At 43.2% G+C, this 258,215-nt stretch overlaps 7 protein-coding genes and 1 long non-coding RNA gene across 10 annotated transcripts; 7 read left to right on the top strand and 1 right to left on the bottom strand.

Annotated features, from left to right (window-relative positions):
• Positions 1 to 20,676: 20,676 nt before the first annotated feature.
• LOC115199918 (ectonucleoside triphosphate diphosphohydrolase 2-like) lies at positions 20,677 to 33,740 on the top strand. The gene is made up of 10 exons (XM_029762462.1): positions 20,677 to 20,704; positions 21,280 to 21,444; positions 24,807 to 24,924; positions 25,498 to 25,648; positions 25,848 to 26,007; positions 26,174 to 26,401; positions 26,759 to 27,028; positions 29,150 to 29,269; positions 30,570 to 30,704; positions 32,536 to 33,740. Exons 2-10 carry the CDS (start codon positions 21,328 to 21,330, stop codon positions 32,740 to 32,742), a joined length of 1,506 nt encoding a protein of 501 aa, XP_029618322.1. The 5' UTR covers positions 20,677 to 20,704; positions 21,280 to 21,327; the 3' UTR covers positions 32,743 to 33,740.
• On the bottom strand, positions 32,451 to 34,634 carry LOC115199919 (uncharacterized). Its single transcript, XR_003879443.1, has 2 exons — positions 34,326 to 34,634; positions 32,451 to 32,708 (listed from the first exon to the last, which is right to left on the bottom strand). It is a non-coding gene; the product is annotated as an uncharacterized LOC115199919 (long non-coding RNA).
• LOC115199917 (negative elongation factor B-like) lies at positions 33,532 to 51,427 on the top strand. The gene is made up of 13 exons (XM_029762461.1): positions 33,532 to 33,927; positions 42,836 to 42,996; positions 43,137 to 43,236; positions 43,418 to 43,648; positions 44,443 to 44,628; positions 44,791 to 44,903; positions 45,004 to 45,106; positions 45,230 to 45,325; positions 45,550 to 45,692; positions 46,127 to 46,233; positions 46,340 to 46,481; positions 50,250 to 50,358; positions 50,722 to 51,427. The coding sequence occupies exons 1-13, from the start codon at positions 33,826 to 33,828 to the stop codon at positions 50,878 to 50,880; spliced, it is 1,752 nt and encodes a 583-aa protein (XP_029618321.1). The 5' UTR covers positions 33,532 to 33,825; the 3' UTR covers positions 50,881 to 51,427.
• Positions 51,428 to 58,518: 7,091 nt separating this feature from the next.
• Positions 58,519 to 60,741, top strand: LOC115199916 (P2Y purinoceptor 2-like). Its single transcript, XM_029762460.1, has 2 exons — positions 58,519 to 58,688; positions 59,220 to 60,741. The coding sequence occupies exon 2, from the start codon at positions 59,262 to 59,264 to the stop codon at positions 60,201 to 60,203; it is 942 nt and encodes a 313-aa protein (XP_029618320.1). The 5' UTR covers positions 58,519 to 58,688; positions 59,220 to 59,261; the 3' UTR covers positions 60,204 to 60,741.
• A 1,501-nt stretch (positions 60,742 to 62,242) lies between these two features.
• LOC115199915 (arrestin domain-containing protein 1) lies at positions 62,243 to 72,838 on the top strand. 2 transcript variants are annotated; one of them, XM_029762459.1, is made up of 8 exons: positions 62,243 to 62,389; positions 69,133 to 69,243; positions 69,398 to 69,448; positions 70,701 to 70,855; positions 70,971 to 71,156; positions 71,368 to 71,544; positions 71,672 to 72,065; positions 72,418 to 72,838. In XM_029762459.1, exons 1-8 carry the CDS (start codon positions 62,323 to 62,325, stop codon positions 72,459 to 72,461), a joined length of 1,185 nt encoding a protein of 394 aa, XP_029618319.1. In that variant the 5' UTR covers positions 62,243 to 62,322; the 3' UTR covers positions 72,462 to 72,838. The 2 variants fall into 2 exon arrangements, with proteins under 2 accessions (XP_029618319.1, XP_029618317.1); XM_029762457.1 differs by lacking the exon at positions 62,243 to 62,389 and adding an exon at positions 66,072 to 66,292.
• A 7,412-nt stretch (positions 72,839 to 80,250) lies between these two features.
• On the top strand, positions 80,251 to 85,354 carry LOC115199913 (histone-lysine N-methyltransferase EHMT1). Of its 2 annotated transcripts, XM_029762455.1 has the most exons (9): positions 80,251 to 80,341; positions 80,723 to 80,817; positions 80,942 to 81,108; positions 81,267 to 81,403; positions 81,489 to 81,616; positions 81,745 to 81,815; positions 81,928 to 82,186; positions 84,837 to 84,982; positions 85,169 to 85,354. In XM_029762455.1, exons 5-9 carry the CDS (start codon positions 81,517 to 81,519, stop codon positions 85,337 to 85,339), a joined length of 747 nt encoding a protein of 248 aa, XP_029618315.1. In that variant the 5' UTR covers positions 80,251 to 80,341; positions 80,723 to 80,817; positions 80,942 to 81,108; positions 81,267 to 81,403; positions 81,489 to 81,516; the 3' UTR covers positions 85,340 to 85,354. The 2 variants fall into 2 exon arrangements, with proteins under 2 accessions (XP_029618315.1, XP_029618314.1); XM_029762454.1 differs by having other exon boundaries at positions 80,942 to 81,403.
• A 458-nt stretch (positions 85,355 to 85,812) lies between these two features.
• Positions 85,813 to 97,057, top strand: LOC115199914 (histone-lysine N-methyltransferase EHMT1-like). The gene is given in 14 exon segments (XM_029762456.1): positions 85,813 to 85,923; positions 86,131 to 86,219; positions 86,420 to 86,523; positions 86,792 to 86,914; positions 87,680 to 87,781; positions 91,807 to 91,911; positions 92,417 to 92,571; positions 92,889 to 92,929; positions 92,932 to 93,030; positions 94,612 to 94,769; positions 94,915 to 94,992; positions 95,132 to 95,238; positions 95,537 to 96,531; positions 96,677 to 97,057. Coding segments are annotated over 13 exon segments (1,395 nt in total). The 5' UTR covers positions 85,813 to 85,822; the 3' UTR covers positions 95,670 to 96,531; positions 96,677 to 97,057.
• A 2,437-nt stretch (positions 97,058 to 99,494) lies between these two features.
• Positions 99,495 to 241,361, top strand: LOC115199912 (voltage-dependent N-type calcium channel subunit alpha-1B). Its single transcript, XM_029762453.1, has 53 exons — positions 99,495 to 99,522; positions 100,262 to 100,361; positions 101,044 to 101,114; positions 104,212 to 104,351; positions 136,014 to 136,105; positions 136,363 to 136,515; positions 137,112 to 137,299; positions 156,431 to 156,534; positions 180,701 to 180,816; positions 181,806 to 181,895; positions 182,590 to 182,673; positions 184,387 to 184,605; positions 184,827 to 184,939; positions 185,065 to 185,177; positions 185,285 to 185,416; positions 187,503 to 187,575; positions 187,699 to 187,816; positions 188,052 to 188,119; positions 188,622 to 188,728; positions 189,387 to 189,443; positions 190,187 to 190,249; positions 192,866 to 193,618; positions 193,799 to 193,992; positions 194,085 to 194,211; positions 195,221 to 195,350; positions 199,242 to 199,301; positions 199,609 to 199,715; positions 200,417 to 200,428; positions 201,704 to 201,724; positions 204,805 to 204,901; positions 205,131 to 205,291; positions 208,787 to 208,924; positions 214,292 to 214,493; positions 216,145 to 216,309; positions 218,523 to 218,633; positions 218,766 to 218,849; positions 219,586 to 219,591; positions 219,831 to 219,947; positions 220,098 to 220,163; positions 220,369 to 220,460; positions 220,710 to 220,860; positions 224,420 to 224,547; positions 224,836 to 224,932; positions 227,644 to 227,749; positions 228,674 to 228,781; positions 231,868 to 231,995; positions 232,199 to 232,491; positions 232,703 to 232,838; positions 233,087 to 233,203; positions 234,774 to 234,812; positions 236,005 to 236,206; positions 237,022 to 237,242; positions 237,799 to 241,361. Exons 2-53 carry the CDS (start codon positions 100,331 to 100,333, stop codon positions 238,369 to 238,371), a joined length of 7,074 nt encoding a protein of 2,357 aa, XP_029618313.1. The 5' UTR covers positions 99,495 to 99,522; positions 100,262 to 100,330; the 3' UTR covers positions 238,372 to 241,361.
• The last annotated feature ends 16,854 nt before the right edge of the window (positions 241,362 to 258,215 follow it).

Genomic DNA, 258,215 nt, shown 5'->3' with positions numbered 1-258,215 from the left:
CCGCCAGTTGCAGACAGGGTTTGACCACTTCATCTGATGAGGCCAGAAGCTGGTAACATGTCAGGCTTCAAAACAAATAAAGTGACTCAGACAAGAGCGATTCACAGAGAGGCAATGAAAATAGCTGGACGCTGTCCGATTCCAATGGCAGGAATCAGACTGGCCTGCCGATGGCGTCAGAGCATCTGTGTTATTTTTAAGGAGCAAAATGTCACTGAGCAATGAACATGCTCAAGGCACATATGTAACAGGGTTAGGCACAAGGTCACGTTGAAGCCGTATCACTTTCTGAAGATAGTCACTGTTGTTAATGTGGCATAGATCAAGTGCTTTTAAGGTCCAACCAGAGCTGCTGGAAAACATGTGGCGAGACATCATTTACCCCAGTACTTTTCAATCTGGTGCGGCGGCACCACACCACTTTCAAAGCAGCAGCACTGAAAACTGAAGACCTTTACCAGACAAATAAATTAGTTCACGTCATAGAAAACATTTTGCAACGGAAAAAAACCAAGCCTTTCTTATTGGACAAGTTGACACAGTACCTCCCCCAATTTCAGTCCGTTTGCCTCTGTTTTGTCTAGTGAATACAACTCTGTCCCTGGCATTTCACGCGGTAACCCCCCACCCTTGCTGCGACAGGCAGATTCACTTGTCAGTCACAGTGGTCTCTTAGCTACAGCCTACAGAGCCTCATCACCCATGCCTCTCAACAACTATTTGGTTGCACCAGCAGCACCTTTGACTTGGCTTCACACTCGTCTCCGGTCTGTGGAATCCTGGTGGAATCTGACTTTGTGGCTGTGTTATCTAATGGAAAACCCTCCTCTCCTGCCTGCCTGGTTGCAAGGTCGTCAATAGCTACCACAGCCACAAATGGCTAAACCCTGCCAATTTCTTCAATTTATCTTCTTAAAATCTGATTTTAAACCTAACCCTAACCTTAATCTTAATCACACTGCTAACATTATGCCTAACCCTAACTTTAAATTAAGACTAAAAGCAAATTGTTGTTTTAATACATTTTTAAGATATAGCCTATTTTCACTTTGTGACTGTGGTAACTAGTGACAACCCTGCTTGCCTGCCTCATAAGAGGGCAAACACAAATGTTCATGGAAAACAAGGAATGTGTTAAGAAAAACGGTTAATAAAAGCAGTTTAGTCGTCCTCTAAAACAATCTAGGATGATCCAATTTATAGCTAACTAGAAAAACTACTAAAGATAGCTTTATAGTAGCCTGGCTAGATAGCTAGCTAGCTTGCTAACCTTAGATAGCTAGGTTGATGCAATCATGCTGACAGCAGTTAACGTTAATAATTTAGATTCACTGAATAAATGTGTTTGGCACAGGATGAAGAAGATGAAATGATCTGCTGCTGCTACCCAAGGCCAATGAAGTTCCTGAAAAGGTTAGTCAGACAGTTTGTTAGTCCAATAATGTTCATTTGCATATTATTTTATTTCCACTGCTGGTGATTATTCACACATGTTTGTAGCACATATTTCACTATTAAAAGTAAAAAACCTACAAATTCCCAAGCAGAGCAGTCTACACAGAGAAGAACATGTTTGTCCAACTATAACAGATGGATGGCTAAAGCAGAAAGAGAGAATTGATGGATTCTTGCACCACCATAACTTTCACAAATACAGAGACAGGCAGCCATGGCAACACCCTTTTTTGACTAGCTAGTGCATAGTGACATCTAGTGATATTAACTGGTAATGCAGGTTTGGTTAGAATAGAGTGTAATAGAATGAGCAACATTCACTTCATGAAAAGGGAGATATTTTCAATGAAATTGGTGAAAGTCAGGGCCGCAACTAGGGACAGGGGACATTCTGAAATAGCATCTTTGTCCCCCCCCAGTTTTATCATTGGAATGTAATATAAAACTAGGCAACGGTGTGCTTTAGGACCATCGGACGCCTTCGAGTGGTCGGGTAGGCTGTTTGGGGTGTTTATCCGACTGGATAAAATCCCCCCCACTTCTAAAATCAAAGTTGTAAAATTAATATTTAATACATTGTAACCATTCTTTGCACAACGCTCAGCCGTGCAATGGTAGGTCCCTAAACTACAGAGTATACTTGTCCATTGAAGTTGTTGTCCCTGGCGCTTTTGATATCAGATTCAGGATGAATAATATCAAGGTTTGTGATAGTTTGAAAGGGTTTGATCCACCAGGCCAGGAGTGTTTCCAATTCACATGACCCGACAAGAAAACCCCCAGCCCTATAGTCATAGCACAGATGAAAAGGGAAGCTATCTATAATAATAATAATATATTCTCTTAGCCCCAGAATAAGACCCAGAATTGTACCTGATCAGGTCATGAGATCAAGAAAAACTCCAGGCCCCAGAAAAGACATAGACCAATTTTGCCATACCACTTTGAACCTGTGGTGCCACTTCTGGGTCCAAAATTTAGAAAAAATACATTGTTAAATTTGATCAAGTTATTGTCAACACAGTATTGGCAGGAGCTGTTCCAATACCCTCACAAGAGAGAACCTTGAAGTCCCTGTATGAAAATTGCATCCATTTTTATGGAGATGCTTTGCGGTTGTCCCTCATTCACGGACAGTATTTATGGATCTTTTGGGAAACTCAGGGAAACCAGTCATTAAAAATCTAAATGATCAAATGTATTATTCAACAGCTTTTTGGGGGCTCAGCAGAGCAAATCTAGGACTGCTCACATCTCACGTCTCAGTGAGAAAACAATCTTTGGAGAAGAGAGACTGCAGCAACAAAAAAAGCATGCAAACAATGTGACATTGGAACACTGGCACTAGGAAAAATAGGCATTTATTAGAAATTTGTTATGCATACAGAAACATGTGACCTCCTGCTCCCCGAGGACACATTAAGCCATTATACTGTATTTGACTGGTTTTGCGTTTCAAGATCTCACTGATTGGCATTTTTTAAATGTATTTTCTCATCAGTTGACAGCAACACTTCAGACATATGTCGTTGATGTCACTGGGCCTTGTAGTCAAAACAATAAATTGCTGAGTATATTCCCTGAGGATTTTTAGAAGGGGGATTCTTTTGAAATTCACCCCCGGTCTTTTTGTAGAAGAGGGATAGTATGCTCATACTAGTATACATTTAGCAGGTAGTTGATTCCTTCAGCAATTAAACATTTGAACAGAAATGCTGTTTTCAAAATAAACCGTCCTTTGTTTTAAAAAGGACTTTTTGTGCACATCCAATTATGATGAAAATATTTCATCATGGAGAGGGAGAAGGATCGACTGCTGATAATACAATTAATAAACTGCCACTAATTGATTAACTTTGTCATTAGTTGATTGTAATACACACACCTGGTTGCCTGCTCGAGCCCCTCAGCCACAACATATCATTTGATGTTGTACATTTTAATGTTCAGGTAGTGCTAATAAACATTCCATACACAAACATTTTTTGCAAAATATAGATTATGTAGATTCTGAGTTATAGGTCCTCCTTCACCTTACTGTTGTACCTTGTGCAAATGGTAAATGTGAAACAACCAAGCAAAACATGCATCTGCTTTTTTGACATCATGACTTGTTGATACATTCCAAACAGCGGGAGCCAAATATCATGGGGGGAGTTTTGAATATTCTACCCCTGGATACAGTTTAACAAGCTGTCAGTCATCAGCAAGTGATTGCACATAAAATGTTGTGTGTCTCAACCACAGGAGGTTGGTGACACCTTAACTGCGGAGAATGGGCCTGTGGGAATGAGTTGGTAGAATGGTGTCAAATACATCAAACGTTTGATGTATAGTTTCAGTACGGCGCCGACAGAGATGGCCGCCTCGCTTCGCGTTCTTAGCAAACTATGCAGTATTTTGTTTTTTTATGTATTATTTCTTTCACTGTTACCCCAGAAAATCTTAAGTCTCATTACTTACAGCCGGGAGGAACTATTGGATATAAGAGCAACGTCAACTTACCAACATTACGACCAGGAATATGACTTTCCCGAAGCGGATCCTCTGTTTGGTCCACCACCCAGGACAATGGATCAGATCCCAGCAGGCGACCCAAAACAACGGTGCCGCAGAAGGGGCAGACGGAGCGGTCTTCTGGTCAGGCTCCGTAGACGGGCACATCGCCCACCGCTCCTGAGTATACTACTAGCCAACGTCCAGTCTCCTGACAACAAGGTAGATGAAATCCGAGCAAGGGTTACCTTCCAGAGAGACATCAGAGATTGTTACATTCTCTGTTTCACGGAAACATGGCTCACTCGGGATACATTATCAGAGTTGGTACAGCCACCTGGTTTCTTCACGCACCGTGCCGACAGAAACAAACATCTCTCTGGTAAGAAGAAGGGCGGGGGTGTATGCCTTATGATTAATGAGTCGTGGTGTGATCATAACAACATACAGGAACTCAAGTCCCTTTGTTCACCTGACCTAGAATTCCTTACAATCAAATGCCGACCGCATTATCTGCCAAGAGAATTCCCTTCGATTATAATCACAGTCGTGTACATCCCACCCAAGCAGACACCTCGACAGCCCTGAAAGAACTTCATTGGACTCTATTTAAACTGGAAACCACATATCCTGAGGCTGCATTTATTGTAGCTGGGGATTTTAACAAGGGAAATCTGAAAACAAGGCTCCCTAAATTTTATCCGCATATCGAATGCGCGACCCGGGCTGGGAAAATTCTGGATCATTGTTACTCTAACTTCCGCGACGCATACAAAGCCATCCCTCGCCCTCCTTTCGGCAAATCTGACCACGACTCCATTTTGTTGCTCCCAGCCTATAGACAGAAACTAAAACAGGAAACGCCCGTGCTCAGGTCTGTTCAACGCTGGTCCGACCAATCTGATTCCACGTTTCAAGACTGATTCGATCACGTGGACTGGGATATGTTCCGGATAGCGTCAAACAACAACATTGATGTATACGCTGATTCGGTGAGCGAGTTTATTAGCAAGTGCATCGGTGATGTTGTACCAACAGCGACTGTTAAAACCTTCCCCAACCAGAAACCGTGAATTGATGGCAGCAATCGTGCAAAACTGACAGCGCGAACCACTGCTTTTAATCAGGGCAAGACGACCGGAAACATGACCGAATACAAACAGTGTAGCTATTCCCTCCGCAAGGCAATCAAACAAGCTAAGCGTCAGTATAGAGACAAAGTAGAGCTGCAATTCAACAGCTCAGAGACGAGAGGAATGTGGCAGGGTCTACAGTCAATCATGGACTACAAAAAGAAAACCAGCCCCGTCGCGGACCCCGATGTCTTGCTCCCAGACAAACTAAACAACTTCTTTGCTTGATTTGAGGATAATACAGTGCCACCGACACGGCCTGCTACCAAAACCTGCGGACTTTCCTTCACCGCAGTCAACGTGAGTAAAACATTTAAACGTGTTAACCCTCGCAAGGCTGCCGGCCCAGACGGCATTCCTAGCCACGTCCTCAGAGCATGCGCAGACCAGCTGGCTGGTGTGTTTACGGACATATTCAATCAATCCCTATCCCAGTCTGCTGTTCCCACATGCTTCAAGAGGGCCAGCATTGTTCCTGTTCCCAAGAAAGCGAAGGTAAATGAGCTAAACGACTTTCGCCTCGTAGCACTCACTTCCGTCATCATGAAGTGCTTTGAGAGACTAGTCAAGGATCATTTCACCTCCACCCTACCTGACACCCTAGACCCACTCCAATTTGCTTACCACCCCAATAGGTCCACAGACGACGCAATCGCAATCACACTGCACACTGCCCTAACCCATCTGGACAAGAGGAATACCTATGTAAGAATGCTGTTCATCGACTACAGCTCAGTATTTAACACCATTGTACCCTCCAAACTCGTCATTAAGCTCAAGACCCTGGGTCTCAACCCCACCCTGTGCAACTGGGTCCTGGACTTTCTGACGGGCCGACCCCAGGTGGTGAGGGTAGAAAACAACATCTCCACCCCGCTGGTCCTCAACACTGGGGCCCCAAAAGGGTGCGCTCTCAGCCCTCTCCTGTACTCCCTGTTCACCCATGAATGCGTGGCCATGCACGCCTCCAACTCAATCATCAAGTTTGTAGACGACACTACAGTAGTAGGCTTGATTACCAACAACAACGAGACGGCTTACAGGGAGGAGGTGAGGGCCCTCAGAGTGTGGTGTCAGGAAAACAACCTCACACTCAACGTCAACAAAACAAAGGAGATGATCGTGGACTTCAGGAAACAGCAGAGGGAGCACCCCCTATCCACATCGACGGGACAGTAGTGGAGAAGGTGGAAAGTTCCTCGGTGTGCACATCACGGACAAACTGAATTGGTCCACCCACACAGACAGTGTGGTGAAGAAGGCCCAACAGCGTCTCTTCCACCTTAGGAGGCTGAAGAAATTTGTCTTGTCACCAAAATCACTCACAAACCTTTACAGATGCACAATCGAGAGCATCCTGTCGGGCTGTATCACCGCCTGGTACGGCAACTACTTCGCCCACAACCGCAAGGCTCTCCAGAGGGTAGTGAGGTCTGCACAACGCATCACCGGGGGCAAACTACCTGCCCTCCAAGACACCTACACCACCCGATGTCACAGGAAGGCCAAAAAGATCATCAAGGACAACAACCACCCGAGCCACTGCCTGTTCACCCCGCTATCATCCAGAAGGAGAGGTCAGTACAGGTGCATCAAAAGCTGGGAACCGAGAGACTGAAAAACAGCTTCTATCTCAAAGCCATCAGACTGTTAAACAGCCATCACTAACATTGAGTGGCTGCTGCCAACATACTGACTCAAATCTCTAGCCACTTTAATAATTAAAAATTGGATGTAATAAATGTATCACCAGTCACTTTAAACAATGCCACTTTATATAATGTTTACATACCCTACATTACTCATCTCATATGTATATACTGTACTCTATACCATCTACTGCATCTTGCCTATGCCGTTCGGCCATCGCTCATCCATATATTTATATGTACATATTCTTATTCATTCCTTTACACTTGTGTGCATAAGTTAGTTGTGAAATTGTTAGATTACTTGTTAGACATTGATGCATGGTCGGAGCTAGAAGCACAAGCATTTTGCTAACACTCGCATTAACATCTGCTAACCATGTGTATGTGACCAATAACATTTGATTTGATTTGATGCCATTCCATTTGCTCCGTTCCAGCCATTATTATGAGTCGTCCTCCCCTCAGCAGCCTCCACTGGTCTCAACAACTTTGTTTGACACTTTGCAGATAAACAATCATGCTGATGCATTTTTATGTGGAGCACGCTATGATGGTTCATGAACAAGTAGTACGACGTCACAAACATGGTTTTTACTAACGGAAATCACTTCATTCATTTATCAGAAGTTTTCAAAACCTCACATTCTGCAAATATGAATGTGCAAGTGTAGGCGGATGACGGAGGTTCCCCGCCTTGCCTTTTTCCATTGGCTGCCTTGCCTCCCCTTGCCCCTTGCCCTCCAGTAGATGCGTGACTGTGGGCCCAAATCCCAGCTCGTGTGTGGAGTGGTGGAGGGCTGACTGGGTCTGGAGCAGCTGTCTGCTCCCTCCACCCCTAAGTCCTCTGATCTCTGCTCTGCAGTTCACACCTGATCACCAACGACTGCACTTCACACAGGAATTTTCCATTTTCTATTTTCTCTCACCCCGGGCCCACCCCCACCGGCAGGACAAGTGGTGCCCTACAACTCCCTGACTGGCGACGCCCAAACCAGGCTGTGACACAACGGCATGCCTGGTATTTCAGTCACACTTCCATGACTCAGTTGCCACTGGAGTTGAAGGCTTTTCTCTCTCTGTCTGTTGTGACTCTAGGAAGTAGACTTAAAGGCAGGAGACTTAAAATCCACTCCAAAACTATCTTTTGGTATTTGTTTCATTACTCCACTGTTTATACAGTCCAAAAATGTTTAGCATGGCAGCAGTTAGGTTTTCAAGATATTGGACTTTCAAGAAGCAAAACGTCACCGCTACATCATCATGTGATGTGTTTTGCATCATCAGGATGATGGGGCTGGTGACACTTCTTTTATGGATATGCTTTGAGGCTTTTGAAAAGCCTTTCCAGGTCAAATAATTGTCCGTGTGTTCAATGAGCAACATCCCCTCATTATCTCCTAACTCATCACCTCCAATCATCTCTTCCCAACAGGCAAAACGTGTTGAAATGGTGTCATTACAGCCAGACACTTCTAGTCGTAAACTGGTTGTAACGACATTATTTCACCAGCTCGCCCGCTGAGTTGAAGCAGTTTAATGTCACAATAGCTGAGAAAATCAGACCATATCTGAGACTGACCCCTGAGATATCCCTGTCTAGAGGTCACACGCTACTGTGAGCTGTACGTCAACCCACCAGTCACTGCCGTGAGAACCAAGTTGTCCTCGGTCAGCCATGCTGTGTCTTACCTGCCTGTGACCTCTGAGAGGGCTGCCGTTGACCCCCAGCAATCTCTCCTCACATCTCTTTACCCTGAGCCCCATGTCCCTCTCAAAGGCCTCTTCACATCCAATCTAACACTGCATCTCTGAACCCAGGGCAGGCCTGCTTCCCCTGGCTGGTCTGTAGTGCTGTGGACGAGTGCTTACAGCCTCTCAGTCAGTCCTTTATCTGTCAGTCACATATTTCACAGACATAATGACAAAGTCATTCAAGGGCTGGTGACACATGGCCTTCTGAAGGTCTCTGACACATGGCCTTATGAAGGCCGCTGCCAGAGAGTGTGTTGGGGGAGTGTGTATGTGTGGTGGTGCAGGTGTGGCCTTTCATGTGTAAAGGCGGCAGTGTCAACCTTATTAGAAAAAGTTGAATTTACTTTTAAAGTCAAGCTCATTATTGCTCATCATTGGGATTTCTGCATTAGAAGTGAGGGAATACAAATTCTGTACAAGTCTTTACCCGAACTGGGGCAGTTGAGGTTAACAGTCATGACAGAAACAGAAATGAGATTAAACAACGTTTTATATCAGGGGTTTATAAAAAATCATTCAAATGGTCTGCTGCTTAGATACAGATCTCAGTAGGCAGAGCAAATCAATTGCTTACGATTCCATTGACAATGCCACACTAAAGTAATGGAAGTAATTGGCTTAGCTTTGATGCAGGGGGAGGGTCAGAGGGTTACAGAGGGAGCAGCGTAACAGGACACTTCCAAAGGCAGCACTTAAACTCTTTACAAAAACACAAGTGCAGCTCCTGTTTCCACTCACCTGCACAACCCAGCGAAGAGGCCCTCTCTCCCAGCAAGTCACTACAGGACGGGCCCTCACGTAAGCTGGAAACACAGAGGTCGCTTTCACATCAAAAATAGCCACAGAATACCATCAATGAATCTCAGAGTTCTTAGTTCATTAAGACTATTGTTACTGGAGTTTTGTATCCCTGTGTTGAATCACTGTCCATTTACTGTGCTTTGATTTTGAAAGCGATGTGTGAAGAATAATGAACAATGGAAAGTAGAACTACAGATGTAGGATCTTAATTTGATCACCCTGTTGCAGGAGAACTTTCCTGCAATGCAGGAAATTTAAAACTTGTAGTGCACTTGAGGTTTTAAAAGGCTTCTAATGTTTGTAATTTCCCCTTTTGAAATTTCTAACTTGATTTTCCCTTATGAAAAATGCATCAACCCCTACAAAAATGTCCATTAATTATAATCCACAGAATGATTCACATTTCCTGTTGCTGCAGGAAGACTTTACTCTCAAATTAACATCCTACATCTGTACTACATGAAAATAAACGGTAGATTCTTAGTATTCTCACCATCTACCGCAGATGAGAATACTAATTAAATGGACCTTTTTATATAACTAAGATTATAGAAATTCCTGTCTCAACAGAAACACAGATTTAGGAGCCATTAAAAACCATGAATCACGTTCCGGTTCCCCTATTAGAGATCATCCTTTATCAATAATAAAATGAAAAGCTCCTTTTCCTATCACACCATGTCATTACAATCAGCCAACCAAAGAAGAATGTGCACGTAGGCCACCATAATGACTACAGAGGGGCCTAGTGGACCATTCTGTTAACGTGACAGACAGCTAACCATCCTTTCCTCTTGTTAAAGTAACAGCGTAGGTGAAGAGAGAGGACAGAGAGAGGCACCTCTTTCCAAGGTCCTGCTGGGGTTCAGATGGTAGATATCAACAGATGCAGGATGACTAGTCAACAGGCACAGAGATAAAGCCAGAGATTTGAGAATGGCTATGGTTACATGTCAGTTCTGATAGCTTCTAACATTCCAGAGAAAATGTCTCCCTCACCACTCCCTCTGTTCTTCACCCCCCCCCCCCCTCTCTCTGGTTTGGGCTGTCAGATTGAGCTGCGGACAGAGGCGTCCACAGCAGGGGGAAACTCTGCCTGCCCATCACTGGGCCCCCCATAGTTCCCAGTGTACCCTGTCACACTCCAATTAAACCAGAAGCTGATCTGAGGGGCACTTTCTTAGACAAGCTGCAGACAGCCATTTGAAATGGGACACAGGGACCCGCCCTTGCAATGTTTGTCTTTACACTAGCTATCACTTTGACACATTTTCAGCCACAGATGAGCTATGATAAATGTCCACCCCTCCGTAACACATGTTTAGTTAAATGGCATTCAAAAGTAAAACAATTATTTTATTCTGGATATGTCAACTGCATAATTTATTATCAAAGAGAGACAGTGAAAAATCATACAGATAAATATGAATATGCATACCGACATACTACCGAAAATTATGATTATGAATGATGTGAACACATTTCATGTTTTAAAATGTAAATCTTAGGGCTAAAAACTTGCGTCAGTCAAATTATTTTAAACATTCTTTAGTAGAATAGTGACAAGTGACTTTGTCAAGACATCATGAACAGTGAGTAATTTCGACAAGGGAATCATTCTTCCAGCTAAAGTACAGTAGCACTGATCATGTATTCCACAGACAGCTCTATAAGACTTTTCTGTTTACACTGTCTGAAAAGTGTCAGTTGTTGAATGTAAAACATATCATGTTACCTTATAGGCTTTATAGGCAGATAGTCTGGAAAACATGGCTTGAAATTACAATTCCATGCAGAGCCTATAAAGCTTGGGCTTGAAAGTGGGACAGACACTACTTGAAAGAACTTAAATGACAAAATGACCAAGTACTTTTGATCAAACAATGACAAATATATGACTTTGTGGAAAACATGTATTTCAAGTCTCAACCGATTTCAAAGTCAGGAACATGGGAGAATACAGGATTATTTTTTCAAACCCACAAATCCACACCCTTTTGCACAAAGTCCAATAAAGGAGGAAGCTGCCAATAATTGACATCCTGTGATGTACTGTATCCCTCACCCAACCCTCCCACCACAGATTCTAAATGCCTCAATACACAAGTGCACCTGAACCGTGAAAGGAAGGTGAAATTGAAGTCTACTTTGGGGCATAAAAAAATGGTTTATCTCCCGGGTGGAACGATGCTCTCCCAATCTGACACACAAGGAGCCGGAGAGTTGACCTGAATGGGAAACAGCATGGCCTTTTACAAAGACCTGTTACAAACAATTAGTCCTGACCGCCGGGTTTGATTTGGACGGCTAATTGCCGGTTCAGGCTGAGAGAGTGTGTGAGGTGGCTGGGAAGCCCGGTAGCTGTGAGGACCCTGAGGGTGAACGATGCCCAGACAATAGCTGCTTTTATTTCACATTCAGGTTCTACAAAGTAGGTGTGCTCAAAAGGTTTAATCCCTAATTCAGAGCCCACAGGAAAAGTCATTCATATTGAAAGGTGGTACAACACTGTTTCAGGTATGCTCCCCTCCCCTGTCTTACCCCCCAACATCTCCTGCTTTCCATGTCAAAAGAAAAGAAAAAACAATTACCTAAATTATAGTGATTTCTTATAGCTTACGCAGCAGGAATTTTTGCCTTCCATTTCCAGAACAAGTGAAGGGAAACCTGATCCTGTTGGCTTGTCCTGTCTGGAGCACCTCAAAATCCTTCAGTCATGCTGTCTCAAAGACTTTCTTTTTACTGGGACCAATTTGACCAGGATCAGGACTCTAATTTCACAACTTTCATTGGTAACACTGGTGCTCTCATCATAAAACAGTTAGAAGCACACCATAAAATGTAGAAGATGTGTATTATTATCATTGATAGAAATATAGCATATTGGGCCTACAGTGCCTTGAGAAAGTATTCATACCCCTTGACCTTTTCCACATTTTGTTGTGTTACAGCCTGAATTCAAAATGTATTACATACATTTTTTTATCTCAACCATCTACACACAATACCCCATAGTGACAAAGTGAAAACATGTTTTTAGAAAATTTTGCAAATTTGTTGAAAATGAAAAACAGAAATATCTAATCTACATAAGTATTCATACCCCTGAGTCAATACATGTTAGAATCACCTTTGGCAGCGATTACAGTTGTCCCTAGATAGCAAAGTTGACAAAATCAGGGCAAAGGTTGCTTTCCAGAGAGACATCAGGGATTGTAACATGCTCTGTTTCATGGAAACATGGCTCTCTCTGAATATGTTGTCGGAGTCGGTACAACCACCTGGATTCTCAGTACATCGCACCGGCGGGGGTGTATGTTTTATGATTAACGACTCATGGTGTAATTGTAACAACATACAGGAACTCAAGTCCTTTTGTTCACCTGACCTAGAATTCCTCACAATCAAATGCCGACCGTATTATCTCCCAAAATAATTATCTTCGGTTATTGTCACAGCCGTGTATATCTCCCCTCAAGCCGATACCACGACGGCCCTCAAGGTACTTCACTGGACTTTATGCAAACTGGAAACCATAAATCCTGAGGCTCAATTTATTGTAGCTGGGGATTTAAACAAAGCAAATTTGATCAAAAGGCTACCTAAATTCTATCAGCATATCGACTGTAGCACTCTCGCTGGAAAAACACTGGACCATTGTTACTCTAACTTCCGCGGTTTATACAAGGCCCACCCCCGCCCTCCTTTCGGCAAATCTGACCATGACTCCATTTTGCTCCGCAAACAGGAAGTACCCATGCTAAGGACTATTCAACGCTGGTCTGACCAATATCGGAATCCACACTTCAAGATTGTTTTGATCACGCGGACTGGGATATGTTCCGGGAAGCCTCAGAGAATAATATCGACGTATACTCTGATTCGGTGAGTGAGTTTATAAGGAAGTGTATAGGAGATGTTGTACCCACTGTGACTATTAAAACCGACCCTAACCAGAATCCGTAGATAGATGGCAGCATTCGTGCAAAACTGAAAGTCCGTACCACTGCATTTAGACATGGCAAGGCGACTGGCAATATGGAAGAATACAAACAGAGTAGCCGCAAGGCAATCAAGCAAGCAAAATATCAGTATAGCGACAAAGTGGAGTCGCAATTCAACGGCTCAGACACGAGATGTATGTGGCAGGGTCTACAGACAATCATGGACTACAAAATCCAGCCACGTCGCGGACACCGACGTCTTGCTTCCAGACAAACTAAACACCTTCTTTGCCCGCTTTGAGGACAATACAGTGCCACCGACGCGGTAGTGGTGGCAACGTGACAGCAGTGGAGAAGGTAGAAAGGTTTAAGTTCCTCTGCGTACACTACCAATCAAAGGTTTTAGAACACCTACTCATTCAAGGGTTTTTCTTTATTTTCCTACTTTCTACATTGTAGAATAATAGAGAAGACATCAAAACTATGGAATAACACATATGGAATCATGTAGTAACCAAAAAAGTGTTATTATGTTATTATGAGTGTGTCACGTCCTGACCATAGTAAGATGTTATTTTCTATGGTAGAGTCGGTCAGGGCGTGACGGGGTGTTTTTCTATGTTTTGTATTTCTATGTTCATGTTCTAGTTTTGTATTTCTATGTTGGTTTTGTTTGGGATGATCTCCAATTAGAGGCAGCTGGTCCTCGTTGTCTCTAATTGGAGATCATACTTAAGTAGGTTTTTTTTCCACCTGGGTTTGTGGGAGATTATTTTTGAGTAGTGTATGTTTCACCTCTGCGTCACAGTTTGTTGTTTTGTTAGTTCAGTTTATTGTTTATGTATCGCATAGTTTCACAGTGAAAATAAAATGTGGAACAACACACACGCTGCTCTTTGGTCCGCTTCTCCTTTCGACAACCGTGACAGAGGGGTCCTCCCCTCAGCAACCTCCTGTGGTTATGTTTCGTATGGTATTTATTAATTTGTGGAAGTCCATCATCTATTTCGCATGATATGTTAAGAATTACAATTCGTATATGTTACGAATTAGCAAAACCTACAATATGGCATGAAATAGTTAAACTTATGATATGTTACGAATTTCAATTTGTTGTGGTTAGCTACAGTGGGGGAAAAAAGTATTTGATCCCCTGCTGATTTTGTACGTTTGCCCACTTACAAAGAAATGATCAGTCTATAATTTTAATGGTAGGTTTATTTGAACAGTGAGAAACAGAATAACAACAAAAAAATCCAGAAAAACGCATGTCAAAAATGTTATAAATTGATTTGCATTTTAATGAGGGAAATAAGTATTTGACACCTCTGCAAAACATGACTTAGTACTTGGTGGCAAAACCCTTGTTGGCAATCACAGAGGTCAGACGTTTCTTGTAGTTGGCCACCAAGTTTGCACACATCTCAGGAGGGATTTTGTCCCACTCCTCTTTGCAGATTTTCTCCAAGTCATTAAGGTTTCCAGGCTGTCGTTTGGCAACTCGAACCTTCAGCTCCCTCCACAGATTTTCTATGGGATTAAGGTCTGGAGACTGGCTAGGCCACTCCAGGACCTTAATGTGCTTCTTCTTGAGCCACTCCTTTGTTGCCTTGGCCGTGTGTTTTGGGTCATTGTCATGCTGGAATACCCATCCACGACCCATTTTCAATGCCCTGGCTGAGGGAAGGAGATTCTCACCCAGGATTTGACAGTACATGGCCCCATCAAATGATGCGGTGAAGTTGTCCTGTCCCCTTAGCAGAAAAACACCCCCAAAGCATAATGTTTCCACCTCCATGTTTGACGGTGGAGATGGTGTTCTTGGGGTCATAGGCAGCATTCCTCCTCCTCCAAACACGGCGAGTTGAGTTGATGCCAAAGAGCTCCATTTTGGTCTCATCTGACCACAACACTTTCACCAGTTGTCCTCTGAATCATTCAGATGTTCATTGGCAAACTTCAGATGGGCATGTATATGTATTCTTGAGCAGGGGGACCTTGCGGGCGCTGCAGGATTTCAATCCTTCACGGCGTAGTATGTTACCAATTGTTTTCTTGGTGACTATGGTCCCAGCTGCCTTGAGATCATTGACAAGATCCTCCCGTGTAGTTCTGCGCTGATTCCTCACCGTTCTCATGCTCATTGCAACTCCACAAGGTGAGATTTTGCATGGAGCCCCAGGCCGATGGATATTGACAGTTCTTTTGTGTTTCTTCCATTTGCGAATAATCGCACCAAATGTTGTCACCTTCTCACCAAGCTGCTTGGCGATGGTCTTGTAGCCCATTCCAGCCTTGTGTAGGTCTACAATCTTGTCCCTGACATCCTTGGAGAGCTCTTTGGTCTTGGCCATGGTGGAGAGTTTGGAATCTGATTGATTGATTGCTTCTGTGGACAGGTGTCTTTTATACGGGTAACAAGCTGCGGTTAGGAGCACTCCCTTTAAGAGTGTGCTCCTAATCTCAGCTCGTTACCTGTATAAAAGACACCTGGGAGCCAGAAATCTTTCTGATTGAGAGCGGGTCAAATACTTATTTCCCTCATTAAAATGCAAATCAATTTATAACATTTTTGACATGCGTTTTTCTGGATATTTTTGTTGTTATTCTGTTTCTCACTGTTCAAATAAACCTACCATTAAAATGTCTTTGTCAACAAAAAATCCCCCTAAACTACAGGGAGGGAAGGGAGGGTGGCTGCCGTCACCAACGGCACTTGTGCTACACCCTCCCTCCCCAACCCACCTATCCTGGCGGTGGCTCTGGTTCCGGCCTTCTGCCCTCCAGGTTGTAGGCAGACTCATTGGGGTCCGGGTCGTAGACAGACTCAAGTTGTGACTCGTTGGCAGGTTCCCTCATTTCCATGCTGTAGGCAGACTCATTTACAACACAGTTAGTCAGTTTCAGTTCTGAGTCGGAGGTAGACTCCTTCGGTTTCGGGTCGCAGACAGACTCACCCAGTTCCGGGTCGCAGGCAGACCCCTTCGCTTCCGGGTCGCAGGCAGACTCACCCGGTTCCGGGTCGCAGGCAGACTCACCCGGTTCCGGGTTGCAGGCAGACTCACCCGGTTCCGGACTAGACACTGTTGCCGGATACTCTGGACTACCCACTGTTGCCGGATACTCTGGACTGCACACGGGTGCCGGATACTCTGGACTGCACACTGGTGCCGGGCTCTTGAGGCTGGGCCAACGCACTAGAGGCCTGGTGCGTGGTACTGGTACTGGATGTTCCAGTCTGGGGACACGCACCTCAGGGCTAGTGCGGGGAGCGGGAACAGGCCGAGTCGGACTGGGTTGACGCACTAGAAGCCTGGTGCGTGGTGCTGGTACTGGAGGTATCAGCCTGGGAACACGCACCTCAGGGCTAGTGCGGGGAGCGGGAACAGGCCGAGTCGGACTGGGTTGACGCACTGGAAGCCTGATACGTGGTGCTGTTACTGGAGGTATCAGCCTGGGAACATGCACCTCAGGGCTAGTGCGGGGAGCGGGAACAGGCCGAATCGGACTGGGTTGACGCACTGGACCGTAGAGGCGTACTGGCGGTCTCGAGCGCAGAACTGGCATCGCTCTTATTGGCTGGATGCCCACTACCCCCTGGCAAATGCGGGGCGCTGGTATAGCGTGTACCGGCCTAAAAATACTTGGCCCCATTTCCCCGAAGCACGGGACCTGTTCATTCACTGGTTGCCCAGAAAAGGTATGGGGATTTGGCCTGGGGCTCAAACCTCGCCCAACCAAACTACCCATATGCCCCCCCCAAAAAAAATGTTGGGGCTGCCTCTCGGGCTTAAACACCAGTCGTGTTCCTCGGTAGCGTTCCCGGTCCTTACCCGACTTCCTCCATGGGCCCTCTCCGGCCAGAATCTGCTCCCATGTCCATTTCTCCCGTTGGTCCAACTCAAATTCCCTTTGCTCCTCAAAGTCCACCTGTTGCTCCTTCCTCCGCTGCTTGGTCCGGATTTGGTGGGAGGTTCTGTCACGGTTGTCGTCTGGGAAGGACCAAAACGCAGCGGGTTGTATACTCATCTTCTTTTAATAGGTGAAAGAAGGAAAACCAAACAAACACGTATACAAAATTAACAACAATGAAGAACGACAAAAAAAGACAGTCTTGTCAGGCAATGACAGCTAAACAAGAAACAACCTCCCACAAATTACAAACACACCCTAATATATAGGACTCTCAATCAAAGGCAACTAGATAACACCTGCCTTCAATTGAGAGTCCATACCCCAATTAACTAAACATAGACACAGACTAACTAGAAAGAACATAGAAATAGACTAACATAGAGCAGTGACCAAAAAACCCCGGAATACATAAATCAACTACCCTCTACATAAATAGACACACCCCGAACCACATAAACCAAATACCCTCTGCCACGTCCTGACCAAACTACAATAACAAATAACCCTTATACTGGTCAGGACGTGACACCCGAATGGTATGTATTAATTTGTGGATGTCTTATTATCCATTTCGTATGAAATGTTACAAATTACGATACAATAGGTTACGAATTTGCAAAACGTACAATATGTTAGGAATTTGCTAAATGTATGAAATGTTATGAATTCCAATTTGTTGTTGCTTACGCACGTAGCCTAGTGGTTAGAGCATTGGGCCAGTAACCGAAAGGTTGCTGGATTGAATCCTGAGCTGACAAGGTAAATCTGTCGTTCTGCCCCTGAGCAAGGCAGTTAACCCACTGATTAAGACAGCCCCCTGCACCTCTGATTCAGAGGGGTTCTGAATTTCAGCTGAATGCCTTCAACTGAAATGCAGACACATTTCAGTTGAAGGCATTCAGTTGTACAACTGACTAGATATCCCCCACTTTCCCTAGGTGGCTAATGCTAACGTTAGCTAGCTAGTTAAGGTTAGGTGTTAGGTTAAAGGGTTAAGGTTATGGAAGGGTTAGCTAACACGCTACGTCGTTGCAAAGTATCTAAAAAGTAGTACGTAGTTGAAAAGTTGCAGAAATGCTAAAGTTGTTTGTGATGAGATTCAAACATGCAACCATTGGGTTGCTAGACATTCATGTTATACGCCCACCCTCTTTTTGTTTTTGCATCAAGTAACCTTCTGTCATCTGTAACCATACCAAACGTAACATATCATACTAATTTAAATGTGCTGGATTTACATTTACTATGTTAGGTCTAGTCTATGAGACCAGGCTGCATGTACAGGTAAAAGGGAAAGAATTTCAGAACAAAAGTGAAGCAATCCATGCAAGCCACAACTGACATGTCCTACATGGAAACCATGAACTTTCCTTACATAGAAATACTTTTTCACAAAAAATTCCAGCATGCAATAGATGGATTAGTAGACTTTAGTGATGAACCCTCTAGAAGTCCCAAAGATTCCATAGCTTGACAAGTGTGGTATGCAATAGCTCCATTAGTTCTGCTCCCTGTCTTACAGTATGCATCACTTATAAGGGACTATTCATAAAAGTGTCAGCGTAATGACATAACGTAGTTGTTATCGTTGATGAAACTACCTCTGTCTATTTGTGTTCTACTTAAATGTATTCGACTTGGCAAACTGTACAGTATAGACATGATTTCTTACACTTTGTTGATTAATTTCCGTCTCTTCATATGACTTTTCAAGTGGACGAGAAAAAAAATGTTCTCCTATAGTATATCTTGTCTGCCTGTGTCCCTTGCCGATATGCATGGCGGCAATGTTGCATTATTCACATCCATAAGGGATCATCGTTCTCCATCACCCTGCTCCATGGAGAAAGTCACTTCAAAGGCTTGCCTTAGTCACAGGGGCAATAGAGGACTGGGACTGACAAATGCACAAGTTGTAAAACTTAACAAGGTGTGAATGCCCTCCCGGTGCCCTGGCCTTCCAATGTGCAGCAGCAGCCTATGTAAGTCCTCAGGGACCTGGTACCAGGCCCGGGGGATGGAACAGTGACAGTGTTGTTCTTAGAGAGGAAACATCAGGTTGTTTTTGGTTGGACCAGAGCTGGTCCTGCAGGAGAGAGGAGTGGCCTTGCCTGACTGGCTGGACACTCCTGATTTATCTGTGCATTTCAGAATTATGTTCCTAACCTCTTCACCTCTATGCCAGTTATATTATGTTTTCCCCCCTGCTCTGTTCAGGCAATCAAACACCCATGTGTCTCACCCATCGCCCAACTCCAGTACATGTTACCAGCTCCAGTGTCATCTACAGTTCGGCATGAACGCCACACCACACACTGTCTTGGCCACACTGGAGAGCAAGCATTGGGGAGACTTGGATAAATTCTATGGTACTGCTGGACATTCTGGGACACATCAAACAGCATACTGTATATACTTTGAAACTGGTTTTAAATGACGTTATAGATTACCTATGCCAATCTAACCACACACTCATTCAGCCTTTGAAGACAGACTAGAAAGCACAGCTCCTCTTCATCAAAATGAAACCTCAGCAAACACACAACCTGAGGTCACTGACTCCCTGGGAGGTGTGACATTCTATTCTTCTCTTGAAAATCAATCTCCTTTGAATCATTTGACATCTGCAGGCAGATGAGCAGAATCATAGGCCTAATTTGTATCGATCTGACAGCTGCCTTTAACCCAGGTCGCCATGCTATATTGATGGATGGTTAGTCTCACGATCTTTGCTGTTGAAAGAAGCATGGACACCAATGAAGAAGATAGACATGGAATGTAGGTTACTGCTGGTTCAGTTGTGGTTGAATTAACCAGAGTTGGGTAATTTTCTCAAAGCATAGACCAGGGTATGCCTGTAGGTTGCCTCACACAGAATTGTGAGAGAGTAGCACCCTCCACTGGTTCAAATTAGAGAAACATTTCAAATGGAGATAAATAAAAAGACAGTAATATAGTACATATGACAAAGATTTTAAGGTCATAACTTTTTCAAAAGTCTAGCATTTATATTGATCTTGATATGGAATTATTCCACTCTTTCAGGGCAGCAAAACCTGACCAATAGAGATATCAAGTACAGAGCGAACGTTTACCAATCAAGAGTTGAAGTTTTGCATCATCGATCAAAATCTGTCAATTAGCTTGATATTCTTATTTATCACAATTTTACCTGATTCGTCAAAGAAGTTGTGATGGCAACATTGTGCCACAAGAGGGTGACTTATAGTCTTCTTCCTAATGGTATTTTAACAGGAAACATGATTCTATTAAATGTGTGTGGACCTGCTGTAGGCTAATATGATCAAAATATCAAATGGCGGCACGGTGTTATTGTGTGTGTGTCCTTCCAGACGTCACTCTCACTCTATGGCGATCATGACCAGAGGAGACATCTGTAGCTTCAGACCAACTGCAGGGCACCATTACACCATCCTTTCAGATGTGGCTGACAATCTGCATGTAATATTACCCAGAATGCCTCTTAGAGAGAAAACAGTAATGGGGTGTGAATGGCAAAAAAGAAGTCTTCCAACCACTGAAGGAACATTTATGGGTAAAAAGAAAGCATTCTTCTGGCCTTTATGACATGGTTCTGTTATCACTTCAGCTGAACAAAAGTTACATGTGACTAATGTGAATACCAACATGTCATCAACTCACTGTGAACGTCATAGGCCTAGTAGTCCTTGTTTGGCATTTCAGTGTATTTCTAACTGTACAGATGTAGTTTGTTGGTGGTTACTGTACACCTTAAACTAGCTGCAGAGCTAGACATGCCATTTTATAACCTGTTCTAATTTGCATTCTCGTTGGATACCTATTACTTACCCTCTGAGTGAGTATCCAAAACACAATTATATTTGGTCCCCTTTAGGACTTTCATCCTACTCAACACTGTCATTCAATCAAATAATCTCTTCTCCAGAGTAAATTCAGGTTTTTATCACTGGTGTGTTTACCACCGCTGTGGGTCTATCATGAAAAAATATCAAATGATCAGGGCATGTGTTGATAGGACAATGGGTCTGGCCAAGCCCACATCTGCACTCTCCCACTCAAGCCTTTCGCTTTCCTCATGCATGGGTTCGCTGTTATTCTTATTTTTCCTGGCACCGGCTGTGGCACCAGCAACTGGCTCGTTGTCGGTCTCTGTGTGAAAAGCGACAGGGCAGCCTCATGAGTACCCAGTACCGTCAAGTCATAGCCCCGGCCGTGTTCCTGCTGCTGGGAATAGCAGGGATTCTACTGGTCGTCATCCCGATTGACGACGTGAGGGAACCTCCACGATTCATGGTAATAACGTTCGTTACCCTTTCTCATGTTTACGGGTGAGAAAATGAAAGTACCTACCGTATTTGCATACACCTGTCGATGAGTGGTTTAGCCAATAATTTCACGACATAGTCTAGTTAAAATGAGAGAAAATAACGTTAGGTCTGATGTGATAACAGTATTATATAATATTACTTAATCATTGCAGGGACTGATCACTACACAGGTTGTTTAATTAATGCACCTGTTGGTACCAAGCTGTTATAAATATAATATTGTATGTAGACTATAGCCCTACAGCTGGCTTGTAGGACTGAAAAGATGTTGGTTATAATGTTATCAAGGCATGCGATAATAGAGGCTAGGAAAACATAGGACTATTTTGAGTATTTTTGCTAACAACATAAGATATAATAGCATTTAGCCTACTATAATAACATTTGTAAACAATATTCTTGGTGTTTTTGTACCATGGGGTCACCAGGGTTGGGTAGGTTACTTTTTAAATGTAATCAGTTACAGTTACCATCAGTAATGTAACTCTTAGATTACCCAAACTCAGTAATGTAATATGATTACATTCAGTTACTTTAAGATTACTTTCCCCTTAACAGGTATTAGAAGAAGACAAAAATGTACAGTACCAGTCAAAAGTTTGGACGCACCTACTCATTCAAGGGTTTTTCTTTATTTTTAATATTTTCTGCATTGTAGAATAATAGTGAAGACATCAAAACTATGAAATAACACATATGGAATCATTGTTTGGGGTGGCAGGTAGCCTAGTGGTTAGAGCATTGGGCCAGTAACTGAAAGGTTGCTGGATCGAATCCCTGAGCTGACAAGGTAAAAATCTGTCGTTCCTCCCTGAACAAGGCAATAACCCCACTGTTCCCCGGTAGGCTATCATTGTAAATAAGAATTTGTTCTTAACTGACTTCCCTAGTTCAATAAAGGTTACATGTTGTAACCAAAAAAGTGATACATATTAAAATATATTTTATATTTGAGATTCTTCAAAATAGCCACCCTTTTACCTTGATGACAGTTTTGCACACTCTTTGCATTCTCTTAACCAGCTTCACCTAGTTTGTTTAACGGATTACAGTAATCTATTTTTTGTAATCCATTGCTCACCTACTCTGGGGGTCACTGGGAAACCACCCAGAGCTACAACTCAACTGTTATTCCAAAGTTTTTATCAGGGGTCCATTCACCAACTTGCTATTCCTCACAATGTAATCCGTGTTTTTTTAAATCCACTGTTTGATTTGAATGTGGGTTTAATGTTGCTTTCCCTCTTAACACAAAGGAGCAGGTGGAACTCCTAAAGTGGTGATGATATGCATTGCCGCAGGGTTCAGAGTTCTGCATTAGTGCATCACAATTGCAATTCATATCCAAGCTATTGTTTGTCAATTGAAGACTTATACTGAACAAAAAATATAAAAGCAACACACCCTTCATGTAACAAGACACCATACACACCCAAACATGCTCAATAGGTGATATGTCTCATGAGTATGCATTCCATGGAAGAACTGGGACATTTTCAGTTTCCAGGAATTGTGTACAGATCCTTGCGACATGGGGCCATGCATTATCATGCTGAAACATGAGATGATGGCAGTGATGAATGGCACGACAATGGGCCTCAGGATCTCGTCACGGTATCTCTGTGCATTGAAATTGCCAATCGATGAAATGCAATTCTGTTCGTTGTCCGTAGCTTATGCCTGCCGATATCATAACCCCACCACCACGAGGCACTCTGTTCACAACATTGACATCAGCAAACCGCTTGCCCACACTACGTCATACACGCTGTCTGCCATCTACCCGGTACAGCTGAAACTGGGATTGATTTTTGAAGAGCACACTTCTCCAGCTTACCAGTGGCCATCGAAGGTGAGCATTTTCCCACTGAAGTCAGTTACGATGCCGAGCGGCAGTCAGGTATAGACTGTGGTGAGGACGACAAGCACGCAGATGAGCTTCCCTGAGACGGTTTCTGACAGTTTGTGCAGAAATTCTTTGGTTGTGCAATTCCACAATTTCATCAGCTGTCTGGGTGGCTGGTCTGACAATCCCGCAGGTGAAGAAGCCAGATTCGGAGGTTCTGGGCTGGCGTGGTTACACGTGGTCTACGGTTGTTAGGCCGGTTGGACATACTGCCAAATTCTCTAAAACAACATTGGAGGCGTCTTATGGTAATTTAATGTTAATTTCTCTATCTGGCAAATGCTCTGGTGGATATTCCTGCAGTCAGCATGCCTATTGCACACTCCCTCAACTTGGGACATCTGTGGCATTGTGTTGTACAACCAAACTGCACATAAGGCACACCTGTGTAATGATCATTCTGTTTAAACAGCTTCTTGATATGCCACACCTGTCAGGTGGATGGATTATCGATGGCAAAGCAGAAATGCTCACTAACAGGGATGTAAACAAATTTGTGCACAGAATTTGAGAGAAATAAGCTTTATGTGCGTATGGAACATTTCTGGGATCTTTTATTTCAGCTCATGAAACATGGGACCAACACTTTACATGTTGTGTTTATATTTTTGTTCAGTGTATTTTATGCCTCATTCAGTAGAATACGATTCATTCTTGGAATCTGTAGAAACTATGCTCTCTAAAGCATCCCGAACCGGTTATATATATTCCCCATTACAAAGGAAATACAATAAACCACAAATGCAATATTATTTATACTATAGATGTGCATAATGTGGAGTTAAAAAGTTTGATTAAATTTAAGGAGACAGACAGATACCGAAACTTGGAGATGAGTAAACCAGCATTTCGGCAATGCAATGCCCCTGGACTGCACACTTGTTCAGATACAGATCTGCCTGACATGCAGTAATCTTGCCTAATAAACCCAACCTCAGAGCATTCACTGGAAACCCTTTTTGAAATCAAGCCCAACTTCAAAGGGAAGCATAAAAGGAAGGGATGAAAGACCAGAAAATAAAGGGCGAAAACGAAAGATGTAGAGAGAATAAAAGATAGGCATGCCTCTTTTATTCAGCAAATGTTCTATTGTCCCTTTTGGTTACTTTTATCCTTTCTTTCTTTCTGTCCTCATCAGTTACTTTGGTGACCTTTTGTGGCCATACTGTATTAATGACAAACACATTTTGAAGGACCAGATGTTGGTCAGCGATACTTTGACTTTGCTGTGGGAACCTTTCACTGTGCAGGGGAAATAACACACATTTTGAAAATAAAAGCACTGAAATGTCAACAGGTGTAAGATGTTCAATAAAAAAAAAAAAAGTACTGTAGTATTGCCAGGTAAATTCTGAAACGTGTATTGCTTATTTACATTTAGCCTGTTTCTCTGACTTTTCCAACCGTTCTGTCTGTTTCAGTATGGAGTAGTCCTGGATGCTGGCTCGTCCCACACTGCCATGTACATCTACAAGTGGCCAGCTGATAAACAAAATGGCACTGGCATTGTCACTCAGCACAGCGAGTGCCATGTCAAGGGTAAGAGCGCTTTTGCTACTAGACTATTAGGTATCAACCCCTAACGCACCCACTAAAACTGAAGAGATTAACATATGCAATGTGCCTATCCATTCCAAATCTACATGAAATGCCTTGGGTAAGGGCTAGTATTGGATTTCGAATTCAGTAGTGTCTATCAGAGCCAGAAAGGCTGCCACTCATCCGGTGTTGGAGTGTTCTGGAAACTTTCACTTCTACTTACATTTATGTCCAAAGAAATGACCGGTCGGAGACATTCTTATTACACAAGTGATTTTTCACAGTAATTATTTTTGTATAATTCTGTTAAACTGAGTGGTCAGGTTCCTGTTTTTATGCCATGTACGCTGTTTGCCCTCTACATTTCTTCCTCTATCACTAAAGTTTGGTTTCAGTTGCGCAGGTTACCATAGAAACACTTGTGAAATTGTATTCCATCCATTCAGAAACATGTTCTCTTACATGAAAGAAAAAAGGTCAGGCACAAGTCAAAATTGGCAGAAGTCATGTGCACTTTGTGGTATTTATTTTCTGATTTCTATTATTTTCCGTTTCGGTTTTATACCTACCCAGGAGGAGGGGTATCCAGCTATGCAGGTGAGCGAGGGGGTGCAGGACGCAGTCTGGAACCCTGTCTGGATCAGGCTTTGAAAGACATCCCCAAATCCAGACATCACCTCACCCCATTGTATCTGGGCGCCACAGCGGGTATGAGGCTTCTGAAGTGAGTGGGCAACACACCATTAAATGTACTTTCAGATCAGATACACAGTGCAATAGCATATTCCATTCATGGATTATTTGAGCTGTCACATTAGAATGACTAATGAATGGCTTTATACTTACTGTATGTTGGATAATGAAAACATTTTGATAGGAACAGATCTAGACAATAATGTCTATTTCCTCTCTCTTTCCCACAGTATATCCAACCCCATAGAGTCAGAGAAGATACTAAAGGAAGTTGGCAACAAGCTGCATACTTATCCTTTCGACTTCAGGGGGGCGACCATCTTGAGTGGACAGGAGGAGGGGGCATATGGTTGGGTCACTGTAAACTATCTGTTAGAGAACTTTATCAAGGTGAGGCTCCAGAGTCAGCATCAGAGCCATTCAAGACAACTGAGGAATAAATGTTAAGCAGTGTTGGCAATGTTGATGAATAACAAACATTGGTTTGTTTTTATTGTTTCTCAAGGCCAACTGGCTGTCATTTAATTTCCTTTTAATTATTTCTTTTGTCACTTAGTATGGCTTTGTGGGGCATTGGCTTAGTCCTGGCAGAGATACAGTGGGTGCTCTGGACTTCGGAGGCGCCTCCACTCAGATTACCTTTGAGACCGCAGACGTGGTGGAGGACAAGAGTAACGTCATGGAGCTGCATCTTTATGGTAGAGACTACCACCTATACACACAGAGCTTCCTGTGCTACGGCAGGGACCAGGTCTTACGCAGACTGCTGGCTCACTTGGTTAAGGTAACACACGTTCTCCTAAAACACAGTAGCATTACAAACACAGAATGATTGAGTACATCACAAACCAAAGTGCATAATGATTGTAAAAACATAGATCAATGTTAGGCTCAAATATTCTACATCACAGGAGGTTGGTGGTACCTTAATTGGGGTGAACGGGCTCGTTGTAATGGCTGGAGCGGAATCAGTGGAACGGTATCAAATACATCAAACACATGGTTTGATGCCATTCCATTTGCGCCGTTCCAGTCATTATTATGAGCCGTCCTCCCCTCAGCAGCCATCCCTGCAACTTATAGCCATTTATCATGAGGATATGGCTACAGAGGTATGTCTTTTGTCTCCTCTGTCTCTCAGACTCAAGGTGCTGGGCGCCATGTATCACACCCCTGCTATCCAGCAGGTTTCAATGTCTCCATGAAGTTGGACAAGGTGTTTGACTCCCCATGCACGGCAGACCAAATGCCCACTCCCTACAGCCCCCAGGACCCCCTGACAGTGATTGGAACTGGGCATTACCAGCACTGCCTGGGCAACATGTCCAAGATATTCTCCTTTGACAGGTGCTCTTTCTCCAAGTGCTCCTTTGATGGAGTCTTTCAGCCCAACGTCACTGGCAGCTTCATGGTGAGGAGGATCCCCTGCATGGAACGCACTTTAGGATCAATCTATGGTTCACTGTCAGAATAGATCCCATGTTGTTTCAAATGTACACAGAATCCTAGTATTTAGTTACAATGCATTCAGAAAGTATTCAGACCCCTTGACTTTTTCCACATTTTGTTACATTCGGGGGGCTCCTGAGTGGCGCAGCATTTTAAGCCACTGATTCTTAGTGCAAGAGGCATCACTACGGTCCCTGTTTCAAATCCAGGCTGTATCACATCTGGCCGCCCTCAGGGAGTCCCATTGGGCGGCACACAATTGGCCCAGGTTTGGCCGGGGTAGGCCATCATTGTAAATAAGAATTTGTTCTTAACTGACTTGCATAGTTAATTAAATATAAATAAATCATTACAGCCTATTTCTAAAATTAATTAAATATTTGTTTCCCTCATCAATCTACACACAATACCACATAATGACTAAGCAAAAACAGGTTTTTATAAATGTTTACACATTAATAAAAAAAAGTAAATATTACATTTACATAAGTATTCAGACCCTTTACTCAGTACTTTGTTGAAGCACCTTTGGCAGCTATTAAAGCATCGAGTCTTCTTGGGTATGACGCTACAAGCTTGGCACACCTGTATTTGGGGAGTTTCTCCCATTCTTCTCTGCAGATCTTCTCAAGCTCTGTCAGGTTGGATGGGGAGCGTCGCTGAACAGCTATGGTCAGGTCTCTCCAGAGATGTTTGATCGGGTTCAAGTCCGGGCTCTGGCTGGGCCACTGAAGGACAGTCAGAGACTTGTCCCGAATCCACTCCTGTATTGTCTTGGCTGTGTGCTTAGGGTCGCTGTCCTGTTGGAAGGTGAACCTTCGCCCCAGTCTGAGGTCCTGAGCACTCTGGAGTAGGTTTTCATCAAGGATCTCTCTGTACTTTGCTCCGTTCATCTTTCCCTCGATCCTGACTGGTCTCCCTGTCCCTGCCTCTGAAAAACATCCCCACAGCATGATGCTGCCACCACCATGCTTCACTGTAAAGATGGTGCCAGGTTTCCTCCAGATGTGACACTTGGCATTCTGGCCAAAGTGTTCAATCTTTGTTTCATCAGACCAGAGAATCTTGTTTCGCATGGTCTGAGAGTACTTTAGGTGCCTTTTGGCAAACTCCAAGTGGGCTGTCATGTGCCTTTTACTAAGCAGTGGCTTCCATCTGGCCACTCAACCATAAAAGCTTGATTGGTGGAGTGCTGTAGAGATGGTTGTCCTTCTGGAAGGTTCTCCCATCTCCACAGAGGAACTCTGGAGCTCTGTCACAGTGACTATCGGGTTCTTGGTCACCTCCCTGACCAAGGCCCTTCTCCCCCGATTCCTGGTGGTTCCAAACTTCTTCCATTTAAGAATGATGGAGGCCACTGTGTTTTTGGGACCTCCAATACTGCAGAAATGTTTTGGTAACCTTCCCTAGATCTGTGCCTTGACACAGTCCTGTCTTGGAGCTCTATGGACAATTCATGGCTTGGTTTTTGCTCTGACATGCACTGTCAACTGTGGGACATTCTATAGACAGATGTGTGCCTTTCCAAATCATGTCCAGTCATTTTAATTTACCACACAGGACATCACAAGGATGATCGATGGAAACAGGATGCACCTGTGCTCAATTTGGAGTCTCATAGCAAAGGGTCTGAATGCTTATGTAAATAATGCATTTCTGGTGTTTATTTGTAATACATTTGCACCAAAAAAATTACCTGTTTTTGCTTTGTCATTATGGGGTATTGTGTGTATATTGATGAATAATTATTTTTATTTAATCCATTTTAGAATAAGGCTGTAACGTAACAGAATGTGGAAAAGGTGACGATGTCTGAATACTTTCCGAATGCACTGTATGTACTTTGGTACAAGCTATTTAACAATAAGATGGATTGATTTCCTTTCAGGCAAGTATTTATTCGCTGACTTTTGGTGAGAACAATAGGGTTTTATGTTTTCATTCATAGGCTATGTCACTGTATGCCATCGCATGCAGACAAATCCCACAGCCTCATGAGATTAATTAGACAGGCTAATCCTCTGGGTATTGCTCTGATGTCAAGGGGCTGATTGAGCAATCTGTTTTATTTTCCTCTCCACAGGCGTTCTCTGCCTTCTTCTACACTCATGTCTTCCTGCAGCGCACCACTGGCATCACTGTAACATCCCCCACTCTACTGGAGGGAGCCACCCACACTGTCTGCAACATGAGCTATCAGGAAGTACTGTACTGCTGGGCTCAGCTGACTGACTCAGGCTATTCTTAGACAATATATCTATGTAATATACTTTCGTTGAAACAATGGTTTTCTTGCTCTAAAGCACATTCTCTTATTCTCACATTTTCTCAGAACACTTAGGAAAAAGGTGCTATTTAGAACCTAAAAGGGTTATTCGGCTGTCCCCGTAGGAGAAACCTTTGAAGAACCCTGGTTCCAGGTAAAACGCTTTTGGTTCCAGGTAGAACCCTTTTGAGTTCCATGTAGAACCCTTTCCACAGAGGGTTTTACATGGAACCCAAAAGGGTTCTTCATGGAAACAAAAAGGGTTTTTCCTGGAACCAAAAAGGGTCCTACCTGGAACCAAAAAGTGTTATCCTATGGGGACAGTCAAAGAACCCTTTTGGAGCCCTTTTTTTCTAAGAGTGTACAGTGAATCTCGTATTACAGCAACTGAGTCAAATAGCATAAGAGGGTGGATGTTCTCCCAAATGTTGAATGCTGGGAAGAAAATATCTACTTAGGCTGTGAGAGTGAGCCTTAATTATGTTACCTGGAGGGTAGCAGGCACTGCACAGGATTATCAACTGACTGAAAGGAGATCTGATCTAATAGTCAGGGAATTTAATTTCATTATCGGCATTTTGGATGTTTTCTGAGCACTTATAAAAATGTCCTGTTGATGTGTGTATCAAAGGAGGCAGGTGGGAGGAGCTATTGTAATGGCTGGAATTTTGTATTATTATTTATCGAGAGCCATTTGATTTTATGGCTCCCGAGTGGCGCAGCGGTCTAAGGCACTGTATCTCAGTACTAGAGGCGTCACTACAAACACCCTGGTTGGAATCCAGGCTGTATCACAACCGGCCGTGATTGGGAGTCCCATAGGGCGGCGCACAATTGGCCCAGCATTGTCCGGGTTTAGCCCGGTGTAGGCCGTCATTGTATATAAGAAATTGTTCTTAACTGACTTGCCTAGTTAAATAAAGGTTAAATAAAAAATATTGGGGAGAGCCGTTGTGCTGTGAGGTGTTTATTCGTTTTTTTTAAAACCAGGTTTGCTGTTCATTTACGCTATATGAGATGGGTGTTCCATGCAATCATGGCATGTATAATACTGTACATTTAATTTGTTGTCTGGAATGGAATCAATGGAAACAGTGTTTAACTCCTTTCCATAGATTCCATTACAGCTTTTACAAAGATCCCATCCTCTTATAGCCCCTCTCACCAGCAAGTGAACACTAAGAATTCTATGAAATTAACATTGTCATCTTTTTCTAACCCTCCTCCACATAAACAGATGCTAGAGAAGGCCCCAGACCAGAAGGGTCGTCTACAGGATTACTGTGCAGCCTCTGTCTTTATCCAGGTCCTCATGCTCCAAGGCTATGGCTTTGATGAGCTCTCCTTCCCTCGGATCTCTTTTCAGAGAAAGGTGAGCAGCAAAGTAAACCTTATGAATGTTTGACTCTATTTCAATTAGGGATGCACGATATATCGGTGAACATATCGCAATGTCTAGTTTAACGTCAGATGTGCAAAACCTATGTCAAAGCTGACGTGCATACCTATATAACGAAGGTAAATGACGTAATGACGCCACGTAAAATGTTGCGCTATACTGCAACACAGCATTCCAACCTAGCCCACAATGTCTGCTGTGTGGATCAAGCAGTCAACAAGTCAAGCTGTCATTTGAAAGAGTAACAAAATTTCAGCGAGACAACTCAAAGGCGAAATCCATTAAAGCCAAGATAATGGAATTCAATACCTTTGACAATCAACTGTTCTGTCGTGGGTGATGTTGGCTTTCGCTGACTGGTCGAGCACCGGTTAACACTACCAAGTGCGCTATTTTTCCGATGTTGCCCTACCAGAGTAACACAGTAATAGAGTCACTGCGATTAGCTTCACGACATACATACTATGGAACGCCGTTTGGGTCTGTGCGTGTCAAAAAATATACAGTAGCACTGTCAAAGCTGTACAGAAAAGTCGGCAAACACTGGCCACGAACAATGTGTTTACAATACCGCGTTGGTAATTAAGCATAATTTGTTCGACCGCAACTTCTGGGGTACCTAGCTAGCACCAATACAACCAGCCTGAAAACAATGACCAGTAAAAAACTGCAGTCATTTTCATTATTCTTAGCAAGGTTTCCACTTGATGTTTGAATATTGAAATTGAACTTCAGTTAATTAAGATAAATAGCTAGCCAGCTACTTAACTCTGTTGTCCAAAGCTAACGTTATAAGCAGCCAGTTACCTTCATCTGGCTAGTGAGGATCAACCGGACCGGGCTGTGTTGTGAAGCTAGCCACAATAAGGATTAGGGACAATAGTGGAATTTGCGGGTTGCCTTCAAAATAAAAGTATGCCATTGACAGTGATGCAAATGAATACAAATAGTAGAATTATGGCATACTTTTATTTTTGGGGGAAGAATATTGTTTGCATCCATGAGATAGCTAGCTTTTTTTTATGACCAGCACTGTAGGTGCGCGAGACAACTTTACCAGCATCATAGCATACGTGTCGATGAATCGTTGTGACATGAAATACGAGTGATAGTGTAATCGATGTGTAATAACTCCGTAAAAAATGTATGAAAGCGTTAAATTATCATGTGACGTGCAGTCATATTCAGGTCCTGATTGGTCAACAAGCTGATTTGACACGTCAAATAGTGTTAAATAGTATATTTTTTGACACGCAAAGACCCAAACGGCGTTCCTTAGAAATCCTGGTTGAGAATGAAACGACTGAACAAATGAACAACGAAACAGCACAGCAAGTAAGTGAAAGAAATAGGTTTTGATTATGTTTCACTGGTAATGGGGACATACATAAATGGCAACAAAATAACTTTTTGGTCTGTGTGGTGCGTGTGTAACCTTGATTTAACTAGGCAAGTCAGTTAAGAACAAATTCTTATTTACAATGACGGCCTACCCCGGCCAAACCCGGACGGCGCAGGGCCAATCATCCTGGATTCGAACCAGGGACTGTAGGGACACCTCTTGCACTGAGATGCAGTGCCTTAGACCGCTGCGTCCATGTGTGTGTGTTAACAATTTAACTGTACTGGAATGCTTAAAAGGCCGCTAAAATTTTAAATATCACTATCGGCCAAAAATGTCATATTGGTGCATCACTAATTTCAATGCAATAAAAGCTATTTCCATATAAATGTTTAATGTACCCCTTGACTACTGTATAGAATTTGGAGTTCAGTTATGGTTTGTTTTTCTTATTTTGTGCAGGCAGGAGACACCTCTATTGGCTGGGCCCTGGGTTACATGCTGAGTCTGAGCAGTCTGTTGCCAGGGGAGAGCATGGGACTGAGGAAGGCTCTGCGCCCCGAGGCCTGGGCTGGCCTCATCTTCCTCTTTGTCTTCCTCATCCTCATTGTTTCTGGATATCTTCTACTGAAGACCTGCCAAAAGAAGGACAGTGACGGCATCATCTAAGGTCTTCAAAGCACTATTTGGTTACTGTTCTTCCCAATCAGAATCATGCACTTATCAGTCCTAGAGTTTGTCATTCCAATGCCACATATTTTAGAGGAGGCTACAGGAGAAAAGTGTATATCCAAATTTACAAAGAGATATTTCATTTGAAGTCAGATGTATTGTTGACCATTTTATACTACATTTTGTACAAGTTTTTGACATTTGGTAATGTTCACGTGATTTAATGTCATGTACTGTAATTCCAAACCATTCTATCTCGAGTACATGTTTTATAATCAAGGAAACTGAGGACAGATTTGTAGTAGCCTATATGCAGGTATGTGAGAGGTTAAATTGAAGTGCTATATAAGCACTTCCGTTTAACCTCACATATACCAGAATATATTACAATGCTGCAATGCAAGTGAGCCATCTGAATTCATACATTGTTTTTTTGTGCGGTTGTTAGACTTTGTGTTAACTCAGGACTCTGTTGTTGTTTGTGTGTGTCATTCTTTGCTAGCATGTCATAACATTTTAAATGAGTTACATTTATTGCTTTTTCCTTGTTGATAATCTGTCATTTTGACAGACCGTACCAAAGCAAGACTAAAAAGAAAAGGGAACCAAAATAATAAAAATCTATGAAAACCACAACCTATTATGTATTCTCTGGCTGATGTGACCTCAATTAGTAGTCATGGTGGTCATTTCAATGTTATGACATTGCGGTGACAGCTAAACATTTTGCTTTATTAATTTTTTATTTTTTTTATTGGAAAATCACTTCATAGAGTCCTTGAGACTTAGACAGTCTTCTTCATGTCCCTTTTGACTGTTCCTCATTCATGTTGTATTCTTGAAATGGTTGACTAAATCCGAGTTCCAATATTTAATTCTATGGAGAAGCGGAAATAATTGCGTTTCGAATTGTTTGTGCACATCGGCCTCTTTACTGGGTGCACTGCTTACAGGAATCGTGCGTCATCAGCTAAAAATAAAGTATCGAACTTGTAGTCATTCGTTTACGAATATATTGTATTATTAGCCCTATGTTTCTTTAATTAAACGTATGTGTAGTTATATCGTACACAATTGAAAATGTTTGCGGGCCTACCTGAGCTTGGGATATCCAATGGCGAGGATCTAAAAGAAACACTGACTAACTGCACAGAGCCTCTGAAAGCCATTGACCAGTTTCAGGTAAGCTAAGTAGCTTTAGCTAACAACAGCTAAACATGGTGATACTAGCGGATCGACAAAGTGGTTCAAGCTATGCGTTGTGTTCAATATTGACAATAATTATAATTTAAGTGGGATAGTTAACGTACCGCTGTCATTTAAACAACGTTAGTCCAATAGTCTTGCACTAAAATAGCCTTACGTTACCCCTACTACTATATTTCAAGTATTCTATTTGAAGGCGAAATGGCTCTAGCTGCCAAATACTCTACTAAACGTGAATCGGTTCTCAATTGCGGTATGGTTCTAGAAACATAAAGCCCTCTACTTTCATAGCCGGTTTTAACACCGTTGCAGCCAACATCATGTTTCAGTAACAACAAAGCAAAGGCAGTATAGCATGAAGATAGGTGGGTTACCTGACGTGACAAAAAACGATGTGCACACTCCAATGGGGCAGAAGTCCGTGAGTAGTTGTGATTATGGATGGCCAGATAACGTTAGCTACCAACAATGAAACTGCCATGTAGGGACTCGTTTCATCTTGTTCATGATACCATGGCTTGTTTTGACATATTTCATGTCAACATGTACAAATCCAATAGCTAGCTAACCAGCAACTGTAACGATGTATTTGAGAGACACGTGCTCATTGTGCAGATGAAACCGATGTGAAATGGCTAGCTAGTTAGCGGTGGTGCGCGCTAATAGCGTTTCAATCGGTGACGTCACTCGCTCTGAGACTTGAGGTAGGGTTTCCCCCTTGGCTTTTGTGGCGCGATGGGTAATGATGCTTCGTGGGTGTCAGTTGTTGATGTATGCAGAGGGTCCCTGGTTCAAGCCCAGGTTGGGGCGAGGAGAGGGACGGAAGCCATTTCTGGGTCTCAAGCTTCGATTCCGCTAGGTATTGACTCCTACGATTCAGTATTTTTTGCAATGGAGGAAACTTTGCCGTAGTCTACTACTACGAGAACTCAAACTTGCATCTTTCACGGCAAAGAAAGAGCAAGAGAGGGCAGGGTTGCCAGGTCCAGTGTTGCCAATTTAGCGTCTTTGTCGCTATATTTAGCGAGTATTCAGACCCCTCTAGAGATACATTTTCAAAAAAGCAACTAGCGACTTTTTCCTGGTGTTATTGGAGACTCTGACGTGAAAGCACGTATCGTTCTTACTCTTTTCAACAAGCAGCGGGTGCTGCCGTGGGCCCCACCCCCGTCCCAAAGCACTCACAAGCGGCCCAATCCTCGTGCTGCAGGCAGAGCAGGAGATGTTCACGCCTCCGCGTCCAGACTGCAAATGAATTGAGCATGCGGGAAGCTGCCACTGGCTGATCCCGCCCTGGTTTACATTAAAAAAAAAAATATTAACCTGAATTAGGGCCAGACTAGTTACCATATTTTTCTCACATTGCCATTGAAAGTTTTTTTCTACTGTCTCTTTTTGGTCCATTTAGATTTTTAATGTAGATTGTATACACACAAAAAAAAAAAAATGTTTTACTGTGACATGTTGTTGGCTCCTAAGTGGACCATAAGGTTAAAAACCAAACCAAATTAAGAAAACTAAACTAAGTAACTCTGCCAGAGTGTCTCTTTTGGGTCACTTTTGCCGGTCCCATGCCCGGATAGAGGAGGGTTGGAATTGTGACATAAAAAAAAACAAGAATCGACACAAGAAAGTTAATTTGTAGTTCTAAACATATTTAGGGTGTTTTTTACTCATTTTTCATCTCTCCCAAGACATTATTCCTATCTCCTACAGCATCACAATTACATGCACATGGCCAATTATGTAAATTAGGTGATGTCATTTAGCGACTTTTAGGACAGCCAATAGCTACTTTCCTTACTGAGGAGTTGGCAACACTGGCCAGGTCGCCAAAAACTGTCTAGCCCACAGACCCCTTAAAAACCTACCCACAAGGTCTCAAAACTTGCCCTCAAAAATGTGTTTGCAGCAAAAGAGGAGTTGCCACAATGGTCCATGAAGCCCTTTTTACATCATGCTATCAAGCAAATTAATAAGGAATATAAAATACATATTTAACAACATAGGCTAAGAAGAAAAATTGGCAAAATTGGCATGGCAGCAACACATGACAACACAGCATGGTAGCAGCACAACATGATAACAACTTGGTAGCAACACAACATGGCAGCAGCACAACATGGTAGCAGCACAAAACATGGTACAAACATTATTGGGCACAGACAACAGCACAAAGGGAAAGAAGGTAGAGACAACAATACATCACACAAAGCAGCCATAACTGTCAGTAAGAGTGTCCATGATTGAATGAAGAGATTGAGATAAAACTGTCCAGTTTGAGTGTTTGTTGCAGCTCGTTCCAGTTGCTAGCTGCAGCAAACTGAAAAGAGGAGCGACCCAGGGATGGATGTGTGTGCTTTGGGGACCTTTATCAGAATGTGACTGGCAGAACGGGTGTTGTTTGTGGAGAATGAGGGCTGCAGTAGATATCTCAGATAGGGGCAAGTGAGGCCTAAGAGGGTTTTATATATAATCAACCAGTAGCTCTTGCGACGGGTATACAGAGATGACCAGTTACAGAGGAGTATAGAGTGCAGTGATGTGTCCTATAAAGTACATTGGTGGCAAATCTGATGGCCGAATGGTAAATAACATCTAGCCGCTCGAGAGCCCCCTTACCTGCCGATCTATAAATTATGTCTCTGTAATCTAGCATGGGTAGGATGGTCATCTGAATCAGGGTTAGTTTGGCAGCTGGGGTGAAAGAGGAGCGATTACGATAGAGGAAACCAAGTCTAGATTTAACTTTAGCATGCAGCTTTGATATGGACAGTGTACCGTCTAGCCATACTCCCAACTACTTGTATGATGTGACGACCTCAAGCTCTAAACCCTCAGAGGTAGTAATCACACCTGTGGGGAGAGCGGCATTTTTCTTACCAAACCACATGACCTTTGTTTTGGAGGTGTTCAGAACAAGGTTAAGGGCAGAGAAAGCTTCTTGGACACTAAGAAAGCTTTGTTGTAGGTCATTTAACAAAATCTGGGGAGGGGCCAGCTGAGTATAAGACTGTATCATCTGCATATAAATGGATGAGAGCTTCCTACTGCCTGAGCTATGTTGTTGATGTAAATTGAGAAGCATGGGGCCTAGGATCAAGCCTTGGGGACAGGCAGTGGCTGAGACAGCAGATGTTCTAACTTTATACACTGCACTCTTTGAGAGAGGTAGTTAGCAAACCAGGCCAAAGACCCCTCAGAGACACCAATACTCATATATACTTGCAGTGAAGCTGTTCAACAACTACACCAGTCATCCAACAGACTCCCATTCAGAGCGACACGCAGAAGCATCCAGGGTCAACGCCCTGCTCAAGGGCACGTTGACAGATCTCCCACAAGGCCAAAAAAACAGGGACACAAACCCTCTAAGAACCCCCCCCCCCCCATAGCTGTCCCTAAACCATCCGATACCCCTCCCACAGTCACGCCCCCCCAAGAAAAAATAGAAAATGAAATGAAATCCATTCCCCACCCCCAAGAAACCCCCCCAATGCACCAGAAATCATGAGAAAAAAGAAAACAACATTGCAAAAAAAAACAAAGGACCTCAAGGTCAACTAAAATCAAAACAGCAAGGCCAACTGTATATGTTTGAGTGCATGTCTGGCACTATTTACATATGTGTAGTCTTGAATGAGAGTGTGTGTATATGCATGTGTACAAACACCTGCACGGCATCAGCCTCAGGCAAACCGGCATTAGCTGTAAAAGCACCAGTCTCAATGTCCACAGTGAAGAGGCGACTCCGGGATCCTGGCCTTCTAGGCAGAGTTGCAAAGAAAAAGCCCTATCTCAGACTGGCGAATAAAAATAAAAGATTAAGATGGGCAAAAGAACACAGACACTGGACAGAGGAATTCTGCCTAGAAGGCCAGCATCCCGGAGTTGCCTCATCACTGTTGACGATAAGACTGGTGTTTTGCGGGTAGTAAACTCAGCAAAAAAAGAAATGTCCTCTCTCTGTCAACTGCTTTTATTTTCAGCAAACTTAACATGTGTAACTATTTGTATGAACATAACAAGATTCAACAACTGAAACATAAACTGAACAAGTTCCACAGACATGTATGTGACCAAAATCAAAAGTAACAGTCAGTATCTGGTGTGGTCACCAGTTGCATTAAGTACTGCAGTGCATCTCCTCCTCATGGACTGCACCAGATTTGCCTATTCTTGCTGTGAGATGTTACCCCACTTTTCCACCAAGGCACCTGCAAGTTCGCAGACATTTCTGTGGGGAATGGCCCAAGCCCTCACCCTCCGATCCAACAGGTCCCAGACATGCTCAATGGGATTGAGATCCGGGTACTTCGCTGGCCATGGCAGAACACTGACATTCCTGTCTTGCAGGAAATCACGCATAGAACGAGCAGTATGGCTGGTGGCATTGTCATGCTGGAGGGTCATGTCAGGATGAGCCTGCAGGAAGGGTACCACATGAGGGAGGAGGATGTCTTCCCTGTAACGCACAGCATTGAGATTTCCTGCAATGACAACAAGCTCAGTCCGATGATGCTGTGACACAACGCCCCAGACCATGACGGACCCTCCACCTCCAAATCGATCCCGCTCCAGAGTACAGGCCTCGGTGTAACGCTCATTCCTTTGATGATAAACGCAAATCAGACCATCACCCCTGATGAGACAAAACCGCGACTCGTCAGTGAAGAGCACTTTTTGCCAGTCCTGTCTGGTCCAGCGAATGTGGGTTTGTGCCCATAGGCGATGTTGTTGCCAGTGATGTGTGGTGAGGACCTGCCTTCCAACAGGCCTACAAGCCTTCAGTCCAGCCTCTCTCAGCCTATTGCGGACAGTCTGAGCACTGATGAAGGGATTGTGTGTTCCTGGTGTAACTCGGGCAGTTGTTGTTGCCATCCTGTACCTGTCCCGCAGGTGTGATGTTCGGATGTACCGATCCTGTGCAGGTGTTGTTACACGTGGTTTGCCACTGCGAGGACGATCAGCTGTCTGTCCTGTCTCCCTGTAGCGCTGTCTTAGGCGTCTCACAGTACAGACATTGCAATGTATTGCCCTGGCCACATCTGCGGTCCTCATGCCTCCTTGCAGCATGCCTAAGGCACGTTCATCCAGATGAGCAGGGACCCTGGGCATCTTTCTTTTGATGTTTTTTTGAGTCAGTAGAAAGGCCTCTTTAGTGTCCTAAGTTTTCATAACTGTGACCTTAATTGCCTACCGTCTGTAAGCTGTCTTAAAACCTGTTAGGGACAGACGTTCCGCTAGCGGAACGCCTCACCAATATCCAATGGTATAGAGTGGCGCGAATTACAAATACCTCAAAAATGCAAAAACTTCAATTTCTGAAACATATGACTATTTTACACCATTTTAAAGACAAAACTCTCTTTTATCTAACCACATTGTCCGATTTCAAAAAGGCTTTACAACGAAAGCAAACCATTACATTATGTCAGGAGAGTACCCTCCCAAAAATAATCACACAGCCATTTTCACAGCAAACATATATGTCACAAAAACCAAAACCACAGCTAAATGCAGCACTAACCTTTGATGATCTTCATCAGATGACACTCCTAGGACATTATGTTATACAATACATGCATGTTTTGTTCAATCAAGTTCATATTTATATCAAAAAACAGCTTTTTACATTAGCATGTGATGTTCAGAACTAGCATACCCACCGAAAACTTCCGGTGAATTTACTAAATTACTCACGATAAACGTTCACAAAAAACATAACAATTATTTTAAGAATTATAGATACAGAACTCGTTTATGCAATCGCGGTGTCAGATTTTAAAATAGCTTTTCGGTGAAAGCACATTTTGCAATATTCTGAGTAGATAGCCCAGCCATCACGGCTAGCTATTTTGACACCAAGTTTGGCTCTCACCAAACTCAGATTTACTATAAGAAAAATTGGATTACCTTTGCTGTTCTTCGTCAGAATGCACTCCCAGGACTTCTACTTCAACAACAAATGTTGTTTTGGTTCGAAATAATCCATAGTTATATCCAAATAGCTCCGTTTTGTTCGTGCGTTCAAGTCACTATCCGAATGGGTGACGCGCCGGTGCATTTCGTGACAAAAAAATTCAAAATATTCCATTACCGTACTTCGAAGCATGTCAAACGCTGTTTAAAATCAATTTTTATGCTATTTTTCTCATAAAATAGTGATAATATTCCAACCGGGTGGCGTTGTGTTCATTCAAACACTGAAAGAAAAAAATTGAGTTGTGTCGTGCATGTGCACCTCAGTGTCATTGTTCTCAGAAGGACCACTCACAAAAACCCCTGCTGTTTTTCGGCCAGAGACTGGAGAGCTCTCATTCCACTTTCTGGCACCTTCCTAGAGCCAATGGAAGCGTTAGAAAATGTCACGTTACAGCAGAGATGCTGTATTTTTGATAGGGATGCCCTAGAAGGAGAACAAATTGTCAGACAGGGCACTTCCTGTATAGAATCTTCTCAGGTTTTGGCCTGCCATATGAGTTCTGTTATACTCACAGACACCATTCAAACAGTTTTAGAAACTTTAGAGTGTTTTCTATCCAAATCTACTAATTATATGCATATTCTAGTTTCTGGGCAGGAGTAATAACCAGATTCAATCGGGTACGTTTTTTATCCGGCCGTGAAAATACTGCCCCCTATCCCAAACAGGTTAACGACCGTTCCACAGGTGCATGTTCATTAATTGTTTATGGTCATTGAAGAAGCATGGGAAACAGTGTTTAAACCCTTTACCATGAAGGTCTGTGACGTTATTTGGATTTTTATGATTTCCTGAAAAGGTGATGTTACTTTTTTTGCTGAGTTTATATAATGAAGCTGCCAGTTGAGGACATGTGAGGTGTCTGTTTCTCAAACGAGACACTCTAATGTACTTGTCCTCTTCCTCAGTTGTGCACCGGGGCCTCCCACTCCTCTTTCTATTCTGGTTAGAGCCAGTTTGCGCAGTTCTGTGAAGGGAGTAGTACACAGCGTTGTATGAGCTCTTTAGTTTCTTGGCAATTTCTCGCATGGAATAGCCTTCATTTCTCAGAACAAGAATAGACTGAAGAGTTTCAGAAGATAGTTCTTTGTTTCTGGCCATTTTGAGCCTGTCATCAAACCCAAAAATGCCGACGCTCCAGATACTCAACTAGGATAAAGGACGACAGTTTTATTGCTTCTTTAACCAGGACAACAGTTTTCAGCTTTGCTAACATAATTGCAAAAGGGTTTTCTAGTGATCAATTAGCCTTTTAAAATGATAAACTTGGATTAGCTAACACAACGTGCCATTGGAACACAGGCGTCATGGTTGCTGATAATGGGCCTCAGTTCGCCTTAATAATCTGCCCTTTCCAGCAACAATAGTTATTTACAACATGAACAATGTCTACACTGTATTTCTGATCAATTTGATGTTATTTTAATGGACCAAAAATGTGCTTTTCTTTCAAAAACAAGAAAATGTCTGTGACCCCAAACTTTTGAACGGTAGTGTGTGTATATAAATAAGGTCCTACAGTTGACAGCAAAATCCAAGCCATGAGGTCGAAGGAATTGTCTATAGAGCTCCGAGACAGGATTGTGTCGAGGCACAGATCTGGGGAAAGGTACCAAAACATGTCTGCAGCATTGAAGCGCCCAAGAACACAGTGGCCTCCATTTTTCTTAAATGGAAGAAGTTTGGAACCACAAAGCCTCTTCCTAGTGCTGGCCGCCCTGCTAAACTGAGCAATCAGGGGGGAAGAGCCTTGGTCAGGGAGGTGACCAAGAACCCGATGGTCACTCTGACAGAGCTTCAGAGTTTCTCTGTGGAGATGGGAGAATCTTCCAGAAGGACAACCATCTCTGCAGCACTCCACCAATCAGGCCTTTATGGTAAAGTGGCCAGACGGAAGCCACTCATCAGTAAAAGGCACATGACAACCCGCTTGGAGTTTGCCAAAAGAGACCTAAAGGAATCTCAGACCATGAGAAACAAGATTCTCTGCTCTGATGAAACCAAGATTCAACTCTTTGGCCTGAATGCCAAGCGTCACATCTGGAGAAAACCTGGCACCATCCTTGCGGTGAAGCATGGTGGTGGCGGCATCATGCTGTGGGGGACGTTTTTCAGCGGCAGGGACTGGGAGACTAGTCAGGATCGAGGGAAAGATGAACGGAGCAAAGTACAGAGAGATCCTTGATGAAACCTGCTCAGGACCTCAGACTGGGTCGAAGGTTCACCTTCAAACAGGACAACGACCCTAAGCACACAGCCAAGACAACAAAGGGGTGGCTTCAGGACAAGTCTCTGACTGTCCTTCAGTGTCCCAGCCAGAGCCCGGACTTAAACCCGATCTAACATCTCTGGAGAGACCTGACCATAGCTGTTTAGCGATGCTCCCCATCCAACCTGACAGAGCTTGAGAGGATCTGCAGAGAAGAATGGGAGAAACTCCTCATACAGGTGTGCAACGCGTGTAGCGTCATACTAAAGAAGCCTCGAGGCTGTAATTGCTGCCAAAGGTGCTTCAACAAAGTACTGAGTAAAGGGTCTGAATTCTTTATGTAATTGTGTGTGTATGTGTGTATATATATATATATATATATATATATATATACCCAATTTGACAGAAAATAACTTGTCTAGCTAGCTATGTGCTAACAACGACGGTAGCTAGCTAACGTTAGCTAATGTTATTTGAATGACGAGACCTATGCTCACTTGCCACTTAACTCAGAATTATTGTTACTAATTAACACAACATTTAGATTGATTCACTTTCTCTAATTAGCAACCTCCTTGAGTATAAATTACAATAAAATATCACTGCTCCGATTTATCAAATTAATAACACCACTATTTCAGTGCATTGATTATTATCTTACCACCGGTCTGATAATGTGTTGTTTGCAGACAGAAAATGGCATTTTGTTGCCAACTCTCCAGTCAGCTCTTCCCTTCCTGGACCTTCACGGGACTCCTCGGTTGGAGTTTCACCAGTCTGTCTTTGATGAGCTTCGTGACAAGTTGATGGAGCGAGTCGCAACTATCGCAGAGGGCAAGGATGAGGAACGGTGCGCCATCTCTTTACATATGTATAGCTGGCTAATAGTTAGCAAGTAAACACCAGGTCTGTATAGCGAAATCATCAGTTTAAACCGTTGTACATGTTAGACATGATTGAGTGTTTTGTGTATTCCACCTCCCTCTACAGTTATGGTAAACTTGAGGAGCTTCTAGAGAAGAGCTTTCCGCTGGTGAAGATGCCTTCCATTCAGCCAGTGGTCATGCAGGTTCTGAAACATCTTCCAAAGGCAAGTCTCTGTCTTCCCACCATACTTTTAGTGAATGCACCTCATTAACCCGCAATGCAGATCTTTTCTATTTATAGTGGTTTGCACCTGCCATTGGCCATGTTTTCTCTTTTTAAAACACTGTGATCCTACCACAGCTCAGTATTTGAAATGTATTTCCTGACTGACTTGCTATGAACAGGTTCCAGAGAAAAAGCTGAAGCTTGTAATGGCTGATAAGGAACTGTATAAGGTCTGTGCTGTTGAGGTGAAGAGGCAGATCTGGCAGGACAACCAGGCTCTCTTCGGGGATGAGGTTTCGCCCCTGCTCAAGCAGTATATTGTGGAGAAGGAGGCAGCGCTTTTCAGCAGCGATCTCTCTATTCTGCACAACTTCTTCAGCCCCTCCCCCAAAGCAAGACGCCAAGGAGAGGTGAGCCACCCGAGTACATCTGGACCTTTTCATTGCCTTTTGATTCCCAATAGATTCTGTTCACATTCCAATAAGGATTTGTTTTGTTTAGGGCCGGGAGCCTGTTATAAAAAATAGTTTTTACTAGTCAATCAACCTTTATCTATGAACTCAGAAGAGAGTTGGGTGTGTTTGAGGTGTGGTGGGAATTCTAACAGAGTGAGAGAGACTTGGTCATTTCTTCAAACAATCATCTTTATTCAGTATCGATTAATTATTGCAATAATGAGGCTGGTTGACCCCCCACCCTTAAGTGTTGGACCGAATAACCTAACCTTTACACAAATGCACAGTACTATATATAGCTGACTCTAACAATGCTCAGCCATGGTTGGTTCAGCCCCCCTCATGCAGACCAAGGAGTATCATAAGTCACTCTGGGTTCATCCTGTTGTTATCTGCACGTGGGTTGTTGTTTTTACCCCACCCTGGCTTAGTTTCCCAGATGCAGGAATGATTTAGAGACAATGAGGAATTGTTCTAAACTCCTGGCTATCTCTATCTCGGTTACACCCACCACATCTTGTCTATGTAATGCGGTCTTTAACTCATTTGTCAGCTCAAGCCATCTCTAGTGACCATACGCCCATATTAGCTGCAGGGAACTAGAGTGGAACCCATGGAAACACAGACACTAACAGGGCAGAAATGTCTTCCTATTCGTTAAGTATTAATTGCTAACTATTAACATCAAATCAGGTAAATATGTAATTTTTCTCTCACAGAGGCTAACCCTTTTTCTGTTTTATGTACAGGTAGTCTTGAAGCTGACCCAGATGATTGGGAAGAATGTGAAACTGTATGACATGGTACTTCAGTTCCTGCGAACCCTCTTCCTGCGTACCCGTAACGTCCACTATTGCACCTTGCGTGCAGAGCTGCTCATGTCCCTCCATGACCTGGACATCAGTGAGATCTGTTCAGTAGATCCCTGCCATAAGGTATGCTCACTTCCTAGGAAAGAGACAGTGCAACTGATCTGAGTTGCCTTCTTCTGTAGGCAAACTGAAACAGAAATAGTATTGATTTAAAATGTATGCAAATACAGTGGTGAATGTTCTGCATGCTAATGCAGAGTGCCGTATTTATGTCTATCTTGGCAGTTCACCTGGTGCTTGGATGCCTGTATCCGTGAGAAGTTTGTGGATGCCAAGCGAGCCCGGGAATTGCAAGGTTTTCTGGATGGGGTGAAGAAAGGACAGGAGCAAGTACTTGGGTGAGAAAAGAAGAGTGGAGGAAATGTGATTGAACATGGCTTATGATTGTAGGATTCATAAAAAGATGTGACAAATGTTGTGGGTCTTATTGCTTTCCAGGGACCTGTCCATGATCCTGTGCGACCCATTTGCCTGTAACACCCTGGTTTTGAGTACGGTCCGAAACTTGCAAGAATTGCTCAGCCAGGACGCTCTACCCAGAGTAAGACATTCAATGTTGTCTTTTGTGGTCTTATGTTCTTTCTATCCATTTCTATATTCTGTCAATGCTATGGGGAAACCTACTGCCACTACTGAAGAGAGATATTTCTGTGGGAATTAACAGGACAGTCCAGACCTGATGCTGCTGCTCAGAATGCTGTCTCTTGGTCAAGGGGCTTGGGATATGATTGACAGCCAAGTCTTTAAAGAGCCCAGATTGGTATGCATTCACTTCTTGTTTCTACTAGTATTATTTTATAATCATGTGTTTTTCTTCAGTGAGTTTACGAGTCTGTAATATATTTCTTATGAGCTACACAGTAACAATAGTTTGACTCACAGAGCTGGAAAACAACCTCTTTACAATTACCACTGCTAGATGGTGTAGATGTGACATAACCAGCCAGGGCAGAGACTCATCATATTTGATTCCTTCCCTCTCAGGAACTGGAGGTTGTAACCCGTTTTCTACCAGCCATGTTGTCAGTAGTTGTGGACGACTACACCTTCACTGTAGAACAGAAGCTCCCCAGTGAGGAGAAGACCTCCCTCACTTACCCCACAGCCCTGCCTGATGCCTTCAACAAGTAACCACTGGGATGGGCTGTCACACAGGGGATGGGGTTAGACTGGAACATGTTACTTTGGTAGACTTTGTATGGCTCTAATTAAATGTTTTATAAAAATCTAGAATGTAAAACACATCGTATTAATATTCAAAAATATACATGTTTTTATTTATTTTATTTAACTAGGAAAGTCAGTTAAGAACAAATTCTTATTTACAATGACAGCCTAGGAACAGTGGGTTAACTGCCTTGTTCAGGGGCAGAACAACAGATTTTTTTCCCCCCTTGCTAGCTCGTGGTTTCGATCTAGCCCAACGCTCTAACCACTATGCTACCTGCCGCCCCCATGTGACTTTCAATTGTCAATATTATCTGCGGTGTACATGAGCTTTATGTTTAATGCGTTTCAATGAGAAGTCTCTGATTTTAAAGTGAGTTCTCCTCTGCCCTAGGTACCTGCAGGAGAACAGGGTGGCATGTGAGATAGGTCTGTACTACACACTCCACATTGCCAAGCAGAGGAACAAGAATGCCTTACAACGGTTACTTCCCGCTTTGGGTAGGTTCTGCACTTGTTTTGCCACAGGTTAATAGAAGAAAATAAATACTGTTAGTGTATTGTTGTTATCCTGGCTCTCAACATTAGTTTTTTCATTTAACTGCAGTGGAGACCCACAACGAAATGGCCTTTGGGGACATCTTCCTGCACCTCCTGACAGGACACCTCACCTTGCTCTCTGATGAGTTTGGGACTGAAGAGTTCTGCTCTGCCGTGTTTGATGGTTTTCTCCTCGCCTCTTTCTCCAGGTCGGTCTTGTCATGGGACGTACAGGAGATTACTGCAAATATTGCATTTGAAACCGATGGAAATCTTACTGCACATTTATGAAATCTGTGACATTGAAGTAGAATACTGTACTCACAATACACAAAAAAAACAAGCTATAGATTTCTCAATAATGGCTGATGCCAAAAAGGCTTTTGACCGTCTTGAATGGCCTTTTCTATTCAAACATTGGAAGCTTTCAACTTTATCTGAAAAAACACATTTTATAAAAAAAATTGTATAAATGTCCTAAAGCAAAAATATACATAAAATAATACATTATCTGATGGAATTGCTTTAGAAAGGAGCACAATACAGGTATGTCCTCCTTCCCCCTCCTGTTTTCACTGGCAATTGAACCGCTTGTAGAAAGAATTAGACAGGACCCAAACATAACCGGTATTGGTAAACATTAATATAAATAATATTGCAGATGGTCTACTGATATACCTGACCAATATTGAAAACTCGATGCCCCCTTTTCAAAAAATATTTGCAGAATACAAAACAAATCTCAGGATATAAAATGAACTTGGGAAAAAAATTAGATGGCAATAGGAAAAAAAGAACTTAAGATCGACAGTAATCCATTAAGTATACCACAAAAAAATATTAAATGCTTAGGGTCCTTAATAAGTGACAAAGTATATGAACTTTATTCCATTACTCAACAATATGAAAGCAGATCTAATTAAATGGAATAATCTTCCCATAAATCTTACAGGTAGAATAAACCTCTTTTAGAATGGTATGGCTGCCAAAGTAAAAAAAAAAAATGTATTTTCGGTAATACTAATTACCCCACTGAAGACATTCTCTTTTAAAAAGTATACTTTGTCATAAGACTTTACAGTGCATTTGGAAAGTATGCAGATCCCTTGTCTTTTCCCACATTTTGTTATGTTACAGCCTTATTGTAAAATTGATAATTTTTTTAAATGTTCAGTCTACACACAATACCCCATAATGACAAAAGAAAAACTGATTATTATACATTTTTGCAAATGTATTAAACATTTAAAAACTGACATAACATTTACATAAGTATTCAGACCCTTTACTCAGTACTTTGTTGAAGCACCTTTTGGCAGCGATTACAGCCTCAAGTCTTCTTGGGTATGACGCTACAAGCTTGGCACACCTGTATTTGGGGAGTTTCTCCCATTCTTCTCTGCAGATCCTCTCAAGCTCTGTCAGGTTGGATGGGGAGCGTCGCTGCACAGCTATTTTCAGGTCCGGGCTCTGGCTGGGCCACTCAAGGACATTCAGAGATTTGTCCCGAAGCCACTCCTGCGTTGTCTTTGCTGTGTGCTTAGGGTCGTTGTCCTGTTGGAAGGTGAACCATCACCTTTGCTCCATTAATCTTTCCCTTGATCCTGACTAGTCTCCCAGTCCCTGCTGCTGAAAAACATCCCCACAGCATGATGCTGCCACAACCAGGTTTCAGGATTCTTCCAGATGTGACACTTGGCATTCAGGCAAAATAGTTCAATATTGGTTTCATCAGACCAGAGAATCTTGTTTCCTATGGTCTGAGAGTTCTTTAAGTGCCTTTGGGCAAACTCCAAGCGGGCTGTCATGCCTTTTACTGTGGAGGGGCTTCCATCTGGCAACATTACCATAAAGGCCTGATTGGTGGAGTGCTGCAGAGATGGTTGTCTTTCTAGAAGAATCTCCACAGAGGAGCTCTGTCAGTGACCATCGGGTTCCAATTTTACATATTTTGTTACGTTAGACTAATTTTAAAATTTATTAAATAAATAAAAAATGTTATCAATCTACACACAGTACACTATAATGACAACGCGAAACAGATTTATTTTTGTGTGCAAATTTATACAAAATGCATCCTGTTCCATTGATCATCCTTGAGATGTTTTTACAACTTGATTAGAGTTCACTTGTGGTAAATTCAAATGATTGGACATGACTTGGAAAGGCATGTAAGGTCCCACAGTGGATGTCAGAGCAAAAACCAAGCCGTGAGGTCGATAGAATTGTCAGACTTCAACTGCATGTATGTATAGTTAAAGTCAGAAGTTTACATACACCTAAGCCAAATTTAAACTCAGTTTTTCACAATTCCTGACATTAAATCCAAGTAAAAATGCCCTGTTTTAGGTCAGTTTGGATCACCACTTTATTTTAAGAATGTGAAATGTCAGAATAATAGTACAGAGAAGGATTTATTTTAGCTTTTATTTCTTTCTTCACATTCCCAGTGGGTCAGAAGTTTACACACTCAATTAGTATTTGGTAGCATTGCCTTTTAAATTGTTTAACTTGGGTCAAACGTTTTGGGTAGCCTTCCACAAGCTTCTCACAATAAGTTGGGTGAATTTTGGCCCATTCCTCCTGACAGAGCTGGTGTAAATGAGTCAGGTTTGTAGGCATCCTTGCTCGCACATGCTTTTTCAGTTCTCCCCACACATTGTCTATAGGATTGAGGCCAGGGCTTTGTGATGGCCATTCCAATACCTTAACTTTGTTGTCCTTAAGCCATTTTGCCACAACTTTGGAAGTATGCTTGGGGTCATTGTCCATTTGGAAGACCCATTTGCGACCAAGCTTTAACTTTCTGACTGATGTCTTGAGATGTTGCTTCAATATATCCACATAAGTTTCCTATTTTGTGAAGTGCACCAGTCCCTCCTGCAGCAAAGCACCCCCACAACATGATGCTGCCACCCCGTGCTTCACAGTTGGGATGCTGTTCTTCGGCTTGCAAGCCTCCCCCTTTTTCTTCCAAACATAATGATGGTCATTATGGCCAAACAGTTCTATTTGTTTCATCAGACCAGAAGACATTTCTCCAAAAAGTACAATCTTTGTCCCGCTGTGCAGTTGCAAACCGTAGTCTGGCTTCTTTATGGCGGTTTTGGAGCAGTGGCTTCTTCCTTACTGAGCGGCCTTTCAGGTTATGTCGATTTAGGACTCGTTTTACTGTGGATATAGATACTTTTGTACCCGTTTCCTCCAGCATCTTCACAAGGTCCTTTGCTGTTGTTCTGGGATTGATTGGCACTTTTCGCATCAAGTACATTCATCTCTAGGAGACAGAACGCGTCTCCTTCCTGAGCGGTATGACGGCTGCGTGGTCCCATGGTGTTTATACTTGCGTACTATTGTTTGTACAGATGAATGGTGTTTGGAAATTTCTCCCAATGATGAACCAGACTTGTGGAGGTCTACCATTTTTTTTCTTTTGAGGTCTTGGCTGATTTCTTTTGATTTTCCAATGGTGTCAAGCAAAGAGGCACTGAGTTTGAAGATGGGCCTTGAAATACATCTACAGGTACACCTCCAATTGACTCAAATGATGTCAATTAGCCTATCAGAAGCTTCTAAAGCCATGCCATCATTTTCTGGAATTGTCCAAGCTGTTTAAAGGCACAGTCAACTTAGTGTATGTAACTTCTGACCTACTGGAATTGTGATACAGTGAATTATAAGTGAAATAATCTGTCTGTAAACAATTGTTGGAAAAATGACTTGTGTCATGCACAAAGTAGATGTCCTAACCGACTTGCCAAAACTATAGTTTGTTAACAAGAAATTTGTGGAGTGGTTGAAAAACGAGTTTTAATGACTCCAACCTAAGTGTATGTAAACTTCCGACTTCAACTGTGTGTGTGCGTGTGCGTGTGTGTGTGTAAATGAATGAATACAGTACTTCCTATACAAATTGTTACATATTTTTCCTTATCTCATAACCATAACTCCCTGACATATATTTTTGTGTATTCCAGTAAAGAGAATGTCCACAGACACACCTTACGCCTGTTGCTTCACCTTCACCACAAAGTTTTGCCATCTTGTTTGGAGACCTTACTGAAAACCCTGGAACCCCCAAAACAGGTGGACAAGCTGCCATTTTGATAATTTTTTTGTAGCTTGAAACAGGTTCCGAACAATGCATGTAATTGAGACATCTGAATAGCTTATGATGTAATCATGCATTTTCCTCATGAGAACATTATATTAACCTCATAAGCTCAGTGATTGAGGTTAGATTCATATTTCTAGTATTTTGCTCACACTAGGTGTTGTGTATTTTTATTCATTTTTTACTCCACCTGTGGCTTATACTGTAACTAAAGTCATCATTTTTCTGGTTATGTCACAAAGTCAGGGACATAGGAAACTCCTGGCCCTATGACATAGCTACTGTATTTCCATATTCCTCATTCTCTGTTTTCTGTGCTTGTCTGGTGTCCATAGAGCAGTGACCAGGTGAAGGAGTTGTACACCCAGCTGACGGAGAAACTGGAGGCCCAAAAGAAGAGTCCTGCCCAGCCAGACGAAGCCCCCTCTCTAGACCTGGGGCTCCATCCTGTTACAGTGCCCACTACAGCCTCCACTCCAACTACACCACTTTGAGGGAGGAGGAGGTAGGACGCATCGAAAGAAACAAACCCAGTGGTTTGAAAAAAGGACGCTGATATTACATGTAGAATTGAGGTCGGCTCCAGAAACCATTAAAAAAAAACGGCATAATGAACATTACAATATGCAATTTCCTCTATGGTTACTATGGTCAAGGTTTAGTTTGTTTTCTAATGCTTGGATATTTTTTTTAAAGGTATTTTTTAAGGAGTGGGCCAGTCCCACTCCTTTTGTCATTTTTGTTGCTTTATTGAAGAGATGGTAAAGTGTTTGAAAGACGGGGGTTGGACCAAACGGGCCACAGTGCTTGTTTTTTTTTTTAAGCGGTCTAATTTTAAGCAGTCTTCCAGCTTTACAAATGTAGTTTGGTGGCAATTATTACTTTTATTAATATGTAGTCTTGCTTAATTATTGTTCAAAGTATGTTTTAATATGTACTGTAGCTATCTATCTAGACTGAATGTCAATGTATGTAGGCCTACTGTTGTTTGGTTTGTGTCAGTGGTGAAACAAGCTGTAAATAAAATAATTATTTACAAATTAAGTCCCAAAATATTTTCAAACATTAAAGTTGCCAAGGGAAGCAATATGACTTGTACTGGAATTAAATCATCAAACATACAGTACCAGTCAAAGTTTGGAAACACCTACTCATTCAAGGGTTTTTCTTTATTTTTACTATTTTCTACGTTGTAGAATAATAGGAAAGACATCAAAACTATGAAATGACACGTATGGATTCATGTAGTAACAAAAAAGTGTTAAACAAATCTAAATATATTTTATATTTGAGGTTCTTCAAAATAGCCACCCTTTGCCTTGACGGCTTTGTGCTCTCTTGGCATTCTCTCAACCAGCTTCACCTGGCATAGTTTTTCCAACAGTCTGGAAGGAGTTCCCACATATGTTGAGCACTTGTTGGCTGATTTTTCTTCACTCTGTGGTCCAACTCTTCCCAAGCCATCTCAATTGGGTTGAGGTCGGGTGATTTGTGGAGGCCAGGTAATCTGATGCAACACTCCATCACTCTCCTACTTGGTCAAATAGCCCTTACACAGCCTGGAGGTGTGTTGGGTCATTGTCCTGTTGAAAAACAAATGATAGTCCCACTAAGCGCAAACCAGATGGGATGGCGTATCGCTGCAGCATGATGTGGTAGCCATACGAGTTAAGTGTGCCTTGAATTCTAAATAAATCATGATAGTGTCACCAGCAAAGCACCATCACACCACCTCCTCCATGCTTCACGTTGGGAACCACAAATGCAGAGATCATCCGTTGACCTAATCTGCGTCTCACAAAGACACGGTGGATGGAACCAAAAATCTCAAATTTGGAATCATCAGACCAAAGGACAGATTTCAACCATTTTACTGTCCATTGCTCGTGTTTCTTGGCCCAAGCAAGTCTCTTCTTCTTATTGGTGTCCTTCAGTAGTGGTTTCTTTGCAGCAATTAGACCATGAAGACCTAATTCATGCAGTCTCCTCTGAACAGTTGATGATGAGATGTGTCTGTTACTTGAACTCTTTGAAACATTTATTTGGGATGCAATCTGAGAATGGTAACTCTAATGAACTTATCCTCTGCAGCAGAGGTAACTCTGGGTCTTCCTTTCCTGTGGCAGTCCTCATGAGAGCCAGTTTCATCATAGCACTTGATGGTTTTTGCGACTGCACTTCTTGACAAGTTCTTGACATTTTCCAGATTGACTGACTTTCATGTCTTAAAGTAATGATGGACTGGCGTTTCGCTTTGCTTATTTGAGCTGTCCTTGCCATAATATAGACTTGGTATTTCACCAAATAGGGCTATCTTCTGTATACCACCCCTACCTTGTCACAACACAACTGATTGGCTCAAACGCATTAAGAAGTAAAGAAATTCCACAAATTAACTTTTAACAAGGTACACCTGTTAATTGAAATGCATTGCAGGTGACCAACTACCTTATGAAGCTAGTTGAGAGAATTCCAAGTGTGTGCAAAGCTGTCAAGGCATTTTGATTTAACACTTTTTTTTGGTTACTACATGATTCCATATGTGTTATTACATAGTTTTGATGTCTTCACTATTATTCTACAATGTAGAAAATAGTAAAAATAAAGAAAATATAAATAAAGAAAATACCTTGAATGAGTACGTGTCCAAACTATATATATATATGTGTGTGCGTGCGTGCGTGCGTGCGTGCACACACACACACACCTATATATGAGTTGAAGTTGACATACACCTTAGCCAAATACATTTTAAAATCAGTTTTTCACAATTCCTGACATTTAATCCTAGTAAAAATTCCCTGTTTTAGGTCAGTTAAGATCACCACTTTTATTTTAAGAATGTGAAATGTCCGAATAACAGTAGATAATTATTTATTTCAGCTTTTATTTCTTTCATCAAATTCCTAGTCAGTCAGAAGTTTACACACACACAATTAGTATTTGGTAGCATTGCCTTTAAATTGTTTAACTTGGGTCAAACTTGTCGGGTAGCCTTCCACAAGCTTCCCACATTAAATTGGGTGAATTTTGGCCCATTCCTCCTGACAGAGCTGGTGTAAATGAGTCAGGTTTGTAGGCATCCTTGCTCGCACATGCTTTTTCAGTTCTCCCCACACATTGTCTATAGGATTGAGGCCAGGGCTTTGTGATGGCCATTCCAATACCTTAACTTTGTTGTCCTTAAGCCATTTTGCCACAACTTTGGAAGTATGCTTGGGGTCATTGTCCATTTGGAAGACCCATTTGCGACCAAGCTTTAACTTCTATGGGCTACCCACCGGCGGGACACAGCCAGGGAAATATCAGGGCGGGAAATTCAAAAACAACAAAATGTCATAAATGTCATAATTCAACTTTATCAAACATACAACTATTTTACACCATTTTAAAGATACACTTCTCCTTGATGTAACCACATTGTCCGATTTCAAAAAGGCTTTACAGCGAAAGCAAAACATTAGATTATGTTAGGAGAGTACATAGACAAAAATAATCACACAGCCATTTTCCAAGCAAGGACATGTGCCAATAAAACCCAAAACACAGCTAAATGAAGTACTAACCTTTGATGATCTTCATCAGATGACACTCCTAGGACATTATGGTACACAATACATGTATGTTTTGTTCGATAAAGTTCATATTTATATCCAAAAACAGCATTTTACATTGGCGCATGATGTTCAGAAAATGTATTCCCACCAAAACTTTCGGTGAATGTGCAATTCAATTTACAAAAATACTCATCATAAACGTTGACAAAATATCTAACAATTATTTCAAGAATTATAGATAGACTACTCCTGGGTGCAACCGCTGTGTCAGATTTTAAAATAGCTTTACGGAGAAAGCACATTTTTCAATATTCTGAGTACATAGCTCAGCCATCACAGCGAGCTATACAGACACCCGTCAAGTTCGGGGCAACCTAAACTCAGAATTAGTATTAGAAATATTCTCTTACCTTTGCTGATCTTCGTCAGAATGCACTCCCAGGACTGCTACTTCCACAAGAAATGTTGTTTTTGTTCGAAATAATCCATAGTTATATCCAAAAACCTCCATTTTGTTTGTGCGTTCAGGTCACTATCCGAAGGGTAACGCGCGAGCGCATTTCGTGACACAAAATTTCAAAATATTCCATTACCGTACTTAGAAGCATGTCAAACGCTATTTAAAATACATTTGTATGCTATTTTTCTCGTAAAATAGCGATAATATTCCAACCGGGCAACGTTGTATTCATTCAAAGAGAGAAAGAAAAAAATGGTGAGTTCTCGTGACCACGCATCTCCAGTCTCACTGTCCCCAGGCTGACCACTTACAAACTCTGCTCCTATACTTTGCCCAGAGACAGCAGACACCCCATTCCACTTTCTGGCGGCTTTAGAGAGCCAATGGAAGCCTTAGAAAGTGTCACGTAACAGCTCCGATGCTGTAATTTCGATAGAGATGCAACAGAAGGACAACAAATTGTCAGACAGGGCACTTCCTGCATGGAATCATCTCAGGTTTTTGCCTGCCATATGAGTTCTGTTATACTCGGACAGCATTCTATCAGTTTTAGAAACTTTAGTGTTTTCTATCCAAATCTACTAATTATTTGCATATTCTAGTTTCTGGACAGGAGTAGTAACCAGATTAAATCGGATTAAGTTTTTTATCCGGCCATAAAAATACTGCCCCCTATCCCAAAGAAGTTAAAAAGAGGACTTCCAAGAAGCCCGTTTTTCAGACTGCCCCCTTTAACTTCTCAGGGCTACGAGGGACGCTACCATCCCACCTGCGGGACACACTCTGGGCAGTTTACTCGGCAGTTTACTCTGGGCACGCTTTTCATCCGAAAATGAAAATACTGCCCCCTAAAAGGATATTCCACTCCACAGAAGACTATCTAGAAAAAGCAGCAGAGATGCCCAAAAGGTTTCTAGGAAGAGGAAACTCTCCACAATGTGTGGATGAAGCTCTTAATTTGGCATTGGGGAAAACATGAGATGAACTGCTACAAAAAAAGACCAACTAGAGCTAAAGAACATTCTGTGATGTTCACCACCACGTATACTTTGAACTCGCGCAAAGTGGGAGATGCTGTCAACACTGGCATGTTTTATTAACTGGTTCAGCTTTGCAAGCTGAATATAAGAACCCACCATTTATGCAATATAGATAGGAGAGGTCGTAATTTACGCTACAGATTGATCCCTGCCAACTGCTAGCCACAAAATAATAACCAGGCTCTTTTAAACCTATAAATGCAAAGGCTGCGCACAGTGCGACAATATGATGAAGTGTGAATATTCCTAACTAATGCCACCACTTCGGCCTACTCTGACATGTTTTATTGCACTGTACCCGATGATTTATGACAACTTAATTGATAGGATGTATTTATTTTCCCTCGACTCCAATCCCATTCGATGCATTGAACGGAGCAGTGTGGGTGGAGCAGTGTCTACATAAGGGTGCACATTTAAAAACTCCAACTAAAGCTCTGATGAAGGCCTCGGGGCCGATATATAAAGCTTAATAAAGAGCAAGGATACTAGCATGAGCAGTGTGCGGGTTTCTTTTTTTCTCATGCCTTGAAATGATAATAATTGAATCATTATTGCTACGTTCTTGTGAATTCTTTGTCTAATTACCACAGCGACGTCTATATAGATGGCTCTGGCAACACCTAGCTGACAGCATTTTAGCATCATGTAATCTAATTTTAATCTGTTCATATACAGAATATGACACTTAGTGCTCGCTTGTCAGACATTGTTTTTTCTAAGGCATTTGTGAGAATTTGATAGCAATATAGAGTGGGGGAGCGGCTTTGCATTTGGACAATTAATAGACACTGTAGTAAATAAAACCTAATAAAAACATATGTCTCATCCAGGACCAGAGTTTAGTCAGACCGGTGTGACACAACCAATCAGAGCTACAGTAGGCCTTTATACAAATGAAACTTTTACCAGACGGGCCTGCCATCACTCACTTTGAACTGAACTGTGTGTTTACAGGCAGTTGCAACAGTGCGACTTTAAATCATTAGACCGCGTTCGCCTAAAGCCACAAAAAACGCCTGACTGGATTTCTGCAAATATGTAAATACCACAGGAGTCCGCTTACATTTGGGAACTTTACCTTCTTATTGATCAAACAACCATGAAAAGATAGGTTCTCTCCTTCAGTTATGCACATCAACAAGATCAACAACGAATGCTAGCCAGAGCAAGATAATCTAAAATCTAACGAAGGAACATTAGATAAAACCTGTCAAACTTTTTCAGCTAGTTGGCCATCAAAATTGGACTGATAAATGATGGGGAATTGTAGCCTTCCAGTGCATGCTAGGTCCAAGAGGCTTCTAAACAGCTTCTACCGCCAAGCCATAAGACTCCTGAACATCTAATCAAATGACTACCCAGACAATTTGCATTGCCCCCCCCCCCCCCCCCCCCCCCCCTTGAGCCGCTGCTACTCTCTGTTGTTATCTATGCATAGTCACTTTAATAACTCTACCTACATGTACATATTACCTCAATTACCTCGACTAACTGGTTCCCCGCACATTGACTCTGTACTGGTACCCCCTGTATATAGTCTCACTATTGTTATTTTACAGCTGCTCTTTTAATTACTTGTTACTTTTATTTCTTATTCATATTTTTTAAACTGCGTTGTTGGTTAGGGGCTCGTAAGTAAACATTTCACTGTAAGGTTGTATTCACCGGTTGTATTTGGTGCATGTGACTAATGCAAAATTAAAAAGCCACTCGCACATCTGAGCAATCTTATTTCAGGTGCATGGCAACAGTTGAAACAGGAGGAGGAAAAAGGAAACCGCACACTGCTCTTGATAGTATCACTGATATTTAATAAGCTTACTTATCGGCCTAACGGCCTTCGTCAGAGCTTTTGTGAATTTTCTGGAAACAGCACCTCTATGTAGACCTAGCCCCACCCACATCCGTTCCACGCATGGAAAGGGGTTGGAGGCAAAGGAAAAATAAATAAGTGCTACCAAACATAACAATATGCATTTCACAAACACTACAAAAGTGTATAAATAAGACGCATTGAACACGTCCATTAAACCACAATGAGGACATAGCAAGTTTTCATTAATCATTGGGTACATCATACGAAAGACATCTGAGCAATCTCAAATAGGCACATAATTCATGTTCAAATTCACAACATAACATACATAGGCATTTCATCATTAAGTCCTTTAGGAAATAATGTCTGGAGGGTGAAAATCCCAAAAAATTATATTTTGCTCAGAGTATTATTAATATCACCTCCCCTGTCTGATATCTTGACTTTCTCTATGCCACAAAATGTAAAGGTAGAAATGTCATGTTTTAGGTCATTAAAATGTACTGCGACCGGATAATCCCTGTCGTTTCGCCTGATTGAACTTTTATGTTCACTAATTCTCTGTTTGAGAGAGCGGGAGGTCTTACCGACATAGCAGAGCCCACATAGACATTTAATAATGTAAATAACATGGGTGGTGGTACACGTAATGATATCATTTCTTTGAAACCGTTTTCCTGTGTGGGGGTGGCAGAAATATTCACACTTCATCATATTGTTGCACTGTGCGCATCCTCTGCATTTATAGCTACCATTTGGAAAAGGGCGTAAAAGAGCCTGGTTGATTTTCTTTCGTGGCTGGCAGTTGGCATGAACCAATTTATCGCGTAAATTGCGACCTCTCCTATAAGTGGTGGATTTTTAAATTCAGCCGGCAAAGCTGGGTCCGATGATAAAATATGCCAGTGTTTCTTGACCACACCTCCCACTTTTCGCTAATTCAAAGTATATGTGGTTGTGAACATTACGGAGTGTTCTTTGGCTTTAGCGGGTCTTTTTTGTAACAATTCATCTCGTGTTTTTCCCAATGCCAAATTAATAGCTTCATCCACACATTGTGGCGAATAGCCTCTTCCTTTGCCTCCAACCCCTTTCCATGCGTGGAACGGATGTGGGTGGGGCTAGGTCTATATAGAGGTGCTGTTTTCAGAAAATTCACAAAAGCTCTGACGAAGGCCGTTAGGCCGATACGTATTCTTATTAAATATCAGTGATACTATCAAGAGCAGTGAGCGGTTTCCTTTTTCCTTCATCGTGCATGTGACTAATAAAATTTGATTTGATGTGGTTTTGAGAAAGACCAATTCTGCTTCTGTCTGCTTTACATAGCATGGTTGTGGGCAACCACCTCTTGTAGTTGGGGGAAATTATAACATGTTTGTCATTCAGGTCTTGTACCACTGATGGACTACAAGTGCAAGCTTAAGTAAGTAGCCTACTCGAAAGTAGATTTTATGACTTTTCATCATGATCACAAGTTCCATTGTGTAGAGATATTGTAACCTTAATCTCACACTTGTTTTCAGTTATGTATGCTTGAATTAGCTTTACATTCTTATATTTTAGTCATTTAGTAGATACATTTATCCCGAGCGACTTACAGTAGTGAGTACATACATTTTAATTCTTTAGTGTCTACCTCCGGTAGGACATTAATTGAATGTTCACTTTCAAATATAATATTTATACTTTAAATCGGGGAGTTCTATTTTTTGCTATCATTAAAAGCTATTTTGTGACAAAGTCAATGTCCTTGTGGTAGGTGACTCGTGGTGAGATCTTTTCTCACCTCAGTTCCAACTTTTACATCCTGTTCAGTGGCTTTTCAGTTCTACTGTCTGACTACACTAAACACCAATTTACAAGAATTGACAAGGATGTAGCACACAAAGGGTTCATTATTTTTAACTAAACTACATTTTCTTTGGTCTCACTAGCAATTTGTTCCTTTTTCAAGGTGAATGTTTATGTCCTGCATCCCCCTACATCCCATCCCAAGATGAAAAGCATAATGCTGCCTCTGGACAACATTACAGCCAACAGCAGTGTCTGTACAGTGGAACCCCAGCATATCTCCATCACTGTTTTCCTCCTCCTGGTCTTCCTGGTTGGTTTCTTCCTCAACGGTTTCAGTCTGTGGGTCTTCTGCTGCCGTATACCACAGTGGAGCTCTGGTGCCGTCTTGCAGTTTCATTTGGCTGTCAGTGATGCTATCATCACACCAGTTGCACCATTTATGGCAACATACTTTGTCATGGGTAGCCACTGGCCCTTTGGAGCTTTTCTATGCAAGTTGAAGATTGCCCTGCTGATCATTCACTTCTATGGCAGTATCCTGTTCCTCACACTCATCAGCATTCATCGATATGTGGCAGTGGTCCAGTTTAAACAAGGCTCCTGCATGAAACGAAAGGCGTTTGTTCAGAAGCTGTGTGCTGGAGTCTGGCTGCTTTTGCTGGCTAAGGGGATTGCCTGTTTCTACTTTAACACAAGCCAAGTGGGAAACAGCATACAATGTCTTAGCATTCATCAGCAAGATTACATTCAGACTTACTTTGCCATCAACTTCGTTTTGCTCACCCTTGGGTTCCTAATGCCTTTCTCAGAGGCAGTGACGTGCTATGTTCAGATAGCAAGATCAGTGTCTCGTATCAATATCAACACGTTTAAGGGCCGTAGTATTAAGGCCAAGTCCCGTAAAATGGTGGCCATGTGTCTGGTGATATTTGGACTGTGCTTCATGCCTTTGCATGTGATACGCACTGTGGCTGTCGTGTTAAAGAAGTACTGTCCAGAACAATGCATCCTTCTGCAGGTGGAGACCTCATACTATTTTTGCTGGATTTTGGCTGGAGCAAACTGCTGTCTGGATCCATTGGTTTACTGTTTTGGATCACACAATTTTGTCAAGGCTATTCATAGGTCTCTCAGAAAATTTTAATGTCAAGTTCAAAGAAGACCCTGCCACAAATGACCAGATCAGCTACAATGCTGCTATTGATTCTCCCTCCATTGTATTAGAACACAAGGAAAACATGTCCACACCCATCATTTGAACACATCTTGAATAAGAAACCTCATAGTAGTCTCATCACATTTGCTCAGTGTCTTCATCATCCTGAGAAAGTATAGTTTTATTATCTATAACATAGATAGTATTCATAGAATTGACATGGGACATGTGAGGGAAAAAAGTATGTCCCTGAGAGTGATCATAAATGTATTCTTTATTGATGTGTAATAATGATTAGATACTGTAATTGTAAAGCAAAACCTATAAACATACTCTGTTTTAAACTAATCAAAGTGTATATCATATGCATGTTAAAAGGAATACCTTTTCCACTGCCTTCATTTGAAAAAGTACATTGAACTCGGTTATAAGCAAAAAAATAAGTAATGGTGTTGGGGTTGGATGTTCTGTGGTTTGACGATTGCATAACGGATAAAAATAAAATGCTTTTCCTCTTTCTGTTAAATTTTGTTATTACTGCCTCAAGCAGGAAGTCTCTAGAGGAGTTGTGACGAGGTGTTCACACAGTCCCGTTCTGAACAGCACGTGTGAGCGAGGTAATGCTTTAAGTCTTTGTAAATTCTCTCTTCTTATGGGCTTATAATAACAGGTTGTCTTTGGCATGATTATAAGGAGGGTAGAGAGCGAGATGATTACTTTATGTCAACAACATACAGTCTAGATATTAAAATCATTATAGTTTAAATCCAGCAGTGGCGGAAAAAGTACCCAATTGTCATACTTGAGTAAAAGTAAAGATACCTTAATAGAAAAGGACTCAAGTAAAATGTACAGTAACCCAGTAAAATACTACTTGATTAAAAGTCTAAAAGTATTTGGATTTAAACATACTTAAGTATCAAAAGTAAATGTAATTGCTCAAATATATTCAAGTATCAAAAGTAAAAGTATAAATCATATACAATTCCTTATATTAAGCAAACCAGATGGCACAATCAAGTCAATTTACGGATAGCCAAGGGCACATTCCAACACTCTGTCACGACTTCTGCCGAAGTCGATGCCCCTCCTTGTTCAGGTGGTGCTCGGCGGTCGACGTCACCGGTCTTCTAGCCGTCATTGATCCATTTTTCATTTTCCATTGGTTTTGTCTTGTCTTCCTACACACCTGGTTCCAATTCCATTAATTACATGCTGTGTATTTAACCCTCTGTTTTCCCTCATGTCCTTGTCGGAGATTGTTTGTGGTTATGTGTTCGTGAAATTTTTGTATAGGTAAGCGACGGGTATGTTTACCCATGTTTATTTTATGTGCGTTGTTTTTTTGGAGTTTGTTTTTATAATATTAAACTACTCCAGTTACACCAAGTTGGTTTCTCCTGCGCCTGACTTCCCTGCCACCTACACACACGACAATGACACACTCAGACATAATTTCTGAAGAAGAATTTGTGTTTAGTGAATCCTCTAGATAAAAATCAGTAGGGATGACCAGGGATGTTCTCTTGATGAGTGTGTGAATTGGACCATTTTCCTGTCCTGCTAAGAATTCAACATGTAATGAGTACTTTTGGGTGTCAGGGAATGGAGGGTATGGAGTAAAAATACATAATTTTCTTTAGAAATGTAGTGAAATAAAAGTCAAAGTAATCAAACATATAAATAGTAAAGGAAAGTACAGATACCCCCCAAAAAAACTATTATACTTTACATCACTGAAGTCCAGATGTACTTGTTAAAAAATAATACAAATATTAGTATTTTGGGGATTTGTAAACTGGATTATCTTAGACAATTTTACCAATGTTATATAACAATTGTTGAAAAGCAGAGGTGAATTGGAGGGCAAGAGAATGTGGCAACACAGGAAAGGTAAAATGTGATATCATCTGTTGATGTCACTCTACGAAGTGTTGCAAAATACATTGACATTTTTTTTAATACATGGAAATGAGAAACATCAATATGATAATTCCCGTCCTAAGTATTACTCTTCATATATTTTCCTTCTAAGGTGTTTTAAGCATTAGTCTATTTCCACTCTACATCAATCACTTCTCAACATGACAGCATAGTGTCGACCTCCATGATCCTCCAGTCCCTGACCACTATCCCAACTGACAACCATCCAACAGCAGTCAGACTTTCATGGTGTGAGTCAGTCATATACCGTAACTTTATCAATATAACAGCAATATCATTGAATGTATCTCATTCTGTATACAGCATGCAGATTTCTCTCACTTCCGTATTCATATCTCGTTGATAATTGTCGGCATGCGCGTCATATTGGGTCAACTTTTAACTGTTAAACGAATAGTTTTTTGGGTTGTTTTTTCCCCCATTGTGTATGAATTATATTTTATAATATAATTATTGTTTCTGTGATTTTTTGCTTTCATTTTAAAAATAGATTTAAAAAATCCCTTGCAAATGTACATAGTTGTCATCTCACGAAATCACTAAAGGGGAAAGTGTTGACTATCCATACAGTAGGCATATCAGACACCCTAACTTGTATTTTAGAGGCACGTCTGTCCTGTAAAATATTTTACTGAGTCAGTTTGATGTATGGAAATAACATTGCAAAAAAACAACTATGATATTTTGTTTACCGGACAACAGACCCACATGCATTACATTTTAATAAGTATTTAACTGAGACGTGAGAAAATGTACGTTTAAATAAGCGACTGAGTTTCATGTTAGTGACGTCACGTTGAGAGGCTGAACCGAAAGGGAAGAAAACGCCACCACAGAGCACAGGTGATCAGTGATGCCATTTTAGCAATTTTGTTGCTAGATTTAGCAACTTTTCAGAGTACCCTGGCAACTTTTTTTTCAAACAGCACCTAGCAACAAGTTTAGCTACTTTGAAACATTTATTTGGAACTTTTGAAAAGTGACTCAAACGCTAAAATGCACGCATTTTCCCTCTAAATGACACAAAAACGAGTTTCTCTGTCACACACTCAGTCACAACACACGTGCCTGGCTGCAAAAGTGCATTGTGAGTGAGGTCAGCAGCAGGCGCTTAGCTCGTGTACAGGCAGCAGCAGGCCAGCAGCAATTTCAACAAATTGCAAATCATTGTTGGCTGACTGCAGCAGCAGTAGTATGCGTTTGACGAGACAAACCCAATGAATGTAGTTGGTCACAAATGTTTGATCTTGAACAGAACTTACAACATCAATCAACATGTCTCAATCAAAATTGTACAACCAGAAGTACAGAAAAGAGTGGGAGTCTGTACCTGAATTTAAAGGGTGGCTGAAGCCAATCATTGGGGATGATTGTCTGGCATACTGTGCGTACTGCAAATCAGATATGCTTGCAAAAATGTATGACATCAAAATACATTGTGTTACAGCAAAGCATATAAGTAAATCAAAACCGTACAACCCCACAATGCAGTCTACATTACCACAGTTGGTTAAAAAAGTGGATAACTTCAAAAGCGCAGAAGCTACTATGGCAATGGCCACTGCAGAGCATTGTTCGCTGCTAGCATGCAACCATTTAGGTATGGCTTGCAGAGCTGCCTTTTCAGATTCTGTGGCAGCAACAAACTTCCAAATGCACCGCACCAAGTGCACAGAAATGATTAGGGGAGTACTGGCTCCTTATTTTCTCAAAGGGTAACATCAGATTTGGGGGATGAGAAGTTCAGTCTCCTTTTTGATGAGTCCACTGATGTCAGTGTCTCAAAATACCTGGGTGTGGTGATTCGGTATTTCAGTGCTAAAAAAGAACCGTTGTGTCCACATTTCTTGGGCTGGTTGAATTGGAGGGGGTCAATGCCAGATCAATAGCAAAGGCGGTAGTTGAGTTTCTTGAGAAGTGTAACCTTAAAAAAGAGAATCTTCAGGGTATTGGCACTGATAATGTGTCCGTGATGACTGGGGTGCACAGCGGGGTGCACAAGATTTTAAAGGAAGAATGTGCATTGCCCAATTTGGTACTCATCCGCTGTGTATGCCAGTCTTTACAATTGGCCGTCTGTGCAGTATCCAAAGAAACCATCCCTTGGAGTGTTGAGTACTTAATCAGGGAAACCTACAACTGGTTTTCGATTTCCCCAAAACGATGCAAGGCGTACAAACCAGTGTATGCCAACATTAATTGTGGCCAGAAACCCCTGCAGATCACCAAAGTGTGTGCCACATGTTGGCTATCGATTGAGCCTGCGGTAACTCGTATATTGAGCCAGTGGGAAGAACTGAAACTCCACTTTGAGTTGACCAAGGCCAGTGAGCATTGCTAGATGGCGGATGTGCTCCACACCATGTACATGGACAAGACCAACTATGTCTACCTGACATTCTTGAAATCAATCCTGTCCAACGTACAGGTTGTAGTGAAGTTATTTAAGCGAGAGCAAACAGGTCCTGTCAAGCTTTTGGACAATCTGGTACACCTCTTAACATCAATTTGGAGCAGAGTTGTCAACCCTATGGCAAAAATTGATGTCCTGAAGGATGCCATTGATGGACATCTCAGTCCATCACCATACCTTCGGTACCTTTTCGAGAGCACGGTGTACCAACTCAGTCTTGCGCCAGAGGACAAAAAGGTCATTCGGAGACAATGCATCAACTACATTGTTGCTTTAAGCAAGGAGCTGCAAGCAAGGCTCCCAGACAACCTTGAAGCCTTGCAAAACATGGCTTTGTTCAGTGTTAAGGAAACGCTAAAGCAAAATAAAGGCACCACCTGAAATTATTAAAGTCGTATAGCTACTGGGATACCAGCCCCAAACAATTGGTAAAATTGTTTCCCAATGGCGAAACATCCATCTGTTTAGGTGGGACAACTGAAAATACAGTTGAGTTTTGGAGTGAAGTCAATAACTACACGGACTCTTCTGGGTCAAATCCATTTGAAGAACTGTGCAAAGCTGCACTCGCAGCCCTCTCCTTGCCACACTCAAATGCGGAGGTTGAACGGCTGTTCAGCCAAATGAGGGTGGTCAAGTCAAAGTTAAGAAATAGAATGTCACTGCACACTCTCAACTCCATACTCCTGGTGCAGTATGGACTGAAGCTGGCTGGTGATACCTGTTACCAGCATAAACTACCAAGTGAAGTTCTGCACCAGTTTGGCACCACAGCAGCATACAGATTTAAGGCCACTCCATCCTCTACTGCTGGTTCCAGCTCCGTGACAATGCAGTTGGACAGTGAAGATGAGATTTTCCTTGTCAATCTATGATTCATCATATTTACAGTACGTATGCAAGGAGTGGACTTTCTGGAACTGGCAGAGACACACAGCTGATGGTGGCAGTGTGTACTGCAGTGTGTGCGAGAACAGTGGAAACCAGTGGAAACCAGAGGAAACCATTGAGCAGCTAGCCAGCCAGCCAGCCAGCACAACAACCTGGAGAGAGCTGGAGAGAGATGCCTAGCGCATAAATCATTATTTGAGTTAAGTTGCTTGTTCAATGAGATAGCATATATACCTTGTTATTAGCCTGTACCTATAATTGTTGATCAGTTAGGTAGCATGTTAACTAACTACCGATACACTGCTTAAAACTATAACTGTTCAGAATGTGTAGGTTTACTAGTTAAAAAGAAAATAAATAAAATGTAATTGTTCAATAACGTGTAATTGTTCAATAATTCAAAAATGTGATCATATAAAATGTGTTGTGTTTATATTACTTTTACAAATAAAAATATATGATAATAAACAAACAAATCTAAACTAATAAATGTCATCATATTTTTCACGGAGATGGCCAGTCAATTTGAGTAACCTTATTGTCTATTCCACGTAATGACGCAGTTTGACGTTGTTGCGTAATGACGTCATCACGCAATGACATCACAACGTCGTTTAGCAACCGTTAGCAACAAATCTCCCCAGAAAATTTGTTGGCAACACCGCAGGTGATAAACTGACCCGTCGGTGGCAGCCTTTCGTGATGGGAAACATGGGAAAACTGCAAGAATTTGACATCACTTTTAAGGACAATAAAGTTGTTTATAGTCCTGGAGATGCCGTTTCAGGCACCTTGAAAATTACAACCGCCCAAGCTCTACTATTTAAAGGTAATGTTCTTTCAGCTGTCTTGAAACTTCGTCGTCTCCTCGGACTGACAAGAAAGTAGTGTTCCACTGAAACGAACACAATGGTGTGATTTGTGACGCGCATTTTATTTAACAGTAAATACTTAGGATGTTGAATTGAATACTGTTCTGTCACTCGAACAGACACTATTTCTATAGATGTGTTGGGTTGGGGGAACAAGGTGATCAATCTCATTTAAAGGTGCTGTCAGACAGGACAAATTTGACCGTCCTTTTTTAATACCATATCTTGAGGTAAAACAACAAAACTAACAAAAAACAAGATTTGTTTGTCCATTAACATTTTAACCCAAGGATGAAATGGCAAGGCAAGCATAGAAGTGGCAATCATAAACTCAAGTTGTGATATGCCAGAAATGTAGTAGGATAGAACATTGAATTGTTCAATGGAACTGGAACTGTGTGCCTTATGTCAAGGATCTCAAATGGCTGTCCCTGTTTTCAAGTATCAAATGGCTGCTGACAGGTGGTGGTCACCCTCATCCCGATCACTTGTTGCTAGAACAAAAACACAAATTCACTCATCTTTTCAACAAAAGTGTACTCTGGGTGATCAAACATGTTTTGAGACAGTGCGTGGAGTTAGAAAATACATTTGTTGGTTTTTATTTTTTTATTTTCTCTGAACCTTAGCCAACATGGAAACTAAATTGCCCTCTTGTCACACTGAAGGTGTTTTGTGTCATGGGAGTTTTGTGTCATGGACCTCTGGTTTGTTTACATTGCAGGTCAGGAAAAACAGGTTGGGCAGCTTTTGTCATTGCATTTCGATGCTGAGCACAGTGTCACTGGCTGCACTGTTGTTGATAACTGATGTCTTATGAACTTGATAACCTTCCCAAGTTACTATAGTATTGGCTATCTGACCCATGATTTATGAGGACTTCAAATTACACTGAACAACAATTTCAGAGATTTTACTCAGAGTTCGTGTAAGGAAATCAGTCAATTGGGCCCTAATCTATGGCTTTCACATGACTGGAAATGCAGATATACATCTGTTGGTCACAGATACTTAAAAAAAAAAGTTGGGGCGTGGATCAGAAAACCAGTCAGTATCTGGTGTGACCACCATTTGCGTGACACATCTCACTCGCATAGAGTTGATCAGGCTGTTGATTGTGTCCTGTGGAATGTTGTCCCGCTCGTCTTCAATGACTGTGTGACGTTTCTGGATATTGACGGGAACTGGAACACACTGATGTACATGTTGTTAGGCTGGTTGGACGTACTGCCAAATTCTTTAAAATGACGGAGGCGGTTTATGAAAGAGAAATTAACGTTCAATTCTCTGGCAACAGCTCTGGTGGACATTCCTGCAATTAGCATGCCAATTGCACACCCTTAACTTAAGACATCTGTGGCATTGTGTGTGTAACATTTTAGAGTGGGCTTTTGTAGTCCCCAGCACAAAGTGCACCTGTGTAATGGTCATGCTGTTTAATCAGCCTCTTGATATGCCACACCTGTCAAGTGGATGGATTATCCTGGCAAAGCAGAAATCCTCAATAACTGGGATCTAAACAAATTTGTGCACAACATTTGAGAGAAATAAGCTTTTTGTGCGTATGGAACATTTCTGGGATCTTTACTTTTCAAAAACATGGACCAACACTTTACAAGTTGTGTTTTATATTTTTGTTCAGTGTAGATTTTCACAAGAGCTGGTACTCCCTACAGAGCAGATTGTTAGTCTGTAATAGCGGACCCACTCTCATGTTCTTAAAAAGTTATAATGAGAAGTTAGAATTAAACATCTTGTGTGATGTAGCCAGAGTATTTAACTGAATATCAATCAGAGTACTACACTTCATACTTCTACAGGGTTTGTTAATAGATTTGTTTTTACTTGGCCATCCTCCTCCAGGATTGTCTGTGTCTTACTGGGCTCAAACCAGAATTATGATTGATTGAGCTATTAATTAATTTGGGTCATAACCATGCACACTGCTGGTCAAGAGCTGTTGCCAATCCCTGCTGGGACTATCATTTAGTACCCTTTAATTTCTGTGCTCATGGGCTTGTGACTTCAGTGTGTTCTGCAGCCAGGCATGTGACTCACTGAGGAAAGCAAACTGATCAAGTGTGCTGTGGTACATCACACCAGGAAAACTACAAGTAACTGCCAAAATAAAGGAAACACTTGAGTAAATGAGGGATACAAAGTATATTGAAAGCATGTGCTTCTGCAGGTGGTGTTCCTGTGTTAATTAAGCGATTAACATCTCATGCTTAGGGTCATGTATAAAAATGTCCAGTTGCCCATTTTATTTTGGCTACCATTTTCTTTATAAAAAAAATTCAAAAATTGTACCTTTATTTAACCATGGCTAGAAGAAGATATTACTTTTTAAAGAGGGGTCTCAAAGGATCATAGGGGGTTTTAAAGGGTATGTGTGTGTCTGTCACCAGATATGCCAAGGCTCGTTGAAGCTGTTCTGGCGGCCTAATGCCCTATTAATTAAGACACTTTCATTTGGTGTTTCCTTTATTTTTGCAATTACCTGTATGTTTGTCTTTCTTTTACTAGTCTTTGTGTTTGGATTCCTCAGAATTAGAGTTCGCTTTTTAGTTCTGTTATATACATATATATCTGTGTGACGTGTTAAAGTAGGTGTCCACAATAGGTGCTTTGTTTGCAAAAAAAAAGAACATATCAATCAGAATGTAAACTATCCTAAAAGGGTTTTCAAGAATACATTGCCATGCTCTGCTTCTGTTTGTATCTCCATTTTGTTATGAAGTCTGAGGACCTCAAGTTCTCTTATGTTACTGTGTTTTACTATGTATTATCCCTGCAGATATCAAGGTGAATTGCCAAGGCTTCTGTGGTGTCACCAGCAAGATCGACGCCACAGCCTGGACAGTGGAAGAGCAGTACTTCAGCAGCACTCTCTCTGTGGCAGATAAAGGTACTGTCAATGGGGTCTTTACCTGCTTCTTTCTCATCTTTTGGAGCTTTAAACATTAAATTAATTAAACATACACCTTCCAGTAAATCATTGTTTTGTAATGGATATTTCCAGCCAGCTGATTTGATATTTATCTTTTTTTCCGGTGTCCCAGGTACCCTGAAACAGGGAGATCACAGTTTTCCATTCAAGTTTCTCATTCCAGGTAAGGCCACTGAGTGATGGAGCTTTGTAGACCTGTTGCACCACATTCCTTTAAACATATGGGTTTTCCTCATTTTATAATCACACATGTCGAGGCATGTAAGTTTACTGTAGTTCTGACATAGCTCATTCACTATAAGCAGAAGTAATGTGAGCAATAAATTACAGTACCGCTTCCTGTGGCTCTACATCAATGGTTATGAGGATTACCATAGGGACCGTTGTTGTGTCTTCAATGGAAATAGTGCTACAAATGAGCACATAGTAAAGTCATTGTAAGGTAATTTACTTGTGCCCATGAACAGTTTGCAAGTGTTATTGAGGTAACACTTTACATTGAGATATACTTTATCAAGGTGTTCTAAGTCATTTAAAAATCATTCCTGATTAGCTTATAGTTAAACTCTGTAATAAACATCTATGACACATTGGTTGAGATTTTACCCATGTACCCATTAGCCTCCTCTTCTCCAATTGTTGACTAGTGTGGTAGGGACTGAGAGCATAGATGCCCTGAGGTGTGCAAAGCCACCTGTTGTCATACTATCTCCTGTACTGGTATGGCAGTTGCTTTCTCCATAGTTTTTTTTATATTTTTTTTTTTACCTTTATTTAACTAGGCAGTTAAGAACAAATTCTTATTTACAATTATGGACTACCGGGGAACAGAACAACAGATTTTTACCTTGTCGGGGATTCGATCCAGCAACCTTTCGCTCTAACCACTAGGCCACCTGCCTCCCCTTGTTGTGTTTTGTCTCGTGGTCGTTTATACTAACAATCTGTCATGGCCTACTTGTCTTTTTTTGTTTCAAACCTTTGCATGCTAAGGAAATGAGTGCGATAGATCATTCTTAAAACAGTATCACATGTTCTCCCTTATCTATGCTATAGCTCTCAGGGAGGGAGCCCAATGATAACATCATAACCCCTCCGCCCATTACTCATCGATAAGGTCTATCAGACAGACAGACTGCCTTTCCAGCTGAGAAGGGATTCCCTTTCACTCTGATAAAGCGGTCTTTCATAACAACCTACATTACACACACCACAGAAACCCAAACAAACCTTACCGGTCCTAATCAACTGTCCGTTGTGATTTTAAAATCTGTCACCTGAAAACTGCACACCTTCAAGACGTTCAATTGAGAAAAAAAATTGCAATAGATAGAGGCCATTTGAAAGTCTGTTGCCTGTATTTTTGCCTCTGTGAAAATACATATTTGATAAATACCTTTACTCCTCCCATATAGCCTCTATTCCCACATCCTTTGAAGGGAACTATGGAAAAATTATGTACAGAGTGAGGGCTTTCATCGACACTTCTCGCTTCTCTAAGGACTATAAGACTGAGAAGCCTTTCTACCTGCTGAGTCTCCTCAACCTCAACGAAGTGCCTGACATCCATGTGAGAGCTTCCCTAACAGATTTGATACATTTTCACTTAATCAGAAATATCCAAGTCTTAGAAACAGGATGTTGGTGAATCTGGTCTTAACCTAATATTTCCCACCTGTTTCCAGGGACCATGTTCATCTTCCGTTACTAAGACGTTCACCTACCTGCTGGGGGTGAAGACAGGAACGGTGGTGCTGAAGGCCCAGAGTGACATGAAGGGCTACACCCCTGGTCAGGTCATCAAACTGACCACAGAGATTGACAACCAGTCTGGGAAAACCACAGGGACTGTGGTGGCCCGTCTCATGCAGGTACAAAGTACTGAGTCTACAGCGCTTGAAATAAAGCAAGGCTATGGATGTACAACAGAAGAGTGTTGTACAACCAAGTGTGATTTAGTCAATGGTGTCATAAAGCTGCAATGTGGTCATTATTGTCTCAATGTGTAGGTGAGCGATAAAGGCATTTTATTTTATCACTCAATCATTTTCTACCATATTTCTGTGTGCTCGTCTCCAATAGAAAGTGACTTACCAGACGAAGAAGCCTACCATTGATTTGAGGACTTTAGTGCAGGTGGAAGGTACTGGGGTGAAGGCTGACAAACAGGCTGAGTGGAAGGAGCAGATTATTGTACCTCCTCTGTGCCAGTCGTCTATGGCTGACTGTGGCCTAATAAACATGGAATACTTTATTCAAGTAAGAAACTTTTCTCTTTTCACAATACCATTCCTCTACCGTTTCCTCTACAACCAAACCCTTTGGTCCTCAGTTTAGCACGCATGATTTGATGAAACCTTCTCCCCTTTACTCCCTGGTACATTAGATCTTTCTGAAATCTCCCGTGGTGTCATTTTTGTTGCCCATCCACATTGGAAACATCTCAGTGGACACCACGTCAGTACAGCCCTCCAGACCACTTCCCCAGACCCCTGATCCTCTTTGCTCCTCTGCCAAGCCTACCAAGCTAGAAAACAGCAGCCGCTCTGAGCCATCCTCCCATAACCAACGACCTCCTACTACTACCCCAGCCCCTCACCCTGCCCGCCGCCCAGCCCCAAAACCTGTTCCCAGGATCAGAGCCTCTACTTCTTCCCCCAGCGCCCCGCCAGCTGCCTCCCCCAGTGCCCCTCCAGCTCAGATGGACTATCTGGCCAACTCCATGCCCACCCTCTACCCACCGCTACCTCCAGAGTACAGCACCTCCACACTCCCACATGGTCAGTCTTACACTCCTATTGAATAACCTGTAGTGACTGGCAGTGCTAATGCTATTTAGTTTTTACTTGTCTTATTACACATTTTGATATTTAGTCTTTGGGTTAGGTGTTTCTGATGTTGTATTGTCATCTCACTGTATCAGTGGTGGCTGGCTTAAATCTTGGCTAATATCCCATATGAATGTAAGAGTCTTAGTTGCAATTCCGTAGACATTTATGCCTTTGCTTCGTAAGTGTTTGCCATGCCCATGACTCATGTCGTTTCTGATGAAAAGTATGTAGGTAGGTGGGTATTGTGTAATAATGTCTCTTTCTGTCTGATTACTGATATCCGCTGTCCTCTCTGTTACAGAAGCTCCTCCCAGCTATGTCGAGAGCTGTAGCAGCAACACATAAACATCATGAAACAGGAGAGACTGACTGCCGGCAACTGTACACTGAACATGACAATCAACCTCCCTACTAGAGGATCATGATGCCAGGCAGCCCTCCTTAAGCACATCAGCCTTGGTTAAGCAGCACCTTTTTACTGATTGTTTTCACACAATTTTAGCACTTTATATGTTTTTACGTAAACCATTTTTATAGCTGGAGCCAAGTTTTTTTTTTTTAAAGTTAAGTCGGTGTCATTTAAAATTAGTTTAGGGGCCTCCCGTGTGGTGTAGCAGTGCTTGATGTGTCACTACAGACCGGGTTCGATCCCAGGCTGTCACAACTGGCAGTGACCTGGAGTCCCATAGGGCGGCACACAATTGGCCCAGTGTCGTCCGGGTTAGGGGAGAGTTTGGCCGTGGGAGCTTTACTTGGCTCATCACGCTCTAGTGACTCCTTGTGGCGGGCCGGGCGCCTGCAGGCTGTCTTCGGTTGTCAGTTTAACAGTGTTTCCTCTGACACATTGTTGCAGCTGGCTTCCGGGTTAAGCGGGTAGGTGTTAAGATGCATGGTTTGGCGGGTCATGTTTCGGAGGACGCAATGACTCGACCATCGCCTCTCCTGAGCCCGTTGGGGAGTTGCGGTGATGAGACAAGATTGAAATTGGGAGAAAAAGGGGGTAAAACACAACATTTTTTACAATATTTATATTTTTCCTTTAGAATATGTTGAAATTGCATGTGTGATGCTTGAAATGTGAAGGACGGTGATTTTAGTTTTGTATGTTTGAAAGTTGACTTGTGGAACTTGTGCTGCTGATATATGTTTAGATATTGGATCCAACAAACCTAGCTTAGTGGGTGCTCCCATAATGCATTTGTTCTCTCTTTCTGACTGAACAACAGATTCATCTTGTAAGGTGCACACTGTGATTGATGATTTGACTGTGTAAGATTCTTAGTTTGCTGTATAACAGTTATAGTCAGATTGTGTAGGACGTATAGTGTTGTTTAAAATCAAGCTAGCTGCGCCCAGCGCTGTTGTCCTCATTTGGCTATCATATCAACTGTGGTATATTATGTCGATCTAGCATTTGCCATGGGATATCCTGTATATGTTTTACACCAGCAAGCAGCTTTTCAACAGCAAGATTGTATTTGAGATTTATTTAAAGGTCCCAAACAGTCAAAATCATGAAATGTGGATGACACCAGATCAAAGTAAGACTACTAAAGTTTGAAAAATAACAGTTGCTTCTACATTGATAAAGTTTGATCATAACTGGTCCCCTCCCCCATGTCAAACACTTGGATTCAGTAGGTGGGACGTCACAAAGGCCACTAGTCTTGACATCACAAAAGCCTCATTTTAATACAACAATGGTTATTCTCTAATTTAACCTGTTGAGGACAGACGTTCCGCTAGCGGATTATGTTAGGAGAGTACATAGACACAAATAATCACACAGCCATTTTCCAAGCAAGCATATATGTCACATAAACCCAAACCACAGCTAAATGCAGCACTAACCTTTGATGATCTTCATCAGATGACACTCCTAGGACATTATGTTATACAATACATGCATGTTTTGTTCAATCAAGTTCATATTTATATGAAAAAACAGCTTTTTACATTAGCATGTGATGTTCAGAACTAGCATACCCACCGGAAACTTCCGGTGAATTTACTAAATTACTCATGAAACGTTGACAAAATACATAACAATTATTTTAAGAATTATAGATACAGACTCCTTTATGCAATCGCTATGTCCGATTTTTAAAATGGCTTTTCGGCGAAAGCACATTTTGCAATATTCTGAGTACATAGCTCGGCCATCACGGCTAGCTATTTTGACATCCGCCAACTTCGGGGTCACCTAAACTCAGAATTACTATTAGAAAAATTGGATTACCTTTGCTGTTCTTCGTCAGAATGCACCATGTTGTTTTGGTTCCAAATAATGCATAGTTATATCCAAATACCTCCGTTTTGTTCGTGCGTTCAGGTCACTATCCGAAGGGTAACGCGCGAGCGCATTTCGTGACAAAAAATTTCGAAATATTCCATTACCGTACTTAGAAGCATGTCAAACGCTGTTTAAAATAAATTTTTATACTATTTTTCTCGTAAAATAGCGATAATATTCCAACTGGGCAACGTTGTATTCATTCAAAGAGAGGAAGAAAAACATGGCGAGTTCTCGTGACCGCGCATCTCCAGTCTCACTATCCCCAGGCTGACCACTTACAAACTCTGCTCCTATACTTTGCCCAGAGACAGCAGACACCCCATTCCACTTTCTGGTGGCTTTAGAGAGCCAATGGAAGCCTTAGAAAGTGTCACGTTACAGAACAGATGCTGTAATTTCGATAGAGATGTAACAGAAGAATAACAAATTGTCAGACAGGGCACTTCCTGCATGGAATCTTCTCAGGTTTTGGCCTGCCATATGGGTTCTGTTATACTCACAGACACCATTCAAACAGTTTTAGAAAACACTCTAAAGTTTCTATCCAAATCTACTAATTATATGCATATTGTAGTTTCTGGGCAAGAGTAGTAACCAGATTAAATCGGGTATGTTTTTTATCCGGCCGTGAAAATACTGCCCCCTATCCCAAAGAAGTTAAAGGGTTTTGGTTTGTATAGCTAGGTTGCTAGTCTACTGGTGTCATCATTTGACTGCAGCGTGACAGCAACTACAACTTGAGATTTCCCCTATTGATCTAAATCAAATATACTTAGGTTTCCACTTTCATCTGTGTCTGGTGTTAGCTAGCAACTGGCTAGCTAGGTCTTCAGCCAGTATGTAACAAAAGCGTGGGAAGGGTTGCCCAAACCTCAGATGCAGTTGTCATGTCATTACATCAAGATGCATGCCAAACAGAACATTCATACAAACGTCTTGACGTCATTGATAGTCATGATATATGAACATTGACTGGCAGAACATTGTCTTATATATATGACAATGAGAAGTACCCAAACCTCACCCTGTTAAGTAAATTTCGACTAAAATTGCCAAGATGAACTAGCTAGCTAGTGATAAACAGTGCTGACAATTCCATTTAGGCTAGCTCGCTAAATTATACAGCAAACATTTTGTCTGATGCTGTTACAATAAGTTGGATAAACAAATAATTTGTGAAACCATGTGGTGTATGACAGGATTGGATGTTGCAAGCAATTACATTTTTATTTTTTTGCTTTGTATGTCAGCAGATTTGTTTGAGATAATGTCACTGCAACACTGCTCACAGCATTTATGATGCTCACTGCTTTCATGTCTTTTCAAAGAACCGCCAGTCAAGGTGAGCTCCCCGCCTATTCAGTTTGCCTTTTTAGACTTCCTGTTAGTTTGACATGAGAGAAAGTACTTTGCTTTTTTTATCAGGAAAAAATATTATGTGTGATCTTTTAGTAACTCAAAAGGCTATTTTACATGGGAATCAGAATGACTGTTCGGGACCTTTGAGACAACCCCCAGTAATGCTGTTGTTTTAAGATGTGAAACTGAACACCATACTGTAAATCCTACTCTATAGATACCTCTGGTGGCTGATAAATGAATGTCAATGGCATGTTTTACTCATTATTTTACACTGCTCAATGCATACCAGTGGAGGCTGCTGAGGCGAGGACGTCTCATAATAATAGCTGGAACGGAGAGAATGGGATCAAACACCTGGAAACCATGTGTTTGATGCATTTGATACCACTCCGCTCCATCCATTACCATGAGCCCGTCCTCCCCCAATTAAGGTGGCACCAACCTCCTGTGATGCATACACTGTTTTATGTAACGTGTTTTATTTATACTTTTCACAACTGTCTTATAAACAATTCACTGTTCTATATCCAAATAATTGTGTATGCATAGGAAATACAGTGCCTTGATGATCTACAATGCACAACCTAATAAAGTTGTTGTTTTTCACCATTTTTGTTTTGCGTTGTTGAGTATGCTGGGATAAATGTACATCTCCATTTTTAGGCCCATTTGTAATTTGTTAACATGACGGTTCTTACAGCAGCCTATGCAGAGTAACATTTTAAACTCATTATATCCCATTTTCCTGTGTTATGCTCCTCTCCAATTTCCTATCCTCCACTAAAAAGAAAGGAATAAGATATCTTGTGCGTTCCAACATAGATGTCTGCTATGTTGGGGGGGGGGGTGGGGTGGGGGGGTTCTGCAGGCAAGAAAATGGCCTTGCCGAAATTTCCATATATATATATAAAGGATGAGGCTATAGAGTGGCTTTGCAGACTTAAGAGTCTACATTGGAGAGTTGAAATCCCCTGCATGTTAGCTCTGTCTTTACAGTAGGTCTGTCATTGAAAGAATGCTTTTTTTCCCAACAAAGGAAAATGTCTAAGTTTGTTTTATGATGCTTTAAGGTCATTTTCTACTGTTGACACACAGAGGGTGAAACGAGTGTGGGAGAAAGAATTGTCTGTTACTATTGACGAAGAGATGTGGGAGGACATTTGGAGATATGCAAAAACAATATCTATATGCAATCGTACTAGAGCATAATCGTACTAGAGCAATCCAGTTAAGAATAATATGCTTTTAGCCCCTCTTCCTCCTCTCCTCAGTGTCTTAAATGTAAAACTGATACAGGCACCCTAACACATTGTTTATGGTCATGTTCCAAATTACAACAATACTGGTCTAGTGTTCTGCAAGAAATTGAAAGAAATCCTAGGGGTCAATCTAGAATTGGACCCAGTTTCTTTACTAGTAGGCATGTTACTTCTGTGGGTAAGAGGAGGCTTTACAACATCCTTACTTTCGCAGCGAGGAAAAACATTCTCTTACAGTGTATTAGTGATAAGGTCCCTTCAGTTAAGATTGGCATAAGATACTATTTGAATGGGTGCCATTGGCATATCTGACATGCACATTGCATTCTAAAACAGATCAGTTCTACAAAGTATGGGAACCTTATCTAAATGATCTAGAACCTGATTTATCAGCTATTATGCTACAAGGATTTTCTTAGAATGGTGGTGATCTATTTGTTTCAGAATTACACTGTATGTTCCATGTGTGGGATCTAACTTCTTTATTTAAACTGAGCTTTTGTGTTTAATTTCTGTCTGTATGTTCAATTAAAATGTATGTATTAATAGATGCAATGACGGGGATGGGGTGTGAGTGGCGGGGAGGGGAAGATGGTGTGTATATATATATATATATATATATATACATATATATATACTGCTCAAAAAATAAAGGGAACACTTAAACAACACATCCTAGATCTGAATGAAATAAATAATCTTATTAAATACTTTTTTCTTTACATAGTTGAATGCGCTGACAACAAAATCACACAAAAATAATCAATGGAAATCCAATTTATCAACCCATGGAGGTCTGGATTTGGAGTCACACTCAAAATTAAAGTGGAACACCACACTACAGGCTGATCCAACTTTGATGTAATGTCCTTAAAACAAGTCAAAATGAGGCTCAGTAGTGTGTGTGGCCTCCATGTGCCTGTATGACCTCCCTACAACGCCTGGGCATGCTCCTGATGAGGTGGCGGATGGTCTCCTGAGGGATCTCCTCCCAGACCTGGACTAAAGCATCCGCCAACTCCTGGACAGTCTGTGGTGCAAGGTGGCGTTGGTGGATGGAGCGAGACATGATGTCCCAGATGTGCTCAATTGGATTCAGGTCTGTTCTCTGACAAATGCCAAACGTCCTGCACGGTGTTGGGCTGTAAGCACAACCCCCACCTGTGGACGTCGGGCCCTCATACCACCCTCATGGAGTCTGTTTCTGACCGTTTGAGCAGACACATGCACATTTGTGGCCTGCTGGAGGTCATTTTGCAGGGCTCTGGCATTGCTTCTCCTGCTCCTCCTTGCACAAAGGCGGAGGTAGCGGTCCTGCTGCTGGGTTGTTGCCCTCCTACGGCCTCCCCCACGTCTCCTGATGTACTGGCCTGTCTCCTGGTAGCGCCTCCATGCTCTGGACACTACGCTGACAGACACAGCAAACCTTCTTGCCACAGCTCGCAATGATGTGCCATCCTGGATGAGCTGCAGTACCTGAGCCACTTGTGTGGGTTGTAGACTCCGTCTCATGCTACCACTAGAGTGAAAGCACCGCCAGCATTCAAAAGTGACCAAAACATCAGCTAGGAAGCATAGGAACTGAGAACTGGTCTGTGGTCCCCACCTGCAGAACCATTCCTTTATTGGGGATGTCTTGCTAATTGCCTATAATTTCCACCTGTTGTCTATTCCATTTGCACAACAGCATGTGAAATTTATTGTCAATCAGTGTTGCTTCCTAAGTGGACAGTTTGATTTCACAGAAGTGTGATTGACTTGGAGTTACATTGTGTTGTTTAAGTGTTCCCTTTATTTTTTTGAGCAGTGTATATTTGAGAAATTACATTTACTTTTGATGCTTAAGTATATTTAAAACCAAATACCTTTAGACTTTTACTCATGTAGTATTTTACTGGGGGACTTTCACTTTTACTTGAGTCCTTCTCTATTAAGTTTGACAATTAGGTACTTTTTCCAACACTGCCTACGAGATCTAGAGCCTGCTGGTTTTCTGTTCAACCTGATCATTAATTGCACCCACCTGGTGTCCCAGATCTAAATCAGTCCCTGATTAGAGTGTAACAATGAAAAAATGCAGTGGAACTGGCTTCGAGGTCCAGCGTTGAGTTTGATGGGTCTATGGCTTAGGTGGCTTTTGCAATTTTTCGGGCCTTCCTCTGACACCACCTGATATAGAGGTCCTGTATGGCAGGGAGCTCGGCCCCAGTGATGTACTAGGCTGTCCGCACCATCCTCTGTAGCACTTTGCGGTCGAGGCCGGTGCATTTGGGAAAGGGAAAAGGGGATACCTAGTCAGTTGTACAACTGAATGCATTCAATTGAAATATCTCTTCCGCCATACCAAGTGGTGATGCAGCCAGTCAAGATGCTGTCGTTGGTGCAGCTGTAGAACTTTTTGAGGATCCGGAGGTCCATGCCAAATCTTTTCAGCCTCCTGAGGGGGAAAAGGCGCTGCCGTGCCCTCTTCATGACTGTCTGGGGGTATGTGGACCATGTTAAGTCCTTAGTGATGTGGACGCCAAGGAACTTGAAGTTCTCGACCCGCGCCACTACAGCCCCGTCAATGTGGATGGGGGCGTGCTCTCCCCTCTTTCTCTCATAGTCCACAATCAGCTCCTTGGTCTTGCTGACGTTGAGGGAGAGGTTATTGTCTTGGCACCACACTGCCAGGTCTCTGACCTCCTCCATGTAGGCTGTCTCATCACTGTTGGTGATCAGGCCTACCACCGTCGTGTCATCAGCAACTTTATGATGGTGTTGGAGTCATGCGTGGCAACTCAGTTGTGGGTGAACAGGGAGAACAGGAGGCAACAAAGCACACACCCCAGAGGGGCCCCCGTGTTGAGGGTCAGTGTGGCGGAGGTGTTGTTGCCTACCCTCACCAACAAGGGCAGGCCCGTCAGAAATTCCAGGATCCATTTGCAGAGGGAGATGTTCAGTCCCAGGGGTCCACAGCTTGGTGATGAGCTTGGAGGGGACTATGGTGTTGAACGCTGAGCTGTAGTCTATGAACAGCATTCTCACATAGCTATTTCCCCTGTGTCTAATGTGGCTGTAGAGTGACAGGTCTTTTGTGGAGCAGTACTGCTGTGCCACACTCTGGCTGGCCCAAGGGGCCACATATGTTGACTGAGCATGCTCCATCTGGGCTGTGCAGATGGAACCAATAGAGCAGTAGTTATTGTCACATGACCGTGGCTGAACTGTGCGGGTGGGGAAAGGAAGGGGAAGAAGTGTGCTCTGCCTCTGTTCTCTCCCCTCCCCCCTTACTCTCGCTCAACAATTGAGGCCATCGGAGAAAGCAGGTATGAAGCTACTTTGTTGCCTAAACCTTTGCAAGGGCCAACTTCTGGATCTTACTTGTATTTGGCATGTACTTTTTGGAGTCTTTTCAGTGCTTTCCTCTGTGTGTGTGGTCGTAAGGTTAAGCTTTGTTTTTGTTTTGTATTTCTCAACGTTTTACACGACCCTTTTGTATAAATGTAGATTACGGATTTGAAAGATGGGTTCTGGTAGTACAGCATCATTTGTAGAAGTACTAAACATGGATTAGAGAATTACTTGTGTTTTTTAAAGTTTGGTGAAGAACTAAACTTGCGCTATGTAGGCACAAGTACTGCGACTGAGATACTGAACTGTGCTGAGATGTCAAATGGGATTGTCCTGATTTTGGTGATATTTCTCAGCTTGCCAGGTGCGACCCTAAAAGAGCTGTGAGGTAGATGCTGAGAGATCTACGTTGACAAAGGAACGCCGCGCCGCCCCAGATCCAGAGGGACTGGTGAGTTCTATCTATGCTATAATCACTCTCACATTGGCCTCATTTACAACTACCACTTGCCCACTTAACAGTGTGTGAATGTGATTAATCTTATTTGATGGGACTAACAGCTGTAATCTTCCAGGTGAAACTGTTGACATTGGTGTGGAGAGGCCAGATGATTCCTCCAGGACAGCCATGGAGAGTAGGGGGGTCAGTCAGGAATCAGAGGCAGGGAAAAGACACCCTAACCCCCTCTCTGTGACACCCACAGGGGCCAAGGGGAAGAAGGCTCTGAGTGCTAAATCGCAGGTCAACAAAAAAGCTAAAGTCAAGATGACATCCGTTCATGGCTCTGTCACTGGCTCCAATGATTTTATTGGGTATAAAAAAACAAGCAAGAGGACAGGTGGTTCAAAGGACAGGTGGTTCAGCACATAAACTGACCAAAACCCCTCAAACCCCTGCAGACAATGGTAGAGAAGCTGTTGCAGCAGGGATCTCAGATTTACAAACTCATAGCTCTCCATCTGTGGACTCTCCAGCCAGGACACGGTGTGCATGGAAGGCTATGGGCAAACCTGCCTCCAATCCAGCAGTACTGAAGGTAATGTTCATCTTAACCCAGAACATTAAATGTTGTCCTTTTAAATTATGACTGGTGTCCGATCTCATTAGAGTCTGTTCTGAAGCGTTTTAACGGGGACAGAGCAGTCGAGCATGGCAGGCATGTGGATGGAAAACTCAATGGCCCCCTCCCACATGAAGCTACCTCCGAGCCTTAAAATAAATAGTATTGTCTCTACCAAGTCACATCCAGGTGAGTCATCTTTCTTTCTGGGAAGACTGTTCTTCTACACTGTCTCTCATGTCCACTTTATTTAGTGATGACATACTGTGCCAGCTTGAACCACCATCTGCCACTTCTCCGTCCGTATGTGTCTGCAGGGTCTAGGAAAAGGAAGAGGAAGATGGAAATTTACAACTTTGTCCCCAAGAAGAAAACCAAAGTGTTGAAGGTAAGAGACCCATCCCATCTACTCTTTTGTAAATATTTGTGTAGAAATGCACTGTGGGTGAACTTTGATTCTCTCTAATAGTGTCTGAATGATTCTCCCCTTCTCCCTGCAGAAAGACAGCCTAGCTGCGAAGGCGGAAAAGCAAGAAAGTGTCAGAAAGAAGGGAGTAGATCTGACGCACAGAGAGATTTGTGAAATGCAAGAAAGCCATGCACTGTTAGCCGAGCAGTGTGTAGACAAGGAAAAAGATTTAACCAAAGGAAACAAAATGGAGAAAGAGGACAACAGCAGTAAGCAGGAAACCATTGAATTGACTTTGGAATCGCTAAATCTGAAAGCCCAAGATGAGCTGTTGTCTCCTCCTCTCTCAGGTAACAGTTTCCCTAGAGATGAGTTAAACATTTCGTCATAAGTTATGAAATAATACTTGTACAATACATTAATATGCTGTACATTAAATCTGTTTTGTTGACCTGGATGTTGATTTGCCTGGCCCTGGTATCCTGGCCTTGGTATCCTGGCCCTGGTATCCTGGAAGGATATTGACCTCATCCCGTCAGTAGAGGATGCCTGGTTATTTTTTTTAAATGCCTTCCTCTCCATCTTAAATAAGCATGCCCCTTTCAAGAAATTTTGAACCAGGAACAGATATAGCCCTTGGTTCTCCCCAGACCTGACTGCCCTTAACCAACACAAAAATATCCTGTGGCGTTCTGCATTAGCATCGAACTTCCCCCGCGATATGCAACTTTTTAGGGAAGTTAGAAACCAATACACACAGGCAGTTAGAAACGCCAAGGCTAGCTTTTTCAAACAGAAATTTGCTTCGTGCAACTCCAACTCTAAAAAGTTCTGGGACATTGTAAAGTCCATGGAGAATAAGAACACCTCCTCCCAACTGCCCACTGCACTGAGGATAGGAAACTCTGTCACCACCGATAAGCCCACTATAATTGAGAATTTCAATAAGCATTTTTCTACGGCTGGCCATGCTTTCCACCTAACTACCCCTACTGCATTCAACAGCACTGCACCCCCCACAGCTACTCGCCCAAGCCTCCCCCATTTCTCCTTCTCCCAAATCCATTCAGCTGAAGTTCTGAAAGAGCTGCAAAATCTGGACCCCTACAAATCAGCTGGGCTTGACAATCTGGACCCTTTCTTTCTAAAATTATCTGCCGAAATTATTGCAAACCCTATTACTAGCCTGTTCAACCTCTCTTTCGTGTCGTCTGAGATTCCCATAGATTGGAAAGCAGCTGCTGTCATCCCCCTCTTCAAAGGAGGTGACACTCTTGACCCAAATTGCTACAGACCTATATCCATCCTACCCTGCCTTTCTAAGGTCTTCGAAAGCCAAGTCAACAAACAGATTACCGACTATTTCGAATCCCACCGCACCCTCTCCGCTATGCAATCTGGTTTCAGAGCTGGTCATGGGTGCACCTCAGCCACGCTCAAGGTCCTAAATGACATCGTAACCGCCATCGATAAGAAACAATACTGTGCTGCCGTATTCATTGACCTGGCCAAAGCTTTTGACTCTGTTAATCACCACATCCTCATCGGCAGACTTAGTAGCCTTGGTCTCTCAAACGATTGCGTCGCCTGGTTCACCAACTACTTCTCTGGACCTCTGGCAGTCTCTATGGGGGTACCACAGGGTTCAATTCTTGGGCCAACTCTTTTCTCTGTATACATAAATGATGTCGCTCTTGCTGCTGGTGAATCTCTGATCCACCTCTACGCAGACGACACCATTCTGTATACTTCTGGCCCTTCTTTGGACACTGTGTTAACAACCCTCCAGACGAGCTTCAATGCCATTCAACTCTCCTTCCGTGGTCTCCAACTGCTCCTAAACACAAGTAAAACTAAATGCATGCTCTTCAACCGATCGCTGCCTGCACCTGCCCGCCCATCCAGCATAACTTCTCTGGACGGTTCTAACTTAGAATTTGTGGACAACTACAAATACCTAGGTGTCTGGTTAGACTGTAAACTCTCCTTCCAGACTCACATCAATCATCTCCAATCCAAAGTGAAATCTAGAATTGGCTTCCTATTTCGCAACAAAGCATCCTTCACTCATGCTGCCAAACATACCCTCGTAAAACTGACCATCCTACCAATCCTCGACTTCGGCGATGTCATTTACAAAATAGCCTCCAATACCCTACTCAACAAGCTGGATGCAGTCTATCACAGTGCCATCCGTTTTGTCACCAAAGCCCCATATACAACCCAACCCTGCGACCTGTATGCTCTCGTTGGCTGGCCTTCACTTCATAATCGTCGCCAAACACATTGGCTCCAGGTCATCTACAAGACCCTGCTCGGTAAAGTCCCCCCTTATCTCCGCTCACTGGTCACCATAGCAGCACCCACCTGTAGCACGCGCTCCAGCAGGTATATCTCTCTGGTCACCCCTAAAGCCAACTCCTCCTTTGGTCGTCTCTCCTTCCAGTTCTCTGCTGCCAATGACTGGAACGAACTACAAAAATCTCTGAAACTGGAAACACTTATCTCCCTCACTAGCTTTAAGCACCAGCTGTCAGAGCAGCTCACAGATCACTGCACCTGTACATAGCCCATCTATAATTTAGCCCAAACTACTACCTCTTCCCCTACTGTATTTATTTATTTTATTTATTTTGCTCCTTTGCACCATATTATTTAGATTTGAACTTTGAACTTTCTTCAAACTACAAATCTACCATTCCAGTGTTTTTCTTGCTATACTTTATTTACTTTGCCACCATGGCATTTTTTTTACTTTAACTCCCTTATCTCACATCATTTGCTCACATTGTATATAGTCTTATTTTTTTCTACTGTATTATTGACTGTATGTTGTTTACTCCATGTGTAACTCTGTGTTGTTGTATGTTGTCGAACTGCTTTGCTTTATCTTGGCCAGGTCGCAATTGTAAATGAGAACTTGTTCTCAACTTGCCTACCTGGTTAAATAAAGGTGAAATAAATAAATAAATAAATAAATACATTTGCGTTATTTTGTAGGCTTTCCAGTTGATGGTGAGGTGACAGAGACGGACCTGTCTGAAGAGCTCCCTCTGTGCTGCTGTCGCATGGAGACCCCATGCAGTGGGGAGAGCCTATTCCAGACTGAGCAGACCTGCATGGCCACAGAGAGGGTGGATGGTCTGGTGAGTCTGACCTGCTCTGAAGCAACATTTCCCTAGTCTTGCGCACCAGATATCCTCCCCAAAGTTTGAAATAGCCTGGGGGCAAAGTTAACCTTTACCCAGCCTTTGTGTGTTGAGCGAATGTCTAAACAACCCTTATTTCTCTGCTTCTTTCTATTTATCTCTCCGTTCATCTCCTCCCTACAGGTGAGTCGATGTCAAAGAAATGTTGTGAAGCCTGAGATGATGCGTCCGTCCAACATAGTGCATCTGCTAGTTCTGTGTGAGGACCACAGGGCCGGCATGGTCAAGCACCAGTGTTGCCCTGCCTGTGGCCTCTTCTGCAGGGCGGTGAGTGGAGGAATACAGCAGGGATAAACCAAGATAGACCTGATAGGCTGACACACCTGTCCCATTACTTTATTGTGGTTGTTAATTCTTAAAGCACTCTGCTTTGCCTTTAATATTAATATCTGACTAATCATGTATGTGTTAATGGAGTGCAAACTGTATGGCAGCATCTCTCACCGTTTCCACAGTGGCTGTGCCTCAGTCATGAAGGCCCAAAGATTTTGTCCCCACTGTCAAACCTGAGCCCGTACTTCCTTTTGTGCCAGCTGTTTCCCCTGTGGCCCCTGTTCCTGCTGTGTCCATCAGGCCCCTCATTCACAGGGCTAAGAAGACCACTGAGCTTGAGAGTACGCTGGACACCTCCCCCAACAACAGATTATTAAACTTTACTCTTCCATTCTCAATTTGATTCCCTCTATCCTAACCTGTGTCTCTTTCTCTCTGCATTAGTGCTAGCATTGATCATTTACTTGGGTATTTAGCTTAATATGTAATGGTAATGACTGCTGTATGCTGTCTTGCACTAGCCTAAAGAGGGAGCCTTTAGGTGATGGAGAGGAACCAGCTAAAACGTCACTAGAAAGAATCCTGATGGCCCTGGATGAGGAAAAGTAAGGTTACAATTTAGCTTATTAGCTTATTCATTACTTATTAGACTTTTAGCAGTTTGGATGAGATAATACAATATAAAGAACACATAGTAGGTCCGTAGTCATTACTGTTTCATGTCAATGATGACTGTAATAGGCACTCTTACAGATGTTTCTGCTGCATACCAAGTGATATACTGTAGCTAGATTTCTCTTTTTGGTATTTAGTATGAGGCCAAAGAAAGTGAAATATCACACGAAGCAACTGTACATCTCTGCCCATCACGGGGAGCTCCAGAAAGTCATCCATCTGCTGGGTAAGAACATGCCACATCTCTCCAGGTTTCATTTGTATGCCTAGTTCGTTCCTACATGGAGCAATCCTCTTCTAATATTTGAACTTGAATGAAAAAGTAAACAACTTGTTGATTTTATTTTATTTTCACGACATACTCTATTGTCTCCGAGGGGAAAGTTATCAACATGACTCAAAAGGAAATGTACCTCTTTGTTCCAGTGGATGGAAAAGACCCCAACACCCTGATGGACAGTCAGAACAAGAGGACCCCTCTACATGCTGCAGCAGCTGGACACCAGGAGGTCTGTCACATGCTTGTCCAGGTGAGGAGATGTACTCTGACATATAGCAGGTATTGGCTATCTCTTCACATTATAATCACTTGGCATACAAGTGTAGCAGATGACTAAGTTAGCAGCTCTGCTGCATTCCTGTCCCTCACGCCAAGAAAATGTATTTGCTTTTCGGGGTCAATATTGACAGTGCTTCTTGAGTACGTTGTGTTTACAGTGCAGAGGGTTGTGAGTTTCACTCTATTATACAGTGCACGCATACAGGTGTAAAAGGTTTCTGATTCCCCATCCCGCTTAGGCTGAAGCTAACCTGGACGTTATTGATGAGGAGCAGAGAACCCCCCTGATGGACGCCTGTGACAACAACCATCTGGACACGGTCAAGTACCTGCTGAGGGCCGGGGCAGCGGTCAGCTGTAAGGTCAGTGTGTGGAGCAGAGTTCATTGATCCCCCCCATAGATAGGCCATGATCTTCTGTCAACCCCACCAGCTGTGTTACCGTTCATAAGACAAGACTTTCGCTAAATGAGCTGGACCTCTGGTGTACTGTAGATGTAAAGTGATCAAGCTGTTTTATGTCCATGACACGTTCATGTCTTAAACTATTAACCACATACTGTAACAGCTCAAGGTCGGTGTTTCGGTCCTCACGAGTGGCACAGCGGTCTAAGGCACTGCATCACAGTGCTTGAGGCGTCACTACAGACCCGAGTTCAATCCCAGGCTGTGTTACAGCCGGCCGTGACCGGGAGACCCATGAGGTGGCGCACAATTGGCCCAGCATCGTCCGGGTTAGGGGAGGGTTTGGCCGGCTGTGAATTCCTTGTCCAGTCGCGTTCTAGCGACTCCTTGTGGCGGGCCAGGCACCTGCAAGCTGAATTTGGTTGCCAGTGTGTGTTTCCTCCGACGTATTGGTGCGGCTAGCTTCAGGGATAAGTGAGCAGTGTATGTGTCAAGAAGCAGTGCGGCTTGACAGGGTCGTGTTTCGGAGGACGCATGGCTCTCGACTTTCACCTCTTCCGAGTCCATAGGGGAGATGCAGCGATGGGACAAGGCTGTAACTACCAATTGAATATCACAAAATTGGGGAGAAAAAGGGGTAAAAAAATATATATAAGTTGGTGTTTTTTTAAATAGCCATGAACAAAACCAGTGAATAACATTTTGATCTTCATCTCCTCTCAGGATATCAAGGGCTCCACCTGTCTGCATTTGGCAGCTAAACTGGGACATTACACCATAGTGGATCATCTCCTGTCCAAGACATCCAAACAGGTCAACTGTCAGGTAGTTACCCATCAATGCTCTGCTCCTTCTTCTACTAACAGGTCCAGTTGAAATGTTAACAGCTTCATTGAAATCGTCTATCCATAATTCATGCGTACTATCAGCTAGGCTTTGGCAGGGTGAGTTGGAGGTCAGTGCTGTTGGAAGACAGTTTTACAGTCTGCCTATTATGATGTTCAATATATTGTGGGTAATATTAAATGGATTGTAAAACTCCTGACCTTAATGGGAAAGCTAGAGACTGAAATTGCTCCTCACTGTTGTCATGATTCCAGGTGATTTACCATGTTTTGCCTTGCATTTTTATGCCTTCATACTGTTAGTAAGTAATGCCCTCTCACAATGTGTGCAATAAGATCATCCAAAGCAGGGGTTTCAAACCCTTTTTCACGGAGTAACTACAACGTTGTTGATCCATTGTCAGTTTTCTCCAATCACAGCCATTAAACTCTGTAACTGTTTTAAAGTCGCCATTGGTCTCATGGTGAAATCCTTGAGAGGTTTCCTTCCTCTCGGGCAACTGGATTAGGAAGGATGCCTGTTTCTTTGTAGTGACTAGGTGTATTGATACACCGTCCAAAGTGTTGTTAGTAACTTCACCAAGCTCAAAGGGATATTCAATGTCTGCTTATTGTTTGCGAGGCATTGAAAAACCTCCCTGGTCTTTGTGGTTGAATCTGTGTTTGAAATTCACTGCTTGACTGAGGGACCTTGCAGATAATTGTATATGTGGGGTACAGAGATGAGGTAGTCATTCATGTATGAAACACTATTATTGCAAACCAGAGTGAGTCCATGCAACTTATTATGTGACTTATTTACTCCTGAACTTATTTAGGCTTGCCGTAACAAAGGGGTTGAATACCTATTGACTTAAGACATTTCAGCCTTCCACAAAATGTGGAAAAAGTCAAGGGGTATGAATACTTTCTGAAGGCACTGCGAGCAGCAATAAACAGGGTTCACAGGATGTCAAAAAGGACACAAGATCAGTTGGAAAACAAAGTAAGCACCCGATCATGTAGGAACTGTCTTCCTTTATGTGTAATCATGAGTCTAAATACAACATCTATGTGTCGTTTCAGATCGGTATGAACAATCCTGATTTGTTTTTTTTACCCCTCAAATAAAGGTTTCAGTTTTATAAAAACATTTCTATTTAGTTTTTATATTATTCCGTTTTAGTTTCAGTCTTAGGGACAGAAAGTAGCCTACGCGTGGGAGGCTAGAAGCCATTTATGTGTAGTTTTTGTGTTTTTTGGGATGTCACTTCTTTCCACTGAGGGGCAGTAATGCATAAGGTGATGGGTCAGGTCATAGGTTAGGTTTAAAGGTAGACTCAGTGAGATTACGCAGATGCACCAAGTAAACAGTAGTAGTGGGTCAATTTCCGCAACAACCAGGGGCTGTTTTCCCGATAGCGATGGAAGTTAGGCTTATGAGTGTTTTAAAGATGCATTGTTCCTAAAACGGCAGAAGATGTAACATGCGCTTCCCAAAACACCATGCAGGGAGAACGTTTGCTAAGTGCGTTGTTGGAGCGTGTGTTGATACTGATAGGATCGAAAGAAAGGCAGTGCTGTTCTCGGATCATCTTTCTCCCTTAAAATCTTCCCATAACATAATAATTTCTTCACAATACTGATGATGAATCACCTCCTAGAGAGATATCACCAACTATGGCAGCAAATATTGAGACGGATTATTCTAATGCTTACCGAAAAATAATAATACACTAAATCACAGATTAGGCACATCCATTGCGCACATGTTGTTGCACATTAAATAAATATATTGAGGCAAAAATTACAGACTGTAGACTAGCCTACAATGAGCAAAAATAAATTGATCGATTGAACATGAAATTGATTTCAATATGATTGAGATGTGTAGGCCTATACTATTTATCTTTTATTGCAGTCATCTTGGTTTTTGTCCTTCGCTTGTTTGTAACAATTTCAAAGACATTGGCAACCTTGTATTTACAGTCAACTTTGTTCTGAAGTTATCATTGGCAAAAGAGAGACTGATAACATCTTGATTCTGTGTTTAGCGGAGATCTTCTGTGTATAAAGTGAAGCGGAAGGGCAAAAAAGCATTTAACAACGCACTTAGCTGTTGTGTTCATCTCAATGGACGCGTTCGAGCGGATCACACAGTCCACCTGGCCGTGCTGCTGCTCCAGTTTCAACTGTTCTGCCTGCGGCTATGGAACCCTGACCTGTTCACCGGACGTGCTACCTGTCCCAGACCTGCTGTTTTCAACTCTCTAGAGACAGCAGGAGCGGTAGAGATACACTGAATGATCGGCTATGAAAAGCCAACTGACATTTACTCCTGAGGTGCTGACCTGTTGCACCCTCGACAACCACTGTGATTATTATTATTTGACCCTGCTGGTCATCTATGAACATTTTAACATCTTGGCCATGTTCTGTTATAATCTCCACCCAGCACAGCCAGAAGAGGACTGGCCACCCCTCATAGTCTGATTCCTCTCTAGGTTTCTTCCTAGGATCTGGCCTTTCTAGGTAGTTTTTCCTAGACACCGTGCTTCTACACCTGCATTGCTTGCTGTTTGGGGTTTTAGGCTGGGTTTCTGTACAGCACTTTGAGATATCAGCTGATGTAAGAAGGGCTTTATAAATACATTTGATTCGATTTGACTTTTGTCAAGTCGATCCCCGCCTTTCACAGTGTGTTGCATTCTGAACTTGACCAAAGACATGACTAAAACAGGAACCAATTAATGATTTATGTGTTCAGAGGATGTATTCAAATTAATGTGATATTTGAGGCTCTTTGTCACTAACTGATTGTACAATGTACACGCAATATTATATTATGATTTCAGTTTGTGAGTATGTAATACGGGAATTAAATACATGTGAATTTCGACATTCTAAATAATTGGATGTTCTAATTTGACAGCCATGTTTTAACTACATCAGGAGATAATTTTTGACGTCCGGGAAAAATGTAAGAAATTGTTTGGTTAAGCGGTGTTGCTGTAGCGTTCATGTGATTGCAAAGTTTGCAAAACAAATGGCCACTGGATTGATGGAAATAATCATGATATCATTCTGCCAGGTAAGCATAGGCTATTCGTAGTTAACATCTAATTGAGATGGGTTTGGGGAAAACCTTTCCAGCTTTCAATAGATGTAGTTGATTTCCTACTAAGTTCAATACATTTTTGAATATTGTTGAATTTCGTTTTAATGTCTGGATTCCGTGGTTCCGTCCGCAGTCTCTGCAACGCAGAATTTATAGGGCCCTTGTCACGACTTCCTCCGAAGTCGGCTCCTCTCCTTGTTCAGGCGGCGTTCGGCGGTCGACGTCACCGGCTTTCTAGCCATCGCCGCTCCATTTTTCATGTATCCATTTGTTTTGTCTTGTTCCCTGCACACCTGGTTTTCATTCCCCAATCAATCTACATGTATTTATTCCTCTGTTCCCCATCATGTCTTTGTGTAAGATTGTTTGTGTTACGTGTATTTTGTCTACTGCTATTTTTGTTATGCGCCAGACACTTGTCTATGTTCCGTGTTTTGGGCACGTTGTTTGTGCTTTTGATATTTTACCGGAATAAAGTGAAGCGCATGCTCACTTCACTCTGCTCTCCTGCACCTGACTTCGCCTCCAGTACACATCTAGTGACAGCCCTATTTAGCCTTACCCCTCAAATGCACCCAATATCTGCGGTGCTGCTTGTGGCAACATCATCTCACTGAATCTACCTTTAAATTTAAAGTTCATCTCAATTAGACCCGCAAGATTCACAAGCTTCAAAACTCCATTAGGAAAAAAAGCTTGAAAACCCCATTTGATTTTTGCCCCCCCCAAAAAACAAAAACTGAACTGTTAGTTAATTTTGGAGTCAAAAAATAGTTTCAGTATAGTTTTCGTTTTTCAAACGGGTTTTGTTAATTATTTTAATTCAGTTTACTTGTTTTTTTTCATGATTCATTTTAGTTCAAATTTAGTTTACTTTAAGGAACTTGATTGGTTGTGCTTGGTTTCAGGATGACGGTGGGTGGAACCATATCACCTGGGCTATAGAGTACAAGCACAGAGAGCTGGTCCTACTGCTGCTCTCCAAAGGGGCTGATGTTAACATCCGAGACAAGGTCAGTACTGTATAGGATGCATGCTATTCACCCTACTGTACATCCCATCACCTTACCTACCTTCTGTTCTCACAGCCTGAGGAGGGGAGGGGAGGCTAGACACAGGCAAGGTTACAGTGGGATGGATCCCAAGGGGTGCATAATGTTCCGGTCTGCACGTTTCACCTACAGTACATGGTGTAGTCCAAGTTAAAGGGATGCTTCAAAATGTCACCTTGGGCGCATACAACAACAAGTCAACTTACTACTTTGAGGAATTAACAACTTAAGTCATAACTGCTGTATTTTGTTGTAAAGGAGAACATATCAATTGGTCTGTACAAGTATGATTTCTTCCTCAAACATTTGTATAGTGTATATGACATACTGTATACTGATACACTTGACATAAATGGCCCAAAAATATAACAATGTATCTTCAAGATGCAAGGTTGTCTCTGTGGTGTGTGGGGAAGGTATTGCTCCTGGGTATGTTTTTCCACGTTGACCTGTGATCCCTGTTCAGGAGGAGAACATTGGCCTCCACTGGGCAGCCCTGTCTGGCTCCGATGACATCGCTCAGATCCTGCTTGATGCCAGATGTGAACTCCATGCAGTCAACGTCCATGGGGACTCACCTCTACATATCGCTGCCAGGGAGAACCAACTGGAATGTGTGACGTGAGTAGTAAGACAGTCTCCATTCTCCCAGAGCTACAGCATGACACCAGGTTGTTCTTGAAAAATATGATTTGTTATCAATAGCTTATCCCACCTGGATAAATTGTTATATTATCATATGCGCACTAACCTGCGATGAGACCAGTTGTAGGTATATAGCCTTTATGGAAGGAACCTGTCCACACATAGATGCACACATCCAGAGACAGTGACTGCGCTAGCCTGGCCAGTGGGTGGCAGTCATGCTGCTGACCATAGCCATGATGGGGAGGTGAGAGGGAGCCTAGCCACATCCAGTATGATGTCTACTCCTCCAGACTGCTTCTGTCCCGAGGAGCGGACGTGAACCTCAGGAACAGAGGGGGGAGACTCCTCTGGACTGCTGTATCTACAACTCCAAGGTGTGGGCGGCCCTGAACACCAATAAGAAGCTGGCAGATGCTAGGAGAAGCAGGGACAGTCATTAGTTAAAGGTCCTTAGCAGGTATACAGTGAGGGAAAAAAATATTTGATCCCCTGCTGATTTTGTATGCTTGCCCACTGACAAAGAAATGATCAGTCTATAATTTTAATGGTAAGTTTATTTGAACAGTGAGAGACAGAATAACAAAAAAAAATCCAGAAGAACACATGTCAAAAATGTTATAAATTGATTTGCATTTTAATGAGGGAAATAAGTATTTGACCCCTCTGCAAAACATGACTTAGTACTTGGTGGCAAAACCCTTGTTGGCAATCACAGAGGTCAGACGTTTCTTGTAGTTGGCCACCAGGTTTGCACACATCTCAGGAGGGAATTTGTCCCACTCCTCTTTGCAGATCTTCTCCAAGTCATTAAGGTTTCGAGACTGACGTTTGGCAACTCAAACCTTCAGCTCCCTCCACAGATTTTCTATGGAATTAAGGTCTGGAGACTGGCTAAGCCACTCCAGGACCTTAATGTTCTTCTTCTTGAGCCACTCCTTTGTTGCCTTTGCCGTGTGTTTTGGGTCATTGTCATGCTGGAATACCCATCCACGACCCATTTTCAATGCCCTGGCTGAGGGAGGAGGTTCTCACCCAAGATTTGATGGTACATGGCCCCGTCCATCGTCCCTTTGATGCAGTGAAGTTGTCCTGTCCCCTTAGCAGAAAAACAAAACATAATGTTTCTAACTCCATGTTTGACGGTGGGGATGGTGTTCTTGGGGTCATAGGCAGCATTCCTCCTCCTCCAAACACGGCGAGTTGAGTTGATGCCAAAGAGCTCCATTTTGGTCTCATCTGACCACAACACTTTCACCTAGTTGTCCTCTGAATCATTCAGATGTTCATTGGCAAACTTCAGATGGGCATGTATATGTGCTTTCTTGAGCAGGGGGACCTTGCGGGCGCTGCAGGATTTCAGTCCTTTACGGCATAGTGTGTTACCAATTGTTTTTTTGGTGACTATGGTCCCAGCTGCCTTGAGATCATTGACAAGATCCTCCTGTGTAGTTCTGGGCTGATTCCTCACCGTTCTCATGATCATTGCAACTCCACAAGGTGAGATCTTGCATGGAGCCCCAGGCCGAGGGAGATTGACAGTTCTGTTGTGTTTCTTCCATTTGCGAATAATCGCACCAACTGTTGTCACCTTCTCACCAAGCTACTTGGCAATGGTCTTGTAGCCCATTCCAGCCTTATGTAGGTCTACAATCTTGTCCCTGACATCCTTGGAGAGCTCTTTGGTCTTGGCCATGGTGGAGAGTTTGGAATCTGATTGATTGATTGCTTCTGTGGACAGGTATCTTTTATACAGGTAACAAACTGAGATTAGGAGCACTCCCTTTAAGAGGGGTCAAATACTTATTTCCCTCATTAAAATGCAAATCAATTTATAACATTTTTGACATGCGTTTGTCTGGATTTTTTTGTTGTTATTCTGTCTCTCACTGTTCAAATAAACCTACCATTAAAATTATTTCCCTCACTGTAACAGCATGGTGTACCTTAGGGCGGTGAGAGGGAACATGAAGGGATACAATTTTGTCTAATTACTGTAAATGTGTTGATTATTAGTCGTCCTCTCTGTCCTCTTCTCTCGGGGGTATGAGGCAGTCCCCATCACCTGTGTGAACGGGGTGGACTGTGACTCCTGTCCTGATAACTACAAATACGTCCCTGACACCTGTGTCACCTCCCCAATTAATATAGACAAGGACATCACTCATTTAAAGGTTAACCTCCAGTGCTCTGTGAAACACACAGTCACAGTCCAATCCCATCTTGTTCTGCTTCGTTAGTTACTGTAGGCCAGAAAAAGTCACACAATTTCTCTCGATAAGTGTTGTTTAATGAAATCTCACTCTCCTTCTATTTCAGCATTGCGGATGTACAGATGACTGCTCTTCAAATACCTGTATGTGTGCCCAGCTCAGCCTGCGCTGTTGGTATAACAAAGTAAGTACATAACTACATCATGGAGAAGTTCAAATTACAAGGTAAGGTTAATGCTTTCATGTATTTCAAATGGATATTATGGACTCCCATAGGTGATGTGTTATATGACCTGTAAAATGTGTTGCTTGTGGTTGTTCAGGAGGGGCTTCTGCCTCTGGAGTTCTGTCAGAAGGAGCCTCCGGTCCTGTTTGAGTGTAACCACGCCTGCTCCTGTTGGAGGAACCGTGTGGTTCAGAATGGATACCGGTAACTGGGCCTCCCTACCCCACCATCATCTGATCAATCAATCACATTTTATTTGTCACATGCGGCGAAATTCAATACGTGTATAATTTACCATCAAATGCTTACTTACGAGTCCTTTCCCAACAGCGCAGAGTTAAAAAGTAAGAAAATGAGCAAATAAAATGTATATCTTTTTGTTATACAGTTTCAGCCAACCATTAAAATATTAGTTTGTCTGTACACTTGATCAACTATGGCTGCACTGTATGTCTTTTCAGTTAGTTGGACTGGTTGTATGTCTTCTCTTGTCTATTTTCAGGGCTCGGCTGCAGCTCTATAAAACCCAGAGGATGGGCTGGGGTGGGAGGGCATTGCAGGATATTCCTCAAGGAACTTTGATTTCCGAGTGAGGCCCTGAATGTTATGGAAGACATTTCATTGAGTGTTTGTAAAACTGCCCAGGCATAACTATGATAATGTCTTGGTATACAAATGACATGAGCCAATTGTGATGTCATGAACAGATAATGTTAAAACAGGATATGTCATTTTCAGTTCTTCACTTCATTTCAATGTTGTGATTACACAGATTATATACAGCAGGCTCTCTTTATTATTATCGTTCCTTTTCACCCTGGACAGTAAGGTGATTTTAAATTTCATCTAGGACAATCTCACATTTTTATTGGCCAGTGGTGTATTCCAAATGTAATATTGTTAATGTGGCATCATTTTTATACTTTTGTATACCAACGGGCGGTGCTGAAGAGCACACAATGCGAATGTCAGAGACAACGTTCTTTTGATACATGTTCCTCTTACAGCACGCATCTGCTGCATCAGCTTCTAGTTTGCTTGATGGCTATTTGCTATACTAAAGCATATTGAAAAATGGACAATTTCATGACTGTCTATGCTACCTCCTCACAGGAGGGCTCAACATATCAGCCTTTACTAATTGTATTAATTGAGTGAGCGATTGGAGGCATGGCATTTTACTTTGATGCAATAGATTTTACAATCGTATGTACTGCACTTGCTTTATGTAGGCCTACTTTTAATGTACGATGTCCGTGAGTACCCTGAAAGGTGTCTGTCAAATAAAATGTATTATAATTGTATTTATTGCTTCATCTACTGTTGTGCAGGTGGGTGATGTGCACTGTACTGATGCGCGACTCTTTGGCAACATTGGCCGGTTTATAAACCACCTGCGTGAACCTAACCTGCTAGCAGTCCGAGTGTTCACCATGCACCAGGAACTGCGGTTCCCTTCTTCTCCAGCAAGCCCATTCAGTCAGGTGATCAGATTGGGTGAGAGGCACAAAACCTATAAGACAATCATTGAATAGATGGTGTGGTATTAATGTTGTTCTATATAATCAATCAAAAAGCTCAAGGAAAAGGCTCCAGTACATGAACAAGTGCTTTGATTGCTACCCTGTGTTCCCCGACTCAGGTTTGATTATGGAGATCATTTCTGGAAGGTCAAGAGCAAGTATTACAGCTGCCAGTGCTGTGCCTCAACATGTAGACCCTCATCAGCCACCATAGCTCAGAGCTTAGAGAGGGTGGCCAGCCCATCCCCAGCCCAACTGTCAAGTTCCCATTCTGCCAAAACACCCCCATGCCACCTCTGTCCTCCCTCTCTCACTCTCCCCTGACCACCACTATGACTCCTTTTTTAAACGTAGACTGATATCAAATGTATTTTTAGTAGATTTGCGGACAGAAATCAAATGCTAAGGGTAGCCCTAGACTGTAACAAATGCTCACCTTTTCCATGTCTCCTTTTCTATTAAGTGCACAGTCAAGTAATAAAGTACATTTTAAAACATGATTTATTTCTCATATTTGTTGATGAGTATTCCAGTTTACAAGAAAGCTAGGGATAGCAAATGCCAATTAATGATGGCCTATAGTAGCCTAGAATACTGTCTAGTTTTGTGTTACGTTATTTAACATGCCTAATTCTCTATTGTAACAATGAATAATATGTAGTATATGTTATTCTAGCTGTTGAACAGTTTTGACATCAGCGACGATGATAGAGATACAGGTAGGCTATAGGCTAGTATTGAATTTGATGCAACCCTCACCCCACCCATTTAGCTGTATAGCACCACGCAAGACAATAAGCAGCTGTTCATTTTTTTTGCATATTGAAAAATAACATTATACAAGGCAGATTTCATCTCGGTGTTTAGCGTTTACCAAAGAATAAACATCAGTCATATTCTGCTGTAGCTTAGGCTACCCCACCCGGTCATGATAACCCAAAACGCAGCAATACTTGAAAGGGAGGGAGGATGCCCAGGACCACAACATCTCAGGAGATTGCGGATGCTATTGAATGAGAAAAAAAAGAATGATTCATTTTGCTGTCCTTCATGATTTCTACATATGCGTTGTTTGATGCGATTTATCAAGCAACTTCGGTGATTATTCTGCTCGGGGGGGGGGGAGGAACGAGAGAGAAGCTGCTTCCCTCTTTCTCCCTGGTGCTATGGATACAGAGACGATACAGGTGGAGCCTGGCGTCTTTTTAGTCACGTGTGCCGATTCATAAGGAGCAGTGGCTGGAGAAAGTGGTTATATTATACATTGCCTGAGAGCGATTTAGCGGAAGCAGAGGTGCCAACCTTGTGTTTTCTCGTTACGCCGTGCCCGAATTAATAGGAAGATTATTGGAACGGATCATGTGAGGCACCTCGTTTTCATAAGGAACGTGGGGTAAGGTAATACAAAAGAAAAACTTAAACGCGCAATGGCAAACCAATCGAGGAGCATACACCAGATAAATGCATCTCTTTTATTTGGAGCTTAATTGTAAGTGAGCTATGCAGTCATAGCCCGCCTTATGGCATGCGTTCTGCGAATGATGCGAATTGTTATTGCTCGACATTTGTACATGTTAAACTGGCTGTTTTTAAAGCTTAGCCCAGTGAAAAGGGATAGGCTATAGGCTACGCATATGTGGCCATTCAGCCAGAAGAAGACCCATGGACAAATATTTGACATGGAAATATAAACTTTCTCCTTCATGTTTCATATCATTTGAAAATCTGGACAATTGAAAGTATGGGAAGTAACAAGGCGGGGACCAGCCAACAGAATATCTGAAGAAAAATACATAATTTTATTTTTGAATGTTTGTTGAATATTCACCGAAAGGAACTCGTGGCTGGAACAACTGTGTGTTGTGATGCTTTTTCTCTGTTTTTTATCTAGTCTAAGTTTTGATTTTTTCACTAAGAACTGTGCGATTGTAGAATGGCTCGATTCGAAGAGGAACTATCCAACCGGCGTGGAGGGGTCTGTCAAGCGGGCCCACCAAGGGGGGCAGGTCGGCCAGCAGGCCCCCCAAGCGGCCCTAGGGTGTACAAACAATCAATGGCCCAAAGAGCCAGGACAATGGCCATTTACAACCCCATCCCTGTCAAGCAGAGCTGTCTTACAGTAAACCGGTCAATCTTCATCTTTAGTGAGGATTGTATCATACGGAAATATGCCAAAAAGATTACAGAATGGCCATATCCTTTGTTGCTTTAAACAACCTAGCCTATTTCTCGTACCATTACATTATTTTATTATAACATTATAGGCCTACTTGGGTTTTAATGGCTTGACGTTATGAAGCACATGGGGCAAGGTTCCAGACTACAGGGCATGATTATCTAAGTTAATTTACTGTAGCCAATGAGAAGATATGGCATGGAGGACACCCAGTTGTTGACTGGACTTTGTAATACAGTATAACCACTCTCAGTAGGCCTGTATAGCCATATCCACTCTCTCAGACCCACTCCAATAGGGTCCTGTTTTCTCCAGCTTTTGGCATCCTCTCTCTGGTAGGCCTACATGCAGCTAAGTTGCCTACCAAGAACCTGTCAGAGTGGTGTTTCTGATCCGTGGCATAAATCTGAGCTGTGGCTACAGAACAATTAACATGAAGGCTGGAGGTGTATTTTTTTTTTTCTCTCTCTTTTTCAACCCAAATGGCAGTGCAGTGAAAATCTTCTCAGCAGGATAATTTGATTGGTTTTGTAAAGCACCATAAATTATAGGTGAGGCCTATACTCGTTTTACTTTCTACTTGCCTAATGTATTTGATTCCGGTATATGGGCTAAGTAAACAAGCTTGTGTGATAGTCTGCCCAGGGGACTATGCCACTGTTAGGCTACATATCAAATAACTGCTGTATCGATCCGTTTGTTTCTCAGACCAAGTCTCTCCTAGCAACGTTTCAGCACAAGCGCTCTCCAAGGTGCTGAATCTACCCATGTGCAAAATGCTGCTCAACGGTAGGCCTAAATGGCAAGCTAGCGGGAAGGCTGTCTAATAAACAGATACAGTCTATTCTGCGTGCGTGTCCCATCAAAACAATAAGCCATGAGAATAAATGGAAATTAATTTTGCATTTAGCGTAGTTTACAAAACCAATTTGTTTCTTTTAAGGCAAAATGTATCATTATTGTCGTTTATGTCCCATAAAATGCTAGGTAGAAGTATATTGAAAACAATGATTGCAGCCACCTGTTGATATGACATATTTTGTATAATTTGCCAAATGAGGGATATCCTCTGCAGCTTGTGAAACCTGTGCATCAGTGGAGGCTGCTGAGGGGAGGACGGCTCATAATAATGGTAGTAACGGGGCAAATGGAATGGGATCAAACACCTGGAAACCATGTGTTTGATGTATTTGATACCATTCCACTGATTGCCACCAACCTCTTGTGCTGTGCTTAGGCCTCCTAGAGAAACAGTCAACCCTGAAGCATATTACATGAGATTGGGTTAATGAACCTGTGAGGTATTGCAATTAATTTACATTCATTTGTGTAATCGCATCCATTACTTAACTCTGGTGCTGTGTAAACACTTCTCAACCTTTAGCTTACCTGTGCATTTCCAAGCCACTTTCACAGTATTTTTCTCCCTTGAGCTAGATTCTAGGTTCATGGGAGCCATTGTAGCAAGAAAGTCCTGAGCTGCCCTAAGCCAGTGAATTATGTGTTTTTATCTGTTGATGTGCTGTAGCCCATTGCCTGAGCTAAGACCCTAGTCCTCTGTGCGCCACAGTCTCCAGAGGCGATAAACAACCATGCGATGACATGGACAGCAGCAACTGAGACATCATGTAAGTCAGCAACTGATAAATAACTCACTTCCCTCAGTCATGTTTAGTGTTGAGATCCAGTTCAACTGATAAATCACGCAGTTCCCTCAGTCATGTTTAGTGTTGAGATCCAGTTCAACTCATAAATCACTCAGTTCCCTCAGTCATGTTTAGTGTTGAGATCCAGTTCAACTAAAAAATTAAATTTTGGAAAAAAAGGTGCTATCTAGAACCAAAAAGGGTTCTTTGGCTGTTCCCATAGGAGAACCCTTTAGAACGCCTTTTGGTTCCAGGTAGAACCCTTTTGGATTTCATGTAGAACCCTTTCCACAGAGGGTTCTACATGGAACCCAAAATAGTTCTACCTGGAACCAAAAAGGGTTCTCCTATGGGAACAGCCGCAGAACCTTTTTGGAACCCTTTTTTCTAAAAGTGTAACTTAATTACTGTGCGTATGTTTTGCCATTAGGCTTCAGCTCTTGTATAATTTAGGTTAACCTACCTACTGTTGAGGAGCTTTTTAATATGGTAATTTTACTTCCTCTAGGTCCCATTCTTCTGTTTCTTCCTCCTCCTCTTCCTCATCTTCTTCTTCTGTTAGAATGTATTGCAGGTCATAGTTACTGTATGCCTAATGTTACACAGTAGTTTTTTCTTAACGGTTTCACTCCATTTGAATACCTGATCCTGGCCACCATTATAGCCAACTGCATCGTCCTTGCCTTGGAGCAGCACCTACCAGCCGGCGACAAGACCCCCATGTCAGAGCGCTTGGTAAGTGACCATTGCATGGGTCATATGTACCATACCAATATTATATCATATTTGATTATTGGTTAACTACACTCTTCTCTCCAAGTGAAAAATAGGTGTCAGTCATTATATTCTCACATACAAGAATAATATATATATACAGTGGCTTGCGAAAGTATTCTCCCCCCATTTTTCCTATTTTGTTGCCTTACAACCTGTAATTAAAATAGATTTTTGGGGGGGTTTGTATCATTTGATTTACACAACATGCCTACCACTTTGAAGATGCAAAATAATACAAATTGTAAAACAAACAAGAAATAAGACAAAAAAAATGAAAACTTGAGTGTGCATAACTATTCACCCCCCTAAAGTCAATACTTTGTAGAGCCACCTTTTGCAGCAATTACAGCTGCAAGTCTCTTGGGGTATGTCTATATAAGCTTGTAACATCTAGCCACTGGGATTTTTGCCCATTCTTCAAGACAAAACTGCTCAAGCTCCTTCAAGTTGGATCCGCTGGTTCCGCTGATGTACATCAATCTTTAAGTCATACCACAGATTCTCAATTGAATTGAGGTCTGGGCTTTGACTAGCCAATTCCAAGACATTTCAATGTTTACCCTTTAACCACTCAAGTGTTGCTTTAGCAGTATGCTTAGGGTCATTGTCCTGCTGGAAGGTGAACCTCCGTCCCAATCTCAAATCTCTTGAAGACTGAAAAAAGGTTTCCCTCAATAATTTCCCCTATATTTAGCGCCATCCATCATTCCTTCAATTCTGACCAGTTTCCCAGTCCCTGCCAATGAAAAACAAACCCACAACATGATGCTACCACCACCATGCTTTAATGTGGGGATGGTGTTCTTGGGGTGATGAAAAGTGTTGGGTTTGCACCAGACATAGCGTTTTCCTTGATGGCCAAAAAGCTGGATTTTAGTCTCATCTAACCAGAGTACCTTCTTCCATATGTTTGGGGAGTCTCCCACATGCCTTTTGGCAAACACCAAACGTGTTTGCTTATTTTTTCTTTAATCAATGGCTTTTTTTCTGGCCTTTCTTCCATAAAGCCCAACTCTGTGGAATGTACTGCTTAAAGTGGTCCTATGGACAGATACTCCAATCTCCGCTGTGGAGCTTTGCAGCTCCTTCAGGGTTACCTTTGGTCTCTGTGTTGCCTCTCTGATTAATGCCCTCCTTGCCTGGTCCATGAGTTTTGGTGGGCGGCCCTCTCTTGGCAGGTTTGTTGTGGTGCCATATTCTTTCAATTTTTTAATAATGGATTTAATGGTGCTCCGTGGGATGTTCAAAGTTTCTGATATTTTTATAACCCAACCCTGATCTGTACTTCTCCACAACTTTTTGGAGAGTTCCTTGGTCTTCATGGTGCCGCTTGCTTGGTGGTGCCCCTTGCGTAGTGGTGTTGCCTTTCAGAACAGGTGTATATCTTGTTTAGGCTAGGCATCCAGCTAGCGGGACAATTTACGGTTAAACTGGAGGGCGTGCAATTCAAGTAAATTATCATAAAAATTATGGATCTAAATATTTAGGTACATACAAGTGTCTTATATCGGTTGAAAGCTTAAATTCTTGTTAATATAAGTGCACTGTCCAATTTACAGTAGCCATTACAGCGAAAGCATGCCATGCGATTGTTTGAGGACGGCGCCACACATCAAAATATTTTTCCACCGGCACAGGTTTCATAAATTCACAAATAGCGATTAAATAGTCACTTACTTTTTGAAAATCTTCCTCTGATTTGTCATCCAATGGGTCCCAGCTATAACATGTAGTGTCAATTTGTTAGGTTAAATCCTTCTTTATATCTCAAAAAGTCTGTTTAGTTGGCGCCATCGATTTTAGTAATCCAGTCGTTCAACATGCAGAGAAAGGAATCCGAAAATCTACCGCTAAACTTTCTTTCAACAAGTCAAAATACATTTCTATTCACTCCTCAGATACCCTAAAATGTAATCAAACTATAATATTTCTTACGGAAAGAAGTATGTTCAATAGGAAACCGATTTTAGCAGGTGCGTCTTGTCTTCATCGCGCGCCCAAACACGAATTCCCAAGACTGTGTCCCTGTACTAAAACTCATATTTCTTATTTGTTTTGGAAGTTACAAGCCTGAAACCTTGAACATAGAATGCTGACACCCTGTGGAAGCCATAGGAATTGCATCCTTGGAGCTAGAATTCAGAATGCCCCTACACTTTCCATTGTAAGAGCATGGTCTCTCAAAAAAAAAAGATTCTGGGTGGTTTTTCTTTGGATTTTCTCCTACCATATCTATTGTGTTATAGTCTCCTGCATTATTTTAACATTTACAAACTTCAAAGTGTTTTCTTTCCAGTGGTACCAATTATATGCATATCCTGGCTTCAGGGCCTGAGCAACAGGCAGTTTACTTTGGGCATGTCAGTCAGGCGGAAATCACCAGATCTTATTTAGGGGCTTCATAGCAAAGGGGGTGAATACATATGCACGCACCACTTTTCAGCTAATTTTTTTTTAGCATTTTTTGAAACAATTTCACTTCACCAAGTTGTGCTATTTTGTGTATGTCCATTACATGAAATCCAAATAAGAATCCATTTAAATTACAGGTTGTAATGCAACAAAATGGGAAAAATGCCAAGGGGGGTGAATACTTTTGCAAGGCACTGTACTGTTACCCATGCAGGCAGCTGGGGTTTCTCACCAGTTGTGCTGTCAGCTAACCAGTATCACACAGAGGTGACTTTGATCCCCCTGCTTACAGACACTTTAGGCTCCCTATTGAACTCTGTTGTTAAGTCGTGCCATTAAAAGGGTCAATGCTGTGAGCGCCTCCACCCAATCAAATAGACTTAGCTGGTTGGGACATGCTGGTTGTTTTAAGAATTAAATGTCACTCCCTTCAGGCAAAGTGCCTCACAGCTGCACCCACTAATTGATCCGCTCCCCCAGATAGACCAAGGCTCTGTCTGAAATATTGACGTGACTCACTCCATCATGATATTAACCCATCAAATTGCTTTTTAACTCACATTCAGCCCAAAAATCACATTATAAACTAATGATGATGGATATCAGTGGTCACTTACATTCTCAGCCTCTCTTGTCTTAACAGGACGACACAGAGCCCTATTTTATTGGAATATTTTGTTTTGAAGCTGGCATTAAGATCATCGCCCTTGGCTTTGCGTTTCACAAAGGCTCCTATCTTCGAAATGGCTGGAATGTAATGGACTTTGTGGTGGTGCTAACAGGGTGAGTACTGAGCTAATGGCTCATGCTAAATGTTCACACTGCTTTAAAATGACAGACCTGATCCTGACTAGATTAATGAGAAAGCACAATGTTACTGTGTGTGGTGTGTGTGTTGTGTTGTGTGTTTCATTGAACATTTCTTATGATCATGATGAATTGTGATGCACTGGAGACACTGGGAATGGCTGAAATTCATTGGATCGATCATCCTCTTCTTTTAGACATAACTGTATATATGCATGAGAATGGCGCAGAAGGAGATGGCTGCCGTTTTACAATCCCGTAACCAATTGTGCTATTGTGTATGTTTTTTCACGTTATTTGTAACTTATTTTGTACATAATGTTTCTGCCACCGTGTCTTATGACCGAAAATAGCTTCTATATATCAGGACAGCGATTACTCACCTCGTATTGGAGGAATACTTTTTCATCAACGAGTCGGATGGGAAAGATTTAATTCAGGTGCCCAACAAGGCCCTCATCCCCGTCATTCGCAGGAGAAAGAGACGGAGGTATCGTGGACGAAGGTCCGGGTGCCTTGTAAGGATCCGTCGCCAAGAGGGTAATCTACCTTTACCATCGGTCCTATTAGCCAACGAACAATCAAACGATAAAAAAATAGACAAACTACGCTCACGTATATGCTACCAACGGGACATTAAAAACTGTAATATCTTATGTTTCACTGAGTCGTGGCTGAACGATGACATGAATAACATACAGCTGGCAGGTTTTAAGCTTTTTTCAGCAGGATAGAACAGCAGCCTCTGGTATGACAAAAGGGGTGGCGGTCTATGTATATTTGTAAACAACAGCTGGTGCACGAAATCTAAGGAAGTCTCAAGGTTTTGCTCGCCTGAGGTAGAGTATCTTATCATAAGCTGTAGAGCACACAATTCTCCAAGAGAGTTTTCATCTTTGTTTTTGGTAGCTGTCTATATACCACCACAAACCGATGCTGGCACTAAGACCGCACTCAATGAGCTGTATACGGCCATAAGCAAACAAGAAAACGCTCATCCAGTGGCCGGGGACTTTAATGCAGGGAAACTCAAATCCGTTTTACCTAATTTCTACCAGCATGTTAAATGTGCAACCAGAGGGAAAAAAAACCCTCTAGACCACCTTTACTCCACACACAGAGACATGTACAAAGTTTTCCCTCGCCCTCCATTTTGGCAAATCTAACCATAATTCTATCCTGATTCCTGCTTACAAGCAAAAACAAAAGCAGGAAGCACCAGTGACTCGGGTCAATAAGAAAGTGGTCAGATGAAGCAGATGCTAAGCTACAGGACTATTTTGCTAGCTCAGACTGGAGTATGTTCCTTGATTATTCCGATGGCATTGAAGAGTACACCACATCATTCACTGGCTTCGTCAATAAGTGCATCGATGACGTTGTCCCCACAGTAACTGTATTTGCATACCCAAACCAGAAGCCATGGATTACAGTCAACATCCGCAGTGAGCTAAAGGGTAGAGCTGCCGATTTCAAGGAGTGGGACTCTAACCTGGAAGCTTATAAGAAATCCTGCTATGCCCTCAGACGAACCATCAAACAGGCAATACGTCAATAGAGGACTAAGATTGAATCGTACTCCACCGGCTCCGATGCTCGTCGGATGTGGCAGGGCTTGCAAACTATTACAGACTACAAAGGGAAGCAAAGCCGCGAGCTGCCCAGTGACACGAGTCGACTAGATGGGCTAAATTACTTCAACGCTTGCTTCGAGGCAAGTAACACTGAAACATGCGTGAGAGCATCAGCTGTTCCGGACGACTGTGTGATCACGCTCTCCATAGCCGATGTGAGTAAGACCTTTAAACAGGTCAACATTCACAAGGCCGCAGGGCTAGACGGATTATCAGGATGTGTACGCCGAGCATGCCCTGACAACTGGCAAGTGTCTTCACTGACATTTTCAACCTCTCCCTGTCTGAGTCTGTAATACCAACATGTTTCAAGCAGACCACCATAGTCCCTGTGCCCAAGAACACTAAGGTAACCTGCCTAAATGACTACCGACCCGTCGCACTCACGTCTGTAGCCATGAAGTGCTTTGAAAGGCTGGTCATGGCTCACATCAACACCATTATCCCAGAAACCCAAGACCCACTCCAGTTTGCATACCGCCCCAACAGATCCACAGATGATGCAATCTCTATTGCACTCCACACTGCCCTTTCCCACCTGGACAAAAGGAACACCTACAGTTGAAGTCGGAAGTTTACATACACTTAGGTTGGAGTCAAACAATTTAAAGGCAATGCTACCAAATACTAATTGAAACTTCTGACCGACTGGGAATGTGATGAAAGAAATAAAAGCTGAAATAAATCATTCTCTTTACTATTATTCTGACATTTCACATTCTTAAAATAAAGTGGTGATCCTAACTGATCTAAGACAGGGAATGTTTACTAGGATTAAATGTCAGGAATTGTGAAAAACTGAGTTTAAATGTATTTGGCTAAGGTGTATGTAAACTTCCGACATCAACTGTATGTGAGAATGCTATTCATTGACTGCAGCTCAGCTTTCAACACAATAGTGCCCTCAAAGCTCATCACTAATCTAAGGACCCTGGGACTAAAGACCTCCTTCTGCAACTGGATCCTGGACTTTCTGACGGGCCGCCCCCAGGTGGTAAGGGTAGGTAACAACACATCCAACACGTTGATCCTCAATACAGAGGCCCCTCATGGGTGCGTGCTCAGTGCCCTCCTCTACTCCCTGTTCACTAATGACTGCATTTCAAGGCACGATGCCAACACCATCATCAAGTTTGCCGTTGACACAACAGTGCTAGGCCTGATCACCAACAACGATGAGATAGCCTACAGGGAGGAGGTCAGAGACCTGGCCGTGTGGTGCCAGGACAACAACCTCTCCCTCAACGTGATCAAGACAAAGGAGATGATTGTGGACTACAGGAAAAAGACGACCGAGCACGCCCCCATTCTCATCGACGGAGCTGCAGTGGCGCAGGTTGAGAGCTTCAAGTTCCTTGGTGTCCACATCACATCAAAAGGTTTTACAGCTGCACCATCGAGAGCATCCTGACTGGTTTCGTCACTGCCTAGTATGGCAGCCGCTCGTCCTCCGACCGCGTACGGCCCTGTACATCACTGGGGCGAAGCTTCCTGCCATTCTGGACTTCTATACCATGCGGTGTCAGAGGAAGGCCCTAAAAATTGTCAAAGATTCCAGCCACCCTAGTCATAGACTGTTTTCTCTGCTACCGCACGGCAAGTGGTACCGGAGCGCCAAGTCTAGGTCCAAAAGGCTTCTTAACAGCTTCTACCCCCAAGCCATAAGACCCCTGAACAGCTAATCAAAGGGCTACCCAGACCCCTCTTTTACGCTGCTGCTACTCTCTGTTTATTATCTATACATAGTCACTTTAACTCTACCTATATGTACATATTTCCTCGACTAACCGATGCCCCCGCACATTGACTCTGTACCTGTACCCCCTGTATATAGCCTTGTTATTGCTCTTTTACTGCTGCAGTTTAATTATTTGTTACTTTTATTTTCAAATGTTTACAATATCTATTTTTTGTTCAACACTCAACACTTTTTTTTAAAGCATTGTTGGTTAAGGGCTTGTAAGTTAGCATTTCACTGTTGTATTTGGTGCATGTGACAAATAACATTTTATTTGATTTGCAGTGGTAAAACAAATATTTTCTGGAATAGATATTCAGGGCAACAATACAGGATGCTATGGTAAACTATACCATAGAACGGCAGTATATTTGCAGAAAAAGAACAGGGCCACAATAGTAGAAGCGCTTGCACTGAGAGAGGAGTTGGCGTATTGGAGCGAGAATATCAGTGAGACAATAGGAGTGGAACTACGGGTGAGAGAGGAGCATGAGGTAACTACCGTAGGCTTTCAGTGAGGGACCATGAGGGAAAAGATGAAGGGGACGAGGAGAGAGTGGAGGAGACTGGAGGAGGGGTAATGACGAAGATGCTGTTACGCTGGAGAGAGTCCTCATGGGAGTTGCTCGCATCACCAGGGAGTGTCCTGGCTTGCTGTACCTATTGACTCTGACATTTATTTGTCCCATCTATTGGGGCTTACATCAGCTTTGACACCTAATTGCAATAAACCAATTCTCTGGAAGCCCTACTCCACCCACTTAGAAGTCAATCTCAGTGTTCCAACCTTTTGTTCTTGCTCAGTGGACGCAGGGGGAGCCAACCAGGGGCAATGTAATACGACCAATTCCTGGAACTGGTCTTGTTTCAGAGTAACCGTCACACAAAGCCGTGTGTGTGAGAGAGAGCTGTAGAGACAAAGGTAGCGAGCGGTCTGTCTGTCAGTACAGTGTGTTGTTAGGGAAAGGTTAGGGCTATTGACAGCTTGTCACAGCCTCTACATGGACCTGTCACCATCACTGAACACACAGGGCATCATTCTGCTATGCTTCCATATTCACTGCCACTACTTGTGGATAGGGCTGCATGGGGAGGAAGGAGGGGAGGCAGGGCTGATTGAAATTGGGGCAGAGCAGCCTGACATGATAACCATAACTGAAGGGCTGTGGTGGATGAGAGCCTTTACAGGAGCAGTCTGGCCCTGTTATCAGTGCCATGCTACAGTGAGTGATTGATCCATGTTGTCAGTCTCTGACAGCTATTGGATCACCATGTGCTGCATGCACATCAAAGTGCTGCATGCTACCCCAATGGCTGTAACTACAGGGTGTGCCTAGCAGGAAACCAATCGCCATAGCAATTACCATTGCTGCCTCACTGATTATTAATGAAACCCATTCTTACCATTCCCTGGGATATGAGTACTTGAAGCAGGTATTAAGTCAATACCAAGATCGCCATACATTTCAGATCAGCTACAGCTACCTTATAAGTAAAAGCAGTGATTGTGTACCATAACGTTAGGTGTGAGTTTTCTATTTTTAACAGTATTGTGTACAAATAGTGTTCCGTTAATGGTGATGAATTTATTAAGAAGATGAAGATCTTGCACACGTTTGGCCCCAGGACACGTGTGGGCCGTGTTTCACGTGCTGGTGCTGGTGGTAATCACATGTGGGGGTCTGTGAATGAAAGGGCTTGTATTGAGCTCCCACAGGCAGGGCCAGCCCTTTAAATCAAATCAAATCAAATGTTCCAATAAGACGTTGGGTGTTGCTAATAAGAGCATACAGTGGGGTCTGGAATTATTGGGTCCCTTAATGGAAAAATTATATTATTTTATACTAATCCAATTGCTCAGGGAAAGATGTATTTTTAACAAGTAAAAATCTTGACAAGATAGGGGTCCAAATGATTGGATCTCCAGTTTTCAATACTCCAGCACCCTCCCCTTGCAAGGATAATGGCACTGAGCCTTTTTCTAAAATGTTTTATGAGATTGGAGAACGCTTTGGGAGGGATCTTAGACCATTCCTCTATACAGAATCTTTCCCGATCCCTGATATCCTTTGTCTGCACTCTTCAATTCAAACCACAGGTTTTCAATGGGGTGCGGAGTCTGGGATCTGATTTTGTGGTCAATTAACCATTTCTTTGTGGATTTTGATGTGTGTTTGGGGTTATTGTCTTGCTGGAAAATGTACTTTTGTATTCGAACGGTTATTACGGTGGCTGTGGTCATGTGGCTGGCCAATTACCATCATCCAAAATCCCATGACTGCCACACCCCTACTGTTCACTGCAAGATAACAGTTGTCACGCTCAAATGTCCACTTCAAGTTATACAGAGTGCTTACCCACTGTCTCTCAGACATCTGGGAAATATTGTGTACAGTGCAGTACTATACACTACATGCACATACACTACTAGTCAAAGACTTCTACACTCAAGACCTAAACATGAAAAGTTACATTTCAAAATGGCTCTTAAAGTTTTTATAATAGTCATTTTACAACTACAGCCATGATAGAGCGGTTCATAAAGCTTCCCAACACATCCCAATGGTACATCACATTTCACAGAGATTGATTCAATCCAATGACTTCGACCAGTATTGACAAGTAAAGGTCCATTGAGGATGCAACAGCAACGTAATATACTCCCCAAGGTCTTTAAACAGAGCAGGATAGAGAAACCAGGAGATTGGTTCAGGAAGTGCAACCGCTGCAAAAAAAAATCTATTTCTTTGGCCGGAAAATAGAACAGCCACAATGCAAGATTGGAAAACAGCAACAAAAGAACTGAGGCAACTTGAACACAATGATAGCTTAATACTAAATAGCAATGGTTGGAGCGATGCCACTGTGACTGTCCTCATTTAACAAGTCCGCTGGTAATGTGCCTTGTACAATGGGGCAGATGTTTTTTTTTGTAAAAAAAAAAAATCATATTGTGAAACAAAAGAGGAGCCAATCAACCACCTCCATTTCCCATCAGACGGTGACAATAGTTTTTGTTGTTGTTGAGAGAAACCTTATCTTGCTTCTGCTGTTTGTTAGGGCTCGAGACAACTCGTTACAGCTCGCTAATTGATTGGGAGAATGCTGGGCAGACAGGCGGAGTTGCAACATCAACATCAACAACATTCTACAATCCAACTAACACCAGCACTTACCTCCAACACACTCCGTCTGCTGGGCCTGGAGCACTCTGCTTCAACGCTTCTCCTCCGCTCCTGACTGCATGTGCTGCCATAGGAATGGAATGAATAGAACGGGCGTCCCCATTCAAGTCAATGATGGTTTAATGGTTGGACTGGCAGCCATTGCAGCTGTACCCATAGGAGCAAAACAGGAAGTAAAATGTGATTTGTTGATTCAACTCAAATGACATGACAAAAAATACATTCCATTTCACGAGTTACATCAATTAACATCATTTGGATGAACCTTCTACATTACCAAATACCAGGCAGCCGTTGCAAGTGCACCCATGAGTTTACCAGTCAAATTGCCAGGATAAGAGGTTCCAAGCCTATTTTTATGACGGTTATTTTATTTCCATGACGGTCGTTATCCACAACTGTCGGTTACGGTAATTGTGCCAACCCTAGTGAATAGTGATGACTGAGGTTGTAGAGAGAGAGAGAGAGAGAGAGAGAGGGGAGCAGCAGTGAGCTATAGAGCTGAGGGATGTGGGGTATGTAGAGAGAGAGACAGAGAGAGAGCGAGAGAGAGGGAAGGGAGCAGTGAGCTATAGAGCTGAGGGATGTGGGGTCTGTAGAGAGAGAGAGAGAGAGAGAGACAGAGAGAGAACGAGAGAGAGAGAGGGAATGGAGCAGTGAGCAGTAGAGCTGAGGGATGTGGGGTCTGTAGAGAGAGAGAGAGACAGAGACAGAGAGAGAACGAGAGAGAGGGAATGGAGCAGTGAGCAGTAGAGCTGAGGGATGTGGGGTCTGTAGAGAGAGAGAGAGAGAGAGAGAGAGAGAACGAGAGAGAGAGAGGGAATGGAGCAGTGAGCAGTAGAGCTGAGGGATGTGGGGTCTGTAGAGAGAGAGAGAGAGAGAGAGAGAGAGAGAGAGAGAGAGAGAATGGAGCAGTGAGCAGTAGAGCTGAGGGATGTGGGGTCTGTAGAGAGAAAGAGACAGAGAGAGAGAGAGAGAGGGAAGGGAGCAGTGAGCTATAGAGCTGAGGGATGTGGGGTCTGTAGAGAGAGAGAGACAGAGAGACAGAGAGAGAACGAGAGACAGGGAATGGAGCAGTGAGCAGTAGAGCTGAGGGATGTGGGGTATGTAGAGAGAGAGAGACAGAGAGAGAGAGAGAGAGAGAGAGGGAGGGAAGGGAGCAGTGAGCAGTAGAGCAAGGGATGTGGGGTCTGTAGAGAGAGAGAGACAGAGAGAGAGCGAGAGAGAGAGAGAGACAGAGAGAGAGAATGAGAGAGAGAGGGAAGGGAGCAGTGAGCAGTAGAGCTGAGGGATGTGGGGTCTGTAGAGAGAGAGAACGAGAGAGAGAACGAGAGAGGGAGGGAAGGGAGCAGTGAGCAGTAGAGCTGAGGGATGTGGGGTCTGTAGAGAGAGAGAGAGAGAGAGACAGAGATAGAACGAGAGAGAGAGAGGGAAGGGAGCAGTGAGCAGTAGAGCTGAGGGATGTGGGGTTTGTAGAGAGAGAGAGAGAGAGACAGAGAGAGAGAACGAGAGAGAGAGAGGGAAGGGAGCAGTGAGCAGTAGAGCTGAGGGATGTGGGGTCTGTAGAGAGAGAGAGAGACAGAGAGAGAGAACGAGAGAGAGAGAGGGAAGGGAGCAGTGAGCAGTAGAGCTGAGGGATGTGGGGTCTGTAGAGAGAGAGAGAGAGAGCGAGAGAGAGGGAAGGGAGCAGTGAGCTATAGAGCTGAGGGATGTGGGGTCTGTAGAGCGAGAGAGACAGAGAGACAGAGAGAGAGCGAGAGAGAGGGAAGGGAGCAGTGAGCTATAGAGCTGAGGGGTGTGGGGTCTGTAGAGCGAGAGAGACAGAGAGACAGAGAGAGACAGAGAGAGAGCGAGAGAGAGGGAAGGGAGCAGTAGAGCTGAGGGATGTGGGCTCTCCAGTGAGCTGTGAAGGTCTTAATCAACCTCAGCTCTTCTCCACCACCATCATCCATTCTGCCATGATGCTCTCTGATGCTCTCAATAAGTAATGCCTCAAATTTATGTCCCCATTTTCCTTATTTAGAACACTGCTTCTTCTTCTGTCGTTGTGTCAGTGGAAGCTCGGACATATTGTTTGATGGATTCACCACTGGACTGTGCTGAGTGTGCTCCTCAGAATTGTCTTGAATGCTGGGGGGGCCTTTCCTGTTTCCCAGTGTACCTGATTCTGTGTGTTCCCTATTATTGGTTGGTTGCTATCGATTCATGCATTTTAAAGCATGTGTTTTGACAGTGAAAAATGTGCTTATTTTTACCTGTATACCCTAGTAGCCTTGTTGTGTACAGTCAGAACCTTGCGGGAATATTGCTATGTGATAAACAGAGGTGTGTTTGCTGTGTAAATGCTATGTAATTATCAAGGGAGCTTCACCCTCTACAGTCTCCCTCCTCCAGTACTAACACTAGGAATAGATGTGCTATGGTTTTCTTCACACTCCCCAACAGTACCAGCAGTAGTAACAACCGATTGACTTCTAGATGTGTGATACATCATGTAAGGCTTTTGACACATTGTGACGTTGTGCTGAGAATCGAGCTATATCATAAACCTAGCAGGAGATGAGATGGGATAGGAGATGGGGTCGTTCTGTGGTTGGAGCTAATGCAGAAGAGGGCCAGATATTCATCAAAGGAGCGGTGGGATTGTGCTGTGAGGATGTGTTCTAATCAGCAAGCCACTCTCCCAAAGAACAGCAATGGAACAAACAGCTGAATTATTCATTGTGTTTCCCTGTGTGGAGGAATCAGCCTAGTTAGTTGGAGTGTGCTTTTTATCCACTGTGAAAAGGTTAAGCACATGTTTTATAAACCTATGAATATTACAGAAAATATTATCAAGTTATATCAAAAGGCTGTAAAGAAGTTCTAAGCGGTGGAAATCATTTTCTAGATTTGGGAGTAAGTAGCGCAGATGTAGATTTTAGATATACCATCTTAGTTACCGCCTTTAGTACTTCTGCAATAGACGACTGACTGGCTCAGTGAAGTTTGAAAATGGTTGTTGCGTCTTAACCTTGTGGCGTGTATTCATGCATGTCAAGTGAAGCCAGGCTTCCCCAAAACATTTACCAAGAAAAAAAGGAGAAAAAACATAAAATAACATATATTTCATCTCTCTGTGTTTCATCATTTTCCTTCAATTCGCAAGAGGTTGAATGTATCTCACCGGAGAAAGAATTTGAGCGAGTGAAACAGCACTCCTCTGTCTCTGTATGTGTAGGCTATCAACCTGATGCTGTTTGGTCAAAAAGAGTATGACATTGTTGCTGTCCGTAGTATTGGATGCAAGGGAAGCCAGCGATCATTTGGCCTCCCTTGATAAAAGAAGTATAAAATAATAGCCAATCAGCGTTGAGCTTAACTGTGAATGGCCCTGACGCACCCAAAAAAAGAGTAAAGGGGAGCCAGCCACTTCACTCCAATCACATTACATTGAGAGCAATACGTTATTAACAGAAACAACTTGAATTGTTGCATCTCGTTGTGTTGTGCTTTTTTTCGACTTGCACGAACACACACATTAATCAGAACCATGGGCAGCCACATCATATTTAGCTTCCATTGATTGGACTAAATAGTTTTTTTGGTATCTTTTAGTTGTCACTGTATTCAGACTAAGCAGAGGTGATTTGATGATGTTGAAGTGGTGCTGGAATAGTGGAGGCAGCTCCTGTTTTCTTTGCGACTTTCGGTAACTCTCTGTGGTTGTAAATCAACAGTTGTTTAGTAGTCCAAAAATGTGGGAAACATTAACTTGCTTGACCATGCTGTAGGTCGGGGCGGCAGGTAGCCTAGTGGTTAGAGCGTCGGACTAGTAACCGAAAGGTTTCAAGATCGAATACCCGAGCTGACAAGGTAAAAATCTGTCGTTCTGCCCCTGAACACGGCAGTTAACCCACTGTTCCTAGGCTGTCATTGAAAATAAGAATTTGTTCTTAACTGACTTGCCTAGTTAAATAAAGGTAAAAAAAAAAAATGGAGCGATTTGTTACATGCAATATGCTTTGCGGACTTCACCAGACAGTGGTTGCCACTGTGTCTTCTTGTTGTCTCGGCCTTTAGCCCTACTGTATGTACAGTATTATGGTGGCAAGGGATATTAACTAACAGGTCATAGAGCAAACAACGCAATTATCACAACACATAGGTTGTAATATGGCTTTATTTCCTGGTTTGGCTTCCCCAGTGATTTTACCCACGCACCACTACTGGTCTTAAGTGCTCCTGACCCGCCTTTCTCAGAGCCACTTTGCTCTTGTCCTCAGCTCAACTCAGCTCAATTTGAAGGTGTGATGATGAGGCTCTTAACTCAATTTTCTTCTGATGGCTGCACTGGTGGCATTACCATCCTGTGACTGCTAATGGTAGAGATGAGATAAGATGGGAGGAGGAGGAGGCTGTCATTGCTTTGTGCAGAGTAGCGGTGAAGGACCTGGTTGAGATGGAGTGCTTGACTGGCAGGCAGCTTTGTTCCACGCATGGCGTTAGGTGCCATTTATTAAAATGGTTGTTTTCCTGAAATAACAATCTATTACTCACCAATGTCAATTGTGCAATGACCCCATGGGCTGTGTGAGATTGGCTGTGTTATCATGCACTCTCCCCTGGAATACTGAAATCAGGTAGAGGCACTGTCACTCTTGCCTCCCATGCTATACTGCAGGTTGGAATCACTCCCCATGGGGGGAATGCAAAACAACTCTATTTGTTTTCTCAATAGAGATGTCTTTTTTTGTCCTTTATTTAGTCAGGGAAGTCACATTGAGATTGGCATCTCTTTTTTAAGTGAGCCTAGGAGTGGATTATTTATACACGTGATTAACAGATGTAGGATCGTAATTTGATCAGTCTTTTGTTGCTGAGAATTTTCCTGCTCAGCAGGAAATGCAAACGTGTAGTGTATTTGAGTTTTAAAAAGGCTTCTAAAGTTTGCAGTTTCTACTTAGAAATTTGATTTTCCCTAACAAACCTCTACAAAAATGTCCATTAATTATAATCCACATTTCCTGTTGCTGCAGGATTATTTTTCTGCTGTAGCAAACTGGTTCAATTTAAGATCCTACATCTGTAGGCTCCATTTTGGTGTAATAAGAAAGGTTAAGAAATTAAACAGTTTCATTTTCATTGTGATACTCCTATGCATATTAGAAATATCCCTTTACTGCTGACATATTCCCTTCTCAGCACAAAATACAGAATTTAGCTTCTCCTTTAAATAGGTTTGAATTTACGAAGGCCTCAAATAAAGATTATCAGCACTTTTCTTGTGTTTTTACTTTTCTAGTGGTATTCGAGTTGTCAGTGTATTGTTAACATCATGAAGGATCTATTTTATTGCTTTATTTCTACATAGTCTGCTCTTCTATGATTTGAATAACGATAATGTTTCATTGCAACGACTTTGGAATTGCATGGAACTGAGCTTGATCTATATAATTCATTCCTACAGAAGGCAAGAGAGAACCTGAACTAAGCATTTTGTGATGAAGACCTATGAGCAGGAATATAATCATGGCATAGCAGCATTTCCTTCAGTACGGATGGCTGAGGAGTGTTCTGTCTTAACCATGGCTTAATATAATAAATGTCTTCTACTGGACTGACAAATTTTGACATTTTCTATATTATGTTAAGGTACGGTTGAATATCCCCCAGATCAGTTGGGCTTGCAGTTACTTCAGGGTCCTTGCACAATTCTTCGTAAGCAACATTTATATCTGGGAGTCCCAGTCTTTCCTGACTAGTGAGCCTTGATGCAGTCTTCCAAAGAATCCAACACGCATGGCATGATCAGCATAGTCGCTGGGGTGGAAAGAAAACCAGCTATGTTACTTCATTCATTCAGCCTTCTACAACAGAGCCATGCTCCACCGCCTACTGAGTACTGTCTGTTGGTTTCATCCAGTATTTATTGGAGTGGCATGACATACTGTATTTCAGAGAAAGCTGGTGGCATGTGGGCCAGCTGGCTGAGCCTGTCCTGCTGAGTGGAGCTCCCATGGGACCCGTGCCACTGCCACCTCTCAGCTGTGCTCTGTGTCTGATGGAACGGAGCCGTCCTCTCTGTGTGTTAGTGTGTGTGTGTGTGTGTGTGTGCACGCGGGCGGGCGGGATGGGTGTCTTCACAGGTAAACGTACCTGTAGATATCTTAGTCTGGGTTTCTGAAGCAGCGTGGATAGCAGTGAACATGATGACAATGAGAGCTGAATAGGTAAAGTTCCTATATTACATGATCTGTGCTCTCTTGACCTTTCAAGTTATGAGGGTTGATCTTTTTTCTTTTCTCTTTTTTTTACAATCATTTTCTTTCGATTTTATGACTGAGCCCTTGAATTTAAACTCTTAGCAAAATTGTATAGAGGGCCTGTGTTTGTGTGTGTGCGTCATCATGTTTTATTGGCCAAATAAGAGGAGTTGACGTCTCTCCTCCCCTCACACCCCTCATTTTGATCAGACTACAGCCAATGGCAAACAGAGGGAGCAGCCTTATACCAGGAAGTGAGGCGGACCCATCCAGGAAGTCATTATGCATTAACGCTATTAACAAGTTGGATTGGAAAGAGACCATTTTATAAGTGACTTTGTCTGTGTGACCACCATTATTCATGTTTCTGTTTGTTCTTTTAAATGTTTCACAGAAAAACATCAGTAACCACCTGACCAGTGAGGACTCTAATCAATTCTGATTAGGAGTTGGGACACTCAGGTCCTGAGCATTTCCAGACAGGCTTTTCATTACCCAACACAAATTACTGGCCACTGGACAAGAATAGCTGTTTTTTTGGTCACTTTCACTTCTTCAAATGTCACAGGAAATGGAAGAAGTTGAATCAGAGATGAGAGTGAGAGGGGGGTGCTGTAATGGAGAGGGCTCCTGGACTCCCACTCAGACAGGGACAGAGGATCGATGTCTGGGGGATGGGGGTGTCTCTCTGGCTGGCTGCCTCTCCCTCCTTGGGGAAGGTGATTGATCTAAAAGCTTTTTGTTGTCAGGGAGTGGTGGGACCCTGTGTATGTGTGCGCGTCTGTGTGTGTGCATACGTGCGTGCGCGGTGCTGACGTGCTTGCGTGCATGCGGTGTGTGTGTGTGTGTGTGTCGTCAAGGAGTGGTGTGAGCCACTGCCTGTTTCAGAGACTACCTGGAGTGTCCCTCCACAGGCCTCCTTGCTGTCATCATTTCTTAGCGAGTGACTAGCACAAGACCTGCTGGGAAAAGCATCTTGTCCAGTCACACTGCAGATACGTTTTCACCAGATGCCCCTCTCCCTTATGGAAAGGATGATGAACTGTTGTAGACAGTGTTAGTTTGACCTGTTTAGCTAGGTTAGCCCTCTGTCTACCTGCCAGATAGTAATGGCTGCAGTTTTATTGAGCAGAGCTGTCAGTATGTTAAGCTGATATCCATTACATGAGTCCTGGATTTGGCCCCAACGTCATTGATCTGCACTTACTGTCCATCACACAGATGGCCTGAGTTGCATGCTATACTGGTGCTACAGTATAGTGAAGGCCCAGACATTACTGTGCTGTGATATGCAGAACTGTGTGGCGATTTGATTTGAAACATGGCTGATATCATGAAACTGATTTGCATTTGTACAGTTTCTAAAACAAATAGTTTTGTGATGTCAAATTTCAAGAATATTGTGTTAAGAGGAGTGTGTGGTTGGTTCCAGGCTGCCAGGCTAGCTACAGTGTGGGTGGCAGGTGACTGGCACACACCTGGGTAGGTTGACTTACCTTGGGCACAACTTGTGACTATGTTGGTTGACCTGTGTCTAGACAGGTTTATTGACTCTTCTTCTATTTCCGTTGTCTATCTCCACCTTATTGTCATTTCCTTTGCATTGTCTCTTGTCTTTCTCTGACATGCCTTGTCATTGACTCTGTTTTCAGACCTGCTCAGTCACATCCGTAGGCCTCTGGAGCGGTGCACCGTGTTGTCAAACACGTCTCATGCTCACTGAGCCAAGTCTAATCACAACCATGTTCCATAATTGAGAAAACCATAAACAGCTAAATGATGTGATTCCATTTCCTAGGGCCCTATTACTGTAACAATATTTTGCCAATTTACTTTGATGGAAAGATAGTCCAAATTGACATTAGAATGTTCATAACATCTGTCAAAGACATTACATCTGCACTTCATCATTCTGAACTCATGGTCCCTTCGCTCATTTATGATCATTATTGGTTGCTATGGAGACAAGCTTACCATGGTGTCGTCTTCAAATCGTCTCTTGATCAGATTCAGAGTTTGGGGATTGGGGACATGGAGCATGGAGATATCAAGGGTATTTCACATATTATGGTATTATCAAAACAAATGATTTACTGACTACCTTGGGCAACATTGTGTGTGAACATTGTGTTCCACTGTCATCCATGGAGTCGTCTCGTTATCTGCTCCACATGTCCAGCTTTATTAGGGGAAATCCCTCTGTTGTTTGCTGAGATTCAATTACACAAAGAACATTTGATCTCAGCAGCTTCTGTATTACAGTACCTCAGTTTGCTTTTCCACATATGTATTTACACGGCCATGCACAGACAATGGGCATACACCTTCTCAAAGCAAACTGCTGGAGATCTGTCCTCTTCTAACTTTCATTTGTTCTTCTTTTGATACTTTCTGAAGAGAAACACTTCATTTTGTCATTGTTGCTATGCAACAATAAAGGCTCAATACAGACTGAGTCAACAGAAATATCTTCATGTTATTGCTTTGCTTTGCTTTCTGTTGGCAAACAAACACAATTCCTTTATTTTCTCTCGTCTCTGGCTTCATCCTACTCTCATTGTTGCCTCTCACTCCCAGAACCCCTGTCTCCTGGCTGCTGTTGTCTAATGAGATCAGTGGAGCCTCCTTTGTTTCTATGGTGACGCCTCCAGTTGTCTCCAGTGTGGCTTTCCCTCCCCGTGCAGCCAATATAGTCTCTCTCTCCCTCTCGCTACTTCTATCTCTACCAATATAGTCTCATCCACACTGCTATAGCTGGGGGAGCCCTCTCTCTGTATCTCTTTCTTTTCTCTCTCTCTCTCGCTTTCTCTCTCTCGCTACTTCTCTCTCTTTCTCTCTCTAGCTCTCTCTCTCTCTAGCTCTCTCTCTCTCTCCCTCTCTCCCTCTCGCTACTTCTATCTCTCTCTCTCTCTCTCTCTCTCTCTCTCTCTCTCCCTCTCTCCCTCTCGCTACTTCTATCTCTCTCTCTCTCTCTCTCTCTCTCTCTCTCTCTCTCTCTCTCCCTCTTGCTACTTATATCTCTATCTCTCTCTCTCTTTATCTCTATCCCTCATCCCCTCTCTCTTTATCTCCCTTTATCTCCCTTTATCTCCCCCCTCTCGGTCCTCTCAGCTGTGAAGTGAGTAAGATACAATAGATCAGTGGGATGATGGGATCACTAAACTATATGTAAAAAAATCTACCTTTTTTCTGAGTACTTCACTGTAAGGAAACAAATACCACGTAATATGATTTGTAATGGAATTTGAACCTCAGTCAGACTTGAACTCGGCCCAGAGCCGTGTTGGAAAAAATATTGCCTCACATGAATATCAAACAGATTTAGATGCATTGCATGTTCAGTCGCTAGTTCTGAGAGCATCACGGCATATTTCAGGGAGAATCAGAAATAATTTTTTGAAGACTCCCAACCCCAGCAATCCACCAAGGAGCGTGTTCCTCTCCTTTACAGTGTTTGCCAGCATTGAGGCCAGGCTTGTCACCCTCGGCATCCTCAGCTGTAGATGTATGAATAAAACAGGAGCAGGGGCTTTTTGCCAGCTCTCATCCTTGCCAGCTCTCATCCACTGGGGCAAATTGCACAGGACAGGATGCTCTCTTCATGCTACTTCCTCAGAGCACGTTTTCCACATCTCTTCATCATTATTTAGGCCCAATCCCAAGCTAGCTATTGGGATGGATCTCACATCATATGGCTGTATGAAATTCCCATTGCAAAGACTACATTGGTGAGATATCAAACGTCCATGAGAATATGAAGCGAGTGTGTTATTTGTGAAATGTCAAGTTCTCGCGATGATTATGTCATCCAATATTTCCGATTGACAGACTACAGACAGACAGGCAGACTGACTTGCAAGAGAGACAGACCGACTGACTTTCAGGCAGGCTGACTTACAGGCAGACAGAAAGACAGACGAGATAGAGCCAGTAAGACAGACAGACTAAAATAGAGACAGACAAACAGACAGAGGGGGCATCATGCTCGGGGGGGGGGTTGGCTTTAGACCAACACAGTGTAACCAATGCCCTGCCTGCTGAGTGTGAGTATATAGTAGAGCCGCCAGACAGCCCGTCCTCCATGCATAATTGTCTCTTTTCCACTTCACCTGCGCTAGACTGGGGCTAATGGGCCTCCCTGGTTTATGCAAGGCGATGCTGCTGGGCTGACTATGTGATGTTTTACTCCAGTGGCAGGGTGAGACACTGATCTATTTCAGCCTCTACTACTCTATACTGCTGGGTTCTGGGAGAGGGACCTGGCTGAGGTGGGGTGTGTGCTGTGTGCTGTATGCTGTGTGCTGTGCATGGGGGATATGCCTAGAGTGCTCAGCCGTGTTCCACGCTGTGTAATTACCGAGTTGTTGAGCGTCTCGTCCAACTGCAAATAATAGAGTTGTAACGCATGTTGTGAACGAGTTGTTGTGCAAACTGGGCGGATGTGACATCTACAGTGTGCGCTACGTTGAGCATTTTGTTTCTAGGGGTTATGGGTAGAGTCCTATCGTATGCCCAGTGTCTAAACATTATTAGAGGTAAAGGCCACTAGAAACATGTTTCATGGATTTTAGATCTACCGTGTTCTCTTCCCGTTTCTATTGTGGAGAATATACGGCTGGCTCGATGCTAGCTCTCTGATGTGAGGTGAATGGGGTGATATTTTCCTTCTCCGTTCAGATCATTTCCATTGCTCTTGCTGACCTGCGTACACAGTCTACATCCCAGATGTCGATGATCAGGTTGCTGTTGTTTCCACCTGAAATCTGAGAAAAGAAGTGCTACCATTGAAATTGGCTCACACAAAGACGAGCATAGCATAGTAGGTCTCTGTGTTCAGGCAGCGTGTTCAGTAAGACCCCACTACAAACCCAGGCAGTGTGCTCGTGAATTCAAAGCCCACAACACACGAATGTGTGATTGCCGCGCAGAAGGAATATCAGCCCGCGCAGAGAGGCACGAGATTGAACTTCAATCAACTTTCTAGAGTTTTCCCCCTTAGTTAACACTATCAACGTTTCCCTTTACTGTGGGAATTGTGATCGAATCAACACAATGTTAGCCACTTTCAAGGCAACATACCGAAACAAAACAAACTATGCAAGAGATTTTGTTGTAGGCGGAACGCATCAGAGCAGGATTCTATTGCATTGACACTAATGACCCGTACTCTACACCGACCAGTGCGGCATAACTAATCAGAGCTGCTGTAGACCTATATGCAAATAGACCATTGCCATATATGGATCTGTGCCATTCACTTTGAACTGGACTGTGTTTACGGCATGAGCGGTCATGAGTAGATGCGCTTGTTTTGAGATCAAAGCCACGTGTGCACATTTGTTCATATCCTTTGCTAGTTAGTGAGTTATTAGCACAATTATAGATAATCTGTAGTCAGCAATGGGGGAAAGCGAGTCAGATGAAAAGTTTTTTTTTTTTTTATCTTAAAGGAGCAGTGTTGTATTTTGAGACAGGCTTAAATAAGCTAAGTAGCCAATAGGCAGCAGAGGGTAGCATAATTTGTCTGATTCTCTATAATAATGGTATGGGAATAACAATACATTTTATTTTGTGAAGTGGTTTCTTGCATCAAACAACACAACAACATTTTCAGTCACCTCTTTGTCTGAAGGACAAGTGGATAAACAGGTTAATGTCAAGCACAGGGGGTTGGTGGCATTTTAATTGGGGAGGATGGGCTTGGGGTAATGGCTGGAGCGGAATCAGTGGAATGGTATCAAATACATCAATCATATGGTTTCGATGTGGTTGATGCCATTCCATTTGCTCCGTTACAGCCATTATTATGAGTCGTCCTCCCCTCAGCAGCCTCCACTGATGTCAAGCCCTGCATGTTGTTTTCAAAAGTCTCATGAAATGTAGGCCTCAGTGGCGGTCGGTGCTGTTTAAGATGAGGGAGTACCATTTTTTTTCTCTCATGAGAATAGCCTTATTTCTATTACAGCATGTTGGACGACTGTCATTCATATTCCATTCACCCAGTTCAATGTAACATCGATAGGTTTAGGCTACTACATGATACTAAAATTGTCCCTATACCCATCATGAGGTTGCTACACCCTAGCCTATGAATGAAAGTTTACAACATAGGTGCACACAGGTGGAGAGGTGACAGACCATGACACATGGGCAGACAGTGACATATTCAACACACTCTTGCCTGCATGTTGTAAGATGGCGCTGGAGAAGATGGCAGACGTTTTACGTGCCCCCAGCCGATTAGGTTTTTTCTTAGCTTATTTGCATTGTTTGTAACTTATTCTTTTACCTATTTTGTACATAATTGTTCCGTCTCTTATCGTCTCTTATGACCGAAAATAACTTCTAGACCTCAGGACTGCGATTACTCACCACTGACTGGCAGAATCCTCTTTTTCCTTTCACGACTCTGATGAGCCCAACGCGAAGGATACGCTGCTTCCTCGGGAACAGGCCCCGATCCCAGGGATCTGCGTGAAGAGGAGGCGGAGAAAGAGGGACCGAAGGTCCGGCTGCCTTCTGAGTATTCGCAGGCGATCGAATGAACCACCAATTCCCTCCATTCTGCTAGCAAACGTGCAATCTTTGGACAAGAAAATTGACGAGTTACGAGGAAGATTAAACTATCAACGGGACATTAAAAACTGTAACATCTTATGCTTCACGGAGTCGTGGCTGAACGACGACAACATCAACATACAGCTGGCTGGTTATACGATATACCGGCAGGATAGAACAGCGGCGTCTGGTAAGACAAGGGGCAGCGGTCTATGTATTTTTGTAAACAACAGCGGTGCATGATATCTAAGGAAGTCTCGAGCTATTGCTTGCCTGAGGTAGAGTTTCTCATGAAAAGTTGTAGACCACAGTACCTACCGAGAGAGTTTTCATCTGTATTCTTTGTAGCTGTTTCTTTGTAGCGCGAAATACAAATACCTCAAAAATGCTATAACTTCAATTTCTCAAACATATGACTATTTTACACCATTTTAAAGACAAGACTCTCGTTAATCTAACCACATTGTCCGATTTCAAAAAGGCTTTACAGCGAAAGCAAAACATTAGATTATGTCAGGAGAGTACCCTGCCAAAAATAATCACACAGCCATTTTCAAAGCAAGCATATATGTCACAAAAACCAAAACCACAGCTAAATGCAGCACTAACCTTTGATGATCTTCATCAGATGACACTCCTAGGACATTATGTTATACAATACATGCATGTTTTGTTCAATCAAGTTCATATTTATATAAAAAAACAGCTTTTTTCTTAGCATGTGATGTTCAGAACTAGCATACCCACCGCAAACTTCCGGTGAATTTACTAAATTACTCACGATAAACGTTCACAAAATACATAACAATTATTTTAAGAATTATAGATACAGAACTCCTTTATGCAATCGCGGTGTCAGATTTTAAAATAGCTTTTCGGCGAAAGCACATTCTGCAATATTCTGAGTACATAGCCCGGCCATCACGGCTTGCTATTTTGACACCCACCAAGTTTGGGACAACCTAAACTCAGAATTACTATTAGAAAAATTGGATTACCTTTGCTGTTCTTCGTCAGAATGCACTCCCAGGACTTCTACTTCAACAACAAATGTTGTTTTTGTTCCAAATAATCCATAGTTATATCCAAATACCTCCGTTTTGTTCGTGCGTTCAGGTCACTATCCGAAGGGTAACGCGCGAGCGCATTTCGTGACAAAAAATGTCAAAATATTCCATTACCGTACTTAGAAGCATGTCAAACGCTGTTTAAAATACATTTTTATGCTATTTTTCTCGTAAAATAGCGATAATATTCCAACCGGGCAACGTTGTATTCATTCAAAGGCTGAAAGAAACAAATTTAGAATTCTCATGAACGCGCATCTCCAGTGTCACTGTCCCCAGGCTGACCACTCACAAACCACTCACACTCTCCTGCTGTTCTAGGCCCAGAGACAGCAGACCCCCCATTACACTTTCTGGCGGCTTTAGAGAGCCAATGGGAGCCTTAGAAAGTGTCACGTTACAGTACAGATGCTGTAATTTCGATAGAGATGCAACAGAAGGACAACAAATTGTCAGACAGGGCACTTCCTGTATGGAATCTTCTCAGGTTTTGGCCTGCCATATGAGTTCTGTTATACTCACAGACACCATTCGAACAGTTTTAGAAACTTTATAGTGTTTTCTATCCAAATCTACTAATTATATGCATATTCTAGTTTCTGGGCAGGAGTAGTAACCAGATTAAATCGGGTATGTTTTTTATCCGGCCGTGCAAATACTGCCCCCTAGCCCCAACAGGTTAGGGGGCAGTATTTGGTCACAGGGACTATGGTGGCTTGCTTAAAACATGTTGGTATTACAGACTCGGACAAGGACAGGTTGAAATCTAACCATAATTCTCTCCTCCTGATTCCTGCTTACAAGCAAAAATTAAAGCAGGAAGCACCAGTGACTAGATCAATAAAAAAGTGGTCAGATGAAGCAGATGCTAAGCTACAGGACTGTTTTGCTAACACAGACTGGAATATGTTCCTGGATTCCTCCGATGGCATTGAGGAGTACACCACATCAGTCATTGGCTTCATCAATAAGTGCATCGATGACGTCGTCCCCACAGTGACTGTACATACATACCCCAACCAGAAGCCATGGATTACAGGCAGCATCTGCACTAAGCTAAAGGCTAGAGCTGCAGCTTTCAAGGAGTGGGACTCTAACCCGGAAGCTTATAAGAAATCCCGCTATGCCCTCCGACGAACCATCAAACAGGCAAAGCATCAATACAGGACTAAGATCGAATCGTACTACACCGGCTCTGACTCTCGTCGGATGTGGCAGGGCTTGCAAACCATTACCGACTACAAGGGGAAGCACAGCCGCGAGATGCCCAGTGACACAAGCCTACGAGCTAAACTACTTCTATGTTCGCTATGAGGCAAATAACACTAAAACATGCAGGAGAGCACCAGCTGTTCTGGAAGACTGTGTGATCACGCTCTCCGCAGTCGATGTGAGTAAGACCTTTAAACAGGTCCACGTTCACAAGGCCGCAGGGCCAGACAGATTACCAGGACGTGTACTGCGAGCATGTGCTGACTAACTGGCAAGTGTCTTCACTGACATTTTCAACCTCTCCTTGTCCGAGTCTGTAATACCAACATGTTTTAAGCAAGCCACCATAGTCCCTGTGACCAAGAACACTAAGGTAACCTGCCTAAATTACTACCAACCCGTAGCACTCACGTCTGTAGCCAAGAAGTGCCTTGAAAGGCTGGTCATGGCTCACATCAATGCCATAATCCGAGAAACCCAAGACCACTCCAATTTGCATACCGCCCCAACAGATCCACAGATGATGCAATCTCCATTGCACTCCACACTGCCCTTTCCCACCTGGACAAAAGGAACACCTATGTGAGAATGCTATTCATTGACTACAGCTCAGCATTCAAAACCATAGTGCCCTCAAAGCTCATCAATAAGCTAAGGGCCCTGGGACTAAACACCTCCCTCTGCAACTGGATCCTGGACTTCCTGACGGGCCGCCCCCTGGTAGTAAGGGTAGGTAACAACACATCCGCCACGCTGATCCTCAACACAGAGGCCCCTCAGGGGTGCGTGCTCAGTCCCCTCCTGTACTCCCTGTTCACTCATGACTGCAAGGCCAGGCACGACTCCAACACAATCATCAAGTTTGCCACTGACAGAACAGTGATATGCCTGATCACCGACAACGACGAGACAGCCTATAGGGAGGAGGTCAGAGACCTGGCCGTGTGGTGCCAGGACAACAACCTCTCCCACAATGTGATCAAGACAAAGGAGATGATTGTGGACTACAGGAAAAAGACGACCGAGCATGCCCCCATTCTCATCGAAGGGGCTGCAGTGGAGCAGGTTGAGAGCTTCCAACAAGAGAGAGCTTCCAAGTTCCAACAAACTAACATGGTCCAAGCACACCAAGACAGTTGGGAAGAGGGCACGTCAAAAGCTATTCCCCCTCAGAAGACTGAAAAGATTTGGCATGGGTCCTCAGACCCTCAAAACGTTCTACAGCTGCACCATCGAGAGCATTCTGACGGTTTGCATCACTGCCTGGTATGGCAACTGCTCGGCCTCCAACCGCACGGCACTACATAGGGTAGTGTGAAGGCCCAGTACATCACTGGGGCCAAGCTTCCTGCCGTCCACGACCTCTATACCAGGCGGTGTCAGAGGAAGGCCCTAAAAATTGTCAAAGACTCCAGCCATCCTAGTCATAGACTGTTCTCTCTGCTACCACACGGCAAGCCAAGTCTAGGTCCAAGAGGCTTCTAAACAGCTTCTTCCACCAAGCCATAAGACTCCTGAACATCTTGTCAAATGGCTACCCAGACTATTTACAATGCCCCCCCCTCTTTACACCACCGCTACTCTCTGTTCTCATCTATGCATAGTCACTTTAATAACTCTACCTACATGTACATATTACCTCAAATAACCCTGTATATAGTCTCGCTGTTGTTATTTCACTGCTGCTCATTATTTACTTGTTACTCTTATCTCTTATTCTTATCTGTATTTTTTGAAACTGCATTGTTGGTTAGGGGCTCGTAAGTAAGCGTTTCACTGTAAGGTCTACACCTGTTGTATTCGGCGCATGTGACTAATAAAATGTCATTTGATTTGATCTAGCTGATCTAGAGTGTAAATATTAGACCAGTTGGAAAATACAGTTTCTATTGGACAAATTCAGGTATGTTTATCCCCGTTTGCTTCCATTTAAGAAATGTTTTTCAACAGAATCGGCTGAATGAATACACCCCTGATCACACATAAACACAATTCACTTTCATAGCAGCCGCATTGTATTTCTTCTCACATCTATGCCCTCTCATTCTACACACAGCCTACATCATTGTCACCATATTAGCTAAAGTAACATCATAGTCAATATAGTTAATAGAACTAACACGTTAGTAAACCTGCTACAATCATGCAGTAACGTTACAGTTTATAGTCAGTAAGCAGTTTAGCAGTTACACCGGCGGGCCCCGGTGGCAATAAATTATTACAACCAAAAGCTTACCTTGACTTCAAAAAGTTCCATTGTTGTGTTGGATAGTATAGCCAACTAACTAACATAGCATCCCATTGTTTGAGCATGGTGTTTGAGTAGGCTAAACTAGCTAGCCGCATTTGCTAGCTAAGTAAGTGAAACTGAGAGTGAAAATTACTCGCTTGCTTTTTGATTAAATTAATTTGTTAAAAACTGTTAAACTATTGTCTTTCTCTCTTGAGTCAACTACTCACCACATTTCATGCACTGCAGTGCTAGCTAGCTGTAGCTTATGCATTCATTACTAGACATGTCAGTTCATGCTGCTAGAGCTCTGATAGGTTGGAGGACGTCCTCTAGAAGTTGTCATAATTACTGTGTAAGTCTATAGAAGGGGGTGAGAACCATGAGCCTTCTAGGTTTTGTATTGAAGTCAATGTACCCAGAGGAGGATGGAAGCTAGCTGTCCTTCGGCTACACCATGGTGCTTCTCTACATAGTGCTGTTGAGGCTATATTTAGTATAGTTTTATCTAAATGTAAATGTTTTAAAATGTACATTTTTATGAAATTCACTGAGGAGGATGTTCCTCCCCTTCCTCTGAGAAGTCTCCACTGGTAGGCCTACAGTGAACACCACACATTGGCTGCTACTGTAGGCAGAATGATTCAACAGCTATTTCCATGTTCAAATGTTATGGGACACATTTTCTCCATTACTTTTAATGGTAGGCCATTCTGGTAGGCCTACATTACGATCAAATAGCCACAGTAGCATACTTTAACACTTTCTGAAAATGTAACTTAAAGCGGGTAAAGCCTCAGTGTTCGAAATAAACGTGCGCTGGAGGTTGCACAGACTTCTCACGACATTCAGGTTTGCAATCAGCAGACCTGAAATATGCTAAGTGCCTAAAAAAATGTGAAGGAACATTGCAACAGTATGTTCAGTAAGAGCCCACTACACACCCAGGCAGTATGCTCAGTAAGAGCCCACTACACACTCAGGCAGTATGCTCAGTAAGAGCCCACTACACACCCAGGCAGTATGCTCAGTAAGAGCCCACTACACACCCAGGCAGTATGCTCAGTAAGAGCCCACTACACACCCAGGCAGTATGTTCAGTAAGTGCCCACTACACACCCAGGCAGTGTGCTCAGTAAGAGCCCACTACACACCCAGGCAGTATGCTCAGTAAGAGCCCACTACACACCCAGGCAGTATGCTCAGTAAGAGCCCACTACACACCCAGGCAGTGTGCTCAGTAAGAGCCCACTACACACCCAGGCAGTATGCTCAGTAAGAGCCCACTACACACCCAGGCAGTATGCTCAGTAAGAGCCCACTACACACCCAGGCAGTATGTTCAGTAAGTGCCCACTACACGCCCAGGCAGTGTGCTCAGTAAGAGCCCACTACACTCTCAGGCAGTATGCTCAGTAAGAGCCCACTACACACTCAGGCAGTATGCTCAGTAAGAGCCCACTACATACCCAGGCAGTATGTTCATCAAGAGCCCACTACACACCCGGGCAGTCATTGGAAAAATGTATAATTCATCAGCTGGAGAAAGTTAATAAATGACAAAGCAGTAACTGTGTCAATTCTCTAAAACCTCCCTCTCACATTCACTGCATTAGATTCATTGCAAAATATGCTGGCATTGCACAATTTCACCTTCTGCCGTCATCTAACATAATTTGTTTATGATTGGAGAGCTTGGCGTCCCTATCAAAAACCCCTTCACATTCACCTGTCAGTGGATGGTTTGATGAGTGCTTTGGATCCTCCCCTTTCCTGGCCATGACAGTGACGATGGACCGATTGTTCATGCTTGAGACTGATGGATTTGAGAAGCATTGCATTGTTCTGTGGACATAGCCATTAACATCTGCTCAAGTACTTCACTGGGAGTTGATGGGCTTTTGTAAAGGTGTACTTGTTGCGTGCACAGTGTCTGAAGTGCCTTTTGCACTGAAGTCTTTCCCTTAGTGTTTGATGAACTGAGGCGGTTAAGCTATTTTTCATGTTCACTATTTACAATAGTCAAGCTAGTCCTCCATAAAAGCAATTCAGTTTGTCCTTCTGTCAGAAACCTGGTCCTTCAACACTAACTCGTTGAATAGTCAAACAACTGGAAGCTCTCTGAGAGAGCAAACTAAATTGCTTTCATGAAGGACTGGCTTCAATTGTGAGGTTGGCCACACAATTAATTTTATCATGAGCAAAAGCCATTGGTTTTCTACCCAAAGTTGCAAAGAAAATGTTGTGATCCATTTAATGAACACGAGACCAGAAACATTTATAAAAGGGTTAGCAGGAAGAGCGGCATCTCGTGGGCAAAACCTGGTACTTTTACTCAAATTTATGGTAAATAATGCAAATGACTCCAATTGGCAATTTCTTTGAATAGGGGGAAAAAAACAGCACCAGATTCACAGGGAATACATTACAAACGATGAAGAAACAATACTCCAAGCAGCAGCTCCATACTACTTGTCAGACATAGAGAACTGATACTGTATACTGGTTGTTCGGGTGGGATTAGCGTGGGGTGTGGGGTGTCCGAGGGTGGCTTTTGATCATTTTATTGAAATCCTCATGTCTTACTCATTGGCGGGAAGAATTATGGTCCAAATCGGATGTCCGGTACTATATTTATTGAAGATTATATTAATCTTATGAATTAAAATAGTCCATTTGGGTGCACTCAATTAACTTAATTTACCTGAGATCAAATTATATTTTAACAAAATAATCTTTCAAGAATGCTAATCTTATATGTTTCTAACTACAGAAATGATTTCAGCACAATCTGAGATGGTGGATGTCAAAAACCCTGTTTCTTGTTTCTTTTGAGGTGGAACAACCCTCCATTCACTCTCATACAAACCAAAGTACGTAGATAGTTCTGACCTGTTTGCTTGACCCTAATCATGAAAGGCACATTGAAAGGCATATTGTGTTGTACTAGTCTTCTCAGGGCTGAAATGAATGTGTTCTCCTCAGAGTCCAATAACTGCTGTGTTTCCCCTCTCTCTCACCTGTCCCTAACAGGCCCCTCACATGGTTCCGCCTGTCATTTACAGAACAGGAGAGGGAGGCAGGTCATTATGCTGTTAAGCCTCGTAAGAGATCACATCCCATACTATACAGTCAGCCAGACAGACAGGCATGCAGGTAGGCAGACAGACAGATAGACAGGGTATGTCTGACATGCTGCTACTTGCCTGTCAGTGAGGTCGAACCAGAGAACATGTGAGCAGACAAGTATTCCCAATAAAGCCTGGCTCAGAATTCTCCATGTCCTGAAAAATACTGCACCCCTGGCATCTTGCATCACTTACACCCAACATGGCTGGTTGTGTTACAGCTGGGCTTGTGTTTTAGTAGAATATGTGAGCAGAAATATCCCCCCTGTTATGTCATATACTGCAACCCTGGCATGCTGTATCACTTGCACTCCACATGGATGTGTTACTCCAGACAGAGCTTCTAACTGAGTTAGTCGTCTACTATATTTCCCTGTCCTTGGAGTAGCAGAATTAGATTCTCTTCACAGTCTTTTCCTGGGAGGTGCTGTAAACAAACATGGTTGACTAATTGATAATCAAGCTAATGTGTTTGACTTCTAGACTCTTTCATGTCAGCTGAGTTTATGTATGCGAGGAGCAAAACACATTATACAGCTCCCCCAGGCATAGGATATGATAAATGCCTTCGCTACATTGCAGTGTGCTTCCATGTCCCCTAAAGAATTATCTAGTAATTTTCAAAATGATTAATTTCATTATTCAGTCTTATCAGCTACAGTCACTGTGTGATGCTATGTTCCACACTTTGTTTGTTTACTTGCATTCATTTGCCAAATGATTTTTTGGGGGAAAGAATACAGAACAAAAACAACCATACAATAATAACACAGGTAAAAGTGTCGGTAGTTTATTTAGTTTAGATGGTCATAAAGTAGCCATAGTAACAGTCCTAACAGATGCTAGCTCTGCTATTGAAAACAGAGAGGATGGTGTTTCTCCACTAGCTGAAGGTCCATTAAGTAACTCATCTTGTGGTGCATGTCTCTGCTGGGATGGAGATGGGGCTTTTCTCCTGCATTGGCCAGATGTTGTTTGGTGAGGAGTGACAAGCTAATGCAGCGTGTTCCACAGAGCGCCACAATCCCTCACACACACAACGCTTAGGTGTGATGTGAAAACAACAACAAACTAATTCTGTCTCAAAGAGCAGAGGCACTATAGAAACAGCAATGATGCAAAGACATGGTATACAATGCTTGGATGGACGCATTATCAGTGCTGTAGAGATGAAATCCCAGGGCACAGGCACGGTTAGTCACATACATGCCATCACCAACAGGAAATAGTTACAACAGGAAATAGTTACATAATTTAGGTATTGCAGCCGAGAGGAAAACAACTATGACATAATGAGGTAAATGTTATATATTTTTTTTCTGCATTTTGGGGCGTACGGCCATTCATTTAAAAACCTGCTTACCTACTGTCAATGCAGTTAATTGAATGGAAAGTAAGTTGGCTAACGATGTAGCCTCTATATTCCTACTGAAGAAAGACCTCTGAATACGGTATACCTCTTACAGCAGCTTAGTGTAGGCCTACACTGAGTATACCAAAAATTAGGAACACCTTCCTAATATTGAGTTGCTCCCCCTTTTGCACTCAGAACAGCCTCAATTCGTCAGGGCATGGGCTCTCCAAGGTGTCAAAAGCGTTCCACAGGGATGCTGGCCCATGTTGACTCCAATGCTTCCCACAATTGTGTCAAGTTGGCTGGATGGGCTTTTGGTGGTGGACTATTCGTGATACACACGGTTGAGCGTGAAAAACCCAACAGTACAAACTGTTGAGCGTGAAAAACCCAGCAGCGTTGCAGGTCTTGACACACCTACCACCATACCCTGTTCAAAGGCACATCAAAATTTTGTCTTGCCCATTCACCTTCTGAATAATGGCACACATACACAATCCATGTCTCAATTGTCTCAAGGCTTAAAACTCTTTCTTTAACCTGTGTCCTACCCATCATCTACACTGATTGTAGTGGATTTATCAAGTGACATCAATAAGGGAACACATCTTGCACGTGTATTCACCTGGTCAGTCTATGTCATGGACAATGCAGGTGTCCTTAATGTTTTGTGCATTCAGTGTATACTTAAGGGACTAGTGTTTTATAATCTCTCTTATTCTGCAATGTTGGGGTAACATGTTAATGCTGTCCTCGCTCTAGTCCCTTAAGCATAGCCCTATAGTAGATGCCTGAGTGTTCAGTGCCCTCTCAGTGACCCCGCTGTCTGCTCTGTCTGCTGCCAGGGCTATGTGGGATAGAGAGATGGCAGAGAAAGTCTCCGACCAGCCTTATTAAAGCCCACTGGGAGCCGTCCAATGTGGGCCTCCTCATCTGAGAAATGCTGGCCACTTTGGAGATGGGAAACACACCTGTTCTTTTTTTTCTGGCGGCTGAAGCAGTGACACAAGCTGGGTTTAAAACCCAGTCATATCAGATTCAGACAGGTCCTTGTTGGGTTGGTGTTGAACTCCAGCCAATCCAGTCCATGGTCAGTTTTCCCACCATTTCGTTCAAGGAGCTTGAAAAAACTAAACGTAACCCAGATAATTGGTTTGCCAATATCTCCTCTGTGTAACTGAATTCCATTCGGTTTTGAATCGTCATCATTTTGTATCTCAACCCTGTTTTGGTAATGTTAAAGGAATATATTGTAAAGCTAAAATATAAGCCCAGAAAACGAGGACATGAGGGACCTCTGATCTGTATTTGTATGCAGCGTTTTGCCTCATGTTGAGACTGGTTCAGTCAGGAGTATGTACGAGGACCTGAGGCTTTCTCTCTTTTCTGTAGGGATAAACAACGGCAGGTTGGGAGGCAGGCAAGCAGAGAGGCAGGGAGGGAGGCAGGCAGGGACGCAGGCAGGCAGGGAGAGAGAGAAGCAGAGTGCTCATTTCACTGAGAATACAGTAAGTGATGTATATTTCAGAATGCCAGCTGCAGTCTGGAACATTAGAATAGCATGGCTGATCATGATGGGAGACGGGGTTATCTCACCGGGATAGACAAAAGCAGGAAATTATAGCCCTCTGCCAACGTACTGTATATTACTTGGAGTCTGATATGCACTAGTTGATGTGGGGAAAATTTGAGTCATTTCATTTCCTCATTCTTTCCTTTCTAATGAAGGTAATCCCAGCTGGGAGTATATACTGTAAGTAGACTGTGATTAATTAAGACCCAGTAGAAAGGAAAAAGAATATCAGTTGAACCACAACATTTATTGGTTGCCTCACCCTGCCGACTCTCCTTCTGCTTTCCTTATGTTAGACTATATTCTGGGGATATCAAATCTTTGTGACGTACAGTAGATTACTAAAGTGGTATACATTTTACTGTAATCACAAAGCAATGTGTATGATTCTGGTTCATATGAAGAATACATGACTGTAATATTCTAGAAACAGTGTGATTTAGGTAATCCTTTTAGGTAATCCTCAAACCTGTCTTTTGCAATTACAACAACACAATCTCCCCCTTATGCTTTCTGCCCTCCCTCCCTCCCTCCCTCCCTCCCTCCCTCACTATGTCTCCACCCTCCTGCTCTCAGTGCAGAGATTATACCACTCATTTCAGTGCAGCATCTCCCCAGACCCCAGTCTGTGCCTCTGCCCAGCCAGTGGATTAGATAGTGGGTGTACAATAACACTCGTCAGCCTCAGTAACATGATGCTGATCTGGCCTGTCTGTCTGTCCCCCTGGACCAGACTCTTGGAGGTGGAGCTGCTCTCCACAGGCCAGCTCCATTTCCACAATAGCGTTCTGCAAGAGGAAGAGGCTGTGGGCTGATTGGACAGGCTGTGAAGCTAATGCATATCCCCTTTCTCTCTCCGCTCCTCCTTTTCTCCTCTCCTCCTCCTTCCCCCACTACCTCTCTCCACGCCACACTTTCCCTCCCCGCCAGCCTCTTTCCGCTCTCCTCTCTTCCCTCCTCCTCTCTCCCCTCTTCCTGCTCCTCTCCTCCGTGAGACTGTGAAAGTGCAGTCAGATCCTCTAACGATGGGGGTGAAGTTTTAGGCTGAAGTGTCTTGATTATGCAGTCAGACGCCCAGGAGAATGAGGAAATGCTGCTGCTTTTCACCGGCTCAGACTGAAACTGGCCACAAGGGAGAGGAGCACCACACATTTTAATAAGAGTTCTCCTGAAATCTACAGGGAAAGTGGAGATCTGAAGTCATGTGTCCTGAGCTGCTGGTCACTCTCTCTGTGTCAGTGCCCCCTCTGCATATCAACGTCCATATGAAATCATTCGCATTCTCCACACTGTCTCTCTGTCCCTGTAGATGCTTAAGATGCTGTAGTTATGTATTCTAAACCAGCCCTGCCGATACTCAATTAACACACGAGTGTCAGACACACAGCACATGACAACACCTGTAGTTTTAGATAATACAAAACATAGGACCTTATTTTCAGAGACATTTACATTTATATCACATGCAAGTTCATCATGAATACTGGAGAAATTGTACACTCACATGAAATGCTTGGAACTAATAATTCCTGTTTATTTTCAGGAATGTGATGTTTGGAGATGGGACATCATTTGCTATTGATGATCTTGACTTCCCTCAATCGTTCATAATGTCAATGATATGTTGTGTGTTTATGATGGATGGTTGTACAGATTGTCGTGCTGTCAGTCTGATTGTTCATCTCCAGGTCTGTTGTTGTTTGATTGTGAACAGGATGCTGGCTACAGTGGGAGCAGACTTTGACTTGAGAACTCTGCGGGCGGTAAGGGTCCTGAGGCCACTGAAACTGGTGTCTGGAATCCCTAGTAAGTACAATGACTCTGGAATCACTGGAAAAAACAACAACAATGTTCTGTTTGGATATGTTTATTGTTGTAAGTTTGTCATCCAAACATTAAAATATCTAGTTATATATTACCTTTTTGGTTATGTCTTCTTATGTAATTCGGATAACAGGAAATGTTAAATAAAGGAACTTAAAGAGCCATTTGGGGGCTCTACCATGACCAATGTTAATACTATAACATGGGAGGGAGTAAAGTGAAAACGTGCTCTATCTCAGGTCTTCAGGTGGTTCTGAAGTCCATCATGAAAGCCATGGTGCCTCTGCTGCAGATCGGTATGCTGCTCTTCTTTGCTATCCTCATGTTCGCCATCATCGGCCTGGACTTTTACATGGGCAAGTTCCACCGGACCTGCTTCAGGACTGATACAGGTATGCACAATGCACATCGCTATGAAATCTTAATCACCCGTGTTTTGTGTAACTGCAAGAAGTTGCATATTTAGAGTTGATATAAATGATGTATGTGCTGAGGTAAAGCCTACAGTATAGTTCTGGGAGCAAAGACACATTTTTAGGTCTCATCACACTAGTGTAGTTCAATGAACCACTTCCTTTACATGTATGCATGCCAGTATGCGTGCATGTTTGTCTATGCTTGCAGTGCTGCTGCTCTTGTCTCGCTGCCACTTAGCCAACGGAGTGTTACATTCTAGCCATGACCCAATAAAATGTACACTAACTTTGCAAAGACACGTAGCTACTAACCAGCATTTAAAGCAGTTGCATAAACATGTGATTTTGAGTTTTAATTTTCGCTAAGGTTAAGAAGTCCCCTCTCAGGGAAAGGAGGATGGCCACATCTTGGGTCTGGTATCAGAAATGGCCCTGTTAAGAGATCTTCTACAATATGAAATGTATGCAGTCACTACCCTGACTAAGTGTCTGCTAAATTACTTAAATGCAATGTAACGTACATTCCTCTGTGTGTGTACCTGCGTCTGCGTGTGTGTGTGTGTGTGTCTCAGGTGAGCAGGCAGCAGAGTTCCCCTGTGGTATGGAGGCTCCAGCGAGGACCTGTGAGAATGGCACTGTGTGTCAGGAATACTGGATCGGCCCCAACTACGGCATCACCAACTTCGACAACATCCTCTTTGCTATTCTCACCGTCTTCCAGTGCATCACCATGGAGGGATGGGTGGACATCCTCTATAACGTGAGTTCCCCCTATACATAACATTTGCCTATGATATCGCACTGACAAAAATGCCGATTGAAGACTCAAGTATGAGGGATCTCTGAACCCCCCCCCCCCCCCACTAAAAATGTTTTATGTTCCTGCTAGCCTTGACTTTGCTGAGAACTACTTTATTGAGTGAAAATGTGCTCGCTACGACTGTGATATGCTGTTCTCTTACCCAGCTATCTTAAGATGAATGCACTAATTGTAAGTCGCTCTGGATAAGAGCGTCTGCTAAATGACTCAAATGCAAAATGTAAAAAATGTATCACTTTAACATGTTACTCACTATGGCAATACAATGCATCTCAAAGACAATGATCTCAATGCTTTTTTCCCCCAGTGGAGCGAAGATTGACTATGTGTTGTGTCATCTGTTGTGAAAAGGACAGACGATTTGATCGTGACATGTGAACTGGTTATGGAGTGTATGGGTTGTGGTACGGTCTCAGTTCCCAGTGCACCCTGGATACATTATTAGACAGAGACAGAGACTCCAGTACACTTGGAACCTGCTGGATGTGGAAGGATGAGTCATGGGGCGGATTCATGTTAGAGACAGACTCAAGGTCTCCAACAAATCACAGCCTGTGACATTTGCATAAGAGTCACAATTAGATAATTTAAAAAGGAAATGATTGTGTAACAACATGAAATATTGAATGGCTCTATTGGGAAGACAGTGTGTTTATTCTCCACAAAATGTGGAGCAGTAGGCCTGTCTTCGGATTGGGATCGGATTACTCAATAGCTGTTTTGTTGCTGAAAGCCAGAAAGGCGGGGCAGGGGGGATGCTGCCAACTTCTTTGATGTCAAATAATTGTTTCCCTGGATTTCCAGTTGGACTCTTTCTCCCAAGGCTTGTGACGCACTCAACCAACCAGGATAGGCTGACAGTGGGGCTGTTGCGGTGACCATATTACCGCCACACCGGCGGTCACGAGTCATGAATGCAGTCAAATTCCTCGTCACTGTTTAGTCACGGTAATTAGGCATCTCCAAGCTCTGATGCTGCTGATGGTCTTTAGTAGCTTACCAAACTTGCTAACTGTACTCAGCACTCCACTGTCCCTCTAATCACTCTGACATCAATGCAAATGTAATCAAAAATCTAATCAAACACTTCATGAGAGCCCATGAGCTCATGTTGTGCAACATTTCTATAGGCTATGCAATTGAGCTAGAAAACAGAGTGATGGCCTCTACTAAAAAGAGGAGGATCCCATCAGCTTTCTATAGGCAAGGCCTACTATATTTATTTCTCAACTTTCCTAATATTAAGCACATTGCATATCTTTACAACAGGAGTATAGCCTACCTGGCTGGCATGAAAATGAACCATTGGAAAGCGTGACATGTATTTTTTCCTCTGCCCCTGTTTCAAGACAGGTGCATAATAAGGGTCCATTATAAATCAAAACAAATTTCACACATACAGTGCATTTGTAAAATATTGAGACCCCTTCCCTTTTTTTTTACTTATGTAAATGTAATATTTCAGTTTTTTGTTTTCAATATATTTGCTAAAATTTCTAAAAAACTATTTTCGTTTTGTCATTAAGAGGTATTGGTGTGTAGATTGATGAGGAAAAAAAATATTTCATCCATTTTAGAATAAGGCTGTAACGTAACAAAATGTGTAAAAAGTCAAGGAATACTTTCCGAATGCACTGTATATTATTTAGTATATGTAAAGACAATATTACATCAAGAACAGTCTGATGGGTGACAATATTAGCCTATCACTTGTGAATTATAGATTATCACTTGTGAATTATGCCCAGCATAAAAAAAGAAACAACGCCTTTTTTTGCAACTTTTTCTAATCATAATTGCACACCTCATTTAGCCTAGCCCATAGGCTTATATGTTTTGATATGGTTTGTATGACAACTAAAGTAGAAAAATAACTTCTTAAAATTAGCACATTAATCACCTTTACAATGGGTGTAGAGCCTATCTGGCATACATAAGCAGCGCGTGAGTTTCAAGTTCGGGGAAGATAATTTTTACCATAAAAATGCACCTTTATAAAAAAGCATTACATGCATAATCACATTTGCAGTCAGTTTTGACAATGGTGTTTTCCTGCTAATGAAACATTTGCGCTTATAGCCTACTGCAGTGTGCGCATTGCTGCGCTTACAATGTGAAGAAATAGCCTAATAGTTTATCACATTTTAAGCTAAACGTTCTGATCTCTTGCGTCAGCCTCATTGCGAAAAAACGTTTTTTTTATGCTAGTGGTTGTATTAATTTGGGATCTATTGCATCCCACAACTCTTCCAGACTATGTTTGGAATATTTATTTTGCGCACAGAGTAGAATAGGTCAACGTTTGTACTATGGGGGATAATATTGACATAAGCTAGTGCTTTTGCTGTTCGTTAGGCCTACTCATCTTGTTGGCTGATGAAAGTAAATGTGGACAGTTCTTCCAATATCTTCAATATGCACCTTGGAATTGGATAAGGACGCACGCAGTTGCATCCCCGAAGTGTCTGTCTTCACTTGTACCTGTGAGAATGACCCGATCACGTGATGGAGAACCATGTGAGTGAGAGGTGCTTCGGAGAACGGCAAAAGGCATGTTTTTTTTTAGGGTGCAATATGGCCACACACAGGTGATGCCGCTGGGAAATTCGAAGCATTATCAAGTGCTTGTCAAATTGTGAATGAAAGACTGATAAAGTGTGTACAGCCTGCGCAAATAAACAAAGCAGAGCTCATGCCTTTCAAGCTATATTTTTCAAATCCTCATTAAAGTTGCATCATGCAGCCTTACAATGTATTAAAAATCATCTAAACATATAGCCCAAACTTTGTTACATTAATAACTCTAAATTAAGCATGTAGGAATACCTATTTCTTTGTTAACTGCTCAACACAGAATAGCCGCGTATACACACTCCCTCAAATCGTTTGGAGAAAATATCCTTTCTATTTATTCAGCTTTGTTCAATTGTATTCTTCATACTATAAAATAATGCCACGGAATTCTAACCAAATCTTGTCTGTTAAATGAACTAGTGTAGCCCACAGCCATATGGCATAGCCAGATCAGGACCTAACATAAGGACAACTCAGAGTATGCTATTCTGTTCTTCTGAAATAGACTACATTTTCTTCATTTCAAATTTCTTTAAACCTGTCTAAAATAAATAATGCATTTATTGTGAAGGTGTAGGCTATATTACATGGATTTATTAGACTTTTTAAAATGTAAATGTTCCAAAGGTCTGCATCAGTGTCATGTAGGCTATGTGTGGAAGCCAGGAGATGCTAAATGTGTTTATGATAATTAACGGTCAATTACCGTGAGACCGACAGTTATTTGCTTGACAATCTACGACTGACGAAATACGTGTCACGTCCTGACCAGTAAAGGGGTCATTTGTAATTGTAATATGGTCAGGGCATGGCAGGGGGTGTTTGTTTTGTGTGGTTTGGGGTTTTTTGGTTCTAGGGGATTTTGGTTTTAGTTTTCCATTTCTATGTTTCTTTTTCTATGTGTGGCCAGGTATGGCTTCCAATCAGAGGCAGGTGTCTTTCGTTGTCTCTGATTGGAAGCCATACTTAGGCAGCCTGTTTTTCCTGTGTTTTTGTGGGTGGTTATTTTCTGTATAGGCTGTGTGCCTTATGGAACTGTTTCGTCGTCTGTTTATTTTGTTTTGAGTGTTCTTTCAAATAAAGAGGAAAGATGAGCACTATACCCGCTGCATTTTGGTCACCATTCATCGACGCCTTTGACAACGTGACCGCCACAGCCCTAGGGCCAGTCAACAATTTTGCAATAAGACTTTCTGTGGGTGGTTTTAGGATACCTTTGCATTCAGAATGTATTTATTTCTTAGCAGGATTTTCTACAGCATTTTTAATCAACAGTTGCTGAGCCCCAATAGTTGACAGTAAATGATAATTAGCTGAAAGGAGCATGGTGTGTGAATACAGTAGTCTCCATGTTAAAGCATGCACATCCATGCAGTCTGTGTTCTATATGAAGGTGGCTCATTCAGAAACAGCCAGGATGGCCACCTGTGGCATCTCATTCCCAGCTTCATGTCCGCTCTGCTCCATTCCCACTGCTGCCATGCCTGATGGGGAGCAGCATATGCCAGTCTTCTGGCGCCTGCCGCTTTACCCTGCTACGCCTCTCTCTTCCCTGACGCTGGCCAACACGGTGCCAGGCTGCTGCTGTTCCAACGCTGGCAGAGGGAGGAGTCTACCAGCTGAGGAGGATGCTCTCCAGCTCCCCAGCTCTTCAGCTCTCTATCCACAGAAATGGAGGGGGGGAGGAGGCATGCTTAGAATGCTGAAAGGGACAGACTGTCAGAGTTCATGATGGTTGATGAGATATCACATTCCTCTGTCAGCTCTTACTCCAATTCAATAGAAGTGATACCTAGTGAAGTTGATCCACTCTGTTGATTCAGTAGCAGTTTTCAATATTCTACACTGCCTGGTTCATTCCCTAATAGTACAGATTAACAACTCTGCCTACAAGTTGAGACTCCTCAGAAGAGGAAGGGGGGACCATCCTCCTCACTGAATTTCATACAAATAGTCCAATAGAAACTCTCATCTGCAACTGTTGGACTAATGATTACATCCTATACAGTGCCTTGCAAAAGTATTCATCGCCTTGGTGTTTTTCCTATTTTATTGCATTACAACCTGTAATTTAAATAGATTTTTATTTGGATTTCATTTAATAGACAGTGAGTGAAATTTAAAAAATAACTTTTTTGAAGAAATTATAAAAAATAATAATTGAAAAGTGGTGCGTGCATATGTATTCACCCCCTTTGCTATGAAGCCCCTGAATAAGATCTGGTGCAACCAATTTATTTTATTTTTATTTCACCTTTATTTAACCAGGTAGGCAAGTTGAGAACAAGTTCTCATTTACAAATGCGACCTGGCCAAGATAAAGCAAAGCAGTTCGACACATATAACAACACAGAGTTACACATGGAGTAAAACAAACATACAGTCAATAATACAGTAGAAAAATAAGTCTATATACAATGTAAGCAAATGAGGCGAGATAAGGGAGGTAAAGGCAATAAATAGGCCATGGTGGCAAAGTAAATACAATATCACAATTAAAACACTGGAATGGTAGATTTGACAGTAGATGAGTGTGCAAAGTAGAAATACTGGGGTGTAAAGGAGCAAAATAAATAAATAAATACAGTAGGGGAAGAGGTAGTTGTTTAGGCTATTCATAGATGGGCTATGTACAGGTGCAGTGATCTGTGAGCTGCTCTGACAGCTGGTGCTTAAAGCTAGTGAGGGAGATAAGTGTTTCCAGTTTCAGAGATTTTTGTAGTTCGTTCCAGTCATTGACAGCAGAGAACTGGAAGGAGAGGCGGCCAAAGGAGGAATTGGCTTTGGGGGTGACCAGAGAGATATATCTGCTGGAGCGCGTGCTACGGGTGGGTGCAGCTATGGTGACCAGTGAGCAGAGATAAGGCGGGACTTTACCTAGCAGGGTCTTGTAGATGACCTGGAGCCAGTGGGTTTGGCGACGAGTATGAAGCGAGGGCCAGCCAACGAGAACCTTCAGAAGTCACATAATTAGTTAAATAAAGTCCACCTGTGTGCAATCTAAGTGTCACATGATCTGTCACATGATCTCAGTATATATACACCTGTTCTGAAAGGCCCCATAGTCTGCAACACCACTAAGCAAGGGGCACCACCAAGCAAGCAGCACTATGAAGACCAAGGAGCTCTCCAAACAGGTCAGGGACAAAGTTGTGGAGAAGTACAGATCAGGGTTGGGTTATAAAAAAATATCAGAAACTTTGAACATCCCACGGAGCACCATTAAATCCATTATTAAAAAATGGAAAGAATATGGCACCACAACAAACCTGCCAAGAGAGGGCCACCCACCAAAACTCACGGACCAGGCAAGGAGGGCATTAATCAGACAGGCAACAAAGAAACCAAAGATAACCTTGAAGGAGCTACAAAGCTCCACAGTGGAGATTGGAGTATCTGTCCATAGGACCACTTTAAGCTGTTCACTCCACAGAGCTGGGCTTTACAGAGGAGTGGCCAGAAAAAAATAAGCAAACATGTTTGGTGTTTGCCAAAAGGCATGTGGGAGACTCCCCAAACATATGGAAGAAGGTACTCTGGTCAGATGAGACAAAAATTTTGTTTTTTGGCCATCTGGTACGCTATGTCTGGCGCAAACCCAACACCTCTCATCACACTGAGAACACCATCCCCACAGTGAAGCATGGTGGTGGCAGCATTATGCTCTGGGGATGTTCTTCATTGGCAGGGACTGGGAAACTGGTCAGAATTGAAGGAATGATGGATGGCGCTAAATACAGGGAAATTATTGAGCGAAACCTGTTTCAGTCTTCCAGAGATTTGAGACTGGGACGGAGGTTCACCTTTCAGCAGGACAATGACCCTAAGCATACTGCTAAAGCAACACTTGAGTGGTTTAAGGGGAAACATTTAAATGTCTTGGAATGGCCTAGTTAAAGCCCAGAGCTCAATCCAATTGAGAATCTGAGGTATGACATAAAGATTGATGTACATTAGCAGAACCTATCCAACTTGAAGGAGCTGGAGTAGTTGTGCCTTGAAGAATGGGCAAAAATCCCAGTGGCTAGATGTGCCAAGCTTATAGAGACATACCCCAAGAGACTTGCAGCTGTAATTTCTGCAAAAGGTGGCTCTACAAAGTGTTGACTTTGGGGGGGTGAATAGTTATGCACACTCAAGTTTTAATTTTTTTTGTCTTATTTCTTGTTTGTTTCACACAAAAAATATATTTTGCATCTTCAAAGTGGTAGGCATGTTGTGTCAATCAAATGATACAAACCCCCAAAAATCCAATTTAATTCCAGGTTATAAGGCAGCAAAATAGGAAAAATGCCAAGGGGGGTGAATAATTTCACAAGCCACTGTATCAGCTAGATGCAGTCATAGAGTGTGCAAGGCGGTATTGAATGTCACTGTCTGTCCATGTGTCATTGTTTGTGTCTTCAATTTTGTCTCTCAACCTGTGTGCCCTACTTTGTAAACTTTCAATCATGTGCTAGGTTGTAGCAACCTCGTGATGGGTATAGGGACAATTTGTGTATCATGTAGTAGCCTAAATCTATTACTGTCACATTGAACTGGGTGAATGGAATATGAATGACAGCCATCCAATATGCTGTAATAGAAATAAGGCCATGCCCATAAGAAAATTGTCCTCCCTCATCTTAAAAGGTACTGACCGCCACTGCTGCCTACAATATTGTGGGGCATATTCTCCACCTTTCCCCAACAGCATTAGACAGTGTCACAATTAGCATGATTAATAATCCCATTAAATTAGTGTCTGTTAATCCAGATTTAGCCTTTGAGCACAGGAGGACAGGCTAAGATCATCCTATTCATCACAAGGTTGCTCTGTCTTTGCCTGGTCTAACTGACAGCCTGGTAATGTGGCCTTCAGTTCAGGAGGTCTGCTCAAATATGAAGGCTGCTGTTTCTGATTGAGGTGTTAGGGTGGAGAGACAGCCGTCGTTGGCACGTCTCATTTCCTGTCTGTCTGTCTGTCTGTCTCTGTCTGTCTGTCTGTCTGTCTGTCTGTCTGTCTGTCTGTCTGTCTGTCTGTCTGTCTGTCTGTCTGTCTGTCTGTCCACGTTAGGAATCTGTGTTCACCTCATCAGCCTTGTCATCCATCAGCCCTGATAACTGCTTCTACTGCGCTGTACGTCTCAGTCTCAGACAGCCTAGCAGATGGGACACGCAGATAGCATGGTAGAGCGGGCTCAGTTTGGATGTTCGATCCACAGAAATAAATAGTATTACATTGTATCTCTGTGGTACAATCTTTCTGATGTCATCTTGGATAGTCAAAAAACATTTTCTTTGTTTTGTTGTTTCAATTACCCTTTCCAAATGGGGGCTAATCATATGGATGTTTACTGCTAACATAGAAGCTAACATATTTTCAATTTTGTACTTACAATAACTGATAAACAATATCTAAAAATAATAATAATCTTGATAACATGTTTTTTTTTCTTCATCCCAAACACTTGGTAAATAATATATATGTATATATATATATATATATATATATATATATATATATATATATATATATATATATATACAATACCAGTCAAAAATTTGGACACACCTACTCATTCAAGGGGTTTTCTTTATTTTGACTATTTTCTACATTGTAGAATAATAGTGAAGACATCAAAAATATGAAATAACACATATGGAATCATGTGGTAACCAAAAAAGTGTTAAACAAATCAAAATATATTTTAGATATGAGATTCTTCAAAGTAGCCACCCTTTGCCTTGATGACAGCTTTGCACACTCTTGGCACACTCAAGTTCTTCCATATCGATCTCAACAAACCATTTCTGTATGGACCTCGCTTTGTGCACGGGGACATTGTAATGCTGAAACAGGAAAGGGCCTTCCCCAAACTGTTGCCACAAAGTTGGAAGCACAGAATCCTCTAGAATGTCATTGTATGCTGTAGCATTAAGATTTCCCTTCACTGGAACTAAGGGGCCTAGCCCGAACCATGGAAAATTGCCCCAGACCATTATTCCTCCTCCAATAAAATGTATAGTTGGCGCTATGCATTGGGGCAGGTAGCGTCCGTCGGACTGCCAGATGGTGAAGCGTGATTCATCACGCCGATGCATGGTGATATTAGGCGTGTGTGCAGCTGCTCGGCCATGGAAACCCATTTCATGAAGCTCCCGACAAACAGTTTTTGTGCTGACATTGCTTCCAGAGGCAGTTTGGAACTCGGTAGTGAGTGTTGCAACCTCGGACAGACGATTTGTATGCGCTACGAGCTTCAGCATTCAGCGGTCCGGTTCTGTGAGTGTTATACGTCATGACATTTAGGCCTACAGTACGTCTGCACACAGAGACTTATGTTCATGGAACGAGAGATGCGATTTATGATTTCATGATTCTGACACCATCCTATTAAGAAATGTTGTTGTTGTAAAAAAACTAATTACTTGTTTTTTTGGGGTTTTGATTACAAACCAAACTTCTAAGAAGGATTGACCATCCTTTGGCTTTGTGAGAACGTCCATGGCTCACATGCAATGCAATTATGGAGCCGCCTGCTAAATCTGTAGAAGTGAGAATGAAATCTGTAAAGGTTCCTTGATGTTTCTAAAATATAACATTTGGGAGCAGTAGAACGGTGAGTGGACATTCCCCATTTCTCTTTACATTGGATCTTTGTCCAGCTCCGGTGAATCGTTTGGATGTGCCTAAAACCCTCCATAGTCTACATTGCTTTAATATTATATGCCCATGGGGAGCAATTACAGTGCATGTAGCTATATTTAGACATAGCCTTTGGATTAGAATTTGATTCAAATTATTCACTGTCTTTTTAAGCCTTATCAGAAGTGAATAGCGCTTAATTCTAGAGCTACAGGACGCCTGATATCTCCAGGAGTGATTAGTATAATTTTTGTCTTTATCTGCTGTTGTCTAGCACTGTCTTTTTGCTAGCTCAGGCCAACTACTTGAAGTGCTGCCTGTCTTCCCAGTAGCCTACTTGGTGTGTGAACTGCTGACTGCTATTAACTTGCAAATGATTGTTGACAGATCAACCAGGATTAAGGGGCAGGACAATTTGTGACTGTTGTTGTTTTGGTAATCAGTGACTGTATTGGATGTGGAGTGGTTTCTCCACTCTTAGGCAATCAGCAATTAGTACCTGGAGGTGTGCTCTTCATCTTTTCAAGGCAATTAGCAATTAGTATTAGTACTTCATTCTCCCCTGTTTTGTCAGCGGCGGTCTCATCGCAAAACTAACACGGTTCTTCTGAGTTGTTCTGCGGAGTTGTTCGAGGAAGGAAAGAGAGGAAGTCTCCATACCACTCTCTCACTTCAGTATCTCTTACCTTGTTATTTTCAGATGATCTCATTTTGCTCATTTGTAGCTTTGGGAACTATGTGTGTGTTTTCTATACCTGTTCACTCCTCTCCCTGTAGGCTTTACAGACGCTCCCCACCCCTTGGCTGCAACCCTTCGAATTTAGTGTACCCTGCACACACAACCCATGTGGAATTCCGTGTCTCTGGCAGCGTTTGGAATTGCTGATCTGCGATCAAGAACCCCAATTTAATCTCAGTTTATACTGCTCTTCAGCTACTTGACTTTTTGGTCCTGACAGAGACATGGATCACCCCAGAGAACACTGCTACTCCAACTGCTCTCATCATCTGACTACGTTTTGTCTCATAGTCCGAGAGCATCTGGTCGTCGCAGTGGTGGCACAGGTCTACTCATTTTTCAGAAATTACAATTTTCTCTTTTCTCCCTCTCTCACCTGTCCATCTCCTCATTTGAATTTCATGATGTCACTGTCACTTGACCACTCAAGCTTAACATTGTTGCCATCTATCGCCCACCAGGTGCCCTTAGAGAGTTCCTCAATGAGCTTGACACCTTGATAAACTCATTTCCTGACGATGGTTCACCACTCTGTACTTGGCGACTTCAACCTCCTGACGTCTGCCTTCTATTAATTTCTTTCCAACTCTCTCTTTTGCCTCCTTGACTCTTTTGACCTCACCCTATTCCCAGTCCCGTACCACTTACAAGGCAGGCAATATGCTTGACCTCATCTTCACTAGAGGCTGCTCGCCTTCTAATCACACTGCAACCCCCGTCCAGGTCTTTGATCACTACTTTGTTTCCTTTTCTGACTCACTTTCCTCCAACCCTAGCCACTCAGCCCTTACCGAGATGGTCGTGCGCCATCGCAATCTTCTCTCTCTCTTGCCTACTACACTCTCCTCTTCTATCCTCTCATCTCTCCCTTCTACTAAATCCTTCTCCTGTCTCCTGATTCTGCCCCTCCTCCCTTCCGAACCCTATGACTCGCACTGTCCCCTTTCCTCCCGGCGGGCTCGGCCCTCCCCTCCTGCTCCGTGGCTGAGTGACTCATTGCGAGCTTATAGAACAGGGCTGCGGGCAGCTGAGCGAAACTGGAGGAAAATGAAACTTCCGGAGGACCTATCATCCTTCCACCCTCTTCTCTACCTTCTCTTCTGTATCCGATGTAGCCACTTTCTATCACTCTAAATTTCAAGCTTCTGCCTCTAACCCGAAGAAACTCCTCCACCTTCTCCTCCCTCCTTAATTCTCCACCCCCTCCCTCCTCCCTCTCTGAGGACGACTTTGTCAACCACTTTGAAAAGAAGGTTGACGACATCCGCTCATCATTCTCTTAGTCTATTGGGGCGGCAGGTAGCCTCGTGATTAGACCATTGGGCCAGTAACCGAAAGGTTGCTGGATCGAATCCCTGAGCTGACAAGGTAAAAATCTTCCATTCTGCCCCTGAACAAGGCAGTTAACCCACTGTTCCCTGGTAGGCCATCATTGTAAATAAGAATTTGTTCTTAACTGACTTGCCTAGTTAAATAAAGGTAAAAAAAAATGTATACAGCAGCTTTTACGCTCATCCTTCCTGCTGTGAAAATAGCATAAATATTTCTGACACACCCCCGGACCTATAGTGCCACCGCCAGCGCTAATATTTACCATTGCATTAGGTGTGTTATAATAGAGCCCATAGACTTTCAAATCAAAGGAAAAGCTGCACACTCTAATACAGTGGTCACAAACCGGTCCGATCAACTGGTTGATCTTCAAGGCAGAAAAGGCAACGATAAAGGCTTGCGCTTTTATTTTTTATTTTGTCTTGCGCTGTTGTTGGTAGTTGCACTTGATTCAGAAGCCCTGTGTCAGGTGCCGGGTAGGCAAAGTGTTCCCATTTTGAACCATTTAATTTGTCTGAAGGGACAAACCAGGAAAGCTGTGGCTAAATCAAGTGTGCCTACCACGCTGGCCAATCAGATTGCTCAAATAACCGTGCCTACAGTGTCCACGACCCCACAGCAAAGTTTGATACTAGCCTAAGAGAGATTTAATTAAAAAGCATGTATGGATATAGAATATCCATTCATTTTATATCCATTCATGCTTTTTTTATGACATTTAGCATACACAAATCTAGCATATTTTCAATAGATAGCAAAATCACAAATAGCCTACATCACAAGACTACTAAACGGACACTAAATTATCTTCTTCGTGTTCCCTTCTCTCCCTATTAAGCCCATCAATCCTCTGCTCTCCTGGTGATAAATATCCTTCTCTGTAGGCTTATGAGCAGAAAAGATGAGCAGTTTTCTATGTAGTGTTAGGTTTTAATTATCAGAGTAAGAACTCGATGGACACTATGAAAGCTTAAACCAAGTTTATTCTTCCCAAAGGATCGAACAGCTGAACCGACAAAAACATGTTTACTATTGTGGTGGTATATGTACCTCACTTTGGGTGGAGTTTCCTCCTTCTCCGTAAACATTGTATCTTTATTGCTAGGCAGGGAACTAAGTGATATGGGCAATAAATGGTTCCTTTTCCCTTAACGGGACCTGGCCTGACCTCAACCCCCTTCCTCACTAATCCATGGCTCTCTCCCCTTACCAATGCCTGCCACATGTGACTGTTTTCCCTACACTCATTACATTGCACCCACCCATATACCTTCCTCCTACAGATATCCATTCACTTCTGGTGTAGACCCTCGGCTATGGCACCCCTTGTGTCTCTATTATTACTAATGATGAATAATATTTAAAGTTCAGAAATCCAAAGCCATCAGTAGTAAATAGTATTAAAAAGTCCCTGATACAATAGCAGTAGCACAGTGCTGTTTTGGCCCTATTAAAGGGCAGTGCAGAGAGAGAGAGAGTCCTTGCTGTGTTTACAGGCCTGGCTCTCTCAGATGAACACAATTGTTTTCCTCTGTGTACAGTACCTCCAGCCTGATGTAAAGTGATACCATGCTATTGCCTGCTCCCTTCTCCCTAGTGGGGAGACTGGGCCGATGTGTGTGTTAGCTCTAAAATGTCAATGGTGACAGGGCAGTGTTTTAGTGTAGCTTTTCTCTGCAAAGCCTCATTGAGGCTTGGAGGACAAAATACATGCTCAACATGTGAAAAATGGGTCTAAAATGTCTTCCATCCATTGTATATTTCCCTGATTTCCCTCCTGTGAGGTCCAATGCCGTCTAGTCCAGTCTAGTCCAGTCTAGTCCAGATAGAGAAAGGTCAGGTAACGGCTTGGCCCACGAGAGAGGGCCTAGCCCAGCACAGCACTGGGCTCCATGGGACTATATATTCCAAACCACCTGTAAAAATAGGGCTCTCTTCCAGTTCCTCTGATGGAATCCTGGCAACGGATAACACTGTGTTTACAACGCAGGCGGAGGGAGGGAGAAGGGGAAGAAGAGGGGAGGAGGCTGCGTGATAGATGCACTCCATCTAGATCTGTCTGTCACCAGATTTGTACTCTCTCATTCCCGGTTGCCATGTTTTCACAAGAAATGCCAATTCTTTCAACAATTTCAGTTGTCCTGTTTACCCTCACTGATAAGAACAGATCAGATTTTCCTAATGTTTTCCCAGTTTTTAAGTCATTCAATGTATTTGCTGCCACGCTCTGAATGACCATTGTCCTCAATGCTGTGATGGGTTAACCGTTAAAACCACGTTAACTCCCCTGGATTGATGGCTGTTATTGGGGGGACGGTTTTAAGTGAAGCTCATGAGTTTATGGGTTTCCTGTTGCCTCTATTCCCTCTCTTCTTTAAGCCAAAGTCCACATCTCTGTTTATCTGTCACCAGCTGCTGTTGTGACACATGTATGTATTTAGCCTCTGTCATGGTAGGGGAGAACATTTCAAGGAATAGTATAATAAGTAGCCTAGACTGTACTATTATGTGATTATTTAGTAACTTTACGTGTGTACCTTTAGTTAACTGTACATATGAACCTGTTGGGAGGGTGTTGGTTGTAAACGATTGAGTCTGTGTAAATAGAAGGCCAGTCAGTATTCTGTGCAGTTGTGTCACCCAGCCTGCTGTTCCTTGCGTTGCTAGTCACATTGCTGTATTGATTAATCACTGGTTAAATGATTAAAAATAGCCCCTCGGGGAGCAGAGATGGATGAAGACTCCATGCAACAGAGAGAGCCCTGCCTGCCTGTCTGGGTAGGTTAGCTAGCTACTGCAATTGGGCAGCAGTGACAAAATCATTTGTATAAGAACGGAATAGTCTCCTCCTGACTCTTTCATAGACTGCAAGCAATGATAGGAAAACAAAATGATGGGAAAACAAACATAGCTATATATTTTATGTCCATGGTGCTGAAATCTAAAATGACCCCATGCCACAGAGAGGGTGTGTTAGTTAGCTCATTGGTGCAACAGCAGCCAGTAACAAAAGACAGAGTGAGAAAGATGACAGGATTGGGAGAGACATGGCTTCATCTGTCTCTGTCCATGGTGCTGAAATGTAAAAGTCACAACTTCCAATGCATGTTTACAATAAAAACTGTCTTTGCTCTGTATGGGCTCATGAATTCTGGAACAGGGTGTTCCTTGCCCTCGCCTGTATTAGAGAGAGACACACACTACTCCGGCTGTATGAAATGGTATTCCCATTTGGTCTACTGCTCAGCTGCTCTCTCTCTCTGGGGGGCCTGATGAAAAAGAATGGAGCTGAGAGAAGGAAAGGCGAGCGTTAGCTGCAGGAGACCAGGGGATAATGGGAAACAAATGCTCCTCTCCTCCAGCCTGCTTGTCAGACCCCGGCTCTGCTCTCTCCAACATAATCCTGTTATCCTGAACACAAGGAGAACTTTGGGTCAATATGCCTCTGCTCCCATCTGTCCATGGGCCAGAACCCACACTCTAATTTAACAGCCCAAATGCACTGCTGCTACCACATCAATAATGGTATATAGATGATAGATATCATCACGAGTGTGGTTCGATGCAGTCTTTGTCGTGGTTGGATTTCTACGATGTAAAATATGACAGTAGTTTGTAAAATGGATGTCTGTCTGTCTGGTGTGCTACAGTACAGTAGCTGGCTGCTCTTTCCCAGACTCCTCATCAGGCGTGTTCAGAATGTTATCCTCTCGTCAGGCATGTACACATTAACCCAGCACATATTGTCTCTGTGCTCATTCAGTCAGTGGCAGTGTATTGGGGTAGTTGGAAATAGTTCAGTATATACAGTGACGTACAGCCTCATCCGGAGAGGTTTGATTTGATTGGGAAGAAGTGAAACACCTTTATATACCCATAGAAAGGATTTTCTCTTTGTAGTATAGTGTCTTTCCTGCCTGTTTTGCTCCTGTCAATGTAATCCACAGGGGAGCATGTTTGTCTTACATGCCTGTGGTGGAGTTTTGCACGTGTAAGCATCTCACAGGCAATCCTTCAATGCCTTTCAGCAGGAAGATACAGCATGTCCGTGTTTGATCGGGTGAGTGTATAGTGTATATATCCCATCTCTGGGTAGATATCAATGGGATCTGAATAGGGATCTGTATATTACATGACTGCTGGAGAAATAACGTACCTTACTGCACCTCTTCATTTGTAAAAGCTGCTAAGTAGGCTGCTGATCATTTGATCAGAGCGGCAGCACTATGTTATTTCGATTTTATTGACTAAACGTCTATGCAGTGCCTTTTAGAAGAAAAAACCCACCATCACAGATTATTATCTTCTGCTTACGTCTCAGCTAATTTTCAGCGATGGAATTGCCCTCAGCAGTAGACTTCTTCACATAAAAAATGATAATAATTTTTACTGTGCCGTAAACATGGAGAAAGAAATATCTTTTAATGCTGAAATAAGGTTTAATAATTGATGAGGAGCCTCCACTAAGGCCCTCTGCTTTTCTCACAGGGGTCATGAAAACAATATGGGCCCTAGATCTCTTATGTGGAGAAATGACAGAATAAGCATTGTTGCAGTGGGGGTTTGGATGTCACTATGACATACAGATCCAATTCACCACAGGAGGCCACAGAAACCAGTGATGACTTCAGCTCCAGCTTCCTCAGTCCCCAACCCCCCTCCCCTACCTTCCCTTCTCCATTCCTTTCCCTCGAAGCTCATAAAGCTTTTATTGGCTGTATTTCCAATGGGACCCATTGATTTCTTCTGAGATAGGTGTGGATTGTGTCCATTACAGCAGTAAAGCTATCGTTTCTCCATTAAGCCTCTTGTTCATCCCCACACACAATGAAAGGCAAACATTGCTTAACTATCTGCTCCTGGTAGAACTTCATCATCATGGAGGTTTTTCACCTAGAAACCAAGACCCACTGACATTAAATCTGCCCTCTTAGCATTACATCCAATATCTCTCGGGGCTTGCATTTTGAATGTCATGATCTAGGGATATCAACTAAGAGAGTTTACTGAAAGCCTGCCTTTTTAGAGTAGATAGATTTGGAGTGGAGTGGCTCTCATAAACCTCTTGACAGACAAAAAACTGGATCAACTTCAAATAAAGCTTTTGCTTTTTCCTCTTCTTACATTTTTTTTATATATACTGCTCAAAAAAATAAAGGGAACACTTAAACAACACATCCTAGATCTGAATGAAAGAAATAATCTTATTAAATACTTTTTTCTTTACATAGTTGAATGTGCTGACAACAAAATCACACAAAAATAATCAATGGAAATCCAATTCATCAACCCATGGAGGTCTGGATTTGGAGTCACACTCAAAATTAAAGTGAAAAACCACACTACAGGCTGATCCAACTTTGATGTAATGTCCTTAAAACAAGTCAAAATGAGGCTCAGTAGTGTGTGTGGCCTCCACGTGCCTGTATGACCTCCCTACAACGCCTGGGCATGCTCCTGATGAGGTGGTGGATGGTCTCCTGAGGGATCTCCTCCCAGACCTGGACTAAAGCATCCGCCAACTCCTGGACAGTCTGTGGTGCAACGTGGCGTTGGTGGATGGAGCGAGACATGATGTCCCAGATGTGCTCAATTGGATTCAGGTCTGGGCCAGTCCATAGCATCAATGCCTTCCTCTTGCAGGAACTGCTGACATACTCCAGCCACATGAGGTCTAGCATTGTCTTGCATTAGGAGGAACCCAGGGCCAACCGCACCAGCATATGGGCTCACAAGGGGTCTGAGGATCTCATCTCGGTACCTAATGGCAGTCAGGCTACCTCTGGCGAGCACATGGAGGGCTGTGCAGCCCCCCAAAGAAATGCCACCCCACACCATGACTGACCCATCGCCAAACCGGTCATGCTGGAGGATGTTGCAGGCAGCAGAACGTTCTCCACGGCGTCTCCAGACTCTGTCACGTCTGTCACATGTGCTCAGTGTGAACCTGCTTTCATCTGTGAAGAGCACAGGGTGCCAGTGGCGAATTTGCCAATCTTGGTGTTCTCTGGCAAATGCCAAACGTCCTGCACAGTGTTGGGCTGTAAGCACAACCCCCATCTGTGGACGTCGGGCCCTCATACAACACTCATGGAGTCTGTTTCTGACCGATTGAGCAGACACATGCACATTTGTGGCCTGCTGGAGGTCATTTTGCAGGGCTCTGACAGGGCTCCTGCTCCTCCTTCCACAAAGGCGGAGGTAGCGGTCCTGCTGCTGGGTTGTTGTCCTCCTACGGCCTCCTCCACGTCTCCTGATGTTCTGGCCTGTCTCCTGGTAGCGCCTCCATGCTCTGGACACTACACTGACAGACACAGCAAACCTTCTTGCCACAGCTTGCATTGATGTGCCATCCTGGATGAGCTGCACTACCTGAGCCACTTGTGTGGGTTGTAGACTCCGTCTCATGCTACCACTAGAGTGAAAGCACCGCCAGCATTCAAAAGTGACCAAAACGTCAGCCAGGAAGCATAGGAACTGAGAAGTGGTCTGTGGTCCCCACCTGCAGAACCACTCCTTTATTGGGGGTGTCTTGCTAATTGCCTATAATTTCCACCTGTTGTCTATTCCATTTGCACAACAGCATGTGAAATGTATTGTCAATCAGTGTTGCTTCCTTAGTGGACAGTTTGATTTCACAGAAGTGTGATTGACTTGGAGTTACATTGTGTTGTTTAAGTGTTCCCTTTATTTTTTTGAGCAGTGTATATATATTTTTTGTACAGTAGTGCAGTTGTCGTAATTCAAGCAGAAAAAGATCTCTACACACCAGAAACGTTGTAATATCTTGGCTCAGTCCCAAGGACGTTCACAGCTTGCAACCCTCCAACATGTAGTGTGTGTGCCAGCCATACTGTCGAGCATAATATCTCCCTCAACTTAACCCCCACATCTACGTTTACAACATCTTCATCACGTTGTAGCATAAGCATATAAAAGCAATAAAAGCATTGAATAAAATGTATTTGCATTTCATGTTATTTACAGTAAGCTGGCATATCTGAGGTTGCTACTAATGTTTCCCTTGCCAAAATATTGCCTTGCAGAATAGATGCATAGCTAAACATTCAGGGTGGAAGGGTGTGGTGGTTTATCCAGTCGATCAGATGGTTTAGAGACAGCTGGGAGTGGGAGGAGGGGGAAGGGGGATGTGTGCAACACCAATTTGTATGTGTTTTCGCCTGCTGATTCAGCAGCCCCAGGTCCCTCTCGCAATTACAGACGATATACATTGGGCTGCGCTGAAATGGCCTTGGAGAAGATCTGGCCCATCTGTAAAGTGTTACATGCTTCATAAACACCAGCGCTTCTCTCTGTTACTCTTAGCATCACTGCCATGAATTTGCATCCTGATAGAGTTGGATCTTGGAGAGGGGAAGAGGTGGAGAAAGAAAGGGGGGTCGGGGGTTGTGGTCACTGGGAATGGGGATGTGATGGAGTAAAAGCTGGAGAGAGAGAGAGCAAGAGGGAGAGAGAGGGGGGGGGGGGGGGGGGGGGTGGGCTATCTGCTCTGACAACGTGAAGGATGAGCCGTAGATCTGAATATCACATGAAAGTAATTCATTTGTGTCAGCCATCAGCCCTCCAGTTAAAATCCACTTGGAGGAGTTTTTGTCATTATGTCGTCATATTGATAGCAATAGGAATAAAACAAGATCTTGGAATTTTTGTAGCACACCAAAAGAAAACGGTTTTGTTTATTGCTACCATTTTTCTTCCCCAAACACAATATCCGATATGCACCGTCTTCAATGTAAATAAGTGTCTACCCTCCTCCTCTCTCTGTGTGCTTCTGCAGGCCAACGATGCCTCAGGCAACACCTGGAACTGGCTCTACTTCATCCCCCTCATCATCATCGGATCCTTCTTCATGCTCAACCTGGTCCTGGGAGTCCTGTCTGGGTAAGAGTCAACATCACACATGTCCATGACCCAATGTCACTATCTCTGTCTGTGGGAAAGGTGGTGTTAACAGCCCACTATTATGAAACACGCGGTACAGTGCTCTTTACAAGCCATTTCACTTCCCTGCTGGCTCTGTTTAATGTGAAGCTTCTGTCTGATAACATCGGCATGGCGTTAGCCTAATCGAATGGTAGTATGGTTGCAAAGGGTCGGAAACCTTCCGGTAAATTTCCTGAATTTTTCTGGAAATTTTCCATGGGAAGTTAAGCCCTGGAATTTGGAGAATTTTGATTAAATTCATCAAAAAAGTTAGCTTATAGCAGTGAACCTTTTTGCACTGGTGACAGTGCTGCGAACATGAAGACTGCTTCATCTAAAGTGGAGGAGTTCTACCCTCACATCAGACCCATTGGCTGTGCTGCTCATGCATTGAATCTGCTCCTCAAGGACATCATGGCACTGAAAACAATGGACACACTACAAGAGAGCCAAGGAAATGGTTAAGTATGTGAAGGGTCATCAAGTTATATCAGCAATCTACCTCACCAAGCAAAGTGAGAAGAATAATAACCACATTGAAGCTGCCCAGCAACACCTGTTGGGGTGGTGTTGTCATCATGTTTGACAGTCTCCTGGAGGGGAAGGAGTCTCTCCAAGAAATGGCCATATCACAGTCTGCTGATATGGACAGCCCCATCAAGAGGATCCTCCTGGATGATGTATTTTGGGAGATAATGGTAAGCAGCCTGAAACTCCTGAAACCTATAGCAGTAGCTATTGCACAGATTGAGGGGGACAATGCCATCCTGTCTGATGTTCAGACTCTGCAGATGTAAGAAATCCGTACTGCCCTGCCCACTTCACTGTTGCTCCAAGCAGAGGAAACTGCAGTTCTGAAATACATCAAAAAGCTAAGGTAAAAAGTTTATGTTTCTGTCTCCATATGATATGGTAAATATATCCAATGCAAAAAAACATCTACATTTAAATGGTATTAATATTAATTTGCATTTATTTTTGTTAATTTCCATATATTACCATTAATTCCCATATATTCCCGTTAATTCCCACGGAAAGTTTCCACCAAAATGTGCAACCCTAAACGGGAGTATTCATTTATGTAATGTACTGTGTTTATATTTTCCCTCTTTTCTCTATTTTCAAGTTGTAGTTACGTTGCCTTGGGAGTGACCTGATCTGACCCGGACTGTTTTCAAACAGACAGTACAGTACAGAACAGTACAGAGCTCATTAGTGCTAAGCTGTATTAGACTCCCTCATTAAGATTCACTACACAGCATAGTAAACCAGGTCAAAGCTGGAGGCAGAATACCTGCTGCCCTGAATAGACAGTTTCACAACCGTTGTCTGAATGTAGCACCCTGTTCTAATTACTGTCAAGGGAAATGAGGCAGGGCTTCTATTGCTCGTGTTAAATTGGTTTACAACATTTACTGTCCTTACACTACAGTATGGTAGCCCCTGGATTGAAGGATGTTGCTCCCACATGTATCCTCATATCGTTCATGTCAAGTGAATCGAGTATAATGCCAACGCTGTGCAATTTGGAATTTAGATCTTTTTTTCCCCTGTTAATTGTTTTGAAGCCACGGGGCATGTTGACACACACACACACACACACACACACACACACACACACACACACACACACACACACACACACACACACACACACACACACACACACACACACACACACACACACACACACACACACACACACACACACACACACAGTGGCAGAGCTTAATGGAAGGCCTCCTGATGAGTGCTGTGTGGTGTACTAGGTTGTGCTCTAGCTGCTATTGGGACATGAATTTATTACTTCTCGGAAAACAAATCTAATTCTCACTTGCTGTTCGACCAAATGGCTTCAGCTGCCTCTGTGCTATCAATGTGGCATTATGCTCTTCTTACAGTCTCTCTTTGATTTCAACTTTCTGCTTTCTCTCAGATCTTATTTTCCCGCCCTTCTACATTTTACCTTCATTCTAGTTTTTTCGGGGGGTTATGTAGAAAACCTCACCCATATAGATTTACAGACGGTAAGGTTGACTGCTGTTTTTAGGTGAGGCTGTTCATTTGTATAAAACATTCTGGTTCTCAGTTGCGCTAGTGTCTCTGTCCTTGATGATAGGTTAATAATTCTCCTCTCGTCTCGCAGTGTGAAATCCATTCATTTAGCCACACTTTTATGCTCAAGGTGAGACTCCCTCAAAGACATTTCTCTTAGGAGAGTATTTGCATAATGCATAATCATAACAAGTTGCATTGAGCTCTTTAATGTCATGAGACACTGCTTCATTCTGTGACAGTTAATCGCGTATCCTCATGATGGCCACAGAAATTATAAATGATATACGTATTTGAGAAATTACAAGCTGCAAAGTCTGATTGTGGTTGTTGTGTCTGTTACCACCTGTTTTGGTCAAAGTGTCCATCGTCTGCCTTGAGTGCCTTATACTGTATCCCTTTTTATCTGTTCTCTCTGTGTTCCTTTATCCTACTTCAAACAGCTCAAAGCATTCCCTAGTCTCCTGTTATCCCTGGCCCAACCCTGGCCATGCTCTGGGCCTGCTCTGCTCTCTCTAGTCTCGCTAGACCCTGGGAGAATCTTAATTGCATACTCCTCGCGTCCTCTCTCCTCGCCTCTTTCTCAAAACCCATTGGATGATAAAGCCAGAGGTCCTGCCCCGCTAACCTTCTCCTCCAATGGGTTATAAGGAGAAGGCAAGGAGAGAGGACGCGAGGAGTATGCAATTGAGATTCTCCCTCTGTCAGCTGTGTTTACTGTGCTCAGGAGGGTGAAAGGTCACTGATACACTGTGGCGGGGCTGTGTCACATTCTAAAGGGCACTGTCTGTCCTGGAGGGGGCCAGGGCTGCAGGCTGCAGCCACACACAGGGTTTAGAGGCCACAGCTCCAGGGGCAGCGGTCAGAGGCAGCAAGGCTCATATTTTATCCCATCACCACTCCTAATGCCGCCTGCCCTCCTGCCCTTCATCCTACCCTCCACCCCCAGATCACCCCATCAGGTCACTCTGTGAGGGATTTCAGTAGGCCAACGGAAGTGCCACAGACAGCCCAGCTTGAGGCACCACCCAGCCTTTTTATCTCTCTCTCGCTTCTCTCTCTCTCCCTTTCTTTTTATCTCCTCCCTCCTTTCCTCTGTGTGGAGTAGAAGGTCAGTTCTTTCAGATCCTTCCCAGCAGGGTCACATCTGTCAGTCAGTCAGGTAGAGGCCCATGCTGTGTCCTGTAGCTTCACCACTACTATCTGTACTGTAAATGAATATACACATACTGTACCACTCAGTCTCAACCTTGACTTCTGACTCATGTTCAGATCTTGTTGTTTATATTGTGTGGCATGTGTAGGCTACAGCTTCACATTTGATTGGGTCAATTGAACATTTTCAAGCATAGTACCCCAACTCTGAGCAGTTTGTGTGTCAGGGTTTCCATTAGCCAATAATAGCCGGCTTTTGGCCGATTAAACAATTTGAAAAGCAGATAAATAAAATTGGCACCAGGAGAAGAAGAAAAAATGTCATTGCGAAATAATACTTTTCTGCCTATTCATTGATGCAAATACCAGCCGATGTAAATACATTTGACTGGTTATGCTAATCGGTCTATAGGTTAATTTGCATAATTCCTTGGAATGAAGTTGGCCCGTGTGTACAGTATATTCGTTATGTATCTTATCAAACGCGTACAGCATACATATACAGAGCCTTAGAGCGGAAAATCTGTCATACAGCGCAAAAGCTGCTGCTACAGCATCTCAAACAGCAAATGCATAGGCAACGGAAAGCAGTCTTCATCAGTGTGTCACACACCACTTTGCAATGAGCTGGACGTACTATGCATTTTAAAAAAGACATGTATACTTAAAGTGGAACTGACAGCATTTTAGCTGCATGAAATCTTATTCAAATCTGTTCATACAGACCCCAGGAAGAATATGACACTTTAAAAAAAATAAAACATCTGACAAGCGAGCACTTTATATTGCCATTTTCACATTTTCATAAATTCTTAGAATGTTTGGGAATTAAGTATACTAAGGCACTTGTATACACAATTCTATAGCAATTTAGAGTGGGAAAGCGGCCGTGCGTTTGGACAATTAATAATCACTGCAGTAAATAAAACTTAATAAAAACATCTGTCTCATCCAGGACCAGAGTCTATGCAGACCGCTGCACCATAGCCAATCAGAGCTACAATAGGCCTTTATACCAACAAGCCATTTGCACACAGGCCGGCCATCGCTCACTTTGAACTAGACTGTGTGTTAACAGGCAGTTGCAACAGTGTGACTTTAGATCATTAGAACACATTCGCCAAAAGTCACAAAATACACCTGAATGGATTTCTGCAAATATGTAAACACCACTTGGGAGTCCTCTTACATTTGGGAAATGTACAGTCCTATTGATCAAACCCAATCCCTCAGTTATGCAAGATCAACAACGAATGCTAGCCAGAGAAGGATGATCTAACATCTAACGAAGAAACATTAAATAAACCCTCTCAAACCTTTTCAGCTAGTTGGCCATTAAAATTGCACTGATAAACGATGGGGAATTGTAACGTACTCGTCCTTTTGCAGCTTGCCCGCCAACAATGCATGCTTGTCCCAACCAAGCACCCAAAGCTAACTGGCTAAAGTTGGCTAGCTTTCTCTTAGGGAGTTTTCCACCCCCCGGCAGCTGCAGGTCTGCTACAGGCGATTTATGCCATAGGGAGGATGCCGCCAAGTTGTTGATCAGCACCCTCCCTCTTTATGACACTTGGGAGAGGAGTCACTTAAAATTCACCAGCCTCGACAGAACCGCTTGTGAGTGTATAGAGTGTATAGCTGCCCCGACAGAGGGCATCCCTGGCAAATGCACCACCCTACCAAGACTGGCCTACTGAGCCCTCCCCGCACCTTAACCATACAAGAACCCTGGCATGCAACATTTTAACACAGGCCACAAAATTCTCCCCACAATCAAAACAAGACAACACATTGAACAGATATTCATGGTCCACCCTATAAAAGGCTTTCTCCTGGTCCGAGGAAACCAGTAGAACGTTCACATTTGAAAGCCTTGACAGGTCCAGCATGTCCCTGATTATTATGAACAGATTGTCTGTGATTGAGCGTCTTGGAACACAGTACGTTTGGTCCTTGTGTACAATAGAGTCCAGGTACGACTTGAGTCTGTTAGTGAGGACCTTGGCAAAGACCTTATAGTCCAAACAGAGCAATGCCACAGGCCTCCAGTTCTTTAAGTCGCTCAAGTCCGTCTACAGCTTAGCGGCAGCTCCCCCACCCCGACGCACTCACATAACACGCAGAACAAGTCCTGTCCAATAATTTTTATAATAATCCACTGGCAGACCGTCGACTCCTTGGGCACAGCCGGGGGCCATCTGAGAGACGGAAGCCAAGAGTTTATGAAAGGACAGGGAAATGTCCATTTCTCTGCGACAGAGAGCATTTGGGAAGGTCTGTGAGCAGCAGTGGCGTGTATTTATGGATGCCAAGGGAAGCCAGGCTTGCCAAGGGAAGCCAAGCCAGGCCAAAATTGATCAATAAAAAAATGTACGTAAAATTCTCCGTGTTTCATAATCTCCTTCAATTCGCAAGAGGCTGAATGTACAGTACATGGCCAAAAGTATGTGGACAACCCTTCAAATTAGTGGATTCGGCTATTTCAGCCATACCCGTTGCTGACAGGTGTATAAAATCAAGCACACAGACATGCAATCTCCATAGACAAACATTGGCAGTTAAATGTCCCGTACAGAAGAGCTCAGTTACTTTCAATGTGGCACCGTCATAGGATGCCACCTTTCCAACAAGTCAGTTTGTCATATTTCTGCCCTGCTAGAGCTGCCCCAGTCAACTTTAAGTGCAGTTATTGTGAAGTGGAAACGTCTAGGAGCAACAGCGGCTTAGCCGCGAAGTGGTAGGCCACACAAGCTCACAGAACCGGACCGCCGAGTGCTGAAGCGTGTAGCGTGTGAAAATCATCTGCAACACTCACTACCGAGTTCCAAACTGCCTCTGGAAGCAACGTCAGCACAAGAACTGTTCGTCGGGAGCTTCATGAAATGGGATTCCATGGCCGAGCAGCCGCACACAAGCCTAATATCACCATGCACAATGCCAAGCATTGGCTGGAGTGGTGTAAAGCTCGCCGCCATTGGACTCTGGAGCAGTGGAAACGCGTTCTCTGGAGTGATGAATCACGCTTCACCATCTAGCAGTCCGACGGACGAATCTGGGTTTGACGGATTCCAGGAGAACGCTACCTGCCCCAATGCATAGCGCCAATTGTAAAGTTTTTTGGATGAGGAATAATGGTCTGGGGCTGTTTTCCATGGTTCAGGCTAGGTTCCTTAGTTCCAGTGAAGGGAAATCTTAATGAAACAGCATACAATGACATTCTTTGTGGCAGTAGTTTGGGGAAGGCCCTTTCCTGTTTCAGCATGACAATGCCCCCGTGCACAAAGCGATGTCCACACAGAAATGGTTTGTCAAGATTGGTGTGGAAGAACTTGACTAGCCTACACAGAGCCCTGACTTCAACCCTATCAACCACCTTTGGGATGAATTGGAACACCGATTGCGAGCCAGGCCTAATCGCCCAACATCAGTGTCCAACCTCACTAAAGGTCTTGTGGCTGAATGGAAGCAAGTCCCCACAGCAATGTTCCGACATCTAGTGAAAAGCCTTCCCAGAAGAGTGGAAGCTTTTATAGCAGCAGAGGTGGAACCAATTCGATATTAATGCCCATGATTTTGGAATGAGATGTTCGACGAGCAGGTGTCCACTTACCTTTGGTCATGTAGTGTACATTTTATGTGAGATATATTTTATGTTTAAAATGTATTTAAATAAGAGACTGCTGTTGAAATAGAAAATTTGCACAGTTTCATGTTAGTGATGTCACGTTGAGAGGCTGGATGGAGAGGGAAGTGAATCTCACCGGAGAAAGCATGCGAGCGAAACAGTGCCCATCTGTCTCTGTATGTGTAGGCTATTTATCTGAAACTGTCTGGTCCAAAAGAGTATGATATTTTTGCCGCCCGTAGCATTGAATGCAAAGGAAGCCAGTGAGCATTTGGCCTTTCTTGATCAAAAAAGTATAAAACAATAGCCAATCAGCTTTGAGCTAAACTTAGTGAGCTCAACTGAGGATGGACCTGGTGCACCAAAAAAAAGTGTCAAGGGAAGCCAGTTTGGATTTGGCGTCACTCCTATCAAATCGCATGGAGAGCATACGTCATTGACTGAAACAACTTGATTTGTTGCATGTGGTTGTGTTGTTGTCCTCCGTTGCCTAGTTAGTTAGCTAAAATTGTCCCTTTCCTAAATTAGCCATGGATGGAGATACAGATTTGGACTTGTGGTTTTATTAATTGTCTGTACTGGCCAATGATTATAACGGGGATTCTGATCCAACCATAAATTCCTGGCCTGAGAGGATGGAAGTTCAATATGTAGCTAGATGTAGAAGGCTAATATTAACTAGCTAACATTGTCCATGAATGGAAGTTAGGCTAGCGAGCAAGCATTTTAGCCAGCTAGCCTAGGACAACAAAAACTAAAAGCGTGTACTGAATGTCAGAGTCATAGACCGTTTTGTCAACATAAAAGAGAGGAGGATGGCATTGACAATTCTCTACAAGTAGAGTGAGAGAACTTATTTTTCTACTTGCACGAGCGCACACGAACACACACGCACACAGAAATCAAAACCATGGACAGTCACATCATTTTTAGCTTACGTTGATTGGACTAAATTATTTTTGTTATCTTTTAGTTGTCACCGTATAAGACAAAGCATGGGTGATTTGATGATAATGAAATGGTGCTGGAATAGTGGAGGCAGCTCCTGTTTTCTTTGCGACTTGCGGTAACTCTCTGTGGTTCTAAATAAATAGTTGTTCAGTGGTCTGAAAATGTCAGAAATGTATTAACTTGCTTGACCATGCTGTAGGTCATGTAATTGTTTGTTACATGCAATATGCTTTGTGGACTTCATAGGACAGATGTTGCTCTCCGCTTTTGTGATGAAACAAAGGTATGGTTGAATTTATTCTGCCATTGTGTCTTCTTATTGTCTCTGCGCCGAAGAACATGGCTGACATTTTACATTCTCCCAACCAATTGTGATAGTTTGTTATTTTTTTGGCGTTTTGTGTAACTTATTTTTTAACTTATTGTGTACATAATGTTGCTGCTACTGTCTGACCGAAAATAACTCCTGTACATCAGAAAAGCGATTACTCACTGCGGGCACCCTTCTGAGAATCCGGACGCGAGTGAGTAAACTCCCATTGCCTTCCATTCTTCTTGCTAACGTGCAATCATTGGAAAATAAAATTGATGACCTACTATTAAAATGATCCTACCAACGGGACATTAAAAACTGTAACGTCTTATGTTTCACCGAGACGTGGCTGAACAAAGATGCGGACAATATTTAGAGCTAACAGGATTTTCCATGCACAGGCAGAACAGAGACACTACATCTGGTAAGACGAGGGGTGGGGGTGTGTGTCTTTTTGTCAATAACATCTGGTGCATGATGTCTAATATTAAAGAAGTCTTGAGGTATCGCTCGCCTGAGGTTGAGTACCTTATGATAAGCTGTAGACCACACTATCTACCAAGAGTTCTCATCTGTATTATTCATAGCCATCTATTTACCACCACAGACCGATGCTGGCACTAAGACCGCTCTCAACCAACTCTATAAGGCCATTAGCAAAGAAGAAAATGCTCATCCAGAAGCGACGCTCCTAGTGGCCGGGGACTTTGATGCAGGTAAACTTAAATCAGTTTTACCAAATTTTTACCAGCATGTCACATGTGCAACCAGGGAAAAAAAATCCTAGACCACCTTTACTCCACACACAGAGATGCATACAAAGCTCTCCCCCGCCCTCCATTTGGCAAATCTGACCATAATTATATCTGATTCCTGCTTACAAGCAAAAACTAAAGCAGGAAGAACCAGTGACTCGCTCAATACAGAAGTGGTCAGATGACGCAGATGCTACACTACAGGACTGTTTTGCTAGCACAGACTGGAATATGTTCCGGAATTCATCCAATGACATTGAGGAATACACCACCTCAGTCATCGGCTTCATCAATAAGTGCAACGATGACATCATCCCCATGGTGACTGTACATACATATCCTAACCAGAAGCCATGGACTACAGGCAACACCCGCATCGAGCTAAAGTCTAGAGCTGCCGCTTTCAAGGAGTGGGAGACTAATCCGGGCGCTTATAAGAAATCCCACTATGCCCTCAGATGAACCATCAAACAAGCAAAGCGTCAATACAGGATTAAGATTGAATCATACTACACCGGCTCTGATGCTCATCGGATGTGGCAGGGCATGAAAACTATTACAGACTACAAAGGGAAACCCAGACGCAAGCTGCCCAGTGACGCAAGCCTACCAGATGAGCTAAATGCCTTTTATGCTCGCTTCGAGGCAAGCAACACTGAAGCTTGCACGAGAGCACCAGCTGTTCTGGATGACTGTGTGATAACGCTCTCGGTAGCCGATGTGAACAAAACCTTTAAACAGGTCAATATTCACAAAGCCGCTGTGCCAGATGGATTACCAGGACGTGTACTCACAGCATGTGCGGACCAACTCTCAAGTGTCTTCACTGACATTTTCAACCTCTCCCTGACCGAGTCTATAATACCTACATATTTCAAGCAGACCACCATAGTCCCTGTGCCCAAGGAATCAAAGGTAACCTGCCTAAATTATTATATTTGAGTCATTTAACAGACACTCTTATCCAGAGCGACTTACAGTAGTGAATGCATACATTTTTTTCTCCCTACTGGTCCCCTGTGGGAATCGAACCCACAACCCTGGCATTGCAAACACCATGCTCTACCAACTGAGCTACACGGGACACTCATGTTGGTAGCCATGAAGTGCTTTGAAAGGCTGGTCATGGCTCACATCAACAGCATCCTTCCGGACACCCTAGACCCACTTCACACAATCTCAATCGCACTCCACACTGCCCTTTCTCACCTGGACAAAATGATCACCTATGTGAGAATGCTGTTCATTGACTACAGCTCAGCGTTCAACACCATAGTGCCCACGAAGCTCATCACTAAGCTAAGGACCCTGGGACTAAACACCTCCCTCTGCAACTGGATCCTGGACTTCCTGCTGGGCCGACCCCCTAGGTGGTAAGAGTAGGCAACAACACTTCTGCCACGCTGATCCTTAACACTGGGGCCCCTCAGGGGTGTGTACTTAGTCCCCTCCTGTATTCCCTGTTCACCCACGACTCCAACACCATCATTAAGTTTGCTGATGACACAACAATGGTAAGCCTGATCACCGACAACGATGAGACAGCCTGTAGGGAGGAGGTCAGAGACCTGGCAGTGAGGTGCCAGGACAACAACCCCCATTAACATCGATGGGGCTGTGGTGGAGCGGGTTGAGAGTTTCAAGTTCCTTGGTGTCCACATCACCAACGAACTGTCATGGTCCAAACATACCAAGACAGTCGTGAAGAGGGCACGACAAAACCTTTTCACCCCTCAGGAGACTGAAAAGATTTAGCATGGGTCCCCGGATCCTCAAAAAGTTCTACAGCTGCACCATCGAGAGCATCCCGACTGGTTGCATCCCCACCTGGTATGGCAACTGCTCGGCATCTGACTGTAAGGCGCTACAGAGGGTAGTGCGAATGGCCCAGTTCATCACTGGGGCCAAGCTTCCTGCCATCCAGGACCTATATAATAGGCGGTGTCAGAGGAAAGCCCACAAAATTGTCAGAGACTCCAGTCACCCAAGTTATAGTTTTCTCTGCTACCGCACGGCAAGCGGTACCCGGGGTGCCAAGTCTAGGACGAAAAGGCTCCTCAACAGCTTCTACCCCCAAGCCATAAGACTGCTAAACAATTCATAAAATCGCTACTCGCTGTTTGTTTATGCATAGTCACTTGGCCCCCACGTACATATACAAATTACCTCAACTAACATGTACCCCTGCACACTGAGTCGGTACCGGTGCCTCCTGTATATAGCCTCGTTATTGTTATTCTTATTGTGTTACTTTTTATTATTTATTTTGATTTTAGTCTACTTGGTAAATATTTTTTTCCTCTTGAACTGCTCTGTTGGTTAAGGGCTTGTAAGAAAGCGTTTCACGGTAAAGTCTACACTTGTTGTAGTCCGCACATGTGACAAATAAAGTTTGATTTGATTTATATATCACGGTCGCAAGGCATATGAGCTAACAGGTTATAGAGCAAACAACACAATTATCACAACACATATGTTGTAATGTGGCTTTTTTTTCCTCCGGCTTCCTCAGTGATTTTACCCACGCACCTCTAGAAGTGAGCAGAACCTGAGAACACACAGGAGTTCTTCCCTATACAAATCAGAGAAGAACTCCACAGCCTGCTCCCGCATCTCCCCCACAACAGAAGTGACTTGCCTATCAGACAAACGTAAACAATGGATTTTCTTGGTTTCCCTACTCTGTTTTTCCAAACCAAAAAATAAAGAGCTGGGAGCATCCATTTCCTCAACATGGAAAATCTAGCTCTTACAAGTGCTCCTTTGCTTTAATCTGAAAAAGTACCCTAGGTCCCTGCATAATTCAGATTATCTTGCAGCCCCAACCCACCCTTCCCCACCAGCTCAGTCTCCACCTCACTTATGCTACGCTGAAGCTTCCCCAAAGCTGTATACTGCTAACAGAAAACCAGAATCTGGGCTTTCCCTACATCTGCTGTCCCCACCTCTCCCAAAAGCCTTGGAAGCTTGAGGAAAAAGTATAATCTTGTAAGAGCTTTACACCGGGCACTGGTGAAACAGAGAACTGAGCCATGGCAATATGATGGTCTGAAAACCCAAGTGAGAGAATGGAGGCCCTCAATAGCTGATTGTTGAATGTATAGATACGATTCAGACGAGCTGTACTCACCTTACCTCATCCACCTTCACCCACATATACTAACAACCTACCCTTACACAACACCTTTAAAGAAGAATGTTGACACTCAGGCTCGGGGAAAAAACACTGCTACCCCAGCACTAAGGTTTGGGCCATGGCTCAGCACCTCCGCCCCCTTCCACCAGGCCCCCCGATCCAGTTCATTAATCACAACACTGTGTGTCTCTTGCAAAAACATCACATTTAAATGTTTTCTTTTACATATTCCCCCATCAACCCCCTCTTACCCCCCCGTCTCTGCAACCATTCATGATAAGGGAGCCTATGTAATATTGCCTGTGTGTAGCTGGTGTAGAGGAGTCAGGCGCAGGACAGCAGATATGAGTAATAAACTTAATTTACTCAAATATTCACAAATAAAATGCAATAATACGAGCCCACAATAACGGACCGTATTACAAACAAACAATCAATCACAAACAAACTTGGGGGAACAGAGGGTTAAATAATGAACAAGTAATTGGGGGAATGAAACCAGGTGTGTTAGACAAGAACAAACAAATGGAAAATTAAAAGTGGATCGGCGATGGCTAGAAGGCTGGTGACGTCGACCGCCGAACGCCGCCTGAACAAGGAGAGGGACCGACTTTGGCGGAAGTCGTGACAGCCTAACCGTAAAATCTCCATAACAGGTGGTATGGATAACAACAAAATCACAAACCAGTAGAGAAGCCCATAAAGCCACCATGCCAGAAAATAACTATCCATTTAAGCAGATTCTGAAGACGCACCCCTGTGAACCATTTCCTCAGCCTATACCGCATCCTGGATGATTGGACACTAAACCCCTCATTCTTCATTGTGTGTTGTACTGACCTTACAAACCTTCCAGGATCAGGAAAATAAGACTCCAGAGGAACCTTCCTTTTCCCTTTAGTCTCCATCCCTTTAGTCTTCAACCTAGAAAATTCTCTCACCATATATACTGGGCTCTCCGCCTGACTGTCTGTCTGCTCAGGTTCCAATTTTGTCTGAATACGAGGCCTCCTCATCCTCCTCTCCCCCCAATTCATCCCGCTCTTCCTCCTCCTCCATTGGCATGGTACCGTCCTCCTTCTCCCCCGTCTGCCCCTCCAGCACTTACCACCTGATCAGTACATCCTCCCCAATGACAAGAAATATTTCCTGGGATGAGCCCACCTTGCTTTTGCCCAGCCAAACTCTTTTTCCCTCTTTTCTTCACCACCTTTTTCTTCTCCTTAGCCCCACCAGCTTGCTTACCGTTCACCTCAGACCCAGTACTCACCTCCTACCCACCACCGGAGTCTATGTTACTACAGCAACCTGCCTCCGCTCATTTTGTCCAGCTGCAACCACACTCACCCCCACCAGCCCACTAGCTCCCACTCCGTCTTCCTCTGCGGCCTGCGCACCACCACTTGGCCCTGCTCTATTCTCCTCTCCCCCGGTACCTCATCCAGTAGCCTGCCCCATAGCAGAGGTAACCCCAGCCTCTGCCTCCTGCGTACTAGCCAACGGTGTCGCCTGATTCCAGAAGGAATGGCGCCAGAGGAGATGGCTGCCGTTTTACGGGCTTCTAACCAATTGTGCTGTTTTGTGTGTTTTTTCGCGTTGTTTGTAACTTATTTTGTACATAATGTTTCTGCCACTGTCTCTTATGACCGAAAAAAGCTTCTGGATATCAGAACAGTGATTACTCACCTCGAACTGGACAAAGATTTTTTCTTTAATGAGTCAGACGCAAAGGATTTGCAGCTGCTACCGGACAAGGCCCAAATCCCTGTCATTCGCATGAAGAGGAGACACCGATACAGGGGACGCAGATCCGGGTGCCTTGTGAGAATTTGTCGGCGAGTGGGTAACCCACCTCTACCATCCGTCTTATTGGCCAACGTGCAATCATTGGAGAATAAACTGGATGAGCTCTGTTCGAGACTATCCTACCAACGGGACATTAAAAACTGAAATATATTATGTTTCACCGAGTTGTGGCTAAACGACGACATATACAGTTGGCTGTGTTTTCCGTGCATCGGCAATTTGGGGAGGGGGGGTAGTATATATTGGTCATGGCTCCCGAGTGGTACAGTGGTCTAATGCACTGCATCTCAGTGCAAGAGGCTTTACTACAGTTCCTGGTTCGAATACAGGCTATATCACATCTGAGCGTGATTTTGAGTGCCATAGGGTGGCGGAACAATTGGTCCAGCATCATCCGGGTTTGGCTGGGTAGGCCGTCATTGTAAATAAGAATTTGTTCTTACCTGACTTGCCTAGTTAAATAAAGGTTACATTTCAAAAACAACTGGCGGCAACTGCAGCGCAATCAATAGAAGGTGAACAGTGGCTGGTGCTGAAAATATAGCTAACTTGTTATGCAAGTGTTGCACGCCAACTTTTGGAGAAAACCTACACCAGTCGAGCAATTTATTTCAAAAATAATCTTCATTTTAACTTGCAATGTATTCAATGCTTAAGTACTCTAAAGTGTTATTTTTCTAACTCGAAACAGCAGTACTGTATTTATTCATCAACATCTTTATGCTTTCGTTAATAAAATAACAAGAAAAAAGACATTCAAATGCGGATGTTCATTTAAACTACGTTTTAGTCGTACTTTACATTGAAATACAATGTAAAAATGTGCAGCATACAGTAAAGACCAGCAGTCAATTTATTTAAGCATTATTTTTAGCATTATTAGGCCTACTTTACAGTATTGTCGCCTACTGTACCTGTTCATTTTCCTGGGCTTTCGAGTTGTGGAGAGTCAGGCGGCATTTGTGGTGAGTCAGGCGGCATTGGCGGAGAGTCAGGTGGAGAATGACACGTTGAAAAGGGCGAGAAACAAGATGGAGTCATAATCCATACCAGACACACCAGTGAGCTCTGGAACTACACCTCCGACAGGCAGAGTCAACATACGTGGCTGGTTTGTCAGGTCGTCGGTTCACCCTGACATTTCCATTCCTTTTCTGACAACAGAACTTGACCAACTGCTCACCAGGCACAGCAAGGGCTGCCTGGACCGTTATGCTGTTCTGCTATTCCAAGGATGTGTACCCGAAGAGAGATACCACGAGTGGGCACAGAATACAAACTGGGATGGATCCCGAGGCAAATGTGGTTTACCAGTGAACCTGCGGGTGTTCATCATTAATACTGTGTCTCAGAAATTTCCATCCATGACTGATGCAACCCGAAAATGCATTAAAGACAGAGTTAATGAGAACTTGAGGTCACTGAGAAAGTCTGGACATGGCCTGCTCTCCCTTATGTAAAGAATTAGGCACTTTCCCATGTTTACTACAGTATGTACTGTAGGCTATGTTTACTTGTCAGACTGCACAGTAGCCTAATAAACAAATGCAGGTGGCTTATATCTTCAAAATGCTTTAAATGCTTTATTATACATTACTGTATTTCATCATCAGCATCTTTATGCTTTCGTTAATAAAATAAGGATAAAAACACTCTTTCAAAATGCTGATGTTTATTTAGTTATGGATCCATAATGAATTACTATGGGAATAAATATAACTGATTTACAGAAATATTGGAACAAAGTTGTCTAATGAAGGCAAACAATTTAGAATCCTCCAATCCTCTCATGCTGTAGCCTACTCCCGGCCGTCACGTTGTACAGCGCCATATTTTCCATTCTATCCTAACGGAAACCCTGAGGGTTTCTTTTTTAATTTTTCTCAGAATAGAAACACCATAATATTAATCAAATTAATTAAACCAAATTTCTTAAAATCAATCCCATATACTATGTTATTACAAAAAAGGTTTTAAATTCTCTGGTAATGCCAATATGGAAGACTATCAAATGCTTCTCAAAGATGCCCTCTGGTGGTAAAACTAGCACTAACTTGCATTAACAGAAAAAATGGCTGACAATAGATAACATGCTACAGAATGCTGCAGTAGCCCGCAAGGTGTGCTGCAGTATGACACAACTTTTAAAGGAGGAACCACTGTAAGCTACAGTACTGTTTTAACAGCATGGACTGGAATATGTTCCGGGATTCATCCTATGGCATTGAGGAGCATACTACATCAGTCATCGGCTTCATCAATAAGTGCATCGTTGACGTCGTCCCCACAGTGATCGTACGTACATACCCCAACCCGGTTCCATGGATTACAGGCAACATCCGCACTGAGCTAACGGGTAGAGCTGACTCTATCAAGGAGCGGACGCTTATAAGAAATGCCCTCCGATGAACCATCAAACAGGCAAAGCGTCAATACAGGACTAAGATTGAATCCTACTCCACCGGCTCTGATGCTCGTCTGATGTGGCAGGGCTTGCAAACTATTACGAACTACAAAGAGAAGCCCAGCCATGAGCAGCCCAGTTACACGAGCCTACCAGATGACCTAAATTACTTCTATGCGAGCTTCAAGGCAAGCAACACTGAAGCATGCATGAGAGCACCAGCTGTTCCGGATGACTGTGTGATTACGCTCTCTGTAACCGATGAGAGTAAGACCTTTAAAGAGGTCAACATTCACTAGACAGCAGGGCCAGACGGATTACCAGGACGTGTATTCAGAGTATGCGCTGAGTATGGCACGACAACGCCTATTCCCCCTCCGGAGACTGAAAAGATTTGGCATGGGTCCTCAGATCCTCAAAAAGTTATACAGCTGCACCATTGAGAGCATTCTGACTGGTTGCATCACCGCCTGGTATGGAAACTGCTTGGTATCCGACCTCAAGGTGCTACAGAGGGTAGTGCATATGGCCCAGTACATCACTGGGGCCAAGCTTCCTGCTATCCAGTACCTTTATACCATTCGGTGTCAGAGGATGACCCCAAAAATTGGCAAAGAGTCCAGTCACCCTAGTCATGGACGGTGCTCTCTGCTACGGCAAGCGGTACCGGAGCGCCAAGTCTAGGTCCAAAAGGCTCCTTAACAGCTTCTACCCCCAAGCCTTAAGACTGCTACTCTCTGTATATTATCTATGCATTGTCACTTTACCCCTACCTAGATGTACATATTACCTCAATTTCCTCGACTAACCTGAACCCCCGAACATTGACTCGGTACCGGTACACCCTGTATATAGCCTTGTTATTGAATCGTGAAACTGCATTGTTGGTTAAGGGTTTGTAAGTAAGCATTTCACTGTAAGGTATACAGCTTTTGTATTTGGCGCATGTGACAAATAACATTTGATTTGATTTGTCTGCACTATCACGAACTCCCTCTCTCTGGACCTTATATGGGCACGCAAACTTGTTGTACCTTAAGTCCCCACACTCAGAACACCAGAAGCTAACTTTGCTATCAAAACATGCGTACCACCCCTCCCCCCTGCTTAACCTTGACGTGTACATTTAGCTGCTTTTCTGCGTTGTTAAGAAGCATTAACACTTGCCTACAAAAGGAGACAAGATGTTTAACAGATTCCGCTTGGCACCCAGCCGAGATCACACGAACCACTTGAAAACTTACTAAAAACGAACCAACTTTTTGTGATCTGTTCGTCCATAACAAAATGGAGGCAGATTAGCCACCACTGCTCTTGTCGACTGGGTCGAAAGAAGTGAAACCTGCAAAACAGTCCCAAAAATCCCACTCGCAACTAGCCAGGCAAATCAAATTGTATTTGTCACATGCGCCGAATACAACAGGTGAAATGCTTACTTACAAGCCCTTAACCAACAATGCAGTTTGAAGAAAAAAAAGTAAGAGATATGAAAAACAAATAATTAAGGAGCAGCAGTAAATAACAATAGCAGGGCTATATAAAGGGGGTACCGGTTCAGAGTCAATGTGTCAATGTGCTGGGGCACCGGTGTCGAGGTTATTATGTACATGTAGGTAGGGTTATTAAAGTGGCTATGCGTAGATAATAACAGAGAGTAGCAGAGCGTAGGGGGGTGCAAATAGTCTGGGTAGCCATTTGATTAGCTGCTCAGGAGTCTTATGACTTGGGGGTAGAAGCTGTTTAGAAGCCTCTTGGACCTAGGCTTGGCGCGCTGGTACTGCTTGCCGTGCGGTAGCAGAGAGAACAGTCTATGACTAGGTTGGCTGGAGTCTTTGGCAATTTTTAGGACCTTCCTCTGACACCGCCTGGTATAGAAGTCCTGGATGGCAGGAAGCTTGGCCCCAGTGATGTACTGGGCCGTACGTAGTGCCTTGCGTTTGGAGGCCAAGCAGTTGCCAAACCAGGCAGTGATGCAACCTGTCTGGATGCAGAGTGTATATGTTCCAACCATGAACAAAACTTCCTCCACTTTAACACCATTCTCCGGAACGCACCTGAAGCCATTCTGAAGCAACAGCGTTTCTTCCCCACTCAGCTGAGACTTCATTGCGGTCATCACACTGCCCTACCCAAAACAAACTACTCCTACTCTCCCTCTTAACTCTAAGCAATACCCTCCACCATAGAAAAAATGTAAAATGTAGAAGGAAGGGAAAGAAAGCAGAAGGTTGAAATAAAAGAGAGACTGTAAGAGCATAATGCCACATTGATAGCACAGAGACAGCTGAAGCCATTTGGTGGAACAGCAAGTGAGAATTAGATTTGTTTTCTGAGAAGTAATAAATTCATGTCCCGATAGCCTGTGTGTGTGAGAGAGCGAGAGAGAGAGAGCGAGAGAGAGAGAGAGAGAGAGAGAGAGATAATTACCGTGGACTCTGCGTCAACAGCAATCTCGTAAACATCCTCTACAGTATCATGAACAACAGATTCCAAAATGTCCTCAGTAAAAACAATATCCTGAGAAAACGTCAAATTATCTTCTTACCAAAATACCATATGACATACCACGTATACACCCTGCACACCCTTATTGACAAACAATATTGGCATTAGGATCTGCAATACAAATGGATGGAAAGTGGTGTTGGGGAAAAAACATATGACATTATAAAATCAATGTACACAAACAACAAGTGTGCAGTTAAAATGGGCAATAAACACACAGATTTCCTTCCTCAGGGCCGTGGGATGAGACAGGGATGCAGTTTCAGCCCCACCCTCTTCAACATACTGTATATATCAATTAATTGGCGAGGGCACTAGAACAGTTTGCAGCACCCGGCCTCACCCTACTGGACTCCGAAATCAAATGTCTACTGTTTGCAGATGATCTGGTGCTTCTGTCCTCAACCAAGGATGGTCTACATTAGCACCTAGACCTTCTGCACAGATTCTGTCAGACTTGGGCCCTGACAGTGAATCTCAGTTAGACAAAAATAATGGTATTCCAGAGCAGGTCCAGTAGCCAGGACAACAAAAACAAATTCTATCTAGACACCGTTGCCCTAGATCACAAAGAACTATACCTACCACATTGTAAGTATTAACACCACAGGTACAGTTGAAGTCGAACGTTTACATATACTAAGTTGACTGTGCCTTCAAACAGCTTGGAAAATTCCAGAAAATGATGTCATGGCTTTAGAAGCTTCTGATAGGATAATTTACATCATTTGAATCAATTGGAGGTGTACCTGTGGATGCATTTCAAGGCCTACCTTCAAACTTTGCTTGACATCATGGGAAAATCAAAAGAAATCAGCTAAGACCTCAGAAGAAAAGGAAGAAGGAAGAAGCCACTGCTCCAAAACCGCCATAAAAAAGCTAGGCTACGGTTTGCAACTGCACATGGGAACAAAGATTGTACTTTTTGTAGAAATGTGTCTGATGCAACAACAATCGAACATTGTTATGTTTGGAGGAAAAAGGGGGATGCTTGCAAGCCGAAGAACACCATCCCAACCGTGAAGCACGGGAGTGGCAGCATCTTGTTTGGGGGGGGGGGGTGCTTTGCTGCAGGAGTGACTGGTGCACTTCACAAAATAGATGGCAAAGTGGTGATCCTAACTGACCTAAGACAGGGAATTTTTACTAGGATTAAATGTCAGGAATTGTGAAAAACTGAGTTTAACCTGTTGAGGAAAGACGAACCCCTCGCTAACAGCCAGTGAAATAGCAAGGCGCCAAATTCAAAACAACAAAAATCTTATAATTCAAATTTCTCAAACATACAAGTATTATACACCATTTTAAAGATAAACTTCTCGTTAATCCAACCACAGTGTCCGATTTCAAAAAGGATTTACGGCGAAAGCATACCATTAGATTATGTTAGGACAGCACCTAGACAAGAAAAACCACACAGCCATTTTCCAAGCAAGGAGAGGCGTCACAAAAAACAGAAATAAAGCTAAAAGTAATCACTAACCTTTGACGATCTTCTTCAGATGACACTCCCAGGACTCAATGTTACACAATACATGTATGTTTTACTCTATAAGGTTCATATTTATATCCAAAAACCCCATTTTACATACAGCGTGTAATGTTCAGAAATGTTTTGCCTCCAAAACTCTCGGTGAATGAGCACATCAAGTTACAGTAATACTCATCATAAACGTTGATAAAAGATACAAGTGTTATGCATAGAATTAAAGATGAACTTCGCCTAAATGCAACCACTGTGTCAGATTTCAAAAAAGCTTCACGGCGAAAGCACACCTGGCAATAATCTGAGTACAGCGCTCAGACACAACAACAAGCCATACAGATACCCGCCATGTTGTGGAGTCAACAAAAGTCAGAAATAGCATTATAAATATTCACTTACCTTTGATGATCTTCATCGGAATGCACTCCCAGGAATCCCAGTTCCACAATAAATGTTAGTTTTGTTTCGATAAAGTCCATATTTATGTCCAAATACTTCCTTTTTGTTCACGCGTTCAATTCACTATTCCCAATGCACTATGCGTGAGCACTAAGTTCAGACGAAAAGTCAAAAAAAGTTATATTACAGTTCGTAGAAACATGTCAAACGATGTATAGAATCAATCTTTAGGATGTTTTTATCATAAATCTTCAATAATATTCCAACCGGACAATTCCTTTGTCTTTAGAAATGAAAAGGAACTCAGCTCGCTCTCACGGCTGCTCGCGTGACTGAGCTCATGGCATTCTGCCAGACACCTTATTCATTCAGCTCTTATTCTCTCCCCCTTCACAGTAGAAGCCTGAACAATGTTCTAAAGACTGTTGACATCTGGTGGAAGCCTTAGGAAGTGCAATATGACCCCACAGACACTGTATATTGGATAGGCAATCACTTGAAAAACTACAAACCTCAGATTTCCCACTTCCTGGTTGGATTTTTTCTCAGGTTTTTGCCTGCCATATGAGTTCTGTTATACTCACAGACATCATTCAAACAGTTTTAGAAACTAGCTATTAGCTTCTGGGCCTAAGTAGCAGGCAGTTTACTCTGGGCACGCTTTTCATCCGAACGTGAAAATACTGCCCCTATCCCAATGAAGTTAAATGTATTTGGCTAAGGTGTATGTAAACTTCCGACTTCAACTGTAACTTCCACAAGGCTGTGAACAATCTAAGAGACAAGGCAATAAGGGTCTTCTACGCCATCAAAAGAAACATAAAACTCAACATCCCAATTAGGATCTGGCTAAAAATACTTCTATGGTTGTGGGGTCTGGGGTCCACTCACCAACCAAGAATTAAAAAAATGGGACAAACACCCATTGAGACACTTCATGCAGAATTCTGCAAATATATAATGTGTGAACTGTCAAAAACCCCAAACAATGCATGCAGAGCAGAATTAGGACTATACCCACTAGTAATCAAAATCCAGAAAAAGAGCCACCTAAACCACCTAAAAGGAAGGAAGGGCCACACATTTCACCACAAGGCCCTCACCTTGAAAGATGAACCTAGAGAAGCGTCCCCTCATCCAGCTGTTTCACAATTAGACCCAACCAAATGATGAGAAAGCAAAAAGATAACTATCACTGGAAAGATTAAACCAAAAAACAGAGCAAATTGGAACGCTATCTGGCCCTGAACAGAGAGTACACAGTGGCAAATCCTTGACTATGTACAGACTCCGTGAGCATAGCCTTGCTATTAAGACAGGCCGCCATAGAAAGACAGGTTATGTGCCCACTGCCCACAAAATGAGGTGGAAACTGAGCTGCACTTCCTAACCTCTTGCCAAATGTACGACCACATTAGAGATACATTTTTCCCACAGATCAAACAGACCCACAAAAAATTTGAAAACAAATCAAACATTGATAAACTCCTGTATCTGTTAGGCGAAGTACTGCAGTGTGCAATCACAGCCCGTTGCCATGAGAAAAGGGCAACCAGTGGAGAACAAACAACATTGTAAATACCACCAATATTTATCTGTTTATTATCTTCCCCTACTTCCCCTTCTATTCCTACGACAACTATTTGCACATGTACATAGCTGATAATATAACACTTGAATTGTCTATCTTTTTAAAAACCTTTTTGAGTGCACTATCTACTGTTAAATTCAAATGTTTTTTTATTCATGTTGTTTTGTGTCTTCTCACTTTTGTTTATTTCACTTGCTTTGGCAATGCAAACACGTTTCCCATGCCAATAAAGCGCCTTTGCGGCGTGCTGAGGAGCGACTGACTCCCCCGCCTGAGGGGCTGCTGTGGAACTGCAGCAGGCAGGGCTGGGATTCCTGGCTAACACCACCCCCTCACAGCCCTCCCAAACACAAACAAACACACGCACACACAAACACACACAGCCACTGCAATGCAGGAAGGAGCTTCCCTCAGCCCTGCGTGGGAGAGACACCAATCACTGCCTGGCTCTCACCAAGTGAGCTGTGAGGGCGGACTGTTCAGGGAGGGGATCCCTCATTTCTCTCCATCTGCCTCTCTCTCTCAGTCTTTCTCTCTGTCGGTTTATTTTTCTCTCTCTCTGTCTCTTTCTCTCTCTCCCTGTCTCTCTCTCTCTCTTTCGCTCTCTCTCTTTCTCTGTATCTATCTATCTCTCTCTCCTCTCTCCCTTCCTCTCTCCCTCCCTCCCATCCGTCATTCCCTCTCTCGTTAACAGGTTTTAAGCAGCTACTACCACACACACATGGAAGATGTGGGTGGAAGGAGGAAGATAAATAAAAGCCTCAGTCTCAACGACTCAATCCAGACTGTTGTGTTGTGTTTGTGACTTCACAGTGCAGTTAAAGGATTGGTTCACTATTATAGAATGAAATCTCTATTGTTTATGTAATTGGCATGTTATAGAAGGGTCCAGACACTTTTTTAGGGATTTCACTTGGTTTTGGGAAACTTATCCCACCCGCAGTAGACTTCCTCATTGCTTGTTCTGCGCTATGGGGGCACCGGAGAAACATGAACAAAGGCTCCAAAAACACCCAAATATGTCCTTTTAGAAACGGCAAAGCTCTCAGTATAGTGATGCAGGTCTTTAGATGTTGTACACATGAAATTGTATAATTCTGAACTTTATCTGAACTGTGACTCGAGCATTTTCCCCTACCAGCTGTGCTGCGCAGGCTACATGAAGAAGCAGCACAGCTGGTAAGTTTCTCAAAACCAAATGAAATCGCCAAAAAATGTCACCAGTCTATAACATGCCATTACAAATAAGCAGATTAGGTTAAAAAAATGGTGAACCACTTGTTTAATGAGTAAGATCTCCCCCTCTTTGTCTTGGTAATCCATTCCAACCTTTGCCCAATCAGCAGTAGGCCTATCTATTTCCAGGTTACTCATGGGTAAGACGAATGGAAATGGGCCTCTTTAATTGGCTAGATAACAGATGGTGGTTTATGTGGTTACAAAAAGCATCACATGCTCCTTTCAGCTTTTTTTCCAGTGACTGTTTGATGATGTCAATGCATTAGGAACATGCACTGATTAAAATGAATGACACTCATTTGATTTCCCAATTGTCTTTCTGCAGGGGAAACTGGGTTGCATGTTGTTCCAAGATAGTGTCAGAAATATGATTGCTTCATGGTGTAACCATAGAGATCTGATGTTTTCACACACCACTGACTGTATTGCCAATATATATTTAAAAAAAAATTCTATAGCAAATTCATTATTTTTAAAGCTTATTTTGTGTCTGAAGTTTTCATTCTTAATGTAGAGTAAGCAAAGACTTGTAATACTCTCCAAAAAGCTTCACCCACAGCCAAGTCCACAGCTGGGAGCCAGACTGCTGTCAGCATATGAGTGTTCCAGGTTCTGACATGTAGCTAAAACTGTGTGTGTGCTCCCATGCTTGTCCGATAAGTGTGTGTGTGTGTGTGTGTGTGTGTGTGTGTGTGTACCTGCAGGGAGTTTGCCAAGGAGCGTGAGCGTGTGGAGAAGAGGCAGGAGTTTCTGAAGCTTCGCAGGCAGCAGCAGATCGAGAGGGAGCTGACTGGATACCTGGAGTGGATATGCAAGGCAGGTCAGACTGCCCTCTACTCCCTCTCCTTTTTTATTTTAAGACCTAATACCCCTTTACTTTGATACTTAAAGTTTACTTCAATATTGCTCAAGTTTTTGCTAAAGTTTTAGTTACAGGCAAACATGATTTGATACTATGTGCATATATATATATATATATATATATATATATATATATTACATTGTGCTGACATAGTATTAGTCTTAGGGCTTTATGATATGCGATATATAGTATGCTGATGGTTTGGAGTGTGTGTGTGTGTGTGTGTGTGTGTGTGTGTGTGTGTGTGTGTGTGTGTGTGTGTGTGCGTGCGTGCGTGCGTGCATTGGTGGAAAAAGTATACAATTGTCATACTTAAGTAAAAATATGGATAACTTCATAGAAAGTTACTCAAGTAAAAGTGAAAGTCACCCAGTAAAATACTACTTGAGTAAAAGTCTAAAAGTGTTTGGTTCTAAATATACAGTACTTAAAAGTATCATAAGTAAATGTAATTGCAAAAATATACTTAAGCATCAAGAGTAAAAGTCTAAATCATTTCCAATTCCTTATATTAAGCAAATCAGATAGCACAATTTTCTTGTTTTAAAAATGTACGGATAGACAGGGGAACACTCCAACACTCAGACATTATTTACAAAAGATGCATTTGTGTTTATTGAGTCCGCCAGATCAGAGGCAGTAGGGATGACCACGTGTTCTCTTGAAGTGTGTAATTTTGACTATTTTCCTGTCCTGCTTAGCATTCAAAATGTAACAAGTCATTTTGTGTGTCAGGGAAAATGTACTGAGTAAAAAGTACAATATTTTCATAAGGAATGTAGTGAAGTAAAGGTTGTCAAAAATATAAATAGTAAAGTAAAGTACAGATAACCCCCAAAAATGACTTGTAGTACTTTAAAGTATTTTTACTTAAGGACTTTACACCACTGTGTGTGTGTATGTGTTCATTATATGGTGTGTGGCTGACACCTGTGTATTTGTTTCAGAGGAAGTGATGCTGGCGGAGGAGGACAAGCACGCTGAAGAGAAGTCCCCTCTGGATGGAGCGTGGTACAAAAGGAAACATAACAACCCAGGTCAGGAGTATACCAGGGCCCTGAGTTGGTTAAGTCAGACCACCTGATCTGATCAGGGAAAACTCAGTGCCTTGGTTATGAGCTTTATCCGAGTGTCGTCTCCCTGTGTTTGCCCAGGACTGCTTACCCAGTCTCCTCTCTGGCTGTGGCTGTAGATGTGTGAGGCTTCGGGCTGATGCCACCCACCCTCTCTGTGCTAAATATTGTGCTGTTGCTGTTATCAAGGCCTTGTTAGCACAACACAGAAATAATCAAAGCCCAAGTGTGAACCCACAGTAATTATGGGTGTTGGGGCCACATGTAAATTGTATTACAACGGGAGAGAAGTGCACAGGGCCACAGTTCAGAGAGAGCCTGGCTGGGAGAGTGTGTTTGAGGGAGCTGTGTTGCCAGTCGAGTTTGAATGGTCTGTTGAGCTAACAACACATGAGAGGCCTCCCCTGAGATGCTTGTAGTAACAGTGTTTCACAAGCTATCATAAATGTGAATGGCTCAAGCTGTGTGCTGCTTTTTCAAAAGGAAGTATGTTGCCTGATGGAAGTCCTGTATTAATGCCCTGAGAGCTGATGTCATATCCATCAAACACACATACTGTGTATACATTATCTCCCTCGAACAAACTACACTAAGATACTTTTCACAAGGAAATCTGGTGTGGTTCTAACCCTAACTTATTGTTCTAATGTGTGTTCAGTGTTGAAGAGAGCAAAGAAGAGCAAGAATGACCTGATCAATGCTGAGGAGGGCGAGGACCACTTCACTGACATCTCATCTGTTGGTAAGGCCAACGCCCGTGAATCGGACCTCTTGATCATCGTCAGCTTTCACACTGCTCACTGCTGTATCCTGTTCTACCCAGTGATTTCTATACACTAGATGACTGATGCAGGGCACTGTTTTGAAGCCACCGCGCCGGCCATCTTGGCACCCCCACCATTGTAAAACTATTTTGGAAGCTCTAGAAATGAATGTATTAATTGAGAGCTTAGGACTATAAGGTTGTACCTGCAAAAAAGATGATTCTGAGATAATTAGCTATAAAGTTCCAAAACTTAATTGGTTTGAATGGTGTCATCCTTTTTGTATCTTGTATTCTTTTGAACTTAGCAACATGGATTGGGGATATTTAGGGTACTACATGGAAAGAACAAGGCTCAGTCAATAACTACATTTGACTGAAATGCAGCTAGAACTATAGTCCCAAGCTCTCATAATGTCTACATTTGTTTTTCGACACATTTATTCTATTAAAGACACCTTAATAAATGATTTCAATTTATATTATATATTGGTTCTACCTCTACTAGCTGTCTCATGTCACCAAATTCTGTCTCAACTGCAGGCCTGGAACAATCTTTCTCTTAGACTGTGCTTCAATTTAATGATGTTGCATATTGAATCATTTTGTTTGTCTTTTAATTAGATTGTGGTGGTATTGGGCCTATTTCCTACAATGTGTATCAATTTGGGTTAAATACTAGCCTTTATAATGCAATAAGTAACTCAAATTGCTATTCTTCCCAGTATGTGACATAAAGAATTCCTGGTTGTATCTATTATGTTAGACAACTGCCCTTTAAGAATGACTAATGACAGAAGCATTGCAATAGCCTCTTATTTAAAAAATGATCAAGTAATAATAAAAAAATCTCCAAATGTTCCCTCCTTTTTTCAGATAGCTAACTATCTGTTTGAACCTCTCAGTCCCCCTGCATAAGTGATTATTAATACTCCTCAATTAGATCTGCATCACTGTACACTAATTAAAGGGGAGTAGGTGGTTTGGCTCAGTATTAGAATCCCATACAAAAAATATATGACAGGGAGAAGGAGAGGGAGCTGGAGGGAGAAAGGGAAAAAGAGAGAGGGGAAAAAGACAAGCCTGACTTGGTGCTCAGTTTATGAGGCTTCACACCCGAGTTACATTTGGAGATGAAAATAGCCCAGGAAATGATGATTCTCCCTCTCCTCCTGGGCCACTAACGAGATGCTAATAGAACCATTTTTCACTTTTCTTTTTTTGGTCCAGCCTCAAATTTTTGTTTAATTTAAGTTACAGATGGTTTATTATGGTCCAGGGGCTGGGAGGTGGAGGCGGGAGAGAAGGGAGGAGGGCAGTGCACAGAGTTCTCTATGGATGAACTAGCCAGGATACTGAGAAAATACTGAACAATATGATGCAGCATTATTAAAGAGAAATGTAAAGTCAAATCTGCTAACGGTCATATTGCAAATGCCCTCTACTTCACATACAAGTTTCTGTGCTTGGCATGCTATGCTGTGGTTTGATTGAGCCATAGTGCACATTTTGGGGTTTATTAGCTTTGATTTTGAATCTTTCCTCTCATTGAGTCTAATGACATTTCGAGGCGGTCCCCACCAAGTGAAAACGTTCAGGTCGTGAAGTTACATCAAAGTGATTTTCATTGAGAAATACAGAATTGATGACTGCATGACTTTATCTCCAGTTTGTGTGTTGTTCCCACCACTGTTCCTCCAGGGTCTCCGTTCGCCCGGGCCAGCCTGAAGAGCAGCAAGAATGGCAGTGCCTCTTACTTCCGGAGGAAAGAGAAGCGGCTCCGCTTCACCATCAGACACCTGGTCAAGGCTCAGAGCTTCTACTGGACAGTGCTGTGTCTGGTCGGCCTCAACACACTCTGTGTGGCCATCGTCCATTACGACCAGCCTGAGTGGCTCACATATGCACTGTGTAAGTCCTGCCCAACGCCCGACCTGCGTGGGAGGGAATACTGTACCATTTGTTTTCCTACCATCACCAACAGGACGTATCATTCTGTTTATTTCCTGTTTGTACAATGAAGCCATCTACAGTGTGTTGGCTGTATTGAAACAGTGCCTTCACGTCAGACATCAGGCCGGTCATATTCGACTCACTGAATTGATCTGTGTGTTATTCCGTCTCCCTTGCAGATTTGGCAGAGTTTGTATTCCTGGGCTTGTTTCTGACTGAGATGTCCATGAAAATGTATGGACTAGGACCCATGAGCTACTTCCATTCCTCTTTCAACTGTTTTGATTTTGGAGTAAGTGAGACTGCGATCCAATCAGACCTGCGCTTCTGAAATGTTGTATAGTAGAGAGTTACATTGCATTGCGTTACATTAGAGAGAACGCACATTTTTTGTAATTCAATGTACTCCACTCCCAGGTGATTATAGGCAGTATTTTTGAGGTGATATGGGCAGTTGTGAAACCTGGGGCCTCCTTCGGCATCAGCGTCCTGAGAGCTCTCCGTCTGCTCAGGATTTTCAAAGTCACTAAGTGAGCGATCCGTTACACCCTGATCCAAAACACGACATGATCACCTGTACAAGACTCGATGCTATGCCACTATCACCTCATTCCTCCTCTTCATCCCCCTGCTGCAGGTACTGGAACTCTCTGAGGAACCTGGTGGTCTCTCTACTCAACTCCATGAAGTCCATCATCAGCCTGCTGTTCCTCCTCTTCCTCTTCATCGTGGTGTTTGCCCTACTGGGCATGCAGCTCTTTGGGGGACTGTGAGTCCACCCTTATTGCCTCTCACAGTAACAGTTCCTGTCCAGTACATACACTGTACTGTATTATTCATGGGTCCAGATTACCCATGGTGATACTCAACATTAGCCAGTTCCATTGTTGTTAGCATTACCATTTAGCTTGTGATAGAACATAGATGTACGTTGTTTTTACTACAGTACGTTGTTCCTCTAGTAGTATGGAGAGGAGAGAGTAACAGTATGGAAAGGCGAGGTTTTCATCCCTCCACTCTTTGAATTATTAAGCCCACTCAGAAACAGAGTAGATGGTCTCTGTGTTGTTCAACGGAGCAGGTGGCCTCTGTGTTGTTCTTCTGAGTAGGTCTCTGTGTTGTTCAACGGAGTAGATGGTCTCTGTGTTGTTCAACGGAGTAGATGGTCTCTGTGTAGTTCAATGGAGTAGATGGTCTCTGTGTAGTTCAATGGAGTAGATGGTCTCTGTGTAGTTCAATGGAGTAGATGGTCTCTGTGTAGTTCAATGGAGTAGATGGTCTCTGTGTAGTTCAATGGACGAGATGGTCTCTGTGTTGCTCAACAGAGTAGAAGGTCCCTGTGTTGCTCAACAGAGTAGAAGGTCTCTGTGTTGCTCAACAGAGTAGAAGGTCTCTGTGTTGCTCAACAGAGTAGAAGGTCTCTGTGTTGCTCAACAGAGTAGAAGGTCTCTGTGTTGCTCAACAGAGTAGAAGGTCTCTGTGTTGCTCAACAGAGTAGAAGGTCTCTGTGTTGCTCAACAGAGTAGAAGGTCCCTGTGTTGCTCAACAGAGTAGAAGGTCTCTTTGTTGCTCAACAGAGTAGAAGGTCCCTGTGTTGCTCAACAGAGTAGAAGGTCCCTGTGTTGCTCAACAGAGTAGAAGGTCTCTGTGTTGCTCAACAGGGTAGAAGGTCTCTGTGTAGTTAATAATCCAGATAAATGCAGAAACACTCCAGTCATGTGATCTAAATGCACAAGTGGCAGGCAGAGAGGACATTATGAACAATAGATGCATGCAGTTGATCCAAAGAGAAATGACACTTGGCAGGCCTTGAAATGCCCAGCCTGGGAGTATGAACTACAGTACAATCACTCCCTGACATAATGGAAGCAGGATCTCTGTGTTGTTCAGGCTCTTCCAGTGTAGTGTTCAGTCAGGCTGTGTGCTGTTCATGGTCTTTCACTGCAGCGTTCAGTAAGGATGTGTGTTCAGGCCCTTCCGGTGCAGTGCTGAGTCAGACTTTGTGTTGTTCAGGTCCTTTCAGTGCAGTGTTCAGTCAGAGATAGATTAAGGACTAGTGGTTGTGAAGCTGCTTCACCCAGCCAGATCCAGCCAAAGCCTGCCCACTTCAAGCAGACCAGGAAATGTATGCTAGCCAAATCTACTTGAGCTGAGGTGTCCCATCCAGGTGCATGGATCATTATTCAGTATGCACTCTTTGAATAGAATTCATATTCAACATCATGCCTGTCCTAGTCAAAATAAAATAAACACATTTAGTGGGATAGATACAATATTAGATGTACACTATACAGTAAGTCACTTGTTTTAGCTATTATCTAATATTGTGTTGATCTGTTGTATTTTGTATTTTATGATGATTCGTTTGTACAGACACACATATTTTTACCTCACAGTAGAGTGGAGGGTTTTCTGCAGACCTGCATTGTCTTTTCTCTAGTTGGGGAACTAATGAGAGCTGTACTAATGAATATCCGTCTATGCACCAAAGGATTTCAGCAAACTGAGAGAGGACACACTTCGTTTGCTTTCTGTATGGTTCTCATTGTTGGAAGGTGTAATGAGGTCCCTGTAGATTCTTACAGAGCAATACAGAATATCAAGATTAGCACAAGATGTTGTGAAATCAGCCTTGACGGAGAGCCAACAGAGCTGTTAGGGCTCTGACAGTGGAAAGATGTGCTATGCCTATTGTGCTGGAGCAACACAATAAGAAACTAGGACTAAGTGGGGTTCTTCTCATCTTCTCAATTTCCATGGTGATGAGGGATTATAAAATGTAGAGTGGGAACCTGTGTTCTAGCAAGGCGTAGCTGAAAGATAACGACCTTTCTAATCTGTGTTTCTTCCTGCAGGTTTAATTTTGACGAGGAGACGCCAACAACAAACTTTGACACCTTTCCAGCAGCAATTCTCACAGTTTTCCAGGTGAAGTTCAAAAAAGGCTAAATAAAGTTGGATTTTTGCCTTCCTTTTGAAAATCATTTCATGTTATAATACTGTAATAGCATTAGCGAAATCCGTGTAATAATGTGTTTGTGTGTCTCCCAGATTCTGACAGGAGAGGACTGGAATGCAGTGATGTATCATGGGATAGAGTCCCAGGGGGGCGTGCGCCGGGGAATGTTCTCCTCCATCTACTTCATCGTTCTCACCCTGTTTGGAAACTGTATCCTCTCTGGATGATCGCCCTGCATTGATTAACCTTTACTACTGTCAAGCATCATGACTTCATAGCTCTGTGATAGTATCAGGATTTAGCGTTGATTTGTAAGCTATAAGAATATATATATATATATATATATATATATATATATATACATATATCCACACTGTATAAGATCGAATGTAAATATTGATCGACTCATTAACTGTTTGAACTTTCCTGACCCCTCACTGATCAGACACTCTCCTCAATGTCTTCTTGGCCATCGCTGTTGACAACCTTGCAAACGCACAGGAGCTCACTAAGGTAGAGTACATACTACAGTAGGGCTTCCTGCCTCTGTGTTCTCTGACTGGAACCTCCCCTCCCTGGAGTCCCTGAGAACCCTGGATAGAGAGACGTGTTCCCCTGATGATCCATCACGAAAGTCAGCTGTCTAATCAAATGCCACATGGAATTTCATTCCCGTATTTATGTTTGTTGAATATGACAGTGAATATTCCTATTAGGATATATAGTGCCTTGCTTTATTGGTTCCTTAACCCTGTCGCCTGGGGCTGTTCTAGGATGACTGATGTTTGTCCTGGTCAATAACTCAAGGTAGTGAACCTCCCAACTGGTTGTCGGATTTGTGACCATTCATAATAATTCACCTATGGGGAAGAGGCTTAAATCTTTGCGGCCACACCAGAGAGAGGTGAAGGCCTTTTTTTTGGCTTGTGGCAGGGCTTATCATCATGGAACCATTGATGGCCCACCAACCCACCCCTGGGTGGTCTCCGTTCTTCACTGTGTTTGTGCTCCTCAGGATGAGGAAGAGCAGGAGGTGGCCATCACCAAGAAGATGGCCCTCCAGAAGGCCAAGGAGGTCAAGGAGGTCAGCCCCATGTCGGCCGCAAACATCTCCATCACAGCGTAAGTCATGATCAGGCGTTTGATACAGTTTCCCCCTTGCTACCCCCCCCCTGCCCTCCCTCTCTCATATCCCTCCCACAGATCAAACCCTCCTCACACCCCCTCCCTCAGATCAAACTTCCCTCCCTCACACCCCCTTTCACAGATCAAACCTCCCTCCCACCCCTTCCCACAGATCCAACCTCCCTCACAACCCCTCCCACAGGTCAAACCTCCCTCCCTCACCCCCCTTCCCACAGATCCAACCTCCCTCCTTCACCCCCCTCCCCACAGATCCTACCTACCTCCCTCCCTCCCTCACCCCCTTCCCACAGCCCTGCCTCCCAGACACACCACACTGTCTCCCCCTCCTGAGAGATGCTCTTTTATATTGATGTCTACATGGGATTGTATCTGTTGTTTGTGGCTTTATGTTGTATTATTCTGTCTGGACTACCAATTTCTCAGTTGATTGTGCTCTTCTGAGGAGTTACATAGGATTTAACCCTTCTGTTCGCAATGTCTGGTGTTTTGATAGATCATGTGTTCTCTCTTTGAGTCACTGAAGGGCTCAACGTTGTAAATGTGTTGAGAAGCAGTTGATAAAAGGCTTAATGCCTGCTAAGACCTTGACTAAAGTCAGAGACACCTTAATACTCTGGCTCCCACCCCCACATAGGCTACACAGCATCCTGTACACAGGCCAACATGGAGCGGAGAGGGCAATGCCAGCAAGGTAATTTCCTCAACAGTGAGCCCAGATTGTGCATGCAACGCTGTACATTCAGACACTTGGTTCTGGTGACAGTGGAACCTCTGGTGTATGCCTTTGTTGGAACCCTTACCACTAGTCTCTCTTGGAGTGACAGGCACTTAACCTGAAATGTAAATTGGGTGAAAAAGAAATAGATTTGGCACATTTCAGTCATTGTGTGGGCACCGTATCCTTGTATTGCCATTCACCAGTATGTACTGTATAACACCTGTAATTAGTGTATTCATAGTCAATGGTAGCAGGATATGTGATTCTGTCATTGTTTTAAATGTTTTGTCTTAAATGTTTCAAAGCACTGTTTTATCTTGTTATTTAAAAAATGTAATGTAGCCATTGGTTTGTAGAATATTCTTATTAATATAGGCTTTGGGAATTTTTTCCTCCGCATTTCCTCAAAGGAAATATACATGTAATGTATAATTGGACTTGAAATATGGCCCCTATAAATTGGTCTCTGCAAAGCGAAATAAGACTCTTTTCACTATTTGTCTTGGAGGTTGAAAGTCTCAACGCTGCTACTCTCATTCCTTTCTTAACTCATTCTGTTGGTCTCAAACGGAGACTCCCATTGAGTTGACGTGTAGTGGGAGAGTCAGGGACAGACAGACGGATGGATGGACAGAGGGTGCCCTGTCCTTCTTCTGACCCTGACCTCTCCCCCTCTTTTGTTCTCCCTCCCCATCTTTATTTTTTTGCATGTGCAGTTTTGTAAAGCAAAGTCAAGGTGCACTCTCTAGCAGCTCGTCCGTCTGCAGCGTTAATTCACTGTGAGTGTTTACTCTCCGTTACACTTTACCTCATCACCCTCCTCCTCCTCCCTAGCCTGGGTCCTATACTGTATGTACAGTACAACAATTATTGTATTGTTTGTGCTAGAGCACAAACACACTGCACCACCAGGCTACCTTACCTTACCTCCCCTCCCTCCGTCTCCCCTTTGACTCCCAACTGTTTCTCCTGAGCATTGAGCCATACCATTGTGAGTTTTCCTCTGTGTTGAATTGTAGCAGATGAATGTGGCAGCCTTTTTTCAGTAACAGGTATTATGAGATTGGTATGCTCGTTCTGTATGTACATACATGTATGCACCTCTTCGTGTTCATTGTGATTGATTCTGTACATCGGCACTTGTTGTAGTGACTGAACTCTCCTCATGACCTCCCTCTCTAAAGAATGACTTTACAGAACTCATATGTTTACCTCTTCATCTCAGACTGAGATTATCTCCCTCTCTCTCTCTTCGCTGTACTGTGTCAGTGTACTCAAAGGTAGTCTGAGCAGACAGAGTATACTGGGGCGGTGTTCAAATCAAATCAAATGTATTTATAAAGCCCTTCTTACATCAGCTGATATCTCAAAGTGCTGTATAGAAACCCAGCCTAAAACCCCAAACAGCAAGCAATGCAGGTGTAGAAGCACGGTGGCTAGGAAAAACTCCCTAGAAAGGCCAAAACCTAGGAAGAAACCTAGAGAGTAACCAGGCTATGAGGGGTGGCCAGTCCTCTTCTGGCTGTGCCGGGTGGAGATTATAACAGAACATGGCCAAGATGTTGAAATGTTCATAGATGACCAGCAGGGTCAAATAATAATAATCACAGTGGTTGTCGAGGGTGCAACAGGTCAGCACCTCAGGAGTAAATGTCAGTTGGCTTTCATAGCCGATCATTCAGAGTATCTCTACCGCTCCTGCTGTCTCTAGAGAGTTGAAAACAGCAGGTCTGGGACAGGTAGCACGTCCGGTGAACAGGTCAGGGTTCCATAGCCACAGGCAGAACAGTTGTGTTGTGCTGCTGGGCTGGCTGGGCTGGGTTAGGTTCAGCTGGGTTGGGTTGGGTTGGGCTGGGCTGGGCTGGCTGGGTTGAGCTGGGCTGGGTTGTGTGGGTTGAGCTGGGCTGGGTTGGGCTGGGCTAGGCTGGCAGGGCAGGGCAGGGCTGGGTTGTGTGGGTTGGGTTGGGCTGGGCTGGGTTGACAGCAGGCTCGTGCTGTGTCAAGCAGACTGCGAGACGCTCTCCCTCCCTGTCCTAACGACCCAAAACAAAGCCACTAGAAACTGTCGCTGGCACTCAGTGAGTCAGAAGTTCCATTTGAGCAGCTCTGTAAAGGCCACCATGTACCTTATGACCAGATGCCACAGCCAGGCAGCTGGAGAGGCAAAACACAAGCGCGCACACACACACACCCTGCCTGTAACGTCAGAGGCCCTTTGTTTGGCAAAGTACCATGTCCCTCTTTTATATTAGGGACTCGTTTTTCTCATTACTAGACAATAAGGATAATGTAACTTGGGGGTGGGATTGTTTAAGATATAGTCAAGTACTAAGTCTACTTTCTGTAGTGCAGGTAGTCTGTAGTGTCGTTCATTTGTCTTCTTTATTTTCAGTTCTACTCTCAGTGAAGTAAGTCCTTTGGTGTCTGTGTTATGTTGTCGCCCCGTGTTTCTCCTCTGTCAGTCTTTCTAAGCTCTTGTTTTCCCCTGTGTCTTTGTTTCCAATGTCTCCTAGCCTGTTAATGCCTCTTAGTCTGTCCCTTGTTTGTTTCAATGTGCTCCTTCATGTGTTGTAGGAGTTATGTCTGCTCCCCAGTCCATCACTACTTGAGGTAAACTAACTTACTGTACGGTGGCCATGACAATCTATTTGTATAACATAACATAACTTCCTGGTGATGACCATCATCCTCATGTTGACATTATTGAAGCAGGATGGAATAAACATCTTGTCTTGCTTCTTTACTTTGCCCTACATTAGCTTGATCATTCCCTCCTTATAGTGTACCGTACACTATACTGTACGTTCACTCAAATAATCCCTTGCCATCTCTCCATTCACCCCTAACCAGATACCTCAGTTTAGAGCTTACTCTGTTCTCAGTGTACTACATGGAGGGTAAGTAGTGGAGGGTAGATTGGAGTCCTGGGGTTGAACATTCCCACAATGCTAGCACGAGTAGACATGGTAGTCGTTTTCATGACGTTGTACTGTATGAAAGTTAATTCTGCTTTCTACACAGTAAAGGACGTCATGTTTGAAGTATCTGTATACGGGTGGTTTATGTGGCGTAGGTAGACTACTGATTTACAATGCATGTGTTCAACCATTTCAAAGTGCTCTACAGACATTGACAGGGCAAGTCAACTGAAGCATGCTTGGCCTGTCAATATAGTCTCTCTTTTTACATGTGGTAATGGAGAGGGACTGGACTGTTTTGCTGTAAATAAACCTCCATTGCACTTCCATACTGTATGTCATTCAGCATGCAGGGGTTTATCTGTTGTATTCCAGAATGATTATTTTCAAATACATGAAATGCATATCGCTCGCGCAGTAAAGGACAGGTTCAATGTACCCTAATAAAGGTGAACTGCCCTGTCTGTCCACCTGCAGTAAGGAGCAGCAGAAGTCTCTGAAGATGATGTCAGTGTGGGAGCAGCGAACCACTCAGCTGAGGAGACATAACTTGCGTGCCAGCAGTGAGGCCCTGTACAGCGAGCTGGACCCTGAGGAGAGGCTTCGTATGTCCTCCGCCCTGCACATCCGCCCTGACATGAAGACCCACCTGGACCGGCCCCTGGTGGTGGAACCCCATGACGGCCCCGGCCCTATGGGCCAACACAAGCCCCGGACCCCTGAGGAGACAGATACCCCTGAGGACCCGGCCGGCCCCCAGCCACGCAGGCACCACCGCCACCGGGACAGGGAGAGACCCATTGATGAGGCCAATGAGAATGGCGATCCAGGCAAAGAGGGTAGGCACCATGTCCACCACAGTCGTAGCAAGGACCCAGACGGCACCCGGGGCAAGGAGGGGAAGAGTGAGCGGTCGCGCAGCCGAGAGGGGGGCAGGAGGCACCACCACCAGACCTTAGTGGACGAGGGAGGAGGAGGGGGGACGGGGGAGAGAGAGCACCGCCACCACCACTCCCACAGACAGGCCAGAGAGGGCAATGGCACTGTCAACAGTGGAGGCAAGGGCGAGCGCAGGTCACGCCACAAAGATGGCCGCTCGGGAGAGAGGTGCTCCAGGGGAGAGAACGGAGCCAATGGGGAGAGGAGGAGACACAAGACCCACGGCTCAAGGGGTCAGTCCACACTGGAGGGAGAGGACCACAGTGAGAGGGAGAAGGGGAGGGGCCACAGGTAAGACTGGCTCTGTCCCTGGCTGTCTCTGTTACTTCTACATGACTGCAAATCTATAGTATACATCATTTTGTACTGATGAAAGCATATCACATAACATTATTTTAGAGGAGTAGATGTGTCTACCTCGTACCAGAGATCAATGACTTGTGATCTATGGTAATTGTCTCTGTTTCCCAGGGACAGATATGTGGAGTCTGAGGGCGACTCCCTGGCCATCAGCCCCCAGCAGGACCCTGGAGATCAGAGGTGGGGCACAGAGGGACCTGAAGACTCAGACAACCAGAGGAACGTTAGACGGACTGGACAGACGGCCGTCAACATCCCCCCTGTCACCATCACCCCCCCACCCGGGGAGACCACCCTTATACCCAGTCAGTACCGCAAACCTATTTTCCCTCTAATACTGTTACTTCAGTGTCTTGTGTTGCTGAGGTGTATCTAAACCTTTGTGTCTGTGTCCCAGTGAACAGTATAGACTGTGAGACCATGCCTATGAACGAGGAGAAGAAGACCCTGGAGGAGCGGACTCAGAGTGGACCCAGACCCATCCTGCCTTACAGCTCCATGTTTGTGTTTGGCCAGGCCAACGTGTGAGTGGCCCGCGTGGACAGCTCTACACAACACCGCTCTGTGCTACACAACTCACACCATTCACGCCACAAACACTCTGCCTTCCATGTAGCAAGTCCCTGCATGTTAACATTGTCGTCTGGCCCCACTTTTAGCTCCTTTAGCAAAGCTGTTAAAATGTTACAGTATATGTCGTAAAGGCAATTGAATAGCACTTTCCTTTAAGTCCACACACTCAGTCAAATATCCATATTTTTAGATGACTTGTAAACCTTTGCCTAAACCTACAATCAATTAATAGAAAACAAAAGCAGCAGCCAGCCAGCCAATGTTATAGCCCGTCTATATGCAGCCAGCCAGCCAATGTTATAGCCCGTCTATGCAGCCAGCCAGCCAGCCAGCCAATGTTATAGCCCGTCTATATGCAGCCAGCCAGCCAATGTTATAGCCTGTCTATATGCAGCCAGCCAGCCATTGATATAGCCCATCTATATGCAGCCAACCAGCCAGCCAATGTTATAGCCCATCTATATGCAGCCAGCCAGCCAATGTTATAGCCCATCTATATGCAGCCAGCCAGCCAATGTTATAGCCCATCTATATGCAGCCAGCCAGCCAATGTTATAGCCCGTCTATATGCAGCCAGCCAGCCAATGTTATAGCCCATCTATATGCAGCCAGCCAGCCAATGTTATAGCCCGTCTATGCAGCCAGCCAGCCAGCCAATGTTATAGCCCGTCTATATGCAGCCAGCCAGCCAATGTTATAGCCCATCTATATGCAGCCAGCCAGCCAATGTTATAGTCCGTCTATATGCAGCCAGCCAGCCAATGTTATAGCCCATCTATATGCAGCCAGCCAGCCAATGTTATAGTCCGTCTATATGCAGCCAGCCACTACTAGGAACAGCGTCTACATTAGTCTCTTAGGTGAGCTGTGTATGGACTATAGGATCTCTATCTCTCTCTTCTCTCTCTTTCTCTCGCTCTCTTTCTCTCTCTTTCTCTCTCTTTCTCTCTCTCTCTCCAGGGTGCGGCGTCTGTGTCATTATATTGTCAGCCTGCGGTACTTTGAGATGTGTATCCTGGTAGTGATATCCATGAGTAGCATTGCATTGGCAGCAGAGGACCCTGTCCAGGCCAACGCTCCGCGCAACAATGTGAGTCTACGCATGCACACACGCACGCACACACGCACCCACACAGGAAGACATGCCAGACACACACAATCTGAAATGGTCCATCCACACAGACAGTCACGGCCTGTTCACCCCGCTAGCATCTAGAAGGTGGAGACAGTACAGGTGCATTAGAGCTGGGACCGAGAGATTGAAAAACAGCTTTTATCTCGAGGCCATCAGACTGTTAAATAGTGCCTTATTGCTTTTATAAAACTGTTACCAACATACTAAAATAACAGTGAATTACATATTTTGATTAAAACATTATTTTGATTAATTCAAACATTATTTTGATAAGTCAATTCATTCAATATCATTCATCCACCAGAAGATATAGTCCTGAACAGAAATCTGGTTGTTAGTTCTTTTGGTAATTTTGCTACAGACGCGTCCCGGTCCTTAATTACTTTTGCAAAGTTGCTATGCGAAAGGACTGCTTGTCCATTCTAAACGAAATGGTTGCTATGCAGGCTTCTTGTCAATTGCTAGCCAAGCCAACTTCAGCTAACTCAGTCACGTCAAGCATTGAACCTGGAATGACAGTACACTAGCTGCATTTTTTTGTTTGAATTTTTTTTTCTTCTATTGGCATTTACTTGGATATGTCCCATGATAAGGATGTGGCTCAGACAAGGTTGTCTGGGCACCGTTCACTCTATGGTACTACAGAGATCGAATTTTCAAAAGTGAAACATTGTTTCCTACAGGTTGGACAGGCAGACACAGCGAGCCTTATATTAACCCCCGCTGTACCAAACCAAATACTAGGCTGGAAGCAAAGAGAAATAATGTGCGCGTAGAAATAAATACAAGAGATGATTCAGACAGCAACCTAAACATGATGTTCTTATGGATGGAACCGTTAGCAAGCATAGGTGTGTCTCTGATGGCCAATGCAGCACTTTTAATTAAGTGATAATGTCCTCGAAGCCGGTGTTTGGAGGATTTATTGTCACGGGCGTGTTCGTCTTGGGCTGGCAAACCGTGCCAATATATCCTCCAAACACCGCTTTCGAAGGCATTATCACTTTTATACAACGGGTTACCAATATATTCAAATAATGATTGACATATTTTTATGATGATTCGTGATTTCGACTGGCTGAGAAAAGCTGTCATCCTGTCTGTCTTGTCCCGGCTCCTGACACGTTCATTACCATAGGACAGCTGGAGATCCAATTTCAATATTGAAACAATGTTGTAAATATTGGAGAGACAGACAGAAAGGTTATTACTAGTAGACTCTGCTGTTGAAAACCAAATGCTAGTCTAAATGAAATGGGAGATAATGTCTAGATGCTTTTTACAGTGTTGATCTGGTATATAAATTGCCTGGCTGGGCTGATGAGACAGTGGATTGAGCAGTCAGATGGAACAGAGTAAATAGGCATTTCAACGTCATACTAGATTTAGCCGGTGGTAACCAATCAGTATCCAGGATTAGACTCACCCATTGTATAATTAAGCAATAAGACCCGAGGGGGTGTGGTATTTGACCAATATACCATGGCTAAGGGCTGTTCTTATGCACGACGCAACACAGAGTGCCTGGACACAGCCCGTAGTTGTGGTATATTGGCCATATATCACAAACCCCCGAAGTGCCTTATTGCTATTATAAACTGGTTATCAATGTAATTAGAGCAGTAAAAATAAATGTTTTGTCATACCTTTGGTATACGGTCTGATATACCACAGCTGTCAGCCAATCAGCATTCAGGCCTCGAACCACCCAGTTTGTAATAATGTTTACATACTGTTTTCCCACTTCATATATGTATATATATATATATATATATATATATATATATATACTGCTCAAAAAAATAAAGGGAACACTTAAACAACACATCCTAGATCTGAATGAAATAAATAATCTTATTAAATACTTTTTTCTTTACATAGTTGAATGTGCTGACAACAAAATCACACAAAAATAATCAATGGAAATCCAATTTATCAACCCATGGAGGTCTGGATTTGGAGTCACACTCAAAATTAAAGTGGAAAACCACACTACAGGATGATCCAACTTTGATGTAATGTCCTAAAAACAAGTCAAAATGAGGCTCAGTAGTGTGTGTGGCCTCCACGTGCCTGTATGACCTCCCTACAACGCCTGGGCATGCTCCTGATGAGGTGGCGGATGGTCTCCTGAGGGGTCTCCTCCCAGACCTGGACTAAAGCATCCGCCAACTCCTGGACAGTCTGTGGTGCAACGTGGCGTTGGTGGATGGAGCGAGACATGATGTCCCAGATGTGCTCAATTGGATTCAGGTCTGGGGAACGGGCGGGCCAGTCCATAGCATCAATGCCTTCCTCTTGCAGGAACTGCTGACACACTCCAGCCACATGAGGTCTAGCATTGTCTTGCAATAGGAGGAACCCAGGGCCAACCGCACCAGCATATGGTCTCACAAGGAGTCTGAGGATCTCATCTCGGTACCTAATGGCAGTCAGGCTACCGCTGGCGAGCACATGGAGGGCTGTGCGGCCCCCCAAAGAAATGCCACCCCACACCATGACTGACCCACCGCCAAACCGGTCATGCTGGAGGATGTTGCAGGCAGCAGAACGTTCTCCACGGCGTCTCCAGACTCTGTCACGTCTGTCACGTGCTCAGTGTGAACCTGCTTTTATCTGTGAAGAGCACAGGGCGCCAGTGGCGAATTTGCCAATCTTGGTGTTCTCTGGCAAATGCCAAACGTCCTGCACGGTGTTGGGCTGTAAGCACAACCCCCACCTGTGGACGTCGGGCCTTCATACCACCCTCATGGAGTCCGTTTGAGCAGACACATGCACATTTGTGGCCTGCTGGAGGTCATTTTGCAGGGCTCTGGCAGTGCTTCTCCTGCTCCTCCTTGCACAAAGGCGGAGGTAGCGGTCCTGCTTCTGGGTTTTTGCCCTCCTACGGCCTCCTCCACATCGCCTGATGTACTGGCCTGTCTCCTGGTAGCACCTCCATGCTCTGGACACTATGCTGACAGACACAGCAAACCTTCTTGCCACAGCTTGCATTGATGTGCCATCCTGGATGAGCTGCACTACCTGAGCCACTTGTGTGGGTTGTAGACTCCGTCTCATGCTACCACTAGAGTGAAAGCACCGCCAGCATTCAAAAGTGACCAAAACATCAGCCAGGAAGCATAGGAACTGAGAAGTGGTCTGTGGTCCCCACCTGCAGAACCACTCCTTTGTTGGGGGTGTCTTGCTAATTGCCTGTAATTTCCACCTGTTGTCTATTCCATTTGCACAACAGCATGTGAAATGTGTCAATCAGTGTTGCTTCCTAAGTGGACAGTTTGATTTCACAGAAGTGTGATTGACTTGGAGTTACATTGTGTTGTTTAAGTGTTCCCTTTATTTTTTTGAGCAGTGTATATATATATATATATATATATATATATATATATATATATATATTACTGTATTCTAGTCAAGGCTCATCCTTTAAAACTACTGCTGTACACACCTTTTCTATTCATATACTGTCTATACATACCACCATATATATATATATATATATATATATTCCGGACTCTGATATTGCTCGTTCTGATATTTCTTCATGTCTTTCTTTGAATTTTGGGGATTTGTGTGTATTGTTGTTGTATTGCTAGATATTGCTGCACTGTTGCACTGCACCTGCGATAACATCTGCATAACTGTGTACATGACCAAGAAGATTTGAATTGATTTGACTCAGTTAGACATTTAAAAAACAACAACAGGTGTGACAACCAAGTTCATCCAAATATATCCGTCAGCGAGGAGAAGATCAGGCAGCTGTTCAAATGAGCTAGAGGAATAATTACTTTTGCATTGACTCTTGGCTGTGTTTTTCTCTTGCACTTACTCTCTCCTGTTCAGGTGCTCAAGTATCTGGACTACGTCTTCACGGGAGTTTTCACATTTGAGATGGTGATTAAGGTAAGCGCTTGGATAGGCACGTGTCATTAAATTACATTTTTTACTACATGACTGAACAAAAATAACATGTTTTCGGATACTTTTTGGGCAGCTGTCTTAGATTTCCACGATATGTTTGTCTAGAATTGATTTCTTTGTTTTTCATTCCGTTACTCCTATGGTTGTATTGGCCTCATGCTACATGCCGTGTTTATTGAAATGCATTACTAAATGAGAGCACTTTAATTGAATACATTGTAGGACTATAGGAGGTTGCCCCAACCTCAGTGTGTTGTAGCCATCTAACCCTGCTCTCTGATTGGTCCAGATGGTTGACCTGGGCCTCCTGCTCCATCCTGGTTCTTACTTCAGAGATCTCTGGAACATTCTGGACTTCATTGTGGTCAGTGGCGCACTGGTGGCATTTGCATTTTCGTAAGTTGTATATTTTCTTAGTAACGTTCATCATTTCATGAAATAAAATAATTGCACAAGGCAAATTTGACAGAAGAAACTGATAAGCTGCACTTTCCCAGACATCCCTTTCTCTTTTGAATTTACATGCGCTGTAATTCGTCTGTCATTTCCCATCTGTTAAATTCCTCAGAATCAAATTCCTTGTATCAACACAATATAATATGTCCTCCTGAATGATGATGTCTGCTACCTCTTACTGCTGCAGTATTGTATTCATTATGGGCTCAGTCTTTGGGACGAATTTTTGGGCAAACTGTTGTGATTATTTGTAAGAATGAGAATATGTCAATTCAGGTGAAACACTGGGTTTAGTCCGGGAGAGAGAGTCTCCATGGGTTTAGGGTAATTATCCTGTACATCTGGTAATGCTGCTGCTGCTGCCAGAACCTACCATTAGTTCCATAACAGCACAACGGGAAAATAGGAATGCATAATGTCACGTTTATTTGCTTATAGTTGAGGTGTTTGGAAGTAAGGATTGTAATTGCGTTAAATTAACCTCCACAAAATGCTTTATTTCATGCTGCGTGTGTGAAGTGTGCAATGTGTGTGTGTGTGTGTGTGTGTGTGTGTGTGTGTGTGTGTGTTTACACAAGTGTTATGTGCGCTGTTGACTCAAAGTTCCTTTTCTGTTTCCTTGTGGCTTGGATCTCTTGAAGGAGCTTCATGGGGTAATGCTTTCTCTCTCGCTCTTTCTCTCTCTCTCTCTCTCTCTCTCTCTCTCATCTTGCCTGTTTCTGTTTGTGTGAGCCAACAGGGTCTATGCTCAGTCCATAGGCCCGTTTTGTTCTGGGACACACTTATCTCTCTCTCTTCTCGTCATCTTTTCATAGTCCACTTGTCTTCTCTCATATTTATCTGCTTGACCATAGATCCTCTGTCCCGTTCCATGTTCCCCTCCGCTATAGGGGGCAATATCACCTCAGTGTGACTACATATTCAACAGGACCGCACTAGACACATACATGTGTTGCTGTGATGAGAAGGATCCTACTGCTCTATATCAGCTCATGTTTTGATTACAAGTGGACCTACTCACCAAACACATTTCATTAAGTGGCAACTACTCACACAAGGTAGTAAGAAAGAACGCCACTTTAGAGCTGATGAGCCCTTTACATCTCTGCATGGAATCTCAGAGTGTGTTTAAGCTGTTATGGTGTCATCAAGGTATCTATATTGGTGACTGCTTAGTGACCATACGGTACCACCCTCCATCCCCACTTTGTTTGTCGACAGCACCGCCTCTAGTATCTATCACTCTCCCCTAGCCACTCTGACAGACAGCCAGCCGCGTTGATGTTGATCGATGGACATTATTCTCCCTGCATGCCCCGGGCCTCATTCTGCCTGTCATGTCAATGTGATCCACCGACTCATTGTGAATGAACCGCCACCGTGATGTGTCGTCGACACACTGTTTGTGTAGTGTTGCTTCCTTGAATCTCACAACCACGTGTCACCGTTCCATCTCCCTTCAGACGTTCCGCATCTGTCAGATGTCCTCTGTCTGTTGGAAACGTCTGCTAGTACACAAGAAACACACTCTTACCTGTGCCACCAAAACAAGTGGCAGGAGTGTCTTTTTGGCAAACACAACCTGATTTTTTTGGGGGTCTGTTTTATGAACATTGCCTTGAAGAAATGAAAGCCATTTTGCAACCCAGTCATCCTTGAAGAAGTGTCATTATGGCCGAGATTGCCATTTGGCGAAGGCCTTTTCTAGTCGGATCAGTTCCTCGCACTTTCACAATAGCATTCAACTGTCTGTCACTGACAGAATAGTACAGTAAATGACAAACATCTCAGTTTCATACATCATAGGCCTATTCCCATTCTCCATATCGTATTGTTTAGATTGTACCTGTCATATTTTCTATGTGTGGGAAGACGCCATAATTGTGCTCTTTATCTTGTTTTTTCCCTTTACTGTTTTCCCCCGTCAGACCGCCGCAAGGTGTGCCCAGGTGGGGAACCCCCTCTCCCCTCTACCCCTCTGTCTTCTGCTTAGGCCAGGATCATATCACTAAACCTGTATGAGTAAAGGGTTTCCTTTACAGACCAGGAGCCTTTGCCATGTCACTCTGATAGCTTTCAATAGAAACCTCTCTCTCTCTTTCTGGGTGTTCAAATCAAATTGTATTTGTCACATGTGCCGAATAGAACAGGTGTAGACCTTACAGTGAAATGCTTACTTACAAGCTCCTAACCAACAATTCAGATTAAAAAAAAGATTAATAAAAATAAGAAATAAAAGTAACAAGTAATTAAAGAGGACTCTCCAATCTTACTGTAAATGGATGCTCAAGTAAAACGTATTCATAATTGATGATTGGCCCAAATCCCAGCATCAGCACTAACTATGCTGGCCATTCTAATCATTATGTACAGTAGACTCGTTGTATTTATTTTCAAGCTTCTATGCCCAAGTCAAATATTCTGAGCTGTTATAAACACACATTCATGTTTATTCTGCTAAACTCTTTTCCCTAGGAGACGCACCAAGCATAGCCCTATCAGTGCCTATATTAAAACATAATACAGTCTTGTTCCACATTGACAGAGAGAGAACTACAGATAGGATCTTAATTTGATCACCCTGTTGCAGGAGAACTTTCCTGCAATGCAGGAAATTTTAAACTTGTAGTGTATTTGAGGATGAAAAAGGCTTCTGGAGTATGTCATTTCCCCTTTGAAATTTCAGACCTGATTTTCCCTAACGAAAATCTATCAACCGTTACAAAATTGTCCATGAATTATAATCCACATAATAATTCAAATTTCCTGTTGCTGCAGGGATTATTTTCCTGCTGTAGCAAAATGGGTCAAATCAAGATCCTACATCTGTAGGACTACCATTAAAGTAGTAGTAAAAATAGCCAGTGCTGAGACAGGACATGGTGGTTATTTCGAATGACCGTTTTGTTCTCCTTCCAGGGAGATGACATATGGGACACGCCAGCCACCTGTACCTGAGAATGATGTCCTCATTACATATTTAACCACTGTCTTGGCGTCTCATAGCTCTGTCACCGTCCAGCCCCTGTAGAAAACTCAAAGCGCTCGCAATGAAACTCCCAAGTCACATGTTTTTCTCTAAGCTGGTCAAGCGTCCTTTGAAAGCTATCAGAATGTCATGTGTGGTTTAACATGTGTGAGTGTTTTGTGATCTCAAACCACGGGCTCTACTTACTGTGATAAAAAGCATGCTGGACTAATGCGTATCAGAGCATGAATGTTGCATGCTGCTGTGGTAGAGTAGAGCTGTAACGGAGACTCTGGTAGGGAGGAACCTCACCGTCATATCACATGGCCATGCTGTGTTGGGCATACCAGCCAGAGTTTCAACATGGCTTTTATTTCCACCTGGATGGGAAGTGGTGTGTGTGTGTGTGTGTGTGTGTGTGTGTGTGTGTGTGTGTGTGTGTGTGTGTGTGTGTGTGTGTGTGTGTGTGTGTGTGTGTGTGTGTGTGTGTGTGTGTGTGTGTGTGTGTGTGTGTGTGTGATGGCAGCTGACAGCAGACAGAGAGAGGAGGCGGGGCAGGGTAGGGGAAAATGAAGGGCGCTGGCAGATTTGTTTCTCTCTGTTGCCATTTGCCTCCTCCAGGACTGTCTTGTTGGTGCCATGTTAATCATCTTCACCAGATCAGTTGAAAATGAGTGACTGCTGTGTAGGATTTACTTTATAAATGCTGTTGACTGTACTGTACGTTGAATAGGTCTATTTATATAACATTTATTAATGTGAAGTGTCACGTAGTATCTTTGACTGGTTATTTATGTGTTAACGACTGTTTATTGGAGTCATTCAAATCCCTCCATGTTTCACCAATGGGATGATTGCCCTTAAATACATGACCATTTTGTGTACTGTACCATACATTGGTCAATCATTTCACGTTTGATATAACATGCAGTATTTTGTATTACTTCGTTGTGTTTGATTTGGAGATGCCTGCATTGCGAGTCACTTGTATTGCTATTCTCACAGCTCCCCAAGGTGGTGATTCAGCATGAGCTCTTCTGAGTCTGTAGGGAACATTAATGTACACGGAGACTTAATGGGATTCTGCTCACATGTTGGTTCAAAAGATGTTCTGTTTTTCCGCCCATTGTATCTGAGAAAGTCGATTAAATCACTTGTTCCTGTATTTCCCCGTGAGTCATTATACTCTACACTGACATTCTTTCATCTTTTCGTCTGTCAGTCTCTCCATCTCAGCTCAACGAGCAGGATTTGTGTATGAAAACAGCATTGGTTCCTTTAAAAGAAATGTCACCGTTTATTTTGTACCACTGGTTATGGGTTCTTCTGCAGAAACCTGATGCACAGTCTGTAGTGCGAGCGTACATGATTTATTTTTGGGGTGTTATTTGCATGGAGAAATATGTGTTGAGATGTGACTCTCAGAGAAGGTGTATTTCTGTGGGATAACTACTCTGCATGCTATACATCCACAAACTGTCCAATTCGCTCATGTAATCCAGGATTACATGCTACAGTACACCTATCTGAATGGTATGGAGAGGCATGAGCCTACAGTGAGATTACTAATCCATTCTCAGTTGGGGCTGGGTGCTTGGTTGTCACAAACAATTATCTGTACCAAGGGTATCTACAGCTTTGACCAAAAATGTTTACCTCAATTATTACTCTGTTGTGTTTTGCAAACACAAATCATTTTGGAAGTATTATTAAAAATGCAATGTCTTTAGTAGTGGGAGATGGTAATGTAGTACCAACCGTTCTCCTAACCCCATTTCCTTAGATTGTAAGAACATTTCCAGTCACGTTCGGTCAAGACCATCAGAGAGCATTCTTCAAATGCTTTCTGTTCCTTAGTCTAAACCTTACCATTCATGAAACTTTTAGAAGCAACAGTGATTTATCAACAAGCTTTTGACTTTTGTCACGAGTGGTTTGCCTCTTTTTTAATGCAATTGTTGTTCTTAGCCGTTTCTGAATACAACTACCTTCACCCAGGCCTTAGCATTTGAGTGTTGACCTTACAGGTTTGCTGTCTAACTTAGTGTTTTTCTTGTGCAGAGGGTCCAAAGGAAAGGACATCAGCACCATCAAGTCTCTCAGAGTTCTGAGAGTCTTACGGCCCCTCAAGACCATCAAACGCTTACCCAAGCTGAAGGTACGGAATAGGACTTTATCTGACCTGACCCAATGTACACTACACGTGTATTCACTGACTTATTGATGAGTATTGTCAGGACACAGAGTCATCAGCGTGTACTGTATCTAACCAGCCCCATGTTTCCCCGTGTGTGTGTGTGTGTGTGTGTGTGTATATGTGTGTGTGTGTGTGTGTGTGTGTGTGTGTATATGTGTGTGTGTATATGTGTGTGTGTGTCCTCGCTCAGGCTGTGTTTGACTGTGTGGTCAACTCCCTGAAGAACGTGTTCAACATCCTCATAGTCTACATGCTCTTCATGTTCATCTTCGCTGTCATCGCCGTGCAATTGTTCAAGGGCAAGTTCTTCTACTGCACCGATGAGTCCAAGGGTCTGGAGAAAGACTGCAGGTAGGTCTACAGTACACTGACCAAGCCTGGCACAAGAAGAAAGGGCATTTTTAAATTAAACAGGAGAAGACAGATGAACAAAGTTGTCACCAAGGCACTAGACCTAACATTGATATAGCAAACCATGGAATAACGGTAACAGCTCTAGAGATGGTGCCCCCTCCAGGGCAGCTGTGGTGGTACGGCCCAGGGCCTCTATTTTTGGACGGGGGTAAGGAGGCAAACGCACTGTCATTTCCGATTTCGTTATGTAAAAACTGGCGCATTTGCCAGTACGTCACGTGTGCCAATTTACCTGTCTAACATCAGCTGGCTTGCGCTGAGGTGGGAGGGGTGGAAATATTTCAGGTGTGTTCTTGAAAATGTGCACCAATATGGCAATTTCAGTGAGCACAACTAGGAATATTTAAGACCAACCAAAAGCCGGTCTTCGGGGTAACTCACTTGGTTATGATTTTGCCAACGGTGGCGCACACAGTAGCTTTATTTATGTACATCACAAATGTTTTGTTAAAATATCACAAGCAGCAAAACAGTCAACAGACATTCCGCTTATTTATGTATATTGGACATTATTTCTGTCCAACTTCTGTGAAACGTTTGGACTCATTATGTGTGATGCCCATTTCATGAAAGGTGTCAGTGACTTGTAGCAAGCCTGTTTAGGAACATCAAGTTATTTAAAAAGACTGCTCATTCTTTTTCATTGATTATTTTGTCAAAAGAATACATTGTCCACTTATCTCTGTTGGACCTAAATGTCTTATCGCGGGATTTGCGATCGCTGTCTGTGGTGCTGAATCCACTTGTAGGCTATATTTGCCTGCCTGTTTGTTTGTTTACCTTTCATGTGGCAAAGTGACTACTGGCCATATCAACACAGATGGCAGGCTCTAGCTATATATATTTAACCTCTATGGGCTAGTTAACAGCCAGTGGAATCGCGTGGCGCGAAATACAAATACCTCAAAAATGCTATAACTTCAATTTCTCAAACATATGACTATTTTACACCATTTTAAAGACAAGACTCTCGTTAATCTAACCACATTGTCCGATTTCAAAAAGGCTTTACAGCGAAAGCAAAACATTAGATTATGTCAGGAGAGTACCCTGCCAAAAATAATCACACAGGCATTTTCAAAGCAAGCATATATGTCACAAAAACCAAAACCACAGCTAAATGCAGCACTAACCTTTGATGATCTTCATCAAAGGTTAGTCCTAGGACATTATGTTATACAATACATGCATGTTTTGTTCAATCAAGTTCATATTTATATCAAAAAACAGCTTTTTACATTAGCATGTGATGTTCAGAACTAGCATACCCACCGAAAACTTCCGGTGAATTTACTAAATTACTCATGATAAACGTTGACAAAATATATAACAATTATTTTAAGAATTATAGATACAGAACTCCTTTATGCAAATGCTATGTCAGATTTTAAAATAGCTTTTCGGCGAAAGCACATTTTGCAATATTCTGAGTACATAGCTCGGCCATCACAGGCTAGCTAATTTGACACCCACCAAGTTTGGGACTCACAAAACTCAGAATTACTATTAGAAAAATTGGATTACCTTTGCTGTTCTTTGTCAGAATGCACTCCCAGGACTTCTACTTCAACAACAAATGTTGTTTTGATTCCAAATAATCCATAGTTATATCCAAATACCTCCGTTTTGTTCGTGCGTTCAGGTCACTATCCGAAGGGTAACGCGCGAGCGCATTTTGTGACAAAAAAATTCTAAATATTTCATTACCGTACTTAGAAGCATGTCATACGCTGTTTAAAATCAATTTTTATGCTATTTTTCTCGTACAATAGCGATAATATTCCAACCGGGCAACGTTGTATTCATTCAAAGGCGGAAAGAAAAACAATGGAGAAGTCTCGTGACTGCGCATCTCAGTCTCACTGTCCCCAGGCTGACCACTTGCAAACTCTGCTGCTGTTCTTTGCCCAGAGACAGCAGACACCCCATTCCACTTTCTGGCGGCTTTAGAGAGCCAATGGAAGCCTTAGAAAGTGTCACGTTACAGCACAGATGCTGTATTTTCAATAGAGATGCAACAGAAGGACAACAAATTGTCAGACAGGGCACTTCCTGTATGGAATCTTCTCAGGTTTTCTATCCAAATCGACTAATTATATGCATATTCTCATTTCTGGGCAAGAGTAGTAACCAGTTTAAATCGGGTACGTTTTTTATCCGGCCGTGAAAATACTGCCCCCTAGCCCCAACAGGTTAAGAGCAGTAATGGTGAGTTGATTACAGTACCAGTCAAAAGTTTGGACACACCTACTCATTCCAGGGTTTTTCTTTCTTTTTACTATTTTCTACATTGTAGAATAATAGTGAAGACATCAAAACTATTAAATAACACATATGGAATCATGTAGTAACCAAAAAAGTGTTAAACAAATAAAAATATATGTTATATTTGAGATTCTTCAATGTAGTACCCTTTGCCTTGATGACAGCTTTGCACAGTCCCTGTATTACAGCCTCCACGATTCTGGGAAGGCTTTCCCTAGATGTTGGAACATTGCTGCAGGGACTTGCTTCCATTCAGCCACAAGACCATTAGTGAGGTCGGGCACTGATGTTGGGAGATTAGGCCTGGCTCGCAGTTGACGTTCCAATTCATCCCAAAGGTGTTCGATGGGGTTGAGGTCAGGGCTCTTTGCAGGCCAGTTATCTGCCAAACTCAGATTTGTCCGCCAGATTGTGAAGCGTGATTCATCAGTCCAGCCGACCCTTGGTATTGTGCATGGTGATCTTAGGCTTGTGTGCGGCTGCTCGGCCATGGAAACCCATTTCATGAAGCTCCCAACGAACAGTTATTGTGTTGACGTTGCTTCCAGAGGCAGTTTGAAACTCGGTAGTGAGTGTTGCAACCGAGGCCAGACGATTTTTATGCGCTACGCTTGTGTGCCCTACCACTTTGCAGCTGAGCCGTTGTTGCTCCTAGGCGTATCCACTTCACAATAACAGCACTTACAGTTGACCGGGGCAGCTCTAGCAGGGCAGAAATTTGACGAACTGACTTGTTGGAAAGGTGGCATCCTATGACGGTGAGTCACTGAGCTATTTAGTAAGGCCATTCTACTGCCAATGTTTGTCTATGGCGATTGCATGGCTGTGTGCTCGATTTTATACACCTGTCAACAACGGGTGTGGCTGAAATAACCGTATCCCCTAATTTGAAGGGGTGTCCACATACTGCTGTATATATACTGTATCTTCCCCCATAGAGAGAAGAACAGCCCAGTGCTGCTTTGAAGAAAATTGCATTAATCATGTGTTTTTGTTTGGGTATCTTATTGATTTGTCACATGGACAGTGTCTTGTCAACCTAATCAAAGGTGTATCTGAGTATTCATATTCCTGTATGTGTTCGTGTGGAATAAGTTGTTCTCTCTCTCTCTCTCTCTCTCTCTCTCTCTCTCTCTCTCTCTCTCTCTCTCTCTCTCTCTCAAACAGAGGTAATTTCCTGGACTATGATAAAGATGAGGTGGCAGCCCAGCCTCGGGTGTGGAAGAAGTATGAGTTCCACTATGACAACGTGCTTTGGGCCTTCCTCACTCTCTTCACTGTGTCCACCGGAGAGGGCTGGCCTGAGTAAGTCCACTTTCTAGGCTCCTTTTCAGTAGCTCTATAGAGTTGAAGTCTCTGGTGGGGATATGTTCTGAGAATATGCTGTGGCTGACAGACAGTAGAGGGTGAACAGGCCTGGGGATATGTTCTGAGAATGTGCTGTGGCCTGCAGACAGACCTACAGACAGTATAACAGTATACCAGTAGGGGGTGAACAAGCCTGGGGTTATGTTGAGAATGTGCTGTGGCCTGATGGCTCTCAGACAGACAGGAAGTAGAATGGGTGAACATGGGATATATACTGAGAATGTGCTGTGGCCTGGTGTCTCTCAGACAGACAGGAAGTAGAATGGGTGAACATGGGATATATACTGAGAATGTGCTGTGGCCTGATGGCTCTCAGACAGACAGGAAGTAGAATGGGTGAACATGGGATATGTACTGAGAATGTGCTGTGGCCTGGTGTCTCTCAGACATACAGAAAGACAGTCACACAGACAGACAGTAGAACAATAGGGTTTTTCTATAAACTAGGCTACCAGCGAGGATTTCCTACACTGGACAACTTGTTACAGCTGTTGATAAGTCATTGATATCTGTCAATTTAGTTAATGTCATGATATTATTAAGATATAAGGGGTGATCATAGATACAGTTGAAGTCGGAAGTTTACATACACTTAGGTTGGAGTCATTAAAACTTATTTTTCAACCAAAGGACCTTGTGAAGATGCTGGAGGAAGCAGGTACAAAAGTACCTAAATCCACAGTAAAACGAGTCCTATATCGATATAACCTGAAAGGCCGCTCCAAAACCACCATAAAAAAGCTAGACTACAGTTTGCAACTGCACATGGGGACAAAGATTGTACTTTTTGGAGATATGTCCTCTGGTCTGATGAAACAACAATAGAACTGTTTGGCCTAAATGACCATCATTATGTTAGGAGGAAAAAGGGGGAGGCTTGCAAGCCGAAGAACACCATCCCAACCGTGAAGCACAGGGGTGGCAGCATCATGTTGTGGGGGTGCTTTGCTACAGGAGGGACTGGTGCACTTCACAAAATAGATGGCTTACAAACCTGACTCAGTTACACAAGCTCTGTCAGGAGGAATGGACCAAAATTCAGCCAACTTATTGTGGGAAGCTTGTGGAAGGCTACCCAAAATGTCTGACCCAAGTTAAACAATTTAAAGCAATGCTACCAAATACTAATACTAATTGAGTGTACAGTCGTGGCCAAAAGTTTTTAGAATGACACAAATATTAATTTTCACAAAGTCTGCTGACTCAGTTTGTATGATGGCAATTTGCATATACTCCAGAATGTTATGAAGAGTGATCAGATGAATTGCAATTAATTGCAAAGTCCCTCTTTGCCATGCAAATGAACTGAATCCCCCAAAAACATTTCCACTGCATTTCAGCCCTGCCACAAAAGGACCAGCTGACATCATGTCAGTGATTCTCTCGTTAACACAGGCGTGAGTGTTGATGAGGACAAGGCTGGAGATCACTCTGTCATGCTGATTGAGTTCAAATAACAGACTGGAAGCTTCAAAATGAGGGTGGTGCTTGGAATCATTGTTCTTCCTCTGTCAAACATGGTTACCTGCAAGGGAACACGTGCCATCATCATTGCTTTGCACAAAAATGGCTTCACAGGCAAGGATATTGCTGCCAGTAAGATTGCACCTAAATCAACCATTTATCGGATCATCAAGAACTTCAAGGAGAGCAGTTCAATTGTTGTGAAGAAGGCTTCAGTGCGCACAAGAAAGTCCAGCAAGCGCCAGGACCGTCTCCTAAAGTTGATTCAGCTGCGGGATCGGGGCACCACCAGTACAGAGCTTGCTCAGGAATGGCAGCATGCAGGTGTGAGTGCATCTACACGCACAGTGAGGCGAAGACTTTTGGAGGATGGCCTGGTGTCAAGAAGGGCAGCAAAGAAGCCACTTCTCCCCAGGAAAAACATCAGGGACAGACTGATATTCTGCAAAAGGTACAGGGATTTGACTGCTGAGGACTGGGGTCAAGTCATTTTCTCTGATGAATCCCCTTTCCGATTGTTTGGGGCATCCGGAAAAAAGCTTGTCCGGAGAAGACAAGGTGAGTGCTACCATCAGTCCTGTGTCATGCCAACAGTAAAGCATCCTGAGACCATTCATGTGTGCGGTTGCTTCTCAGCCAAGGGAATGGGCTCACTCACAATTTTGCCTAAGAACACAGCCATGAATAAAGAATGGTACTAACACATCCTCAGAGAGCAACTTCTCCCAACCATCCAGGAACAGTTTTGTGACGAACAATGCCTTTTCCAGCATGATGGAGCAACTTGCCATAAGGCAAAAGAGATAACTAAGTGGCTCGGGGAACAAAACATCGATATTTTGGGTCCATGGCCAGGAAACTCCCCAGACCTTATTGAAAACTTGTGGTCAACCCTCAAGAGGGGGGTGGGCAAACAAAAACCCACAAATTCTGACAAACTCCAAGCATTGATTATGCAATAGTGGGCTGTCATCAGTCAGGATGTGGCCCAGAAGTTAATTGACAGCATGCCTGGGTGGATTGCAGAGGTCTTGAAAAAGAAGGGTCAACACTGCAAATATTGACTCTTTGCATCAACTTCCTGTAATTGTCAATAAAAGCCTTTGACACTTATGAAATGCTTGTAACTATACTTCAGTATTGCATAGTAACATCTGACAAAAATATCTAAAGACACTGAAGCAGCAAACTTTGTGGAAATTAATATTTGTGTCATTCTCAAAAATTTTGGCCACGACTGTATGTAAGCTTCTGACCCACTGGGAATGTGATGAAAGAAATAAAAGCTGAAATAAATAATTCTCTCTACTATTATTCTGACATTTCACATTCTTAAAATAAAGTGGTGATCCTAACTGACCTAAGACAGAAGGGGAAAGGGGAATTTTTACTCTGATTAAATGTGAGGAATTGTGAAAAACTGAGTTTAAATGTATTTGGCTAAGGTGTATGTAAACTTCCCACTTCAACTGTACAGTATATTCAATCAAATTCAGGAGTCGATTAAAACCGATGTTTAACCCTTTATCATGATTATTGTCTTTACGGATTTGTCCAAAGTCATGTGACATAAAACATTACTTTTCTGTCCAGTATAAATTGTCATTATATCATATATCAACCATTAATCAGATCAATTAGACATTAAACTTGAACCCTGTAAGAATCCTGTATATAGCTGTCGGACAGTTTTTTTGTATAAAGATCTCAGAAATGCTGTGTAACTACGTAACATTTCCTGTCTCCTTATGTTAAGGGGTGAAAACAGCTTTCATGGGCACAGAAATCCAAAATAATGTAAGCATTGCAAAATCGAATGCTTCTAACCGAAAGAGTCCCTTTACCTTGATACTTAAAACCTAAATCATTTTCAATAATTATGCATGATACTTGTTGGATGCCATTTGGTGTCCAGCTGATTAGTTACGACGTAATATTTTTGATATTTTCACACATCATCATCTGATCAAGGAAGGAATTTTCCGAATAACAGTGAAGTGATGAACAACTGTTGTGATAGTGAATGAGATGCAACAACAGCCCAAGTGCTGGAAAAAAGGTGATCGCAAAGGAATGTCCAGAATATTTTGGTGTCTTCTTCGTTATGCCGGTGAAAACCGCTTTGCCTGGATCCACATTGGATCTAATGTCCCTAGCGAATTGATGGTGATCATCTGTTGTTGTCCATTTGATTTACAGCAGGGTCTCGTTAGATGTAACAGAGAAAGCATCAAGGGCCTCGGATTGGACACCGAGTCTACTACGTGATATTATTCTGGATATAATGACAACAAATTACACAGTCTAGTGTGCTTATTCACAACATGGTCTGGTAATGAAATAACATGACAAATACATTTTGCTTTCCATGTTACACCTGCAGTTTTAAACAATACAAGGGGCTTGAAGTAGCCCTACTTGAATTTGAAATTGGAGCTCAGAAATTCAAGTACTGGAATAGGCATCCCTTGAAAATCTGACATTTTTGTTAGGTTAAAACCACATGCAAGTTATTATGAGGACAACAATATCTAATGTTGTCTTCAACTTGGGTTTCCATACAAATCCTTCCATTAAAAAATGAACCTGGTTTTTGGTCACTATCTCATTATAAAACAACGATGGTGAGATTCAAATGGTGAAATTAATGCTACCGCTGTTCATGGCTCTATTATGTGTGCCTGCGTCGACCACAAAGGCTAGGAGATAAATCACCATGCATGCATCCAATCTATTTAGTCAGGCAAGTCCACATTATTCTCACATATTTTAGAATGTAATAATAACTTGAATATCAATGCATTGGCAAGGCCTAATGGCCTATTTTTTTCACACTTTTTTCATGCTTTTTGAGGGTGTTCTATATTAGGCCCTATATGTACTGTATAATTATATAAATTATACAATTGTTTAACATTGCGGTCCTTGAAAATTACAATTAAGTGCTTGAAAAAGTCCCTGAGAGTTCTTGAATTTCATTTGCCAATGTCTGTATGAGCCCTGCTTAAAGGATATATAGTCCTGGGCCTATGATGTTGAATAGGTGGAGTTATGGGCCAATTTGCATACATTCACTTTTATTCCTCTAAGTACGCATGTGGAACTGCATGAAAACCCTTTTTATTTCTGTTTCAAACCATTTTAAAACATTTATCCCAATGTCACACATTGGCCCCATTAATTATAGAAAGACCCAGTACTAGAACATTAGAGGGTGAACAAGCCTGCCCTGGGGATATGTTCTGAGAATGTGCTGTGCTAGTCTCTGTAATTGTCTTTAATATCGTATTCAAGCAAAGTGCGCAGGCTTGTTGGGTCAGCACACCAGAGAGGGTTGTCTGTGCAATTTCCGGCATGATCATAATTCTCCTTCTTATTCCGGCTCCTCTGTCCTCCTCAATGAAATCATTGAATTAGCTATGTTATTAAATAATCCAGTGATGCATAATATGTAAAAATGATGGACTGGTGAGTCATTTAGGTCAGGGTAGAAGTCCATTAAATAAGACTCAGTCCTCATAACCTGGAGGGCTAAGTGGCCAGGCTCTCTCTCAGTTGGGCTATTACGGTAAGGAATATTTTAACACGGCTGATGAAAATGGACCTTTCTATCATCAACATTAAACATTAATCACATGCCTATTACATTTTAACAAAAGCTTTTAATTGACTATGTCCCTCATTTTAGACATAGAACTTGAAATGGTGTCCTCGTTTCCAGTTAGATCTTAGTCATATTGTAGTTGCTGTACTAAACTTGTTGTAGTAGTTTAACTACATTTGGCTGTTGTGGTGAGTGGTTCCATATACTGACAGCATGGTTCCTGTGTTCCTCTCCAGTGTTCTGAAGCACTCTGTGGATGCTACCTTTGAGGACCAGGGTCCCAGTCCAGGCTACCGTATAGAGATCTCCATCTTCTACGTGGTCTACTTTGTGGTCTTCCCCTTCTTCTTCGTCAACATCTTTGTGGCCTTGATCATCATTACGTTCCAGGAGCAGGGAGACAAGGCCATGTCAGAGTGCAGCCTGGAGAAAAATGAGGTACAGTACACTCTTCAAAAAAAAGGTGCTATCTAGAACCAAAAAGGGTTCTTCTGCTGTCCCCATAGGATAACCCTTTGAAGAACCCCTTTTGGTTCAAGGTAGAACCCTTTTGTAGAATCCTTTCCACAGAGGGTTCTACATGCAACCAAAAAGGGTTCTACCCAGAACCAAAAATGGTTCTCCTATGGGGACTGCCTTTTGGAACCCTTTTTTCTAAGAGTTTACAGAACAGGAAGTAAAGGAAAGGAATAACAATGAATATTTCTTCAATGGTCCCTCTCTCCATTTGTGATTTGTTGGTCATCAGCTCACTATGCTTGCTATGCTCTGTAGATGTTGCCAATCGTACTGCCAAACCCTGACATTAGGCTGAGAACTCAGTGAAGGTACAGTCTCTCTCACTGCTGTTGTTGTTGATGCTGGGTTCAGTTGTGCGTGTTGAGGCAGTGAGGCTGCAGTGGAGCCTGCAGTACAGTCTCCCAGCTGAGGGCCAGTGTGACAGGTCCACAGGTCCACAATTGATTCTGGAGCACCATCTGTGGTTCCACAGGCAGACACAAAGCCAGTGAGCCGTCCCCATCCCCCATACCTCATGTCTACCGGGACCCCATTAGGTAACCATAGTAGATATATCTCTGTCAGTTCCTATTCTAAACTAAAACAACAGATATGTTTCCCTGTGTCTGTTTGTATGCTATCCTAACACGACTGAACTGTGCACAGATAGATATACACTGAGTATACAAAACATTAGGAACACCTGCTCTTTCCATGACACAGACTGACAAGGTGAATCCAGGTGAAAGTTATGATCCCTTATTGATGTCACTTGTTAAATCCACTTCAATCAGTGTAGATGAAGGGGAGGAGACAGATTAAAGAAGGATTTTTAAGCCTTGAAACAGTTTAGACATGGATTGTGTATGTGTGCCATTCGGAGGGTGAATGGACAAGACAAAAGATTTAAGTGCCTTTGAATGGGGTATGGTAGTAGGTGCCAGGCTCACCCATTTGTGTCAAGAACTACAACACTGTTGGGTTTTTAATGCTCAACAGTTTCCCGTGTGTATCAAGAATCATCCACCACCCAAAGGACATCCAGCCAACTTGACACAACTGTGGGAAGCATTGGAGTCAACATGGGCCAGCATCCCTGTGGAATGCTTTTGACACCTTGTAGAGTCCATGCCCTGACGAATTGAGGCTGTTCTGAGGGCAAAAGGGGGAGCAACTCAATATTAGGAAGGTGTTCCTAATGTTTGGTATACTCAGTGTATGTCCCCTCTGTCTGTGTCTGTCAGTATGCTGAACTAACTTGACTCAGCTGGAACCAGAACACGGCCAGGAGGAGCCAGCCATGTATTCATCCTCTGGATTCACACATCTCCACTGCACATGGCTCTGATAGACTCTGCTTGCTGTCTAGTTGGATATTTGTTGCTTTCTGCACAGTATTTGCCTCTGAAAAGCTACTTTTGCCCTGAGTTGATGATACAGATGCAGTGGTCCTAATGAAGGAAATGCTTGAAAGAGTAACGGATTGACGACTGATGATTGTGCTGATGACCATGATGATGATAATGAGGAAATGGGTGGCGATTATGAAAGAGAACATTGGATGTAAGTGTTCATTTCCATCTCTTTTCAGAGAGCCTGCATTGACTTTGCCATCAACGCCAAGCCACTGACGCGTTACATGCCAGAGAACGTGCAGTCCTTCCAGTACCGGATGTGGAAGTTTGTGGTGTCACCTCCGTTTGAGTACTCCATTATGATCATGATTGCCCTGAACACCGTGGTGCTCATGATGAAGGTTAGTACAGTCTGGCTCATTCACAGAAAATATAGTAGGATCATTCAATTCAATTCAAGGGTTTTATTGGAATGGGAAACATATGTTTGCATTGCCAAAGCAAGTGAAATAGATAATAAACCAAAGTGAAATAAACAATAAAAAATGAACAGTAAACATTACACTCATAAAAGTTTCAAAGGAATAGAGACATTTCAAATATCATTTTATGGCTATGTACGGTGTTATAACGATGTGCAAATAGTTAAAGTAAAAAATGTAACATAAATATGGGTTGTATTTACAATGGTGTTTTTTTTATTATTAGAATTTTTTTAAGCCCTTTTTCTCCCCAACTTCGTGATTACGATCTTGTCTCATCACTACAACTCCCCAAAGGGCGAGTGTCCTCCGAATGTTGATGTTGCAGTGTCCTCCGAAACATGACTCGCCAAGCCGCGCTTCTTAACCTCTTGACGCACGTTAAGGATAGGGGGCGCTACAGCGAATTTTGAAAAAAATACGAGCCCATTTTAAACGGCCTCCTACTCAAACACAGAAGCTAGGATATGCATATAATGACTAGATTTGGATAGAAAACACTCTAAAGTTTCTAAAACTGTTTGAATGGTGTCTGTGAGTATAACAGAACTCATATGGCAGTCAAAACCCCGAGACAGATCCTAACAGGAAGTGGAAATCTGATTTGTGGAATCACCTTCAACACTTTGCCTATGAAACACACCGTGAATTAGGATTCATTGAGCACTTCCTAAGGCTTCCACTAGATGTCAATAGTCTTTACAAAGTGGTTTGAGTCTTCTCCAGTAGAAACTGACCGAAAGAGAGGCTTGGAAAGTTGGTCATAGGGGGAGGGCCATTACTACTATGACGCGGGCGCCCATGGGTAGCCTCCCCTTCCGAAACGTTTAGTAAGACAATGCAATCGTGTGCCTTGAATATTATTGAAGCTCTGGTTGAAAAAGGCCCTAAAGATTTATGTTATACAACATTTGACATGTTTGAACGAACGTAAATATATATTTTTTGCACATTCGTGACGACAAGTCCCGCGGGCTTCAGTACATTTTGAGTAGCCTTCGGAGCACGCTAACAAGAAGGAGCTATTGGGACATAAATTATTAACTTTTTCGAACAAAACTACATTTGTTGTGGACCTGGGATTCCTGGAAGTGCCTTCTGATGAAGATAATCAAAGGTAAGGGAATATTTACAAAAGTATATTTGATTTTAGATGGTTCCAAGATGGCGCTAACCTGTATCACCTAGCCTATTTTTCTGAGCATAGCACCTCGTTTATTGCAAAGTGTGATTTCCCAGTAAAGTTATTTTTAAATCTGGCAATGCGGTTGCATTCACGAGATGTTAATCTATAATTCTTTGAATGACAATATTACATTTTAAAAATGTTTTCGAATAGTAATTTAGTAAATTGTAGCGCTGATTCACCGGATGCATTTGAGGGAAAATATTTTCTGAACATCACGCGCCGATGTAAAATGCTGTTTTTATATATAAATATGAACTTTATCGAACAAAAGAATGCATGTATTGTGTAACATGATGTCCTAGGAGTGTCATCTGATGAAGATTGTCAAAGGTTAGTGCTTCATTTAGCTGTGTTTTGGTTATTTGTGATGCATGTGGTTGGTCGGAAAATGGCGGTGTGGCTATTTTGACGATGTACTCTCCTAACATAATGTAATGTTTTGCTTTCGCTGTAAAGCCTTTTTGATATCGGACAACGTGGTTCGATTCAGGAGAAGTGTATCTATAAAACGGTGTAAAATAGTCCTATGTTTGAGAAACAGAAATTATTAGATTTGGTTATGAATATGGCGCTCTGATTTTTCGCTGGATATTGATCCCGATCACCCGCTCGCTTAACCCGAAAGCCAGCTGCACCAATGTGTCGGAGGCAACACTGTTCAACTGACGACCGTGGTCAGCCTGCAGGTGCCTGGCCCGCCACAAGGAGCCACTAAAGCGCGATGAGCCAAGTAAAGCCCCCCCTGGCAAAACCCTCCCCTAACCCGGACGACACTGGGCCAATTGTGCGCCTCCCGGTCACGGACAGTTGTGACACAGCCTGGGATCGAACCCAGGCTGTAGTGACACCGCAACACTGCGATGCAGTGCCTTAGACCGCTGCGCCACTCGGGAGGCCTTTACAATGGTGTTTGTTCTTCACTGGTTTCTCCTTTCTGCATCAGTTCCATGGAGCTCCAGACTTCTACGAGGCCATGTTGAAGCACTTCAACATCGTCTTCACTGCCCTCTTCTCTCTGGAATGCATTCTGAAGATCATTGCCTTCGGTCCGCTGGTGGGTTTATCATCCTTCCTGTTTATCTGCATGCTATCAATATGGCAAAAGTGATCAATGATTTGATACTTATTGAATTCATGCACTGCATGCCTTGAGTCTGTGAGTGATATTCAATCCCTTTTGTTCCAGAATTACCTGAAGGATGCCTGGAACGTGTTTGACTTTGTGACAGTGCTGGGAAGTATAACTGACATTGTGGTCACAGAAATCAATGTAAGTTAAGAGTCCAGCGCAGCACAAACCGTGTTTCTTCCACTCTCCTCTATATACATTACACTACTTGCTAATGAGGCAGAATAGTATGATTGACACGCAGAGACCTAAGCCTGTGTAGACGGTTTGTTTCTACAATGTGGGCCTGCCCTGTACACAGGCTAAATAGCCATCTCAGCAAAGATGTCTTGGCTCCAGACCAGGACTGATAGCAGAGACAAAGAGGGGGAGAGAGAAAGTTTGTGAACAGAGCTGCATGTTAACACTATTGATTCATCACTGATGTCTGATATGGGATCTGATAACGTGAGGCAATTCAGAGTCCAGCTGAGTGCAACAGTTTGTGTGTGTGTGTGTTAGTGTCATTATTGTCACCTGAGCACTTCAATATGAATCACTCAACATGTTTCTCTCACGTCCTGTAGTAGTTGTTTATTAACGTTCTATACTCATATTGATACAGTATCTGTCCAGTATCCAACAGTATCTGTCCAGATGTCTGTATCATTGTCCAATGCTTTGACTGATTTAAGTGTGTGTTCTGAGCTTTTACCGGCTTTCTGTATGTCATTACTGTTTCTATTTTTCTTACTTTTCCTTGTTCCTCCCTCTCCCTGTCCCTCTCCCTGCCCCTGTCCATCTCCCTCTCCCTGTCCCTCTCTCTGCATTGTCCTCTTGTTTAATGTATTCACTGATGTGCCCACCATCTGCTACGGTTAAACAACTGCTCTTATAGACAACGGTGAGTGACTACCCTTCTGTCTCATCGCTCTTTCTCATTCCCTTCTTTACACAAGCTACAGCACTGTGTGAACTGGTCTGTATGTATGTATTTTTTGGCCTCCTTTAGCAAGCTGAACCAGGACCAGCCAAATACAATCATGCCGTTTTGTCTGCATCATTGTCATAAGTAGTCATATTTTGATTGTCTCCTGTGAATAGGGTGTAATGTTGACTGTGTTCTTGTCTCTGGTCCTGTAGGACCGGCTTTTGAATCTGAGTTTTCTGAGGCTGTTCAGAGCAGCTCGTCTCATCAAGCTGCTGAGGCAGGGATACACCATCCGTATCCTGCTGTGGACCTTCGTCCAGTCCTTCAAGGTAACACACACACACACGCACACACGCACACACGCACGCACACACACACACACACACACACACACACACACACACACACACACACACAGTACACTGTATACATTACTTGTATTTTGAGCACTTTGCTGAACAGTGTTCTTGTCCTTTCAGGCCCTGCCCTATGTTTGCCTTCTGATAGCGATGCTGTTCTTCATCTATGCCATCATTGGTATGCAGGTGAGTGCTGCTTCCATTCTTTCCAAATATTAACATTTCCTTCCTGGACTTCCTTGAAAATGTTCCCTCAAAATAATTGGTTTATACACGCCTACAGACTAAAATGGTGTGAAATGTAGTTTTTTATTGAATAAGGAAGTATTTATGCAGTGTAAGGCAGAAACGGGCATGATCTGTGGGTATAATCGATCCCTTACTATACCAGGTGTTTGGAAACATTGAGCTCAACGAGGACACAGCCATCACTCACCACAACAACTTCCGCACCTTTCTTCAGGCCCTCATGCTGCTGTTCAGGTAAATACACCTTTTCCTTAGTCACTCCTTCCTCTGCTTTGGGGAGCACCAACATTATTACAATTGCCCTCTCCCTCTCCATTCCCCTACCTCTCCTGTAACTCTGTAAGCCAGGGGTTGTATTTAGCTAGCAACATCGTACGTCGCCCGAGTTGTACACTGTGACCATCTTCCGCAATAACTTGGTTAGAGGTGTCCATTGTAATCTCAAAAGGTATTTCTGTCCGTCTGTCCGCCCTTGTTTTCCAGGAGTGCCACAGGGGAGGCGTGGCATGAGATCATGCTGTCATGTTTGAGTCACAGAGCCTGTGATGAGAGGTCAGGCAACCTGGGGAAGGAGTGTGGCAGTGACTTCGCCTACTTCTACTTTGTCTCTTTCATCTTCCTCTGCTCTTTCCTGGTTAGTACTGATGTCATCCAACATACACTGTAACTGTATTGATGTTCTGCTGATGTGCAGTAATAAGGGATGTTAACATTAGACAATGATCTGAATAAGATGGCGAAGAGGATGGCTGACGTTTTACATGCTCCTTTTTTGCATTGTTTGTTTTTTAACTTATTCTTTAACTTATTTTGTACATAATGTTGCTGCTACCGTCTCTTATGACCAAAAATAACTTCTGGACATCAGATCAGCGATTATTCACCTCGAACTGGAAGAAGCTTTTTCCTTTAACGAGTCTGACGAGAAGGATATACTGCTTTCCCGGGAACAGGCCCAAATCCCTGTCATTTGCGTGAAGAAAAGACGGAGGAAAAGGGGGCGCAGGTCGGGCAGCCTTCTGAGAATCCGTAGGCGAGTAAACTCCCACTGCCATCCGTCCTACTGTCTAACGTGCAATCATTGTAAAATAAAATTGATGACCTACAATTAAGATTATCCTACCAACGGGACATTAAAAACTGTAATATCTAATGTTTCACCGAGTAGTGGCTGAACGACGACACGGATAAGATAGAGCTGGCGGGATTTTCCATGCACCGGTAGAACAGAGAAGCTACGTCTGGTAAGACGAGGGGTGGGGGTGTGTCAATAACAGCTGGTGCGCAATGTCTAATATTAAAGAAGTCCCGAGGTATTGCTCGCCTGAGGTAGAGTACCTTATGATAAGCTGTAGACCACATTACCTACCTAGTTCTCATCTATATTATTCGTAGCCGTCTATTTACCACCACAGACCGATGCTGGCACTAAGACCGCACTCAACCAACTCTATAAGGCCATAAGCAAACAAGAAAATGCTCATCCAGAAGCGATGCTCCTAGTGGCCTGGGACTTTAATGCAGGAAAAACTTAAATCAGTTTTGCCACATTTTTACCAGCATGTCACATGTGCAACCAGAGGAGAAAGAAAACTATAGACCACCTTTACTCCACACACAGAGATGCATACAAAGCTCTCCCCCACCCTACATTTGGCAAATGTGACCATAATTCTATCCTTCTGATTCCTGCTTATGAGCAAAAACTATAGCAGGAAGCACCAGTGACTCGCTCAATATAGAAGTGGTCAGATGACGCGGATGCTACGCTACAAGATTGTTTTGCTAGCACAGACTGGAATATGTTCCGGGATTCATCCAATAGCATTGAGGAGTATACCACCTCAGTCATCGCCTTCATCAACAAGTGCATCGACGACGTCGTCCCAACAGTGACGGTACGTACATATTCCAACCAGAAGCCATGGATTACAGGCAACATCCATATTGAGCTAAAGGTTAGAGCTGCCACTTTCAAGGAGCAGGACACTAATCCGGACGCTTATAAGAAATCCTACTATGCCCTCAGACGAACCATCAATCAATAGAGTATTAAGATTGAATCCTACTACACCGGCTCTGACGCTCTTCGGATGTGGCAGGGCTTGAAAACTATTACGGACTACAAAGGGAAACCCAGACATGAGCTGCCCGTTGACGTGAGCCTACCAGATGAGATAAATGCCTTTTTATGCTCGCTTCGAGGCAAGCAACACTGAAGCATGCACGAGAGCACCAGCTGTTCTGGATGACTGTGATAATGCTCTCTGTAGCCAATGTGAGCAAGACCTTTAAACAGGTCAACATTCACAAAGCTGCGGGGCCAGATGGAAAACCAGGACGTGTACTCAAAGCGTGCGCGGACCAACTGGCAAGTGTCTTCACTGACATTTTCAACCTCTCCCTGAACAAGTCTGTAATACCTACATGCTTCAAGCAGACCACCATAGTCCCTGTGAAGGCAACCTGCCTAAATGATTACCGCCCCATAGCACTCACATCGGTAACCATGAAGTGCTTTGAAAGGCTGGACGTGGCTCACATCAACAGCATCCTCCTGGATACCCTAGACCAGACCTGGGCAACTCCAGTCCTGGGGGCCTGATTGGTGTCACACTTTTGCCCCAGCTAACACACCTGACTCCAATAATCAACTAATCATGATCTTCAGTTAACAATGCAGTTAGTTTAAATCAGGTGTGTTTGCAAAGGATGGGTGAAAAGTGTGACACCAATCAGGCCCTGAGGACTGGAATTGCCCAGGCCTGCCCTAGACCCACTCCAATTTGCATACCGCCCCAACAGATGACGAAATCTCAATACCACTCCACACTGCCCTTTCCCACCTGGACAAAAGGAACACCTATGTGAGAATGCTGTTCATTGACTACAGCTCAGCTTTCAACACCATAGTGCCCACGAAGCTCATCACTAAGCTAAGGACCCTGGGACTAAACACCTCCCTCTGCAACTGGATCCTGGACTTCCTGAAGGGCCGCCCCCTAGGTGGTAAGGGTAAGCACAACACTTCTGCCACGCTGATCCTCAACACTGGGGCCCCTTAGAGGTGTACTTAGTCCCCTCCTGTACTCCCTGTTCACCCACGACTGCGTGGCCAAACATGACTCCAACACCATCATTAAGTTTACTGACGACACAACAGTGGTAGGCCTGATCACCGACAACGATGCTACAGCCTATAGGGAGGAGGTCAGAGATCTGGTAGTGTGGTGCCAGGACAACAACCTCTCCCTCAATGTGAGCAAGACTAAGGAGCTGATCGTGGCCCGAGCGGGTCAAGAGTTTCTCTTGAGCGGGTCAAGAGTTTCACATTCCTTGATGTCCACATCAGCAACGAACTATCATGGTCCAAACACATCAAGACAGTCGTGAAGAGGGCGAGACTGAAAAGGAGACTGAAAAGATTTGGCATGGGTCCCCAGATCCTCAAAAAGTTCTACAGCTGCACCATCGAGAGCATCCTGACCGGTTGCATCACCGCCTGGTATGGCAACTGCTCGGCATCTGACCATAAGGCGCTACATAGGGTAGTGCGTACGGTCCAGTACATCACTGGGGCCAAGCTTCCTGCCATCCAGGACCTATATAATAGGCGGTGTCAGAGGACAGCCCATAAAATTGTCAGAGACTCCAGTCACACAAGTCATAGACTGTTTTCTCTGCTACTGCACGGCAAGCGGTACCGGAGCGCCAAGTCTAGGACCAAAAGGCTCCTTAACAGCTTCTACCGCAAGCCATAAAACTGCTGAACAATTAATCAAATGGCCACCGGACTATTTACATTGACCCCCCCTCCATTTGTTTTGTACACTGCTGCTACTCACTGTTTATTATCGATGCATAGTCATCCCTATCTATATGTACAAATTACCTCAACTAACCTGTACCCCCGCACACAGACCCCCTGTATATAGCCTCGTTATTGTTATTTTATTGTGTTACTTTTTATAATTTTTTACTTTAGTTTATTTGGTAAATATTTTCTTAACTCTTGTTAAACTGCACTGTTGGTTAAGGCCTTGTAAGTAAGCATTTCATGGTAAGGTCTACACTTATATTTAGTGCATGTGACAAATAAAGTTTGATTTGATTTGAAACGTAGGATTGGTAGTTAGTGTTGTGCCAGCATACTGTGTCTATTCCCATAAATCCTTGTGAAATGTATCTTCCAGATGCTCAATCTGTTTGTGGCTGTCATCATGGATAACTTTGAGTACCTGACTCGAGACTCGTCTATACTGGGGCCTCATCATCTGGATGAGTTCATCCGTGTTTGGGCTGAGTACGACCCTGCTGCCTGGTATGTGTCCCTCTCCCTCCCTCCCTTCAGCCATCTGGCTGGCTGGTGCTCCTACTGTGCCTCTGTGCCCAGTCAGAGAGATATCTAGTATTACAGCTGCTAGTATGGAGGGGACTGCCTAATCCCTGCCTGATACTTTGTGACTTGCTGACAATCCTCCATGTAGTGTCATGTAGAGGGTATGGTATGGTAGCATACCTCCTAGTACCCTGTCAGCCCTCTGATCATCATTGTTCTCTTGAAGCTGTCCTGAAGTTGTTGTTTTATATCTGCTTGTTCTTTTTGCAGCGGACGGATTCGCTATAACGATATGTACAACTTGTTACGAATTATCTCGCCCCCTCTTGGCTTAGGGAAGAACTGCCCTAATAGGGTAGCGTACAAGGTTAGCAACCCCAGAACATTTCCTCCACTAGGGTGCTTTGTGTTCCTATGCCAAGAAACTTAAGTGAATGGCTGTGCACCAATGACTCGCCTACACACTAGCACCCGCCCTTCCAGACTGACTGGCTTTGGTTAAAGATGCCAGACTGGAAACAAAGCTTTCAAAGCCATGTTAAACCCAACTCTACCTGACATTGGAATCCCTATGTAATGCTTACTTTCTATATGATGTGTCGAGGTATGCAGTGAACACATTCTGGTTTGTACCTGTTCCATCTCCTATCAATGTACAGTTAGATTAAACATTACGTTTGGATGTTTAGTCCTAAATTGATTCCGATCATGAACACATCTGAATCGGATCAACGTCTTTACGTACTGTAATGTGTTTTTAGGATCCTAGACGTAAACGTTGTAAAGAGAAAGGAGGGCTTTAATTAATTAAGATTAAAACAAGTCTGGCATTGAAACCTTTGTTTCCGTACTTCTGGTGAACCCCCCTGGATGTCTCTCAGCATGCAGAAGCCGTCATCCACAGTATGTACAATGCTGTCATTCTCTCCCCATCAGCATCCTGTGTGTTCTTCTTCTCACTCTTCCAGACTCACTCTTCCATCCCATGTCTCCCCTCAGGGATCTGAGCAGCTCACTTCCTCCTGAGCTGAGTTCACCACCGCACCGATGCATCCCTGGCCCACCGTGGCCAAAGATGGCATCCATCTCCATGTCGCTACTGGAAATCTAAATAACACAGATTTCTGTTTTTGTTTTTTCCTGTTCATTTTGGTTTCTTCAACAAAACATTTTTTTGTTCCTGTCCTCCTCTAACTTTCCATCCTTCTTTATTTGGCTTTTTGTTTCCTACTCTGTGAAGTGGCCGTATCAAGTACCTTGATATGTATCAGATGCTCCTCCACATGTCCCCACCCTTAGGTTTGGGAAAGAATTGTCCGCCAAGAGTCGCCTACAAGGTAGCCACTCCCTCTGCTCGACCTGTCTTCCCATTGGCTTGACCTCCAGCCAATCTCTGTGCTCTGCAGTGTTCCCTTGTTTCTTTAGTTTGTTTTGCTAACGCTCTGATCTCTTTGGTGTAGCCCCTTCCCTCCCCTTCTTTCTTTGGGCATAGCTACTTTATTTGGAGCAAGCTCAGCCTGTGAGGTGATGGCCACTAAAGGCGGCGAGATAGACCATGAGACGCATACGGTATCCCCACTATGTGAAAACATGTTACTAAGTATTTAGTAACATTTACGGTAGTGGGTGTCAAATTCCTTAGGATAATAAATACGTAATAGGTTTTCATATAATCCAGTCTCTGTAATTGAAAGGGCAACCACCACTTTCCAACCTCATTTTATTATCTCCAGCACAATACCACTGTCTACATATGTGAAAACGCCACATTTCTACTTTCTGTAGAAAAAATTATAAAGTTAAAAAGTTATACCCGAAGACATCATCAAAAGTTTAAAACATTTAAAAAATAGTGATTTTCAAACACTATGTGATTTGCGGTGACATGGGGAGGAAGAAAATACCCTCCCTCTGGCTAGAAACTTGTTACAAGTTTAGAAAATGACCGTTTTTTGGGAACTTTCTTCTTATCTTTTTAACCACAGATCATAGAAACGCGCCGTTTTCACATATGTAGAACTGGTATGGTGCTGGAGATGGTGATTATGATGTTGAAAAGTGACGGAATTGTCCTTTAATACATCCAACACAGCAGGCATGCGCAGATTCATTAATGGAAGAATATTTGGATTTAACTCTACAATACAGACATATTCAACCAATCCAGGACTGTCCCCAGATTTAAATCCTGTATCAATCAATCTGTTTTATAGGAAAGGGGTTTAGTATTGCTCTCCCTTACCTTATCTCAGTCTATCCCCTGAGTTTACCCACTAGGGGTTTTTCGTTTTGTGGGCCAGTGTGTGTTGCTTCTGTTGCTTTCCTGTGTGAGAAATATGTGTGCTTTACTCTCTGTCTTTCTATCTTTCATTCTCTCTCATCCTGTCTTTCATCTCTACTTTCTCTCTATGGATTTGTGTGCACATGTATGTGTGTGTCTCATCGCTCCCCTCCTCTCCTCTCTCATTCTGACTTCTGTCGTACTTTTGCACTGCAACTGATAGTAGGTGAATGCTTTTTGTGTTCAGGGGAGCTCAACTCTACCACAATAGCTTAAACATCAAACATAGTTCTCTGTGTGCATATAGTGGTGTAGATTTCATCTCTTTGATTAGCAGTTCAGGTTATTTGGAATGGACTGTGTGTGACACATGCTTTTTCTGTAGATGCTAGGCATTGGTTCTCAAGATGTTTATGACTTGAGCAGCATAATACTTTTTACCTCAGTTTGATTGTTGGTATATCAACCACAGAGTGGAGCTCCTGAGATCTTTGAGGCACTTCCATGGTTATGCGTACATGCCCTTTCTCACTTTTATTTCGATCAATGTCAGTCTTGCACCGGTGCACTTTGACTTGCAGCATAGTGCATACTGTAGCCAATAGCAGTGAATGTGAATGTTTAGTTTGTCTCCTCTTTGTACTCGTTGAGAAAGCTTTTTGTGTGCTGTAGGGGCCTCTGTGAATATTACCAGCAGCACACAGACTGGTTTCTCCTGATTGGCTGATGGTCTGGATGAAGTGTTAACAGTAGAAGTGTGTTTCTAACCTCCTCCTCCGTCCACACATTCTCTCCAGCGGCTAGTCAAGATGAACATGCCCATCGCTGATGACAACACAGTCCACTTTACCTCCACTCTCATGGCCCTGATCCGCACGGCCCTGGAGATCAAACTGTCTTCAGGTGAGACCGCCCTTCTCTCTCTCCCTATCCTCTGCCCCCTCCCATGTCCCCTCTCCCTCCTACCCTGTCCCCTCTCCCCCTTACCCTATCCCCTCTCCCCCATACCCTTTCCCCTTTCTCCCCTACCCTGTCCCCTCTCCTCCCTACCCTGTCCCCTCTAACCCTACCCTGTCCCCTCCCTTCCCCCACTCTGTCCCCTCTCCACCCCTGTGTGATACATGATAGGCTAGGTGCATACCTATCATGAGGCCGACTTGATGACTCAAGCAAAAGCAACAAACACTAGTTGTAAATGTTAGATTTAGCCATCCATCACATGTTGTCCTCCTAGACAGGCAGGCAGGCAGGCAGGCAGGCAGGCAGGCAGGCAGGCAGGCAGGCAGGCAGGCAGGCAGGCAGGCAGGCAGGCAGGCAGGCAGGCAGGCAGGCAGGCAGGCAGGCAGGCAGGCAGGCAGGCAGGCAGCAGCAGACAGACAGACAGACAGACAGACAGACAGACAGACAGACAGACAGACAGACAGACAGACAGACAGACAGACAGACAGACAGACAGACAGACAGACAGATGTTGTGATGTCCCCTGGATGTGCAGCAGGGACATATGCTGCTTGTTTGTTGCTTACAGAAGGTTTGCATTAGTAGATATGGGTCCCATTTGGTCTCATTAGGCTGCTCTGTGGTGGGTTTTGTGTTTAGGGCCTGTGCTGCGTAGTTGAATGACATCACAGTACAGTATGCTTTTCTCTAGCTTCACTGCTCACTGTCACTTTCAATAAGTTATTCTCTCTCTGGTTCACCTCCACAATGACTCTGCAAACTCATGTTTACTTTTCGGTCTTTCTCATTTGTTGCTATACTGACATTAGATAATTGTGTGTATTTGGTGCTAGAATATTCTATTTTCTCTTGTGATCTTCTCCTTAGGGATGGTTGCCCAGCGTCTTTCTGATGCTGAACTGAAGAAAGAGCTCTCTACAGTTTGGCCAAGCCTTTCACAGAAGACTATGGATCTGTTGGTTACACCACACAAACGTAAGCACCTCTGCATGACAGTCCTCTCTGATCCTTGCTTCATGTCACTGATATATTTAATCTTTACAAGAAGGATACCAGGACTGTGTGGGATTCTGTTTACGCCACATCTTAAAGTGGCAAGCCCCAGACTCCTCACTCTGAAACAACATTAAAAAATATATATTTGTAGTAATTTAGCAGACACTCTTATCCAGACCGACTTACAATTAGTGCATTCATTTTAAGATAGCTAGATGAGCTAACAACACATCACAATCGAATCAAGTACATTTTCCTGTGAGAGTTATTTAAGATACTCTTCAAAGAGGTAGGGTTTCAGATGTTTTCGGAAGATGGGCAGGTCCTGACTTTAGGGAGAGGCTTTTTCCTCCATTGGGGTGTCAGGACAGAGAAGAGCTTTGGCTGGGCTGAGTAGGGGTGGGAGGGCCAAGAGACCAGAAGGGGTGGAACGTGCTTGGGTTGGGATGTAGGGTTTGAGCATAGCCTGAAGGTAAGGAGGTGCAGTTCCCCTTGCTGCTCCGTAGGCAAGTCCCTGGATTAGGACCAGCGCCGCTTCTTGTGTGAGGACAGGTTGAACGCTACCAATGTTGCAGAGCATGAATCTGCAGGAGAGAGTCACTGCTTTGATGTGTGCAGAGAATGACAGGGTGTTATCCAGGGTCATGCCAAGGTTCTTTGCACTCTGGGAGGGGGATACCTCTGGAGAGGTCTTGGAGTGGGCAGGCCTTTCCCGGGAGGAAGAGCAGTTCCGTTTTGTTGAAGTTGAGTTTGAGGTGGTGGGGATTAATATGGAGAAAGGGGAGAAAGATGTCAAGGCGTAGGGTAGTTCTGTTTGAGTGGGAACAGTGGACTCAGTAGGCTGAGTGAAAGAGGAGCAATGTCTTCAACCTTTTTTCAAAGTGGTTGACAAAGTCATCTGCAGAGGGAGGAGGGAGGAGATGAGGATTAAGGATGAAGAAGAAATAGTTTCCTAGGGTTGGAGGCAGAAGCTTGACATTTAGAGTGATAGAAGGCAGCTTTAGCAGCAGATACAGAGGAAGAAAAGGTAGATAAGAGGGAGTGGAAGGATGATAGGTCCTCCAGAAGTTTAGTTTTCCTCCATTTCTGCTCAGCTGCTCGTAGCCCTGTTCTGTTAGCACGCAGTGAGTCACTCAGCCACGACGCAGGAGAGAAAGGTAGGGGTGGCTGGGAGGAAAGGGGACAGTGAGAGTCAAAGTATGCAGATAGGGAGGGAGAGTAGGGTCGAAGATGCAGAGTCAGGTGACAGGAGGGAGAATGATTTAGCATAAGGAAGAGAGAAGCGCATGACCATCTGGGTAGGGGCTGAGTCTGTGGGGTTGGAGGAGAGATGGAGAGAAAAGGAAACAAAGTAGTGATCAGAGACATGAAGGGGGGTTGCAGTGAGATTAGTAGGCGAACAGCCTCTAGTGAAGATGAGGTCATGCATATTGCCGGCCTTGTGAGTGGGACGTGACTGGGAAAGGGTGAGGTCAAAAGAGAAAAGGAGTGGAAAGAAATTTTCTGAAGCTGAAGGTTAAAGTCGCCCAGTATGATGAGTGGTGAGCCATCCTCAGGACATGTACTTATCAAGGTGTCAAGCTCATTGAGGAACTCTCCAAGGGCACCTGGTGGGTGATAGATGACAACAATGTTAAGCTTGAGTGGAGCAGTGACAGCATGGAATTCAAATGAAGAGATCAACAGGAGAGAGAGGAGAGAAGAGAAAATCTCAACTTAGGAGAAATGACTAGTGTGCCACCACTGCGACGACCAGATGCTCTCGGACTATGAGAGAACATATAGTCAAATGACGAAAGAGCACCTGGAGTAGCAGTGGTCTCTGGGGAAATCCATGTGTCTGTCAGGGCCAAAAAGTGTAGGGACTGAAGGGGAACATACATTACGGGTCAAAAGTTTTAGAACATCTACTCATTCAATTGTTTTTCTTTATTAAGACTATTTTCTACATTGTAGAATGATAGTGAAGACATCAAAACAATGCAATAACACATATGGAATCATGTAGTAACCAAAAAAGTGTTAAACAAATCAAAATGTATTTTATAATTGAGATTCTTCAAAGTAGCCACCCTTTGCCTTGATGACAGCTTTGCACACTCTTGGCATTCTCTCAACCAGCCAGATGAACTCAGCCTTATTGACTGCAGATCGACAGATTCAAAAGCTGCCGGAGACTAGGAACTCCACATGGGTTGTGCACACAGGATACATTAAATTAGATGGGTTGCAGCTATGGAGTTGGGAGCGTCTGTAAAACCTACAGGGAGAGGAGTTACCTGGGATGGGAAACACACACATACTTGGCTAAGCTATAAAATAGTAAAATGAGATCATCAGAAAATAACTAGGTAAGATACACAAGTGAGAGAGTGGTGTGGAGCCTTCCTCACTTTCCTTCCTTGAATAACTCCGCAGAACAACTCGGTTTGATTGTTGATTGCTTAGCAGCGGTCAAGAATGCACTCCCTACAATATAACACGCCCACAACTTAGCAGGACTGTTACACAAATAGGCCAGAAACGAAAGTCCACATCGACAGTCACAACTACTGAGCAATCAGACAGTTCAAACCGCAGTGATTAACTAGGCTACTAGGTAAAAGACAGAACAAATTCAATTGCCCTAGCAAGACAATACTAACAGCTTCTAATTTAATCAAAAATATACTTGCTGCTCTTGTAAGAGTTGATCCCCTTCCAAACTGTAGATGACACACAGGTTGCCATAACATGCAGGACCTTTGCTCTCACTTGGCCGTCAGTTAAGATTCCAGTCATCTGCTTTGTCTCCACTGACATCTTGTGGCAGGATCTAAGCATCTCACCTGAGAACAATGGCATTTTAGACAGATGCTTCTTCTCTCCTTCTTTCAAGCCTGGCATGCAGCAATTTTCTTCAAACAGCTAAATCCCTCTTTTGTTTCAAGTGATACCTTTGGTTTGACTGAATAGTATTAGCGATAAACTGGCACCAGAGAGTTCGGATGAGACCAATACAGATGGATGAGATAATGGATAAGTCAGAAGGTTTCATCAACCACTCCCCTGTGTACCTCTCTCAGCCAATGAGCTTACTGTTGGGAAGGTGTATGCAGCCCTGATGATCTTTGACTACTACAAGCAGAACCGAGCCAAGAGGCTCAAGGAGCAGCAACAGCAGCAACAGCAACAGAATGCTGCCGGCTCCCAGGTATCACACACACACACACACTATTGCTGATGCCCAGGAGGCACAAATTTCCCCCCTGGATCAAAATGTTTCAAACATCTCCTAACAAAACCAATATGACTCACATTTCCAGAATTTTCATTGACTATATTCTGGAGGCAGAGACCTGGATCAATATTGTGCATGTTCAGTATGTTGAGCATCTTGCCGTCTTTCATCCACAGGGTAAGGTGGGGGCTCTGTTTAAACCAATACTGCCCCTGACTTACAACATGGAGCCTCCATGTGAACTACTTCCTCAGCCCCAGCCTCAGGCCCTACCTAGACCCAGCCCCACCCTGCTCAACAACATGGAGCCTCCATGTGAACTACTTCCTCAGCCACAGCCTCAGGCCCTACCTAGACCCAGCCCCACCCTGCTCAACAACATGGAGCCTCCATGTGAACTACTTCCTCAGCCCCAGCCTCAGGCCCTACCTAGACCCAGCTCCACCCTGCTCAACAACGGAGGCACACTGTGAGTTCACTAGCATGCGGGGAGTGTCTCAAACAATCCCGATTTTTTTGGTTTACATTTATGACAATTGTAACTGTGTTTTGCCTTTGACAAAGACTTGTGGCCAAGCCGTGACGTTACCATCAAAGATAATACAAAACGATTTTCATTTACAATCGGTTAGTCATTGTATGACAATAACGTCTACATTTGTTTATGATTAACAATTCAGGCCAGGCCATGATGGCACTATGAAAGGATCGTCCACCTGGGTGTCAGAGAAGTCTAGAGAGGTCCACAGACCCAGGAATAAGAGACCTGTCCAAAGGGGCCAGTCTGAAGATGTCCCAGACACAACCCTTCCCCAGGTACTGTAGCCAGTCCAGACTGCCCTCTGCTGTATTACAGACACATGAACATCAGGGCCTGCGACCTGCATTTTCTCTCCTGATGTATCTGTTCCTTGTACTTAACTTGACTGGATATACTTATCTGTATGCAAGCACTTATCTCTCTCTGTGTGTGTGTGTGTGTGTGTGTGTGTGTGTGTGTGTGTGTGTGTGTGTGTGTGTGTGTGTGTGTGTGTGTGTGTGTGTGTGTGTGTTATATCCTCCAGGAGTCAGTGGAGATGAGGAAGATGGACACCAGTGACAGCACAGTGCCTGGTCCTGGGTCTGGACTGGAGAGCCAGGGGAGGGCTGTGTCCATGCCCCGCCTCAACGCAGAGCTGCAGGTACAGACACCCTAACACACACACATCATTTGTGAAGCATAGCAGATGCACCATGCCATGACTAAACTCTATTGGAGAAAGCAGGGTTGCATTTTGTTACACATCAGTGGCTATACTGCGGGCAGATTACTATGGTCAGGTGCCTATCTTTATGAGGGGTTCAATTTCAGCCAATATTACTGCAGTATAACTGCTGAAAAATAACAAAAATTAATCCTTCAGTTTGTCCCAAGAAATATAATCAGCTCCTCATTTCCTGAGTGATATTTATGTTGATCGATTGTTGCATTTAAGTGCATTCCTTTCAGAGGCCAATTAGAATAGATGTGTGTTGATCCTACTTTTAGTGCACAGAAGAAGTCCTGAATAATTTGATTAGAGCTTGGAAGACCGCCAACTATTTGTCCTGTATCGTTTTTCCTCTGCTGCCAACAGAAGAAAATACAAAAATTATAGTGGCTCAAAATGGTTGTGGGTAGAAAATGAAAGGGGTGATCCCTCATGCGTTCAGGGAGGAAGAGAGTAATCATGTTACTATAAGATAGAGAATGTAAAGAAGGGTATAAATGGGATGAGAGGAGAGGGAGATTGCTTCGTGACCTGCTGTCTACTTTTTCTCACTTTTTCTAACGAGGGCAGGAAATCCTTCAACAAAGACAATTAGAGTTGGCCTTTCTGAGATGGCTTGCTATCGTTAGAGTGAAATGGGACGGCACGTAGTCTGAACTCTACCCTGAAACAGACTGATGGATTTCACTCTCTCTCCGGCTTGGTTTTCCATCGCTTAATTAAATGTTTTCCCTTTTTGGGGTAATGCCTCATTTCCCACTCCCTGGCGATGCCAGACAGGATCAGGGCGTAAAATCTCCCAGCCAGCCTGCCTCCACCTCCTCAACATCCTCTTTGTGCAGTATTGACATATGACACCCAGGGCCGTCATGAACCCTCACCTGAATCCCAGTGAGAAGCTAAGCCCAAATCTCTTTAAACTGGAGTGCCGGATGATAAGAGGCAATAGATGTTGATTTAGTGGTTTCAGCACCTCTTAATATGGATGAAACCTTTTTGATTCCCTAGAGGCAGCTCTAGCCCATAGACTTGCCCTCTGCTAGATCAGAAGCTCGACTCACAAGAACAAAAGCTAAAGAGCCAGATATGTTTTCTAGGATATCTTAGTATTCATGGTCTAGGAATCTAGGCTAGAGATGGGGGCATTGAGTATCACAAGACATAAAGACCAGTTCTGTCTGATTGGAATGGGTAATACTGTCTTATTACCAGGTGCTGAAACACAATGAGATATAACCGATTTACCCTTTCTATAAAAAGGCATACTGAAAGGCAAGTGCCCTCAGTGGCCCTTCAATCATAATTATGTCATATTTACAAGGGGATCATTTATTTTTAATAAGCATGTAATAACACCACTGTTATTTTCCTGCTACTTCTCCACTATTCTTTGTCTTAACTGTTCAATGTCACCCTCTCCGTCTACACCTCATTTTCTCTCCTGTCTCTTTGGCTTGATGCCTTCCGATGATCCTCCTCCTCGTTCTCCACTGTGTGACAGAGGAGCCAGTCACGCCACTCCCCGGGGACCCTGCTGGCCGTATGTACCCCTTTCTCCTGTCCCTCAGTATCCCCCATGCACCACGTCTACTTTGTTTGTTGATCCCAATGTCCTAGTATGTGTAAAACTAAATTCTATTTTGTATTAACTAGCCGTGCAGTTGTGTAAAATGCTCGGTCCCGCAAGCATATGCTTGTGCGTTATGGTCAGTGTTTGACGCTTGGTAGTACATTAAGAACCCAGTCCACATGTTTGCTGTTCTGTCTATACAATACGGGAGATATACCGAGTGATTTTAGGATAAGAGTTAAGCTCGTTGTAAAACTGGAAATCAAAGGTCTAGCCAGGTGAAGGGCATGTCATAGAGGATGCTTTTCCTTTCATCATTCTATGGGTACTGAACAACACTCATTAACCTGTTAGGGTATAGGGGGCAGTATTGAGAATTTTTTGAAAAAATATGTGCCCATTTTTAACTGCCTATTACACCAACTCAGAAGCTAGAATATGCATATTATTGTTCAGGTTTGGATAGAAAACACCCTAAAGTTTCTAAAACTGTTTGAATGGTGTCTGTGAGTATAACAGAACTCATTTGGCAGGCAAAACCCTGAGACAGATTCTGACAGGAAGTGGATACCTGATGTGTTGAATTGACTTTAAACACATCTGCCCACTCCAACCTGCTCTTAGACACCAAGCCTATGGAATTGGTAAGTAGTAAACTAGTGATCAGATGAAGCTTTTTTGAAGAGGGAAAGGGTCTGCTGCTATAGGTGGAAACATTGCTTCAGTTTCCCCTTTTATGCTCTTATCCTCAAGCACCAACTAAGACTTAGGGAAATTGGTAGCCGTGTCTATGGTTTTACCAACAATCTATCTAGGTGACTATATGTTTTGAGGACATTGAAAATGTGAGTGGTATGTTTTGCAGCGAGGCTCTGTAGGACAGATGTGTGTCCACTAGGTGGAAATGGTGTTTCACAATGGAGTCGGTGAGGTTCATACGTCTCCTTTATCCCATACACTCAGCTCTCATTTTACGATCAGCATTCCAGTTTGTTAATCACAGTGATGATTACAATTCCCAGCTGGATTACTAGTTCACTTTGAAAACAGATCAGAGAAGAGATCCACATCTGTATACCAGGTCTCATTTCACTCAGCTTAGCAGCGATGTAAGTTTCCATACACTAGTCAGTGATCCCTATTCCTCATTGGTTCCACACAGCCTGTTCCTGACTGCAGCCCGATGAAGCGCTCTGCGTCCACCCACGCCCCACAGCGCCCCCAAGAGGCCAACCTGCGTGACTACACCCTGGAGACGCCCAGCATCCAGGAAAGGCCTCACCACCACCACCACCACCGCTGCCACCACCGCAGAGAGAGGGACAAGAAGCAGCGGTCACTCGACAGGACGCCAAGCACCGCTGGTTAGTGCACACACACTACACACAGACACACATGCACAATGACACACACTACAAGTACACACACACACACACATCAAAGATTGTGCTCAATCGTATTCTTGATAACACTGGGTAATATTATTTTTGCCAGAAATACCAATCGTGTTTTAAATGTGCAATACTAGGGATCACTTTATCGGTGAAGTAAAAGGGGGTCTTGTTATGTACAGTATGTTATATGAGTGCCCACCACCAATACCCTGATCACAAAATGTGGGTGTTGGGACCATTAAGACCTCACTGTCCCCCAGTGTTACTAGAGTGTGAATCTGTAGCCATCTCTACCTTACTGCCTTCCATCCAGTCAGAGAGTGAGAAGCAGACCATAGCCCAGCCAGCTGGGGATAGTCTATTGAGATCCGCTCTGGGCACCATGGAGGCATCGTTCAGGCCTGGGTGTTAGAATGGAGCTCTGCAGCTGACCTTTATCACAAAGATAAAAGGGACTGACAGACATGCACACCCAATGACCTGCTAATATATGGGCACCTCTTGTCTTAGCAGGGCAATGCTGAGGAGAGGAGAACTTTAGGGGACAAAAGCCTTTGGTGTGGTAGTAGTCTGGCCTTTGTGAGTGTTTCAGAATCTTCTCTTTCGGAGTGAGGTATAGACTGGGTGCAATCAGGGGTTGAATTGGGACTTAAGAGATTCATTTTGGGGGGGCTAGGGTTAGAGTTAGCGTTATGCCAAGATTATGGTTAGGGTTATGCCCTTACCCTCAACCCCAACCCTAACCCTGGCCATAACCCAAAACCCTGGTGTGTATTCCCACTAAGGTACACCAGGAGACCCGGCTGCAGAGCCCTCGTCTAGAGACAGGGTGCAGGACCGCGGCCGCTCCCATGAGAGGAAGCACCACTCGACGGCAGGGGAGAAGCAGCGGTACTACTCCTGCGATCGCTACGGCAGCAGGGAACACTGCCACACCACCAAGTCTGCCACTGCCAGCTGTGCCACCTCCCCCAGCGAGGTGCAGGACCCCAGCATCAACAAGCAGGTGGGAGGGCATTGGTAGGGTAGGATATGGGTAGGGCAGGGCACAGTATGGGTACGGCAGGATATGACAGGACAAAACATGGCAGGGTATACTGTAGGCTTGGTATGATATGAGCAGAGCATGGGAAGGAATCAAGTACCCAATGAGAATCTGAATAATACACACACTACACATCATCAGTAAGTAAATGTCTGTCTGATTTAGTACAGCACAGTGTATTTTGTGTGCAACTCTCTTGATGAGGATCTGTCTGCTTTCTCTTTCTGCCTCGGCTGAAACTCAACTTTCTCTTCGTTCTGCCTTTAGTACAACCACTCATGGCCTTTCAATTCTCTTTCCACTTTTCTTCCTCTTATTCACCATTTTCTGTCCATTCTGTCCATTTTGTCTTCTTCTCCTTTCTTTTGCTGCCCTGTCCTCCTTGATGGTGTCGTCTGTTCTCTCCCACTGTCCTCTCTCTACTCTCCATCCAATGTTGGTCTCTTTCCCTTCCTTCTGGTGACCATGACCTCATCGTTTTTATTGTTTTAAATTGCTTTGTCCAATTTTCATCTAGGGTAGTGGTTCGGTTAAATGCAGCCCAGTGATGATGACCTCAGGGGCTAGCACACCCAGCCGTGGACGCAGGCAGCTCCCCCAGACCCCCCTGACCCCCCGCCCCGGGGTGGCCTACAAGACTGCCAACTCCTCCCCTGTGCACTTTGTGTCTGCCCAGTGTGGCAGTGGCCTGCCCACCCTGAGTCCTGGCCGGCTGAGCCGCGGGCTGTCTGAGCACAACGCCCTGCTGCACAGTGGCTCCTCCCACATCCCCTCCCCCGTCACCCGCATCAGCTCCGAGCCCTTCCTGGGCTACAGTCACAGGGAAGCCCAGGGCCAGGGCAGTCTGTACTGCAGCCTCCGGGACGAGCTGCTGAGCCCCTATGCTGCCAGAGCACGCTCCCCTCGGACTGCACTGCCTCAGATGGGGCCGGGGCCCCTCCACCTGCCTCCGCCACCCCAGCAGAGCCATGCGGTGCCCAACGGATACCACTTCACCTTTGGTGGTATTGGCAACGCCAGCCCGGGGTCTGGCTCTGGTGCCCGGGCACCCAGGTACTACCACGAGGCAGATGAGGATGAATGGTGCTAGCATGGCTTTGAACAGATGTTTTTATTGCATTTTTTTAGGAATCGTGATGAGTTTTATCATCTTTTTTTGAAGGATTTAGTTTACACTGTTGCTGTATGTAAAGCTAATGAGAGCCAAGGAAGGGTTGGGATTCATTTGAATGTGAACAAAGCAGCACCGTTTTTAGGAACTGGATGAAAATGAAATTGGATGTGGATTCGGTGAATTGTTGGTAATTGAGTTTGATCCGACTTTGTCTTATGCACTGAAGACAGTGGCATGTTTAATTGAGGGCACTTTTGCTTTGATTCTTTATCCAACGTAATTATTTTGAGAACATCCAACTTAAAAAAATGTTTTACCTAGTCTTGATAGTGACCCAAATAGTGACATAAGAAACTCTACTACAACTACACACAATAGAGATGGGCGAGCAGCAGGCCTCTTTGCTAACTCTGTGATGAGCAGGGGGATACCTACGTATTGTTTAGCATCTGTAACAACACGCGATAAGGAAATAGTCAGAGAGATGCATTCAAACTTCCCTAAGAAAGGCACTTGAACGTAAACTGCACAACAGCTATTCTACTTTGCTTTGGGACTCTTACCATTCCATGATATAAAGGGATTTACAGTAGCCTAGCCCTTTATATGACTTTCCCTTCCTGTCAGAAGATACAGTCTGATAGAATAGAGGGGTCGATGTTGTCATTACAGACAGTGATTGTTGATTTGTTACTGTTTACCGTTGCAAATGTCACTACTACTACTTCAGAGAAATGAGGAGAGGAAATGAAATGTGATTGGTTTTATATACAACTATGGTAGATGTTCTCTTTTCATTGTGTGCATATTTTGTATCTTGTAAAAACAACTTTGTTTATGTAAATTGCTTAAAGTTTGCCATCATTTCAGGTTTAATGTTTCTTACAGACTGTCTGCTTCAGATGTTTAAAACAAAGTGCCTATCCTTTTAGACATACTGTAGTAAAGATGCAAAGGCAACTGTTTTTGTAAAGCATCAACACTTAAGTAGTTATTTGGGAGTTCTGCAGGAGAGCAAGATGTACAGAAAGCCTTATCTGAGAAACATCAACTTTTATTTAAGAAAAAGAAATGCTTTTGAATGTAAACTATTAATTAACCTATGATTGCTGATCATTTTCTCGTACGATTTTCTTTTTGGTAAATATATTTCATCAATTTGAGTGGTGACGACGAAAGTTGGGGCAAAATCATAGTATGAACACTTAACAAACATGAAAACTGCATTAGTAGCATATCAATCCAGTTAGGAAGACGTAATCAGAGTAACACTGCATGTTTAAATCATAAACCTGGTCCACAACAGTTATGAAGATGTAGTAGTGTATAGTTACTTTCCTGGCGAGGTTAGTCAACTGCGAAAGCATCGCGAGCTACTGTATTGCCTTCTGTTTCAACGCTGTAACTGCAGAGTTAGTATAGAACATAAGGAATCTGATGAGAAACAAATAGTGCACACTTTTTGGATGGATGTGCTTGAGAAGCAGAGATAGATGCAGATCCCTAATGAGTGTATATGCTGAGTCGAGCCCCTGGCACCAGCACACTGGACCCCCCTGTGTCTCCCCATTGGCTCAGACCCCTCTATGTTAAGGTTTTAGCCCGTCAGATATAGCAGATATAGCATAAATATGGTTCACACTTTCGATCGTTCTATCTACCCAGCCATGGTAACCGATGATGGGGATGGTTCACATCTGCTAAAAAGCTTCAGATAATATATATGGATATTAATACAATATAATAATAAAAAATGTGTTTCCCTGGGATGGATGATCTAGTGCTTGGAAGAGTTTCGGTTCTTTTCCATTCTACATTGGTGTTGGAATGTGGCAAGGTATGCTGTTTAAGGGAGGATCTACTCAGGCAAAAGTGTTGCTCGATTACTGATAGTATTGGAGATACAGTAGGTGGGGCCAGGTGTTGCAATGTCTGCACACTCGTCAGGGTTCTGTACTGCATATTTCCCAGAAGCAGGGTTTTGATGACAGAGAAAGTAGGGCTATGCAACAAGAGGACACTACGGTCATATACTTCATCCATATTGTAGCTTTACATGCTGAGATCTACAGATTCATACTACAGCATGATTGTGACCAAATCTTTATAAAAAGTTTTCAAACATGTATAAAACATGTATTTTAAAATGCGTAAGGCACAACGAGTTGAAGCAGAAATGGAGAGAATATTTAGAAATACAGCAACTTTATATATTTGCATGCATACAATTTACCCACGTTGACGATGTCGAAAGGAAAACCTGTGTCTTAAAAAGTAAGTAAACAATGTCATACTAATGGTTATCTGTTCCATGTTAGGTCACCTAAGAGGGGTGATAAGTCCAGAGGAGGGTGTTCATAAACATTGAATAAACTGTAATGGTAAAAATGATCCACATTCTTGTACAGGTACCTTCAATTATTTCCCCTTGACATGTTGCCGTAGTGGGTAAAAACTTAAACTTATACTATCAGTCTCTTCCTTCATCTCTACGGCCTCTGTACTATTTCAAAAGAAACATATCCACGCCAAAGTCTCTCACAGTTGGTTGCCAAACATTGAACTGTTCCAATTTCTCTCTCTGCATACCAACTGCAGTGTACATGTGGCTGTTTTCTGGAGAAAATAATGTTTGCATGTTCTGATAATGTATGTGCATGTAAAAATCGTAGTACTTTTTTTGATACCATGTATTCATTTCTTGTTCATTTTTATTGATCTTTGATATATATATATATATATATAATCTGTGGGGTTTGTTGGAAAAAATTACTTTATATAAAAATAGTATTGAACAATGATGATAGTTCCAGCCATGCAACAGAGCTGGAACATTCCTTATTTGGGTCTGAGTTTTTGTTGCCTGATTTATGTTTATTGGCCAGACTTTGAATTCTGCAGTTGTTTCTACATTTACATTTTGTATGAAGCCAAGTTCCTTGAATAAAAAAAAAAAATGAAACAAACAGGCCTCAATATGTATAATAGATGTAAAATGATTTGTTAATTGAATAAGAGAACAGTTCATTTCCAGTATAGTAGAGGTGTTTGACTTACATTTTAGTCATTTAGCAGACGCTCTTATCCAGAGCGACTTACAGTAGTGAATGCATACATTTCATACATTTTTTCCCCCATACTGGTCCCCCGTGGGAATCGAATACACAACGCTGGCGTTGCAAACACCGTGCTCTACCAACTGAGCCACACAGGACCACTGAGCCACACGGGACTCATTAGGATGGGTGAAGGCGTCTGCTGTGCAATAAGTTGTCAATGGCACAATGTTATTGGTCTGCAGCCTACAGTGGGCGGAGACATCCCCCAAAATACACAAGGTGGAACATCCCGGTGATGCTCAAGTTGCGGGAAACAGTTGAAGCATCTACTGTCTTGAGACTGCCTAAAACAAGACAGCATTTTACCGACAAAGGTACATTTTTAATCATGCGATTATATTAAAGTAATTTGACAACTTAACATAGATATTCGAATGAATTATGTTTTGTTATTTTTGTTGTCATTGCTGTTGTGTATAAAACGGAACAAGAGCTATGTTATCTCCCATAAAATTGTTGAATTTATCATAGGCTATTTACTACCATGGAGCCTCTATGGAAGATATTCAAAAGGATACGGGCTCGTACATCGTTAGGAAAGGTAAGGTCGAGGTCATCAATGTATCACACACCTTTCTTCGTTGATGTCACGTCCTGGCCAGTATAAGGGTTAATTAGTATTGTAGTTTGGTCAGGACGTGACAGAGGGTATTTGTTTTATGTGGTTCAGGGTGGTGTGTTTGTTTAAAGGGTGTTTGATGTAGTATTTCCGGGGTTGTGGTTTATAGTCTATGTTTATGTATTTCTATGTGTAGTCTGGTGAGTGTGTTTCTATGTTGTGTTGATTGGGGTTGGGACTCAGTTGAAGGCAGGTGTTGTCTATCTGCCTTTGATTGAGAGTCCCATATATTGGGGTGTGTTTGTGTTTGTGATTCGTGGGTGATTGTTCTGTGTTGAGCCTATGCTAGCCAGACTGTTTGTAGTTGTTCGTTCGTTCGTTCTTTTTGTTTTGTTATTTTGTACGTTCATTTTTTGAAGTGAATAAATTCTCAAAATGAGCATACACATACCTGCTGCATTTTGGTCCTCTTTCACCGACGACAACCGTGACAGTTGATTTTATTTCTCCATAATTTCTCCGTAATTTCCCTATAATTTTCTATTTGTCGTGACTCGTGAGACTTCAAACTTTTTAAATGAATTTGGTCTTGGCAAATGGTCTCAACAGGTGTCTGAAGAAAGAATCTCTCCTGCAATTTTCAATGATAGAATTAAACATTCTGTGGACAGTTATAAAATTGTCATTATGAAGTAGAAGCCCCTATTTCTGTACACCAGTTTTGACATTGATATTCACCATGCAGTAATACCATACCCAACCACTTGGAGCAGCTGTTGGTCAGTTTTAGTCAACTACATTTTCACCACAATCAAGGGAAAGGGGGATACCTAGTCAGTTGTACAACTGAATGCATTCAACTGAAATGTGTCTTCTGCATTTAACCCAACCCCTCTGACAACTGAACCGAGAGGTGCGGAGGCCTGCCTTAATCAACATCCATGTCTTCGGCGCCCGGGGAACAGTGGCTTAACTGCTTTGCTCAGGGGCAGAACAACAGATTTTTACTTTGTCCGCTCGGGGATTCAATCCAGCAACCTTTCAGTTACTGACCTAACACTCCTACCAAAGCATGTATTAATCGACATCCATATCTTCAGTGCCCGGGGAACTGCCATAACCCCAAAACTAAGGACTCATTAGCCAGCCCTACTCTGTTGTTTATGATTTTGTTTTCATGGAAGACTGATTGGGCTCATTGATTCGAGTTGAAAAATAAATTCTGCGCTCATGGAATAGACCTATTGTTTACTTTTTTGTTGGTGACACTGATATCTTGATAATATGCAGCTGTTTGAAGGGCTAATCCACAGATGAAACAATAACAAACCGTCGCCCTGCCTCTGTTTTGGTAAAAAGTTGAGGGATGGGCCTGGAGAAATATAACCACACTCAGTGTCAGATCCTGATCTGTTTCACCTGTCTTTGTGCTTGTCTCCACCCCCTCCAGGTGTCGCCCATCTTCCTCATTATCCCCAGTGTATTTATACCTGTGTTCTCTGTTCGTCTGTTGCCAGTTTGTTTTGTTTTGTCAAGCCTCCCGGCTGTTTTTCCCGAGCGCCTTTCTGTCAGTAGTTCCTGTTTTCTAGCTTTCCTGGTATTTGACCATTCTGCCTGTCCTGAGCCTTACTGTCGTTCTGTACCTTGCCACACCACCCTGGATTACTGACCTCTGCCTGCCCTGACCCTGAGCATGCCTGCCGTTCTGTACGTTTCAAACTGCTCTAAACTACTGACCTCTGCCTGCCCTTGACCTGTTGTTTGCCAACCCCCCTGTTTTCTTAATAAACTTTTGTTACTTCGAAACTGTCTGCATCTGGGTCTTCTCCTGAGTCTTGACACTCAGATTAATAGACAGAGCTATGGATGCAAGGACTGACCATCCGTGATATCAAAGCTCTATGATGAAACTGTCTCTCATGAGGACCGCCACAGGAAAGGAAGACCCGGAGTTACCTCTGCTGCAGAGGATATGTTCATTAGAGTTAAGTGCACCTCAGAAATGGAAGCCCAAATAAATGCTTCACATAGTTCAAGCAACAGACACATCTCAACATCAACTGTTCAGAGGAGACTTGCTGCAAGGAAATCACTACTAAAGGACACCAATTAGAAGAAGAGACTTGCTTGGGTCAAGAAACACGAGCAATGAACATAAGACCGGTGGAAATCTGTCCTTTGGTCTGATGAGTCCAAATTTGAGATTTTTGGTTAATAAACAATGGTTCATTTAAGATTGACTTGAGTGTCCCTGTGTAAGAATGTCCACAACAACACCAAGAAACTTGAAGCTGTTGACAAATAACAGCTATTCTGTCTTGCCGATGTATGGAAAAAACAGCCAACTGTATATTATCCATGTTGTTGTTCAGCCACGACACGGTGAAACATAAGACATTACAGTTAATGTCCCGTTGGTAGGATAGTTTTGAACTGAGCTCATCCAGATTATTCTCCAATGTTTGCACGTCGGTCAATAGGATGGATGGTAGAGGCGGGTTACCTACTCGTCGACGAATTTTAACAAGACACCCGGACCTGCATCCCCTGTATTGGCGTATTGTCTACATGCGAATGACAGGGATTTTGGCCTGGTCCAGTATCTGGAGTAAATCCTTCGCGTCCGACTTGTTAAAGAAAATATCTTTGTCCAGTTCGAGGTGAGTAATCGCTGTTCTGATAACCAGAAGCTCTTTTCAGTCATAAGAGACGGTGACAGAAACATTATGTACATGCTGGACAAAACAATTAGATTTTTAGGTTACTCAGTTTGGAAACCAGTAGTGGTGGCTGGAGTAAAAATGTCTTTACAATTTTAGAATTTGCTGTAGGCAAGGCTTATGTTGATTATGACACTGTTATGCTTGGTGAAGTAGTGTAATGGGATTTGCAGGTAAAACTTGACAGAATTTGGCTTTAGCCATCCAGCTGTCCCAATGTCATCTCCTATGAGTTATCATGCCTGGCTGCTTAGGTGGCCTATTTGGTGAGCTGCTTACTAAATGTTTGAGTAGACCAGATAATTACAGTTCTGCTGTTGTCAGAATTCTACAAAATGTCATATGCTGTGGCTAAGAATGAATAAATGCTCACTATGTCCTCGGTCACCTGTGTGAATTTTAAGCACGTGTCAGGAACTCGAGACAGTGTTTAGATTCATTAACCTTGCTCTTGTGGAAAGAGCATAAATATTCGGAAGTATTCCACTCTATTGTTTACAGTTGACTTGACTGTATCCTTACTTTACTTTCAACTGACCTCCATACCCAGCCCCCTCCCCAGGGACACTGGTTTGTGTGGGTGTGTTAACTTAAACCCTCCCTAACCTGAATTATATTGCTGCCTTAGGATCTCGATCCTGACTTCAGCGACCTGGCTTTTCAGAGACTAGTCAGAGCTGTGAAAAGCTCTACAGTGTCTTTTCAATTACGGACCAAAGGTCCGGGCCGAGAATATCCAAAAACAACAGTTGGCTGAGCTGAGGTGCTGAAGGGATTCAGCCTGGCAGAGTCAGACGGGCTGGTCTGTTGGAGATTAAGGGAGATCTGTTGCAGTTAACAATCTTTCCTTGGCATCATTAGCTAGCTCATTGGGAAACATGAAATTCCGAATAGCCTATTTCATGTTCAACCTTGAATTCAGATGCAGCAATTTATAATTTTTCACGAATCGGTTTAGGCAGAAAGCAATGACATAAATTGTACTATTGTGACCTGACTGCCTTGTTGCTCAACCTGATCTCAGAGTATTTCCTATTATTCTGTATGTAACTCTGAGAAGCTCTATTTAGTATATGTTACAAATTACAATTCCTATTATATGTTATGAATTGTAGCTAGATGGCAAATGTTAGCTAGCTCGAATAATGTTAGCTAGGCTAGGGGTTAGGGTTAAGGTTAGAGTTAAGTTTAGGAGTTAGGGTAAAGGGTTAGCTAAAGGCGTTAGGGTTAGGGGAAGGGGTAGCTAACATGCTAAGTAGTTGCAAAATAGCAACAAAAAAAATAGCTGAAAAATTGCTAATTAGCTCAAATTGTCCATGATGAGACTGGAATTTGCAACCTTTGGGTTGCTAGAAATTTGTGTTATACACCAATCCATCAACCCAGACCCCAACCATTTGCCTTTTGTTTTCGCCTTAAGTAAATGTCTGTCTTTTGTAACCATGCCAAATGTAACATATCATACTAAATAGAGTGTCTTAAAGAATAATACAAAATGCTCTGAGACCAAGTTGAGTTGCTCTGAATATACCACATGACATTTCATATTGGCTACAACATTGAAATGAAGGTAAAACTTCAACTTAAATACAATGGCTTATCCTGACTAACAGGTTTTTACATCAATCTAATTTCAACAAAATCATCAGAACTATGAATATGTTGAAATTACGTTGAAATTACTACATAGAAATATTGGGTGAAATTATGCCGAATTTCATATTTGATTAGACATATTCAAATGGTATGTTTGAATCAACGTCATGCCATCAACCTGAATGAAGAGATATATTGAAATAAAATGTGAAGCCTGTGGTGGTTAATTTCTTTACAATCAAATGAGGAGAGACAAACATATCACACAAGTCAGAGTTATACTTAAAATAAATCTTTATTCACTTATTAATAAGGGAGCAGGTCAATACAACACACGCATATAAAGTGAATCAATTGAGTGTTCTACGATAATGATGGCTGGTCGACGAATCACCCTCAGATGATTCGTTGAGAGCCACAAGACAAAGGTACAAAGGTCTTTCATAGCCAAGATACACACCCTTCAGTCTACATGACAAACAACAGATGTATGGAATGGGTCGCAAGGTTAAGATTTGTATGAAAGATACTTATAATTCACAGCAGACAGTATCTGCTGTAAAAACTGTTCTCATTATATAGAGACCAGGGTCTGGCCCCAGAGTCATCTCTCCCTGGTACTTTATAGAACAGAAACATTAACTCACGCTATGGAATGCGGTCTCTTTAGGTTTATCACCCAAAGACATCATAAATCTTCTATCAGTGTTAAATCTCCCAGAGGCCCATCCTCAGTAGAACACACACATAGATGAGTGTTCTAACAACCCCTTATTCTGTTGCATAAAACAACCATTTGATGCAATAACAGTATAATAACATAATCTTGTCATTTCTCTCACAAGCCACAGTCCAACCATTTCTGCATGAACAGTGACTCCTACTGGTATATATGGGTTAATGCACTTCAGTGAGAACAAGTCTACCATCCAGATTCCAATGTAACCTGCTTAGTAATGGAAACAAGTTGTGTTTGTTTCAGCTGAGCTATCATGTCAACACATTTAGACATTGATCAGCTTCCATACTAACTTGCGTAGACTACCTAAATAACGTTGAGAATTTAAAGTAACCCCTCAACTTTTGTTACACAAGATGGATTTGAAATAAATTTGGGGTGAGCTTGGGTTTATCTGATTTGCAGAAAGGACTCCATCATTTCAATGTGAAGCTACAGTACGTGTACTATCATTCATCCAATGGTTGATTGGATCTTTGGAAGTCTAGAAGAAGTTACAGTTAGCCCTATAAATAGGATGCACAATTCATGATATTAATAATAAACTTTAAAATTGGGATATTGTCATGTGCCAGTAGGCTACATTGTCAGGTTGGTGGGTGTAGCTGGTGCATAAGGAGGCGCAGGAAGGCCCCTGACAAATGGATCGGCGATGGCTAAAAGACCGGTGACGTCGACCGCCGAACACCACCTGAACAAGGAGAGGCATCAACTTCGGCTGAAGTCGTGACAGTACCCCCCCCCCCCTCTTGACGCACGGCTCCAGCAGCGCGTCGACACCGGCCTCGGGGACAACCCGGAGGGTGAGGTGCAGGGCGATCCGGATGGAGGCGGTGGAACTCTCGCAGCGTTGAAGGATCCAACACGTCCTCCACCGGAACCCAGCACCTCTCCTCCGGACCATACCCCTCCCAGTCCACGAGGTACTGAAGGCCCCTCGCCCGACGTCTCGAATCCAGTATGGAACGAACGGAGTACGCCGGGGCCCCCTCGATCTCCAGAGGGGGCGGAGGAACCTCCCGCACCTCAGACTCCTGGAGCGGGCCAGCCACCACCGGCCTGAGGAGAGACACATGGAATGAGGGGTTAATGTGGTAATCGGGGGGGAGCTGTAACCTGTAACAAACCTCGTTCACTCTCCTCAGGACTTTAAATGGCCCCACAAACCGCGGACCCAGCATCCGACAGGGCAGGTGGAAGGTGCGAACACCGGGGCCTCACTGCGGTGATGGTCTGTGCCAACTTTCTGGCGCAGCACTGTGCGCTGAAGGTGAACATGGGCGGCGTCCCATGTTTCCTCCGTGCGCCGGAACCAGTCATCTACCGCAGGAACCTCGGTCTGACTCTGATGCCAAGGAGCCAGAACCGGCTGATACCCCAAAACACACTGGAAAGGGGAGAGGTTAGTGGAGGAGTGGTGGAGCGAGTTCTGGGCCATCTCTGCCCAGGGCACGAACGCTGCCCGCTGCCCCGGCCGGTCCTGGCAATAGGACCGCAGAAACCTACCCACATCCTGGTTAACTCTCTCCACCTGCCGGTTACTCTCGGGGTGAAAACCTGATGTAAGGCTAACCGAGACCCCCAGACGTTCCATGAACGCCCTCCAGACCCTTGACATGAACTGGGGACCTCGATCCGATACTATGTCCTCAGGCACCCCGTAGTGCCGGAAGACGTGTGTAAACAGGGCCTCCGCAGTCTGTAGGGCTGTAGAGAAACCGGGTAAAGTGCAAAAAGAACGGTTGCCACCAAGCATGGGTTATAAACAGCACCCAGTACAAACCAGCCGGAACATACCGACCTGAACAAAATAACAATCACACACAAAGACATGGGGGAAACAGAGGGTTAAATACATGACCAGTAATTGGGAAATGAAAACCAGGTCTGCGGGAAAACGAGACAAAACTAATGGAAAATGACAAATGGATCGGAGATGACTAGAAGACCGGTGACGTCGACCGCCGAACACCACCCAAACAAGGAGAGGCATCAACTTTGGCCGAAGTCGTGACATACATATAAAAATGCTTCAGTAGAAATTAATTGTGTTGCTGAACAGACCAGGTTTTCTAGAGAACCAAGTTGTCATGGTGAAATGTGGGAAAATGCATCACTAATTATTCTGACTGAAGAACAATTAGGGATGCATTGTCCTGTTCAAAGGCACTTACATCTTTTGTCTTGCCCATTCACCCTCTGAATGGCACACATACACAATCTACGTCTCAATTGTCTCAATGCTTAAAAATACTTCTTTAAAACCTCTTTAGGCTAGGGGGCAGTATTTTCACGTCTGGATGAAAAGTGTGCCCAAAGTAAACTGCCTGTTACTCAGGCCCAGAAGCTAGGATATGCATATGCATGAAAGTATTGGATAGAAAACACTCTAAAGTTTCTAAAACTGTTAAAATAATGTCTGTGAGTATAACAGAACTGATTTGGCAGGCGAAACCCCTAGCACAATCAATCCAGGGAAAAGAATGTTTGAGGTCATTGTGTTTTCCAATCATTTTCTATGGGAAACCTGATTTATTAGGGCCCAGATTGCAGTTCCTATGTCACCAGTCTTTAGAAATTGTTCGATGTTTTTCTTTTGAAAAATGAAGAAGTAGTCCTATTCATTCCATGCGTCACTCAGATGGACTCAAGTCTTTTGGTGTGCGTGAACAGGAGCGCGCTCCTCGTTATTTTTCTCCGGTATTGGAAACAGTTTATTCCATCTTAAATTTGATCGATTATTTACATTTTAGGGTACCTGAGTTTGGAATAGAAACGTTGTTTGAAATGTTTGGACCAAGTTTCCAGGTAACTTATTAGATACTTTGTAGTCATGTTGGGAGAGTTGGAACCGGTGTATTTCTGAATCAAACGCGCCAAATAAATGGACATTTTGGGGATATAAAGAAGGAATTTATCGAACAAAACAATCATTCATTGTGTCACTGAGACATTTGGGATTGCAAAAAGATGAAGATCTTCAAAGGTAAGGCATTTATTATATCGCTATTTCTGACTTTCGTGTCGCACCTGCCTGGTTGAAAAATGGTTTTCATGTTTTTGTATGCGGGGCGCTGTCTTCAGATAATCGCATGGCGTGCTTTCGCTGTAAAGCCTTTTTGAAATCTGACACAGCGGCTGGATTAACAAGAAGTTAAGTTTTATTTTGATGTATTACACTTGTATTTATATGAATGTTAAATATTTATATTTCTGTAGGCGCTCTGCAATTTCACCAGATGTTGTCAAATCTATCCCGGTAACGGGATTCGAGCGTTAAGGGATCCCTAAGAGGTTTTAATCCAACTCCTCCCCTTGATCTCCACTGATTAAAGTGGATTTAACAAATTGCATCAATAAGGAATCATAGCTTTCACATGGTCAGTCTATGTCAAGGAAAGAGCAGGTATTTGTAATTTTTTTCTCACTCTTTTAAGATGTGCAGTGTCTTATGGAAACATTACATTTTTACATTTTACATTTTAGTCATTTAGCAGACACTCTTGTCCAGAGCAACTTACAGTAGTGAATGCATACATTTCATACAACTTCATACATTTTTTTTTCTGTGCTGGCCCCCCCATGGGAATCAAACCCACAACCCTGGCATTGCAAACACCATGCTCTACCAACTGAGCTACAGGGAATGTTGCTAGAATGATTGGGGAGCAGTGAGTTTACATTTTGATCCTAGCATATTTGGATGTTGGGTCTGAGAGAGGCCGGACATCAGCTGAGATCAGCATTTTTGTTACTGTCTAAAAATACTGTGTTTATATGATCTGTTAAGTAAACCAGGTCTCAGACATCACTGACCCAGACATGATATTTGGCTTTCAGACTGTCACTGTCTGTCCCCCAAGTGTGACGACGTTTATGAAAATAATATGCCAGTTTGCATTTATTAATCTCAGAGCATTTATGCACAGCATGGCTTTGCTCTGTCAGTTATCTAACATAGGATTCAGCAGGGGATTCATTCTGGCTGACATAAATGAGAACAAATTAATGTTCAAAGTGACTAAAATAGAACATCACTGGAATTCAAAAGATCCCCGTAATACACTCAGTGGACAGTTTATTAGGTACACCCATCTGGTACCGGGTCGGACCCCCCTGCCTCCAGAACAGCCTGAATTCTTTGGCGCATGGAAATGTTGCTGAATTTGAATCAAGGGACCTAATGTGTGCCAGAAAAACATTCCCCACACCATTACACCACCAGCCTGTACTGCTGACACCAGGCAGGATAGGGCCATGGACTCATGCTGCTTACGCCAAAGCCTGACTCTGCCATCAGCATGACTCAACAGGAACAGGGATTCGACGGATCAGGTAATGCTTTTCCACTCTTCAATTGTCCGGTGTTTGTGATCAACTGCCCACTGAAGCCACTGCTCCTTATTTTTAGCTGATAGGAGTGGAACACCATGCGGTCGTGAAATAACTCATCCGTGACAAACACCGACGAGTTGTGCGTTCCGAGATGGCATTCTGCACACCCTTGTTGTACTGCACCGTTATTTGCCTGTTTGTGGCCCGCCTGTTAGCTTGCACGATTCTTGTCATTCTCTTTCTGCCTCTCGTCAATGAGCTGCCCACAGGACCGCCGCTGACTGGATGTTTTTGTTTGCCGCACCATTCTCAGTAAACCCTAGACACTGATGTGTGTGAAAATCCCAATAGGCCGGCCGTTTCTGAGATACTGTAACCGGCACGCCTGGCACCGACGATCATACCACGCTCAAAGTCGCTTAGGTCACTCCATTTGCTCATTCGAACGTTCAATGGAACAGTAACTGAATGCTGCGATGCTTGTCTGCCTGCTTTATATAGCAAGCCACGGCCATGTGACTCACTACATGTAGGAGTGAACCATTTTCGTGAACTTTAGTGGACTGAGTTCTTGAAAGGATCCCCCTCTTTAACCTCTACTGATTGGTCTTGGTTACTGGGCTGTATGTGTGTTTCCTACTTTATGTGACAGACTGGTCCGAGTCAGAATCAGTGAGGAGAATTAAAAGCTGTGGGAGCCCATAGCAGACAGACAGCTGATGAATGGGCTGCAGAGCAAAGCCCTCCTTTAAACCAACTTGAACCCAGATCCTGTCACACTCGTCGTTTTGAACAGACCAAGGCGCAGCGTGTATAGTGCTCATCTTCATTTATTTTAAGAGAACACTAAAACAAAATAACCAAACGACAAAACAGTTCCGTCAGGTACAATAACAAAACGGGAAATAACCACCCACCAAACCCAAAGGAAAACAGGCTGCCTAAGTATGGCTTCCAATCAGAGACAACGAAAGACACCTGCCTCTGATTGGAAACCATACTCGGCCAAACATAAAAACGAAACATAGAAATAGAAAACTAGAACAAAATCCCTAGGAACCAAAAACCCCAAGACACACAAAACAACCCCCCTGCCACGCCCTGACCATTTTACTATGGCAAATGACCCTTTTCACTGGTCAGGACGTGACAGATCCAGGTAGCCTTGGAGCCCTAAACCCATCACTGCACTGCACGCCCTGTTCAGGGCTCTGCTCAGGTCCTATTAGGGCAAAGCTCAGTGCTATCCTTCATTCATTCCCCATTTGTCACAGATTGGTTGTTATTGCATGCTACTGATGACTGATGTAGTCAGCTGCAAGTCTAGTGATTATGTGGATTTACTAACGGTTTAGTAATGAGTCAGTTTTGGGAAATGAACAGTTTCTTGTCATAATTACTTTTCTAAGAAACCAGGCATGGTCATTTCTAAACACACAATGCCCAGAAGTGTTGGTTTACTTTCTGGGTACTTGGGTCACCCTTTCATATTTCAATATGTTTCTTCAGGATAAGGTGAAATGGGAAAATATTTCATATAGGAAGAGAATGTTGTGAATCTGAAATAAGAACGGCCCTTTGTGCTGACAATGGGTGCAAAGTTATGGTCAAATCAGAGAGAAGAGAGTTCTACAGTATTCGGGAACATGCTCATAATAGTATAGCAGATGCCATTCCAACAAGTCATTGAAGAATTTGAAGATCTGATCATCTGCAAGGAGGTCAAAAGTGATGGGATCCAAATTAGGACCATTTTACCCCCGTTGGGACCTCACCCCATTACTAATCATATAAAATGAGAAGAGATACAAAATAGGTTTAATGTTAGTGTTGCATGACCATACATTTATATCACTGTCTTCCTTATAGGCGGTTTGAGTTAAATGATGCCATGTAACCCTGCAATCCCATAAGAAAGTGCCCTAGTCAGTCAGTGCACTTGATCCATCTTTGACTACCTTTAAGAGCACACTTAAGGGTAAGAAACACAGCTGAGGAAACAGACTTTTATTCCCCTTTAACATAATGTCTCCCACAAGACTGAACTTTACTTAACCGTCCATCTAAATGAAACACACACCAGTGCAGGGGGAGATAATTGTCCATTAAATGGCAGTTGCAGCCAGACATTACACCTAAAGGCTTTCCTGAACTGTAACAGCTCAATGGACTGAGATTACTATTTGGCAGTCAACATCGAGTCCCTGTCTATGTATTTCTAACAATTTACTAGTAATTCAAGAAGAACCGGCCAGAGTATACATCCCTGGCAGCGATTCCCTGTTTTGTTTGCCAGACAGACATGACAACTGAAGCATGTTCTGTACAAGGCGATTTTCCAACAGCTTCAATCTCTCAGTCTGTCTACACAAGAGGATTGTGGTCAAATAAACTGCTTAGGTAATAGATACTATCCCCTTCCTCCACTGATAATGCAGCCTGCTCGCTCTCTCTTGCTCTCTCCACGCTCGACACTTGGCCCTGGGCCTGCCATTGGGCCTCTCAGTCAGCACTTTGAGATCAATCCAAACACAACTCCAATAGTGGAAGAGTGGAGACAAGATAGGGTTTGTTTGCCCTGCAGAAGCTGACATGTTTAATTAAACACATTGTTCAGCTGAGATTATTATATATAATCAATTTAGCATACATTTTTATCTAAAGCAACGTAAAGTCATGCATGCATTTTAAGCACAGGTGGTCCCAGGAATCAAAACCACTATTCTGGCATTACAAGCACAATGCTCTACCAATTGAGCTACAGTTCTCCTCCAGTTTCCCACTCTAGATGTTTCACTTTGTACAAAAGCACACTCCACTCTGCTGTGGTTTTGTTAGTTTGTCAGGTCTTTTGTGCAGTACCTCATGGTGTAAGGATGTATTGTACGGTAGTGGTAGCACCGGCAAGGACCTCTAATCTCCTCTCTACTTTGTTCCTCTCCTCTTCATCTCATTTTCTAGCTCCTCTCTCAGCACATGGGCTCAAGATAGTTTTTTCCGCTCCCAAATCAAATCAAATGTATTGGTCACATACACGTGTTTATCGGATATTATTGCTGGTGTAGCGAAATGCTTGTGCTTCTAGCTCCGACAGTGTAGTAATATCTAATAGTTGCACAACATATACCCAAAATACACATACATCTAAGTAAGGAATGGATTAAGAATATATATACACGTCAGAGCGGCATTGGACTAAGATACAGTGGCATAGTATACAGTACGGTATATACATATGAGATGGGTGATGCAATATTTACAAACAATTAAAGTGACTAAGATACCGTAGAATAGTATAGAGTACAGTCTACACATATGAGATGAGTAATGCAAGATACGGAGACATTATTTAAATGGCTTGTTGTGTTTCATTTCCTTACAGTGGTCAGTGATTCCTAATCTATGTCTATACGCAGCAGCCTCTGATGTGCTGGAGATGGCTGTTTAACAGTCAGTGGTGTAGTATAGAATACATATGAAATGGGTGATGCAATATGTAAACACAAAATGGCCTTCCTGTGACATCGGGTGCTGTAGGTGTCCTGGAGGGCAGGTAGTTTGCCCCCGGTAATGCGTTGGGCAGACCGCACCACCCTCTGGAGAGCTTTGAGGTTGTTGGCGGTGCAGTTGCCGTACCAGGCGGTGATACAGCCAGACAGAATGCTCTCAGTTGTGCATCTGTAAAAGTTTGTGAGGGTTTTAGGTGTTAAGACACATTTCTTTAGCCTCCTGAGGTTGAAGAGGCACTGTTTTGCACTTTCTTCACAACGCTGTCTGTGTGGGTGGACCATTTCAGTTTGTCAGTGGTGTGTATGCCGAAGAACTTGAAGCGTTCCACCTTCTCCACTGCGTTCCCATCGATGTGGATAGAGGCGTGCTCCCTCTGCTGTTTCCTAAAGTCCACGATCATCTCCTTTGTTTGTTGACATTGAGTGAGAGGTTATTTTCCTGGCATCACACTCCCAGAGCCCTCACCTCCTCCCTGTAGGCTGTCTCATCATTGTTGGTAATCAAGCCTACTACTGTTGTGTCGTCTGCAAACTTGATGATTGAGTTGGAGGCGTGCTTGGCCATGCAGTTATGGGTGAACAGGGAGTACAGGAGGGGGCTGAGCACGCACCCTTGTGGGGCCCCAGAGTTGAGGATCAGCGAAGAGGAGCTGTTGTTTCCTACCTTCACCACCTGGGGGTTACTCATCAGGAAGTCCAGGACCCAGTTGCACAGGGCGGGGTTCAGACCCAGGGCCTCGAGCTTGATGATGAGCTTGGAGTGTGCTATGGTGTTAAATGCTATAGTCAAGCTATAGTCAATGAACAGCATTCTTACATAAGTATGCCTCTTGTCCAGATGGGACAGGGCAGTGTGCAGTGTGGTGGCGATTGCCTCGTCTGTGGATCTACTGGGGCGTTAAGCAAATTGAAGTGGGTCTAGGGTGGCAGGTAAGATGGAGGTGATATGATCCTTGACTACTCTCTCAAGGCTCTTCATGATGACAGAGGTGAGTGCTACGGGGCGATAGTCATTTAGTTCAATTACCTTTGCTATCTTAGGTACAGGGACAAATGTGTCCATCTTGAAGCATGTGGGGACAACAGACTGGGATAGGTAGAGATTGAATATATCTGTGAACACACCAGCCAGCTGGTCTGCGCATGCTCTGAGGACGCGGTTAGGGATACCATCTGGGCCAGCAGCCTTGCAAGGGTTAACACGCTTAAATGTCTTACTCACGTTGGCCACGGAGAAGGAGAGCCCACAGTCCTTGATAGCGGGCCACGTCAGTGGCACTGTATTATCCTCAAAGCGAGCGAAGAAGCTGTTCAGCCTGTCTGGAAGGAAGACATCAGTGTCTGCGACATGGCTGGTTTTCCTTTCATAATCCGTGAATGTCTGTAGACCCTGCCACGTACGTCTTGTGTCTGAGCAATTGACCTGGGACTCAACTTTGTCCCTATACTGACATTTAGCCTGCTTGATTGCTTTGCGGAGGGAATAACTACACTGTTTGTATTCTTCCATATTCCCAGTCTTCTTGCCCTGGTTAAATGCGATGGTTCGCGCTTACAGTTTCTATCCACTGTTTCTTTTATTTATTTATTTATTTTATTTCACCTTTATTTAACCAGGTAGGCAAGTTGAGAACAAGTTCTCATTTACAATTGCGAACTGGCCAAGATAAAGCAAAGCAGTTCGACAACATACAAAAACACAGAGTTACACATGGAGTAAAACAACATACAGTCAATGATGCAGTAGAAAAAAAATAAGACTATATACAATGTGAGCAAATGATGTGAGATAAGGGAGGTAAAGGCAAAAAATGCCATGGTGGCAAAGTAAATAAAGTATGGCAAGAAAAACACTGGAATGGTAGATTTGTAGTTTGAAGAAAGTTCAAAGTTAAAATATAAATAATATGGTGCAAAGGAGCAAAATAAATAAAATAAATAAATACAGTAGGGGAAGAGGTAGTAGTTTGGGCTAAATTAAAGATGGGCTATGTACAGGTGCAGAGATCTGTGAGCTGCTCTGACAGCTGGTGCTTAAAGCTAGTGAGGGAGATAAGTGTTTCCAGTTTCAGAGATTTTTGTAGTTCGTTCCAGTCATTGGCAGCTGAGAACTGGAAGGAGAGACGACCAAAGGAGGAGTTGGCTTTAGGGGTGACCAGAGAGATATACCTGCTGGAGCGCGTGCTACAGGTGGGTGCTGCTATGGTGACCAGTGAGCGGAGATAAGGGGGGACTTTACCTAGCAGGGTCTTGTAGATGACCTGGAGCCAATGTGTTTGGCGACGATTATGAAGCGAAGGCCAGCCAACGAGAGCGTACAGGTCGCAGTGGTGGGTAGTATATGGGGCTTTGGTGACAAAACGGATGGCACTGTGATAGACTGCATCCAGCTTGTTGAGTAGGGTATTGGAGGCTATTTTGTAAATGACATCGCCGAAGTCGAGGATTGGTAGGATGGTCAGTTTTACGAGGGTATGTTTGGCAGCATGAGTGAAGGATGCTTTGTTGCAAAATAGGAAGCCAATTCTAGATTTCACTTTGGATTGGAGATGATTGATGTGAGTCTGGAAGGAGAGTTTACAGTCTAACCAGACACCTAGGTATTTGTAGTTGTCCACAAATTCTAAGTTAGAACCGTCCAGAGAAGTGATGCTGGACAGGCGGGCAGGTGCAGGCAGCGATCGGTTGAAGAGCATGCATTTAGTTTTACTTGTGTTTAGGAGCAGTTGGAGACCACGGAAGGAGAGTTGAATGGCATTGAAGCTCGTCTGGAGGGTTGTTAACACAGTGTCCAAAGAAGGGCCAGAAGTATACAGAATGGTGTCGTCTGCATAGAGGTGGATCAGAGATTCACCAGCAGCAAGAGCGACATCATTTATGTATACAGAGAAAAGAGTTGGCCCAAGAATTGAACCCTGTGGTACCCCCATAGAGACTGCCAGAGGTCCAGACAGTAGGCCCTCCGATTTGACACACTGAACTCTGTCAGAGAAGTAGTTGGTGAACCAGGCGATGCAATCGTTTGAGAAACCAAGGCTACTGAGTCTGCCGATGAGGATGTGGTGATTAACAGAGTCAAAAGCTTTGGCCAGGTCAATGAATACGGCAGCACAGTATTGTTTCTTATCGATGGCGGTTACGATGTCGTTTAGGACCTTGAGCGTGGCTGAGGTGCACCCATGACCAGCTCTGAAACCAGATTGCATAGCGGAGAGGGTGCGGTGGGATTCGAAATGGTCAGTA

This window comes from Salmo trutta, chromosome 9 (assembly GCF_901001165.1).
Source record: "Salmo trutta chromosome 9, fSalTru1.1, whole genome shotgun sequence".
NCBI classification, from domain to species: domain Eukaryota; kingdom Metazoa; phylum Chordata; class Actinopteri; order Salmoniformes; family Salmonidae; genus Salmo; species Salmo trutta.
This window is presented reverse-complemented; position numbering and strand designations above follow the sequence as displayed.

What these genes read in the sequence shown, in the direction of transcription:
- LOC115199912 (XM_029762453.1), top strand. Translation starts at nt 100,331, where the DNA reads ATGACATGGACAGCAGCAACTGAGACATCAT. An exon ending in CCGCCGCAAGGTGTGCCCAG is followed by an intron (nt 201,725 to 204,804) that starts GTGGGGAACCCC and finishes TTTCTTGTGCAG; the next exon opens with AGGGTCCAAAGGAAAGGACA. An exon ending in CAGGACGCCAAGCACCGCTG is followed by an intron (nt 236,207 to 237,021) that starts GTTAGTGCACAC and finishes ATTCCCACTAAG; the next exon opens with GTACACCAGGAGACCCGGCT.
- LOC115199916 (XM_029762460.1), top strand. Translation starts at nt 59,262, where the DNA reads ATGAAAAGCATAATGCTGCCTCTGGACAACATTACAGCCAACAGCAGT.
- LOC115199918 (XM_029762462.1), top strand. Translation starts at nt 21,328, where the DNA reads ATGAGTACCCAGTACCGTCAAGTCATAGCCCCGGCCGTGTTCCTGCTG. An exon ending in TGCTGGCTCACTTGGTTAAG is followed by an intron (nt 26,402 to 26,758) that starts GTAACACACGTT and finishes TCTGTCTCTCAG; the next exon opens with ACTCAAGGTGCTGGGCGCCA. An exon ending in ACGTCACTGGCAGCTTCATG is followed by an intron (nt 27,029 to 29,149) that starts GTGAGGAGGATC and finishes TCCTCTCCACAG; the next exon opens with GCGTTCTCTGCCTTCTTCTA.
- LOC115199913 (XM_029762455.1), top strand. Translation starts at nt 81,517, where the DNA reads ATGGCAGGCATGTGGATGGAAAACTCAATGGCCCCCTCCCACATGAAG. An exon ending in CTCTACCAAGTCACATCCAG is followed by an intron (nt 81,617 to 81,744) that starts GTGAGTCATCTT and finishes ATGTGTCTGCAG; the next exon opens with GGTCTAGGAAAAGGAAGAGG. An exon ending in AGAAAACCAAAGTGTTGAAG is followed by an intron (nt 81,816 to 81,927) that starts GTAAGAGACCCA and finishes TTCTCCCTGCAG; the next exon opens with AAAGACAGCCTAGCTGCGAA.
- LOC115199915 (XM_029762457.1), top strand. Translation starts at nt 66,166, where the DNA reads ATGGGAAACATGGGAAAACTGCAAGAATTTGACATCACTTTTAAGGAC. An exon ending in CCAAGCTCTACTATTTAAAG is followed by an intron (nt 66,293 to 69,132) that starts GTAATGTTCTTT and finishes TTATCCCTGCAG; the next exon opens with ATATCAAGGTGAATTGCCAA. An exon ending in ACGAAGTGCCTGACATCCAT is followed by an intron (nt 70,856 to 70,970) that starts GTGAGAGCTTCC and finishes ACCTGTTTCCAG; the next exon opens with GGACCATGTTCATCTTCCGT.
- LOC115199917 (XM_029762461.1), top strand. Translation starts at nt 33,826, where the DNA reads ATGTTTGCGGGCCTACCTGAGCTTGGGATATCCAATGGCGAGGATCTA. An exon ending in AAGCCATTGACCAGTTTCAG is followed by an intron (nt 33,928 to 42,835) that starts GTAAGCTAAGTA and finishes TGTTGTTTGCAG; the next exon opens with ACAGAAAATGGCATTTTGTT. An exon ending in TTCTGAAACATCTTCCAAAG is followed by an intron (nt 43,237 to 43,417) that starts GCAAGTCTCTGT and finishes TGCTATGAACAG; the next exon opens with GTTCCAGAGAAAAAGCTGAA.